Genomic DNA, 288,358 nt, shown 5'->3' on the forward strand with positions numbered 1-288,358 from the left:
AACAAAGAGCACATGTCCTAAGAACATAACAAAGACAGCAGTTAGACGCAGGTAGAGAGCAGAATGCAAGCAGACAATGAAATTATATCGGTCAGCATCTCTGTGGCCAAAGCTATTACTGATGTATTGCCAAGAAATGATGGGATTTCGAGAACAAAATATGCCCTAGGGGAGTTTTACTGAAGTGTGTGAAGACATCGATGTGTTTAAAAATTAAGCAAGTGGACGACAGAGAAACTTTCTGATTCTGAAGGCAAAGTTGTCAAGACAAATTTCAGCTAGAAATACTGGGATAGAGAGAGAAAATGTAGGTAAAGTACTTGACACATTAGGGAAGCAATTAAAGACCCCCTAATTGGGATGTAGCATTTATGCAAAAGAACTAACACTTTTACAAGATTCCCAGCTTTGTCTGTCTCTCTAGGAATGCTGTGTGTCAGCAATTGGAAACCTGTGTAGGATTTACTTGTGTCTGTCCATTTATCCTGAATTCCTTCTGCATTCACATCCAGCTTCCACTATTTCCATTTTCCTCACCTTATGGTTCTCTTCTGTATTTGCCTCACCTTTCCCTTTCTTGCTCTATTGCAATTTCTTTCTTCCTTATCTCTTTATACTTCTCATGCAGTCTTCTGTAAATTATGAATAAAATGTATGGATTGCACATCTGAGGGTGAGGCATGCCACACACAGACAGCTGGCCTGGGTTCATTTGCATTCAGTTAGACGTCTACATGGACTAGGAGCCCAGACCCAGCTCTCCGCAGGAGAAACAAGCTCATGCTGAAGGTGATTGATCTGCTGCTAGAACAGGAATACAATTCTCACACCTATGCAGACTATTTCTTTTCATTGACTACAAAGTGTGCTTTGCACCAGTAGTCCAGAAGTGGACGTTTAAAATTATAGAATTATATGAGGTGTCCCAACTGTGCTTGAACCTGACATTATGTAGGAATCTCTTGATGGGAAGCAGTGGAGAAACCTGTCTCCTTGTGCCCTTTTCCACAGCACACTCTTTCTACTGTATAAATAAACATTATTTCCCCACTTTTGAAAGTAATTATTTTGAAACTACTACTTTCTCTTGACCTTTCCCCTGTCACAGCCTACTTTCTCCACACCAGTTGTGGGAAACAGAACTTCCAGTGATGGTTACAAAGTGCCGAGATATGTTGTAATCCCTCAGGAACCATTCTTGGAGAGGACCATTCTAATCAGGAGGAGGAAATGCAACTGCCAGCCATGTTATCCCTAACAGAAGAGTAATCTTTTTAGCTGTTGCCTTCCAGACCTTCTGCTTCAAGGTCATCACCCAAATGATGTCTAAAAATTATCATGTTTTCCCAGCAGCATTGGGCCTCTTTCCCCTGAGCTCTGACTAATCCTTATTTTGGGAGCTGAAATGTGATTTGGATGGTACATTCAATAGTTCAGGTGTATGGGTCATGGTGCAACTCACAGTGGCCACGGGTCTGTGCGAGTGGGGGTCTTATTCTTCAATAACCCTGAAAAGGAAAGAAAGACTATTTTCCTTGTATCCTTGTTCTGTCCTCAAATAAGAACACCAGAGGAGACCACTGAAAGCATCAAGCCATCCCATGTCATCTCTGCAACTGAAACAGTGATGGAAGGCATTATTTAGCAGCAATGCTGGAAAGCATTGAGATGATGGGGTAATGAGGTAAGAGGTGTGTGTAATAGATACCAAAGAGATTCAGGGGAATTTTGATAAACTGAAAAAGTTGAGAATTCCACACTCAGATATTTTGTGAACCCAGAAAACTCATCTGTCTTTGCTAAATATTTGTATAGCACATGATCTAGAAAGTTTGAATGACAAAATTGATGGCATCAGTATTAGCAGTCTTTTAAAAAATGTTTGTGGGAAAGAAAAGGGATGAATTAACCATCATTTTGAATACACTTAAATTTTGACTTTGTCTAGTACAGTTGTTCCAGAGCAATTATTTGTCCCCTGTTTTAATTGAGCTCAGCTAAAGTAAACACATATTTGACACAGAAGGGATGGGCAATATAATTGTATCTTTTTACATCAGATATCACTCTCTAGTGTTTGGTCTATTATTATTTTAAAACTGGCATTTTTTGTAGCATTGTACAAAGGAAATGCTTATAGTGTGATTATGATATTGAAAATTATATATGCTGATAGCTTTGTGGAAGTTATACATTTCAATGTATAAATGTTCTGGCATTCATGACTTCTCAGGTAGAAGTTTATTCATAATAAAGAGGATATGAAAGAGGACGGTAGCAATTTTTAAGCACCTATTGTGTGAAAATTCTTACTGCAGAGAAAATTAAAGTTGTCCCCCAAAAGAGGTGTTCACATACAAGGTTATTAAGAGCAAGCGGTGCTGTGTAAATCCATACAAAGACTTGCCATTTAGTCAATACTTGAACCATCACTGTGCACATCGAACCTATGCCACTTGCTGCATTATCAGCATCTTGAGCAATTAAGTAATCACTTTGTCACCGCTTGAGCTTAAAAAACTCCCCATAAAGATGATTATCATTATGTTGTAGATAAACCACATTTTAATCCCTATCCAAGAAAAGGAATACTACATAAGTATAAAACTGTACTAGAACAAATGCATGTTATTCCAGCACAGTGTATCTGTTTTGTTTGGGTTGCACTGGTATAATAAAATTAATACAATTAAACCAATTAATGACAATTTGACTGGTGAGGGGTTTTTTGACATGTTAGGTATAATAAGGCCTGAATCATGGCTGGGTTTCTATGTGATACTGGAGTGGGGAAAAATTAAAAATCAGAGATAATGAGAAGTGAACACTGCTTGCAGATTCCATAATAAAGACAGTAAGATTGGTGACAGCGAGCACTGCCCTTCCAGCCTATGTTTGCTCAGCCTCAGGAGCAGCCCACTGAGTACTCATGCTCCTCTAACTAGTGTGTGGAGGCAGGAGAGTGAAATTCTGCTTTAGAAAGGGCCAGAACAGAGAGGGACTAGAATACTTCATGACATCAGGGAGCCTAAAATCTGTTTTAAAAGAGTTTTCACTTCCTTGCATATACAAGTCTGACATAAATGTATATTTTTTAGGGAACTGTAGCACTTCTGAGAGTTGATTCATCAGCATATCCTTCACGTTCCACACAGAGTGGACCTGACATCAGCAGGGATATGTTGTCATGAACCTTGAGTAACATGGTGGTAATTAACTCCAGGAGTCTTTCTAGGGTCATAATTTGACTGTATGCTCACGGAAATTTGGCTCCAAATTCATAAGCCAGAGGATTGTACACAGAACTCTTGCAGGTTACAGCACAGCAGCAGTAGCTGAGTGTGTAAGATCAATAAAAATCTGATCACAATGGTTTGTTTTTTATATTTGTCCTCTGTGACCTGGAATGAAATTATCTAACCATTACTTTCAGGTACTTGGTAATTTTCAAGTAATTATTTCAGTAACTGCTTACTTGTCATTCACTGTCCTAGTTTGGACCCAACCTTTACCGTTTCAGATTTTGTAGTAAATTTTTAAGTTTTTCAGCTCTATAGTTTCTTTAAATCCTCTGCTTCATCACAGAAAACACTTATAGTAGAAGTTTCCCTACTTTTTCCATTTAGCCCCTCCCTCCCTCAGGTAATCCAAGATGTGAAGGATCACTGGTAGGAATGAAAGAACATTCTCAACATTCACTAAATATTTCTGGTCCTTTTGCTGGGATTTGGTGGTACACATGACAGTCTTTAAGACTGAAGAAAATTTATTTTGGATAGGTCAGATTGTTAATAAATAACACTGATACTTAATTCTATCATACCTCATACAGAAGGGTTTGCTAAAAACTGCCTGTGAATGCTAAATTGAAGGTGTGCCAGGTGATTGCTTCAGACACTGGAAAGGTGTTCACACCTTTTGTCTGGACCTGAGGAACCACTGGAAGTTTACAACCCAACAAATGGTGAAAGAATGGCTCCTCCAGGGCAAATCATTCAAAGTGGCAAAGCCAGATTTTGCTTTGAACCATCAATAAAGGAAGCAGAGGGAGACAAGGCTCACTAGCATCTGTGAATTTGGATCTCCAGGGTTAAAGAAACTCAACTGAAGCTGCCTTATCAACTATTTAAATTTGGAGCTGAATCTTTCCCTATCTGCTTCCATCAAGGTGAACTGAGATAGTGTCGGGTACCCCTTTGCCAAGGGGAGATTTATTTGGGCAAAGCCAGTTTCCTGAGGAGGAATAGATATGTATTGCTGAGGCTCCTTTAAACAGAAAAAATCTCTGCTGCCACTTCTTGCTGACATCAGCATAAAATCTAGCTGGTTAGGGGGGTGAACACATAGATACCTCAATTAGCAAGCCAAGCTCCCTTGGGGCTATAGGAGAGAAGAAAATCCCACTCTCAATGCTATCTGTTCATGTCTGCTCCTTGATTTCATCATGCACCTTGATCCATCTTAATCTGCTCCCTCATTCCTTTTCTGCTATTTGTCATCTTCCTAGTTGTGTTTTTTTCTCCTCCACTTTATGTATTCCTTTATTCTCCTTCCTGTTTTCTTTTTCTCCTTGTCTTTATGGCTGAGATTTGTCTTTCTACCTGGTCTTCTGTATTACTAATTCTGCCTGCTCCGTCTTCATGTTCCTTTTCTGTCGTGTCTCACTCTTCTCTTGCTTGATTTTCACTTTCACTGATGCTCACCCTTTTAGAAGTTGTTTTAAAGTGTTAAAATTTGACAGGAGGTTGACTTTCCTATTTTTGTGTCACGCAGGAGGCAGGCTTCCCATGGAATTAGTGCCAAAGGAAGAACAGCAGCCCAAAGGAGATTTCACAGTTTACAGTAATATTTAAAGCATTCTGAATCTTATTAGGGGATATGGCTGAAAGTCACATAGCTTCTTGGTCCTACATAGCATTTTTCAAAGGCTGTCAGAGAAAAAAATGAAATACTTGAACTAAAGCCTCTAAGCCAGTTCCATGCTTAGTTCAGTGCTCCAACATTGTTTCAAGATAGCACACAAACCATATAACCATATGCTGCTGCAGTGGCTGGATTCACAAGTGCCATAAGCCGCCTTTGGATCAAATGTGCTGTTCAATCTTTCTCACTGTAAATCTCTTTTATGAATTCCTACAGATTTACTCTGAGATCAGAATTTGACTTACAGGCATTATCTTTGACTAATGATGGGAAAAGTATGAATGTGTCTGCATTGTGGGATCAGTAGAAAGAAAAGATATTGCAGATGTACTGATTTTTTCAGATGTAATAGAAGTAATGAATGAATAAACCAACCTTCTGTCAGAAAAAAACTACACAGAGATAGTTAGTCCTTGAGAAGAATGCCTTTTCTGTGTGTAGTAAAAAGCATATTTCACCGCTTATATTTATATATACACACAATACAAACACAGAAATATGGGTACTTAAACATTCAAAAGAATTGCAAAATTTTGAAAGGTGTTCCATATCAGCTCACTACATTTTTGTTATGAAGTATTCTCAGGTAAGAGATCTCCATGAAAAACCTCATGAGTCCTTTTTTTCCATATTTCCATGTTATTCTAGGTAAGGAAGATAATGATGAATGTCATAGAAGCACAGCATGCAGGAGAGAGATCTCACTTTTCTTTTTTGGCTTGGAATTATTTGCTTGGTCTCAGTGTGCCAAAGCTTATCCCCTTCATGACATAATCTACATCAGTATCTTCTGTCTCTGGCTCCAGTGTTACATTTCCATTTTTTGTTGTTTTTTTCCTCCAACTTTGAATTAAATTGAATACAAAATATAGATTCCAAAAAACAAAAAGGAAGAAAACAAAACAAGAACAGGGATCAGATCCAGCCAATAGAGCATGTCTGTGTGGCCTTCAAAATCAAGGCCAGGTGGGGAAGCCTCTTCCCTGAAGAGAAGACAATTTCCTTGCCGCTGTGCTAAGGTTATTGCAATGCCAATAGCCCTAAATAACCATGCACTGCATCTTACCACTCTTTTGTCCCTCTTCCTATCCTTTTGCCTCTCTTCCCATCCTTTTGCTTGGACTTGTACTGTTGCCATGTGCAGGGTTGGACTGTGTAGACTCAATACTGCATAAAAGTGTTTTACAGAGCTTCCTTTTCAAAATAAATTTGAAATTTTAATTCCAAAATGAGTCTATTAATGAGAGAAAGAAAGAAAAATGAAGTTCTTGAATTAATGTGGATTGTACCCTCAGGCTTTTCCTGTAGGTTTAGAGCACTGTTTACAGTGAGCCTACTGCACTGACAGGTGAATCTAGGGCTGGAAGAAGCAGAAATCTCCCAGAGCAATCTGTGAGTTGACACAAATCAGTGTTGATTCCTCCTGTTAGGTAACTGCTCAAGTAGAAGATTCTCCAAATTGTTCAGAATTCAAGAAAAACAATTTTATCAAAATAAAAGACTATTGAACCTTGCAGTGCTGCTATTTTTAAGATGACTCAAACATTTAAAAATGCCATGGAAAAAAATACTGCAATTATCAAGATGATCATCACAGATCACCATTACTGGAAGTTGAACACTGAGATGAGATGACTTCTTTACAAAGCAGATACTCCATGGGGTTTGATGAGGGCTGTCAAGCCAGCAAATGACTGTGAGGCTGCATGGCTAATGATGTAAAGGCACATCATTTCTGCAAAAGCTCTGCTCCAAAACTAAACTGCTGCCCTCTGGCTATTATAAAAAAAAAAGGACACATAATTACACAAAATGGAGTTTGAAAAATGACAAATTTTATTACAAGTTGAATATGAGTCAACAGTGTGCCCTGGCAGCCAGGAGGGCCAACAGTATTCTGAGATACAGCATCACCAGCCAGGACAAAGGAGGGGATTATCCCACTCTGCTCTGCACTGGGAAGGCCTCACCTTGAGTTCTGGGGGCAGTTTTGGGGGCCACAATGTGAGAAAAATATCTAAGAGTGTCCAAAGGAGGGCAAAGATGGCGAAGGGCCTTGAGAGGAAGCCTTTTGTGGAGTGGCTGAGGTCACTTGGTCTGTTCAACTGGGAAAAGAGGAGACTGAGGGGAGACCTCATTGCACTCTGCAGCTTCCTCATGAGGGAAAGACAAGGGGGAGGCACTGATCTCTTCACTCTCATGACCAGTGACAGCACCCAAGGCAAGGGCCTGAAGCTGAGTCAGGGGAGGTTTATGTCAGATATCAGAAAAAGGTTTCTCACCCAGAGGGTGGTTGTGCACTGGAACAGGCTCCCCAGAGAAGTGGTCACAGCACCAGCCTGACAGAGTGCAAGAAGAGTTTTGGGCAACATTCCCAGACACCTGGTATGATTCTTGAGGTGTCCTGTGCTGGGCCAGGAGTTGGACTCAGTCATCCTGATGAGTCCCTTACAAACCCTCATATTTGATGATTAATTCGGCATCAGAGTTATCCTCTTCTGTAGCTGTTACACACACTTGAGTAACCTCAGAATGCTCTCTTACAGCCCTACAAAGAAATCTTCAAAGAAACCCTGAGATCAAGGCAGCGTTAGCACAAGATTTAAGTCAGCTTTGAGTGACAGTTTCTGATTTATATTTTCAAACATACCAAAAAGATCTCTGTCTCAGTTTGTTCATTACCACTTGCAAAATAAATAAGGGCATTCATTGCCTTAATGTATCTCTTCCAGAATAAAGTCTTCATACATAATCTATTAAATTATAGATTTCAGAGAACTGGTCTTTCCTGAAGACTGGATTTATGAAAAGATTATCTAGAATCTTCTATTTTTAATTAATTGCAAATTCTGTAGTATTCCGGACGACTCTAATGTCCAAATTTGTTCTCACCAAATCTATATAGCTACTACCATTTTCATATAAACCTTGATAAATATTGCTAAGAATGAAGAGTTGAATGTCTTTTTTATTGTATCAGTAGAATATATAGCAAAGGCATTTCCCTTATCCTTGAGGAAGTACTTAAGTAGATAAAGTAATTAATAATGTGAAATACTAGCTCATCTATTAATAACAGAATATTTGTTAGCTGCACATGTAAAAAGATTTTAAACAAGTTCAGGCATTTTAGATGCACTGAAATTGTTTGAAAGAAAAAAATCCTATAATTGGATTTATTTGTTGTAAAAAAGCTATTGCACAGTTAAGAAGAGAAACATGTATCTGAAACTCTTCAGCTGTGTCTCTCATTAATGTGCAGTAGAATGCAGTAGATGCTGTGCTTGGGTTAACCATCACACCTTTATGCGAGCCATTCAAACTGCAGGTAACTCCAGGTAAGACTGTCCCTGTGTAACTAGAAGAAAACTAACTGTAGAGCAGACATGGGAAAGGAGGAGTTCCATGAAAAAGCGTCAGGAAAAAATGGATTGACTTTGTCTTCATTTGGTAACTTCAGGAGGCCCAATGCAAGAGAAGTTGTGAAGCTTCAAAGTCTAAAAATTGTGCGTATTCTAAGAGCTGTTTGTTCTGTCTTCTTAGGAGTCCGCCTGGGACACAAGCCAGAATAGCATTGCAACAGCACCTGACAGATAAAATTAAAGCATGAATCATAATCTCTCTGGTCTGCCAAACTGAGCTTTATTCAAGTTGTAGCTTTAAGATAGATTACAGTTTGATGGCATGTCCTGAAGCTAACTATCCCTTAATTTCAAACAGTGTTGTGAGAAGGTTGTGTATTGGCACTGGGGTACAAACGTGGGTTTGTGTGATGAGAATTGAGTGAAGGGAGTTCAAATCATAATGGTTTCTGTTGTGTAAATTTAAAGGAAATATCAGCTGCATATTTGCCAGGATGAGATATCATTCTGACAGAGCAGAGAACTTAAGTATATATTGAGTGAGCTCTTTAGACTAGTCTTAAAGAATAAAGAACACTAACACTCAAGGCAGAGAAAATGTGGAATGCTTCAAAAACAAGCATTCAAAATAGCATTGATAATAAATTATTTTAATAGAATTTGGAATGTGGAATTCTTTGGAATTTGGAATTCTTGATGTTTGGAGCCTTTTTCTTAGGTGTGAGGAAGAACAGCAGACTCGGCATGGAAGAAAGCCCATTATAAGGCAGAAGGGTATTATTTTCATTAATGCTAACATTACTGATAAGCCAATCTTCCAAAACAAATCTACGTAATCTATAATCTTTGAAGCTATAGAATTGGTTGGGTTCCACAGTAAGTATCATCCTTATAATTTTTACTTTAGGACACAGATGTAATCAAAGGGTGATATAGCTTCAAAGAGTAGTATGACATTGGCTGTTCAATTTAGTTCAATTTAGCATGCTGGTAATGGACAAAGCACTGGGATTTTTCAGTTGGCTTGACTGGGACAAGGGATGGACATACAGAAGTCTTCAATCATCAGATTGCCTTGATATGGATTACTGAATATAGGCTTAGTTAAAATAAACAGTTTCTAATTGCCAACAAACTGCTTGCTTTATTAAGAGCAATAAAAAAGACAAATACAATTTAAGACATTTGTAGATTTGTATATCTTAACAATTTTGTAATCCATCGATCAAAGGATAGTATAGAAACAAAACAGACTATTCAGTTTACAAAAATTCAAATATTCTTACATTTGAGATATCAACCCACAAAAAATAAAATATCTAGCAGACTGCAGTGCAAGAATATGCATTTATTTGTAAATTGGTAGTGTTCATTGAGGACCTGATATTCAGTTCATTGGTTGCAGATACGACCAAATCTGGAGCCTGATTTTGATAAGAGTAGCCATCAGTAGCTGCAACTAGTATCTTTTCCAGGATTATTTCAGTTAAATTAGTGATACACATTCTTAATATTGACTCAATTTAACATTGATTTTTGTCTGAGAATTTTACATGAAAATTTAACCAGAAAGCCTGTGAGGAAACCCAGTGAAACACAATAAAGGTACCAAAACACCTCACCAAACCTGAAGATATAAATGCAGAATCTTGTCTAAGCTGTAAAACATTTGAAGTTTTGAGCCAGATTCATCAGTGGGCACTGGCTGCTTTGTGCTGCTACATATCAAGACAAAGGGCCTTGAGAAGTTAGGCCAGGTCTACTGATCAGCTGCTTTGCATTACTGGGTGAACTAACACCAGTCAAAGAGACTGATCATCAGTTGACCAGCAGGCAGGCACAGACATGCTTACAAGTGGCCTTGGGGACCAAGTGGTAATCATGTGTGTTGTCAGGGGGAGCTATAAACAGATGAGGCCAGTGTCCCCAGTTGCTTTTGCCCAGCTGAGCTGATCATGCAAATCAGTGAATGAGGAAGCATGACATTTGACTGTTCTCTCCAGATATAGGTGTATAGATACATCTATATAGAGATGCATATATACACTAAGGAATAGATATGCACCTGCTTATTGCTTATAGCAGCTTCCATAGCAGTTGTTAATACCATACCATCAATGTATGTCCTCCATATTTCAGGAGATTTAACAGTAAGGAAAGTTGGAACGCTCCTAAGTTTTCACATTATTGAACAAAATAATGAACAAAAAAGTTGCATCCTCTGCATGCACCAGAAAGGATGTGGCAACCCAGACAGAGCTCCACAAAAACATGTAGCCAGGTCTTTGGCTGCAGATGTTGTCTACCTAAACTTTTAGTAGAGCATTTGACACCATTTCCTATTGCATTCTCCTGGAGAAACTTGCTTCTCATGGTGTGGTTAGGGGCTGGGTAAAAAAACTGGCTGGATGGCCGGGCCCAGAGAGTGGTGGTGAGTGGAGTTACATCCAGCTGGTGGCCAGTCACCAGTGGGGTTCCCCAGGGCTCAGTGCTGGGGCCAGTCCTGTTTAATATCTTCATTGATGATCTGGACAGGGGAATCAAGTGCACCCTCAGTCGGTTTGCAGATGACACCAAGCTTGGTGGGAGTGTTGATCTACTGGAGGGTAAGAAGGCCCTGTCAGGGGATCAGGACAGGCTGGATCAACAGACCAAGGCCAGCTGGATAAGACTCAGCAAGGCAAAGTGCTTGGTCCTGCACTTGGGTCACAACGACCTCACGCAGTGCTGCAAATTGAGGGAAGAGTGGGTGGGAAGCTGCTCATAAGAGAAGGACCTGGGCGTACTGGTCAACAGCAGCTGAACATGAGCCAGTGTGTGCCCAGGTGCCCAAGAAGGCCAGTGGCACTTGGCCTGTATCAGCAGTAATGTAGCCAGCAGGACCAGGGCAGTGATTGTCCCACTGCACTCGGCACTGGTGAAGTCTCACCTTGAGCGCTGTGTCCAGTTCTGGGCCCCTCAGTAGAACAAAGACATTGAGGGCTGGAGTGTGTCCATGGAGCTGGTGAAGAATCTGGAACACAACTGAAATGAGGAGCAGCTGAGGGAGCTGGGGGAAGGGAGGCTCAGGGGAAACTTTATGGCTCTCTACAATTACCTGAAAGGAGGCTGTAGTGCTGTGGGGAGCTCAGCCTCTCCTCCCCTGTAATGGGGAAGGTTTAGAATAGATATTTGGAGAAATTTCTTCATAAAAATGATTATCAAGCATTGGAACCGCCTGCTCAGGAAGGCTGTAGGACCGTCATCCTAAAAATTCTCAAAAAACCCATGTGGATACAGCTCTTGAGGCCATGGATTGGTGGTCAGTTTGTTTTGGTGCTAGGTTATGGTTGGACTTGATGATCTTGGAGGTCTTTTCCAACCTTAATGGGTGTATGATTCTAGCAGAGATGTGTGATAAAAGACTGGCAAATGACAAATTTCTGAAGTGACTGATTTAGGTTTTTTTGCTTTCTATTTTAAGTTAAAAATTAGTTAAAACATTTTATCAGTAAATTGTCAGAAACAGTGCTGTACTTGAAGGATAGGTGATGCAGCCTATGACACATCCTTGGTGATGCATCCTACAATCCATACAAAAGGATCTTGAACTTTGATATGCACAAAGCAAAGAAGTTTTGAATCATTCTCTCAGATCTCTATATGAAGACACATACTGGAATCACACCAGTACTCTATGTTCCTTACAGTACATTGAAAGTCTGGAACTGGGAGAAAAAAAAATTCACCTGTGGTGATGATTTTACAGATTATATAAGCTTTCTCTGATGTTCAAAAGTTGTAAGAAAGGGTTGTCATAGTAGGCATAGTTAGGATGATCTCTAACAGCATGCTGCCATTTCAGTATGAAGTCCTCAGTAAAGAGCTTGGAAGAATTATTTCTGGCCAGTTGAATCACTGTGTCTTAGATGTGCTGATGAATGGTGCTGCTATACAAAACCTCTGAGTTCAGAAGCAACCTTAAAATGTCTGTTTCCAGTGTTATCAAAGATGGGAAGTATTGTAAAGCTAATGTTACCCACATAAAGATGAACAGCAGGAACATCAGTGATCATATGAGCATGTCACAGCTGTACCTGGACAGTGGGAAAGCTAGGGAATTAAAAGCAAGAGACACAATATGTTCTATAAGATGGTCTGGGTGAAACTTTACTTTTACTGTGTGGTATGTTTCATTTTTAATTAGCAATGAAGAAGGTTCAGAAAGACCCAGAGCCTACAGCTCCAGGGACATTGGGACTGAAAAAGGCATGCCAATGAGAACACAGCATTACAGCAATATTCCTTCTTCCTGAAGGAATCATTCTTACCTGGGCCACCCATGGAACTTGGAACCTTCATCCTAAACTCCAAGGTTTAACCTAAACAATTAGGTTTAGGGTTGGGGTTCAGACAACCAGCAGGCATACAGCTCCACAGACACTGGAGCTTGAAAAGAGATGCCATGGTAAACAGGACACTGGACCTACACTGCACCTTCCACATTTTCTAATCTGGGCCACTCATAGTACCTGGGACATTGGCCTCAACCCCAAGCTACATTTAGGGTAAAACGATAGGGCTAGGGTTCAGAAAACCACAAAGAACAGTCCCAGGGATTCCGGGTCTGAAAAAGGCGAGGCAAGGATAACGTGAACTGAGCCAACATTGCTCTCTCTGTATCTTTCTGGTCTGGGCCAGCAATGGCACCTGAGATCTCAGTCCAACCAAAAGCCACAGTTAGAGTTAGGATAAGAGTTCAGATAACCAGAAAGCCTACCATAACAGGGACACCGAGGCTTGAAAAGGCATGCCAAGGAGAGCACAGGCAGCACAGGCATTGACACCTCCTCCATGTTTCTTAACTCAGTCATCCATGGAACGTGGGGTCTCAGCCTATACCAAACCCATCGTTAGGGTCAAGGGGCAGGGTCTGGGTTCAGAGACCCACAATGTTTACGGCTCTATGGACACTGGGGCTGTAAAAGGCATAGCAAGGGGAGCACAGCAATGCACTAACATTGGTCTCTCCACATCTTTCTTATGTTGGCCATCCATGGTGCTGGGACCTCAGTTTCAACTCCAAGTCTCCCTTAGGTTTAGAGTTACAGGTTCATGTCCCCTCCAGAGACAGTGGGAGTGGAAAAGGCATATCAAGGAGAGCCCATCACTGTGCCAACATTTCTTACTTCACATGTTTGTAATCCCAGCCTCCTATAGTACTGGAGACCTCAGTTTCAGACCTCCTACACATTTAGGGATTACATGAGTCTTCCATAATCCAAGATATTTTATGTACAAAGTATATCAGTTTAGTTTTTTATTTTCTTGGAAAAAAAGTATCAGCTTCTAAACTCCTTTAGTAGATACTTACTTTAAAAAAAAACCTCAAAGAATATTATACAGAGGGTAGAAACTGTATCTTTTTTCCTGTTGCACATGAAATATTTAATACAGATGTGATTTCAGAGTCATTCTTTGTGTTTAAAATTAAATAGAGGTGTAAGAATCAGAGTAGCTGTAAAACTAGTAATACACTAGGTTGTTTGAAATTTTTGTAGCTGTCCTCCCAACACATAAATTCTCAGGATCATCCAGCCTAGTTTGACACTCTGCTAGGAGCTGATCACTTAGTTTGCTATATTCCCTCAGTGAGCCAGCTAAGAGCCCTTCTTTTGGTAGCTGATGGGGTCAAATTTACTGCCTGAATTGATTCACAGACTGTATTTCAAGATAGCATTATGTGTTTACACTGAAATAAAGAGTGGGCACAAGTTCACTCTTCTTTAAACTTGCTTTGAGGTTGTTTACACGTGTTCCGAACTCAACCCTGGAGTTCTCTGAGTTCTTGTCTGCCTGCCACTGTAAATCTTCAGTGACTGCTTAAATCCAAGCACTCACTCTGGATTTTGAAGAGATTTAAATGGATGCAGCCTTGTCAGTTTTATTTTCTTTGGGTTTCCTTTTCCACCTGAAATAAAGTAAGCAGATGGAATCTCAAGTCTTCTGAGAATAACCGCAGGGAAGTTGTTTTCTGTGGGTGTGCAAAAACAAGCTAGAGGATAATTTGTAATTTATTGCTGCTGAGTCTGGAATAACTGGGCCACTTCTGAGAAGCGTGAGGAGTCATGGGGAAAGCACATATTAACATGAAAACTTTGCTAGAAAAAAGAGCCACATCAAATGGGTCAGTTTCCACAAAAATTGCTGATGTGGAAATAATAGATAAATTGGGGTATTTTTGATTATGTTAAATGATGTATAGACTAAGTTGTATCAAAACCCTCCAAATTTACAGCTTTTCTGTTTAGAAACCTGTGTTAATGGATATGATAAGCCTCTGACAGCTTCTCAAAAATACTGTAATTCATTCACACTGACTTCACGTGTAGCTAATCATTGCACTTGTCGCCGAAAGCTAAAAAGAAAATCACCACTTCACTCTACTATTGTAAATATTTAACTGATGAAGTATAAAATATTCTCTGGCTTGGTTTTATTCTCTGCCAAATGAAATAATATTTTCAAATAATCATTCTTTTCTGTTACATTTGTTGGATGAAGAAGTTATGATAGAGTGTCTTACCAGCTCTGCAGCTTCACAGGAAATTTCTCATAGAATATTTTTATGTGCAAAATCACCCGAAGAAAAATTTTAATGCAAGTACTTCTGAAGAGCAGACGGTAACTAATCGTGCCATTTCACAAGCCCTTTTTACAAGCTAATTGTAGGCTGCCTTGGTCTGTTCCTGTCTCCCTCATGCATTGGCTGCCTTAGGGACAGGGCAGGGCATGGGCAGCTGGATCACCTTGCCAAGCCGACTGTAAACCCTCTGGGTTTGCTGCAGAGTTCATTTTCTCTGTCTGATCTGTGAGCTAGTCCAGCTCAGTCCACAGCTGCTTGATTGGAAATAGCAGGAGCTTGCAACTAGAGCCAGGGAGGAAAGAGCTGCCCTGTTCTTTCTAGGCTTCATTGCATACAAGTCAGCAACATAAATATAGGTAACCTCAGCAAAAGGATAGCATTGGAGGTTGCACTGAAAATCAGTCAAAAAAACCAAATTGTTCCAGCAACAAAAAGGATGAACCTGACCTATGATCAAAAGACAGGAATGTCTCCAAACAGGCAACTTACTGGGAAGTGAAAAGCCCTTTGTAGTTTATCACTTATTTAATAGCAGAGACATAAGTGGTACTTCACAGAGACATGGCACTCACAACCTAAGCTCTCAGCCTGTTCATTGCAAGACAGAGGCACCGAGACCAGCTGACATCACAGGGTTGCAGTCCTAAAGGATCAGATGCTATATTAAATAATTAAACATGATAATGGGAGAACCAACCCAGACAGTGAGTAGACACATCCACATTAACTTACAAGAATAAAACTGTGCTATCTCACAGCTTGCCAAAGCCAGCAGCTAAGGCCCTGCTTTTGCAGGTTTTTTTTCTGGCTGGGTTGCCCCACCTTTTCCCATTTTTTTCACTGTCTGATCCATGGATGAGCCAGGACAGTTCATGAGGTAGTTTTCTACCAGCTCAGCCAGCAGATCCCAAAAATTTTGGGAGCATGTGAGCAGTTAGAAGAACCAAAGAGACTGACAGAGTGAACGGTGAACTCTGTGAACAACTAGGCATCCTATTGTCTCAGCTGTAATGGGAACACTCCACAAAGCACCCCAAAGCACTAATTATTTGCATTCAGTTGATAGCATTAGTGGCAGCTATAACCAGCTACAGCTGGTTATGTTTTACTTTAAAAAAAAATTAAAATCACAGGATAATTCAAGTTAGAAGGATCTCAAGAGGTCTCTGGTCCAATCTCCTCATCAAAGCAGAGAATTCAGACTGGTTTGTTTAGATTTTTGTTCTTTCTTGCCCTCAAAAATCATTCTCTTTATTTGAGAAGATGCCCAATTTATATAAAGTTTGTTGTAGTTTCCAAAGAAAGGCCTTTCCTCTGTCACAAGAACTTCTAATACAGCTTTAGGGAGAGAACAAAACGTCCATTGTCCTTCAGTGTTTGGGCTGCTAAGGTGTTGGCAGAAGAGCACTCTAGAAATGCTTCTTTGTAAACAGCACACTGGCACAATTTTATCCTCCTCTGTCAGAAGGAATCAGTTCATGGGAAGCATTTCTTGGGGTCTGATGAGAGAGTTATAAACCTCCTGGGAAGCCTTGCTTTCCTCTAACCATTTAAACCTGAATGAAGCAGGTGAATGAAGCCTCCTGCTCACCCTGTCTAACCTGGAACAATTTCACTCCAGCCTTGGAGGTGGACAGCAGGCTCAGGCAGTGGGTACCAGGTTGCAGGAACATTTCCTGGGTGACTGTGAACTGTAGGGATTATAACTCTTCACCCCAGCACAGCTGGATTTGGAAAAGTACACCTGTCCATAATGTGGGACACACATATATGGTTGAATCTTCTTTAAAATGTTTGTGGTTTTTTTGTTTTTTTTTTTTTTTTAAAGAAGCAAGAAACCTACTCAGAAAGTCTATTACGTGGGTGGCAAAGTCAGCCACCCAAAAATCATGAGATGCCAGGTGACTACACGACCTTGACTCAGTCCCCTGTGCAAAGTGCATTATGCAGGATCAGCATGTATTGTTCCTCCATGGGATCTCCATCTGCTTCAGTGCAGAATACAGATGAAAAAAGATTAACAAGGGGATCTTAAACTTGCTACTTTCTAACATTCAAAAGCTTCACTTAGGCCCTTATATCTTTATTTATATTCCTGTAATGCAGAGGGTAACATGCAGTACATGCATGATGTGTGGACACACATGTATACTTTGGAGAAAGTGCTTACCTGAAAGTAAAAATGTCTTGAAAAAGAATAAAATTATTAATGATGGAATTTTACTTGATCTCTTTCTATAATTCATGTTAACTCTAGACTTTCAAGGTCATGTTAAACAATTTATATAGAAAACAGTAAATCAGCTTATCATAGCAAATATAAAACAAACATAACCAAGCTTGGATGGGACTGTGTGAAGTCACATGGAGAGAAAATCTAAGCAGCTGCCTTCAAATAACTATTATTGTCCCAAAGGTGAACAGGTAAGAGAATGGCCTAAGGCCACTAAGAGCCAGAACCTCTGCACTCCAGAAGGTGCAACACTGAGAAAGCTGAGATGACACAAAAAGCTGAGAGGAAAGCTCACATACAGCGGCATCTTTTGGTACTAATTCTGCCCTTTTTCCAACCCTCTTAACTCCTTCAGGGTTTTTGGTTGTTGTTTTCTTTGTCTGCTTTTTAAACTTTCCTTTGATTTTTTTTCTCTTCTTCCAGAGTCTGAAGTAAATTTCAGAAGGCACCATGTGCATAATATCAGCTGCATTAAAATTTTTAATGGTTTAAGACTCAGTGCTATTTTCAGAAAAAATGTCTTATCCTACTGTGATTCTTGTGAAAGGCCAAGAAATTTCTAGAACGGACTTAAAGGTGGGAAATCTCTGCTACATATGAAGTTCAGCGACACTCTCATCTAGCCTGTCTCTCTACTGTTTTGTTTTGCCTTTGTGAATGAGATACAGGGACTTGATATATTGGATTTTTTTCCTGTGATTCCTGTTAAAATGAGAGAATTATACTACTTGGTAGCAACAGACACTGGACAAAGAATTACAGTAGGAAGGTGAACAGGAGATTTTCCACTGATTTTGTGTGATCAAGATTTACACTACTGTTTAAAAAAAAAATACATCGTTAATTTCTAAATGTCCCTACAATTCAAGGGCGAAAAGGTGCCTGCCTTTAATCAGAAAGACACACGCAAAAGAGAAACACTGTAAAATATGAAAGACCTTCTGACATAAATAAGGTGTCTAAAAAAATACTAATTTAATACAGATCAGGTGTTTGTCAATTAAAAGCATTAACTAGGAACACAGTCATCCTAACCAGCATATGCATTCATCCATAGACATAGCCTGCAGGGGTGGTGATCAATTATTCAGCATGGCATTTTATGCTGCCTCCACCTTCCATAGCACATCATGCACCAGATTGTGATCAGTAGCAAATATCCGAACAGAAACAACTGAGAAAATCGCATTTTTTAGTTGAACCTGGATGAGATTTTAATTTCTTCACTAAAAACTCTCACCAGTCACTAGATAATGGAAGATGCACGAGCCTGGTTCTTTCTGTTCTTCTAAAAGAACTGAGCTGGAGATTTCCCATTCTCCAAATATCCCACATGCTTTAGCACTCAAACCTTTCAGAATTCTGCCTCTTCCATCACATTTATTTTCACCTCCTCCTCCCCCAAATCTTTACTGCTGGTCCAGCAGCATAACAATAGAGAGCAGCATATTGATAGAGAACAACTCTCCCTGTGTGCTTTTCCAGTTTTGAAGCTGCCTAAGAGTGCAATCAAAAATGCTGCTCCAGCTAAAGCTGATGGAAGCAATGAGGTCACCCCCACATACCCACCAGTTTCATCCCCATCCTCCCCACCTATCTCCAGCTCAGATTTCTTGGGCAACCCCAAAGCTAACCACCCCACTAAAAACCTGTTTATTTGCTGTTGGATGAGGGAAGATGATTCACCCTGAACTTGCACAATCCCTTGATGTGAGAGGAAGGAAAAGAACAGGGACACACATGGGAGTGGGCACATGAAGACAGAAAGGCTGCCATCTTTGGTGGCAGCCCACATTTGTACAAGAGTAAGAGCAGCATGAACCATCCTGCAGAAGAATGTGTTGACCACAATTTTTCTACTGAAAGAAAAAATATTTTTTATAAGGTAACATAAGCTATTTCCTACTCTTTTTGAGTTCTCCAGTTTACGTTTCATTTCTCAGCTGGAGACATAGTCTATGCACTTGTGAAATGAAATACATGTGAGAATTCCTTCAAATTAAATGAAATTTGTTTTGGTGGGATTTTTTTTTTTTTTAACTATCACAAATACATTCCTGAGTGAAACTATGGAGGACTCTTTCTGTACTTATTCTCTCACTGAGTTATTTATACTTCATGCCCTTGCCTTTTAACACGAGGTAGGCTGTACAGTATTTTTTTTTTTTTGTAGCAAATAGCTTTTTTTTTCCTCTTATGACAGGAAAAACATACCAGAGATCATTATGAAACAATCAAGATCATTAATCCTACTCCTCTCCTAGGGGACCTGCCTTGTGTTTCTGTTGCTCCAGGGCATTTATCACTCAGAAGTGCATATTCAGCATTTCCCCCTTTTATTTCTTGTTGTCTTGGGTAGTAACAGTAGGGAGTAGGACACCTGGGTGAAATTGCAGTATATTTTAATCTTTCTCACTCTCTCTAAGGAGGTTAGGGATAGAAGCAACATTGCTTGGGAGGCAGCATATTAGCTGGTCTTTTTGTGGGTAATTGTTGTTATCTGCATTGTTAGGTGCATTCGTCTACCATCTGGAAAAGGCCTGGCAGATTCCAAACTGAGTTCAACATTTGGGAAAGAAAATGTGTTCTACTATGAAATTAAAATGAACTGGCACCTCTCTAAGGAGCTCAGTAGCTCTGTAAGAAGTAAACTGTGCACCTCTGGCTTTTGAGTTAATAATCATGCCTGGACCTAAGTAAATCTCTTGGATAACTAAACTATGTTCTGGGTCAAATTAATCACATAACTAAAATATTTAGTTCTCAGGAAAACATCTTGGCCACGAAGCTGCCTCAGTATGCGTAGCTTCTACTCCAAAACAGTTACTTAATTTCAGGCATCACTGAAGTCAAGTATAAGCGAACATTGAAAACTGGAAAAAATGGGCAGCTAGGCTGGTCTCACAAGTCCCACGAACAAGCACTTCACCCTTTTGGGAGCACCTCCCTGGAAGGGAGGGACTGTACGGCCATCAGTGTGGTGTGTAGGTGTGTAGCTGCAGCGTTCTGTGGGGAGCCCGGCCATCGGTGTGGTGTGTAGGTGTGTAGCTGCAGCGTTCTGTGGGGAGCCCGGCCATCAGTGCGGTGTGTAGGTGTGTAGCTGCAGCATTCTGTGGGGAGCTCGGCCATCAGTGCGGTGTGTAGGTGTGTAGCTGCAGTGTTCTGTGGGGAGCCCGGCCATCAGTGCGGTGTGTAGGTGTGTAGCTGCAGCGTTCTGTGGGGAGCCCGGCCATCAGTGCGGTGTGTAGGTGTGTAGCTGCAGCGTTCTGTGGGGAGCCCGGCCATCAGTGCGGTGTGTAGGTGTGTAGCTGCAGCGTTCTGTGGGGAGCCCGGCCATCAGTGTGGTGTGTAGGTGTGTAGCTGCAGTGTTCTGTGGGGAGCCCGGCCATCAGTGTGGTGTGTAGGTGTGTAGCTGCAGCATTCTGTGGGGAGCCCGGCACTGCGGGGCCCTGCAGGCCCCAGCGCCATGGCGAGCGCCCGCGGCCCACCCACAGGTCTGCCCCTCCGCGCTTTGGGCTTCCTCCTGCACCTTCAACCACTGTTGTCAAAGAGGGCTGTTCAATAAATAAAAGCTGGCGGTGAACAGCCTGCTTCTAAGCAGGAAACCGTGTGTCATCGAGCTTCTCACCGTCACAGAGGGAGAGGCGACAATGACGGGCATTGCCTCCAGGCCGGGAGAGCGCTGAAGGCCGCGGAGCTCGCCTTGAGGCCGAGGGAGGAACGGGACACAGCGCAGTGAAAGGATCCCTGAGGAAATAAATAAAGGACAAGCAAAGGAAGAATCTACTAGAAGAGAAACAAAGCAGAACCACCGGTACTTTCAGAGCTATAAAAATGAGGAAATGAGAAAACGCATGAGCACATTCTTATCCAAATTTCTAAAATAGTCACAAGTTAGCACACTTAGGGAGAAACGATAACGGGGATGCTTCGCTCTTGTCTGCCTGTTTCTCTAATCTAGCCAGCAGTGTGCCCACGTTCCCATGCAACATGACTATAATTATAAGCTGCGGTCTATCAAAGCAGGAGCTGGAAATTTTCATCTTATTTTTCTGCAGACACATGTGGAGGGCTGCAAAACAGTTAAAGCATTGACTCTTCTCATCTTAGCACATTGCTATTTAGCACCATGGTTCTGTACATAATGAGAGTGTCTGGGCTGCCAGTGAGTAGCGCTCGATAGCATCACACAATTAGATAAGAAATGTAATGAACATGTCCAACACTTCACCCAGGTTTACTGTCTCTTGGTATCTAATGGAAATTGCTTGTAGTTGCCCCCTCTTTAAATGATGATCCCACACAAGACTCTCTTTCCAACTAAAGAGAAGTTTTTAAACGTCAGAACATACTTAAAGAGCCTTTTCCCCCTCAATTTTGTCACTTACTTGTGCTCAAGAGTTTTTTTCTTGTTTTTTCTTTTCCCCCACATGCTGATAATGTTGACAGACTGAAGGGGCTGAACACAAACAAGCCCAGAAAGTATGGATTTCAGCTTTGGCATTTACTACATTGGCAAAGGACGTCTTCCCCAAACACTTCACCAGAGCACCAGTGGCCTGCTGTGAAGGAGTACAAACCCAGGCAAAGAGAGGGCTGTCCTCAGTTGAATGCTGAAGTGTTTTATAAACATGGTGTTTACAGCTATGGCAAGTTATTGATACTTAAAGGAGCATCGCAGCCAGAGGCATAATGGAATTTTTGGGGGTTGTTGGAAATAGAGTCTATGGCCCCAGGCTTTAACATAGCCTTGAAAGACAGAGGACAATTATGACCTTTGATGTTGTCATCTTATTGCAAAGCTCCCATACCATCTCAATGATTTCTCGTAGGCAGCTCCTCACAGCACTGACAACTTCTTCACAGCACAACCAACAAAGCCCACTGCCTCCTCACCCAGCTAACCCCCTCCTTTGTAGCACTCAGCTTCTTATTCGACGCAGCTGTGGCCCATTAAGGGCAGGCCTGCTCCTAATCTTTGGTGATTAGTACAGCTGCAACTCCTCAGGGGTGACACTTCCTTCTGCACTATCTTTATTTTCTTACATTCTGTCCCTCCACACTCTGAAGATCTTATAACTTGCCTGCAAGGAAAAGAGAGTCTTGTTTTGCTAGACAAGAGCTTTGAAGACAAAAAAAACCCACAAACAAAACACTCCCCCCAAACAACCAGCTCCCCTTCACAAACCAAAGCAACTTACCCCACCCAGCTGTAAAGGTTCACTTTCTGAAATGTTAAAGTGTTCATGAACTAAACATCAGTTCTACCATTCTCTGGGACAGAGATACAGAATCTCCTGAACACTTCGATCACACGGGCAAAAATGGTCAGGTGTAAAACCAGATTTAGGGGTTTCAGTCTCATTTTTACCTGGAAAACCTTTATTAAATTATTAAAATATTCTGTCTAGATACCAATCATCTTGCTATTGTCCCCATAGGACAAGGACACATAAGCCTTGAGCACAGACAAGTTCAGCTGGTGCAGCCTATGCCAGTGTGGAAGAAGCACAGGCTGAGCAGAAGGTACTTGCAGAGGTCATTGGAGGTAACGGATTAGCTCAGGAGCAATCAGGAAAGGAAGAGCTATTCTTATGCCCATTCAATATTCAGCAGTATCAGATGAAAAGCCAAGACAGCTGGTGTCCTATGATGCTCATTATTCACAAGTTTTCACAAGCATACTTTCCATTCCACCATCCAAGGTTTTAAAGAGGCTATAAAGCAGTATCTCATTCATGACAAATCTCTGCAGAACCCCACTCAGTGCATCACATCACTTTGTCTGCCAAGCGCTAAAAGCAGTTTTCCCCCCAAATTTTCACTAGGGTTGCAGTAGTAGCATTTATATTGTTACTATGTCACAATAGCACAAATCTTAATGAAGTCAAGATAAATGACATCTACCACCTCTCTTTTGCGTGTAAGAGTGACAACCTTGGACAGAAAGACATTAGATTGATTTGAGTCTTTATTAATTTTGTTTTACATCTCACATCCTTGCTTGATAATTTTGTTCCCAGATCTTTTTTAAATCACAGGCCTGAAATTCCTCAGCTCTCACTTTTTAAAACCAGAATCTGAGTGTATGCTTGTAAATGCAAATTCTCACAGACAGCTCCTAAAATTGCCTAGATTCTGTGTACTCTGCAAGGCTCAACCCCTTTAACAACACCTAACCAACTGAAGCATTCCCTATCCCTTTCTTTCCCAGCTGTAGCTTTCACTCTGATGGGCTGTTACTAGCATTGCAGTTGGCTTTGATAGTGAGGGCCCCTCTGCCAAGGATGAAACACCTCAGCTTTTCCAGCTGCTGCACTAAAGACTCCTCCCTGTTGAAGGATGGATCAATTTGCTCCCTGGTTTTACCTTATTAACATAAGTCCTTGTTCTTCAGTCTTTATACAACACACATCATTGTTTCTTGATTGATTGGCTGATCTTTTGATTTTGCCTCTGTATTCTTGTGCTAATTACACTTAGCAAGCTGGTCAAGGTTCCGCCCCTCTTTTTTTAACCATCTTTGAAGATTTCATAAGTTGGGCTCTTAGCTCACTCCTAATTTTGAAGTAGTTGGCAATAATGCCTTTATCACTGTGAAGACCTGCATGTTTTGCTCTTGACCACTTCCCATGAGCTCCAGCTTCTCATTTCTCACTGCTTCAGTTCTGTTGTGACTCTGTTTGAAAATTAATGGTATCAATGACAATTTTACTAAGTGACACGTGAGCTACTGTCTCTGGATGAGACAAGTAGGCTGGGAAACCAATACTAGTGAATGACCAGTTGTCTGGCATTTCTCCTCAGCAGGAGGCTTCTTTGCTTTCCTGTTTCTTAGCGAACTTTGTAAATGCCATGTAAATGGTAAGAGTCTACTAAGTCTAGGAGTCTCCTAGTCTCTCAGTTCCCTCCTGTAACTGAAATTTAAGTTGAAATGCAGTTTCCCTAAACCACTATTCAGCAGTAGTAGTGCTAGTAAGAAATATGAACATTTTGGGAAGCAACCTTACTATGCATCTATAGAAATATAAATCAAAATACGAAATAACCATCTGCTGGTTAGCTTGTTTTTACTAAAAGGGACATTGAACTTGTTTTTGTTTCTATGTGAATTGCAGTACAATAGATGAAATGCATAAGCTTAAGACAGTAGCTTTGAAGTCATGTACAAATATTACAGAGATTCCTCACCACACTACTTTCTATTTTAGAACTGAAGAGATTATTCTAAAGTATCTTCTGCCAAACATCAGCAGATTCCCACAATGAACTCCAAAACCCTTAAAAAGGAGAAGGGAAAATAGAAAGGAAAAAGCAGTGAAACATCTAATAAGCCTTTTAAGATAGAAACATAAAAAATACTGCCTATCTTAATACTGTGGCAAAAAATACATATTTTAAAACCACTTATGAATGAATAATACACTTATCACTTAGACTGGAGGCATGCATGAAACTCCTACTTGAGTATTCTCCAAAGGACTATGTCTAGACATTTGAAACATAGTTTCTGGGTCTCTCCCATCAGCTGAAGCCCAAGTATGATATATCTGTCAACAAACATGGCAGCAAACATTAACCTGTGTGATTCGTTGCTGGTTTTGCTACAATTCATTTAATAATGACCACGTATATTTTAATAATCTCAGTGAATTAAATTTAACTCATTCATATTATGTGAAGGAACTGTACAAAACACATTGCAGGAAGAGAAAGAAACAGATGTCAGTAACGTTCCCAGTCAGCAGACTTTGGAATCAAATTTCTTATTCCTTACATACAAGTAATTTTAGAACAAAACATAAGATGAAGTTTTTTATTAGTTGCTCACTTGAGCTTGCTAGGGTTGTTTCCATTTTTAAACATTTTATATTTTTTTGATTAATTAAAAATAGATGAGCTAAGTAAGACAGAAGATAACAGAACAACCCATATTACTAGCAGGTTACTGAAGGAAAAACATGAACAAGTAAAGTCCCTTCAGTTGGAAACGTAGGCCTTTGTTTAAACACTAAATTTAGTCAATGACAATACAAGTGGAAAAGTAATTGGACAGAATTACTAAATGAAGGGCATAGCTGGAAAGCAATGTTTTTTAAAAGAAGCATCTTGCAGGTAAGGTATGGTTACAATGAGACATTCTGAAGCTGGTCTGCAGACTGGATGTCACACATAAAAAAACATACAGAACAGAAATCAATGCATATGAGAGGCAGAAATCTAAGGAGGAAGTGTTTGTTATTGGCAGAAGAGCCAACAGCAAGTTATGAAAAAGGAAAAAACTCTCAACATAAATCATATCACTGGTGAAATGAAGACAGACAGGAGGACTTTGTCATCCAAACAGCTGGAAAAACTGGAGAAAGCTCTGAATAGTACAATCCCATGGGGGAAGGAGGGCCAGTACATCACTGAAGTGAGTTTAAGAGACACTGGCTTTCAGTTACATCATTAGATCTTTTAACTTAGTTATTGGCTAAAGCTCTCTTGAACAATAATTGGTAACAAAGGATAGACTGAGAAGTCATTTGTGACCTAATTTTTTTTAAAAAAAAAGCTGAATTGCACCTGTGTTTACCATCTTGCTGTGAAGTCTAGCACCTGAGAAAAATCAGATAACCGAGTTCAGAGTTGAATGTGAAAAACAAACCTTCACTGCAATATGCAGAATTACTCACTTCCTTCTTTAAATGGAGGGGAATTGCTACAGGCATGTGTGTTCCTGTGTGTGGGTTTTTTTTGCCAACCTGTTTTGGTCCCTTTTGTCCCTTATTCTGATGCTGAACTCTATTATACCAAAATTCTCAGTCTCACCTGCCATTTTTCTTATTTGTTTTCTTCTCACATCTGAAGCTCTCCTTCCTTTCCTACCCAGAATAGATTTGCCTAATTTCCACAAATCCACGGTGCTGTTTACATTCAAGTCTCCCATGTCAGAATCTACCTATGTAGAAAGTTTACAAAAAATAGTTCTTCTAACAGACAGGTATCATTGTGCCCCAGGAAAAGCCAGTTAAAGCACGAAGACAACATGAGTATGTAGTGAACCTTGTTTGCATTAATATAATCCATGTCATACTTCTATGTGACTGAAATGAAGTCTGTGCAGTTAGCCATATTACATCTACATACTCCAGACAACCACGTAAATTAAGTCCACATAAACTCTGATCTAAAGTACAGTGAAGAGGAGAATATGTAGAAGGAAACCTGAAAATGTTTAGCATAACTGATATACACTTGTCCTGGATGGATATTTGGCTTACTCATCCTTTGCCCTGCCTGCCTTCTTCCCTTCTCCACTGGCTCCCAGCCCCTGGAAGCAGTGAAATTGCATCCAGACAATGCTGTTGTAATAATTAATCCTTGCTCCTTTATTAAAGGTGCAAAGTAATCTGTGTGCAGTGTTCCTACCACATTCAGATCAAGAGAGCTGAGTACCTTCCTGTCAACCGGTTTGTGATTTCAAAGGTGTGCAATACAGTACAAAATCTATCATCCTAGCACAAATAACACAAGAGTAAAAGAAGGTGAAAGTTTTTCAAGGGCTACTGTGTCCTGAACTCAAGTACTTAATCATGGACTTGACCTAAATTTTGCAGCAAATGAAGAGAATTCTGGATATTCTCCAGCAGCTTCAGCTAAATTAGATATGAACATGAATAAGGCCTTGGGGCCCTGCATTCTCCAGGATGCCACAGGCTTGGGACTCGCAGAGAATCTACCCTTGCACAGAACTGTGATCCAGATTTTAATTAACCAAGTTTCCTCAGTTAAGCTTTTCCTATGGAAGCCTCCCACAATAAAAAAACTCTTTAAAATGTTATGCTGCAGCAGATGAAAATAAACCTAGCTGACAAATTTTCAAAAACTTTCTTGGAAAGAACATAATTTCAAGGACTACAATCATTCATTCCAGATACATGGTTCATGAACTCAAAAGCAGCTCATCCAAGTACTGCATGTTCTCATCTCTCCTAACTGCCATATGCTGCTCAGTCATTTCATTTTATATGCACCCTCATGGCTCCAGGCTTCGTGGGCAGATGGCTCTTTGCCACCTAATCAAATTCACACATCAAATACATCTCAAGTGAGGTCTTTTGTGGAACTGTACCCTCCTTTAGTTTCTCTTCCTTTCTTGAGCATTTGAACATCAGTACAAACTTATACTACCAAAAGGTGGATAATTTTCAAATATAAACCACTAATTCTTCAATTAAGCAAACATGGTACAAGCAGCTATATCCCACTCTAAAAATACAATTTAGTGCCTTGGAACTTCACAATATACCCACAGAGTCTTTAATATGCCTTTTGGTTCTATTTTGGGACACTCCTTCTTCCATAGCCACATCTGTTTGTTGAACAGAACACATCTACATCCTCTGCCTCCACATAAGCAGTTAAAATAATGCATTTTTACTCCTGCAACCAAGTGACCGTTTTTGCTGCACTGCACTGAGCTTGATGCAGTATCTAAATTCGGATGCCTTCTAAATCTCTTTAACTGGATATTGATAGAACTGAATTTTCATGGATCAGCTCACCTTGATGTAGGTTCATAGCCATTGCCTTTCATGAACTTAAAACCTCAGAGTTGCTTTTGATTCTCTGCAGCATCCTATTCATCAGACAGGAAACTTCTCATATTAGTAAATGGTATTTCTCCAAGCCACTGTGACCCACATTCCCTAACTGGGTTGGTTAAATGTTTCACATGCTTTTATCACATTTTACTGCTACAATTTCTGCAACTCTTTACTTGCTGCACTACCTGTCACATCCATTAAATGCATGCATAAGCACACATTTCGTCTGTCTGAATGCACAGCAGGGTCAGGGTTAGCCTGACAGTGATGGAATGTTGTTTCTCAAACCTGTACAATTCCTCAGCCTAAAAAACATTGCTTCCTTTACATGGGCTATTTCCTCAGCTTATTCCTTCTAGGTTATGTTTTACAGAGACCAGCATAGATACAAGAAATAAGGTCATCTACATTAAAAGTGATTAAATCCTCCACTTTCCACCTTTTTTTTGTAAAGAAGGAGCATGTAGTAATTTTTTTAAATTGCTTTCAACAGCTACAGGAAACAACCCTCACCCTGTTAAGATCTGTAAGATAAACAAAGCTGCTGAGGATGAGCATTTTAAGGACACCTAAAAATGGTTTTGTAATCTATACTAAAAAGAAGCAATCATATATCAAATACCAGTTATTTTAAGATACTACATTTGGAAGAATAATATTTGAAATATTTTTATAGAAGAGCAATAACAGAAGAGTGATGGAATGTATCATCATATTGACACTGCAGGTGCAAAATAAAATAGAAACACTCATAGTAGTACTTATTAAATTGCTTAGAAAAGCTAGATGTAAAACATATTTTAAAATTTTAAACAGCCTGCACAGCTCACCATCCTATGCTACAGTCAGTCATCCCTGCAGATGGCTATCCCAGAAAACACAGTGACCCAGAAGCCAAAGATAAAGTGTTTACAATTTCTTCCAGAGATCACCTATTTAGGTAGATATAGTTCTTTATATTTACAGTCCTTTTTGTTGCTCTGCTGAGAGTAGTAACCTGGATGTGCCAAGAACATAGTGGGAGCCTACTAAAAATGGACTAAAATTACTCCTGTGTCTCATAGCTGCAGTGGTTTTAACAAGTGCTGCACAGGCACAGTATGAGTAATACCATTTATAACCAATTAAGCTAATTATCCTTATCCCACTTCCATATTCCTTCTTCCCCAAGGACAGATAAAAGGCATCTCCTAGTGATTTTGTAGACACTACTGTGTTAGACATTTCAATAGATAAGAGGTCCTATGACCCAGAACATATTTGGACAATTTTCAAGCTGTTTTGAAAATACAAAAGACAAAATCTAGTAAGTAGGCATTTGCAGAGAGACATGAGTCTTGGACATTATTTAATAAAAAAAAAAGTCTCGCACTTAGTGTAAATTTCCCTACAATCAGAGCCATATTATTTATACTCAAAAACCAGCTTGCAAACCTAAGGTAGGGTCTCAGAGTATTAAAAATAACCCCAAACCAACATACAGCTTGAACATGAATTTCTCAGAAGAAAACTCAGGTTTTTTTCTAACAATAACAGAAAGGTGTTCTACAAGACATTTTCTATTCTTCTCTCTTTTGATAAAAAGGCTACACAATCTCACCTGCCTGGCCCAGACCCACCACCAATTCCTGCTTTATGATTCCAAACTGGCAAAAGCACCACTGAAGTGTCTGAGCTTTGTGCACTAATTGCACCTTCTTGGCCTGGTCTAAATTAGGAGGCTCGTTAACACTTTCCCTGCTCCTCAGCCCTGATGGGATTCGGGTGGAAATCTGAAGCCATGGTGATTAGAATAGGGGAGGGTAGGCATGAACAGGAGCAAATCCCTCCATGCTGAAAGTCATAAAGAGGCTTCATTGACAAATTTTTGCCTTTTTTTTTTTTTTCCCACAATGAAGCAGCTGCATGGGGGTGCTCTGGAAAACAACTTTGTATTCAAGGAATAAGAACAGGTACTTATGCTATATAATGTAATGGTTATCCAATGCTAGTCTTCTGAATTTTTCACCTAGTAATGCTTCATTATCTTGCCAACAAAGAACTGAAACTTAAAATTATTCAGGAGGCCAAGTGCAAAAATTCTGTATCTGAAAGTCCCTTAAGACTGTGTTTTAGGCATTAGATGCCTTCTTCTAATACAAAAACTACACACACTGCTGATCAACAGAAGTTAAGAATTAAGAAAACTGTTAAAGGAAGATGATTTAAAGTAAAAAATTCTAAATGCCTATTCTGCACAGAAGCAGGTTCATTTTTATATTTCTTTTCCAATGTCACCTATCTCAAGTGACTTTATGCTTGGAACAAAAGAGCATGGAGGAACAACACTGGGTCGGTTGTAATAGTCTGGACTGAGCTACTGCTTCATGCTGACAAAACCAAACCTTATGGGGAAAGCAGCAAGGCAGAACCAGCAGACTAGAAAGATACATCAATGTGCTTCAGCTACTGTAACTCTAGAAAAAGTACTGTATTAGGGCAGAACAACATCAGTTTTGTTTTTTATTTGAGGATATTTCTGAGCAGAGACTTTAACATTTTGAAATATCGTGTTCCACATGTAAGTCAAATCCCTTTGACCCCATGACCCTGAAAAAAAGTCTCACGGCAGTGAGTTCCACTATTACATTACAGGCTTGTGTCTAATCACTTCACTGAAATCTTAATTCTTACAAGCTATCAAATATTTCCAAACCAAAGTCATGGTCCAAGTGAAACTGGTCCTCTGTCAAATTCTAGTTTTCTATCTTTTTTTAAAACCAGCTTTGAATATGGTATTTGAGAAGAAGACTAACTCTGATGTTACATAGTGGCATAATCTTTTTTTGGGGGTCTTTTTTTTTTGGACTGCCATTGAGCCCTAACCTGACATTTGAAGAAAAGCATGCTGGCAGCATTCCTTGCTTCTTTAGTATTGTTTAGAACTCCTCAAGCTTCATTATTGCACACATAAATGATGTTGAGTGATTTTAACTTATTAACAACATGCCTGGCAGTTTAGCTCTCAGCTCTTCAGTATTAAGAGATCTTCCTGAAATTCAGTGAAGGAAGCTTCAGATTTAATATTCAGTACTTTCAGCAAAAAGTCAAAGACAGTCTTAAAAACATTCCTTGGATTACTGAGTCCAAGATCTTCCTGTATCTAGAGCCCAGTACTGCTTCCTATTCTGACTTGAGCTTGCACAGAAAAAACTTGAATTACTTCATTCTTGTTTCTGAATTCTTGTGTTTAAGGAGCAGTGGAAGGCACCAGAATGATGTTCTGAATGTCACTACTTTATATTAGCTTAGAGGGTGTGTGTGCATGTTTCTTTGCTTTGCACCCAGTTACATATTTGAATGTAAATTGGTATTAATTAAGAATACATAATGGTATATTTGGATTTACATATTCTATTTTTGGAAGAAAATCAAGTCCTGATGAGCAAACAGGAAGAACTGAAAATAGAAAGAGGCTAGCTCGTTTCTTATTCAAAATGTGAAATTCTGAATGTATTTTATCTTGTGCTTCCTAAAAGTGAAGAGTTTAGACTACACACCAATATAAAAAGGGTACCACTATCACCATGGGTCTGTGGTTTTGGGAACCATCACAGCTACAGGACAACATGCCTAGAAGCCTACAGAGATCAGAGGACACAGAAAGTCTGAAAAGCTTTATGTGCAAAATACGTGGCAACACACTTTGCTAAGAGACCAAGATGGTTCCAAGTACACCTGAAAGCTGTTTTTTAGGCATGGAGGAAACGATGCCTTTTGGATTTTGCCAACAGGTTCAAATGTGATGCAGGTTAGATCCAAGTGTATTTAAAACACTGTGGATAACCCTAATTACTGTTAGGCACTCAAACTGCAGTCAGGAGAAACAGCATTGATGTAACAATAATTTATTATAGTACTGCATAAAGAGTAAAAAGACAATGCCTAAAGCTGAAATTCAACCCTATGCAGAGGAACTAATGCAAATTTCATAATCTACTGAAGTACTACTAAAGCACTGCTTCCAAACAGACCAATACATAAAGCATCAGTGGTGTTAGCAGTCATCCTAAGAGGAACTCCTCTTAGGAAAAGAGCCTTGGAAATTCTCTCATGAAACATTTCACTGCTAGGACTTGGGTCTAGACACTAACTGCAAGACGCATTCTCACAGATACTTGTCTGGATTTAAGTGTATAATTACAGCATTTTCTTAAAAAGTTGTCTTGAAAGGTAAGGTTTTGAAACACAAATATAAAAAGATGGGAGAATCAGGGGACAGAATAAAAAAACCCATGATTTTTACTGTCTTCAACACTAAAACAAACCTGTATTACAGATCACTTAGTAGCACTTTACAAAATGTACACTATATATATCTTATATATGCATTTAGTACAGTATTATTTCAGTCACTAAGTTCTTCCTCATCACTGAAATAAGCACTTTTCTTGATCCGTGGACGTTTTGAATCATCTGAAATTGAAGATTCCCCTGCAGTCTGTGTCCATCTTTGTTGTTCTTCCTCAATTTTGGCTTGCTATAATGGAGAAAATAGAAGTATTAGCTGGGATTAAGAAAAATTAAGGTGCACTACAACTAACTATGCTAATTCTTAATATACACTGAATTCTTAAGTAAGTTAAAAAAATTCAAGGGTTTATTTCCAGATAAACTGTGTGATCAAAGCACTAGGAAACATTTCTGAAAGTAGTTCTCATATGTAAGCTGTCTTCTACACCACAGCAGCCGTCTGGACCATCCTGTATTCTCAAAAAGAGAAATTTTGCCCATGGCAAACTTCCAAAAATATAAAGAGATCTAAAGCGAAAAATCTAAGCAGATCTCTTTAGCTGAGATCTAAGGCAAAAAATGCCTCATGTTTTAAACTGATGTTATTGAATCAGCTTTGTTCTGCTAATAAGTCTTTTATCCATTGTCCTTTGCAGTCATTCATTCACATAATGAGTGCCTTTGGGGATTATTACTGAAGGTTATTCAACTAATAGTTTAAATAGAAGCTTCCTATTTTTACCAGTTAAAAATCTTTGGATGGTGATAGTGAGGCATCAATAGAAATGAGAATGTTTCCTGCCTTTATAGGTTTTATTTCCAATTGTGGAGGTTTTGGGGAAAGATTTTTTGGGAAATTCGCATTGTGAATATGTGAATCACTTTTTTTGACTACAAAAAGTAAAAGTCTTGCACTCATTCAGAACAGTTATACAGTCATACAGTCACATTCAGAACAAAGTTGTTAACTCTTGAGGGCTTTTCTGGGGGGGACAGGCACACAGGCAACAATGTTGACCAGGGAGCCAAGAACTTCAAATATCAGGTCAGGCTTGTTCTGTTTCATGAGTAGGGTGTAGAGGTGAAGAAGTCATAAAGACAGTAATACAGATGTTAGATAAGCTAGCTACATAAAGAAATATGCATTCAGTATGTTTTGGGGATGAGGTCTATTAGAGAATGTGATGGTCTGTATTAGGCAAAGGAAGTGTCCCAGTACTAAATGTTCAAGAACATTCCAGTGAGGACAGACTTATACATGACTGGTTTTTTGTCTCCTCAGACAACAAAGTAAAGAGGGATTTGTGGGCAAAAACCTAGCCGAGCATCACAGCAGAGATGACACAAGAAAATACCTAAGGAGCTTGAAGGAAAAAAAGGCTGCAACACACAAATGCAGCAACAGTGACAGAGGAAAAAACCCAAACAAAATTCCACTGAATGTGCCTGCAATGTAAGCAAGCCAACTATAGTTTGCTACCAAACCAGAGCCCAAGCGCTATAGAGCAGACAGACCCGTCCATGTATATCAGAGCTTCTGAAATGTAGCTAAAGAAGGGAGTTGAATTTAAAAAATTATAATAAATATGCCATGCTTCAGTTTTGTACCTGAAAAGCTATGGCTTGGCTGAGGCTATCTAGAGCAGGGTCTTCACCTTCCTCTTCACTTTCTTCTTCCTCCTCACTTCATTGTGCAGGGAGAGAGAAAAAAAATATAGATCTTTAATTTAAGTGTTTAGTATGAAAAAGCTTCCTAAAAAAAGTAGTAACATGTAACTCAATATACATACACTTCTTCTGGCTCCACTATTTTCTTTCTCTTCTTCTTTTCTTTTTTTTTTGGTGGTTCCCGCTCCCCTAGCATATTTTTAGGACAAGCGTAACTTAAGTGTCCTGCTTCCTTGAAGAAAAAGAAATATTGCTTAACAGAAGCCATTACAAACAACAGTATGTTAAAATGTATCATGAGGGAAGTTCATGGGGGGAAAAATGGGAGCAATTAGTAAGATAAATGGAATGCTGAATTAGCACACAGAAGAAAAACTCTTCTCTAGGTTTGCCATGGAAATGAAGAGATTAGTGGTTGATATGCATGCTTAACTCCAAGAGAGAACAAGCTACAAGAACAGTAGATTATTTTGTCAGTTACAATAACTGAATACACTACATGGTTTATATTCAAAACAAGATAGAAACCTCAGAATTAACAATTTAAGACACAGGAGTGAGGTGACATTTTTGCTGTAAAAAGTGTTCTGAATATAAATCAAATTTGTATTGGACATTAAATACTATCCAAATATCATTGTCCTACATTAATATGTTCAGGAAAAGTTAAGAATTAATTAAAACTTAAAACTCACTTCTATATAGAACAGTTGTTTCCTGTATTTATTTTACTGCCAGCTGAATTTCCAAAGATATAGCAAAGGCGGATACTTTGAAGCAAAGAGTAGGAGGCTGTCCTACTCTTTGCTGTTGCAATAGTTTTCATGTGCATCACTTATTTTTCTTGGGTTTTATTTCTCTTTTTTACTTTCATTACCATCTACTATTACTACTAGTTTTAGTATTATTTCAATTATTTCTTATGTCAACCCACAACCTTTGTCCATTTCTCTACATTTTTGGTTTTACTCACCCCACATTCGTAACACTTAGACTTATCAAAGTAGTTACGCCTGCGAATGAATTCTGCTGCTCTTCCATTATCAATGGCAATACTTGCTTTTATTACTCTTCCAAACAACTACAGAAAATTAGAAAGAAAAGGTAAATGTTTTGGGACTGAAAGCCCAACCTTCCTGCCATAAAAACTTTCCAAAGCTTACCTGTTTGTTATTAAGTGCCCGAGAACAGTTTTGTGCAGATTCTTTATCCAAAAACAAAATAAAGGCAACTCCTTTGCTCTTTCTGGTGTCTTTGTCTTTCATAATGGTAACTCTGGAAACATATAACCACATTATTGATTTTAGTGAAACACACTAAAATTACTTCAGAGATTTTTTTTTTTCCCTTAAAGATCTCAGGGGGATCTTACCTTTGTTACAGAGCAAAAGAGTTAAACTATATTTAACAATAAAAATACTCATTAAACAGAAATTCAGAGGAGCAGCTAACCTGGCCATGTATTTAGAAGTAGAATGGAGATGATTTTTAAAAAGCACACTTACCCACTGTGCCCCACAGTGGTGAAGGAAAGGGGAATAATACTAGAAGAACACTGTTTCAGCTATTTCAGAGAAGAGACTGATGGTATCTAACAACATTCTACTTGCTCTTAAGAAATGGTTAGCAAAACCTGTTCCAAACACAAATATTCTTGTATTATGTATATAACTGCAAGAACTTTCAGTTGTTAAATTAAAATTTATACTTTTTAAAAAATGAACAGAACTTCAATACAGTTCCACATTCATATTTTAATTACAAAAAGCTCAAGACTTTCAAGTGAAGGAAAGACATAAAATATTTAAAATGAGAGGTACAAAAATAGAAAGCCATATCAGGTCACTTACTTGACAACTTTCCCATACTTTGAAAATATCTGAAATATAAAACAAAATAAAAAGATTTACCAACAGACAATTGCGTTTCACTAATAATAAATTTATCAGGACAAACTTATATATCAGTATTGATTTTACAGTCAAAATTGTTGTCAAAAAGTTGAATCTAAACAATACATCTCTTAAAACTTACCCTGTACAGATCATTGTTAGTCAAAGCAAAGGGTAAATTGGACACATACACTGTGCTTTTGCTTGGTGCCAACCCACCACTCATTTTTCTGATAAAAGGAAAAAGAGAGAAGAGTTAAACTGCATTGAACAAAGAAATCAATCAAAAAAATAGTTTCAAGACTTTCAATTTTATTTCAAACCTATCCTAGACAGCCATGATAAAGTTGCAGGAGAGCTTAACTTTCACTTCCCTTGCCTTCATGGACTACAGTAGACATACATTCCTCCCTCCTCTCCTGGATCCAAACATATTTTTGTTCTATGTGAGTCGATTCGTAGCCAAGAAAAAACTGGCAAGTCTGTGTACTTACAATAATCCTCTGCTGATCTGTGCAATTAGAAAGGTTGGGGGCCAAAAGAAACAAGCAATGTAAATTTATTAAACATTATGGACAACGTGTCAAATTACTGACCTTTGTACCAGTACCAGCATGATCTGATTCTTTACGCAAGTATCAGTTCAGCTGCATTCAACATACAATAAAATACAATTGGTTAAGGGGGGGGGGGGGGGAAGCTTCCCTAAAGCAGAGTCCTAATTATTGTGGGGAGGGAGATAAATAAATACATTTTAAAGTCAATGGAGCATGATGCTAATATGGCATGCTTTCATTTTCCCTCTTAACTATTGATCAAGTTTCTGTACTCCTCTAGAACTGCATGTTAGAAGCCTAAAGAAGCATCTCTGTAGAAACACTCCCCTTCCTCCTTCTGACTAGGGAGATTTCTCCTGGTAGCAAGCAAGAAAATTTCCAATCTTTTCATTTTAATTTCCAATCTTTTCTATGCTCTTGAAACTGAATATGTCTGGAAACAATCAATTAAAAATATTGTTATAACCACATACACATCATCTAATACCAGGCAAAGAGTAACCGAACTAACTTGAAAATGACACGTTAATGCTTTTCTTCTCATTTGGATATTTTCCAAGATTTTTAGTGGTGTAAAGTCAGTGAAAAACATTCTCTTTGATTCAGTCTGTAGCCATGGGTCAGACCAAGAGCTAAATGAGTAAAATTTAAGATCAAAACATACCCCTTATGAAAGGCCACACCAAATAGTACAGCAAGCCCACTCCCTACACAGTCCAATTTCTACCTCCTTGTCCATTTTCCTACAGCCTTATTACTGCTTCCTGGCACCTCTAGCCAATTCCCAACTGAGGATCAAGCCACTTCTTCAGCAAGACCACCTCATTTTAAAAATGCAGACAAAAGCTGATGAAGGGATAAAACCCGTAAAGTATTAAAATCAGCATCTGCTATATTACAGTTTCTTGGGGGACTTCTTGGGTAGCCAGTCTGAACAGATTGCTTGGCCAAGTGCCAACAAAAGTAACTAATATCACACTCTAATCCGGCTGATACTTTCTGGCATTTCATGATTTAGTTATCTGAAGGCCTGATATTCCCAGTAGACATTGACTGTCCAAGTGCTTTGCTTCTCTTTCCCAACATGCTTACTGTATCACAATTCATTTGAGTGGCAGTTTCCAAGTGATCCAATTTTGAGGTTTTTCCTGTTCAGAGACTGTTTTTTGGCATGAGCAAAAATGGCAACACAAAGGTTAAGCAAATGAAAAGAGAATAAATTTGCAATAAAGGCCACACATTGCATCTGGTGTTAGGCAGACTGGGTTCATTATCCTAAATTCCTTTCTGCTTGGCATTAGTATCCTTGACAAGCCTAACCAGACTGACTTGGCAACGTGCCATGTGAATGGATGGCCTGAAGTGCAATTATCCAGATGTACAGTGGATAGAAGGATTCAGGAAGAGCAATCTCAACCCTGCACTATGCTATACTGCCAGTGCTAATATATTGCAACAGTGGATGAGAAAACACTGGAGGTGAACCTCAAGTATGTGAAAACAACAATTTCACTCTGCCTAAAAGGCAAGAGAAGCTGGAGCACCTTGCAACAGCAGGCCAAAGCAGCCCCCATTTTAATGGGCAGGCACCAGGGAGAACAGCATGACTGGAGAGCAGTCAGCCTGCACATTGCACAATGCCACAGTGCAAACCTTCACAGAGAAGGTGAGACATCATGTGGAGATTACTACTGGCCTGAAGCTCAGTTGTTAGGAAGTTATTAATGAAAGCAGCCTACAGAATCACCATTTTCAGCTGCACACTGCTTTTTCCAGAAGCTGAGAGTTGCACCCTGACAGCACTGGCTGCCAGACAGCTGAGGTTGAACTTTGTTTCTACTCCCCTGGACAAATTTGGGCTTAACAGTTTTGCTGCTCCAACTGCCCAAATATTCTTAGCAAATTGTATTGTTTAGGACTGTTGTGCAAGTACTGCTTATTTTTAATGTCTGACTCAGTATACAGACAAACCTTTAATACAAAAGGGAGTACAGCTACTGTATGGTTATCACCATTTACTATAACGATGTTTTCTAGGCAGAGGAGTGAAAAAATGCCAGTTCCAGCTTTAAGCTAAGTCCCCAGATAAGACATGTCATCTGGAGGCTCATCATTACAAGGTTGAGAGTCCTGCTACTTCAGGAATTTTCTAACTTCATAGAAATGTTCAATATAAGTTTAAGATTTTCATCACATTCTTTCTCCATGATTACCAGTCTCTCTGCTCAGCTGACAAGAAAAAAAAAAATCCTTTTCCCTCACAAAAATCTCCAAATGAACCAAAAAACAACATCTCACCTTTGCTCTTGCTGCAGGAGACTCAATTGAAAGTCAGGTACAGCCTGGCTTCAAGGCTATATCCTGTTACAGCTTTTCAACAAATCAAAACATTTCTATTTTATCCTGGATGCTTTTCTGGGGCTTTCTTGACCTTCAAGGTATTACCTTCATTACTTAACTTTAAGGCATTGGCTAAAAGTCTTTACAATACCTCCACAGAATTGCACACAATTCCCATTAATGTAATGGTCTCTCTGTAATATTAATGCCTTCTTCATTTATCACTTTCACATACTAACTTTGACAATAGAGTTATGTCTCATTACAATGACTTCTTGAATTCAATCTTTTTTGTCTTTTCTAACAACTCGAACTAAAAGAAGCCATTTTTTGACAAGAGCCATCTGTCAGCAACGATTAAGTCTCCTGAAACATAGGTCAGGAACACGAATATGTTTTGCTTCAATCCAATATGCTTAATGCAGCATCTGTCATTAGTATTGGGGATATCACAGAAAGACAATGATTAATTTCAGTAATTGGCTTTTCTACTCTATCCCAGAACACATGAGGACACCACTAAAACAGTTCAGATGCCTCTGAATCATCAAGTGGAGCCTAAATTTACTTATACTTTCATGACTTAGCTTTGGTATTTCAATTTAAAAGCACAAACTTGTATCTTTTTTTAAAGTGCAGTGCAGCAATGTCAGTTCTATGATTTAATCAACTAAAGTATGTACAAATGATTTGCGAGCAAGTTTCTCAAGACACTCCCACGCAGGCCAATTAGTGTTTCTATCTTGATCTTTAAACCACAGTATTTTCTTCCTGATTTAATAGTGTCAACGGAGTTTAGACCCAAATCAACAAACCATTAGCTGTGGCAGGAGCTTGGCTCAGGCTAATAATTGTCTGGTAAAGGATGAAATCAAACTCATATTCTCCTTGCTTCCTGAAAAGGGTATCAACCACTTGCTACAATTCTGCCATGCACAAGGGGCATGGAACAAGCTGTAAGAGAATAATCTGTTTTATCTCATACTCCAAGCAAATATTAAACAGGATCAAGAGTTGGTAAATAAGGTTAGCACTATCAGCAAAGAAAGAATAGAATCTGCTCAAGCCCAAGAGGAACATAAAAAGGATCTGTGGTTTGAATCAAAACACTATGTATTGATCTAACTGCAAAAGCAGGCAAGCAGACCATCAGCCCGGACTATCTTTCAAACACATATAATTTATATATGTTCCTTTTCCAGATTACATGTAGGTGTCACATCGACCTCGGCCAAAATCAGTAGAACTTTGTCCCAGACAGATAAAATTATATGAATCCATTTTCATCCCCAGTACTAATCAGCATTTGCTGAGGCTTTATTGGGAATGAAGATGATATAGCAGTAAGTGCTTTACTCAACAAATGTGCAATACCTACAGAAGTAAAGAGAGCTCTGGGGGCCTGGGCTGTCTTCTTTCACCTCCACTTGGAGACCCAGGCCCCTCAGAAGTTCATCATTTTTATGCTACCATTTCCCCCACGCTCCAAAGGGAAAGCCCACAAAAGCTTTTCCAACAGTGTCTTTTTAAAGGGATTCTCAGCACAGCCAAGATGGGAGAAGAGCTGCTTGGTTCAATCGCATCTGGCCTCACCCAGAGTTTCACCCAGGACGGGCAGATCTGGGTAGCTCTCTTCGTGAGGGCCCTTCCTCCTCAAATCACGACACACATACTCTATTTCAGCGTTCAGTGCGAGCAAAGCGACATTAAAGCAACAGAACCACACGCTGCTCAGGAACTTCCACACGCTGTATTAACACCTTTGGCCACACCATCACGGCGCGGCCCAGACCAGCTGCTTGTGTCGTCCCTTCCTGTTCCGCAAAGGCCCGAAGCGAGCGAGCTGTGAACGAGCGTTCGCGACACCCGCGGTGCCCCGGCCCCGGCGTACCCGTCACGGCGGGGCTCAGCCCGCGCGGGAGCCCATCGTGCGACGCGGCCCGGCGAGGCGCAGCTGCGGTCCCGGCGGGACGGGACGGGACGGGACGGGACACACGGCTCCCTCCTCGGCCACCGCCGCCCCGGCCCGTCGCGCTTCCGCCGACGCGCAGCTCCCGGCGCGGCTGCGGCCAATGGGCGGCGGCTCCGCGACGGCGGGCGGGGGTTTCCGCCGACGGCTCGGGCGCGCCGGAAGCGGCGGCGACGTGCGGGGCTACCGCGGGGCTGCCGCGCAGCTGGAGCGGGAAACGGGTGAGCGGCAGACGGGGGAGCGGCGGGGCCGGGAGCGGGGCCGAGCCGGGGGCTGGCCGCCTTCCTCCGCGGAACCAGCGCTGCCGGAGCCGATCCTCTGGCCCGCGGCTGCGGTGGGACCCGTTCGGCTTCTTGCGGGGTGCCCCGGGGCCGCCTTCCCGCCCCGTCTGCAAGCACGTGCTCGGGGGTCACGGCGCGTCCGGCCCGGGAAGCGGCAGCCTCGAGGAACGGCCTGGGGAGCGCGTCCCTGCCTGCGCCGGGGCAGCCCCAGGGCGGCGGGAGCCCCCCAGTGCCCGCCGGGTGGGCTGAAACTCAGTGGCGGGACGGGAGCGCTGGGAAGGGCGGACTCCTCTGGGCAGGCGGCTGCTGGGTTAGCAGCCGAGATGGCTCGTAAGCCTCATCTTTGATTCTCAGTTTAATTTGTGTGTTTGTTTTGAAGGGAAGGCTCGTCCTCCTTGTACGTACATGTGAGAGTAATTTTCAACAATAATTCGTAATGATGTTTGGAGGCTACATAAATCCCATTGTAAACACTTTCTGTGATGTGTGGTGGGTATGTTGGTGCAGATCAATATCCTTATTGTTTCTAGAGGGATAAATAAGACATGAGTGTGTCAGTCATTTCCTAGTATTAGAATAAGTCTTTCAGAATAAATCTGTGTGATTAGTTTAACAACAGGGTGTGCTGTAATATTTTAAGTCCTTACTAGTATTTAAGCATCTCAAGTCTACTCATCATGGTTCTTTATTCTCATTCATACTCCTTAAGTAGACTCTTTCCCCTCCATTAGGGTTTTCAAGGATAGTCTGTAAATTCTTTAACTGTGACCTCAAGGTATCAAGGGCAGTCAGAAATAACAAAAAGTTGTGGAAACCCGAACAACCAGTACAGTGAGTACAGTTTGATACAGTAAAGTGCTATGGGTTCATCTGTACTTTCAAGAGTAATTTCAAGAGTGATTTTGACTGGTTATGGCAGCTGTATGGAAAGCTATCATATTTTGTTGTCAGAGTATTTGTGCTGCAGGGTGGAAAGCCACGGGAGCAGTGGTGATCCATGCAGTTGTTTGCAGTGACATTGCTGGTGGAGCAGCCACATCAGAGCCTGGTAGAGTATGCTTTACATGGCACTGGCACTGATGATGGACAGGTCAGTAACTGCAGGTGGTCAGGTAAAGATAAGTGCTATTATTAGTATATTCTATTAATATAACCCCTAATGCATTGCTTCTGTTGCTCTTGTCCTAGTGACATATTAGAATAATGTAGTAAGGAAGTGGAACTGCTGGCATTGTAAATCCTCATTGGAATGCTGCTGCTGTTATTAATTATATTCAGTTTATGCATGCTGTTTTGAGTCAAAATCATTGTGAATGGCTTGAGGAAGGTTGGAAGAAAACCTCTTGGTATCTAGGTGAATATCCCTTGACTTGTTGCAGTGATACTTCTAAATGCTTTTGAAACTCTTACAGCCTAATATTTGCTATTAGGCAGAGACAGATTGTCTTTAAATCTCTGTATTTTCTTAGTGCCTTGCTCACATTATTTTATTTCCTTGTGTGTTGGATTTTTCCCTCTGCTCTCATACTTCTGCTTTTTAGTTTTTCTGTGTCTGTTCTGTGTGTTTTACCTGTCCCAAGTACGAGGGGAAGATGAGAAAGTTACTTTCTCCCCCAAACCCATTTTTATCTGCCTTGCCTTCTGTCTACGTAAGAGATACTGGATATCTTTGAAGATTATCAAATACAGAGTCTAATTGTTGGAAGATAAAACAGTATTTTCGGTCTGTCTTTATATCCTAACAGCAGGAATCATTGCAAGTTTTCTAGTGCTATTACTAATGAGTTACATCTCTCCTACATCTTGTGCAAAAGCGTTTGAGCTTTTTTGAGAACTTTCCAAAGTAGAGGCAATAGACGAAATTGGCTCACATTTTTCAGTCTGTGCTGTTTATCAAGGTAACATTATAAAACCAGATATATCCCAGTGGCATGGGAGGCACTCCAGCTGTCTATCTCTGCATTTGCTTTGTTCACATATGGCAAGATGTAGCCATCTGGATTAGGAAGCTGTATGTGTTGAAAACAAAAATGTAGATTCTGCAGAAGGATGATAGCACACACTAGAAAATTAAAAATCCTGGAGAAGCAGATACTTGTAGCCTTGATGAAAATTGATGTCTCAAGTAAGTGTAAGCAGACAAGAATTGTGTACAAATCTTTCAAAGTACTGGAGTGCTTTTGCAAATGCATCAGGAGGTTGCAAAAAATCTGAAGAGACCTGTGTAGTCTGCCTGAGGAAAAAACCTATATTAGCATAGAACAAAACATAATGCTAATTGGAGTAAAGCCATTCTTAGTGGCTGGCTACAATAGACCAGCTTCTTTTGTGTTCATAGAATGACCTGTGCACTTACAGAATGTGATTATTTGTGAGAAGACTTTGCTTTAGGCAAAATAGTCACCTCTGATCCAAAATAGGAAGAGATTGTTTAAATTAATATAGCAAGTGATTATATATCATAATATTAAACATCAACTGTTTGGTTTTGGTTTGTTTTTTTTTTTTGTATATGCTTATAGAAGATAGTTAATCAGGATGAGTTATAGTATTTGTTCTTTGTTTCACAGCAACTTTGTAGCTACTGAGAGAACAGATGAATCTCAATATCGCATAATAAATTTGAGATTTGAGCTCTTGAGTCTTTGTTAATGGAACTTTCTGATATTGATCCTAAGAGTTTAAACTGTCCATGGTTGTTATTAAAGCTGTGTTAGGTCACATCAGTTAAGATATGAATTGTTTTCTTTTTCTATAGAAACAGATAAAAGACACTGGAATTGCATTTTCTTCCCTTCATGCATTTTTTTTCTTTTGCTGTTCTCAAATAAAGCCTTATTTTATCTCATTGTTCTGAGCTAAAATTTGTCTGTTTTGTCTTCTTCTGTATAAAATTTGTCTTCTGCTTGTTTACCTTAGTAGCATTTTAATCAATGTACTTGATGGTTAATTCTGCCTGATTAACTTTCTTCATTCCATTCCTCTAAATGCAGATGAGATTTTTCTTCCACCTGCATAGTTGCTTGTTGTCTAGTGTATATTTTTTGTCAGTCGGTTGACTTTTGTGATAGTGTATCTCTACCTTTTTCCAGCTTGTGTTTTTGTTGAAATACTGGTCTTAATTCTTGCTCATTTCAGTGTGGTCTGGCAGTGATAAAAAAAGGGAGTTTTTTTATCAGCTTGATTCCTGATGAAATAATGCGGTGTGTATGTGAGTGTTGGCGCCTAGTGCCAGTGATGTGTGTTGGGATGTTGGACTTGGTTTGACTGGCAAAGCAGCACGAGGTGTAAGTTTGCCCTCAGCTTCAGTAGCACTTATCTGAGATGTGTTGCTTTTTGAACATTGTGTTCAGCTAACAGTTTCAATAACTTCTGCAGGCAGAAGGACAGGGTCACTACTGTATTTGTCCAAATGGAGAAAAAAGCAGCCCGTTTGAAAACCTCGTCTGAATTCAGCTTCTGGTATTTTGCTATTTGTCTAAAAAACTGAGGGTTGCTATCAAGTACCTAAATCTCTCTTCATGTCAGAGGTGGGTAGGCTGTGGATGAGCAGGGGAGGGAGTGGGTGCTGTGGGCACTTCAGGTGCTTCCCAGCTGTGGACAAGTACAGACAGAAGGAGTGGTCCATCCTGGGCAAGGCCTGGGCACGAGGGACCAGCAGTGAAGTGTTTTAGTGCAGAGCACGTGATGCCTTTTCAGCATCATGATTTTGTCTTGCCATAGCTAATTCTGTCCCCTCCTGTACATAAAAACACAGAAATGTTCAAGTACTGTTCTGGGCACAAAGAAAAGAGGGTGGTGGGGACAGCTAAGAGTAGATAGAGCATCCTCCTGGTAATGTGGGAAGGAGGGCATGGGATTGGCCTAAAAGCTGTTCATGCACAGATAGCCCTGGTGTGCATTTCTAAGGCTCTAGAAAAGGTCGGTGAAGTACAAAATAAAGAAAAGTTGAGGCAGTTACTGTGGAAATGCCAGCAAGGTGCTTCTGATGATGCACCTGACCATCCAATGCAGCAATATGAGCAGTGGTTTCAGAATTAGTAACTCTTATGTGGGGCTTACTGGAGAGGGAAGGGACAGTGGATCCTCTTGCTTTTGTCCTTACCAAAACTAGGATCAGCTGGTTGGCTTAGTCAGCTTTTGATTTATAACCTGTAGCTACATCAGACTGCTTCTCTGTCTTGGTTGCAGAACAAACTTAAGGTCAAGTCTGTTATAAAATGGGACTATAATTTTAGGAAGATAATCTGGTTTGTTTGAACCAATGCCAGGATCAATATCTCTGAACATAGATACATCTTGTGATTGAGGAAATAGCTTCTTTATTCACTCTCTTTTACCAAAAGAAAAAATAGCAAACTTTTAATTAACTTCTCATCACTTGCAACTGAATCTTATTTTTCTTTACAAAGTCAGATCACAGGGTACAGGCAGTTAAAACATTTAGATTGTACCTGTCTGGCTTACTTAATAGAAAAAAATATACTTATGATGAATATATTTGTATTTTTTCCTAACCTCAGTTTCTTTTTTTTGTAGGTAAGTGAATGGATCTTCAGAAGCAGAGTTGCTAAAACTGACAGAAAAGTAAGTATGTGAGTGTTGGTTGTATTTTGCAAAAGTGTATATCAGAATTAGTACTGCCTCTGTTTACAGTTAATAAACTCTTTTATGTTGATTCTTAGCATCTGTACAAATCAGTATTTTTATATAGCCTCAGAAGTCTATTTCCAGTAAAGTGTTTTTATTTTTGCAAGTAGGTAACATTTGTTATTTCTCCTTCTGAACGTGACCTGTTGTTACTTTTCCATATTGACTGTTTTTAACAGCTAGATCTACTACTGTGAAGGGAGGGTTTGAAAAATATGATTCTAGCAGTTGCGTATGCACTTTCAGTGTTGTATAGTAGATAATGGTTTGAACTCCTCAAGTCTGTGTTGTCTAGCACAGCATGATTAGAATCTCTTAGGATGATGGTTTATTTCCACCTGTCTTTAATGACTAACTCTGCTTCCAAAGTCACTTTTCTCTGAAAAGAGGTATTTTTTTGTTCTGCTGGCTCCCAATTTAAAACAGGAAGTACCTGCATGTGAAGAATGTATTATATGCATATAATCAAAATGTGAGGCTTTGTACTAAGAAATTATGTGCTGCATTTTGATCTCTTTCCAGAGAGTTGAGTTGATGAAATAATTCAAAGTTATTTTATTAAAATATATTTTATTAAAAAGTAGAAATTATTTAATCCAATATATAGATGTTGAATTACTTTTTTAAAAGTTCCGGTTACTTTTAGCAGAACACTATTCCTGTAAGGTGTATGTGTATGCATTTGTCTGTACATCTAGTATTTGCAATATGCATATATTTCAATAGACTGGTTTATAGTATCTCTAAATCCTGTAATTTTACTGATTGTACTCGACTAATTTCCAGTACCATGTTCTTGCCCATACTGCGAGTTATTTTTGCTCCGAGTACATGACATACTTTCCATATTTTAAAGGGCTAATAATAAAAAGTCTATGTACAGGGCTTGTGCATAATACATTGCATTGGGAGAAATCCTGGAACCTTTATTTTTCAGCTCACTGTCCTTTTGTCTGTTCATAATGAGTCTGGTTTTCACTAATTGTGTTTTCACTGGCTTAAGTGGCCTATCGAAGAGATGAAATGTGGTCTGAAGGGCGATACGACTATGAAAGAGTTCCAAGAGAACGTCTCCCTCCAAGGATTCATGGTGATGTAAGTGTGTAGTAAGCATTGTATCTATAGCACTATAACATTATACTATACCTTTATACAATGGCCTGTACCATAGGGTATGGATTTATGTACCTCTGTAAGTTCCTAGTATATCCCAAGTCCATTTTTTCCCCTGTTCCTTGAAGTCAGTAATCTGGCACATGCATCTGCATAGAAATAATAGGCTGCCTACTGAATTAAGTATTGGTTTCTTTTTTTTAATTTTCAAATCTCTTGGAAATGTTTTAGAATATTTTTATTTTGGTAAACTGATTTTTTGGTGTAATTCTTCATGTTATTAAGCATGGGATTTTTAATGACTTCTGGGGAACAAGAGGCCATACTAATGTTATATTTTCCCATAGTCTTTTTATGTTAATATTTCTTTTAAGTGACTTGACATGGTAAAGGAACTTCTTTCATGATTGTTCTTGTCACCAACAAATTTTTTTTATAATGTTTAAAGTATAGGAGAAGATGTTTCAACAAATGTTGAAAGTACATCTTTGCTAAAGTTGTGCTTTGAAGTCCTGTAAAGGAAACACTTTACAAGAAGAATGGCAACAGAAATCTGCTTTGTAGATACAGAGTCTTTTGTGGTGTGTTATGTGTGTATGTATGTATGGCATGTTTGTGAAAGCAAATGCAGATGCTGTGTTTGCTATGCTATAGAATAACTTCAGAATGCTTTTAGGAATTCTCTGTTCCACAGAGATGGGCAATTTTTTTTCCTCCCTTGTCTGAAGTCTCCAACAAATAAATAAAACAGGTTGTAGCTTTGTCTTTGGAGGTATTACACCGTAAATAGAATTTTAAGAATACTTTTTGATATTTCTATTTACATCCTGTGGTAATGCTTTTGGCAAAATAAAATTTCAGGCGCCAGTTCCTCTTATCTGACTTCCCTTTTCCTTATGGTAAATGTTGAAATAGTACCTTAGCTGATTTAGTGCATCTTCTGGGTTCCCTCTGTTTTGTTTTCAGCTTGTCTCTTTGGAGACTTTCGGTTACTCTATGTAACTCATTACACAGGCTTCTCTATTGAGTAATTTATTAGTGGTAGGCTGTTCTGTAACATTTTTGTTACTGTGACAGGCAACAGTAACATTTCTTCATTTTCAGCAAGCTGGAAATCAGATTGATTTCCACAGGATGTTCAGCTACCTCTTTTTCCAAAATGCTTATCAAGATAGGACAAGAGGAAAGACAGAATGTATTTTCATAGATTTTTTTTCCAGTCTAACACGTGGCCAATTTAATTTAACCATTGCATCATTGACATTTTTAAATTCCTGTAATCTTTAAGGCTGTCTAGGGAACAATGTGTGATTAGGCATTATGAAAATTTATAGTCTAAAAGATCTGATGCACTCATTTTGATGCAAGTCTTAACTAGATGGTTCAATGCTACCTTTATATTACATGTCATTTTGCATGAAAATATTTAGCAGTTTGTGAATACAATGTATTTTTCTGCAAAAACTATCAGTGCATTAGATTGTGACTTCTGTTAAAAAAATAGCTTGAGTGTCTTTCCCCCCTCCCCACCAAATTGCACATGCTAATTCAAGTCTCTGCATTAGTAGCTTTTGTTTAAGGCCCATTAAAAAAATGTTTTGCTAAAGGAAGAGGATTTAAAAAGAAAATCTTGCATTCATGTTTTCATTTGCTTTTTATTTGCAGTTGACTTATATAAAACTTAGTTCTAGTAAAATTGAATTTGTATCTTTTGCAGCTGTGCAATTTGTACTTAATAAACAAAGAATTTCTTTAGTTGACAAATGGTATATGACATGCTATTTGAAGGAAATAAATTAAATTTGTGTTCTAGCAAAAAACTGCTTGGAATTTGCACTAAAAGAAAAACCAAGAGTGTTAAAATTCTGTCACTTGAATCTTCAGATCACCTGCTGCATTGTATTCAGTGTGTGTTTATCTGTTCAGATTATGAAGAAAGGTCTATCTAAATACAGTCTCTGCAGTATGGAGGATGTTATGGACATAAGGAAAATTGTTAGTATTTTCAGATGGACTCTTATAGGCATTACAAGTGTAACTTTCTTCATTGCATTCTAAAGATAATGTAAAAATCTGAGAATTACATGTAGCTAACAGAAAGTAGCTAATGCTACTGCTTATAAACTTTCAAAAGACAATTAAGCCATGTTTAAATTTTTCCCTCTATAATTAAACTTGTAATGCCCAAGGATTGAATATGAGTAGTGTCCAATTAGATTTAATAAGCTATTCCACTGTCAGACTGGCATGATTTTTAGTGTTTGCTGTTTCCCTGTGCAATTTGCTCTTTTAAGTCCCGTATTTGGAAATAACTGGGTTCTACTTTTGTTTATGTGTTGCGGGTTTTCAGCTGTTAAAAGCAATATGATTTTGTTTGTTTTTGTGGTTTAGGGTGATTACCACAGAATAGTAAACATTGTGCCCAAGAAAGCCCCGCTGCTTGAGAGACCCGGGGACGGGAATTACAGTCGCTATGACGATTACGGTCACACTGAGTACAGAGACTATAACGCCGGTCGGAGTTTTGCCCACGACCGAAGAAGTGGCCCTCCACACCGAGGTGTACGTAAGGTGATTCTTCTCTCCTGTTTGTTTTCCCATTAAGGCTTGAATAATAGGTAATTAAAATACTGGAAAGGTCATTATTGTTGCCCCCTGCAACCCAGCTGTTTGAAATTCTGTAATTTCAGGGTGTTGATGGTAATTTATATTTTGAAGACGAAAGTCTTCTTTAAGTCAGGGCATGTATATATGCTTTGGAAACTTCTGTAGTTTGTGTTTTGTATAGCATTGCAAAGTTGCTCTCTTCAATATTGACAGAGGAAGAAAATAAAAAGTAAATGGATACAGTGAATAAATTGAGAAGATATTTGTTGCAAGGGGTAATATTTATTTAGCTTATTAAATGCTTTGGTTTTGCAATAATTAAGTACCATTTGGCAACTAACTACTTGACATCTGACATTGAGATACGTGTCATGTAGTTGTTTTGCATGTATGTTTTGCAGGATGAATCAGGATACAGATGGGCAAGGGATGATCACCCTACAAGACCTGAATACAGGTATTTTTTGATTCTAGTAGTGCCTTGCATAGGCTGCAAATATTTAGGGCGTTTTACTTGGTCACCAAAACAGCTGGTAGATCAGGCCAGTGAAATAACAGGGAAAGGACATCTGTTGAAGTAAAAGACAATAGTGGAAAAATGGGTTTTAGTTGTATTGTTTGAAATAGAAATAGAAGAATTTACATGACATGAAAGCCTCTAGTTTAATAAGGATAGGAGGCCTCATGATAACATCATTATGATGGTAACCTGTAATTGCAAGTAATTTAATGCATCTCTGATCAGTCACACTTCTTACATGATTTCAGAGAATTCTTTGTTCTGTTATTTGATTCTGCAGCTGCAGTACATTGGAAATACAATATAATGATGCCTGTGCTATTTTAAAGGTTGGTGGGATAGCTAATAGGATTATGAAGTTCACCACAGCCTTCTTCTGAGCTCCCTGTTTTCTCAGCTGAACTGATGAATATATATTTCCATCATATGTAATATTAATTTCTAAGAACCCTTCTTAGTCTGTACCTCAGGTTCCCATTTATGAAATCTAAGGACTAGTAGTGAATCATAGGGCTGTAATATACATATGCCTGCAATGATATTTGATATGGAATTTTGAGTTAGCAAATAAAGTGCACAGGATAGTGTTACGCTCAAAATTTATGGACAAGGATGAAAGTCACCTTAAATATTTAGACAAGAATTGATTGTTAGTATAGGTGAAATATTAGCAGTCTGATCCAAGAATGTTATCTGATGGCTGTGCTTTTATATGCCACATCCTGCATTTCCACTTCTCGAGATGTCTATTATATCAGCCTGTATTTGTGGATATTGCATCATGGTGTTAGTCATAATATATGTAACACTCCTTGTTACTGCTTTGTATTTAAAACTATAGTTGTACCTTACAAAGATCAACAGAAGTAAACCAAGTTAGCTATAGACACCTGGCCAGTTGGAAAAATTCCTGTTAAACCAGCAGCAAGTTAAAAAAAAAGACCGCAAGCAGGTCAGAAACAGTTCACAGAGGGCAAGCCTTAGACTTGTGGTGTTGTAAACTCAGTGTGATGCTGTTAATAGCAATATCCATACAGGGCCACACAGTTGCAGTAGATCTCTATTCCATTGAGTGGGATGAATTAGACACAGCATGATGGATTATTCTATAACCTCACCACAAAGGAAATCCTTCATATATGATAAGGGACTTCTTTCAGAATTGCATGTTTGGGGCTAGAAGCAATAAGAAAAGGTTTTGAACAGGAGTGCTTAATAAAAATTTGTGTAAAAGTTTTTCCATATTTTCCCCTCAATTTAGAAGAATCAGGGTTGTTTAAAGCTGAGGAAAACACCAGAAAGGGTGAGAAGACTGAGTTAGTGTCAGGCGGTTTATTGTACACAGAACAAGAGTGGCACCCAGTGGTCAAAAAGATTGTCTTAAATGCATCCTGATTTCTTCCTTTCAAAATAAGGCTCAAAAAAGTGAGGTTAAAAAGTCAGCTCATTTTGTTGAAGGCTTTATAAGTCTGTTGTGTAGTATATGATAGTCCCTAGTCCCATCTGAATATGTATTATATACTTCAGATTATGCAGTGGTTACACAACTGCAATAATGCTATGGAAGAAAGATCCATGGTTCAAATATATTTGGAATTGAATGAAATCCTCCTGATTCTTTATATAAATATAGCAACAAATCTTGAAAGTGAAGTCTTGTGATCAGACTGCTAGATATTTGTAGTGTTCCATGTTTGTAATAAACTTAATTATGATTCTTTGCATATTGCCCACTATTGAGCAATGTAGTGGATCTCAAGGAGGAAATCAAAGTACATTTCATGGTATATGTTGTCTCCTGTGGTGAAAATGCTAATTACTTTCTATTTCAAAGACATTTGCTCCACAAGCTATGGTATTAAAAAAGTTATTTTGTGCAAAAATGCCTTCTCTTTGGATATGCTTAAAGTTATTTTAGTTAAGTTCTTTGGAGTATGCATAATTTTTTTTTTTTGAGGAAATAGGAGGAGGTTTAAGATGATTTTAACCAGAAGGATTTTTTTAAAAAAATGCGTTGAATGTGGCTAAAGCATAGTTAGAAGCTAGACAATCAGGAGACTTGTACTTAATGAGTTTTCATAGTTAGTACAGTGACTTTAAAGTCTTAAAAATAATAGTTCATTTTTTGACAGAAATAATAGCTTTCTTTATTTTTTTTTAAATCACAATCAGCAGCTGTAAGAAGTTGTGCTGTAAAAGTTGTCAATATGATAGCATTTCCCTTTGAGTATTCATCATTCACATTTTCCTGTTTTGGTTTTTGAAACCAGTACCTGTCAAAAGGTACTTTCTCATCTCTTACCCTTTGTAGTTTTCTTCCCCCTATCTTGATTTAGAGAGCTGAAAAACATTCCTTGAGATTCTCCTGAAGTAAAATGCTGCTTATCTGCAATATCAAATATCCTTAAGTGAGTCCTATGTGCAGTTTTGGGCACCACAATATGAGAAGAATATTAATCTATTAGAAAGTGTCCAAAGGAGGGTAACAAAGATGGTGAAGGTCCTTGAGGAGAAGCATTATGTGGGGCAGCTGAGGTCACTTGGCCTCTTCAGCCTGGGGAAGAGAAGACTGAGGGGAGACCTCATTGCCCTCTGCAGCTTTGTCGTGAGAGGAAGAGGAAGGGCAAACACTGATCTCTGCTCTGTGGTGATGAGTGACAGGACCTGAGGGAATGGCCTGAAGCTGAGTCAGGGGAGGTTTATGTCAGATATCAGAAAAAGGTTTCTCACCCAGAGGGTGGTTGTGCACTGGAACAGGCTCCCCAGAGAAGTGGTCACAGCACCAGCCTGACAGAGTGCAAGAAGAGTTGGACCATGCTCTCAGGCACCATGGTGTGACTCTTGGGCATGTCCTGTGCAGGGCCAGGGGTTGGACTTCAATGATCCTTCTGGGTCCCTTCCAATTCCTTATGTTCTATCATTCTGTAATTGTCTTAAACTTTGCTGTTGAAGAAACCAGCAGTTAGGGATTTTTTCTATTTTTTTCCTATTGCTTCTTCAGTGGGATTTTGTTGGGTTTTTTGTAAGTTTCTTTCCTTTTTCTTAAAAATGCTTGCTTACTTAGCATGCTTGCTTACTTAGCATTAGCATTTGTAGAGCTGTGGCTTCTGCTGTGATGTGTCTAATGACCAGCAGCAATTCTCCATGAGTGACAATAGGATTGCAGAGGTCCTAGCACTACTGTCTTTTTTCCCTTGCTTTCCTCCTTATAGGGTTATGCTCCAGTTTCCAAGCAGCTGTCACTGACATGGTAGACATTATCATGTCTAGCGCTGAGTGGAGCATTGCTAGTCCTTCCACATGCTTTTTGAGGGTTGTTACCCTGTTTTATGCTATGTTTAGTGAACAGCTGTCATCCTGACCGTGACTTTTTATGGCAAAGATTTTATACACATTTTATATGTAAAAAACAAAGGAATTCAGAGGGTGTGCGGGGCATAGATTTCAAACTGAGTTCTCAGCTCTTTCTCTCCTGTTGTCACCTAAGAAATTCTAAATTCCAGAAACTGATGTGAATTTTGTTTTAGCTTGATTTCAAGTGCTTTTTGGTTCAAGTGTGGTTGGTACATACAAAGAATTGTACATCATAGTTTGGAGGAAACTTTCTGCAAACATTAATGTCTTGGTTGCTGATGCTATGAGAATTGCAAGTCTTAGCAATTCAAAGGAGTAGAGATCAATTAAGATGTGACTTCTTTGTACATTTATCTTGTACTGATGTTGATAATTTCCGGAGCTGTGTTAGTGCTTGTCTTCAATGATCTATTAGGCTCATTTATGCAAAGCACTCATGCATGTCAGATGTTTTAAAAAGTTGCAGGGAGCTGTGCTGTTATATGTTGAAGGATTCCAGTTTTGTAGTACTTCCCTATGGGCCTCATAGCAGTGGGTTTTGCATGCAAGTTCATTTTTATAAGGTCAGATGAACTTTTCAGTGTGAAATGCTTTGGAAGATTGTTAGCTGCTGTTCACTTCAGTCATGCCAAATTTTAATCCTTTTGAGTGCACAGAGCATTACTTCATTTTTTTTTTTTTTTGCCAACCAAACTGAGTTTACAGGATGTGAAATATATGAAACTTGGCAAGTTAAGATGGGTAAGACTCATCTTCAAAGAGAAATTACAAAATGACGCACTTGTAAATCCCAGCTACACATGCATTAAATTTGATCCTTAGAATTATCTGAGGCCCAGATTTTTGTAAAATAAGGGTTGCCATATTTGTGGAATAAGTAAAAAGTAGACTCCTGAGAAGCAGCTTACATAGGCCATTTTTAATATCCCCTCTTCAGCTGTATATATGAATAATTTTTCCTTTGCTAATGGAGGAAACTTGTTGCTACTATGTGTGTTAGTTTTGTTTATTGTGTGTTGGATTTTTCTCCCATGTTCTAAGTGAAATTAGAAAGTAGTTTTAGTAGTCCAGTCTTTAATTCTAAGGCATTTGTCCATCAAAACCAGATCTGCTTATTTCCTGGAGTGCTTTGTAAGTACTTTATAATAAATGGAAATACTGAAGTAATTTTGGTACTACAAATGAGAGAAAACTCTCTAGCAAAATATAGAAACTTAATTGTAAACAGTTTGTGGTCTGTGAACAACTGAGTTTCATCAGTCAGTTCTGTGTTTTAAATCAATGGATTATTGTCTTTTATTTGAAAAAAAAAAGTTAATTTCTGAACATTAAACTTGCAATTACCACTTTAGGGTGGTAAAGCTGTAATGTATCTTGATTTTTCTAGATGCATGCACCTTCACAGTGAGAATGGGTTTACTGTAGGCCATGGAGTAAATTGGTTGCAAAGTGGGGGTAGAAGCCCAGCAATCTTGGCTTTTTGATCTCTGCTTGAACTGCCCTTCCATTTAGTGATTAACCCCTTGTAAGTGCACAGTGATGACAGGATGTTGTAGAGTCGTGCTCTGAGGATCGTACATTGAGAAGAAAAATGTACTTTGATAAGAATGGTTATTTTAAATGAAAACCTTTGATGAGAGAGTCTCCAGATGGAAGTTAAGGGTCACTGGCTCTTCTCTGAATAAAGCAGTATTTAATATTGAGAGTCCAGATGTGTCATAGGCCAGTTATCTTTACATTGTCACTATGCAATCACCTTTGAGTTACAGGGAGCAGTTATTTCTTGGGGCTTTTTTCTCCTCCCTCTGCGTTTTCTTTCATTAATGAAATAGTGAACATGTTTAAATAGTATAATATTTTAAAGCAGTATATTATATTGTGGGAGGCCTTTAGGCTTTGGATTTAAACTTTCTTGTAATGTAAACTGATCTGTGTCTTGCTTATAGAAGATAAACTTAGCCAAAGGGATTTATGAGATGGTGCTATAAATGTACATAAGTCTGCTGTTTCGTTGCAATATTTGACAGTTCTTAAGGGACACCATACAAGAACCTCATTCTTTATTAAAGAACATGTGTGGAGGGAAATAAATATGGCAGTCACCCAAAGAAAATGGTCTTGCTTTTGACAGAGATTGATAAGCAGAGTTGTAATCGTACTCATTAGCACATGCCTTTTTCTTTTAATAAATAAATAGAATCTCTGCCAGAACATTGAACCTCTCAGGTATTCACATGGCTGAGTAGAGGAGCTTGTTTATTCATATACAAAATTACAGTTTCCTTATAATAGATCATTGTGGTAGATTCGTTGTACCTGTCTGCAACTCCAGGCAAGAACTTGTCTGTTGAAATCTTTTGCTCAGAAAGCCCATTGTGTTAAGCTGCTAGCTAAATTAGTTTATCTTGGCTTAAGATATTTTGGAGGGTGGAGAGGGAAAATTACAACCTTTTGGAACAAGATAATAGGTAATATACAACATAAAAGTTGATTCTGGTTTACACTAAATATTTAATGGCTTCATATTCAGTTCATATTTTATGCAGTCTTACTGATTCAGTAGTTGCTACATTTTCTTTAAGAACTGTTTTCTCCTCTGTTGGCTGTAGCTCTTTTGTGCTTGGGACAACCAATTTGTTTGCAAACTGAGATTTATATTCCATAATTTGACTGTCATTTCTCAGTCAGAGTTAAATATATCTGATTTTATGCTTGCACTTTGGGTTCTGTAGGTCTATAAGTTTTTATTTTGAGTGGATTTTAAGGATTCAAATCTTCTCATGCAGATACCACATAGCATTTTAAAAATGCCTCGTGTTGAGAACTGAGTATAATCAAGAGCAGTTCAGAAATGTCCACTGGTGCATGTCAACTGAAATTTAAAAAAATTTCTGTTTGGACAAGTTTAGTTTTATTGTTGTGATGAATCTTTCTTCGATTTAACTTGGAACTCAGAGACTATGTGAACACTGCCTGTTTTCTTACTAGGAATTTTATGTCAAACTGAGTTTCTGCTCTGCTCATATGGGCCCTGTGTGCATATATCTAGAATTAATCTGGAAACCTCATTCTAAGCATGACTGCTGTCATTTCACATCTGAAATGTTTGTCACTTGAGAATGGGGGGAGAAGGAGATATTAGTAGACAGGGTTTCAACTCTAGAATTTTTTTGCCTCCATCTTATAATGTAAAAATATGGGAAGGAGATAGAAATTGCTCTTATTTTCTACTGGGATTTTTTTACAAGTTTTAGCTAATTGTGTGGCTAAATTGGAAGGTGAATGTTGCTTTCACTGGCAGCTAGTTTTAGTTGCTGATATATTTTAAATTAAATTTTTATATATATATATATATAATTATAATATATTTTAAATAAAAAAATTTTTTTGCGTAACAATTGACTGTGATGTTTATTGAAGGCTGTTTCATTTTCTTTGCAAAATTTATCTATCTGATGTCAAAAAACAAGTTTGCTTTCAGAAATTGCTTACTGAGAGTTTTGTTCCTTTTAGAGGATCTTGCAGAATTCTAATTGGTTATGCAGTTTCCATCTCAGGATGAGAGAAAGGAGTTTAAACTATCAAATTAGCAGAACTTCCCACTACCTGATTTTTTTTTTCTGCTGAGCTTGTAAATAAGCAGCCTCATACAATAGAGCTGGCCTGTTATATGAAATGTGGAATGGTTGTGAATCTTGGATTTAATTTCTCTAAAAGCCCTAAGAGAAAATTGGGTGTGCTTGTTTTTGAAAAGCATAATTACAATAGGTATTTTTAGTCTGATTCTGTGTGTATGGTATTTCTTATACTTTGGTCCTTTTAAATGTTCCAGTTACATTTCAGTACAGCTTCTCTACTGTGATTCTGAGGCGTTAAGAAAGGATAAGGACAGATATTTATAAACTTTGCAAAGAACATTTTTATATTCTTAGAAATTGTTTTTGAATAAGGAATGGCCAGGCAGTAAATTGACTTGTAAGTATTTATTTGAAAAAATTACAGCAAACACACCAAATTTGGTTAAAAAAAACCCCAGAAGTTCTCATCATTTCAATTCTCAACTGCTATCGTGTTTATTTGACTTGCTATTGATCCAAAGCTGTGGTACCATTTAAGGGCTTGTGGCTTTTTGTGTGTACAACTGTTTCCCACTATAGTTTTTGTAAGGTTTTTAATTGTCATATGAAATTGATGTCATCATTATTTTTTTACAGGGGCTATTGTGTGAGACACCTGTTTACTACAGGTGTTGATATGTTATGACACACCTCTAAGGAAAAATTTAGTAGTCTGTGGAAACTCATTTAAATTTTGTATTAACATTGATTAATTGTTTAAAACTTAGTCACATCTTGGGAAAATTAGGATTTCCTTCTAATAAATGTTGTTTACATAATGCTAATAAACTGTAAGGAGCTCATCTGTTTACAATGTATGATAGGATAATGTGCCTAAAGATAAGATTATGTACCTTTCCACTGTAAGGTCTTGATTAACATATTTCTTAAAGGAAGGCTTTGAAAAGCGAGCTCACCTGGTCCAGTCTTATAGCTAGCACTATAGATGGTATCAAAACTAGCAGGTTAATGCTGGATTGGGAAATAATGAGGCAAACTCCCATGGGTAGCACTTGATTATTCTGGAAAAGTTTCCTAACTACTTCATTGAAAAACAGTCAGCTTCTGAGACAGTGGGGGAGGGAAAGAGAAGGGAGTCTCCCTTCGAGTGCAAACAACTTCTGTTAAGATGGCATCAAACTAAATCACTCAAAGCCAGTGAATTGGTCTGATGAATGTAGTCATGGCTTTCTCATGTTGAGGTGTATTGTCACAGAGGACTTTGACATAATTTCCCTTAGGAAGGTAAATTCTTCATCATCTGTTAGGTTCCAAGGACTTGTCTATTCAAAATATAACAAAACATTTTAGATTCGATTCCTGTTGAGAGAGGGTGAGAATATTAGGATACAGGAGAGGAGAGGAAAAAGTTTAGTGTTACTGATAATTTAGACATCCTTTTATTAAGTATTTTGCTTCAAAGAGAAAATTTTTGATGTGCCGTTTCCTTGTGTTTAGGGTGTTATGATCTACATCTCAGGGAAAGTTCATCAATAAAGCAATCCATGATCTCATGCTGTTGGTGTTATTTTTAAAAGATGATACTATTTTTGCATGGTAACTAATTCTTCTCAGTGTTAGTCTTGACATTAGTTCATGATATATGTTTGCATAACCTTAAAGGTTCTTTCCTTTGTATATGAAGCTCTGTAGAACTTGTTTATGAGCTGACAGTAAATGCCTTTGTCTAAGTGAAACTGAATATTGATGTCATTACACGCAGCAGGGTTGGGTCAGCCAGTTGAGGGAATGTCTTTCTCTTCTGAAGTCTGACTTTTAACAGTTGCATGTGTTAAATTAGGTCATAACTTATCTGGCCAATTATGCCTAATTATATTTGAAAATGATGCTTGAGAGCATGATTATGAAATTTGGAAGTAAAACGGAAAAAATGTTTCAATGTATTGACTTACAGAATAATAGAATGGTTTGAATTGGAAGGTGCCTTCAAAGGTCATCTAGCCTACCCCCTGCAATAAGCAGGACATCTTCAAGTAGATCAGGTTGCTCAGAGCCCCATCCAGCCTGACCCTGAATGTTTTTCCAGGGATAGATTGTTTGCTCTCTGGGCAACCTGTTCATGTTTCAGCGTGCTCATCACAAACATTTTGTGGTGGAGCCTTTCTTCTCCAGGCTGAATGCCACCAACTCTCACACCTTTCCTCACAGATGTGCTCCATCCCACTTGATAATTTTTGTTGCTGTCCTGTGTACCTGGTCCAGCTGTCCATCCATGTCTTTCCAGGACTTTGAGGCTGGGTGCAGTGTACCAAGTGGGATCTCATCAGTGTAGAGTAGATGGCCAAGGTTATTCAGGTTTGATGAGTTACTAGACTCAGTATGCATTCTACAATTTTTATCTTGTTAGAGGCAGTTCTTGAAGCATTTTGTACAAGGATTATCTAAGTAAGGTGAAAGATTATGTTAACAGAGGAGACTGAAGTATAAAGCAATGAATTACCGTCTTTAAAACCTCTTTTCAGCTACTGTTAATTTATTAAGACTTACTAAAACTTGTGTCTGTTAAACAGCATTCTGTTTTTAAACTTATCTTTGATTTTACATTTATTACTCACAGCCAGTCAGTGTGGCTAGATATATATGTCTGTTATTTTTAGGGGAAAAAAAGTACTATTACTTCTTTGAGGCTTATTGATTCTAACTTCAACTGCTCTAGAATTCTGTCAAGGAACCTGTTTTATTTATTGTAATTAATTAAAAGTCATGAATGCAATAAAGAGACTGATTTTCCTGCTGTAAAAGTATATTTCCACAGCAGTTTTTACTATCTAAGCAGGAGCCGTTGTCGTCCTTCCCCTGTCCCTGGTTCTGTTTCAGGTGTTTGTACATTCCACGTAGTTGGTTCTGTGTGCTAGCCCACCATAATGAATTAAATATTTGTCTGCCAGTTTTGTTGTCTGAGAGAAAATATCAATGCCACCTTAGGCACAGAATCAAAATATAGATCCAAGAAAGGTTGCAGAGTTGAGGATTGCAGCAGCACCAGTTTCAATCAGTATGAGCTGTCATGGTGCTCCAAAGTTAACTGTTATACAATCACTTAAATAACTGAAGGCATGCAAGAGTTGCAAAAGGATTTTTAATGAGGAATTTACCCAAGCAGCATAGCTTGCCTATGTGTTAAATATGTTCAAATGAGTGATATTTAGAATGTGTAGGAAATGGCCTACAAAAAGAGGCAAGAGATATTAATGTTTATTATATTGACTGTAAGTGGTAATGAAAGTGAAGGGGAAAAGCAAGCTGGAAAATAAAAAAGATAAAGCCACATGGCTGAATAATTTATAAGAGGAAATGTCTTTCTTAACTTTCTGATTTTGAACCAACTATGTACCTGACAGGAAGGAATGAGTTCACATTAAAAAAAAAAAAAATCCATTATGTGCAATGGATTTTTTTCTTCATATGTATAATGTCTTTTATATTGAGAAATCCTGAAGCAGAGGCAGTAGTGTGCTAATTTTACTGAAGTTTGCGATGCAGAAATCTGTACCACTATTACAAACAACACTTTGAGGCATATAAGCAAGTGAAACCTATTTGACCTAATTGCTTCCAATCTCACTTTATTTAAGAATACAAACATAGATATCTGTGAAGCATTTTTCCCATTTTGAATGTTTTTCTGATTTATAGATCTCATGAAGGGATTTGGAAGTAGGAGAAGAAGTAAATGTAGTAAGGATATTGTCCATCAGTATTAGTCACATAAAGTATTACTGCTTAGAAACCTGTTCCACAACTTGTTCTTCCTTATGCAGCTTTTTATTGATAGTGTTGGAAACTCAACCCCAAGAGTTGATCAAATCAGCATATCCTACTACTTGTGCTCTTTTGCCAGTGAACTAATGGCATTCTGCAGCACACTGATGAAAAGCTTAAGTGCTCTTCCAGCAGCTATTTCATGGTTTCTGGGTTCTTCTATGGAAGGATTTTAAAGATAGCTTTTGGGGAAAAAATAGTGGCTTACTGAACGTAAAATTCACTTACGTCCCTAAAATAAAGTGCAAAAATATTTCTCTCTGGGGCTTAGTGTGTGTATAAGACAAATGCTTGTCTACATTAAATTGCTTGGCACATACTAAGTGTGAAGTAAATTCAAAGCCCTTAAAGAAAATGCACTTTTGAGGCATACCAATGTGCATTGGTACCTCAGGGAAATGTTTTAAAACTTTTCTGTGTGCTGGTCTCTGCCTGAGGCAGGACAACAGTAAAAGTGCAAGTACCTACTTAGGAATCTCTGTCCATTAGAACTTTGTCTAGAAGCTAAGACATTGACCAGTTTCTCTGATCTGTTAGGGCACTAGGAAAAAAAAAAGTATGCAATGTACCATATTATGCTTCCCAGCTATTTTCCAGTTTTTAAGTTTATACTGAGATAGAAGATTTCAGTTGTTTCCATTTTGAATTAAGTTTGTTTAGGAATTGATTTAGTTGCTACTGCATTGAGTTATAAAATGGGAGAGGTTTATGAGCTAGGTCCCTGAGCTAGTTGTCTGAACTACTTTACTCTTCTGGGCTGATAGGCTGCTCAAAGGGCAGTTGTGAATGTTGTAGCTGTTTATAGAAATTGTAATTTGGTCCATCACTTTAAGCAAATACTCCCTCTGGAACGTAAGACCTGTGTTTTATTTTCTGTTTTAGAGAAATTGGGGGTCTTACTAAGCCCTTGTTTTAAAAAGAAGAAAAACCAAGGTCACATACATTTGAATGCAGTTATTTTGTTGAATTTGATCTTTATTTGTCTAAATAGCACATTTTGTCTTTATTCTTGAGTTGCCTAAAGCTGTTTGCTCTTAATTCTTTGGTACTTAAACCTGTGTTTGTCTGGACTCTTTGTTACTTTGTTTCACTGTCCTTATCTGTGGTTGACCATCGTTTCTCCCTGTCAGATAATAGAGTTTTGGTTTATATATACTTTTATTATGTAGGCTGATCTTGCAGCAAGTCTAATGGTACATTATCAATGGCAGTAAAAAGGAGGAGGGCACTAAGAAGAAAGAGCAATGCAGTGGCATTTCCAGTGCCACTGAAGTGCATAGCTTTACTATTCAATTAAAGGACATAGAAGCATTTCTCTCTAATGTTGCTGTAATATTCAGATTTTCTTATTTTTTATTCTCTGACCTGCCATGACATCCTGAGATGGTGGCAGGGAGAGAGGAGTTGAGTAGCTTTCATACTGACTGAGGTGGACGAAGATTTGCTCTTTGCTTATGATAACTTCAGAAGTATTGCATGCAGCATAAAAACCATGAAACATTTATATATATATATATATATATATATATATATATATATATATATATTTTTTTTTTTTTACATTTGGTATTTCTGGGTATCCTTTTCTGCTTGAAACAGTGTTTCACAATGCCTGTTTCCTCCTGCCTTCATGCAGAAAACTGTTCATAATTTCATTTGGAGCAAAATGCAGATATCACAAGTGCTCTGTTTACTTTCTTAGTCATAAAATGTTGAAAACCAGTTGTCAATAAGAAATCTTATTGCCATTTCAAATGTTCAAATGAAAGCCATTGAAACCAGGTGCAATTCCTTCTATCTATGATGGTGTAATTCGCTGTATTATTTTAGCTTAGGATAAATCTGCATAAGGATCTTTGGGCAATAACAAGAGATTATAGCAAATCTCCAAAGCAGAGCCTAAGTAAGTTGTTGGTTTGTTGCACAACCATGTACTGTGTACTTAAGAAAGAAGTGGAATGAGCTCTGGGAGAGGGGTGGCTGGAATCTTGCACCACCTACATTTACTTTGAAGATGTTAAAAGTGGAGGTGTTCTTGTCTCTTCTTTTAGAGGCTGGGGGCGTTGTATATTTTATTAAATATTTTCTACATCATCTGATTCATGTTGGTAGCTCTTGCAATGTCCTGAAAAGGCAGGCAAAAGGAATTTTAGTTTAACTTTTCCTCTCCCTCCCCCTTGCATCTGTGTTATGAGGCAGAAAAAGTATTTTCAGTTAAGGATTCAGTTCAGATCTTGACTGTTTTATCTCTTTGCACTGAAGTCTGGTGTTGCAGAAGCTATTTATAGCTTCTCCAATTTATTTTATAAGTTGAAGATATTAAAGTGTGAGAGTTATTTCTAGGCAAGGTTAGTAATTAGGCACAAGCCTGTAAATGGAGTGTTTAATCCCTTTGACAATAGCAGTAATCTTTCTTGGATGGAAGGGATCACAAAAACATCTCTGACTTTTTAATCTAGGTTATAGGCAGCCCTCACCTGTGAATTACTGGAAGACCCTCCTGTTTCTGTTCCACACCATATGCTGTTTTGTTGCCCGTGTTCAACTCAGTGTCAAAAATGAGAGTTATGTTCACTAGAGCTGGACCATAATGTAGATTAATATTCTAGGTGAAAAGTTGAATGTAATGGGATCTAGAAGTTCCAGAAAGTAGTGAGCATGAAGTAAGTATTGTAGGCTGTTGCCCAGTAGCACAAATTCAATGAGAGCGATCTAAGAGTCCTCTTACAGTAAAGCTTTTTCCTTTATTGCATGTGATGTGCTTCATGTACCCAAGCACCTCTCTATTCCTGGGCATTTCACATCCAGGAAGTGATTTAATTTTACTTCTGAGCACTCTTCAGAGATAAGCCTGACACACTGGTTTGTGTTAATCTTTGTTTCACAGAGCTTACGCTATACCACTGTTCAGTTTCTGTTCAGTGGGCAACTGAAAATCTCCTCAGTGTTGCATTCCCCTGGTTTTCTGCTGTGCAGAAAGTCATACCTTTGTCTGTTCTGTAGTTGTGTTTTGTCCTGGAGGAAACTGGAACTGGTGGTGAACTGAAATAGCTGTCAGGCTGGAGCTCTTCCCCCAGCTGTCCCTGGTGAATGGTATGTCACAATATGGCCGTTTTTGGAACATTTCAGAAGCTCCTCCAAGACTGCCAGCTTTAGTGAGAACTTCATGGTCAAGTTTGATCCATGGTAACAAAGATACTGCTTCCTGTTGCAACACTGCTGAGAGAACAGAATTGTGCTTTTAGGATTAAGTGTGAATTATGAACACAAAATACAAAGACTTGAGGGATGCTATATAAAAGGGATTAATTCTGTATTTGTTGTTAAGGGCAGTAGCTCTATTTTAAAGTCTCCTTTGCATCTCCATTAAATACTGTCCCTGCTCAGTAAACCTTTTGAATATGTGTTGGAATCTGAAGCATGTGCTTAACTGCTTTGCTGAATTGGGGCCTTCATTACCAAATTGCAGGTGTATGTTAGCTTTAATATTTAAGGAAAAAAATAACTGTAAAACAATGCTTACTTTGTTCTGTTCAGTGTTTTACATTAATGGAAAACATGAGAAATGCTATGCTGTTGCTATGCTGTCCCAAACAGACTTAATATAGTTAATGGCATGAATGTTCTGTATGAGATATGGTCTAGTTAAGAATTGACATGCAGTGATGAAATAAAAATTCAAAAATTAAAAGTGAAATTCTATTTTAGGGTGCATAATATTATGGCAGAATGTGACTTGCAAATATTTTCCTGTTTAAAAGTGTGTTTCAATTACAGTTTTGAAAATTCTTATGTGGATAGTAGAGCATTTATTATACAAGTGCAATAGCTGGGGCTCTGTAAACATTACCATGATAAACTGCTCTGTATACAAGGGTTTAATAACGTGGTCATAAAAGTGTGTTTTACACATAAAAGTGGTGTACTGGTCTGCCAGAAAGCTTGTGCTTTAAAAATAAATATCGTTATTTAAAGAGAGCGATTAAGAAGGAAATGCAAGAAAAAGTGGGCTGTGTCTAGGTTATTCCTGATAAATATTTGATCAATATGTTCTTTAATAAATAAATAACGCCCCACTTAGCTAGAAAAAGTAGCTCAGTGCAGGGTTAATCTAGGATTCCTCAAGCCTGTACTTACACTTCATGTCTGTTGCTACATAAAATGTTCAAACATTGAATGAAGGTGTGCTTTCCATGAAAAAAGTAAACCTGCAAAAAGTAAACCTGCACTGTGTAAAACACATCAGTGTCACAGGGGTTTTGTTTTGTGGTGCTGCCTTTGAGGCTTCCGTAGCCCAAGACACCTTTGGCACATGGAAATCCTTTGTCATCTGTCACAAATATGGGCCTGTGCCTTGCTGTAGGAATTGTACATCTTTTCTTCTTCTCCACCGATATAAAATTAGCTATAGCTACATTGTGCTTAATGAGACCGCCAGACCTTTGAGGGACATTCCTCTGTTTAAAATAGTGGACTCTGATGTGAAATGGGAGAGAAGATACTTTCTGATTTGCTAGAACTGCTATGAAATCTTGAAGATTTCTGTGGAGAAGCTGAGAAGTACTTGCTGCTCTTACCAATGCATCTTTTGACCAAGGCAAAAGTGACAAGTCTAGATTCAGTTGGCTCGTATGTCTTTCAGCTCTGAGATTCTTTAGGACAAGTTTGAAATGATACTAGGTTTTTTTTTCCTTTACACATACATGTACATTAATATGATTTACAAATAACCAACACATTTGTGCTGTGGTCTGGAGTAACAATATTTAAATTTAGTAGAAAGTTTTGGTGTTTATTAAATTATGGTTTTAAATCAGTTGGGTTTGTGACTTTTTACATTAAAATTCAAAATTAATATTGTGTGTTCTGACAAACATATTTAGGAGATATATGTCCTCATATTTTCATTCAAGAATTGACCTTGGGTGGATTCATAGGTGAGAGAATAGATATTCTGCAGATTTCTTCTTGTCTTTGCTGGATATAAGCTGAAATCTGTCAGTGATATTTTGTGTAGCAAGGTGTGTGGAATCAAATGGGAAATATAGGGCCTTGAAAATAAAAGTAAAACATAGCTGAAAAATGCCAAATACTGTAAGCAATATTTGCATAAGCATTTTTATCTATTGTAAATTAAGGCTCAATTTCCAGGCTAAGTGTACTGAATCTGAACAAAACTGTCAGAGTTCTCATTTCATCAGTGTTTTTTTCTTACATTTTAGCTGTATTATCAAGAAATAGAAAGGAATTAGCTTCGAGCAGTGAAGCACCTCAATGAAACATAAAAGAATTACCTGTTTCTTTTTTTACTTGTTTTTCATCCCTTGCCTAGTAGTCTTAAAAGCACTGAAGATTTTGGTTGTGTTTGGCAGTTAACCTGTTTGTATTTACCAGGCATGAACCGTTGCCATTGTGCTGTTCCATAAACATTGGAAGGATAAACAAGTTACTTGTAATTTTCTGTTGTCTTCCAAGGGACTCCAGAGATGGCTTCAGAAGAAAAAGCTTCTATTCTTCTCATTATGCGAGAGATCGATCCCCTCACAAGAGGGACTCTCCTTTCTTCAGGGAATCGCCAGGGAGCCGAAGGGATTCTCCGCACAGCAGATCTGGCTCTAGTGTCAGCAGCAGGAGCTACTCTCCTGAAAGAAGCAAAGCCTACCCTTTCCACCAGCACAGCAGAAATATGTCATCTCTACATAAAAGAAATGTTTCTTCTCAGCAAGGTAATGCTGGATTAATGATGGGAACTGGTCAGTGAGGTGACACTGCAACTCACTGTATAAGCCTTTTTCCTTACATGCTCTTTTTAAAATGGGAAAAGCTGACATTTTGTACTATGTGCTGTCTGCTCTGGTTGTTTCATTGTACTCTCTGTTCCCTTATGTATTTCATGTGGGAGATTGTAGGTGTTATTTTGGTATCAGGTCTAGACTGGCTGTGGGAGTTTCAGCTGCACAGCTTTTTCTAGTATTTTATATTCTTTTTAGCATCAGCTCCTGTTATTTCTTGATGTGCTTCACTGGATTTCCTGACAAGAAACTTTGCTTCATCTACAGCAGATGAAGACATTTATTCCTGCAACCAGAATAAAACAGGGATTAAAAAAAAAGAAGAAATGAAAGTACATACTTCTGCTTGTTTAATTTTCTCCAAATTTTCCTAGGCTTTTGAAACTGATTGTTTTTTAGCAATTGCATTTCAATGTCAAAATTTCAATGTCTCAGATCTTGTTCTTTTCAAAGAAATGTGAAGCATATCTCAGTTGAGTCTTTTCTGACTTTTTGAAAGCTTATGTTTCCCAGAAGTCTGATGAATCATCTGTTTTGAAAATATTTGAGGTTTCATATTTAAATTATTTTGGGGGGAAAAAAATTGCATTTATAGCATACTACAATCTTAGTTAGCCACTCTGTTTGTTCAGCTTATGCAAATTAATCCAATTTGATTTCCTATTCTGCAAAGGCTTTCTTGTGAACTATGCAAACCTACTGTTCATTTTGGCAGCTTTTAAAAAATTAATTAGATTTTTTTTCACTCACTGAGAAGGCACATTGTGTTTCCAGAGTGACACTGAACCATTATGTTGCACTTCTTGTCAAAAAAGATCTTTGTAGTTTTGTTAACATTGTTTAAATATTGAGGAATAATTTCACTCCTTACAGGGTAGAGATGGTCTTTCTATTTGGGCATTACAGTGCTTTCAACATTTTGTAGCAATACTTAGTGAGCAATTCCTCTAAGTGTAGAGGAGGAAGGAAAAAATAACTACTTTTCTAGAAGTCTTGTAGGTGTGCAGCTTGTAATTACTAGAGACAGAAAAACAATGTTGTGAGGAAGCCATACAAAATTTTGGAATGTTTCATGTTTGTTTTTTTTTTTTTTTACTTTGATTATATATGTATATGCTTTATGGTTAGAATTACTCAGACCATAGTGGAGGTAGTGATGTAGAAGCAGATACATTCAGAAACCAGAAAAGATGCTGATCAAGAGAGGAGCTTACATCTAGGTCTTTGGTTTTTAATATTTTCTCCCATTTGCCTGGTTAAATACCTTTCCCAATCACCTTTAGAGAAGTTTTAAGAGACGAGCTGAGTTTTACACTGGACTATTTCTTTATTCCTTTCCCTGGAAAGGAGAACTACTATAATGTCCCTCTAGATGACAGAATTAAAATACCTATTTGTAGGGTATAAATGGTTTAAATAATACTTTTAGAATAATTTTTGAATGTAATTTGCCTTAGGTAAGCTCATGTATTGCATATTTAAAAGGAACATCAAGTGTTACATCTCATATATGTCAGCAGTACATTTAAATGGATTTACAACATGCAAAGTATATACTGTTTCATGTGGAATTTGCAATATGGCATCTTTTTAAAATATTATAATGCTATTTAAAATCACATCATCTGAATAGGTTTGGCCACATGACTTCCACTGAAGAAGGAATATCCCATGCTCTACAGCCTTCATACATTAGGATAAATACAGAGTTTAAGCCAAGGAAACTGTGGGGACATGAAGAAGCTTGGTAAAGGGAAGGAAAGGGCTAATGGAAAGGGCAAGCATTCATCTGTGATGGGAGGGTATGGAGAGGAGCAGGATGGGATGTTTCATTTTACAGGTAGGGCTTTGGGGCTCAAAATAGCCACACACATTCTGAAAATAGCCACACACATTCTGAAAAAAATGGCCTAATAATGTTTTCTAATTAAATGGTGTTTTTTCATTTAGCTTAACTTGGAATAATTTTTTGCCATTTGTATCAGTTCATTTCATCTGTTCAGGTGCAAACGTATAATCCATTGATCTGATAGAATGTTTAAAGAGTCAAATGTTTAAAGAGTCTGACAAAGGAGGAATGTGCAAGGCAGAGTTAGAGTAGTTCATGAGGTGGCTTGCCTGTGGGGCTGAGAAGCAGGTATCACAGGAGCAAAACTTGTGTTACTTAGTGATGATAAAGGAGATGTTCTGTGCTTTGTTGCTTTGACTCATTAAATTAAAGCCATATTTAAAGCCATAATGAAAATCACATTTATAGTTCTGCAAAAATAATTTCTATCCCAATTATCATAGCTCCTCAATAGCTTTTTAAATTAATCTCTTTATTAATTGTACATATAAAAATTTAATGGAATCCAAAGTAAGCTTGTATTACCTTGGCTTATTTGTGATCAGTCAACTGTTTCCAAGTCAGGTGAATAGTCTGGTTAATTTGGCCTACTGACAGCATGTTTGCTTTTTGTACTTACCTTTTGCAGATCTCTTAGATGTAATCTGGGGACCACAACTTGAAAACTAGTAGCTTACACTGCAGCCAGTTCTGTTGCTGTGGGCTGCCTGTAACTGGTCTGTGTCAAAACTATGCACAGGTTGTGATTAGCACTGTGAATTTGACTTGACATTTTGCCAATTTTAACTTTTATAAAAAAGGCACTGATCTTACAAGAAGCATCTACTCTGTGGTTGATAGAATACAGGACTGTTTCCCATGGCAGGTCTTTTCAGCATACTGTGGCCTGCTAAACTAGTTCATGCACTACCCAGTTACCTTGAGTGATTGAGTGGTGTCTAATATTTCAACTGTTTCTATTATTGCAGGCATATTAAAAAGTGAAATCACATCATCTTGTGGAGTCATACTGCTACACCCTTTCAGTTAATGATGGAAAAAAGGACAGTGGGTTAATACGTGAAATGACACAGCTGTATCTTTTCTCTCCTTGGGAAGAGAAAAAAGTGTTACTAGTATTTACCAGATGATGGAGTATGTAGATTTTATAGAATCATTAAGGTTGGAAAAAGACCTCCAAGATGGAGTCCAACCTTTGACCTAACAGACTACCCTATCAACTAGACCATGGCACTAAATGCCATGTCCTGTTTTTTCTTGAGCACCTCCAGGGATAGTGGCTCCACCATCTCCCTGAACAGCTGTTCCAAGCTTAGCCACTCTTCCAGTGAAAGTGTCTTCCTGGTGTCCTGCCTCAGCCTTCTCTGGCACAGCTTGAGCCCATTGCCTCTTGTCAGTAGTTGCCTGGGACAAGAGTTCAATTCCCATCTTGCTACAGCCCCCTCTCAGGTAGTTGTTGAGGGTGATAAGGTTCATGTCTGATGTGAGAAAATTTCACTGCAATTTTTCTAAGCCGGTAAGCATATTTGCAATAAATATCTTTAATTTCTCAGTCATTAATTTTTTCTTAATTGTAGGTAAAGAGAGGACAGTTCAGTCACTGAAAACATCACGAGATGCATCACCTTCAGGGTCCACAGCAGTACCTTCATCAAAGGTGAATTTTCTTTTTGAGTACTTCAAACTGGTTTCAGATTGTTCATTGCTGGATTTTTTCCTCAGTTGGAAGGAGATACTGCCTACACCTGTTAAAGTTCATATTCCTTGTGATGTTACTTCCTATTCCTTACAATAGGAATAGGACTTGTTCTTACAATTCTGTGTTGTTGTATGTTAGTATTACCACTCATTTAACACAGACACACCTGCCATGTATTCAATGGGGAAAGAAACAGGCTTTGGTTGTGCTATGTCATTCTAAGTGCTTATCTCTTACACATCACTTTTAGAACTGCTGTGCCAGCTGATTGCCATTGTCCTTAAGGGGGAGGCAAGGGATGTATTTTCAGTGATGTAAATAGGGAAAATAAGATAAAAGCGATTATGCACAAGTTGCAGGGATTTGGATCACAAAATATACTTTATAATTAGTTCACTTATTTTGTTTTTAGACTCAGCACACTGCAGCTTAGTATCAAATCCTTATTTAATACACACCTTTGAGAACAAGGAGACATTGCAAAATCTCTTGCTCTTGTGTTAATATGTAGTGTGAGCTTGAGCTCTGTAAGTATTCTCCTTTCTTCTTCAGTCAGATCTGATCTGTGCTGTATTGGTTTTTTGCCATCAGTTTGCAAGTATGTGCTGGCAGTAGATATGCACTTGATATAGGCTATGCAAAATGAAACTTTGTTTGATGGAAGTCATTTCCCCAGATAGCATAAATATTTATTGGATATGCATCAGCTGCAGAAATAGAAATACTTCCATGGCTGTTTATTGACTTTTCTCTTCAGCCCCCAAATCTGCTTATAATGTAACTGCCCTATGTCAGTGGAGCTTTTTGGAATCAGCCTCTTGGCTGGAATTGCACTGAGCAGTTAAGTTACCTAAGTTCTTCACTGACTCAGAAGTAGTGACAGAAGCAGTCTTGGCAAAACATGAACATCTCCAGAGCCTGAGTCTTACAATTTATCAAGGCTTGAGAAATTATTTATATGCTATATATTAGTGATTAAATGAGATAATTTTCAGTGCTCTAAATTATAATTTAGTTTTGAAATTCTTACAAAGGTATATGTTTCCATAGCAAAACCTCTTTTCACTCTAGTATCTATTTGCAAATCTAAAAAGGTGTTTTTATTTGTAATTATTTTTTGCATATTCATGCATATGAATCAATACCTGTTGATGTTACCTGATCTTAGCCACCTGTTTGACTATGGCATGAAATCTTTTGTGTTTTTCTTTATTAGCTCTATGGACTGTAAGCCTTGGAGGCTGTATACAACATAGAGCAGAAGGTGGATATGTGAGACAGGGACAGCTGCTGAGCAAAGTGACAGGCTTTTGCTTTTCTATGTTATTGATGAGATAAAAAAATACAAAAAAAGAAAGACTTCTGGTTTTTTGGGGGTGGGAGGGGCAGCAGTTTAGGGTTTTTTTATGAGATCTGTTAGGTTGGTTGTTTCTTGAAAGTTTGCAGCCTAAATAGCTGCTGCTATTTTCAACTGAGAAATATGTTCCTGTTCTGTCTCCTCAGCTGAAGTGTAACTGTGCAAATACCATTGCTTTATTCCATAAAATTCACTCAGGATTTAATACATATTTATAACCATTCAACCTATAAAATTAAATTTAGTGAGACTAATTTAAACAGATTTTTTCTTCTGTATTCTTTATTATCTGCTCTCTTGCCACCCACTTCTCTTTTTAAAGAAATTTGACAGCAAATTAAATAATTTCAACTTTTCTTTTTTCCTATTTTAAAATATTTTAGTGATTTGAATAACTGTTTATTTTCATTTTGAAGATTTTTGCCATAAGTGTATTTCATGTTAAACCTTGACTGTAATGTTTTTGTACAGGCCTTGGAGAAGAGCACCAGACTATCAGAAAAGGAACTTGCAGAAGCTGCAAGCAAGTGGGCAGCTGAAAAGTCAGAGAAGGCTGAGGAAAGCAATTTACCTGAAATAACAGAGTATGATGTAAGATAGGATTATTAATCCACTTATTTCCAACTGTTACAACAATAGGCTCTTGTTTTTCTGTACTTTTCATAAAGGCACATTTTTTTAATTATTCCTCCATTTTTCTGCCTATGCTATTAAGTATTTGTTGAAAGGGAGTGAGAGGGAGACTAAAACCTTGTGATTTATTTTTTTTTTGAAAAAATACACAAAACCACAGTACATTTTGTTAGTATAATTTGCATTGTTGAGCTACAACTGGCAAAATAAAGTTTCACCTCTCCCAAGCATTCTCCAAGGAGCTCTTGTAGTAGTGTAGGTCTATGCCTACTGAACTCCTTAAAATTAGGAGAGGAGTCAAAACATGAGTTTACATGTAAAACATAAGACTTAGGGAGAGAAGCTCTTGTTTGTTGAGTTCCGTTTCAAGCTGTGCCAGGCTACCATATAATGAATTCTTTTTCAGAAAGCTGTCCTCCATTATATTAAAAATAAACCTTACCTTGTTACTGCAGTGGATGTATTTTTTATTTTCCCCAGAATCCTTTTGTTTTCACTCCTCCTTGTCTTCCACTCCTGGCTATATTGAAGTGAGATTATAGCCCTTCTCAGTCATTTGTTATACTGCTCTTGGATAGGATGTCTTTTTTGGGTTCTGATATGTTAGTGAAAAATGTATTTTTCATTTAAAACAACCCAAATATTATATAATCTAAAATAATCTGTTTCAATTCCATGATAATTTTTTTCTTTAACTTTCACTTTGTTTCAACTTTAGAGGCATTCTTAAAAAAAGAAAAATAGTATCTACTTCACAAGGTCATGTCTTAACCTTTCCAATTAATGGGTTTGATTTTTTTTATTTGTTTGTAAATAATTTTAGGGAAAATGATGTGTCTTGGGAAGTATCGCATTTCCACTTGTAGAATATAAGGGCTAGGTTAGGGAAATAAACTCACTGAATCTGTATTTATCTGAGCTTTGAAGTCCTGCCCATTGATGTAATGGGTGAATGCATGAGCAGCTCCTCAATAGTAGTCAGGGAGATCTAGTTAGAGACATAGACTGGAAAAAGCAATTAGAAAAAGAAAAAAGGGGAGGAAGTGTTAAAGTGAAGAAAAAGCAACAGCTGATCCAAAGAAGAATAGCATATGAAGGAGAACAGATGCATGGACATTTCTGAGAGGTTCAGCAGAGAAATATCACTGTGGTTCTTGATGAGGGGAAGGTAATGGAAGGGAGGAAAGAGCAGAGTGGGCCACATGGAGAAGAGTTGTTTAAATCATCCTCCACGCCTCAGAGAAAACTGCAGTGGCAAAATGTTTAGACATATGGAATCAAAGGGAAGCAATTGTAGTTGGTTGTGGTACAGTCTGAGATGATTTATTGACTAAGAAAGTGGGCTGTAGAAATGCTAATGTAAGGCATCTCATTCTGAGTCTTAGAAGAAAGGATTTCTTACCTTGACTAGTAGGCCGTTCCATATGAATTGCAAGAATTCTTAACTTTTTCCTGTTTATCTTACAAGTGCTTAATACTTGAACTTTGTGTTGCACTGAGCTTTTTAGTAGCCTTCACTCACTCTCAGGCATTTCATTCTGTACTGGGATAGCAAGATTTGGGATTCAGTCTTAATGGTCTGTGTTGCTGCTAAGGTTTGAGCATATGGACCACTTAAGCTTTTTACTTCCTTTTTCTGTCTAATGCTTTTCTCTTTCATGTTAGTTAAGTCTTAAGATTCTTTACGTCTGTTTTTGGATAAAATAAACTAGTTTTCATCTTCTTCAATTTTCAATTCTATTTAAAAAAAAAATTATAAATTTGTTCCATAATACCAGATTTAAATAATGCTTTAAAACAGAATTGCTATATTTTCTAAATTAACTCCTTGGAGGTGGCATGTGTTTTCTTTGGAGTAGGAATACTGTCTTAATTTCTGTTCTAGAGGGAGAAATCTTCAAATCACACGTTTGCTGTTGCTATACGATAGTTATTGCAATAGTAATAATAGACCTGTGGCCCTGAATGCTTCAAGAGTTCTCCAAAATTTTTATTTTGTGGATGCCTATGTACCTTTGCTTTTGTTACTTTTATCCTTTCCCAGAAGACTAGTCACATTTTCATTGTGGATTTTTCTTGCTTTCTGGTGTTATAAATACCACATGCACAAATTTCTTCTCAGTGGATGGGCAGGTCCAGGTTATCAGACATGATTGCCTTTTATTGTGTCATGTTTTCTATGTGTTTAAAATCTGTATTTCTGTATCTGTTAAGATTGTATCAATAACACTTCACTAATAGTCTTGATGAGCAAACTCATATATCTTATGACTGTGGGTTTTTGGGATTTTTTCCTAATACTTTAATTGTTATTTTTCTCCAAAAACTGAATTTATTGTTTTTTTTTAAGGCTGGATCTTCAGCTCCATTATACATTGAGCAGACAGAGGAAACAGAGGCAAATCTAACGGATAGTACGGAATTGTACGAGGACAGCCAGCTTCTAGGTCGTTCAAAAGCAATTGCAACTAAAACAAAGGAGATTGAACAGGTGAGTCTTCTTGGCATTTTGTCACTAATACACTAATGGTTTGCTCTGCTAAAATTACCTTGATTTATTTTTTCCTCTTCTTTGGAGTGTAATATGAATGTAATTTGATTTTTCAAGATAATGTGGAATCATCACCAACAGTTTAATTCCAAAGAACCATGGCATTTATCTGCACATGGAAATGAATGGTAGTTTTCTGCAACTTACATGCAACAACTGCTGTTTTGCAAGCTAAGCTAAGACACTGACTGCCTCTTAATGCTAGGAGCCTTTGTTCATTTGCCTGTGAGGCCATTTTCTGGGCTGCAACACTGTTCCTATTTATTGACACTTGAAAACCAGCTTTCTACTCAATTGTTTTTGGTTTGGTTTTGTTGGGTTTTTTTTTTTTTTTTCTTAATATTGACTTTGGCTAATCATGTTCATGATGGGCACAGTTTCCATGTGTGTGGGGTCTGGCTGGGATGGAGTTTTACCAGAGTGTGCTGTAGCTATGAGAGGTATGATGCAGGTGGTTTATCCCTGTGTGTCTGATCACTTGGTCACTAATGGCCTAAAAGAGCTAGGACCAGATACATTAACTTAGGACATTTTTTAAATGACAAACTGAAAAAAAAAATACACAGTCTAGGAAAAGATTTTTGAAAAATAGTTGTTGTGAGTAATTAGCCTCATGCTGGTGAATGTATGGTTAAATTTCCCTAGGCCCTAAGGACAGGGTTATAGTGAAAGTGGATGGAAATTTGGTCATAAAACCTAAATACTGTTTTCCCTATGATCTAATGCTACTGTGTTTGGTAGAGTTTGCACTTAATTCTAGGGAAATCTAGATTATGTTCTATAAATTAAAACTTTTAGAAACTTAGTTCAGAAAAGCCCAAGGAATAACTTAGATTTGGATTTTGCACAACCAGTTTCTCCTGTTGTTGATTTGAATATTGAAGCTGTCAGCTTCTGCAGAATTTAAATAAGATTCTAGAATGATGCTAGAAGTATTTTACTGAACTAAACAAGATTATTTTTTTCTTATAAACCAGGTACTGTGAATTTGTTAAGAATTAGACAAGATGTTTACTTAATCATTAAAAATTATGACTGGAAAATTATCTACATATTTTTCACATAAATACTTAAAATTAACTTATGGATCTGCAGTTAAATTTCCTGGATTTTTATAAAATTGTTGGGTTAGAGCTGATGATTTTCATAATCATCATGAATATCATAAGTCATCATAATACGATACTGTGAATCTTCCTACTATGTATGGAATCAGTCTGTAGAAATTTATATACTATTCTGTTTACTTTGAGTTCTCAGCATCTGAATGTAAATGTAGCTTAACATTTAAATCCATAAAGTGAACTGTAAGCTTGTACATTTATAAGAAAGCTTTTTCATAATTTATTTCTGATTGTCTTGAAGACTCAAGTAATAGCTGAAAAATTATTTGGTTCGATGGACTTTGCAGTTAAATTTCATTCAAGTGTTTAATGTAGTATTTCTGGAATGTAATTTTGTGGGAGGATTACTAAAATACAATGCTTACTGCAAAGACTTATGCTGCAAGAATGATGAAGCTGTAATCCTTCTGCAAAGCAAGATTTTCAAGAGGTTGTTTTTCAGTATTCACTGGACAGCTATTAAGGTATTTTAAATAGGTAAAAAATGAAGTCAGTGGCATGTGCCACTGGGTATGTGTTAAAGAATTGGTGAGGGCCTAGCTAATGTTTGAGGAAGTGAGGTTTGACCCATTGAACTACTTCTGTCTCCTAAATTTTTCTTTCTCTTGGAGCACCAGATCTAATGATGTTTGCTTTTTGGTTCATATTTATTCTCAACCTGATTGCCAGGTATTTCTTGGCTGTTCCAGACTGCTGATAAAGCCTTCTTTGCTTTGCCCTCTCCATATCCATTTGTCTCCAAAGCTCTAACCTGGAAAAGGAGCAAAATTTTCCAAATATGTACTTCACAGAATGATACTATTTCCTCTGGGAAAACCCAGAGGCAAAAAACTGTGCTGACAGAACATGCATGGTGTCGCAATGAGCAAATCCATTGCTGTGCAGCAGAGAAACAGGCAGTCTGATGCCCTGGGCAGGAGGGAGGTGGCAGCTTGTGATATAGTCTGTTTTTTCTCTTAAGAAAAGCAATCAAAAATATCCCTTGAGCAATTGAATGAAATATTCATACAGGTGTTCTGTGTTAAATGAGTCCATCGCAGTATCTTGCCTATCGCTCATATCACTCTTTTGTAAAGTTGCCGGCTGCCTTTTCTCTCAGCTACAATAACACAATTGCCAGTTTCAGAATTTTAAATGAAGCATGATTGTAAGTGATCACCCTGGCTCATCAAGACAATAGTTGTATATTAATTATATGATGGGGGACTTACTGCAAACATTCATGTAAAATCATGTCATTTGAAGAAAAATGAAGTTCTTTGTGTGCTGATGATGACAGGGCAAAATGTGTCAAACCGAGGGCTAGTTGCTGTTTGCTATATAGTGACTATCTTTTAGGAGTCTGCAGTTGCTTTGCAAATATTAACTGAAGCTGACACAAAGAGAGGAAACTAGAAGTTCTGCTCACAGATAAAGGCTTGGAAAAATCCAGACACTGTTTAAACAGAGCCAAGAATTATCTATGTCACTCCCAAAGAACTTTGAAGACTATGTTTAATTTGAAGTGTGCCAGTATTACTTGGGAAGGAGGGGTATGGTTGCAGATGCACAGATGCTTGAAAACATTTCTGAACAGGGACTGCAGATCCTGGGCATTTTTTGTCTCATCTTTGAAACAACAGGCATGGTGCCATTCTTGTGGAAAACACATAGGTTGCATAGGACTTACCCCAGTCCATCTCCTCAAAACAGGCCTTAGATCAGGGCATTCAGGGCTCTGTCGAATTGAGCCCTTCATATTTGCAGTGAAGGAGGCTCTGCTCTTTCCCTGAGCAGCCTCTTCCAATGTCTTGAGCTCTTTGTCTTGAGCTCAGCTGCCATCACATTCCAGGACATGGTTTCTTTCCACCAAGGACACGGTTTCTGCTCACTTCTTCTCTTGACAGCTTTCTGTCTGCATTCTTGAAATGCAGAATCCCAGCTACTTGGTGTGGTCCCCTGCTTTTGGGACCTGCTCCACTGGGAGTGGACTCTGCTGCTCTCAGAGAAAGATTGTTGTCCTAGAGGCCCCTGGCTCTGACACTTCATTATTGGAAGAATAGGGTTTTTTCTGGCACTTCTGCATGGCAGGTACTGTGGAAATGGTTCCCTTCAATCCAGGTGCAGAGTCTTCAATCTTTGTTCTTCTGCATGGGCTGGAAACTGTGCAGCGTTTAGGTGTGTCTCTTATTTTTATATATCCCATGATGTGTTTTTTAATGTTCTGTCCATAATAAAAAGTTTTGGAGTGTTTTGTTGTTTTTTCTCTTTTTTTAATAGAATCCTGAGAGAATTAGCTTTCTGGGTTGGGAAGTTTTTCGATTGTTTTGTTGGTTTTTTTTTTTTTTTAAGTTAGGTTTTTCCTTAGATCTTTTAACATGCATTTCCCTCTTTTCTTTGCTTTTGCAATTTTGAAATAAGGTGTTAAATGTTGTCTGAGCATTTGTCTGCGCATGGTGAGGTAGAACCCCATTAAACAAATGCTTAAAAGATTGGTCTGGTTACTTCTAAACAGCATTGTAGTGAATTTTGGATCTGCATTGCAGGATCAATGAATGTCTATAGTTTGCTAATGTAACGATTTCATACACTTTTAAAATACCTTTGCATTTAATGGCGTGCATTACGCATTAAGGTGATATTTTGAAGTTGTTTAGTTTCTGGTTTTATGTAGTAAAGGATCAGCTTATGCTTTTAGCGTGTAATGTGCTGAAGTGTCGTGGTTTTTTTTGGAAGTGATGACAAATGTGTCCCTGGTGTTAAATTCATAATTGGAGCCATTCAGCATCAGTGTTGCACAAAAGGCTATCTCTTTGTTCTTCCTTCATGAGCTCGGGTAGTACGGATTCTTGAAATGTCTTATCTTGTCTAGACATCAAGTCTGTAACACTGTGTTAATTAGTCCATTATTATGTGTCCACTTTTCTTACATGTTGCATATTCAAGTTGGAGTGACATGTATTACCTCTGAAAATCTATTCTTTTCTGAAGACAAATTTTACCAAATGACAATTTTATCAAGTACCCTCCTTGATTCTGTCAAAAAAAATCAAACCTCTGAGTTTGTCTCAATTTGGCTAGTACCACAGATTTCTGACATCTAAGGAATTAATTAAGTACAGGAATTAACACATTCATCAATGCTTTCTTATTCTTAATGGAATCACTGCCTGACTGTATGCTTTCAGTTCACCAATGTTTTTAAATATTTAGCAGAACAATATTTTTTAATGTTTAAACAGTTTAATTGCTTCTTTAATTGACATTCTAAATTAATATTGCTTGTTAAGAGTCCTCAATAGTATTAATGAGCTGTTGCCCTAATGGGACTGCCTTGTTGCTGGAAGATGCTGAAAATCAGAGATATTTCTAAAGCTTGTGTTTGAAACTTCATAGCTATGGTGCATAGAAAAAAGGACAAATGGGGGTCTGGCTAGGTCCAAGCTGTCCAAATTCAGATTCCAAATCTGCTGTCTAACTCCTTTTCTTTTTTAGGTAAATTACTGACATCTCTGACCTAGAAGTTACAATTAAGTAAGAAAAACAGGTTTTAGCAGTTACAGTGTGTGTGTGTGTGTGTAGTTCGAGAAGAGCTGTTTTCTTGTTCCCCTTCTTTGTCATAGCTCTTGTTCTGGTAAGATCTATATAGCAATAGCTGAGTTGTCTTTGTGTGTACTTAACACTTGTTAATGGGACTCTGTTCTCTGGAGATGCTGCTCTGAGAGAAGACTGACCTCTCACAAAGTGATATTTTACATTGAAGGGACTTTGTTAAACTTTTTGGTTTTAATATCAACAAAACATGGCTAAAATTATACAGGCATTTCTGTCATAATAAAATAGCTACAGTTTGTGTAGTCTTGTGGGAGTTTACTGTATGCCTTCCTCACTGCCCCCAACCCCTCCTGTGTCCTTTGCTAGTTTTGTTTTGCTTCAGGCAAAACTATTTTACAGTTCTTTACCAGCATAAAGATGAAAGAGGTTGTAAACATGAAGTAGCTTCTGCGTCTTGGCTAGGGATAGGCTCATGGTAAATACATTGGAAAGGTTTTGTAAGGCTTGGCTGTGACAGATTAAGTGTCTTAAGTTCTAGCAGTTTTAGTAAAATAAGTAAATTAATAAATTGGAGTAATGGGAATCCAAGAAGGGATGAAGGAAAGGAGGATGTCAGAGCTGGCCTTGGAGGTATCTTTCCTTTTGAAAAGCTCGCTTCAGCCGAGCAGGGAAACTGGTTACTGTTTCCTTTGATTAGCTTGTTGATCTGCTTGCGCTGTTGCTCATTTCAGGCAAAATTATCTAGGTTTGAAAAAATCCCCTAATTAAAATATAAGTTAAGAAGTAGGTGAGTTAAGTGAAGCTGAAGGAACTGGAACAGTAGCTAAAAACACATTAAAGGATTATTTCTGGTTGTGGATGAGGCCAGACATGCTTTGTTTCAGACTCTGGAGTAGACCAGACAAGAGTAACAGGCCAGATGAGAGTAAAGATGGGGAAGCTGTAGATGATCACTCCTTCCTAGCTTTGCTGTTGTCCTTCAAACCTTCTGTACTTAATACACAGTGACAAGGCCTTAACGAGGGACTCATCATCATCAGTCTAATTGGGTTGGTAGTGTAGTACTACATAGCATGCCTCCTCTGAGCTCACGTTTATTTTACTTAAATCTAAGTTGTAATTAAGTGTGTTAATTTATTTTTTCCTAATCAGAAAAACATGTGTGTCAGGTTTTGTTATTTTGCCTTAAGCTTCTCAGAAAAATTGATGATAACTCTTTTACTTAATTATATCATCTGCCTATGTGGTTTATTAGTTTCCTTGTATCAGTATCCCTCTCCTTATGTGTAAAAGTCAAGTGATTTATTTCTTACTACATATTCTTAGACGTCTTTTCTTTCATATTAATTCTGACCTGCTAATTTTTCCATCTTTTAGTATTTATTCTAGATTTTCTTTTTACCATTACAAAATCAAATCAGTCACATTGTAATGCTTATTTGATCTCTATATTTCACGCTTGCCTTAAGGTGTTTTTTTTTTTTTTTTTGCTTTGTGGGGTTTTTTTGGGTTTTTTTTTGTGCTGAGGTCTTTCAATTTTGCAAATATGACCTATTTGTTAGAAATTAGGGTTTTCATTTTGTGAAACTACAAGAAGGAAAATATAAAAGGTTTTGGTCAGTTTCTTCATTGTATCTTTTATTCTCCTTATGAATACATTTATTTAAATGAGGATACTTGTAAAAGGACATGAAACCTTCAGCTACTTTCCTTTTCTTGTGTTTAGGCCACCATGCTTTAGAAGTTGTAATCCTGCACTTTCCATTTGTTCAGCTGTGTTCTATTCCCTTTCTGTGGACATTAATGGGTTATTTGGTGTGCACTGCCGTGTTCTGTTCGTAATTACAAAGTGCTGCATATGCAAAAGCAGTGCAGCTCATTTTGCTCAGCACCTGAAGGTATGGTTTAATAAGGAATTATATTACCACACTGCAGATTTTTGCCAGCAGCTTTTTCATTGGAAAGCTGATAAAAGTGAGTGTTATTTAATATGCAGCGCTCATGGGGAAATACTTTTAAGAGAATTTAATACCAGAAATGGATGCATTTATCCAGTAACAGTGGGGTATTTCTTAGAGGGGATTGAATTAAATGTAACTCACCTTTAGCTTTCGCCACCATTTATTGAAGATAGTGTTTGCCTTATGTTTTTTCATGTAAACAGTTTTAGGCCTGTGCTGATCACATTATTTGGAAGTTGCCAAATGCTGGCTATTCAACCCATTGACAAATGTAGAGTTTTTGATGTAGAGGCACTTCATTACCTGATCAAGCAGCCTGCAGACTGCAAAATCTCAGAGGATTGTTTGCTTACAGACATTCTTAAAGGGCATTGTTTACAGGTGTTACAGTTGGTGGCAGAGCTCTGGAAGACTTAAATGGGAGAGGGCTAGTAATTAGGTACCTGATTAAATTGCGGGACTTAGTTGAAACCAAAAGAAATGTGAAAAAAAGGTTGTTCAGATCTGAAAGACAAGATCGACTTCTTGGTTGGATAAAGTGAAAATCTAAGGAGTTATTCATTAAATAGCATTTTTTGAATCAAAAGCTGGTAGTGATTGTTTGACTTGAAATTTCTGGTTCTGTTGTGAGAAACCCGAAGAGCAAAAACAGGATGAACGACTTGGAAACTATAATAGTGAGTGGGCTGGAAAGAAGACAGATTAGTTTCAAGAGATGATGACTGTCAACAGGATTGGAAAAGGTGTTAGAAAGAGAAGAAACTCACTAAAAATGTGTGGGCCTTGATATACAATTAGGAATTAATTTTGAGAAATTGCCTACTGAAAGAACTGTCAGAAGTTGAGATGCTTGGAAGGATAAGCAGTATTGACACTGGCAAACCTCCTGGGAATGATGAAGGATAAAACCAGAAATGAATTGTCTGAGCCTTGATAAAGGCAATATTTCCTGTGGGAGTGAGGGTTATTGTTTTTGTGGGTTGGATCTTTTTGTTTGTTTGGATTTGTTTCTTGGGGTTTTTGGGGGTTTTTTTTTGATGGTGGGCTTTTGTTCTTAGTTTTAGTAACTTGGATTTAATTCAGAGGATAGATCCTGCTCTCCAACTTATTCTTGCTTTAACAGAAGGGCATTGATGCATTTAAGAAGTAGGTTAGTAGTGATGTTTTTTTGGTTTTGAGCTGTTTTAAGGATTACAGATAATTTTATCTCTTAGTATGCTCAATGCACTGAGGATTAATTTTTTATTCTTACAACCTACTGTCTCTTCAGCATTGTAACTAGGGAAACTTGCTGCTTCCTGGATTGAAGCAGAATAAGAACAGAATCAGTCCTGTAGACCTAGTAATTAGATCCAGAAATTTAAACTCCCCCAGAAATAGCCCAAGCTCAAGAACTACTGTCTAGCATCTCCAGCCCCAAACACTGATTATGTATTAGCTCTATCAGTATTCCTCATACAGTCTGAGCATTGGTCTTCTGAAAGACTTAGGATACAGGAGTCCAAGTGGTGCTTAAAACCAGATAGGTATAGGGCACACAGAGCACAGTGTCATGAGGAAGAGTTTCATAAAACCATATGTGATGATGGGATGGTGGTAACTGAGCAAACATGTAAAAACTCATGGAAAGTGGCAAATGAATGGTAATGGCAGGAGGGTGGGTGACAGGAAGGACTTGATGTTTGACATGGAAGCTGGTTTCCATTTCTTCTGCACTGACAAGTACTTTCAGGCCTCAGGAGGTTGAAATAGACAGCAACAGAAGAGTGTCACACAAAACCTGTAGGTAGGGAAAATCTGCTGAAGTGTGAATCTACAGTTTTGTGTGTCTTTTACAGACTGTTCTTTATACAACAGAAGCTTGTTTTATAGATGACAGCTTTCCTGGTGCTTGTAGTTTAATCCTCTAACCCATTTGTAGTTTGATTTATATACAACACTAACTAATGTATAAATATAGGATCATCTGAGACCAAAGACACATTGCTGACAAGTTGTGTTTGTCATCTGGTTCTTAAATTTATGTGCTGTATCTCAGTGTCTCACCTAGCCTGATGTACTCTTTCTTTTGGTGGTTGTTCCATTGAGTAGGTTAAACTCAGTGTGTTTTAAAGATGGGTAAATTATGCCTAATAATTTTCTCTGACCTTTAAAATACAGGGTAATTTTATAGTTTTAAAAGGCATCAGAATTGGGAACTTTTCTACAGTTTAATTGCCTGAATTATGTGGGGAAAAAATCTATAGTTGCATAAGTTGCTTATGCATTTGCTGTTTCTTTAAGTTAAGATTATGAAAACATTAGATTTTTATCTTGGGGTATAAATGACTAATGTACATCACCATTTATTGCTGACCCACAAAAGATCACTTTCCTGTTTTGTTTGACTAACTTGCATTGGTGTGGTGACTTGAGTCTTCAGTGGTTGTCTGGACATATACTTGTATGGATATCACAATATCACTTGATATCACAATGGCATGCTTCATAAAATATTGCATAAAAACAAGGGCCAGGATTCCCCACAGGACAAAGTTTGTGGTGTGCCTGTTTTACCTTTCTACTTTCACTTAGAATCAGCCTCACTTGAAAAAAACGCAGAAAGTGAATACTGACAAAATGGAGTGGGTCATGTGTTGTTCCTGGTTCTTTACTGTCTCATGCTTCTTGAGAAGTAGTGTTCATACATTAATTTTCTGCACTATTGAACTTCAAGTACTGCTCTGAATGACACTAATAACCTGTAATACATGGGTTTGCTACTGTTTCTTCAAGGTTTAATTTGTTTGTTAGCAATCTTTCCCCTTCTCCTTACTCCAGATAGCTTCAATACTTGGTTTCACTACAGCATAAAATGTTCTACTTACCTGTGTACTGTGTGCTTACTTGATCACAACTACACACCTCACAAGCAGTTCACCACCTTTGTATAGTAAATAATTTATGTATTAACTTTTTTGGTCACATGCTACCTAAATTAAAAAAAAATACACTTAAGCATTTTTAAACACAAAATCATAAATAGATTAGTATATGCTGACACAAGCTTTTCAGTGATCATCTCCAGCTGGAAATTTGCCCATTTTATTATGTTTCTCCTTCACGTGGCTTCCTGGAGAAACTATCTTATGCAATCTCAGTATCTGTGCTATCTTTTGACTCTATTCTCTGATTTCAACTAAATTCAATTTAGGCATAAACCAAGATGATTAGTTGTTACAAGCATTATGGAAATAGGCAGTAACAGAAACTGTATGAGTTCCAGTGGAGGCTATATTATGATTGCACCCCATCAGCAAGAAGCCCCTTAAGCAAGTGCTGCAGTCAAAACCAACCTGTAGTAGCACTGCACACTTCAGCTGTACGTTACAGAGAGTTTGGTGGCAACCATAGTTTGAGGAATTTAATCCCTGTTTTGTATTGTTCCCTGTGCTGGCACAGTAGTCCTTGTGGGGCTTGACCATGAATCAGATCAAGAAAAAGAATTTGTGGACACTTATTTACTAGTTCTCTTAAGCACAGCGTGCTTCCTTAAATGAGCCTGCTGCCACAAGAGAGTAGCCAGCCTGTGCTGTGTGCTGAGCCACTACTGTCTCTGAACATTCAGTATCCTGAAAGTACTGCTTTAGACACAGTGATTTAATCATCAGGCAGAAATCTATAGAAAGCTGTAGTCTTTGATGGTATTTGCACAGTAACTGTTTATTCTTATCACAGGGAAGATAAAACTTGAATAAGTTTTTGTTCCATTTCTAAAGCTGACCAGAACTGTTACCTTCCTTTGAGACACCTCACGATCTTCTAAGATTGACAAGATTGGTTGTACATGTTTTTGAGAATTAACTCACTTGGAAGCACTAGTGCATCATTAAACACCCTCTGAACAGCCCCTTTCACCTGGCCTGTTGGAGCCAGACTTGGATTTATTGGGAAGCAAGCTAGCCTCTAAGTTCTTGGAACTATTTCTAGCTGAGGAGTGAGGTGACCTCGGAATTGGAGGGTGGAGGATATTTGGAAGAGATGAAAGGATTTATGGTGACAGGAGAGGTAGGGTTAGTAACTGAGTGTGGGAAGCAACGAACAAGGGTGGGACTGGACTTGCAGTTGAAAAAAAAAGAGATTTTTGCCAAGATCAGGAACTGCAGCCAAGAGGGTGGGGGAAGGAATGAGATGGGGAACATGGGTGGAGATGGGAATTAATTCCACAGAAGCTCTGAAGCCCATGGGCAAATGCAGTGGCTGGAGGGTGGAGACACAACATCATGCAAGAAAACCTGCTGCTATTTCTGGTGCCAGAAACAAGTGGGGAGCAGTCAGGTGCTTCCAGCTTGGTGTCTTCCTCTCTGCATGCCCTCCAGGCGTCTGCAGGAAGCTACAATTGTAAGGCAGGAAATGCATCGTTCCTGCATCAAGTACCTGGAATTGCTTACTAAAAAATTTGGTAAACATGCCATTCACGGCTGTTGTTCTGTTTGGTTCAGTTTACTGTATTTGTCATCAACTAGGATGTAAATGTAATGTAACTTAATGTAAAAATGAATTTTTATTAAATTATTAATCTGCTTACCCAAGTGTAGGTCTAGCCGTAGCTCAAAAATGGTCTGATAAATTTTTTTTAATGCTTTTCATAGTTTTTGTCAAGTTTGCTCTTAGACATCACTAGAGCTCACTGTACAGTTTTCCTTTTTCTTATGTTGATATGGAAGGAGATTTCTTGCAACTATGTTTTTGCTAAAATCAGAAGCAGAGATAAGCAAGTAATTATCTGGTGTCTCATGACCCAGATAAGTTACTAAAAACCCTGTATTTCAGGAGTGCTCCTTTCTACTTTGAGCAGGATAGACTTTTTGCTTCCCAGAAAAGCATGTATCATTATATTGAGCTGGCTCTGAAGCTTTTAAATGTGTGTAGGTGTTACTCGTGTCACAGTAAGCAGCCAGAGCAGTGATCCCAAAGAGAAGTATCTCATCTACTGTAAAGGTTATTCTAAGTATTCTTAACAAAACATATGTGCATATTGCTGAGGAGTTATATTGAGTTATGCAGAGGTCTGTTGGGGATAAAGTGCTGAGCTTGTTTTGTCTCTTGTGGATCAACTAAGATTTTAAAAGAGGCAAGGACATTTAGCATGTTACCTGAGTATGAATACTCAGTGTCTGGTGTCAGGTGAGGTTTTATGGATGTAATGACAGAAACTTCCATTGGTATGTTTGCAATTATTTCACTGTGTATCACTCAGCAGGTAGGTGTAGCTAGTAAGCAAGTAGTTTTTTACTGTATTCCTTAAAGCTGCTGTATTACATATTACATTAAAGCTCTGAAAGAACATGTGTGCTTATGTACATAATATATACAGTGGGCAGTGTTTCCTTTCTTTAGATGATATTTCCATGCAGTTATGGAAACTGCATATAATTTTGCTTATAATTTCCTGTTTGGTAGAAATGCAGGAAATGTAAATGCATTTCTTTCATGAGGTAATGCAGAAATGTTCACGTAATTCAATTGACTTAAAATATTTTTCAATGAATTTTGATTTTTCAGGGTACAAGGGTTATATGAGAGCTTGAGTAAATACTTGCTAAGGGGATGAGGAGGACTCAGATAAAATTGTGGGAGTGAAGGTAGTCAGAGATAGTAGTGCTTCCTTTCTTAGGTATGTATTGGCCAACTGCAGGGCTTTGGAGCAGCAAGAGTGATTTGGCTTTGTCCACAGTGCAGTTTGCTGAGAATTGATGAACTAAGGTGAACAAAGAAAAGAGGTAAACAAGTGAAAAAGATTAATACTAAGTTAAAATAAAATAAAGAGAGTAAATTGATTATGTTAAAACTAAGCAATAGTTCTAAAATCAGATTTAGGTGCATTGCAGCCAACAAATGGAAAGTGTTAGTTGTGCTTTCTTCATGAAAAGTGTAAGCTGTTGACTTACCCTGGAGAAGGCAACTTTTTTCCCCCTTGAACAGTTGCTGTTATTATTTTACAAAGTCCATGCTACTCTTTAATACATAAATAACATAAGATTAAATAATTTTTGTTTAGTATGTAAATAAATTCTTTGTGTACACTTATCCTTGAAATAGCAAAATTCTGTACTAGCTGATTTAAAAATAGAAAGTTTGCAATGTTTATCCCTTTAACTGATTTGAAGGAGCAGCAAGCCCACTGGACTTTCTAATTTAAATGAGAGTATGATTCATTTTCATTGTTGTTTTTTATTTAATTTGGCTTGCTTTGTTCTAAATAATTAAATATTTTTTCCTTATTTAATTCTGATTCCAGACAGCATAGTTCAGTCTTTATTAGCGTGAGCTGTTCAGGTTTTTTGGTCTTGGTTCTTTTGGTTTTTTGTGTTTAGTTGGGTATTTTTAGTTGTTTGTGGGGTTTTTTTGGTGTTATTGGGAGTGGTGTTTGTGTTTTGTAAGTCTGGAAGGCTATGTGAAGGAAGGAATGCCTAATTTTTCAGGATATGTTTATGTTAATCACCTCTGTGTATTCTGTATTTTTGAGAACATGTGGTAATTTTGTATGATGTAAGGTTAAAAGGTAAATGATATGGTACTGGTTTTTTTGGCTATTGCATTAAAGTGTTTGACCTTTAGTAACCTGTCTTTATCTTAGGCAGTAAACTGTTTAGTTCTGCTTATCAAAGATACTTCACTGCTCTCTTTCCATGCTGTTCTCATCCAAACCACACTGTATCATTTTGGCATCAGTAGACTTTATCAGCAGCAGCTATATTCTGTTTAGAGATTAGGCATAAAAAGTTTATGTTGTAACAGTACATTTTATTCAGGGAAAATTTTCATTTGTAGTTCAGTGGTTTCCAATTTCATTATCTACATTAGATCTTCCTTTGTATTACCTCCTTATTACCTTACTCTTTCCCACAATTTTAGCTGTTTGACTTGAAATTCATTTGGTGTCACTGTAAAGTGAGTTACTTTAGACTATTCACACTATACCCTATGTCTGTCTAAAGGTAAGATTAAAATGGCAAAGTAAGTATCTTTGCAGATTTTTGACAGGTTTTCTTATTATTTGGGAATCCCTTCAAATCATAACATGGTGGCCATAACTTGAAACTTGATTAAGTGTTTAGTTAAACAAGTCCCCTATACCTTCAGTAGTCTGTGGGATTCACCAAAGTGAAGTTCTACACATCAGAGTATTGGCCAGAGGCAGAATTTGCTGTATCTCTGAAGTGGCCATAGTTGATAATGCTGCTGGTGATACCCAACAAATCTGTAACCTGCAGGAAGCTGACAGAGTTTAAAGGCAGCTGCTAGTTTGTTCTAGCTATTTTTTAATTGACTTGTTAATTTGTGTGATGTTTTACTGTTGTTATTAGTAAACAAATACTGTTACCATAATCAGCCTCCCTGTTTGTAGTTGGAGTAAATAGGATATTTCATGAAGTAAATCCAAGAAGACTGAGTCTAGACTGCTTGTATCCTTGTGTCAGCACTAGTGTGTCTGGCAGGACCAGAGCAGTGATTGTCCTCCTGTACTGGGCACCGATGAGGTGAATCCTGTGTCCAGTTCTGGGCCCCTCGCTACAAGAAGGACATTGAGGAGCTGGAGCTTGTCTGGAGAAGGGCAGCAGACCTCATAGTGGGGCTGAAAGTCAATTCTTATGAGGAGCAGCTGAGAGAGCTGGGGGTGTTTATCCTGGAGAAAAGGAGGCTCAGGGAGACCTTATCACTCTTCACTGCCTGAAAGGAGATTGTAGCCAAGTGGAGATCAGTCTCTTCTCACAGGTAGCAAGTGACTGGACAAGAGGAAATGGCCCCAAGTTGTACCAGGGGAGATGTGGGTTTGATATTAGGAAGAATTCAGCAAAACAGTTGTCAGACATTGGAACAGGGTGCCCAGCAGAGTGGTGGAATCACTATCCATTGTGGTGTTTGAAAGATGTGTAGGTGTGGCACTTAGGAACAAGGTTTAGTGGCACACTTGCCAGTGTTATGTTTACAGCTGGACTCAATCTTAAAGGTTATCCTTAATGATTCTGTGATTCTGAGTTTTATCTCCTGAGTATTGGAAATATCTCTTACTTCTTGACTTGGTGGATTTGTTGCATCGTGCTGCTACCAAAATTTGTGGGTGTCAGGCATCACAGAAAGCTGCTCTAAGCTGTCTGAAGACTACAGAGCTAAAGCTCTCAAAAAGAAATCCCAGCACAGAACAGTATTTGATGATCCCAGTTTCTTCTGTTTTTTTATAAGAACAAATTGAAGCCAGACTCAAAAAGAATCAAAGCTTTTCAGTGTATGCCAGAATTCAAAGACAAGCAAGCATTTCAAAAAGTCACGAGTGTGTTCACATATCTTGCCAAGTTTGCTCCCAGTCTGTCCTCTGTCAATTCACCCACCCCATCAGACAACTTCTGGAAAATGTTCAGTGACACTGGATTCAATAGGGCACAAGACATTCCTTGAATGAGTTTGATAGGTAACAGTTCTTGTGCTGAAATGCTGCAGCATTGCATAACTATCTCATTAAGAGAAGCTTGAAAAGATTCTGTAGAGAGCCAGTGTTCTTAGAAGATGTTTTTGAGTACAAAATGGAATTGTTTTTCACAATGAAAAAGACAAGTGATTTCCAAGCTCTTTTGAACCAGCTAATCACTGTGATTCTTCAGTATTAGTTATGACTATAACCCAAACTTATTGAATAATTAATTCCAAGTACCATGGGATACAGTCCACTCAGTAGATGCAGAACTTGTACTACATTCCCTTGGGACCACAGTTGGTAATAGCTGCCCTAAGATATATGATTTACTAACCATAAAAAGCAATCTCTACTCCTTGTGGCTTTCTTTTTAGGGAGAGACATGCTTTCTGTTTTTACCAATTTTTGGATCAGATTTCTGCTTCCAAATCAATGAGAAAATAACTAGAATTGTGGGAACAGATTTAGAAAGAGAGTTTGTGTGTTGAATACTAAAAACACAGAAGGAATTAACATATATACCATAAGAAATGAGACTTCATCATACAGGTTCTCTGACCTACTCCAGCCCCAGCCATTGTGTCAGCTTCACGTTCTGTTTCCGTATATATTTTGTATTTGACTGAAGTTACATACTAAGATATGCAAACATTTAAACACATCTCGTGTGCTTTGTCAGTCTGGGTTAGGTGGAAGTTCTTTGAGTGATTCCAGATGAGCTCAAGGTGGACACATGAGTGTAAAGGTATAGAGAAATGTCCTCTTTATATGTCATGCATAGCTGCTCATCACTTTCTCAGCCAGGAGAGGTGATTCCTCCCTGCAGCCCAACTGATGTCCTAGCATGTGACCTAATCAAAATGCTTTTGCCTAAGAATTCATTTTAGAAGTAGTCCTGTATATTACTGGCTCACACAAACAAGTGGGGTGATGGTTTCTGGGATGCTGACAGCTGGGAAGGGGGAGTAGCTTTTTCAGCTGACACAACTGCATTTGGATAAATATATCTATCCACAAGCTAAGAAAAGATAAGAGATGTATTCCAAAATAATTTACTTTTTTGTTTATTTTGTTTTAGATTTGAAATGAGTACTTAAATTAAATGATGAGTGACTATTTCAAGGGTAAAGGCAGGACAGTGACTTGGACTAGAAAAAAATTTGATTCATTATTGAGGCCCTAATAAAACTGATTTGTGAGGCTAATATAATGTGTGAAGTAATTCAAAACCTTCAGAAGCAGTAAGGTTTAACATAAACTAAGCCATAAAATGTTGGTAATCGAAGTAATTGTTTTTCTTCTTGCAGCTGTTGCTTTTCTTTTCTGAGAAGCTGTCCATTACACAGTAGTTTACTTGTTTTGCGTAGTATTTTCTTTATGCTGCATATGTGATGAAAAAACCTACCCTTTGGCATGCAATTTCATACTTGCTTTAGCATTTTTTTAACCATTAAAGAAAAAATTCAAGTTGCTCTTTATATAGTGATGGGGAGGAAATCTTCTCTTGTAAGGACTAGTTCTTAAACTCATAGATCCACCAGCTTTGAGTTTGTGTTAGCAATGCTGCTGCCGGTTAATTGTGCAACTAATCTGCTCAGAGTTGCTCTTAATTGGAAGTAAAGGGTTGTTGTTGTTTTTTTGGTTTGTTTGTTTGGTTTTTATTACTGCTTATTTTCATTGTGCAATTGGAGAAAGTACAGGCAATCCACACCTCAGGATAAAATGCTATCTTGCCCATTAACAAAAATGAGCCCACTTAATGCAGAATGTTGTGGAGTCTGAGAATATTTGTAGCTGAGGATATTTGTTGAAATTGCAAGGGGGATGACTTTTGCTGAGGGAAAACTAAGTCATCACAAGTCAGTTTTGGGTAAAATCAAATGCATAATTTTTGATCTTGACTTCAACACAGTCAATCTGTGTGGATTTTGAACTACTGTACATTTCAAACAAAATATTTGGTTTTATGACAAGAAAGATTGGTTTGCCGTTTTATTGTTGCTGTTAATATACAGCCCATTCTGCTGGAGCTTAAATGAATATCACTTTCTTTTATGGTCAGTGGACTTAACTGATAATTATTTAAAGCATTTTTAACAAGACAATTAACATAGTCTTTTGCAGATAAACTTCACCCTTCCTGTTTTGGATGGAGCAATAACTTTACTGTGGTTCAGATTTAGGAAGTGGCTTTCCATCAATTCAGTATTTTATAAATAAAAAGTTGTAGGGTGAGGCCCTTCCTTTGGCATAAAGCTGATTATTTCCTGTTTAATCCTAAACTGGTAAATTTCAACTAATGGAAGTTTCCTAGCACCTCTTGGAGAGGAAAGTTTTTAGGATTTTGTTTTCATTTATGCTCCTACAAAAATACAGTTTCTATGTTTGCATATTATTATAGAACAGAGAGAAATTATTAGATATATAAATAGTTACCCTTTTACACCTTTTGGACGTGGCTGCACAGTTGTTTGTACCATGGCATTCTTAAACATACAGCTGGGTATTCTTATACATGAGCTGCAAAGATGTCATTGACACATCTTCAAGACATCATCAGTCCTTTCCAGTCAGATTTAGAAACTGATCAATTGTAATTTCAATGGGTTTTTTGAGTTCATATTTATCATCTCCTTGCACAAGGCAAACACTTTCTCTAAGAAGAGGCAGAATTTAAACTGTACTGCTATTTTACCTAAGGAACACACAAGTTAATATATGAAGTAACTCTACCCTCATCCAACACATCTGTTGTAAAAAAGCCTATGAAATCGAGGCCACACACAAACTGGTCTCCAAGGGCCTGTAGTTGGTGTTAAAATGCTGTTATTATGTGGTCTGATTGGTTTAGTAAAGAGTAATCTCCAGTAAAACCATGTAACATAATAGTCCTTGCTCTCCCACATGGGAGCTCCTTCTGCTTGACTAAGCAAGACATTTCTTGAAGAAGTAATAATACACTTGTTCTTGCCAAAATGTGCCATTAAATGAAGTGTATAATCATGTGCATTTCTGTTGTGTACCAGTTCTTGTTCATTTAAACATTTGTGTCAAGTCCTCCACCATAGTATTAAAAAAATAGTAAACACTTGGATTTCCTAGCAATTTATTTAAAATAAATTCTTTCTCCTTGTTGAAAACTTGTGTGTAGTAGTTTTAAAGCAATGAATAGCTACTTAAAATTTGTAAGCTTTCATAAATGAAGACTCTCTTTTCTAAGTAGTACCAACTTTTGCTGTGATTATTCTGAACTTTAACAGCTTTGCTCTACAGATCTGTCCTTGGGTAGCCACAGCTATAAACAGGTACTGCAGTTGCTGAGGGTCTTCACATTTTATTGCTTTTTAATTACATTATTCTTTAGGTATCCTCAACAGTGTCATACAAAAGCTGTATGTTCATTTTTAGGCTGCTCTATAAGCATTGAGCAAAGGCACAAAAAGGTGTAACTTTTTGCTTGGATGGTGAAGGGAAGAACAAGGGAGTTGAGGCAGTGTGCAGGCTCTCTGCAGAGATGACTGCAGGTATGACTGCAGCGAGGGGCTGAGCCCTGCTCAGCAGCAGCTGTGGAGAGAGTCGCGTGGTGTGGGCAGCCGTGGGATGCTGGAGGCAGCTGCTGGCTCTCCCGAGCAGCAGTGGGCTCCAATCCATGCAGACCCCGTGGCTTTGGTGGGCTCCAATCCATGCAGACCCCGTGGCTTTGGTGGGCTCCAATCCATGCAGACCCTGTGGCTTCGGTGGGCTCCAGTCCATGCAGACCCCGTGGCTTTGGTGGGCTCCAATCCATGCAGACCCCGTGGCTTCAGTGGGCTCCAATCCATGCAGACCCCGTGGCTTTGGTGGGCTCCAGTCCATGCAGACCCTGTGGCTTTGGTGGGCTCCAGTCCATGCAGACCCCGTGGCTTTGGTGGGCTCCAGTCCATGCAGACCCCGTGGCTTTGGTGGGCTCCAGTCCATGCAGACCCCGTGGCTTTGGTGGGCTGTGCTCCATGCAGACCCCGTGGCTTTGGTGGGCTCCAGTCCATGCAGACCCCGTGGCTTTGGTGGGCTCCAGTCCATGCAGACCCTGTGGCTTTGGTGGGCTCCAGTCCATGCAGACCCTCTGGCTTTGGTGGGCTGTGCTCCATGCAGACCCCGTGGCTTTGGTGGGCTCCAGTCCATGCAGACCCCGTGGCTTTGGTGGGCTCCAGTCCATGCAGACCCCGTGGCTTTGGTGGGCTGTGCTCCATGCAGACCCTGTGGCTTTGGTGGGCTCCAGTCCATGCAGACCCCGTGGCTTTGGTGGGCTCCAGTCCATGCAGACCCCGTGGCTTTGGTGGGCTCCAGTCCATGCAGACCCCGTGGCTTTGGTGGGCTCCAGTCCATGCAGACCCCGTGGCTTCGCTGTAACTGCGCGGCTGTCAGGAGGGGCAATGGTGCTATGGAGCAAAGCGATGTCTAGATGGTGTCTTGAGCTTAAGCTGGAGGTAATGGATTCACACAAGTCAATAATTCTGCCCACATGTTTTCTGCCCAGTGCGTGTAAAAGACCAGGCTTGTGTCTCAGGACCTAAGCCAACTCTTGAAGACTTTCAGCCTCGAAAATGTATTTGTAAAACTCAGCAGAGTTGGTCACTGTTGACACAGACACCCATCCTTCAGTTTTACAGAGCACTTTTCATAGTAGAATTCTGCTTTTAAGCTTTTAAATGAAGGGGAAGCCTTGTGGTGGCATTGTTTCAGACTGCATGTCCTCTATCAGATTAATTTAGGGAAAGGGATGAGTGATGCTGTGACCTAGAAGCGAAGTGCTGTAAACCAGCTGAACAGAAACACTCTGGCTCCCAGCACCCTCCCCTGCCGCGCTTTGCTTACCTGCTGCCCCCATGTGTTGCCAATACTTGTCCTTGAGGACAAAGTGGAGTTCAACTCTGAATTCCTATCTATTTTTTAAAGCAAGGGCTCTGTCAACATCTCTTCCATACAAGAGGCTTCCAGGAGACTTTTCAGTCAGAAATTTAGATGCCAAAAATGGTGAGTGTTATTTCTGAAAGTTGATTAAATCTATTGAAGTTCCTAAAAAGGAACTTGAAAGTTTCATTGGAAAAGGAGGCAGAATTGCATTTAAGTGCAAATAACTTTGATAATTTGCATAACTTCAGTAAAAAGCAAATTGACATGAAATTGTTCATTATTACATAATAGAGTAAATAACTTGTTTCCCCCAGTTTGCATTTCAATGAGTATCTAATTGGTCTATAAACACATTGATTAATGAGTGCAGAAAATATTACATAGATACAGGGCAAAATTGTTGGTGTGTTTTTAAGAAAGGAATGGAGTACATTTCTTGATATTTTATAGTTAAAAATTGTATGCCATTGTAAACTGTATACTATTGTAACCAAGCATTAAATTTGCTCTATGTTAATTTAGTTTTTTGTAACCATAAAAAATAGTTCATTTTGGTTGAAAATCAGTTTTAAATGTCTTGATCATGAAAATTGTCTGCAAGTGGTTTAATGACAGTTCTGAGCATTCTTTGCACTATGGAGCTATAAACTTGTATTTTGTACTCATAAACATAACAGTACAATTACATTGCCACTGCAGTGATGAGAATGTCTGTGTACGCTTTTAGTAGAGGATCTTATTGTAGTTTGGAAGAGTAAACTTTGGGTAAGTTAATGAAATCTAATTTACATGGTTGAAATAAAATTCCAAGATAACACATAAATAAATGAAAAAGAAGGGATCTGGGGAGAGATAATAATTCCTTTTAAAAGATGCCATTGACAAAGAAAAAGCTGTGATAGTGGCAATTCAGTGTTTAGTAGTTTCCCAATTTACTTAAGCTTACATGCACAATTAAAATGCAAATTTGACTGCATATTCAATCAGGTTAGAGTTAGGTCTACATTACAAAAAAAAAATCAGTATTGTTTTTAGTTAGGAGTAGAAGAAAAATTATACCTCGTGGTCTGTTCTCACCCATGCTAGGAAAACCTGGCACAGACGTGGCTTGGTTAATAGAAGACTGGTTTGTCAGACTTATTTTAGGTCTGCTGAGGAGGGGAAATAAGAAGCTGGTTTATACCACCAGAGGGCTATCCCAAACCAGCTATCATAGTTAAGGTGAGAGAACAAAAGCTGTTATCTCTGTCTGGTGTAGGGGGACCCTGGGGCATCATTGAAGTGAGGGAAATTTCCAGCAGTTTGCTCATGGAGTGTTTGGAATGGGCACAGTATGGCTTTTAAACTGGGGCGGTACTTGTGCTCTGCATGTTGATGCTCTGCCTTTCAGTGAGAAATCAAACAACTACCAGTGAGCATCTTGCTTCTTCCCTCCTTGCATGGAGTACTTGATACTTGTGGGAATTATGCCCTTAGTAGCTGAAAAGCTTGTGTCTTCTCAAAGATAATATATTAAATGAGTGCTTGCGTGAATCACAGATGCAAAATTGTGATTGCTGGGCATGTTGGGTCTTCTCAAAGTGAGTTAGTATCTAAAGGTTGCAGGCTATTTAACGTGGTTTCTGAGCCACAGCCCTAGCTCCTTCCCCTGAGGTAACTGAGCCTTGGGGGTCTTTGGCCTTTGGATGAGGAGCTGAGAACAGGCAGAAGATGAGTAGTGACTCACAGGCACTGATGGTGGGCTGTGTACATATGGTGCAGAGCTGCTCAGAGAGTCTAGACTTGCGTCGTGTTGCTCTGAAGGAGTTCTGGTGGAGGCGAGAGAGTGTTAGATGAATCTTGAAATGTATGGAATGCTAAAAATACTCAAAAAAAACCCCAGGAAAGGTTGTGAGGAAAAAGATCAAGATGTTGGAAATTACGGATTAAATCATGGGCATCAATTTCATTTGCTAAATAATCATATCCACCTGATGGATGTGGTCTTTATCATGTTTGCTGGTCCTGCATGTCTTTGTGAGCAGAAATACCACCTTCTGCCCTGGAGTTTGCCCATCTCCTGCATATAGCTTCACAAGCCTGGCATATACAAGTCTCTGGATTAATTCTTTTGAAGAGGCTTTCATGTGTGCATGAATCCAAGAGCTCAAGAGAAGTGCCACAGTGTCATATTCATTCAAAACCATATTTGGAGAGGAAAGTGTTTTAATACCTGCATATAAAATAAAGCAGATCCACTAGAACAGTTCTCCCAGAAATGAGAAGGGGAGATTAATTTGAGTCTTTTCTGAATCAGGAGAAATTTGCATCTTCCATTTGCTACTCAGTTCTACTTTATACAAGCTGTGGACATGTAGGATGCTGAGGCCAACTTTTGTATCCTGATGGGACCAGTCTTCCAGAGAGTCATTCCAATTATCAGAGAATTTCTCTCTTGTTTCCCTTTTCCTAAAAGCCTGTTTAGAATAAATACTGTGGTTTTAGCTGTTCTGAGTCACCTTGAGAAGTTAAAAAACTTCTTTGCACAGACTGTAGAGCTAAGCTAGGGAAACTCAGGGCATGGGTTGAAATAAGGCTTGTCCTCATCCCCTTTGAATACCATTATTTGGTCTTGCTGTTGAAATAAAGCTGGCCAAGATCAAGATTGCTCTTGTGCTTCTTGCAGCCTGTAGTTATTTGCAGGGGAGGACATCCTAAGTTCTAATTTGCATTGTCATTACTGTTTATATTGTCCAACAGCTCTTTTGCACAAAGCGTATGTGCGGCTCTGGAACAGTTTTGAAGAAAAACATGGTGCTGTGCTAGTCAGAAATGGACTCTGTCAGTGAGTAGTAGGCATGTAGTCAAGGTACTCCCTAGCCATGTGTAATTTCACCCATCAGCAAAGCCATTCACCTTTGGTTTAAGATTTTAGATTATCATTGAAAGAGGGATATAGCAGTCAAAGACATGAGCAGTTCCCATATGTTTGCTTCTGCCCCTCTTTCTTCCTGTTCAGAGGTTAACATTCCACAGCTGAGCTGGAAGAAGAGAGTGTTTGGTATCCATAATTTTTTGCATGTCAGTGTCATACCTTGTAATTCAAGACACTGTTGACGGCACTTTGAAGTTCATTGTGAAAGTTTGGCATAGATGTAGATGAGGGAGTTCTCAAAAGTTTCATTCTGCCTGGGGAGTTCTAGGGCTTGATTGCCTCCAACCTGGGCAACTGACATCTCCATTGCTCTAACTAGGTCTGGAAGTAAATGTCTTCTAGCTATATTTAAACAGCTCTAAGTGCAAATTTTGGTTTAGCTTTCTCAAATAAATGTGGTGTGTTCACTAACATATTGCAGGTGCACCACAACATTATATTTGCCTCAAGTACTTACACGGAGAATGGCACAGCAAAGGGCCGATCTCAGCCAGAGCCTCTATGCCCTTATCATATAACATTGTAAAATTCCATGAGAATAATATAAAAGTATGCATATTTGTGATCCTGTGACCTCACAGATGCCAGATGTGCTGATTTTGGAAAACATTTCAAAGATCTTGAATTCGGCTTAAATACTTGCCATGCATAGGAGAAGCAAGAGTGTATATATCTATTTATATACAGATATAGATATATACAGTGTGTGTATATAAAATTCTGTTTACATATTTGGGAGTAGAACAGCTGTTTCTACTTCTTCTTCATCTACTTAGTAAAGTTTTACATGCTCTTTCCATTATGCTGGTGCTGTAGCTTAGGTCAGAGAATGAATGTACACTAGGACCACGGTAAATGATCACCCTGTGGCTCTAGCTGTTTTCAGGGTTATCTGATTTATATGTCAGACAGAATAATCATGTCATTGGTATCATTCTCTTTCTGGTTTTTCATTTAAAAAATGTTATTTCTTCTTTCTCCACACATGGAATCATTTTCAGGTTTAGTTCCAGATGTTTACAGATGAGCTTTCCATGGTCTGAGCTCAAAATCAATATCAGCTGGAATTTTAAAGATAGGGTTATTTTCATATGTTATTGAGTCACGAGTTCTTCCAGTATTTTCCTCCAACAGAGAGCTCTTTTTGCATGGTTGGAATCTTTTCTGCAGTTTTCTTTCTTCCTCAAGCGTCGCACTCTCATCTTATTGTCAGGAATAGCCTCCTTTTATTCTCTCTAAAGATAGATATTAATGTCATGTCACCATTTCTCTTCTTTCAAGAGCTTTCAGTGCTTTCACAACATTTTCAAGTAGTTGATTGTACCATTAAGCTGTAATTAATTAACACATTCTGTATTGATGTTCTTGTAATTGATAATCGCCATTTCCTTTTGTAAAGCAAAGTAACATATCTCTGAAAGTTGGTAGTTGTGCCTTGACTTCAGATATAAACTATTTTGTGAAGTTCTCACTTTAAGACCATGGCTCACAGTTCTTTCAGTTGTGTTGATGCACACAGTTTTAGAATTGAATCACTGAATCACATTAATGGGGGGAGGGGGGGAAAGTAATTTTAAAAGGGAACATCTCAGTGATGCAATTTACGTTGCAGCTATACAAATAGATTTATCAGCACAATTGGGATGTTGCAGCTATACAAATAGATTTATCAGCACAATTGGGATGGAGGCAGCTTGTACCAGGAGGATCAGAATTAGCAGCTGGGGCAGAAAGCTTGTTGAGAGAAAATTGTTCAATTATTGTTAGAGGAGCCGAGCTGTTTCCTTTGTTTTCTGTTGTTAAAAGTGCCTTCCTGCTCCACCTTTGCCCTCTTCCCCTAATTTAGGTAAATTCTATTTTTAAAAAGTAATTTGTCACAAAATATTTAAAATGTTCATCTCTTAGGTGAAGGTGTTTAGTTTCCAGATTGTTGTGACAGCAAAGTGACTTCTGACTTCGGATTCAGCGATGACAAGGGCTCTCTTGATTCTCTTCCAAGTCTTCTTTTGTGAAAGTTTGGAAGAAAAATGTGCTTGGCTCAAGCTAGTATTTATATGCTAAGAGTCAGAGAATTTCATCTGGGCCAGTTCTTTGTGGTGTGTGGGAGAAGGAGCAGGTAGCACTATTTGCCTTTAGTTTGCAGACCCATGAAAAGGAGAGCATTTCCTTCAGTTGTGGCTTTGGGTGCCTCCCTGTGCAGCTCTTTCTGAGCTTTTTCTTTGAGAAGAGAGAAAAAAGTAATGCAGATTTTCTCCATTTGAAGTTTTTACAGAGTACCATGTTCTACTTGCTGTGGAGCATGAGCTCTGAGAGTCTGGATTTTGTGCTGTTATTTTACTACCAAAGAGCTACAAACCAGGAAACAAACCACTCTCTGAAAAAAATGCCATGTGCATTTCCACACTTAAAAACCTTTGGCTCAAGTTTGGTTTGGGCTACACTCTTCTTTTTGACTTGTTACTCTCCACTGAAGTTTAGTTCCTTCCAAAATGCTCTCTTTCATTTGCCAACCGGTGTTTGAAAAGGGGGTCTGTTTTCCTAGACTATGCTATTAAACATTTAAGAATTATCTTCATTAAAGGTATCATGATAGTCATTGTGTTTCTAAGAATAGTTCAGTTTGGTACAGAATGTTGGGGTTTTTCTGTCATGAAGATGCTTGAGCTGACCTCAGACTGGTTCTTATGAATGGGTTCTTAGGGTGGGTTTTCACTGGGGGAGGGATGGGTGTGCTTTGTTTGGTTTTTTCTTTCATTTTTAGTGAAGGGGAATTGCTTACATACAGTTGTATAATTTCTGTCCACTGCTCAGATAAATGTGAAGGGAAAGGGTTGCACATCTCTGTGAAAAACAAGTTCTAAGACAAGCTGACAATATCAAAAGATAATCATACTTGGAAGAATATCAGCATTTTAGCTTTTTTTCCTCAAAAAAAGATGTATGGAGATAGAAAACTTATTTATCTTCAGTCAAAAAGCTAATGTATTTTCTAAATGGAAATTGGCCTAGGAGGTTTGAAAATTAGTTGCATCTGGCAGTTGGAAGACTTTGAGAAGTTTCTTTTTTGCTGGGTGTGCAGATGAATAAACTTAGCTGGAATCTGGAAAAAAAATTTGAAATGTCACTGACTTGCTTTGGAAATTGCATAAGAGTATGGTATGTTTGTTGCTGAAAAATAGTTGCAGAGATAATGAAAAGTTAGTTCACCTCAAGTGTGGTGCCTGACTGACTTGCACACTCTCCATTCTTTTTGGGAGAAGGTCAGATGGGTTCAGGGAAACCACTGCCAGGACTTCTTTACTCCTTAGTGATTGAAAGCATCCAAACTAATTAAACTCTTCTTTGTCAAGGAGTTCTATAAGAAACAGATATCCAACAAACAAACAAAATTTGGTGAAGTTATTTAAACACAACTTATATTTAAAGTATTAGGAAGGATTGGAAATGAAATTATTGGTGCTTTGTATGAAGATTGAGATAGCTAGACATTTCACAGTTTAATTTAAAATACATTGAAATGAAAAGAAAATCTGGTTTAGAATTTGTACTTTGCTGTTATTTATTAAATATTGCTGCAAGGAGAACTTAATTTCTCTGTTATGGTATTTCACCCTATAAAAGTTATTTTTGGTATCCAGATAGTGCTGAGCTAGTTACATTTTTATTAGCACAGGTCAGAAGAGAGGAAATGGTCAGTAAGTTTTACAGCTGAAATTCATGTTAAATCCAATATCCTCTGTTACGTTTGGATCAAACTCAATAAGGGCTGTTGGTGTGCTAATGTAAAGACTTTTGCATTCAGTAATTTTCTAAAATGTGTTATTTCTAGGTCTACAGACAAGACTGTGAAACCTTTGGCATGGTAGTGAAGATGCTGATTGATAAAGATCCATCATTAGAGAAGTCCATTCAGTTTGCCCTGAGGCAGAATTTGCATGAAATAGGTGAGCGCTGCATTGAAGAACTCAAACATTTCATTGCTCAGTACGATGCTGCCAACCAAGATGTATCAGAGTCCTTCAAAGAGGCCTCATACTAAGGACAAAAACATGCTTTTAGATCCTCTGCATTGTGTCTGCCATAGTACATAAATCTGCTTTTAGTGGGGAAAGAGGAACTTCTGTTCGAGGTTTGAACCAAGGCCTGTGCTCCTTTCCAGTAGCTCAGGTGACTGTTCCTTTGTCCACTGCGGTCTCCACGATTGTATTCATCCTACCTGTTCTTGTTGACATATATTCCTTTGAAAGGATGTTCTTTTCCAAAATGCTGTAAAGCAACGAACTGTTTTTGCAACCTTACACAGTTACCTTGGAAAAAATGATCAGTCTGATGTCTGTACACTTACATTTTGATGCTTACAAGTGTAACTTGAAACATTGTATTTTTTATTAAAATTACATGAAGCCGCTTTCATTCCTCAAGTTATGCACAAATATGTCTTGTTATACATGCTATAGGAAGGGAAAACTTGCAAAATTGGTCACAATTATGATTTAAATTATTTATTCTGGTTTAATTTAAAGAATCAGATGAATTCTGTAAAATTACACTAGGGTTTATCTCTAGTCTCTGACTGCCAGAGTAATTAACTATTTGATGTAAAAAGTGCTGTATTTTTGTTCTAATTGCAGGTTCTACAAAAAGCCTTTTAAATTTTGGTGTTTTCCATATCATGACTCATTACTAGTAAGCAGTATTATGTAGGATGGATTCCATTTTTTGTTACTGTTTGCTCTGTTTTTAACTACACTGTACAGAATGTAGCTGTAGGCAGCCACTGAGCAGGGAAAGGTCACTTTTCCTACTCTGTTTCTCTCCCCACTTAAAACTTCTCAAGCCTTTTCATCCATCAGTTTTAACGATAAGGAGGCTGTGTGTAATCTTTATTTCCAGCTTCAAGGAGCAGGAATTGGGGTGTCGAGGAGCAGGACCATCTCTCCAGTAAACCCAGGTCTCTTGGTTTGAAAAGACAGGTGACTGCTAAGGAAGGCAGGAGCCTCTCTTGAAATGGAAAATGTAAACTCCCTCCCTCTGAATTATTATAATTTTGAAATTAAGGGACTTTCAGGCAAAGATATAGGAATAGGAATAACAGTTCTTTACTAGGAAAATTAAAATAAAAATGCAGTAATACAGAACACTGACAGAGTCAGAATACAACCTAACACCCCGTTAGTCAGTGTGTTGGTAGCAGTCTGATTAAATGGTGGCTGCAATCTTCCTGGAGTGACAGATGTGGTTCTGTTGAAGCAGTGGTCATGTGGAAGGGTGTAGTTTTCCTTTGAAGGTCCAGCTGTGGTGTAGATGGGCCTGGTCTTCCTCTGGGAATCCAGTGGAAAAAGGCTCCTCTGGTATTCCAAATCTCAGATTTTTATCTAGGTAGAAATGCTCGGCTCCTCCCCCTGGGTGGAGCATCTCACAACGGGATGGTGTAATTTTCAGTCATGCAGTGAAAGTCAATGGCCCATTAACAGAAGATATCTCCCTGGACTGAGGATGGGTCCTGGAAGAGATAAAGAAAACTGCCCCACCTGGTTTTAACAGCTGGCTCATTAGCAGGATATGCCCCCCAGAGTTATGAGGGATGGGTCATGGAAGAGATAAAGAGCACTGCTCCACCTGGTTTCAACAGATGGTGATAGAATACATACTTCTGGTTACATCTTACATTGCAACCTAAGAGACCAGGTTGCTTTCAATTAGGTGGAACACAAAGTTTATCCCTAAGTCCTCAATTTCACTGTCACTTCAAACCTAGGTGATTCTGGTTAGTGTCCCGCACCACTTTTGACCTGATAGAACAACTTGCAGTTTGGGAACAGTGGTTGAGGAAAGCCAAGAGGTTCCCAGTGAAAAATATTTAGGATGCAGTGGAATCCTGACAAATATATTTATTAAGGTACTGGTTTTTTATGAACCTTTTAGGAAAGTGATAATGGGAGTCCTAATCACAAGGAGGTAAGTATAAGCATGATTGTTTTGTATACCTTTGCATTTAGAACACGTGAAACTCTGTAAAAGGACCAATAACCAAACTCGCTATTTCCAGATTTCATCAGAATGGTGTGCAGAAACACAAAGTAGCAATGTTTTGGCATGTACAAGGTACTGTATGTATCACAGCATCTTACACATGCAAATCTTGATGTGGTATATTACAAATGTATTGCACCAGGTTCCTGAGATGCCTGGTTAGTTCTCATGTCAGTAAGGGGAAGTTTTGCAGTTGGCTTTTCTTGTTTCTAAGAGTTCACATTGCTCCAAGGAGATGATCTGCAACTCCCCTTATTAGCACCTGGGATTGTGTGGGCTGCACAGTGAGTGGGAATCAGCTCATGGATCCTACAGGATGCTAATCTGGGGAGGGAGAGAGGAGAAGAGAGGCAAGCTGTTGCGACATAATAGTGAGACCTGATCTGCTCCTTCTGGCAACAACCTGGTTTACTGAGATCAGTCAAAGCCTTCTCTGATGCAGAAGCATAACTACAGCACTTCACTACTTGCACAGAGGACTGAGAGCCTTCAAGATGTTACATCTGAGTTTCTACTTCGGGTTAGAAATGCTAATGGAAAAAATAATAAAATTGTGTGTAATATATTTTTTATTAAAAATTGCCATTGTTACTGTACAGTTTGTTAGGAGTTTCCTTTGTTAGAAGCCTGATTAAGTTTACTGTTATAAAAGTATCCAAGTTTTCAAGTGTTTTTCTTTAAAGTAAGGCCTAAGTTTACACTCACAGAATCACAGAATATCTCAAGTTGGAAGGGACCTGTAGGGTTGGTTGAGTCCAACTCCCTGCTCCTCACTGAACCACTAGGAGCATTGTCAGATGCTCCTTGAACTCTGGGAGGCTTGGGGCTGTAACACTTCCCTGGGGAGCCTGTTCCAGTGACTAACCATCTTCTCATGTCCAATCTGAACTTCCCCTGATGCAGATTCATTCCATTTCCTTGAGTCCTGTCACTGGGCACCAGAGAGAATTCATTGCCTGCCCCTCTGCTGCCCACCTTGAGGAACCTGTAGAATGCAGTGAGGTCACCCCTCAGTCTCATCCAGGGTCCTCCTTTCACCACCTTGATCACCCTGCTCTGAGCACACAAATGGATTTATATCCTTATATTGTGGCACCCAAACCAGCCCCCAGCACTCAAGGTGAGGCTGCCCCAGTGCAGAGCAGAGCAGGACAATCCCCTCCCTTGCCTGGCTGGCCATGCTGTGCCTGATGCACCCCAGGACAGGGTTGGCCCTCCTGGCTGCCCAGGCACTGCTGATTTGAGTATAATTTGCCATCAACTGAGACCTCCAGGTGTCTTTCTGCAGGGCTGCTATCCAACTCCTCTTTCCCTAAGATAATCAGGACTGTCCTGTCCCAGGTGGGGAATGTAGCTCTTGCCCTTGTTAAACTTCATGCAGCTGGTCATTGCTTCCCAGCTCCTTAGTCTGTTCAGATCTCTCTGCAGGACCTCTCTACTCTTGAGGGAATCACAGCTCCTCTCAATTTAGTATCATCAGCAAACTCACTCAATGGACATTTGACTTGTCTATCTCCATCCAAGAGCACTGGCCCTAAAACTGAGCCCTGTGGAGTCCTGCTAGTGACCTGCTGCCAGCCTGAGGTAACTCCATTCACTATGCCTAATTATTTGCTTAATCTGAATTTTTTAAAATTCATTAAATTTTACCTGTGAACTAGGGAGTCTTTTGAGTTTTTTTATAAGTGCCATTTCTGTGAAAGGTTAAATTCACATTTCTAAGTGATGAGTAACTGATTTTCCATATAATACTTGGCAATGTGTTGAATGTTTACATTTAACTTTTTGTAATGTATGCTTTCAGTTGATATAAGTAAAATATAATATGGAAGTCCCTTAACTTAAGGAAGAAGCATGGCTTTTATTCTTGCTTGCTTTACAAGTATGTATTTTGGCTTAGTTTCATGTCATGTAAAAAAAATGTCCCTGCTCCAGTAGTCAGCCTCAATGGGGCTCTGGAAAGCTGTAGGAAGAGCACTGGGGGAAGGAAACATGCTGTGCTGGAGGAATTTAATTTGTCACCTTCAGTGCTCCTGAAAACAGAAATTACTCCTAGCACTTCTTAATGCTTAGACACCCTTAAAAATTAAAAAGAAGGTGGAAGTTGAAGGAATCTGAAAATTTAGTGCTGTCTGCTGAGACTGAAGTGGTTATTTCTGTAACCTCACTTGGGTGAGTTGGCAGCTTTGAGTGACAATGTGACCAGTAAAGGTGAAAATCAGCAACAAAACCACTATTGATTCGAAAGGAGGTAATGCCAGGTATTGGAGAAGGATCAAATCCTTGTCACCCTCTTATCTGCAAGATTTTCAATTTTGATGAGGATAAAGTTTTACCTTAGTGTTTTTTACTAAGCCATGAAGGTTGTACTGGTTGTGGCTGGGATGGAGTTAAATGTTCTTCATAAAGGCTGGTGCAGCGGTGCTGTGCTTCAGGTTTTCCCTGGAAACACGGTGATAACACTGGGATGGTTTAGCTATTGCTGAGCAGAGCTTACCCAGAGTCAAGGCCTTTTCTGGCTCTCAGCCCACCCCACCAGCGAGGAGGGTGGGAGTGCACAAGATGTTGGGAGGGAGCACAGCCAGGACAGCTGATCCCGACTGACCACAGGTGACAGGGCATCATGCTTGGCGTAATAAACTCGGGATGGGGGCAAGGAGTTTGCCAGGGCTGCTGCTGTTCAAGGACAGGCTGGGTATTGCTTGGCTAGTGCTGAGTTAGTGGGTTTTTTGGTATCACTTCAGGGGTTTCTGTTTGGGGTTTTTTTGCTTGTTTGTTGTTTTTAATTCAGCCCATGAGTCTTCTTATTCTTACTTTTCTCTCTCCAATCCCAGTGAGGGGTATGAGTAAGGAGCTGTGTCATGCTTAGGCACCTACTGGGTGTATGCTCCACTAGGAATATGGGTACTACTTCCAGTAACACTAACCACATTTCAGAGCTTTTGTGACCATATCTAAGTCTTGTGCTGGTCACAGACACTATATCCCATACCATTCTCTTCAAGGTGGAGGAATTAGAAATATTTCTCGTAAGAAGTTGTCAAAAATAGTAAGATATTGTGTATGTGAGGCAGAAAAAATAAAGTAATCTTTAAACTTTTTTTTAGAAAGAAAGTATTAAGAAGCAGGTAACAATCTAGGAGAACTGTAATATTCCATTAGGTACTACAGTTTGGGAGAGTACATCTGCTGCATCTCAGGAGATGGTGTGGAATCAGAAGAATTACTTGTGGAGGCATTTCTCCATGTCTCCAACATGTGACACAGCAGTAGTGGCACAGCATTTTGTTTCTGAGGATCCTGGTTTCCATTTTTGGAAATGCAGGTGAGAATGGAAGGTCCTAATCATCCTTGGAGCATCCTGGGGGAGGTTATGAACAAGTCAGCATTTCCAGCCCCTAAGTCCCACCAGTGTGGTGGCTGTAGCATACTTGAGCCCAGCAAGCACATGGCTGCTAGGAAAGCTGCCTGAGCCCTGCAGCAGCCAGATGGAAGCACCCCATGAGGCACCCAGGCATGGCTCTGATCATGACAAGACCTGTGTGTACTAGGAAAGTGACTTATGTGGTGAGTATCACCTCTGGTCATTTTATCCTGAAAAATACAAGCAAGTAACTGCTAGTCTGATTACCCTTGGCAATAGCCTAATTTTCTTTGGTGCAAACCAGTGCTCGTGTTCATTCCCTCCCTTACTTCTAGTTGCTTTTGTTTCCATACTTCTCTATCATCAAGAAGGGCAAGCTTAGTAAATGCTAAAACCATTGGCTTTCTGACCACCTGAACAAAGGAAACTAATGAAATAATAGATGCTCCTTGCAAAAAAAAAGCCTGTGAAATAGAACTATCTTCATTAGTGGATATCACTGTTAAGAAATTACCGCCCTTTATTTAAAACAGTGGAAGAAATTTACTATAACTTCAAATAGCTCCTGCTCCATATCTGGAGTTCAAGGCAACTACTGTGATTATCTCCTACTTCATAGTTTTTGCCAGCTTGCCTTCTAGAACCACTCAGTATCTCTCTTCCTTTAGGTAAGCAAACTTCAGAAATTATTTTTGGGGAAGGAGGGGGAACAATAATAAAAAAATCCACGTCCACAGGAGTTGCATACTGGTTGTAATGATATATTCCAAGCTTGTGTGGTTTTTACATTTATATAGTTTACATTTTGCTTGACCCATAAATAATACTTGCAAGATTAAGAGGGCCATAGAGAGTATTTACATAGCCCCACCATGCATATAGAGCTTTTAATACCTAGTAGACAAAATTAAGCTGTTTTGCACTGAACATTTTTCAACTTAAACCCCCTGACTAAAATACAAGCAATATTTCATCCATAACACTGCTGTTAAACCCCTAACAAATCTAGTTTGATATTGTAACAAACTTCTTCAAATTCAGGGATATAAAAATACTCAGATTTTAAAATTTTAACTGTACAATATGTACATTAGTATTTGCACTGTTAAATTATGAATACATTTAAGCCTATGAAATACTACATTATAAATATCAACTTTTTTTGACTTAGAATTGCAGCTAATACATTTTAAAACCTGGATAATGCATGTGAAAAGACACAATTCTGGAGCCTAATCCTTTAAGCCCATATGAAAATACTTGTTACGTAAGTAGATCCATTGACTTAAATGGGGTTACATGCCTGAGCAAAGGACTCTAGCAGTGGTGCCTCTCTCACTGCTCAGGGGTGGGGGGCATGGCAGAAAAAACATCCCCACTCACTGGCAGCTAAGTCCAATTCCAGAAGCTGAATTAATATCTTCCTTTAAACAGGCATGAAAAAAAACCCCAAACCAAAATTAGCCACCTCACACTTTCTCAAAAAATTGTAGAGGAAAAACCATGAAAGTTAAATGTACAAAACATTCACTGCTGCTTTAGGATACATCAAGGCTTCAAGCATTTCAGCTCCCACATTATGATTTTTGCTTTCTTAAGGAGCATTTTCCCACGTAAAAAGAATCCAGTTTTTGTATGGAAACTTGAATAAGGAAGAGTGAGCTTTATCAATGAAGAAAGGGCACAGTATAGAGCCTTCTTTTTCTTGGCAGCAAGAGGAAGAAGTCAAAGATCACCCCGTGTGTCTATAGCTACAGCACAGGATTGACATTTTTATTTATTCATCTCTGTCGAATCCTCTCTCACATAATTCAATGTAGGTGAATAGTGAGCATAAAATAAAATGTCTACAAAAACTCTGTATTAAGAACTGCAGTAACAGTATTTTTGACAGCTGAAACACAGTATGTAAACCTAGCAGTATCTGAGCAGATCATTTGGTGTGGTGACATTTCTGAACTTTTACAATGTAAACTCTGGCACGGTTATCATTTACAGTGGCAAAGCATTATGAACTTCAGCAACTTGCCTAAGTACAATTATTAATATAAAAAAGATGTGGTTCATACTGTAGCTACAGAATTGACTGGTCTTCCCAATTGAGAAATACTAGTAATTAATTAAGATATAATACAATTTTTTCCTTTGTGTCCCCTCTTCTTCTTTGATTTGGTTGTCCTTTGTCCAAACTGGGAACTGGATAACGCAGTAGTTGGACCAGAAAGATCATCTGTATAGTATGGATATCTCAATGACCGTGGCTGTGGAATTGGCTGTCCTAGAAAATATCCTTCCTCTTCAGAATCAGATGATGAGGATGAAGTTGAACACCAGGAGTCATCTTCCTCACCATACAATCCAAAGAACTTATCAACCACCTGATTCCGCAGTGCATAGTCAGACCTGGTATGGGCATATGGTCCGTACAGCTCTGCGTTTTGAATATAGGCCCGAAGCTCCCGTGAGCTTCTATTCTGAATAAACTTTTCATGATCCTGAGGGGAGTAATAACGAAATCTCTCTCTTGGAGAGCATCTTCTTTCTGTGGCCAAGTTAAGTGCATTATCTGAACGAGACTTCCTGCTTCTTCTGCGATGGTGAGAAGGCCGACTTCCACGCTCCTCAAAATGGTAAACACGCCTACGAGTCCTTTCACTCATGGGAGGCTGACGTATTTCAAGATTCTCATAACTTCCATTATCAATAACATCATCTGAGAACTTCACTTGTTGTGGTCTAGACTGGGATTTAGATCGTCTCAGTACAGGCACATGCACTGGCTTTTCCTCTGGCAACACTTTTTCCTGACACAACTCTGAGCTCAGGCTCTTCAAGGACTCAGTGCTCCGATGGAGCATTGAAGAATTCAGAGTTCCCATGTTGCTCATCTTCTCACAGTCCTCCACCTCCAGTTCTTGGAAAGTTTGCAAAGAGTACAGAGATGGCCGTGGCTTGCCTTCTCCATCCATTGAAGCCCCTGTGGTGGGAATGGAGAAAGGAGGAAAAACAAAATGAGAGGAGTATCAAAGAGACAAGTATTATAACAAAATACGAAACATTTCTTGCTACCAAGTGGTTTTTTTTAACTATTACCAAAAACACTCCCTTCATAGTAGAATAAGCTTTGTTTTCACTTAAAACATTTAACTATTAACTCTGATGACCAAAGAATTAGCTGTCATGAGGACATCAAGAACAGAAGTTCAATGGATAGAAAATTTTCAAACATACATACAAGCATGCCTTTTAAGAAAAAAGGATTACTTAAAATTATTCTGCAGTCTATGCTTGTCATTTTTAAGGCTAAAATATTTCACATTTCTAGTGCTGCCAAATTCATGGTCCAGCTGTTGTGACAGGGAAGCCAAGCTTACTGCCTTGCAGAGAAGGATCCTTACTCTCAAAAAACCATCAAAAGCGTCACATGCCCTTGATGTTCCCGGCGCAATACCTCCAGTGCCTCCTCCTCCTGTGCCCCCTGAACCAAACTCCCCTCCTCAGTTCCTTCACTGCTGCTTGGCAAATGCAGCCAGCCTGTGGTTGGGCCTCAGCTAGACAGGTAGCTGCCCTCATTTGGGTTACAGGAGGAAAGGAAAGGAGATGATGATAGGACAACTTTTCAAATGGGTCTTAACTGCCAGGTTTGGGCTTTTTGTACAGAAAGAGGAGAGGAAGGTTAGCACACATTCCTTCCCTTTGGGGGATAAAGTCATGTTTGACAGGGATGTTCACAAAAGTGCATTATCAGTTTCCCTGTAGTCAGTGGGGAAAAATAAATCTCACAAACCTAATTGCCTAAGACTAAGAAGTTTACCATCCTTTCAGATTTTCTACATATTTTTACAAGCAAATCAGGAAGTTATCTAAAGTGTTTTGTAGATTAATATCATCCTAATATATAATGCAACTTCTTATACATAAGGTATGGAAAAATAGTAATTTGCTTAAAGTGGTGGTTTGTATATAATAAATATGTAGTTGAAGACTGTTCTTATTCTCATTGCTTAAAGCAAAAAAAAAGAGAATTCAAAAGGAAAGGAGAAGAATCTAATAGGATTTTAAGTAGCAGAAACATATCCTGTAAAAGATTATGGGCTTGATAAAACCTGCTGCCTACTTTACATGCATCTCTTGATCCTAAAGCTTTCTAAAAATCACTAAAATGAAAAAATTTCCTTCAAAATACTCCAACACACATACTTTGGTTGACCTCTCCATCAAAACCATGAATTGATTTCCCCATTACCTGTTATGTTAGACAAAGCCAAGGAATCCATTGAGTCTCGGACACTTTGTTCTTGCTGTTTCAGGTCAGACAAACATTCGAGTGAACCTCCATACCACGGTGCCTGGTCATGTTTGTATCCTGAGGCCCCATGTTCCATGTCTAGCTCCTGGATTTTCCTGCTGCTGGCAGGGCCTGGGTGGCTGCCATATGCAGAGTCTCCCAAACCATCTTGTGACTGCGCCCAGTACATGTCTGACTGATACTTCTTACTTGCTAGGCTTGGATTATTTTTTTTCAAGTCCAACTTGCTCTTGACCATGCTATCAGAAATCCAGTGTTCACTTGATCTAATGTCTACTTCAGTGGGTTGCTGGAAGAGGCTTTTATCACCAAACTTCAGAAGAAGTTGGGTCATGTAGTCTTCATGTTCAGCCCATTCTTCAGGGTCTTCAGGCATTTCTTGCTCTACTCTTCCTTTCCAGAAGTCTTCATTAACAAAGCCTGCCTCTTCCCTTGAAAGGCTTAAATCATCCAGCTTACGAGAAAGAGTATCATCAGCATTGTCTGAAAGGCCAGGAAATTTGTAATTGAGGGCCGGCGACAGGAGGAGGGACTGGCGGCACTGGTCGGCCGACCGGCTGCTCTTTCCCATGCGGACGCTCCGCCGGGAATCTCTGGATCGAGCCGACTGAAACGCAGAATCAGAGGAGTCGGAGGCGTGAACATCCTCTCCCAGGCTGCAGGTTTTTGAACAGTAAATCTGCCCTTGCTTTGGAAGGAAAGGGCAGCCAAGCAAAGAGGTCTTGCACTGAGCACAAGAAAAGCAAGTTTCTGTGGCATGCCAGTGCTGTCCATCATAGGTCATCTGAGCATGGTCAACACCTGGAAAGAGAGAAAAAGCAATGCTCTGGGTGTCTCTAAAAAATTACTTGCAGAATTCATACTTCTGGAATGTGAAATCATTTCATAAATTGGCTTTCCCTTAATTTGGAAGTTTAATACTTAAAAAGGACGCACTTACCAATGTGCTCCCCACAGGTCTCACAGTATTCTGCATAGAGCGATTCAAAACAGTTACAGCAGAACGGGCGCCCATCCTTCATGATGTACCTCTGTCCACCCAGGATTGTTTCACACTCCAGGCAACAGAAGTGTTTCATGTGCCAGTGGCGACCTTCAGCTTCTGTGCACTCATCAGCAAAAATTATCTTTTCAGAGATAAAAAGGATACTTTTAGTTAAGTGGCCTAAACCTCACCTTGGGAGTTAGAGCATGTAAAATATCCTAACTCTGCAGTTCACACACAAAATTTATTTTTATTTTGCTCCCTTTTGAACACAAAGATAGAAACAACAATCTCCCACAACAAAAATAAAAAGAAAGAAAAACAGTACATTCTGCAGCCAAAAAAACAGGAACCTCGGAACTCTACCATTAAAGAAGCTTCTATAAGGATAATATTTTGTAATATTTGAGAATGTTCAATTCTAAACACAAACAGGTGTTTTCTTTCTAAATATCATCTTATTGCTTATAATATTTCCAGTTTGACCAGAAATTAAATATCCCTCAGCTTTCAAACACGTCTATGCAGCAGAGTTCTGACTTCTTAAGTGACTGCATCTGGAGTCAGGAATTTCCAAAGTGATGCGGTTTGTGAACTGAACAACAGGAGTGTAGCTTGGCTGCCAAATGTGAATTATTTATTTACCTCATCGCAGGCTGAACATCGAGGTTTGAGAAGCTCAGCGTGGTGTCTGCCACAGTGAATTTTTCCATCTTGGTAGAAGTAGATAAGGTCAACAAGAAGCTCGTTGCATGTGAAGCACACAAAACAGGAGGGATGCCAGCACACACCAGGCCCAGCTCTTGAGGCAAAAACCGCAACTTCACCGCCGTTGACTTTTGTACCACACTAGAACAAACCCAGAAAGTGAACACACTTCCCATCCAAAACTACTAGCTTCTTGCATTGAAACTAAGTTCAAAACCCAATATGAGATTTTATTCCGAAATTCTGACGAGAGGAAAAAAATATTATCAGTTTTGGTCTAGATGAACTGCATTTCAACGAACCTTCTGCAAGTATAAGTTTATGTTATACAAAATAACATTTTAAAGCATATGTCTGCTTTTTCTTTGCCATTACTTTAGTATGAGTCAGCATTAGGGGTTTTTTTTTGAGTAGGAAATATATCAAAGACTCAGTTCCTGGTAGTATCAAAGGTTGCATTTTGCTTAAGCAAGCAACCCTCTTTCTTCTTCCATGCAGTTTCAAAAATAATCTTTTGTTGTTGTTGTTTTCAGACACAGACAGAGGTGAGTTTAAATTTTAATACTGAGATACTGTAGTTTGCCATTACTCAGCCTATGGCACCAGTATGTTACCTGCTCACAAACAGCATGCATCACTGCTCTGGAGAGGAGTTTAATAGTGCCTCGTCCCAGTGCCTCCTTTTTGCGCTGAGAACTGAACATCTGCAGCTCCTTCTTTTCCTCTTCACTTAGTGACTGGCAGTATCTCACCTTCCAGTGAAAACACAGGAGAACTTATATTAGAGACTGAGCTTCTAATGGAACAGATGAGTAAGTGAGTGCATATATGCAATGAATTCATCAGGCATGCTGCTAATTGTAATTAAACTTCTGCTTGCCTTCTCTACCATCTTAATATTTAGGTAATATGGCATAACACAAAATTAATATGGAGAGAGATTTTGTTTTTTTCATTACAGGAAAAAACCCACCATGCTAAACTGAGGAGTTGTTTAGGCAAGAGAAAGATTTTTAGATGCTAGCCCAAAGTCTGCTGCTAACCTAAAATAACGGAATGAGCCTAAATCAGCCATAATATTGTCCTTCAGATTTATGGTTAAGTGCCCACGACTAAGTGTTGCAGTATACACAAGACCTTAAGTACTGACACCCCCGCCCCTTTCCTTACAAAGAGCTTGTTTGTTATTTCCACTTCTACTCCAAATTACACTGCATAACTGAGATGCAAACCTTTTACTATCACAAAGCATCCTTTTTGTGCGCCACAATGCAATTCCAGGAATTTGTAGGTTCCTGGTAATTGGTGGGTGGCTGCAAACACTACAAAACCAACTTGTGTTAAGTTTATTGCAGTGACACCAGCCTCCCTAACAAGCAAAGGCAGTGTCCTTCCAGACAGCTCTTATCTGCACACAAGCCAAGGGACAGCTGAACAATGGACTCAGTGTACACACCGTGCTGCTTTATAGCTCAGATGCCACTGCAGGCCACGGTTTAGGCTTGTAATAAATACACAGGCAGGTAATTCTCCACGGAAAAGCTGCCAGGGAGAGCCAAGCCCTGACAGTTCATCCTAAATTCTGTATTTACCTCGTTATCGTGGGGTGGCAGCTGATAGAGAAGTTGTTTAATCCGGTGTTTCTCTCCAGGGCTGTTAACGTAAGGGACCTTCTCCTCTGGCAAGCAGGCAAAATACAGCTGGACCTGAGCAGGGGAAATGCAGAGTTCAGACCCAGGGACACACAGGCCCCAAGCACTGCCAGTGTCCCTTGGCTACTGTTTTATCTCAGGTCTCATTTGCTAAGGAAGAAGAGGTCACGCTGCATTAGACTGTGACAGGGTTTGTGCTGAAAATACAAGACCCGGATGAACCAGCTCAGCAAACCTGAATTCTCTGATAAAACTAGCACCCAGCTGCTGAATTGCTTTTCTGGAATGCAATTTGCAGTGACAATTAGGGGGGTATCATAAATTATGCACATTTAATGTTCTCATTATTCCCACCCCCTTCAGGGCTGGTCAACGACTCCATGGAAATTCTAAGTTTCCCTCTGCAATTTACCACACAAGGCACGAAGCTTTCCAGAAAACAGCCACTATATAAACAAATTTAATTTGCTCTCTGCATTTTACACATTGCTGAGACAAAAGCTGTTTTGTAGTCTCCTGCTGATCAGGTTCACCCAAAGCATCAGCTTTCATTGCTTCCATGTGGGCTTTGGTAAGAAGGTGGAAACATCCTTCCCTTGGGAGGGGGCTGGATCCAGCCACATTTCAATCAGATGCAAATTAACCAGGAAATTTTCACGGGATGAATGTTTTTGTATCAGTCTTCACTCTATTTTTTTTTTTTTCAGAAGAATATTATGACAGGAAAGCTGTAATGAACATTATGACAAAGCCCAATGGCAAAAAATATTTTTGTGGAACAGCTACAGATTTATTGTTTTTCCTATGCAGTTTCCAGCTTGTCACGAGGCCTGGGGCTGTAAGAGCTGACTATTGGCAAAAATATTACTTGCCATAGAGATTTAAATAATGCTCAGGTCAACAGCTTATTACTGTGCAAGACAGATGAAAAAAAGGCATTAATCAGTCATTTAAGTCAGGAAGTAATCAGAATTATGAGAGATAGGTAGTACAAAACAAGAGTTGCTCTTCATTTAACCAAAATTTAAACAAGTGAAGTCTACTCTAAGCCCGCTTGCTACTGATTATATTTCAGGATGCTCCAGGAGAAGATAACATGCAGCAAGAAGTGAAGCTTTAAAAATAGCTTATGCCCTTTTCTCAAGTTTATTGCACTGTTCTCAAAATAAGTAATCCTTCTGGGGAAAAAGTCCTCCCATCTTTGGTGAGTTTGGGCTAGCTGGGATTATGGGGATATTTTAGGGCATTTAATTGTTCTGGCAGAATGTTAGCTCACTGTTTGCCTTAAGGTCTGATTCATCAGGATCCTTATAGATGCTTAAGTAAGTGATAAAAAGAGTTTCCCTAAAAATAGCCTGTTATTTGCAATTCCTGCTGACTTGTTACTTTACCCATTATTAAGAAAATCTCTGCATTGCAAAAAAGGGACATCTTCTGCACTTTGTTAAACTATGGACTGTATAAGCTTGCCAGGATTGCTCTGCCTCCTTTAGCAGATGTTGCAAAGCCGCCCTGGCCATTTAACACTGAAGTCTTGAGTTCTGAATATTCCTGAGTTCACAGCTTCAGCACAATTGCAATATCATCAATACCATGAATGAATACCGTGAGCAGTTCATTCTGGTCTCCCACAGCAACTTGGTCATCAATACTTTCACTTATATTCCCATTGCCACGTGATGTTAGACAAAAAAAGGGGACTGAAAAGAGGGGAAAGGACAGCCCAACCCAAGCCACAAGTGTCAGCTCCAGACACCATGCAAGAGGAATCCTGGCATGAACAAATGGCAGCCATACAACTATTTAAACAAGCGTAAAATACGTTATTGCCTGTCACAGTGACTGAACACTTTCATTTATATGCGCTGTTGTACCATCCATATTCTAGATGTCAAATGCCTAATTATTTAAAGAGTCATACAAGTGCAGTGAAATAGCCAGGGAGCACAATGTCATGAGGTATGCCACGAGCTTTAATTTAACCTAATAACTTATTTCAAAAAGAAAGCAAACTTCTATGCTGATTTTACTTGGCAATACATACTCTGCAGCATATACTTTTCAAAAAACCTTAAGTGGGAACTTTTTGGGAACATTAAACTCCTCAGGGCTGAGAACTTTAAGCTCCCTACACACAGCCCCATTAGACAGGAAACAAAAAGAAGTGAAAAGTTCTACATGAATTAAGGTTTTATACATTACAAGAATTTAATTAGACTTACAGAGGCAGCATATCACTCCCTCAGACAGTGCTTATGAGGCTTATTTTTAAAATGCAGAAACATGGTGGGTACCTGCTCTGGTCTGAGGCCTGGGGGGACCCAGGCATATTCCTCCAAGGCACAGCCAGAGTCATCGTCAGAGGTTGAGCTTCGCTGACACCCAAAAATGAGGTTGTTGGCTTTGGGCTCCATCTCCAATGGCATAAGTGTGAAGTGTTAAATATTTCAGCTGCAGCTCATCAAGCAGTGATCTGAAGAAAAAGATTAATAGAGCTTTAATAGATTTGAACATGAACAACTAATTATCAGCGTCAATGACCTTACAATGGTTCCTTGTGTTGCCCAGAACAATTAATTAGTGATGCTACAGTACAACTTGCTACAAGCAATTCAAAAGGGCTCAAAAAAGTTATGAAAATAAAACTATTGAAGAAAAAACATCGCAGAAACCTAGGCACAGATTGCCATTTTTGGCAACCAGAATGTATTTCAGTATTAACACTTGTCACCGTTACAGTTCTGCTTGTTTCACATCACAGGATGATATATATAAATATTTAGTTAATCTAGGGAAGACTCATGGAGCAGGTAGTAACAACAGGAATGACACAAGCTCTTCCTGAAGTCATTACAACCACTAACCTAGTAAAACAAAAGACATGACAACCACTTGTCAGAAACTAAAGAAACTATTGGGGAAAGCTGGTTGTGCAAGTAGCATCCTGTTGTTCACAAGGCAGGCAGAGAGCATCTGCTGGATTCCTCTGAGAACTTTGGTAGAGCTGTATGGGAGCGGAAGGGCGTTGGTCCTGTTAAATTTCTGAAATCCAATTATGCCAGATTAGTCTCTGTAAAATACATCATGATTATTCTGTCAATTTAAAACCCTACAGGGAGATGATTTTGTTGATTCATGAAGCCTGCAAATCTTCATATCAGTGGGATTGCTTTGAGTCACAACTGGCAAAGAAGGCTCTCACCAAGATCCATAGCAGTCTGCAGTAGAAAGCTTAACAAGATATATGCCTTGTATTAATGCTAGCAGAAGTTCTTAAGAAATTCAGAAGAGGCATTTCAATGACATACAGATAACCAAAAGCACAGAGGATTTTTCCTAACACAACAGATATCCTGGTGTCTTGGGGCAGGGACAAGCTTGCTCTTACAGTACGACATTATGTGTGAGCTGTGCCTTCCCTGTTTTAGGACATTCTTTCACCAGTTCATCTAAACACAGATCCAATTTTGTCAGTGCTACATCCATCCGAGCTGTAGAAAATTTTGATCTCCTTGACATAAACCTTGCTGGTGGGTCTAATGAGAAGAGCAATCTAAAAACTTCTGGTGGGTCCTACATTACATTTCCAGTCTCATTACCACTGTTTTAGAGCAAATAAGTTGCTCCTGGATCACAGGTGGAAGATTTAAGACTGCTTACCCAAATATTGTGCTGGTTACTCAAAAGAGTTTCTCCTTCAAGCACGAGGCACTGGTTAGTGCCAGTTTCTGATAACTCAGCACATAAACCCAAACCTGCTCCATAAAAAGTGGGCATATGGATCCAAAAGCTACAAACTCAAGAGAAATTATAATATCCAGTATATAGTCTTATCTAGCTCTATTTTCAATATGTCCATACATTCCCACAGCCTATAAAAAGAGATGGGATTACTTAACTCTCCCACTGGGCTAGTGGTCCAAAAATTTAAGTTGTTTAACTTTATTTCAAAAACTTCTGGTTCAAAAACATACCCACTATTTTTGGTGCACTGCTAAGATGCCAACACACTTCATAGCTGCACTGTAATAGAAGATTAATTTAATATTTGATGGGGCAAGCAAACCTGCCAACTCCCCCTCTGAGACCAGGCTATTTCTGGAAAGCTGGTGAGCTGTCAAGGCACGTGTCTGAAATCTTACTCAAGTTGAACATCTAAAGGTTAGCACAACACCTTCCAAGCTTAACATCACCATATTACAGTCTTTCTCAAGGAAGGGAAGTATGATCAAACTCAATCCTTAAAGCTCAGTCCTAAATATGTAAAACAGAAAGACAGGCTTCCTGGTACATACTGTATCCCTTGAATTAGTTGTTCTCAGAAACAAATTATAAGACCAGGAATACAGAACTTTCCCCTCCCCACTTACTGGTGGAAGTAAAGTCATGCATCAAGTATGTTTTTGTTATTGCTTGCATAAAACTGGGGTGTGAGGAAGGAGGGACGGGGGAATAATGTGATGCAGTTAGGAAATCACTCTAGGAAAAAAAGGCAACAGTGTTCACTGTTGCTGATGGATAGGGATGCTCAGTTTGGCAGCTTCTCTCACACATCATCTATATCCAAGTAATTCCTAAATATAAAGTCACTAGCAATATCATTGAGAAGCTGGATTCCTTCTAAGATGACCTGAGCAGCAGATGAACTATTTTCCCATTTCCTTTTAGAAAGGGGCAGATGCCTGGTTTGCAATAATGTGCCACTCACTGACACCTCAGCTGGTATTTCCAATTCTTAGGGCACTGCAAGAACTTGTATTGGTCAAATGGTCCCTTTTCAAGAACTGACTCCTGCCCAATATCCCAGGGATAAAAGGAGTCAGTAGGTCAAACATCTTTACAATATTTCGTTAGGCAGCATGAGCTCAACCACATCCCACAGGAAGCAGATTTGAAACATAATTTAGGCAAAGAGACAGGCTCAGCTCTGGCAGTGCCTGGGCACTTGAGCAGTGTACTCCTGCCTTGTTCTCACAACACCCAACACTCACAAGCACACCAAGTAACTGAGTAATTGCTTCATACTGATTGTTCAAAACCCTCTCTCCACAAGATCAAAGACTAACTTCTCCAACTTCTCTTAAAAGACAAGGACACAACACAAAATCTGAATGCATGATGACTTGCTGACTTTTCTGAGTTAGTAAGACTACCTATTTCTCCCACAATGAACAAAGCAGCACTGGACAAGGTCAGGATCTTAAGCACAGCAAAGGTACAGAAGTGTAGGAGTGTTGCCTAATTCCTAAGGAAGACAAGGCACTGGTAAGAGAGAGACAAGGCTGCTTTTCTGCAGAGACAGGTCCTGCCTGGGCCTCCTCTGACACATCTGTTTCAGAAAGCACACACACCAGCTCCAACAAGAGGAAACCACAGACCCACAGGTCCATTTCCAGTCACACAGGGCAGTTTGAAAGTTTGGCCAAGAGACAATAAAAGAAAAATACATCTTACCTCCAAATGTAAAACACAACTTTGCAGTCAGGGTTCTCCTCCCCAGATAAGGTAATTAGAAATGTTCAAAGCAAGGTCCACAAACCTCAATGAACCGAGATTAGGACAGCTCAAAGGACATAGTTCACTTTAAAAGAAAAATGTTCTCAAAGAATGAATGTAAAGTTGGCTATAAAATGACTGACAACACACCATATAAAAATAGACCCACATCCTTAATACTGTGGGGTTGCTCAGAAGAAGGTTTCTAATCCAGCCTGTCTTAACAGCAGGCTATCTGAAGAAGTATTTTAGCAATTGCTTGTTTAGGAGTTCTTCTTCCTCTCCTGTTCAAGTGTAATTTGGTTTGCATTTTAAAACTACAGGGTTCTTCCTCCCCGCACCCCAGCCTCACTCATCCTTCAAAGTGATCTGTTTAAAATGATTACATCCTAAGGAGGATTCAAATGAATATAAACAACAGCTGAAAAAATAAGTGCTTTCCAAAGGATGACTAGAAAGGTGGTCTTTCTACTCCTGCCATGACACCTACAAAACACAGCAAGGATGTGTTGTTTTGCTTTGCTTTGCCCTAAAGACCACGGAACATTTTGAGGTTTCAGCTCTGTTCAAATACTGCCTCTCAAAAAAGGCTTTATAGCCTACAAGGAGGTTTTTCACTGGCAGGTTGACAACTATGAATAACATAATTGAGTTACACAGCTAAATTTGATTTGAAAAGAAAAGCAATTACTGTGTTTTTTCCACTGATGAATTAAAACAGTCATATGACAAATTCCTTAGAGGCAAAGAAACTACACTCCTAATTACAAAGCTATGGGTACACAAAATCCTGGGATATCAAACTTAAAACAAAGCTGCTGCTGAAGCCTATATGAAGGTTATCCCCACGCTAGGATTTCCAGCTCACTGATTATGTTCCCCCTGACCAGATAGAAGAGGTCACGATTTGTAAGCAAAGTCAGACAAACATCTCCTTGCCCACCCCCTGCTGTTTTACTCTGTCCTGCAGGGCAAATTGTTTTAACAACTTTTTTGTTAGAAGGCTTGTTAACAAGGCTATAGGGGATACAAGATGCATATCACATGCATCCATTCACAATGAAGGCTCAACGACTCAAGATTAGCATGGTCAGCCCATTCACCTGCTTATTTAATCTCTGGTGCAAGATAACTACATTAGAAGAGGAAGGGCACAATACAACAACAATAAACCACCATAAAGCAACTATTAATAATTCAAAGCCTATTTCCAATGTGTATTAGGCACATGATCAGGAAGTCCCATTCCCTAGCTACAGTACAAATAACATATCTACGGTGAGCTCTGTAGCTCTCTGTGTGGGAAATCCGGATCCAGAACTGATAAGGAGAACCTGCATCAGCACCAGCACACAGCTGCTGGGTCCTTTTGAGTAATGAACTACCCAGAGCAGTCGGGAAGGAATAGAGCCGAACTACTTGCTCATTCAAAAGACATTCATTCTAGATGGACCCCAGAAGAACTGTTTCCCTTTTTTTTTTAGCCAGTATACAAGGACCAACAGAAGAGTTAACTGCTTTCCTCCTCTAGCATCCTAGCGCCAAGACCACTTTTCCAGCTGGAAGTGACACGATCCTTCTTCTCACGGTATTTTCTTTTGACGAGCCGTACTGCAAAGGCAGGCTACCTGCATTTAGCAAAAGGAGGAAGCCCCGTGACAAAGCATCGCTCCATGCCAACACATCTGATTTGGCCGTGTTATCCTTGGCTCTGCACATCGCCCATGGAAACCCAAGCACACACTGCAGTGAGGCAAGACCCAAACCTCCAGCCGAGAAAGAGGTATTCTCACGGATGCTCCCCCCTCTCTCTCCTTCAGAGGGTGTACAGATTTAGAAAGACGGAAATCTTGCCTTTTACAGTCTCCCATTGATTTTTAAAATTTTTCTATTTTAAACAGCAGCCAGACTTTACTCCAATGTACACATATACTCAGGTTTCACCCCATCACCTGTTGGCTGTCGAACAACACCCTTCTTTGTTAGGGCTCACAGCCCTCATTTGAGACAAGTTTCCAGAGAAAACACTTGAAGAAAGCATTCAATAAGTCACAAGACAGGAACTGTAAAAAAATTAGAAAAGTAAAAAAATTCTGCGCCCAAGCCCCGTACACCCTGACAGCCCCGCGCCCCCATCTCGGAGGAGTTGGGACGGTGCCTTCCTAAGCAGGCAGAGATCCCTGAAGGACAGGTGGGAGGTTTTCCATCCCGACCGAGTTTCAGAGACGTTAAGGCGGGTCAGAGGCACCCCCAGTGTCCCGGGTCCCCACGCTCCGGAGCCGGATACGCAAGGCACCGGCAGCTACCGGCACCCCCCGGTCTGCGCTGTCCCTGCGGAGCAGTGCCGCGAGCGAGAGCGGCTCCAAGTCACCGCAAATTACCTCTGTGCGGCACCGAAGAAGCGGCCGGGCTGCCGGCGGAGGCGGCGCAGGAGAGGCGATGCCGGCTGCAGACCCGGCCCCGCGCCCCGCCGCGGCAGCTTCACCCCGAGCCCGGCGCTCACCGAGCCGCGCACCCGGACCGGCGCCGGCAGCTCCCGCGGCTCCTCCCGCCCCCGGCAGGCCCGGAGGAGCGGCCAGCGCCGGGCACGGTCCCGAGGCAAGGGGCGGCGGGGGCTGCTCCAGCCCCGTCCCTGCCGGGCGGCGCCACCGCTTCCTTTCCCGTCCCGCCTGCCGGCAGCGCAGCGGGACAGATGCCTGCGCCGCCCCGTCCCCTCCCGCGGGCGGCGGGCCGGGGGCCGGCAGGGAGCAGCCGCCCCGCGCTCCTCCCCGAACTCGCCCCGGACCGGCACCGGCAGCTCCCGCCGACCCCCCGCGAACCCCTGCGCCCCTCACCGCTCCTCCGTCAGGCGGCGGGAGGAATCGCTCCCACCAGCGATCTTCCTTCAGAATGCTGCCCAAGGCGGGGGAAGGAGTGTGGGAAGGGGGAGCGTCTCCTGCCACCGCCCCCGAGGCAGGAAGGGTCGCCGTCCCGGCCGCCTCCCCACCCAGGGGACCGAGCGCCTGCAGAAACAATAAATTCTGCGCTCAGGACACGACGGACACACGGTTTGGTTACAGTGCTTTTGTTCGTGTTTACGCCCGAAATAGATTTCCCACCCCACCCTGGACGCGCTCCGGCTGACCCGGCCCGGCCCGGCCCGGCCACCGCCGCCCCGCGCACCCGGACGGGAAGGACTCGGTTCAGGACGGGAAAACATTTGTTCTTGGTCTCCGTACATGAATAATAAAAATAATAAACCCTATCTGAAGCCGAGAATCGCAGAGAGCAGCCGTCCATCACTGCCTCCCCTGGCACATTCCAAGTGGGAAAGAGGCGTCCGAGCCCCAGCTTACGCACAGAGAGGTAGCACCGGGACACTTTCGAAGAGGCTGCCAGCCCCCGCTTTTACACTTCCCCCAACGCCGTAGGCATAAAAAGCCCCGAGAGGCGGGTGCTCAGGCTTCAAAGGCAAGCGGACGGCTTCCCCCGGCACCGCCAATGTAACCGTGAACACCGCGGTCAAATTTCCTCTTCCCTCCCTCTCTTTGTCTCCCTGGGGAAGTCATTATCAAAGGGAATTTATTCGCGCTGCATCTCAGGGTCAGAGCGGCAACACACACAGCCCCGACGCGCCCAGCGCTGCAAGGGGCAGCGACGACCCAGCCCCCGCATCCCGCCGAGGGCCCGCAGCCGGGGGCGGCTTATCTGCCCGGGCCGCCGTGCGGGACGGCGACGGGGCACTTCTCAGACACTTATCGCTTCCCCCAGGAACCGGATTTGCATGGGTTTAAATTCACTTCTGTAAATTTGAATGGCTTTGCCCGCAGTGCGCTGACGGGTGCGGGCGCGGGCGGAGGCGCTCAGAGCAGCGCCCCTGTCCTCAGCACTGTCACCCCCCGCCCCCGACCCTCGGCTGGGCACACGACAGTCTCACGGCGAGCCGGGAGAAGCCTCCACAACTCCTCCCGTGGGCTGATTCCCCATCGCTCGGGGCAGGCAGCCAGACCGGCCGGCCGAGGGACCAGGACCAAGGCTGGGCTATCTGATCCCGAGAGGCACGGCCCATGCCCGGCTAACGCCGCTGCACGCAGGCGATTCCCAGCAGCAGCCGAGGAGATGTGCCCAGAGACACGGCCATTACACCTGTAACCGTGGGTGAATGCACAAGGCCCCGCGCAGCTCCAGCCACAGGCAATCAAAGCCGCAGGCTCCTACGGCAGGAGAAAACCTGTTAAACTCCAGCAAACTAACCAGCTCCCATCCTTCCACACCCCATTTCACTTCCATAAGCAGTTTCGCTGGTTGTACTACCTCCATTCTTAAACAGCTTAGTCGTTCTGAGGTCAAAATTGGCATATCACTTGGATGAACTAGAGATTTTGTCAGAGCTTTTGTCTGTGCTGGCTTTACGAGATCCAGACTGTTCCTATTCTGTTCCTATTCTGTTCGTTGGAGTGAGCAGACCCCATCTGGCGGCCAGCTGAACATCTGCCAGCTCCATTCATCATTAATCAAAAATGGAAATGTCAGGAATAATGTTTATTCTCCCCCACTACATGACTGAATAAATATCAACAATTTGCATATATTGTCTACTCCTTTTCCAGAAGTGCCTGACATTTTCCCAGCAGCTCCCCACACTGAGGGGAGCTCAACACCTCTGCACAGCAAATTGCAAAAATGAGAGTCTCCTTTGGGAACTTCTGCAGCACAGCCAGCTCAATGGCTGCAGGTAAGTTTGCGAAGTTTCATGACCAAGAGTCTACAGAAGCCAAAAAAGACATTTTCACTTACTTTGCTGGAAAATCAAGCTGTCCCCCACTTTGCTAATGCTTTCCTTGGCACTGAAGTGTCGGAGGGTGTACAGAGATGGTTGGCTACATAGCTCTTCCTGAATTTTTGTGACTTGAACACAGAAACTACTGTATTGTTCTGGACAATGCACTTATACATTAGCAGGCCTAAAACCAACCATTATGCTCTTCTGATCTGAACTAATGTGGTCATAAGATTTTCCTCCATTTCCCATCTGCATGAACAAAATATTTTATCTTGATTTAAAAGTACAAGCAATGAAAAACCCACTACAACTTCTGTAAAATCCATCTAAAGCCCTTTTAAATTATTTCAGGTAGTCAATTATTTTACAGTATGTTATTTTTCCTTTTTTTTTTTTCTCCTTTTTTTAACCTCAGATTGCTGTGTTTCTGTGCTCAAACACTTGATTCTATGGTATCCTTGAACGTTAGGCTAAAGAAACAGCTATCATAACTCCCCTTAGGCATTTGCAAATTGTGAAAGTCATTCCTGAACTGCCTCCTTTGATTTCGGCTTCTTCCACAAGAACAAATGTGTTGCTATGATTTCTGCTCTATTTTCACACAACAAATATGACAGCATACATACTCGTTATGTGAAGTGCAAACTGTGTCACAGAAGTTGCCTTAAAAAAATAATAAAAGCTAAAAAGACAGGCACAAACTGACTCGCCCTTTACAACGTGTCCCACATTCTTGACTGCATCTGGGTAGAGCTCACCCTTCAAACAACCAAATACTTCAAGGGACCTGTGATGGATATGGAACCTTTTGCCCTAAGGTATTAGCACAAATTTAGTCTAGCTAACAACTTTCTTGTTTTACTGACTAGGTCAGGGATATTGTCTGGCCTGTAAGAAATTTGCTGAGTTGTCAGCATGGTTTCCCAGTTCCAAATCAGCCAGATCAGGGAGCATCCCCTCAGATGACACTGGTAATTGCTACCTTTGTTGGCAGTCACAGAAAAGAGACCAAGCAGCGGAAAATGAATTAAGCTCTTGTGCTTCAGAGGCAGCTTCTCCAGGTAGGACAGTGGCACAACACCCACCTCTCAAGCCTGATTAGTTCTGTGGATAAACAGAGGAGTTCACCATCTACATCATCACCCTTTAATGATCACCACCTCCATCATCTCACATGTTCATGAAAACATCTCACGTGTTCATTTAAAATAAAAAGTTACAATTCAGCTATGAAAGGTGAAAGCATGCAGCAAGGTGATTGGAAACTAGAACAAAACAACAACAAAAAAATCTCAGTAATAATTGTTTCAGAGAAATCAATGAGAAAACTCCCTAAAATAAGCCAGGTTTTGTATTTTCAAATAAAGCAGGAACAATTTTCCATTTATCTGACAGCACAGGAGTCCACAGAGCAGGAATTACAACTGCTCCCCAAGCAGTTATGCACAAATCAAAGCAATGTCTGACGCAGGCAGGTATGCCCTTCAGGAATTTTAGGGATGATGACTTGACCGTGTATGGTCCTGCCTGAAGGCTACAGCACAGGGAGCTCTAGGATGCATTTACAGCACCAAGGTCCTTCCCACGCCCAGTGGCCCTGGGTCTATGCCCCAAGGGAGCAAAGAGACCAGAATAAGGGAAGCAGTTTCATCATGATCTGAGATGATCTACTGGAACCCACTGAAGAATACTGGTCTAATTCCCTAATTCCCTAGGTTAGCCCAAGGAAAAACCATGACTTATTCCTGTGATGCTGGACTGTTGTGGAGATGGAATTTCCAGCCTTTCTCCCTCTCTCTTCTGGAAAAAATGGCTGCTTACACACACTTGCTTAGCTGGTGTATAAAAATGGCCTGACCTCCAAGAGCACTTTACTTTGTTTGCCTTGGTGCACTGAGAAACCCCCATGGACATCCACCTGCACCTCTAGATACTTAAACATCTTGCCAAACCCAGCCCTAGGTTTCCTCTCCCAGGTTATGAGTGTGGAAGTATGTCTTCAAAGATGGGAACAGTTTGCACATTTTAACACTGTCTACAGTCACTAGGAGACACCTCACACATGGCATGTCCTTGAAGTAATGCATGAACTTTGAAGGACATCAATGGGCCACCTTGCAAAGGCCACCCCTATCTGTGCAACCCTGTTCAACCCTGCTTCCTCCTGCCCCCCCAGACTAGGGAGTTTGGCACCAGCAGTGGATCACTGTGTGCTGCTAGGAGCAGAGGCAAAGCAGGGGTGTTACCAACGCACTGAGGCCTCGGAACTGTGCCCCTGACTGGCGTCTTCCTTATTTTCTTTCTTTTTGAGGTTGCAGAGAAAGGGCGTGGAGGCAACATCTCATGACTTCTCAAGGCTCCAAAGTCTGACTCTTTGCCAATCTTTAAATAATGTTTAAAAATAACATTTAGATAACATTTACAATCCGGAGAAAAGCACCTCCGTAGGAGATGTACATGTAAAACACAAGAGATGATATGCAGTAAAGAGATACAGGGATTAAAAGGGAGCATGCTTGCGAAATGCAACAAGTTAAAAAATAAGAATAAGAAGACTTCTGCCCAGTAAGGCTTTGTGATTGTATGATGGTGCTTGGTTTCCACTCTTCTCTGCTGTACTCCCTGTCATCCTAACAGCCTGCCCTCTCTCTGCCTGCCTCAGTAAGTCCATACACCAAATGGAAATACTAACATCAGGTAACAGATCAGGAGACAATCAAGTAGCACTAAACTAATAATAAAAATAGCTCATTTTTATTTTTGCCTGCCAGTGGTACATAGATCTGCTGAGGCATCAAGCAGTCAGGTACCAAGATGGGAAGCAGTGCCTACTGCTTGCTTTGGAGAGCTACACCAGCTATAAATGGCCTGAGGACTGGCTGGCATAAGCTGCTGTGTGTTGGGAATGCTTGACTAAGAGAGGTTTATTTTACTTCCTTTCCTTAATGCTCTCAGAGCTGAAGACCAACACACCTTCTAAAACCACGATCCTACTTTGCTTCAGCAGCAAAGAATTAAAATTTCATTAAAATGCCCTTCCTTGTCAGATCGGGCTAGGACTTGCTCTGAACCAACAGGCCTGTTGCTGTATCTGGAAACTCTTAACCCCAGAGGCTCCTCTCAAGACAGCAATCTTGATTTTATCGTAATTGGCTCCACGCAGCACACAGTCACACAAGGCACAGGTAAACACCCAGGTGCCCACAACACCACTGCAACCACCAGCTGTGGGGTGCCAGTGAGGCTCCCTGGCCTCAGCACCCCTGGACAGCCAGTGCCCCGTTCCCAGGGCACAGCAAAGGGCATTGCAACAACAAAGTGTGCCTGCAGTGCTCTGCCAGGAGCAGGGGCTGACGCAGGTGGAATCGCCACCTGGGCTTTTAATAACACCCAGCACAAACACCATTATGCAATGGGAAAGGTGTTGCAGTGCTAATGCACTGTTTGCTTATTGAGGGAATTTCAGTCAAGTATTGTGCCAAGGCCTGTGTGGATGGTGAATGATGTCATCTTCTCTGTGTCAAGCTCTGCTCCCAGGCCTAGCCTCCAAAGAAATCCTCACAATTGATCTAAATTGGTTTGAAAATTTATTTAGATTAAAAAAGGAAATGGTTTGAACTCTGTGGATCTTCTGCTGTGGTCAACATTCATACATGTGGACAAAGGGACATTTAACCCAGGAGCTGGCCCCTATGTAAAGAAGCTAATAATATAATAATAATAACAAAAATAATACAGTAGTAATATAAACTAATAATTCAAACAAATATTTGAGCTAGTATTTGAAAACAAATTTAAAACCCTTTATGAGTGCAGTTTTGTTGTGTGAGGAATGATCCGATTACACTCAGTCTTCCCTGTCGCTGGCAATGCTTTTCAATAGCCTGAACTTAGGAAAAAACACAGGTGACAGACTTTAGTGAAGGCAAAATTTGACATGGAAGATTACCACTGTTCCTGCAGGATTATATCCAGAGAAAACAAAACTGAGTTTAAAGGCAAAGATGAGATATGCAGAGGTTTGTGATAACCTCCTCTTGCTTAAAATCTGCAGGAGGGAAATCCAGCAACCTGTGAAGTAGGTATCCTGTACAGTTCTACACTGCCAGTTTCCACAAGCTATATGCACAGCACACCACAAATACAAGGGAGAGGACAACACTTAGATTAACTATTAGTTTATTTCACCAAATTAACATCACAGGTCAACCTCGAGGCAGACAGTGATGCAAGAAGGATGCAAAAATGTCAGATGGGTAATGAGATACATTACACCTTTATCAACTTTCCTTAGGACAGCAGCTGCAAAAGACACTGCCTGATTTATGAGCTGCCAAGACTGAAGACCATGAAATTCTACCAAAAGGCATCACCAAAACATGATAAGTATTTCAGTATTTTGCATAGAAAGACCAATGGCTAAATAATTGTCTGAGCCAAGTGAGCTTGGGAACACTCAGACTCACTTCTTGCTCAGCAAAAAAAGTTGGGCAGGCTCCTACCTCACCAGAGGTTCACTGCTCTTCTATCCAGTCTGCCACTACTGTTACTGTAGTTTCATTTGTGTAAGGTTTCTTTTTCCTCACACCTAAGAAGGTTTGGAGCAGGCTAGGCAGCATCCAAATGACACTGTGACTCCAGAAATGACACACAGTTTTGTAGTGTGTTGCCTTAAAATAGAAATGATACTTGTATGTCCCCCTTCATCTTATCCTCTCCAATCCTGAAATTAAAAAAAAAAGGGGGAAGTGGAAAAAAAAAAAAGCATATAAGAAAAAGTCATCCACCTAACTGAAGTTCCTTCAATGACAGCCACGAAGGTTTCACCCCTATGTCTTTCTTAAATGCACCAGCAAACTCCATATGCTGGCATTTTGGTAAAAAAAACCCAACCTCTTTTTTTCCCAAGGGAAGCACTGTAATGTAACCCACTACCCCATAATGGGCAACAAACCATCCCCCATTTACACGCCTGGACAAATAAAAATGAGCGCTAAGGGGCTTTTGCCCTTAGTACAAACTTCACCCCACTAATATGAATCTAACTCTGTATGACAAAATAAGTTGTGGGGCAAACACAGATGGTTGAAGCTTGCTGTTTCTTTTCCTGGGGTGTTGGGGGCAACAGGATGACTGAGCACATTTTTTGGGGAACCCAAAGAGGCTTTCTGCCTAACAGAGTAAAGAATGCTTCTCTGGAGGCTACATACTTTTTTTTTTCCCTTCTCTTTTTGCTTCTTTCTTTTTAATTTTTTTTTTCCCTCTAAGCATGATTAGTTTTTCCTCAGCTTGTTTAGCTCCCAGAACTGGTTTATTGCAGGATGAGTTGAGCCCAGTTGTCAGTGATAGGAATGTAAAGGGAGGAACACCAAGAGGGATGGTCCCATTCCTGGTCAGCAGGTAGCTATCATAACTACACTGACACATCCAAACCACATCAAAAGGCAGCCAGGAAGACAGCTTCAAGAGCACTTTTCCCAGGTGCATGCCAAATACCCTTGTGATTATGGACACTCTGGTATAAACTGAGCAGAAAGCTTAGGCAAGAAGTGCTAGTTCAATAAGAACCTCAGTCCTAGCAGAGCCACCATCCACAGGCATTTGAAAGGATAAGGAATTGGCTGGACAGTGGCACACAAAGAGCTGCAATGGCTTGATATACCCCATGCCTGGGAGTGTTCAAGGCCAGGCTGGATGGGGCTTCCAGCTACCTGGTCTGGTGGAAGGTGTTCCTTTCCACAGCAGGGGGGGTGGAACTAGATGATCTTTAAGGTTCCTTCCAAACCAAATCATTCTGTGATTCTGTGATGATACTATGAAATATTCTCCACAGAGCTAGATGCTTAGGACTGGGTAGTTGGAAATATAAAAGTGCTCCTTTCCTTCTCTTCACCTCCTCTGCCCTGGAATTTAAAGGCCAAATGTGCAGGCAGTGTCTGTTCAAGATGCAAGTTATGTCTGTTTGTTCAGTAGGATAATATTGAAGATCGTCGTTAAACAAATATTCAAATAGAAATCCAGTTAATTATGTTTTTTAGCTAGCAGTCATTATCCTTTCCACACCAACTGGCAAGATAATTAATTGTAACTACAACAGGGAAAATCAGCTTAAATCCCCTAAATATCAAGCTTCATCTCATCAACATGACACTATTATAGAAAATTCTGGAGCCTGCCACACATATGTATTTCCTTATCTGTGTTTACAGAAGTCTGTAGACATTTAAGAGTAGGTAAAGATATTTCAGGAGCAAAATATTTTTGATTATTTATGGTACTGAAAATCCTTATGTATGAAGCAAACAGTACAAAAGAAATTGTTTCAAGACACTCAACTGGTACCCTTGCCAGGAGTGACCTTTGTGCAACATCCATTGATCCCTAAGCCCTCATGGCACTGTCAGCTGCTGAAACTGCAACTGCTTGACTATACCTGACACCTGATACTCAGTTGGCAGAGCTTTAAGCTACGCCCACCTGGGCTTGCCAGCACGTCCTGGCCTTTCTCAGCAGCTTGCCCAGGAGGATGACTTCCTTTGGGTGCACAGCCTTGAAAGAATAATGCCTAGCTTTGAAAGAGTACCAGAATTCAATGGAAGTGAATAAGGGCTAATGCAATCTATGCCCATAGGCAATGCCTGCTTCTAGAATTGACAACTTTTGCTCCCATTTTTTTGAATATTAGAATATATTTATATGCAGCCACTATAAAGTGAACCATTTTACCATTGCTACCCCTTTCAATAGCAGAGGCTGAGCTAATATAGTCAAGTGTCAGGCCACTTTTACAAAGATAGTTCAAAATTAGTTTCTGAAATATGTTCAACCACTTTCGGCAGGAGACAGGAGAAAAGCATCCAACTCTTCCACGACATAATATTTTATTATTTTTAAATAGGTTTTGAAGGTATATATTTGAGATAGCAAAATGAACTCAATTTTCAACAAACCAGGTTTTTGTTAAGTAAAACCTGTGAATATGAGAGCTGCTCGATATGACTTCAGACATGTATGACAGGGGGTTTGTCAAGACATGGCATTTTCACAGGTCTGAAAAATGGTATAAAGAGTCTATTTAAAAAGTCCTGAGAATGTTAATGTATGTTTAATATTATTTTAAGTTTTCAACAATTTAGTCCCTTTATACTTGCATATTTTCCCAAGTTGCTTTCTTGTCTACAAAAATTATTGCTAGGACAAGATCAACTCTCAGACAATCAGTAAGCAGAGGAAAGATGAGAATCAATGTTCCACAATGGCCATATACACATGACTCTCCAGCTTAACGTCATCTTTGGATTTTTGTGTTACACACACATCCCTCCCTCCTCAGTCAGCAGCTACTTTCTCTTCAGTGGTACTCCTTCATAATGCTTCTCTGATATGCAGAACCAATGAGTCAGTGATAATTCAGTGATAATAATATTGTTTTGGTAAATGCAATTGACAGCTGGCCTGGACTTCACTTCTACCTGATAACAAGAACCCGAGTCTTCTGAAGGTACTCTGAATCTCCCACTAAGTTTTAAAGGAAGAACCACTTTTTCCAACAAAGAGCAGGGTGGGGATTGGGGCAAGAATCACTTTTTAGGTTTGGATGATTTGCTTTCATCAGCAGATATCCCACACTCACCTTCAGACTGCTGCATAAGCTCCATGCACAGAAAGAAGAACTTAACAGATGTGCCTAATGGGCACATCAAAGAAAAGAAAAAAGAAAAACGATAAAATGTTTGAAAAGACCATCTAGTTATCTACAGTTTCATTAAGAAATGGATGAATCAAGAATGGAGAATACTGACAACCAACATGGTGCCATTATACAGCTGGATTAAGAATGTCCTTCCTCAATCAGTTCTTGGTGTACTGGTCAGATAAAAAAACTTAAATTTTTTCAAGACTAAGTTACCATGCAAAGCCCCAGAGAGGGGCTTGCATAACAGGAATGAATCCCACTCTCGTGGAATTTTATGTAGCTGGCTTGCACAACATGAGGCTGCAGAAAATAAGGAATGCCCACATAAACCCAGACTGGCTCTGCGCTGGGACCATAGAGCTTCCTCCTACATTTTAGATTAAGGCTGGATTTACTTCTTCCCTGCACATCCCACAGGTAAGATTATACTTTGAGAAATCTGCACAGTCAAAACCAGCATGTAGAGCAGGGTGAGAAGCATGCACTCAGCACTTCTTAGCAAACCCAACAAGATGATGACTTATTAAAGCTTTAGGTAGATCAACTTCTGCTTGGTACCACTGGACTATGTCACAATGTGACTGATTGATCCTTCAAGACATGTATGATCAAGTGGCATCAGCAGTGCCACTGGGATAACACACCTGTGAGGGGAATATCAGACTTCCTGAATGAGGAAAATGAACAGTGCTGGGGAAATGGAAGAGGGCAGTTAGTACTCTGCAGTTAAGGTGCTAAAATAAGACTTTTGTACCTAATTACAACCTTATTACTCAGATGCCATCACTGCAATGGACAAGTTGCTGCCTCTTGATTGCTCTAATCTGCAGAAGACAGTGGAACCAATGGAAAAAGGTCAAAAGCCTGAAGCAGTATGCTGGTCCTGCCAGCAGTGGATTTACAATAGAGATCCGTTACCACTGCGAAAATGACTGAGGTAAGTTTATGAGATGCAATTATCTGTAGCTTTTTCCCATTAAGTCTTGTAACTCTCTCAATGAGAGTTTAAGAGCATACATATTTCAAGTCCTGTGTGAAGTTAATAACTTCATGAGAGAGAAACAGTGGAACAAGTAATTCGCATTTTGTATTATCAACAAATGAAGGCTGGAGAGCAAGTTTTTGGATCCAGCTATTACCTCTAATTACACGTATCTCTGTGAATAAATGAAAACTAGTTTGCATTTTTTCCCTGATCATTAGCCTCATTTACACAAGTGTGATGAGGCCAGTTTTTTATCCATTAGCACGAATTAAGTGATACCCTGCTGAGTGCAGGACTGTTCAGACATGCTGACTGTGGAGCAGCTGCTCTCCTCCTTTGGTATTGAATGTTGATTAGCATCACAGCACATGACACACTGCAGGGCATATTGTGTGTCACACTACAGCATACAACATTTAATGAGAGCCCAAAGCAAACCCCATGGTTTAGAAAGCCAGTCTCTGCTCTGAACACCAAGGCAATAATTAAGCACAAGGGCTGTCCTGGGAAAGACTGAATCCCTTGAACAGCGGGCATTTGTTTTGGGACAATGCTGACTACCTGAGGCAGAGCTGTCAATTTTCTCAGTTATCCTATGCAGCAGCAACTGTACCCACTGCCAAATAGTAGTATCTTGACCCATACAGAATATTTAAAGAAAGACATGACAGCCAAGAAAACAGAGTGCCCTATATAAACCCAACTCCTCAAATACAGATCACAGTAAGTATCCACTTCCTGTGACTATTAATACACCACTGGCATTCTTTGTCAGCTTTCCTCATCTGAAAGATGGGCTGATACTACCCTTTTCTTGCACAGATTCATGACTTATTTGAATGCTTTGACAACACTGTAAAATAGTCCATCACTTATCACCAACATTTTGGTACTTTGATGCAGTTAAGAGAAGGCAAAGAAAAACTTTTCGCATCGCTGGAGAAATTAATGTCACACTGTTCAAACTCTGGTTATGTTACAAGAAAACATGTTTCACCATAAAGGGTGACAATACAAGAATGTTGAAAGCACTGCTGCCTCAACTCACCTGCAAAGGAGAGTACATGAAATACTGGCAACAATTAGTTTGGTTTGTTCTGAATGATCTGATTGGAACTTTGCCCTTTGGTAGCAAAGGTTTCATCCTGCACATCTTTTATCTAGAAGACCAATGCAGCAACAGAATGCACTTTTCCAGCTAAATAACATGTTTTGATCTGCATGGAGATCTCTCAGTATGGACCCTGAGGAGAAAACCTCTGGGGGCAGCACGCCAAGTTCAGTCCCTGGAGTTTATCTAATTGCCACCATAGGTGCATGTCTGCTTCAAAGAGCAGAGCTAAAAACCATTGTGTGATAGGTGTTAGAAGAAATTAGACATCATTAATCAGAATTATGAAGAAACATAAAATAATCCACTGTGCTGTTCACAATTAGTGAGAACATTACAGCATAAATAAGAAGGGGTTAAAAAAAATTGCATCTACAGCTCAGTCCATGGAAACAGCCTAGAAGGGATAGGTCACTTCTCTATTTCAAAAGAAAAAGGAGAGGAAAAAAAAAAATCACAGGATGACCCCAAATTGAATGCTCTCTTCTTTTTTCTTCCCACAACTCAAGGGCACAAAGACATTTTTCAGATTTGGCAGAGAGAAGGCACTTCAGAGGCTGGGCTTTATATTAATAGGGGTGTTATCTTATAAACTGAGAACAGACTGAGGTTATGCCAGAGATTTTTATAAACTAGTTCCTATTTTTGATGGTACCTGCCTCCCTCCCAGTAAGCTCAGTGACACTCACTGCTAGAATGCTTCAGTAAATGGTGATGATGTTACCTCTGCAAGGCAGCAGTACCAAACTTTTTTTCTGGACAAACCACTGACCACAGTTCAGTCTCAGGAAGGGTACCCACCATAGCATTTCTTCAACCAGCTCCCCATTTTACACCTTCAATTAAGTTCTCATGCCCTGCACATGCAGAATAAACTAACTGCACCTGTACCTCGTAGGTGCAGGGGGATGTTCTGGGAGTCCTGGCCCGCTGTCTCCCTGGAGACAGGCAATCACCAAAAGGAAGCCCCAGGGGCAGACTGGATGGGTAGGTCCCGCTGTGACCCCACTGAGAGCAGTGCTGAGAGCCTTCAGTGCCCAGCCCAGGAGGCACTGGAGAATACTCACATCCCAGCAGGGAGGACCAGTGAGACACAAACAATGAGCTTCTGGTGCAGCTGCAGCCTGCACAGTGCCAAATACCCTCTGGACCCCAAATACCAGCACTTGGGTACCTTGGGCCTCCTTTAAAGGAAAGGACACTCCAACCACCTCTGCACTGGCAAACTAAACGGGAACAGGGCCCAAGGGCGAGCTCCAGCCTGCAGTCACTCACACCCCTTCACTGGTGGGACACCTCTCAGGGTAGTTTGAGTAACTAGCACTGCTGGGCACACTGAGTGGGATACAGGAAAGGCCATGGACTGCTCCTACCATGTGGGCCAGGAAAGGGCTGGGCTTGTGTTTCTCCATCCTCCCTCCACAGTCCCCCCTCAAAGAGCCTTTGAGCCCATACTGTCATGTAGTACCCCAACACACGCAACAGCCACCCTCAGCTCCCTGCTGAGCACTTCAGACATGCTGAATGTGAAAAAAGACAATCACTAAAGAGCAATGTCTGTGAAAAGGGCACCTGTGTGCTGCAGTGCACAGTGCTGGGAAACTATGGGCAAGGGCAATGGATTTGGACAGTCTAGCACCTAGTCTCAGGGTCAGAGGACCAGATACTGCTAAATGAAACACTGCCCAGATAGGTAAAAGTGTTGGCTTTTGAGAAGCCTTCCACTGACTTTAATAAACGTGGTTAAAATATGGACTAGCAGTGTAACTGCTGCCTTTCTGCAATTTTTAGGCTTACACACATTTCCTTAGAATAACAGAATAATTTAGATTGGAAAATACCTTTAAAATCATCAAGTCCAGCCGTTAGCTTAAGACTGCCAAGTCCACCACTAAACCATGTCCCCCAGTGCTGCATCTACACGTCCTTAAAAAAATAAATGTTGGAACTATGATTTACTCCAGCCTGAGTGCTGGAAGTAGTTATAAACTTCAATGCAAAACATCTATGTTATAAAATACTTTCAGAAACTCTTCCATCATTTGGAAACTTTTTGATAGAATCAATTTTTAATAAAAATACCTTTTAGTTATATACATTTGAGAAGCAAATGCAGAGAGACCATTGTTAGTAGACTGAAAACAAAATTAGAGAAATTTGAAACTCCTTTTTTGAGTTTGGATGATTTTTTAATGCATATTACACTTACAAAAGAACCCAAGAGTAAATGCAAAAAAGCAGAGGGACTTTCAATGTCATTCACGCAGACATTAATTTCAGAAGATACTGCTGTTTTCAATCAAGTTTAACACTGTTAATTTTTTCTCATTATCAGCAAAACAAAAAAAGTACATGCTGAGGATAAGGAAACAGCTTTGTTTATCTTCAAAATCATGTGCTTACCAGAACTTAAGTATGTATTTGCCATATGTCAGCTCCTGCCCCCCTTCTTTAAACTACAAATTCATTAATATAGCACAGCAGTGCTACATCATTAGCAAGGAATAAAGCACATTTTAAAGAGCAATTAAGTGGTATAAAACTACTGGGAGAGAAAGGTTTTTCCACTGCAGCAGTGTCTCAGGGAGACCAAAGGGGAAACCTGACACGAAGGAATGCCAGCCTGAACTTGATTAATTTGTACTCAGAGCAACACGTCCCGTCCCCCACTGCAGCGGCAGCAGCTTCCCACACTGCTCTGCTATATTCTCCCTTAGAGCTTTCTTCTGATCTGTAGGTCATCCCCGAGATGGACTTGTTCAAATTGACATCTTTAATAGAGTCATAACTTCTCTGCTATTGTCTCAAACCTCACAACTCAAACCATGTGTATGGGATGTGCAGGCTCCCAGAAATGGCTGCTTGGCTAAACAGATTGTGCAGGCTGAATGGGCAACATCCCAGCTCAGAGCATGCAAAGCCGACTCAAACACCCCCACAGACCACAGCAGCCCTGCCACAAGACTCACACTGTGCTTTCCTGGAATGGTCAAACTGGAAATATCAACAGTTCAGGACAGGGACACAACATGACTCAAAATTCAGGTAAAGTCTGAATTCTAGTTTCCTTCTCATTGCTTTTTTGTTACCGGGATTTGAGAAAAGAAGTCAAATGGTTCAGTTTTATGGCTTAGAAAGAAAAGACTTGAAAAGCTCAATCCCTGTTTTAAATGAAAGCAGATTCTCTCCCACACAAAAAAGCCCAGTGTTAAACAGTGCTTTGCTTTCAAGCATTATTATGTTGTTGAAACAAATGTTTCTATGAGGTTTAGTGTAGAGGAATTTATTTAATTTAGTTTATTTCTATTGTGAAATTAAAACTGGAGTCTGTTAAATAAACTTCCTGGCTTTAAAAAAAAAAACAACAAAAAAACCCCAGAGAAAACAGTGAAAAAACTTTACATCTGTCATATGAAGATCCTAAGAGTATCCTCAAAACTCCTCTCCTTTCCCTTGGGAGTTAGGATGCTCAGCAAGTTTGGCTCTTAAATCAACATATGTTTGTTATTTAAGTAATACTGTCATTGTTTCTTTTTTGTTCTGCGGCTCGGCCATCCCTTCCAAGCCTGGAAGCAGCATCTTTAGCTTGTGAATATTACATTACCCCTCACCTACTAGACTAGAGAGAAAACACTTTTGCTGCATAGAAAGCCTGACAACACTAAACAAGCTACAATAAAAAGCAAACCTGATAAAAATTCCATTACTTGCTTATCTGCAGAGATTCTTCCCAGTTCAAAGGGTCAATTTCCCAGCAGGGCACCAGTGCTTATCAGCTAGTTCTGCTGAGCCTTTCAATTGCAAAGAGAAGTGTTGCCTCCAACTGGCATGACAATGGCACTATTAAAGAGGCACTTCAAAGATACAGATGTTGTAAATGCTTTGATTTTGCCAAGTTCTCTATGCCATCGCTATCCAACAGACTTTTTCATGGAGAGGTCAGAGTCCTTACTAAGCAAATGAAAAACAGGTAATAAAATAATCACGTGAAATGCAGCAAATCCATCACAGGCCTCCACACCCAAAGCAGGTCCCCTTCTTTTCCTAGGTACAGAGAAGCCCATACCTGGCCAAGACAGAAAAAGGGCTACCACAAGATAAGGTCCAACGAATCTGCTGTAGCAGGTCCAGTTGGACTTGTGTATATCCCACAAACCTGCAACTTTCCTTCCCACAGAGTAAACATGCAGACAGTAGTATTACTGAGGAGGACTTAGAGGAGTGGACACTTGCAAGAGCAGATCTGTTGATTATCTGATGTCTGACATACCAACCTGGATTCATTTTAAGCAGGCTGTATAGGCAGGGCAGCTGGTACTCCCTTGGATGATTAAAGAGACGTGGGGTTTGTTTGTTTTTCAGCTTGCTATAAGGTGAGGACACAGCACAGTCAGCATGGTCACTCTCTAATTATCACAGGATCATGTGATATAGGTCATGCTTGTTAAGGTGCAGATGTGGTCATCCTACATCTGCCAGTTTGCATCAGCATTGGATGCACATGCCTTTATCTAGATCTTGGATGACTTGCTTCAGCCCTTCCCCAGTATTTGATCTTCCTTCAGTGTGACCTTCTTAAAACCATATGTTTTAAGTAAAGGTCTGCTGCCCTGAGCACAAGAAGTATGCACATCATTCATCTTTTAAAAATTCCTTTTCACTTAACTCTCTCCCTACTTTCCTTGGAGCAACAGCCCAGAGTCCCAGCCCTGTTTGTTCAGGCCAACCGTCTGCCTGGAGAGAGCAGCATCCTTAGCAAAGAGCACTGCAGTCTCTTCCAAATGTCTGCAGTGCAGTTCCTTCAACCTGTTAGCTTGCAACTCTTCTGGTAAGATGTGCCAGAAAGGATTGTAACAGCAAGAAACTTCATTTTCACATGAATGAGGACATGACAGGAAGCTTTCAACCCAAAGCGCTTCCTGTCTGATCAACAGGCCACAATTTACACATAGGAGTAAACACAGCTGACCCACAGCAAACCAAGGTCATCTCCTCTAAAATATGCCTGTTGATAGCAAGAACACACCCTGACTAAATTAAGTTTTAATTCTCAAAAGCAGTTTAAACTCAGATATGGATTATATTCAACCTTCACTGAAGGAATTATTGTTTTTCCACTTACTGTACTTTGCTTCTAAGGGGAAAAAGCCCTTTCACTTGGATGTCTCATATCAGCTTCTGCAAGCATGATTACAAAGAACACATGCAAACAAAAGCTATTACATTATAATGTCCCACTAAGATACACTACACCAGAGACCCACATCCTTCCCACCTGTCCCGGCAGCAAAGCTGCAAGAGCAGTTTATGCCAACATATGACACCTCACAGGGCACAACCACAACACAGGGCAACACTGTAGTTTTAGTAAAACTGACCAAGGCAAAATAAAACCCTAACCTCCATGGCTGACAGGCTGAAGTGTGACAACGCACAAATCACAGTTTTGTCTCACGGCTTTATTCCTTCTCAGCCAAAGTACATTGATGTGCCCTCTCCTTCCAGGCCACCGCAGCAAAGCAGTACAGCTTGTGGTTGTCACTTGCACACTTTAGTCTCTCTTCCTTTCTTTTGTCCTCTGCCTCCCACCTCCCTTCTAATGCATTACCTCTCAATTAGTCACAGACGTACAGCAAAACACACAGTTCTCAGATCTCTTAGGTGGTCTTTTATCTGTAAACATTTAGTACTTGCCTTCTCTCTAGGAGGAGCATTCTTTTCAAGAACCTGCTTTTCAACCAAGAAGACAAAACTGGAGGAATTTAGTAGGAGATGTTTTAAATATTTATGCTAGCAACTTCTATGCTTGTTTCTATCAGAAATACATTCAAAAAAGATTCTCTCAATAGTTAAAACCAAGCAGTTGTGCCTGAGTTTTCCAGGTGTGTACTGGCATGCTTACACAAACAGCCTGTACACCAGTAGTCCCTTCCCTGGAGCTGCCCCTTTCTTTAGACCTCAAAACTTGAGCATCTGTGCAGATAAGTCTTTCAGCCTCTGTAAACACAGTGCTTTAGATGTACCTGCTGAAATAGAAAGCTTTTCAACATCCAGTCATGTACAACACTCTGACAGACAATACTCTAAACCTGTGACCAGGGAAGAATTTTATTATTCCAGTGGTTGCCAGGGACCATCCAGCCATTTGACTCTGTTAGTTATTACATGCAGCATATTAATTTCTTCCTTTAGAAGAACTCTGAAGCTAGTATTACTGAAAAATGATCAGTGATCTTCAGGTATCTTACAACATTTAGTAGGCTTTACAGGAATAGAAAAGCTAGAGTTAAGATTCAAGTTTAGCAATGAGGCATGAATTTCTACTATCTATATGGCACACATTTATTTAAAACCAGTAATTTACAGTGGGTGTAATCATCATGCCATTCTGCATTGATTTTTGCAAATTTTATATTAGAAAACCATGGGACAGAAGGCTAAAATGCCTGTGTAAGTTTTAACTCAAGGAGAACAGTCAATTTAATGCCACTCTTTAAATGCATACATAAGCAGGGACCTGACTGACAAAACAGCTCTATCATGAAAAGCTTAGTTAAAATTTCATCAGTTAATATCTAGATGTCTTCCCTTGACAACCCTGCTTTAGCTGCTGTGCAACCTGTCATTTTGTAACATGATTTGAGGAAAAATAAACACTGAAATAAGGTTTTGCAATGTTCAGCTTATCCTGAAACATCTCTTCATTGGACCAAGATACAGGAGTAAGCATTTATTAAAAATACCGCATGTGTAACTTTAGAATGTAACACACAAGCAACCCAGGACAACCCTGGGGGCCAATGAAAGCAAGATTCAGTAGGTGAAGTTTTATCAGAAACTGAGGGACTAGGTTTTCTGAAATAGTTACTATTGATCTAGAAGATCTGATCTCTTCATTAATGCTATTATGTCTTAAGTCAGTCCTTCATCACCCTTTTGGGTTTGCTCATGTTGCTTATCACATTCTAAAGCACACCTCCCTAAGAAAAGTCCTGCTGGAGAGTTAATTGCGAGGAGTCGGTAAGAAAAAGGTTTAAAACCCTCCTCTGTATTTTAGTTATCACAGCTGCCCACTTGTTTCCGGTGAGAGTGCTTCAAAGTGGAAGAACAGGCTAGTTCATCCAGAAGTTTGGAGGGTTCAAAACTTAGATATGGCTCCAAATGGAGTCAGTGAAGAGAATTCAGCATTGGGCAATATGCCCTTTGCCATATGGCTGCTGGGCTCCCTGCCAATCACAGCTCAAGAGCCAGTGCTTGAAATGGTAAGATAAAGAATTACAGCCGTCTGGGGCTGGACCCCTGAGCTCCCACATCTGCAAAGACGTGCGTGCCGACACCAAGAAACAGATCAGAAACAGAGACTCGTGAGCTGGTGGAGACACAGGCTCATAAAGCCACATGATGCAGTGCAGCTGGATATCCAGCTTGGCCCAGCAATGATATAGCTGCATTTACATAGCTCTTGTGCCGCTAAAATTGGAAGTCTCTTGCATTCCCCCACAGCTTCTGCTTCCAAGGAAGCAGAGCCAATCTGGGAATACTGAGAACACACATCTGGGGCCTAGAAATGCTCCAAGTGAAAGCTGTCAGGATGAATCACCATCTTCCTGCAGCTGAAGAACGGGAAGAGATTTAACAACCAATCTCCTTCGCCATCCTCACAAGGAGCTGTGATACCCAGGAGCAGAAGGGGTGATTCAGGTGAACAGCAGAGCTAACACCAACAGTCTGGATCTGGAAACAGATGCTCATCAAAGGAAAAAACATTCCAAAGAGAAATGTTCTAAGTGCAAAGCTGTTTAAGGGTGAGCTTCAGATAGGACTTCAGTACCTGACAGAATGTAGAAAGGATTGTTACTTTCAGTTAAATCTCTGCATATCAGTGAAACTATGACAGCTTAGGTACAAACAGCACTCATCTACAAAATAGCCTAAAAATGACACTGAAGCTTTATTTTAACAACGTCCAATGGGATAAATAAGCAGTATAGTCAGCACTGACAATGCTGGGAAATGGCCAACACCAACGCAGCAGATTGAGCTGGGACTCAGAAACTGGGAGGAAAGCTGCTTAGGAGGCCCATAGCCTTAGGCCAAAACACGAGGCACTGCTGTGCAGAGCAGGAAAGGGAAGGGAAGACAGAAGACAATTTCCATTATGCCATATAAACCGCTGGAACTGCTTATAGGGAAAGAAAAGTACTGGGATGAGAGGACTGACCATACACTGGAGGCTGTTTGAGACTGGATCTTGGTCCACCAGGCTCCAGCAGTGCCAGGAGACCTCAAGGAAGGGGAAAGGTCTCCTTTACTCTCAGCCCAGCACCTCCTGCTCACTCCTCTGCCCAGGAATAACAGATGCCCAGCACTACGACTGGATTTTGCATCAGATTTTTTTCTGCTTAAGATCTTAAGGGACCTTCAGGTTTCAACTATTTTTCTGATGGCAAAAATATCCATGGTAGTCTGCTTGGCAAAAAGGAGGATCTGCCCCACTATCTCTGTTACGATCTGAAGTGATGCAATACAGGCCTTGGGATTTCTCTCCCCAGGGTCATCTCAGTTTGACAACTTCACTGCAGAACTGATCCAGACACTCCCTCTCTCTCTCAGCAGTTTGGCTGCTATTCTCAGAACAGGACTCTGAAGGGCAGGGAGTGAAAGATCTTGAAGCAAGACAACAGGGAGACAGAGCACAGAGACTGTGAGCTACAGCGAAGACAGGCTGGGCTGCAGGCTCTAGTTCTACTTACAAACAAGATGTGTACACTACGTGTGTGTATATGTATGTATACACACACAGAGGCAAGGCCATAAGCAAGAAAGATGATTCCAGAGCACTTAAGGACACAACAGCAGACAGGTTGATACAAGTAAGTAATAGCACAATTTAAAGAGCACACAGCTAAAAGATGCAAAGTAGTTTATTCTAAGAAGTACCTCCATCTATCTTATGGTGGAATAATTCATTTTGTATTCAGTAAAATTTGTTTCCAGAGTAATTAAGGCAAACTGACTTCAGAACTTTCTTAATTATTTGTGTGGGTACAAGAGGCATTTGCCCCGAAATAACTTGAAATCCCCAACAAGCTTAACAAGCCTGAAATTGCTGGGGATTTTTTCCTTCATTTCATTCTATGGCTAGAGCCTGAATAGCTATGCTAGATTTTGTGTAAAGCCATGGCTGCTTTTCCTAAAGTGCTAGCCTAGCAGCCAGGTGACACATCTCTTCCATCCACCTGATCTGCTGCACTCCTGAGCCAGACATGCACTGCTGAAGGAGAAAGAAATCCACTGGGAACAAGAACCATCCACAGAACATGTATTTCATAAAGCTTCACCAACAGAGAAGAAATAGGTTAACCCCTCTCATTGCCAGTCCCAAAAGAGGCTCACACTTGTTCAAGTGGCATGAAAATCTGGTTTGTTTCCACCACAACTCTTCCAGTCACTGGAAAGCCTGAATGCAAGCACGTATCTGTGACCACATTTCACTTCACTAGGGCAAACAAATAATGGATATTATTCTCCCCAGAAAGAGAGGGATTTCTGGAGCTCATCTTTGGAGCCTTGTCTGTGCTGCATTTCCAGTGCACAGCATTAAGCACATATGAATTAAATTGTCAAGAAAGACTACCTCCCCTACCTCTAAACAAAACCCCTCCAGAAATTCGGCATCTCAAACCACATCCTTATTAAAAAAAATTAATAAGTACTTAGTCAGAAGGGTGTGTGCAAGCCACTAAACCAAAATTCCTAAACTCTAATCCTTTCCAACAATAAAACTCTCTGCTTCTGCCAAACCACTTGGTCCATCTGTTTCACTTTCTTTCCTGTAGAAAGTAGAACGTGTGGCTTCTTCCACAAAAGCTGTCTGTGGACTTGGATCTTTATAGCATCCTTTTCCAAGTAAGTTTTTCTTACTTGCAAATAATTTTCACACTAAAGCTTCAGGTCTTGGCTAAGAGAAAACTCAGGTGGATTGTACAAGCATTAGTTTTTGAGCCATTGCCATACACATAGGATTATCTAGTTTTTGTTGCTTTTGTTGAAAAAACAGATGAAAAAATACAGGTTTTGGCTTGCATTTTCTTGACAGTTGAGGGATAGAGAAGAGAGTATCTTCTCACATAAAATGCCTTCTTGAAAAAAATAAAATCTTAAGAACCAAATAAGAATTCAGCCAATCTGCTTCAGGTTTCAACATTTAATTCAAAAGATCAATATTTTTGAGAATCCAGGACTCAGAGAAAGTCTAAGTAGGTGTTTTCTCTAATGTTTTCTCATCACAAAGAAAAATCTGATGTGTTAAATAGAGCATTTATTTTTAGTCATTAAATAACTAATTTAACACCTTCTAATACTTCAGGGGTGTAAATTCTGAAGAAATTCCATTTGTTATCCTGTACCTTGCAAACCTTCAAAAACACATGCTGTGGAGAAGATGACCACCAGTCCATCAAGATGTAGGTAACTAATCCAACACACGTACAAGAAACAATTATTTAAAGAATATACACCCTTAACTGCAACAATTTCTAGGCCTCCTACTTCAAGGTACAAAGCAAAGGTGGCTTGAGAGCACCTTCAAAAATGTCTTCTGCAGGCTACCTTTAGAGGAATTGCTCCTGTGGGTGGATATATGTAAATAAGTGTTCCCACTCCTTAGGGTTTCATATGGAAACATTTACTAAGTTACACCAGCATAAATGGCTGTAAAATCTCAGAACAAACCTTCTCCTTCAACATTAGATACTTCACCTCAGATTTTATTAGTAATTAAAATGTTCCACAGGAAATAATAACTATAGCCTTAATTAGGTAATTAAACCTGTTCTTGAAGACTTATGTAATGCAAAAGAACAATCATGCAGATGGAAAAGTTTAAACCTACTAATTACATGCATGCACAAGTTACAAGCAAAAGCTTTTTTCTTAAATCACTTACTTTAACTTTTGCAAAATTACATGTTCAACAACCAGCTGTTGTGCATCAGAAGCAAAGAGCTTACTAATGCAAACCTTCTATTTCACAGTGCTGCACTAAAAGCCCCAAATTAATTCTTATAGATTTAGAAGACTTAGAAGAAGTAAATCAAAGAATCACAAAAAGCTCAAGTCTGCTTTCTAGATCCCCTTGATTTTAGATGTGCCAAGAGTTTGGCATAACTTCTCCTTACACAATTGGAGCAAATATTCGTTCCCCACCTGTCTATTCCACCCTTCTCCAAGACAAGGGGTTATAAAGATATCTCAGCTGCTCATGAGGCAGCTGTCACACCATCCTCCTTTAGAGCTATAAAAAGTACAAGGATTAAAGGGGGTGGGGGAAAAATCAAGGACAATTACTTTTCTTAGTGGGAAAGTATTTATACAATTGTAAATCAGGACTGAAAAATTAAGACAAAGATATTCCCTGTACAGAGGAGCCTCACAGATACTCAAGGGTTTAAAAAATCAGTGCTTTTCATTCTCTTTTGCAACTTGTTGCTCAAAATATGTACAGCATATGTACTTCATCTCAAAATTAACTTTCCTATGATCAGCCTATGGCTTCATAAACATCTGAAAAAGGATAATTGTAGTTATACTTATTTGTATGGAAAAGCATTTAGATCCATTTACACCAGTGCCTCAAGTAAAGAGCCAGTGGTATTTTACAGCAAATCTGGCCAGCTCTCCAGGGCTTTTAAAATAGTCTAGTCTTGCCTTGCAAAACTTGGACCCCAGATCAGTAAAAAACCACTGATCTTCCACACAACTCTCTCTACTGATGAGCTCTTCATATGTTGTCACACTGCAAAACATTTATACAAGACCATTCAGCCATACAGATTTTATAACTGGTCAGAAATACTTGAGTATTATTATACAAATATTTAAATATCAGGCAAAGAAACCCCAACAACAACACATCTGAAGAAGTAAGCCTTGTGTGCCCAAAAGCTACTCAGTTCCACAAAACCACTGGGGAAAAAGAACAGCAAATAGGTGAACAAAAACAACCACAGTGAAAACTCATGGAGAAGTCACGCTGTCTAGAAATTGGGACAATAATAATGTTGAACTTTCAAATATTTCCTAGCAGGAAAATGCAGTTTCCTCCATTTTCAGTAATGTTTGCTTATGTAAAGTCATAGCAACATTTGTTACCAGTAGACATTACAATTAGACTGAAATCTTCTACCTTAAGAGACCTATGCTTGGTGAATACTCTACAGATTCATCAATGTGTGTCTAAATTCAGCAAGTCATCTGCAATGCAACTGAGAAGACACCACAAGAACAATAAACAGCTTTATACTACCCGAGTACCTGGTTTTAATTTGACTTCAGGAAAAAAACAACTGTTAATAACCTACTGCCCATGAGAAAAACACTCTGTTTTCTTTGACCTAAGAAGCTACATCGGGAGTCAAGATACTCATTAGTTACTTCACATGACCTAATCATCAAGGATTCACTTGTGCACATTTAGATAATACAAAAGTATTAATTATGATCCTCACCACCTGCATTAATAGATCAAAAATACAACTCATGTTCAGACTGCATCTGTTCTTTTAGCAGAGCTCTTTAGCTATAAAATCTACATACACACAACACTTCCTTCACATGATATTTCCCCCAGTGCAGCACCCCTTCAATGTGCTTTCCTCACTTTTTGCAGCAGACAGAGGACAACCGCTCTTGATGGGTGTTCCCAAGTATTTGCCTTGGTGTTGCAGTTTAGTAAAATAGATTATTCACATGTCTTATGTCCCCCAGTATTGTACTAGACCACTAAGTACCAAAGACTGTGTCGGTAACCCTCCCATTTCTTCCTGTGACTGACATGGACTGAAATATCAGTGGCTTAACAGCATGAGGCCACTCAGCATATACCATTATTATTTTACTTTATGTTAAGATCAGTGGAAGCAGTTACTAGGTATAACAACACATGTAAAGAAATAGGAAAACGATGCTTCACAGCTGCTTATGCTTCAGCCCAAAGGCTGTGTTTGCAGCAGCCAGACAATGCCGTGACTGCTTGCCAGGCTTTTTTAGCCAGGTTCTGGTTATTGTAAAGCTTTTATCTTGACCTTCTACAAACAGATCTCCAATTACAGGCAAGAAAGTCAGTATACATGCATTTTTCTTACTGTAATTCTGTTCAGAATTCCTTCCCATTCAAGTTTTTCCCTGCAGTAATCCTGCAACTCATTAAACAGATGCATAAAATGCCAATTTTTAAACACACTTCTCCCAAGGAATACCAATTATCTCTAGCTTCAGAAATCTTGATGCACTTTAGGAATGGCTAGACAGAGCCATCTCCTGGCTAGACAGGAAACAGAATTTCTGTAAATACACACCTTAACATGTGTGAACAACTTATTCATCTGCTGCAAGAGAAGACCTGTGCGCAGATTCAAGGGTTGGTTTCAAAGGATTGTCTTCATATCAGCATACCATAGTTCTTCAAATCAGCCAGTTAATAACTACACAGATGATGGAGAACAACCCATCCTGTTTGCTAATAGATTTTTGGAGAATATGGATGTAAAGTTAACAGCAAGCCCAAAACCTGGCTTGAGAAATATTGACACAGCACAAAGCTGTATTCATTTGTCCATAACAGAAGTGCCAAAAAACATTCAGGGTTCAGGAGACAAATCACACACAAACTTGGTCAGAACTGTGAGACGTCCTAACCTGCAACCCTCTGATTTCCTTAGGCATAACTAAACTCTGATACCTCGACTTTTCACTATCAACTGATACAGAGAAGTAATAGTTATGCTTTGGGGATCTTGTTCAGGATTAACATGACCCAAACTATAAGGTATTTTAATTACACCCACCTCAACAAGAACTGAGATAAAAAGATCAAAAAAACCCTTTACTTGGGTTTGATGAGTTTAACCCCAACTGAGTTTCTAAGTATCTTGTGATGTGGATTTGCTTTAAAAAAAAGCATAGAACATCCTGCCGCAGTAGTGACCCACAACAATCATCAAGTCCAACTCAAAATAAGAGCATTTTGAGACAGCATTCAGTCATTTGCTTCAGTAGATTTCAAAGCTGTGATTATTACTACTAAGAGAGCATTCACTATTAGAACCCTTTCTAAAACCACTTCTCTGCACAACATACTACAGTTTATATGTGAGAGTCATTTTCCTCTTTCCACCAACCAAGAATAAAGATGTGAGCATGGCAAACAAGCCTTCTTCTGTACTTAAATGTATCTCTCCATTCCTTATTAAATCAACACAGGATAGCTAACAGATGTGAGAGGTTACTGATAAATAAGTGGATTTTGTTCAATTAACTGTCCTTGTTAGTTTTCTTCCCTCCTAAAAAGTATATTTCCATCCCTTCTGAATGGTTGCAAACACTGACTTGCCTGTAAACATAAACAGTACAAATGCTGCACACACTGCAGGGCCAGTAAAGGTAGGGAAAGATGCCATGATCACTAGGCTGAAGCCTAACAGCATCATGAAATACAGTGGGATAAAGAGCTTGCCATGGCAGTGAGAGCAATCTGTCATCGGTATTTTCTCTAGGCTGTAAGTGCAAGCAGCTTGCAAATGCAGCCCTTTGAATCAGACTTTATTTTATACTGCACTTGGTACACCTACACCTCAGAGGAACTAGAGCCTTTTAGATCCTAGTTTTAATTACAGTTGAGCAAATATCCTTCTGTTCCCTTCCTAGACACAGATGAAGCTCAGCAGTCTCTTAAAATATACTTTTCAGCCACCAACAGGCTGATCTACTGTTTATATTATCACTTTCAAAAGATTTTTGTTTTGACCCTTGAAGTGAAAATTCAGCTTTCTCTGCAAAATCCTCATGACTCAAACTCAACACATAAGCTCCTTCAGAAAAGGAAATGTTCTGAAGAAGTGTCAGAACACAGGGTTTCTGAAGTCCTGGTTTTCCTGTGTACTACCACTTGTACCGTAGCAGAAGAGGGCACAGGCATCAGCAACAGGAGTGGCAGCTGATGGTGCCATTTTAAAGTGGATCACATACACCAGGATTTGGGATCTCAGGCTAGAGCAGAGCATGACCTAGGTCAACAGAGTGAAGCAGAGCACTCTGGTCCTGCACTAAGGCTGCTGTCCCCTCCTAGACGGGTGCATGAGCAACAGCGAGATCATTGGAGGCATTTCACGTAGGCAGTCTGGCAAGTCACAGATGTCACCTCTAAGTAACACAGACATTATTCATAGCCAGTCACTGCTTGCTATCTACAGATAACTGATTGCATTCAGACCAGATTGGAAACAAGGTTGGCTAAAAAAAAAAAAAAGAAAAAAAAGAGCCAGACAATCTGTTCTCTCAGAGCTCCAGCCATTCCTGGACACAGAAAGTGGGAAAGACTTTGACAGCCGGGACCCACAATTTAGCACAATAGCTGCTCAAAGTCAAGAATACAGCAGGATAATGCATTATTAGCCAAGTGCTGTAGAAACCTCAGCAACTAGCATTTGAGTTTGCTTTTTACTGCAGCTGGAGGATCTGACAACTTTATTTTTCACTCCTTGCCTGCTGTCTTTTGTCCAATCATTTTTTTAAACATCCAGCCTTTAGTAGCATAACAGTAGAAGAGATCACATAGCAGTTCAATGGCTGTGTGAAGATGCATGGCCTGTTCTGTGCTTTTTTAATTGCATTAATTGATCTGATGCCCTTTTTTGTTTTCCTTCTAAGATCTACATTTACAAGAATCCACAGGAAAATTTAACCACAATAAGAATAGCACAGATTGCTGCCAATGTAGAGTTTTAACATCAATTTATGACTTAACTATAGGTATGACTTCAATTGAACTTATTTCTGTACACTGTATTCTTGGCTTCTTTGCTAAAGCATGATGTGGCCAACTTAGCACACAGTTGCATCCAGAACCCCCCTTCCCTAGGACTAGAACATAATAAACCAACAATTTTTGGCAAATATTTCATAGCCACAACTTGCATGGATCAAGCTTAATCACTCTTTAGTTCAAAAATTTGTGAAGTTTATCATCACCAATTTTTGAGACTCACAATAATGGACTATAATCAGAAGTTTGCTCTCTGCAACAATATACTAATATTTAAAAGATTTAGTTGTGATCACAATTTTAAAACATGTTGAACTTACTGTATGATTGCTTTTGATAACTTAACCATTAAATCACAAAGATGACCTACCAAGAAAATATTTTATGCAGATATCTATAAAAATATACATTCATGTCAGAGCACCATCTTTAAATAACAGTCGATTAATACTCTGTAAGATGCCCCCTCTTCAAGGAACTTTTCTCTGGCAACACCAAGATCCATTTACTGATGTAAAACCTAATGAGGAAGCATCACACAATCTGGCACAGCACTACTCTACAAGCCCTTAAATGTGGGACTTCTGAAGTCCTCATTAAAAGCAGAGAAATGAACACACAGTAGGAATGCATTAAAAATGTTTGGTGGCTTTGCTTGGGTTTTTTGTTTGATTTTGTTTGGCTTGTTTGGTTTTTTTTTTTGTTAAGCCTTTTTCTGCTTTGTACACCTGATATTTACAAGCAGCTGTTTATAAGCACCAGACCTGAGTTTGCACTCATAGGTGCAATGGAGACCAAACAATCAAACTAAGAACAGAAAATCAGGAGATTTTACAAATGCATATGGCATAATTATGTTGCAGAGTAAAATTAGCGCTCAAGATCTGGTAAGTTCCAGAAATTTTTAGAGGTTGACAATTACTGACAAGTGTTCTTTAATCTCTTACCACTGTTCTCCTTATCAGCATGAAGATCACTATGACATAAGTGTGACACACACAAACCCCTTCATTTGAAAAATGTGAACTCAAGTTTTGGAGTCTTTTCCTGGTACTTAAAAACCAAACCAAACATCCCACACCAAAACACCAACCAAATAATCACAAACCAAAACAATTTACAGTAACCCAGAGAAATACTCAGAAGATTGGATGATAAACTACACAATTAGTTACATACTTTTTTTTTTTTGTTTGTTTTTAATTGGAATTAATTCCATCTCACAGTCTATCACAAAATTAAAAAAAAGGTACTAGGGACAAATCTTCTCAGATTTTATCTACAGGAAAAATGTTTTTTAAAAGTCTGTCACATAGGAGATCTCAGCTTTTTTAATTAATGCCCTCATCCTGGTCCAACATTTTTCCCCCCCATAGCATGTACTCTTTACCTACCATTTGGATTTAGACCTGTGATTCTATTCCTGGTTTAGACCGAAACCTCCTCAACCCACCCTACACTCCACCACTGCTATTGGAGAGGGGCAATAGATTTTGGCAAAGAGGTCAGGGGTGACCAGCCATGTTGATGCAGAAATGGCAGGCAAAGGGTTCCAATCCCTAAAAATCTTTGCACCACCAAGAGCAGTAACCATAGGTAGTAACATTCCCAAATATTTTAGCACATGCCAGCATTTCTCAGGAACTTTTCACTATTAATGAAGCCATAAAAGTAAGCCATGTAAACGGGGCTGAAGGAGAGAAGTAGGTTCAGCTGAAGAACGAAGCAAAGCAAGATGCACAAGAACTACATAACTGGGGACTCAAAACAGAACTGAAACCCATTCATGTTTGGGGCGCTGCATGGACTCTGCCTTCTTCTTCCTTACTGACTACAGGCACTGTGTTAGCACTGGCACTCAGCTGATTGCACGGTGGAACTGTGCAGAAATTTAAGCAAGCAGAAAAACAATGTTGCCAAAAAAAAAAAAAAAAAAAAAAAAAAGAAGAGAAAAGTGAAATTTCCTGTTGATTTGATTTTTTTAAACCAGTTCATCATGAGGTTAGACAACCAGGAATGCCACTATAAGGGGAGAGGCAGACCACAGCAGCACTCATCTAAATAGCGCTCTAAGCCAGTGGAACTAGGCCCCCTGTGATTACACTTTTCCTTTTGCCATTCTCAAATCATTCTTGCTGTATCCAGGTTGAGTGATTTCACTTTCACATTCAGTGGAACACCCTGAACTTTTCTCTTCCCTTGCAGTTGCACAGTGGGGTCAGCAAGGAAGAACACAAGACAGATTTTCATTGGGTAGGAATTAACTGTATGTGTTAGCAAAGACAACTGGAGGTTTAGAGTGTAATATATGAACATCTATGGCTGAAGCATCTGAATACTTTATACAAACAGAATTAAGAATAATTAACAGCTTACAGAAAGAATAATGAAATTTTACTTACATAGAACACTGCAGACTGACGGAACAGTAACAGACTGACATGCCAGAGAGTAACACAAAAAACCCTGAAAATACAGTGGTCCCTTTAGAGTGCGAATCTGAGCATCAGTGCAGAGCAGAGGAATTCCTTAGAAGGACATGCTTTTCCTGCATGGCCAACTCACCTACCAGGGCCACCAGCACCCACTGGCAATAGGCTTGTTACGCTCAGATACCTGGAACTGTTCCCTAAACATTCTCAGATGCCCAGAAAACCAATAGGAATGAAAGGACAGCCACCACAATAACCTTCAACCCAAATCAAATTTCCACTAAATCACTAAACATATCTTTGGGCATCCAAAAATTCAGAGTTGTTCTTTTAAGCACAACTATGACTTATCAAACTTTCCCTTTACTACCAAACTACTGGAAGGAATCCACACTCATAAAAATTTTGTCTGAAAGGGTACAAACATGCAACTTCAGGTACTTGCAAGGGAGTATGATGCATACATACTGAATATAAAAACAAAACAAACTCAAGAGCTTCAAGTTCAGCTGCAAGATTGCTACTCATCCAGAATGACCAGTTTCTCAACCTTATTTCATATCATGCAGATTTTAAAAGATGAACATTTTAATTGCCTCTTATTTATGTATTCCTCCGGAAGTACCCTAGACTGGTACTCACAAGCAGCTGTTTCTCAAGAATTCCCTGAAGGTTTTATAAACATTTCAAGAACAAATCCCTGACCATTCATGGGCCATAAATGAGTAGGGTCTGCAGTCCCACATAACAAGAAGATGCTTTAACATGACAAAGCCCAATGCCTATTACTTATATCACATCTCTAAACAGAAACACAAAGACTATATTTAATGAATACAGCTTCAAAATTAATATTTTACAAGGTATTTTCAAAAAAAAAGCAACTTGGTGGTTACTTGAATCTTAATACCATCTAACAGCACTGGGGGAAAAAGTAACTCAAGTGCCACTAAGTCACCCTGAAGGTATTTCAGCAACCAGGCATCCAAGAATGAAGGAAGCCAGTCAAATAGGTGAACATACTCTGCAACTGATCATGATGCAGTGCTGCAGCTTCAAAGAGTACCTGTACACACAAGGAAAAACCTGCATTTTTCTATTATCCCCATTCTTCCAGTTGGAACACGCAATTTACTAAAGGCATTCTAATTTATAAAGATACAATTCATAGAAATACTGGTTTATTTATTAAGAGACCCACTGCATGCTGCAGAACTCCAAATGCTGCATTGGCAGAGTGTGGTCTGAATTCAACTGACCCTGCTTTGAAAGAAGATTAGGTCAACTGACCTTCAGAGGTCCTTTCCAACCAGAATGACTTTAGAAAATTGTACACTTGTATTTTTTCCTACATGGGTAACACAGTAACTATGTCAGCTCTCTCACAGGATTTGCATTCATTTGACCTACACAAATAAGTGTGAACGATAAAGTAAATCTGGGTGTCCAATCCTGAGTTTACCAGTGGTCTATGGGTGTGAAGACTGATGATTTACAACTGTGATTACACTCTCCCACCTGATCTGGTGGCGACTTCAGTTTGGTGAGAACCTACTTCAAGCACTACAGCACTGTCATTCTCCATTAAAATGAATTTTTAATGTTTTTGAGCACGATGTCCTTGTAATTGCTCTTCTAAGCAAACCAGTAGGTGGTAGAGATGCGCATGCACTGTTCATAAAATAGCTTTGTCTTCTGATCAGTACAACACCCTACTTAAGTTATCCTTTGAAGTGAAGAACTGCCACTCAGGTCAGAGCTATACTGCCATTTCATCAACAGCAGTAGTGGGTCACTATAAGCTTCTTACTATTCAAATGAAAGGAGGAACTGTTTGAAAAAGAGATGGTAATTACTTTCCTTTTTCTGTCTCTCCAGATTCTTTACCTCTTGCATTCTTCCTGTGCTCCCCTGAGTATAATTTTTCTTCTGTATTCACCACTCTAATCATCCAGGACTCAAGACACTGAGTGGGAGAAGAGCAGACCCACGCATGGACCCAGTTAACCAGTAACAGGAAAGAACATATGCAATACTTGAAATGGAAATGAGACTTGTTATATAAGAAGTTTAATTATCTAAATGTCCTCCTGACAGACTCTACTGATAAGAACAAATAACTTTACATTCTTCAATTCTTTAAAATTTAAAGTATAGATAAACAACTGTGCTTTTGATGGAATAAACACAATCTTTTGTAAATCTGCCAAAGTAATCGATACTTGTCAGATGTCATTCTATTCCAACAATTTAAAGCATTCCATAGCAATAGTGCAGTAACATTTTATTGAACAAGTCAAAAACAAGTCAGATGAACAGACACAGCTTAAGTATTAACTCTAAATTGAGTATGAACACTTTAGAAAAAACAGTGGATTTTTTTTAAAGTGACATTTTTGCCTCATTTGTGTGCAGACTGTTGAATAAACATTGTTTTGGTCTGAAGGGAGCAGCTTCCAAAGACCTGGCAGTAGCAGTACAGAATTGTTAAGTGATTATTTTTATACAGGATGAATTTGCCCAAGAGTTGCTTTCATGAAACATCAGCTTAGAAAAGTTAAGAAACTGTAAGCTGGACATGCTACAGAAATTGGTCTTTTTCAGTGTTTTAGATGTTCATTTTGCTTTATTAGCTAGGTTCTCCAGTGATACTACATACTTCTGTGAAGCATTTTGTTCAGGTGCTGCCTTGATGAACCACATGGTGACTTGACAAGAGAAACTCATGAACTAGGTCCATCAAATTAATTCAGTCCTATTACAATAAAACCAAAATTACAAAAAAAACCCCAAAAAAACCCCAGGTAGTGGCACAGAGCTGTACTTTCTACAGTAAGGGATAGGAGATACTTTAGGTTTTCATTAAAGGAGTGGTTTTATGATGCAAAGAGGTGCTGTGTGGAGACAGCTACCAGCAGTACTCACTGATGAAATATCAGCCCTTCAGTAAACTTACTTGAGCTTTCAGAAAAATACCAAAACCACCCTGCACTTGTTTTTCAATGCATTTTTGTCTTATTTCAAGAAATTTCTTTGATATTTAGTTCAGGCTTCATTGGTATGAGCTGTCTACCTTTTAGACGGATTTTTTTAAGAATGAAGGAACACTGAAAATTTTATTTACTTCACTAGGCTTTCCTTGAGCTAACAATCCTGCCCTGCTCACAGCACAAACATTGAACTATGGAATATCAACTTGAGACTGTTGCGCGTGATGTCAATGTTTTGTATTCCTGTACCAGTCTTTACGTGCCAGGGTACAGACAGCGAGCTATCCACAAGCTGAAAGTGTTACCTAGTCAATAGAAGCTTCCTAAAATTTACACCAGAAGACCTAAACAAAAATCCCACAGGAGCACAGCCTGTCATCCCCTGAAGGCACGTGTCATGATGCCAGACATGATTAGATGTGACAAGAAAAGAATTTAGAAAACACTAAGGATCATGTACAGGAAGCAGCTTCAGGGTTATGCCTTATCAACCCAATCTACTTCTAGCTTTGTAATTAATAAGAAATGGTCAGTCAGACAAAACATACAGGTAGTTCTTGCAGTAAGACTTACATATTCCAACTTCCAAATTAAAGTGTCTCTACTTCTAAATGCATCGTTATTAAGAAACCTTAGTGATTATAAAAACAAAAGAGCTGTTTAAAGAGAGCTAGTTCAATTTCTCCCTTGTTCTGAAGGTCTTTATTGACAAATAAATATTGTTGATGGGTAAATTGCTAGCTAGTTGTTATTCACAATCTTGTGGTATAAAATATAGGTAACTTTGATCCTTGAAGTCAGTTTCTTGCACAGGTTGCTGAAGGCCAAGAGAATTACAAGCATCACACATCAAATCCTGAAGTGCTTCAACTCCAGCTAATGTTCAAAGGACTGGCATCTCAGATGCCACTACACTGTTTCTATTCTACTTCAGTACATTTTAAAAGGTTGTTCTTTGCAAACACATCATTCAGGCTGTGCATTACCTCATGAAAACTGGAAGCTAATGCAACAACATCCACAAATCTGGGGCTTGGTTATTTTTCAAAGCAGTACTGCAGCACAGAGAACTCTTCCAATGCAATTTTCATGCCTCATCATCACACATGAAAACTAGCACCAGGGCTGGGCAATGCTTCACTCAAAGAAAGCTGTTGTTTAGGACCCCTTCCATTTTGTAGAAGCACAGAGGAGTCAACCACTTTTCTGTTCAGCTGGGGGTTGTTTTGACTTACCCTTTACCACTGGCTAAGAAGTAGTTCCCAGACTTCTCTCATTTGTATGTATTCCATATCAGTATGCCCTGTGATTCAGAAATGTACTTTTAAGGGTCTTTTATTATAAGTTGACTTTCAATCCATTTTAACACCTTATAAGAGGTTCAGCACCACAGGTCTAACTCCATGTCACCCAATGGCCAAGCTGCACCCTGGGTAATGTATATGTCATAGCAATTCTTGCATCCATGTATTGTGCTTTTGGCCAGTCCAGAGGCAAGTAGCATTGTAATCTGCTCAAACCCAAGAGGAGGACAACAATAAAAGGAACCTCACAGAAGGCCCAGGAGCCACTTCATTTTTTCCAATATGAGAGAGGGGAGCATCACATTCCCATCAGCAGCTTACCCCTGTAACAAACTGAAAAGCAGGTGTGAACATTAGAAGATGACTAGAGATATACAGTTAAAACCTGACTTTTTTTTAATGCCATTTCAGCTCTTAGGACAGAGAAGACAGAAGCATCACATATAAACAGCTGTATTTAGAAACTGCATATAAATTGAATGCACCAGTAACTGGGACAAAAGACCGTGGAAGAGAAAGGCAGAAGGAGGACAGGAAGACTCCTTAAGGAGGTTAAACTGCTGCCACACACAAATATCCTGTTAAACACTGATCAAGTGTTTGTGTGCCGTGTGGGAGAATGCTAATTGTTTACAGGTATCAGAGCTGAAGGACTTGGATGATTACCAGGAAACAGTGCTGAGAAAGTCCACTGTACAATTAAGTAATGAATTGCTGAACAAGGCTCTTTCCTTTAAGTTGATCCTGCTAGTTCCTAATGCAGCAACTAGTGCTCCTAATTATTTACCACCAAGGGCTTCCTTTCCCAAGACTGGAATCAAGGGATAAAAAAAAAGAAAAAAAACCTACCAAAAACCCAAACCCACCACTCCTGAAGGAATGTTTTCTTTCTCCTATGGGAAGATGGGTACAAAAGGAGACAGGTCTTGTTTGTTGTAGCACTAATCAGTATTTGTAGAAGATTAGGGGAAAAAAAAAAAAGAAAAGCCTTCTGGTCTGTTTGAGAATGGCTTCAACACCTGCCATTCAGGTGATTCACTATTAGCACCTCTGTCTCACAGCCCCATCAGAAAGTCTATAAAACTATGAACACTTCATGTTAACAGGATAACATTTACAAGGATTTAGCTGAAAACTCTCAAAACACATGCCTAAAATTTTGAGAAACCACCATCTTATTTTTAAAGAATATTTTGGTCAAGTTGGCCAGATGCCCAAGTTCTGCAGTGCCAGCAATTCCTCCCCCTTTCTCTTCTGCAGAAAATTTTCTCAATACTGACTATTTCATCCATTCTTCTGCTGTTAGACTAGCTTAATCGAGGTGGAGGGGCTCACCACACACACAGCTCAGGGTGTTTGACAGCTTTGATCCACAAAGCTGGCTGCAGGCTGCACAGGCTGTCAGCCTTTCTTGTTTGCCAGGTGAGTCACATCCCTTCCTTATTTGAGGGTCACCCTGCATCCATGGAAAGATGTGGACACTGTTGTTTGACAGCTCAGTCCATCTGATGTCTGAGTGACCTCCTAAGGTCATTAGTGGGATGTGGTGACAGTCACAGCCTGCATCCCGAGCAGGATTACTCTGCAGACTTAAATTTAGCACCTGCCCATCCTTCCTTCAAAAGGAGAACGAACATTTACTGACCCTGGATGGCCTCCTCACGAACAATAAGAAAATAAATTTCTCCTTCGGTCTCAGGCAGGCCTATCTCACTCCTGTACCTTTGGGACAGGCTCACTTCAGCGCAAAAGCTCCCCAGGAATGAGGCTGATAAGGAAGAGCTCCTTTGGCTATTCAGCAGAACCCATTTCTTCCTACCTCTTCTGCCTCTGGGCCTGGTTAAACTAGTTTGGGCAGCTTACCAGGGGCCTAGAGAACCACATCAAAGTGCTTGGATTTCTTCATTTGTCTGGTGTTTGCAGAGTGGCTGTGAGAAGGCTCCTGCCTCCACCTACGTGCTCGGACCGCTTGCACTCTCACGGAGCTGCACCACAAATCCTCGCCCTGCCAGAGGGTCTTCTGGGGACAGCAAACCTGGTGAGGAAGAGCTCACCCTCCAAGCACGGAGTGCCACAGCCCCACGGGCTCCTGCCGTACCCTCCAGCCAGCTGGGGTAACCAGAGGGGCTACACCGCTGGTCTCCAGCTCTACCTAGAAAGTCATGTCCATCTCCTCCCAACAGAAAACATGAAGCAAGATGTCACGTCAAAAGAGAAACATCTACGCAGATCTTTTAGCGTATGGGCTGGGACCTTCTGGCTTGCTTCCTTCTCCTTTGGGTTTTGGTATAATTTTGGACACTGGCATATTAACAGAGAGAAAGCAAGCAGAGGGACAGAAAAAATAGCCAGTTCTCTGGGTTTTCTGCATAGACAGATTGCTCTCTGTCCTCCAAAACCATTTAAACCACTCATATAAAGCAATTTGAGAGAAATTAAAAAGCTTTGTCACTGCGAACCAGCCCCTGAAATAGTTTCAGCCTTGAAAACACAGCTAGGCAGATGCGCTCCCGGTGCCACAAGCACAGACAGAAAAACACGAGCGATCTCCATTACTCGCACCCGGCAATGCTGCTCAGCATCACCTCCCGGGATGGGCCGGGCACGGCGCCGGGATCAGCCGGGCCGGCGCACGGGATTCACCCGGGATCAGCACCGGGCCGGGCCGGCGCACGGGATTCACCCGGGACCAGCACCGGGCCGGCGCACGGGATTCACCCGGGACCAGCACCGGGCCGGCGCGCGGGATTCACCCGGGATCAGCACCGGGCCGGCGCACGGGATTCACCCGGGACCAGCACCGGGCCGGGTCGGGCCGGCGCACGGGATTCACCCGGGATCAGCACCGGGCCGGGCCGGCGCACGGGATTCACCCGGGACCAGCACCGGGCCGGCGCACGGGATTCACCCGGGACCAGCACCGGGCCGGGCCGGGCCGGCGCACGGGATTCACCCGGGATCAGCACCGGGCCGGCGCACGGCATTCACCCGGGACCAGCACCGGGCCGGGCCAGGCCGGCGCACGGGCGCCATCTGGCGGGCGCGGACGGGGCCCAGCCGTGCGGCGATGCCACCCCCGCGCTGAGGGAACGGGCTGTGGGGAAGGGCTGGGGGAAAAGGGCCGGCTGACACCCAGAGGGACAGGATTGAAAGGTGGGTCTGTGCAAACCTCATCCTGCACCGGATTGAGGGCTGGGTCTGTGCAAACCTCATGAAGTCCCACAAGGCCAAGTGCAAGGTCCTGGTCAGGGCAAGCCCCAGCACAAGCAAAGGCTGGGCAGAGAACAGACTGAGCAGGCCTGAAGAGAAGGTCTTGGGTGTGTTGAGAAGCTGGCAGTGACCTGGCAATGGACACTAGCAGCCCAGAAAGCCAAACGTGTCCTGGGCTACATGAAAGCAGTGTGGGCAGCAGGCTGAGGGAGGGGATTCTGCCCCTCTACACCTCTCTGGTGAGACCCACCTGGAATGCTGCATCTAGCTCCAGGGTCCCCAGCCCTGGAAGGATATGGACATACTGCAGAGAGGCCAGAGGAAGGCCAGGAAGATGAGAGGACTGGAGCACATCTTCTGTAAAGACAGGCTGAGAGTGCTGGGGTTGTTCAGCCTGGAATAGAGAAGCCTTGAGGGAAACCTTATAGCAGCTTTCCAGCGCCTACAAGAAAGCTGGAAGGGACTTTCTACAAGGGCATGCAGTGATAAGACAAGTGGTACTGGATTTGTAATGAATGAGGGGAGCTTTGGATTGTGTATTCAGAAGAAATCCATTACTGTGAAATTAGTGAGACACCAGAACAAGTTGTCCAGAAAAGCTGTGGATGCCTCATCCCCAGAAGTGTTCCAGGCCTGGTTGGAGGGGCCTTTGAGCAAGTGGTCTAGTGGGAGATGTCTCTGCCCTATGGCAGGGGGTTGGAACTAGATGATTTTTAAGGTCCCTCCCAACACAAACCATTCTATGACAATTCAGCAACTTTTTGTTCAGCTCTGCATTAGGCCACCACCACAAGTCACACCAACTCCATGGCTGCAACTCCACTGCACCTCCCCCAGGCAAGGAGATAACAGCACATGGCCTTTTTTCCACCAGAACTGAGGCCCACACTGGACATTAATAGCAGCCAGAGGCCTAAAACCAACAGCTGAGCCTTCCATACCCCACCAGTTAACCAGTACATCTTCTGGCATCTTTGAGTCTGTATTTGTTATTCACCTGACCAGCCTTGGCTGCTACGCTCCCAGCTGCAACACCCTGCTTTTCCCTGGAGTCACCGGCTGCAAGAGAGGCAAGGCAGGCACTGTCACAGCAGTCTGGTTTTCTTTGCAGAGCCAGAAGTGTAGTTAGAACCTAAGCCCCATATTTTAGTGTTTAAGTGAAAATGCCCAGGACTGTACATTAATTCCGTATAAGTTTCATCTATACATTTTCATGGTGACTTTTCTCAAGCATTTTTCCTGCAGAAAACTGACTTGATAACCACATACACCTCAGGCTGGTATGCTCTGCCCTCCATGCTGATAGAGCACCTTTCAGTGTTCAGCTAACAACAGACATTTCAGCTTTGGAGATGTGGATCTTACACAGGTGTGCCTGGTGCCCATCCTTGGTGGTACAGGTGCAGCATCGACACACATGATCAGGTGTTTTCCAAAATGTTTCTTAAGGACAAAATTCATAGCCATACCAAGCTGTGTGCATACTGGGGTCAAATTTAGACATAAGTGTTGCAGCGTGTCCTCTTGATATCTACTTTGTTTCATAAGGTATCACACAACAGGCTAATTTGAAAGTGAGAGCTGGAACTGTTCCACGGGAAAGAAAACTGAGGCTACCAGAATGCTGCTAAGACACCAATGTTACAAAACTGTCTTTAAATAGTAATTTTGGAAGGATGTCAAGAAATATATATTTTCTATGCAGCCTTCCACAGCATACCAATTTTCAATCATTTTTACTTTCCTTAAACAGGACACAGATAAAAAGTTAGAGCCTGCTGGCATTATTTAAAATATTGCTTTACTTCCCCACCACACACACCTTTGTCCTTAATATATGAATATTCTTAAAAAGCTTTAAACACTTTCTTATCGTGTATACAATGACATGGACCTGTAACTGAACAGAAGGATTAAACTACTCAGATTTCTGATCCCATACATTTTTGCTTTCTGCCACAAAAGACAGGGGTGCCAAGCATCCATCTGAGGTCTCTTGTCAGAGAGCTTCTCTGTGAAAAAAGATAGCTTTTAAAGACGGCTGGAATAGGTAGTGAAATATACAGTAGTCATAGCTTTTAGCATACTTACATACAAATCAAGACTGCAAGCAAATGGCTCTGGAATTATTTACAAGAACGACTGATCCCTAAGATTTACTCTGGGCTCATTGCTGCTTCCAGAATCGATTTCTGTCTTGCAGATGCATCGCACCATCAGCTCTGTATTTTTGTGGTGACAACTCTTCAAAAGTACCTATAAACAGATTCAAGCTCTGGATCCCCCAAACCATCTCCATTTCCTGAGGTCACATCTCACATCACCAGTTTCGCAACAGGCAGAAAGTCTTAAGTTTCTTGAGAGCCTTTAAGCCATCAACTTGATTACACGCTATTATCTTTGATTTGTTGTTAACCACCACAACTAATGACAGGGCCAGAAGCATGCTCTTCTATTCCCATATCTTTTCAATAGAAAGCACTTCATCCATAAACCTGATAGGGTGCTTAGTAAGATTTCAGTCTTTCTGCAAGCTCGCTGTATATTCCAGGCTGTGTTAAAGACTAATTTTCCTACAGAGTATCATATTCTAACCACATCACCTTTTGTTTCCTTTGTACCCAGGAATTACTTTTGTACACCAACCTTATGCTATGAAAATACTACCAAAGGTAGTTTCTGTTCCAGACACGCATTGCAGCCTCCACAATTGTAACTTTCAGATGAGCTTTAAAATGCCCCCAAAACGGTATGACAGAATGAGTCTTGAAAGCATAAGAATAAGCATGAGTAACGCCTGCCATCAGGAAGTTCACCTGCATATCTCTGCACTTGGGAGGCTGTCAGTTCCCTACTTCACAACAAGGATGGCTCTATCTAACAAAGCTGAGAAGTATCCAGCTTTCAGACAGGAAAAGCATATTGAATTGACAAGGAGATGCATCCCTGCCAAACACCCTTCTCTGCCCCCACCATCCTCACATCAGATGTAGACAAGCACCACTGCTCATGACCACAGCAGCAGTTAACATCACTTCTAGGTCTCCACCATGCCACCTCCCTGTCTGACAGCTACCCTTCAAAAAAGCCATAGTTACAATGAACTCATTATGATAAACCATTTTCCCTGTGGTAAGTAATGCAAAATCGATCAGGGACAAGGAATAATTCACTACTGGAATTAATAACTGTAGTCAAGGGGTCATAAGCCAGTTCCACAACACTTCTGTGCCTGCAAAGCCACATTGAATGTTGAGATCTGCATCACTCCAACCAGCACAGCACAGCAAACTTCTGTGACATCTGCTGTCCCTGATACATAAGGCCAGCACATAACCAGCCAGGCAACCTCTTGACTTTTTGGGGGGCTGGTGGACTAAAATGGAAGGGGAAAGCTCAATGACTTAACTGGTAAACACCACAGGGTTTTTACCCTTATCATAACAAAACTGGAGATAAAATTTAAGGGATATACTAAGTCTATTACAGATTTAAAGAGACTGTCTTGTGGACACCCATGATTTGCTATTCAAGCAGAAAACAAAAATTCAAATACACCAATAAATTTACTCCAAGTCTGAATACATTACAAGAGCCAACTATTTCATGGGCATTTTTTTAAACTATAGAAAGAGGCAGTCAAAGCAATGTTTCAGTTAGGTAGAGAAGGGTTGCATTAATTTCAAAAACTAAAAGTTGGAGTCTGTTGCACTGGTTAATGAATGAGGTGACTGTTCTCAAAGATATCCACACATGTACAGATCACAGCTACCATGAACAGTTTTTCCAGCACTTCTGTATAATCTCATTCAGTTATTTGACTACTGATGGTAATTAAGGACCATAATCCATTGCCAAAAAGTAAACAAATGTGAACAACCACCAAAACTTGGGCAATAGAAAAAACTGTGTGGATATTACAGGCTTCTTGCAAAGTACTTCACTGTTCAGAGAAAATTTAAAGTTATAATAAGTTCTTGAGCATGTACAAAATATAAGAATGGAGCTGAACACTTCACAAGCACAGAAAAACACAACAGTAACTAAGAAAGTATTGTTTATATAGAATTAGTATTTGAACCTGCATGAGGAACAAGAGTCACAGATTAAAACTACTGAAGCAAGAGAAAACCACAAAGTTTTAGTTGTAGAGATAGAGCCAATCCAGCCTTCTTTCCTTTGGGGCCTGCACAGGAATACAGCTATACCCCAGACTTTTTGCAGGATCTGACTCTAGTAAGTTAAGTACTTTACCATACTTATTACTTATTATGTACAAAAATTGACGTAGTAGTACCAAGGTATTAAATTAAAGACATGTGCATCCTGATTAGGGGTACTAGTTGTGATGTATTATATATGAAAATGAAACATTATGTACAAAAAGTAACAAGCATAGTAACTGATATCTACAAATTAAAGTCACAGTGGCACATTGAACAATTTTAGGTTAACCAGACTCACTTAAAAATAGAAACCAGAGGCTGGGCTCTTCTCTCACCCCATTTTACATGTCTTTACATCCATTGATTTCAAGTGGAGTTCTTCACAATTTATGCCATTGTGAGAGGAGAATCAAGCCTTGTGTGCTTGAAAGGAAACAGCAGACATGTTTCCCACCAGAGTGCAGGGGGAGATTTAAAAAAAACATAAGTATATGAACTGTGAAACCGATAGAGTACACAAGCAAAGGCAGGCAAACAGGCTCTAGCTGGGGGATGGGAAGAAGAGAACTTGCAGCTTACCCAGGGGTTTTGTTGTTTGTGTGTCTTTTTTTTTTTTTAAGACTTGGGACTGATATTAGTAAGCCAGAAGCCCAGTCAATAAACAGGCTTAGAAAAAAAAATGTTTAGAGAGAACTGCTGCATTTTTTTTCAGACAGACATCATTGATTTGTATTTTCCTACAGTTATTCTATAAAATGAGGAGCACACCATTTTGTCTGTGGAAGACATAGACTTTCCATTCCTAGAAAGTGGAGATCTGACTAATTTCCCTCATCAGAAACAGTGCCCAATGATCATTTATACCCAAGCCCAAGCAGATGATCTTCCAAAACTCATCAGGACCATCTGCACAACTAGTATTACAGTGGTTAGAAAGAATAACACTTCAGACTGGAATTCAATTCAGACAAAGTCCTATATATGATGTAGGTGACAAAATCCCTTCATGGTTTGGTGGTATAGCAGAACAGAAGCTACAGCTTTATAGTAGATGTTTTTCTAGGCTTTTCTTTTTTTTTCTCTTGGTAGCAGCATGCGGTTAGGAAGCTCCTCTTTCACCACCCCACTGTGCACAAACATAATCCTTGTACTGTTCTGTACTGATTGGGCTGATTTGGGGAAGCTCACTTAAAACAAAGAAGCAAGAAAACCCCCAAATATTTTCAATCAATCTCTATATCTCCACTTGAGGTATGCCTGCACAACAATGTGATAGTGCAAGGGAAACAGCTTGAGTATTTTACAGAGGGAATACAGACTTAATTCATTGTTTTATATACCACAGAAATGCAGGGTTGAAGTAATTAATATTTATTCAGAGTCCAACACTGACAGAATATTACTGTAACTGTTTGGAAATGCTTTTTCCCCACTTTCACTCATGTGCAAAACCCCTGTTACAGCTCACAGCAAATTTTAACTCACCCCCCAGCACTCCAGCAGGAAATGTGCCAACAGTTTCCTTTTAAAAACAAGTCTAGATTATCGACTCAAAATTGCATTAGATATCAGCTGATTTAGTACACAACAAAGCAGGATGAAGGTAAATGCAGAGAATTGCACAAAGGAGGACAACTTCTACCTGCAGAAAAAATTGTTGCATAATTGAAGGTGTACCTGCTGATCTTCATGAGACATGTTCTTTCAAAGCATAAACCTCTTTCCAGAGACCCTCAGAAGGTTAAAAGAGACCCAAGAACAAATACATGTCCTTGAATATCCAACTTTGTTTTGTGCTTAGCATTTAGATGTTGAACACTGACTTATGCATCAAAGGTAAAAAAAAAAAACAAAACAAAAGAAAAACAAGCCTTAAATGACCATGAGCCTGGTATCAGCTCAGAATAAATCCATCATGTATACCTTTGTGAAAGAGCCATCGTATTGTCAGTACCTCTTGACAGCATCAGCTCCAGGCTAATAATCCACTAATAAGTAAGAAATGTTTATGAACAGCCACAGCACAATACCAGACAGAGAGACATTAAAAAAACAATCTTCCAAAATGACAGCCTGAAAGGTGCCAGATTGAGAACTAGACAATAGAGATCTGAGTATTGGGGGACATTTTGCAAAGAAATCTGAAAAGCAATAAATCTGCAGCAATGAAACAGGTGCCCGTTTGTCACTGTGGTCACTTCAGTTCAATCCAATAAATGCATTGTTCAATGTCAGTACATTAACAGCTACTCTAAAAACATGCAAGCTGCTCTTGAAGGAAATCAACAGTTTTACACAACTGGGAAATCATATATTGAGAACAAAACTGGGTATTAGCCTAGACCATTGAACTTCAGCTTCGCACCATCTGAAACCCCCACCAAGTACTGTCCAAGCAGATGGGCTGTATGAAAGGTTGGGTGCAAACCAAACAGTTACTGGATTCACAAATAGCTAAAGAAACCATCGAGTTCAGTAATCTACTCTGCAGCATCCTTTGCTGAGAGCACTTCTACAGCTTTATGGCAGCTCATGGCTGAGCACAACAGCAATACGCAGGCCTCCCTCTTACCCTGCAGACATTCTCTCCAGCCTTACTCTGGTACACTGCTTCCTTCCCCAGGGCCTCCCAAGGAGAGGCCAATACCCTGTAAAAAGGGACTCTGGGATCTCTCTGTGGAGAGCTGCTGTAACACAGCTGCTTGTTTTTTTTTTTTTTTTTTAGGGAATCACATTTCTCCTGAATAGTACTGGTACCTCCTAGCAGATACTTGCTGAAATCCAAACCCACACTGAGCTGCTAAGAGAACAGAACAAAGCTGCATCCTGGGAAAACAACATCCTCATGAGGCTGGAAGTTTTTTGGTACCTCGTAACAGATGAGAGCTTGGTCTGCTTTCTACATGTTTGGCAGTACTCTAAGACATTTGCTGGCTATTGGCTTGGCAAGCTGTTTAGGCTTGTAAGTTTCTCTGCACTTGCTTTATACTATTAATTTTATTAAATATAAACATATCCTTTGTATATATTTTTCTCATATTCCATATGCACAGAATGAGCTCATTTCAGCCCAAGGATGAATGAAAATTCAATATTTACCACACAGATCCACTATGCTTTGCAAACAAGACTGGAAAAATGCCCTCTCACAATGAAGTTATCCATACCATCTTTCTGATGAGGAAACAGTTCAAAGCTCTTGGAGAGCCATATGTACAATTTTACAAAAGACATCTGCAATTCACCAGTGAGGTTCTAGACCTAGCATAATTTATTTAGCAGTTTGTATATAGAGATGCAAATATACAAGGTTCAGACATTTCTTTAGCGCCTCCATAAAATTTATTTTAAAGTATATAAATATTCATACTTTGAATAGTCATCTCAGCATGTGAAGCTTTAATTTTTATATGAAAATACCAATTCCTGCAAAGAGTCTGAAATAAAGTAAAAATGTATTAATCCTAAAGTATGCACACAAACACATGCAATTTCTTTACATAAACACTTCTGAACTTCTGGGTGATTAACGCATGATTACAAAAAGAGAGCCTTAAAAACGATCTTCACTAATCATGCACTAATTTTTAACATACTTGAAAACAAGTCAGGTTTTACTGCTGTTAGACAAGTTGATCCACACCTGAAAGCACAAGGTGGCTTTCAATTTCTGCCGCGGTTATTGTGTGTCTCTGTTGCTACCAAAATGGGCCATGGGTGAGGGCAGTGTCCGCCAAGCCCAAGTGCTCAACGGGTTGAGCAAGAGTGCCTGGGTGTCCCGGCAGAGCATCCTGCTGAGCCAGCACCACCACTGTCACAGGAGTGTTCTCTGCTAATGGCGACATCAGGGACAGCAAAACGGGTACAGCTGAACAATTACAGCGCCTGTGGCAGAGGTGGCTTACATGGCTCCAGCAGGGATCACAGGAATACAGCAGCAATGCGTGTTTTGAGGAATTTTGAGGCACTTGTCTGGATACTTTTAAAGATTCAGAGACAAGTCTTTCATATCAGTCTTTTTAAGACTGGTGAGAGAAGATGCAACTTTCCTACAGAACAAGAGGGTGCAGTCCTACCATGCAGCATGATCCAAGGCCTACATTACTATATTTGTAACTGCACACATGTTCTTATTTTCTTTTTTAAACATTCAAACACATTCAGAAATAAAGATGTTTGGACAACGAAGACTCTCAAAGAAAATTTAAGGGACTAATACCACCCTGCTTTAAAAAAAAATTTTAAAAAATCTGTAAGTTTTATTACAAGCATCATGATACTAACATGCAGATTTTTAATCATGCCAGTTGCAATTATACAAATCAGTGTTCCAATCCACAGAGAAGTCAGTTTTCATATACACCACATTAACACAGACATTAGACAGGATTTGGCATGCTGCCGACAGAGAAGCTAGTTCTGGAATAATGTAATATTAAGTCTGGAGTTACTTGATGCAAGATTAGAAGGCAACAAGCTCAAAACAAGTTACAAGAACATCACAGGAAACAAAGTTATTTTGCTTATTATTATTATTAAAGGCAAGCAATTATATTTCAGTATTTGGATTGCAGCTGAAAATGCTTTCTTGGCATGCAACCACTCCACAAAGCTAATATTGAGTGTAAGTGGAAACATTTTAAAAAAAATTCTTACTAAAGTCAAAGATGGTAATTGCGAGCTGCAGAATCTGTCCTTAGATAAAAGGGGGGCAACTGAATGAAACTTATATCTGTTACAGATATAAACCTACAAGCACACTCCATAATACTCTTGCATCTTAAGGAGGGGACAGAGGGTAAGAGAGAGAAAATGAAGGAAAGAAGTACACAAGACAGAACAGCAAGAGCTATCAGGTGCTATAAATCAATGTTTCAAACACAGACCTTAGACAGGAGTACACAATTTTGGTACAGAACAACTGAAATAACACAGTTCTGGCATTTGTTGATGCATAACCCACTGGAAATGAAAGGTCTACCTGAGAGACTGTCTACCACAGGTTTACTAGCTAGCAAAACATTGGGCTTGATAGGTTCATAATGATCTTGAAAAGCAACTCACCAACCTTATGGCTATATATAAGAACTTTTAAGAAGCCTTCCAGGCAGGGTTCCAAGAAAAGGTAAACTAGCAAAAAGCTGTCATTTACAGACCTTTAAAAAATACTAAAAATGTTTGTGTTGGCTCTTACCTCTTGTATATGAGAACTTCACTCATTTTGTACATTAAAAAAAAAACTCCTTGCACAAAAACATGCTTGAGGAATATTATCAGTTTGTGCTGAGAAATAAAATGCTTGCTATTTTAGTTCTAAAAATATATAATGTATTTTGAGAATATTATAAATAAGTAAAATACAAAGAGGAAGAGTTGTAGCAGACCACCTGTGAAATTTCCTTCAGTAGCTGGAAATAGCCTTTGTCAATGAACCAGCAGCCAAAGAGCTGTTTCTGAAAAAAAGCATGTAATTTTGGCAAACTGATCTGATAGTCTATCTGGGAATTTCTGCCAAAAATGCCACGACTTCAGTGTGCTATTACTTGAAAAACATGTTTCTTCCCATCATTCTTCAGCCATAAGGTGGGAGGAGGAAAAGATGAGCAATAGCTGTGCTGTGTCCTTCCAAGCTGGTTCTTCCCATTATACAACTCCTAATCCAAACAATTTAAGCACACAAGTAAAAGCTACTAATTTCTGTAAACATTTCCAGGAGCAGGACCTAAGCATGCACGGCTTACACCAAGCATATACTAATGGCTAGAGCTAACCTCAAGTTTACTTCTGTTTAAACAGCATAAGCAAAAACCAGTGCTGGCCAAACTGAAGCTTAAGTTTTAATACAAGGGGGTAAACTGAATACTGATATAAGCCACTTGGTGACTAGGGAACCATCTCAATCCAGCATTCTTAGTGCAGTATTGTATCATGCAACAGTTTTCCCAGAAATACAAGTGACCTTTCCCAACATTTAAAAAATAAAAATTAATGTTTCAGAGCATGCTTTTATACCCCAGTAGCGGGGATCTCTTTACTTTAGGGTAACTAGTCATAGAAAATAGAAACACAACGCAGCTTGTTTGTTTGTTTTAAATGAAATTCATCACTGCACATCCAATTAATTCTGGAATGCATAAGACATAACACCCAAGCAAATAGAAGCTTTCAATTTAAGAGCAACTTTCCATCTGCCTTGTTAGAAGCTGTGTATAGCAGTAATTGACATAATATTTATTACGCAAGATTCATATGACAAAGGGGAAGGACTTTTAGGCTATGATACAAAGGTTTCAGCATTAGAAAGGGTCAAACCAATCTGCAAAAGCATAATGTGAAGCAAAGCAAATTACTCTGTAAAATGTAGACATTCATTAGCATAGAAAAGTTTCACAGGAAAACCATGACAAAGTAAAAGACATCCTATTTTCATATGCTAATTAATTAAATATGCCAAATGCATTTAATCTCTTATTATAACCATAGGGGGAGACAGACCAAACTCTTGAAGTTCCGAAAAGCCAGGTCATTAGTGTGCCAAGTCATTCTTCAGATCTTCACCTTATATACAAATTTACATTCCCAACTCATAACATATGTAAGTAAAACTTGACTCCCCCTCCCACCCCCTCCATTTCTCATTCTTTGGAAGTCACTTGCTTTCTCTTGCTCCTGTATTTTCAAGTCTTATTAAATGCTAGAAATAACTCATTTGCTAGGGGGAAAAAAAAAACCCTAAAAGCACAGAAGCCATTTTGCCAAAGGCCTGAGTTAAACATCCCATACCCTCTAAGACATAGAATAAGCTAGCTGAAAATGAGATTAATGACATTCTTGCACATATGCACTAAAGACTACAAATTATGTGTGGATTTTAAGTTCAGATGACTTTTCTAGCCATTTCTTGCCTTTCCAAACAAGAAAGGGATTCTTATGTTTACATAAGTTTCTCCTTGCTTAATAAATCTTAAATTGAAACAGATTTTTTAAAAACAATTACCTTTTTCAGAGTTATCATACTACAGGATATTAGGAAAAACCAGACTCTCCTGTTGCTTTCACCCACATCTGACTCCAATCTTAATAGTTTAGCTATTAACCCTGTAAGGTCCTTACACACACACCTTGCCCAGTTGATGTTAAAATTTTTATATGACTGATCTGGGCTTACTCATTACAAACCTTTTGTTGTACAGAAAGAGAGCAGCTCCATGGACCTTGATTTACAGGACACAATTAACTGTGCTGTTGGCAGAACTGCACCAGCCCGGCTCATCCGGGGCTCTGCAGGCAGAAATGAAAGGATCTGTCACTGCATCAGAGTAACGGATCTCTCCATCTCCCTTTCCCTGTCCAAGCTGATTCTGATCTACTCACGTCTTGGGAAGAAAACCTAGCCACTGTGATATACCTGTCTTGCAAAGAAATAGTACAAATTACCTTAATTTCCCCTAGAAATAGCAAGAACTACAGCTAAAGATGAAAAAACCCTATCCTACTTGAAAAATCTCAGTACTTTAGAGTTTACCGTGCAAAACATGTACTTTAAAGATCTCAGTTACCAGCTAAACAACGATCGCAGGGAATTTTGCAACAATAACGCTAGTAATTTCTTTATGCCTTTTTTTAGGTTTTCTTTAGCGTGTTGGGAATATGCATTGTTAACCATTAAATTCCGCTGTACAAACATTTCTCAGCGAGCCTGTAAAATACCCCCTGCTGCGTTTCCTCGCTCTCCAGCTGACAGCATTTAGAAACACCGGTACTGGTGGGGGCTTTATTTGGCCTTCCTGGGCCACCCCCGCTGGGGTACAGTGAGAGATTCCTGCCAAAGGCCAGACCCAGCCGCCGCGGGCTCGGACCACAGCGAAGGCGTCTGGACTGAGCCCAGCCCAGACGATTGATAAATGCTGGCTGCTGGAGTTTGAAATCCCGCGGTGGGCACAAATATTCTCGGAGAAGGGACCCGCGGACGATCCATCGCCCTTCCAGAGCTCTCTTCGTCAAGAAAGGAAAGCACGAACAGACACTTCAGCGAGGTCCGTGGCTGCAGGGGTGGGTGTGGGGAGCACCCCCCAGTTAAAGTGGACAGCGCGGAAGACGCCGCCGGGATGGCAGACCGAGATTTCCACCTCGCCAGGGTCCCCGCTCGGGGCAGGAGAGCTCCCAGAGGCGGACGCTTCTCTCAGGATAAGGGAGAGGGCGGAGGCTGCCTGGAAGGGGCCAGTTGCCACGCACTGACAGGCAACAGCTGAGCTCCCACATCTGGACCCTCACCCAGACCGGGGACCGCGGCGCGCCGCTCGTTCCGCCGGGCGCACCGAGCCGGCACGGCGGCGGCGCCGCGACACCTTTCCCCGACAGCGGCCGCGGGGCGCGGCGAGACACCCTGAGCTCCCCACCGCTCTCCCGAGCCCGCAGCCCCGTCCGACAACTCCGAGCAGGACGGCGCGGCGCCAGCGGCGCTGACGAGCGCCGGCTCCGGGCGGCTTCTCACCGGCGCGCCCTGGCGATGCAAGCCCCGGGCAGGGCGGCGGACCCCGGCCGCACCGCGGGAAGCGCTCCGCCGCCAGCGGCAGGGTGCCAGCTGCGGACGGCGCTCCGCCAAACCCGCCGGGCGCTCCGCCGCAAGCTGTCCGTCAGTCGTCACCCCAGGGAGCCTCCACTTACCCTCCCCGCAGCGCTGCCGGACCACGGCGACGTATTCCTGGGAGGCGGTGTGGTCCGTCACACAGACGACGGGGGAGTCGGATACCCGGCTCTGTCCCACGGAGTCAGCGCCGGCGGAAGACGCGCATCTCCGGCAGCGTCGCGGACGGACCGCCCGGAGCCTTCTCGGCCGCCCCGCCGCGACTGCCCGAGCCCCGGCGCGCTCCCCGCCCTAATGGGGCTCGGCCGCTCCGCGCCCGGGACGGCGCCGGCCGCGCTCCGCCGCGCCCATTGGCTGCCGCCCGCCGCGCCCGCCAATCGCCGGGCGGCCGGGGCGGCCGGCGGCGTGCGGGGCACGGCGGGGCGGGGCGCGGGGCGGGGCCGGCGGCCGCTCGCGGGGGGCGCGGCCGGGAGCGGCGCGGGGGAGCCCGCGGGGTGCGCGGGGTGACCCCTTCGGGAAGGACGGGGAGCGGGAGGGCACGGGCGGGTTCTACGCTCCCTTTCCCTCGGTCCGACGGAGCCCTGAAGCCGCCGGCTTTCATCCAGGGAGCGGGACGGGGAAAGTTAATTAAAAACTCCTCCCGGTGATCCGTGCAGAGGAGCCCGTTCCGGCTGGGCTTGCGGCCCGCGGTGTTGGCGGTGGGCTGCGCACAGCCGTGCCGGGCACCCGGGCACTACCGCAGAGGAGGCGGCGCGGGCTCTCGCCGGCCCGGCTGTGCGGAGCCCGCAGCCGCCCGAGGGGGCTGGCAGGGTGGGCGCGCCCAAAGCAAAGCAGCCCCGGTCTCAGCGCTAAGGAGACGGCAAAGGGACGGCGGCCGGCATTAAAAGGACACTGAAGTAGCCCGGCACACCTATAAATCCCTTTCCTTTTGACGTTACGGGTGCTTTTGGTATCTGTTAAACTGCTGGAGTCTGCAGCCCTTGATCGTGTTGGTCGCACCAACAACAATCTTTAAGCAACGTGGATTGAGCTCCTGTTTCTCTAGTGGTCTCAGTGTTTAAACCCTCCATGGAAACATCAAAGGATGAGTCACATGGCATTTAACTCGATGTTATATTTCTTCCATAGGTGCAAATTGGAAGGTGAGAATAATTTTGCCAGAGTGACTTCTAGGCAGTCACAAACTCTCCCCCCTTGGTGAAAAAGGTGTGTTTGGAGCTTCAAAAGTTGTTTTGTATAAAGCTGTGTCTCTGGCAGTGTCTCTCTTGATGCTCAAAACAAGGAATTACATGAGGAAATGAAAATGAGAATTTTCCCTTTGAAGCACATTCGTTTTTCCTCTGTTAGCAGAATAAGTTTGTCTATATTCCAGTCTGGTCAAAATCATCTTTCTCCACCTGAAAAAATAAAAACTTACAGGAAACAACTTCAGACTACAACCATACGCTACAACTTTACTACAGTCAAAAGTGTTAAAACTACTTATCACCTTGCAAGTTTCAACTGCAATTCAAACCTTGGTGCTCTTTTAATTTTTCACTTTTCTAAATGTTAGTTTTTCAATTCCTTTTAAATATTAACCAAGGCTGAAAATAAATATTTCCAAGTTGCATCATTAAAGTTTTCAGAAAAAAAGAATAGACGCTTGTACAGACAGGGGAAACCTCAGAAGAGTCAGCCTCTCTCACTTTTTCCATCAGAATGAATTTTTATTTTTCCTCCAATTTAAGAAAAAACACAGAGGATAAAGCAGGAGTGTGAAAAAATATATATTGTAGAATATAGAATATAATAATAACACTATATGATAATATTGTAAAATTAATGGTAAAGGGAATGGGGTGACAAAGATGGCAAAGGAGCCATCTGCTGCCTTAGAGCTGTTTGTCCCTTGTCTTGTGTTCTTTCTTCCCTGCCACCTATTCAAGCATTTCTCTATCACTTATCACAAAGATCTAAATGCATTTAGGCTCTGCTGGCAGCACTGCATGATTTCTGTCATTTACTTCTTCCCACTTCATGTTCCAAAGACATAGGAAATAAGATTGCTTGGCTTTTAAATAACCTTGTCAAAGGTGTTTGAAGTCATATATTAGCAGATCTGAATCTGGAATGAAAGAATTTATGGCCAATGCACTCTTTTAAGTTGTGTATCTGTTTATCTGATCCTCACTTACAAGTGCCTCTAATTAAGCTATAAACTCCTAGTTTCTACTTAACCATATGGGAAGCCTGGGAAGTTTGCTACAGTAATGTAATTTACCCATTCTACAGCCATGTCTGCAATGCAAATCCAGCATGGCTGTTTAAAAAGTGCTGTAAGCTGCTCTGTTTTCACAGCATGGACAGAAATAGAGCATGTCCAAGTTACCAACTGTAATCCCAAAACAGTACAGACACTTTTCTCTTTGGACCTACAGGACTTTGTTTGGTCTAAGAGAACACACCTACTGCAAACAGCAGGAAAGATAAAAAATTACAACCTGCAAATGCAATTAGTGAGGAAGGAACAATAATATTTCCATCAATTTTTTTTCCTCTTTTTTTGGGAGCTACTTGGCTGTTTTGTGTTTTTGTTGCATTCTCTCCTCAGGTAATGTTCATGGGTTTTAATTGCATGCACTTTTCATTCACTTGAAGTGTGGATAATTTGAGGCTGGGGTCTTGTCTGCCACTGACGTAGGTTGCAAGAGGGTATAAGGAAAGCTTACACATAAGAAAGGCCCAGAATTACAATATATATTTGTATATCTCAAACTTCTGTTAAGTATTTAAAAAAATCTATGCAGGAAAAAAAAATAAACTGCTGATGAGAAAATTTAAAAGGTGCTTGAGTCCCACCTTTGCTACTGTAACACAGTAAAAACCCCAAATTCCATGAGACTGTTGCCCATTTTATGAAAAATGTTCTCTAAAATATGTTCTATATTTAGATTTTTTTCTGTAGAAAGTATTGCTGACAGTTATCATTAATTTCATGTGAGGAATGCAGTTTTTGGCCCACTTTGTGAGAGGTAGAAATTTAAAAATGTGAAGTATGAGACATTTTTCTGTGATTTTGAAGTAGGAGGAAAGTCTCTGTACAGATTCATACAGGTACCCTGGAAGGAAATGCCTAGAGCAATCCATCAGACTTTCTTTTCCAATCCTACCTCTTCCAGTGAATACTTTAAATATTTCTTATTATCTTTAAAGTATCCCATGTTTACATATGGAAACCGTACATACAAAGCTGCAGCTGCAGCTGCAGGTAAGCAAACAAGAGTAGCTCCTTGTGTACCAAACATGTAATCTGGCACTGATGTAGCTTTGAGGCTGGCCTGGAAGTGGTGGCTGGACCAGACAGCCCTCAGAGGTGCCTTCCAACGCTGATCCTGTGATCCAGAGCTGCTGGATTCAGCCAACACAGGTCTGACTGATGTCTGATTGCTTAAGCCAATTAAGTATGGGGAGTAGACAAAGGCCATGCCTGGAGATGGAGAGTTTTGAGTGAAACATGGCAGTCTTTACACTGACTTTCAGCCACCCCACAGATGTCTGTGATGGGTTTACTGTGTATTAAAACAATTTTTTTGTTAAACTGGGGACAAGATTTGAATTTTGTGCAAGGTCCAATTGTACTGTTTTGTTTTGGTTTAGCTTTTTTCCTAAGGTGTGAAGCATAGCCCAGCTTAATTTGGGGACGCTGGGAGAGAAGCAGTGCTTTAATTTCTGCTGCTTGCTTTCTATAATGCTGTACATTGGATCTTTACTTTCTCTTTGTATTACTTAGTCTTTCTTAAAGAAAGGATGTCACAATGAATACAATGGCCATTCCTTTCCTATATGTGCCTCTAAGCAGCAGTAGGAATGCCTCAGTTTTCCTGTTTGCATGCAGAGAATAAAACTGTCTTACAGCACACGGGTCATATGAGGCTTAGTTAATCTTTTTGCAGAGTTTTTCAGACATAAAGCTGTATGGAAACACTTCAATTATTAATGTTAACAAGAGCAGCTTGTTAAAACCCTGTGTTAGGTGTTTTGGTGGTTTTGGGACACTTTCACTGGAATCAAGTAATGTGGACTGGCCAAAGCAATTAGGCATAAGCTTTCAAATGCTGATTCTTATAAACCCGACTCTTTTCTTTGGTTGTACCCAGCAGTTTGTTCTTTATCAGTTGTATAAAACTGGGTTTAAAAAAACCCTTGTCTTAATAATGAGTTTTCAAATGACATTAAGAGGGTTGTTCCCCTTAACTTTGGCAGGTGTGCCACTTTTGTCTTCTGTATGAACCTAAAAATCTAGACCAAACCTTCCCTGAGTGCTGTATGGTTTTGCAGGGTAGTTGGAAACCTGGTCACTGGTGACTCACAGCAGGGATAGACTGAGGAGTACTATGAGTCCCATCACAGTGTCCAGTTTTGATTTCTTTTCCCATGGAAACCTGGGTTGAAGCATGCAAAGAGGGAGGGATTTGCATCCTGCCACATGGTCAGGATAAAGCTGGAGTGCATGCTTGCACTTTGGAGAGGGAATGACTTCTCAGGCTTTCCAGTCCAAGTATTGTTCCAGTTTACTGTGTCTCTTTTTTTGATTTATTTTTGCAATAGTCCTTCATTTTTGTATAAGATCCCTCCTGCTGATTTTTGTCTGTTTTGTTTGTCTTGGCCTTATCCTATGGCTCCATAACTTTTTCAGCTGCACAGTCTTGCCTAATCTCTGTTTAAAAGTCAGCTGAATCCTTGCATGGCCAGATAAAAAAAAACTTTTCTTATGGATTTCTTTCACAGGCACCTTCCCTAGATATTTAACTCTTTAAGTCCTTCCTGGGCTAAACTGTTATCCTTTTATGAAGGCTTCATGCCCTGCCTTTGATCACAGACTATTCCATTAGTTCTTCTAGCCTAGTTATTTCCTGTGGACTAAGAAAAAATGGGCAATTTGACTGAGATGAAAAAAGCAACATTTAGTTTACAATACGTATAAGTAATGCCAGTCCTGTTTCCAAGATCTGCTGCAATGCCTTGCTCCCTTCTGCCAGAGCTGGAGTCAGTCCTGTGAGCTGCAGTGACACTTGGAGCAGCTCTTGGAAAACATCCCAGCATTTCTGTAACTATTCCAGCCATGGATCATTGTACTCTGCCTTCTGAGTGGTCTCAGATGAATCTGGTTGCATTCAAGAAACAATGGCAAAATTCCCTGCATTTCTCTAGTTCTAAAAGAACACTCAGAAGCCCAGTGGTTCTTTGCATATCTATTTCCCAGTCCCACCAATCTCCTACCTGCATGAGACTACTGTGGATTTTTCACAGCATTTTCCCCAGGGGCTGTTTCATTGCATGGAGGTGTTTCTGTCTGAACAGGAGATACCAACAACCTGCTTTTGTCCTTGCTTTGAGAGATAAAATATCTTTGAGAGCACATGTCTGATCCCCCTTGCAGTAAGACACTTGATGATTAACCCTTTCTTAAGATTGATATAGTTTTGTAGGTGCTACACAGAAAAAACCCAAAACTGTTTCACAGAAGGCAATAATTATTTTAGATCAATAATGATAATTATTTTAAGTATCTTTTGTTCTTAGTAAATTCAATTTGCTTAAAAATGGCATTTTGGGAAGCCACGTTGTTAGAAGTTAGGGATAATATGCCACACTATTTGTCCTTTTCTTTCTCTTCAATGGCTAAAGTGTAAATCACAACCCTAACTTGATTAACTCTTGTTTCACTGTGTTCCAGTTTTGACATTATTTAAACATATTTTGTTATTTAACTATGCTGAGATCTTAATCTTTTACTTAAATGTAAATTGCAAAGTGCAATTGCTAAACAAATTGATTGAATACCATTGATTTTTCATCAAATAATTGTGGCAAATCTTGTAATCAATTATTCATCATTCTTAGAGAAGAATAGATGACATGAAGAATAGGCTGTAATTAAGATAAAACACTACTGGATTCTGTACTGATAATTTCTTTTGAAATTACAATTCTTGCAATTAAATCAAATTGAAATTAAAATGTGAGTAGCCTGATTGAGGCTCTGAGTAATGATTGTACAAAAGTGTAATCTGAAAGAGCCTATTCATGTATGGGGACAGGGATGACATTTGATGCCTGAAATATTTTCTGTTTTTCCCATTCATTACTTCTGTCTAATGCAAGCATCATGTTGTTATTATAGATTTTAATTTCCTCCATTATTATGTGACCAATGCAACAGTTACAAAACATAAAGCACATTCTTTAAAACAAATTAAATATTTATTTCCTATGCTAAATTTATCTTTAGCCTAATTTGTGTTTTTCATTCTAAGTGCCAAAAATGAACGTGGATTTGCATTTGGTTTTACAAGTCGCATGGATTTTTAAATTTAATAATTGATTTTTTATTTCCATGAAAAAAGGACCTGACTTGCTGGGCATTTAAATCAATTGAAAGCACCCTTTTGTCTGCAGTCATGTAACATGCCTAGGAAAAGATCCTCCAAGAAACAATAAAAACCTCAGCATTAGTCTTAACCATAACCACTGTTAATGAAATAACTTGTCAGTCAGCTGGACTCAGGTGAAGCCTGAACTTGACAGCAGTCCCCAGCAGATGTCAAAACTTTCTTCAAGTATTCAGGGGTTTTTGACCATCGTGCTGAAAGTGAAAGGAATGAATTGTCTTCCACCCAAAGAAGTAAACTAGAAGGTCGCTAATGTACCAGATTATGTTTCTTTCGCAAATTAAATGAGAAATACTTCAGAAGGATTGATAAAGTTTGGGGATATTTTAACATTTGAGATGAACTGTTCCCTGGAAGTAATCATTATTCAGGCTATGTAAGTGAATGCAGCTATTAGCTGCAAATAATAACCTCACCTGACATTGTTTTGATGGTGATAGGATGAGTGCAGTAATACACAGAGCACAAATATTTAGGTAGATGATTTGAAATTCATGTACTGGGAATACACTTTCTGTTATGATTAGGACTATGATTTAGATATGAGCTGTCTCACAGTTTTTAAAGTCTTTTTGCCTCAATGACATGCATTATAACAATCAGTTTGGAGCCATAAATGCAGAGTTTGCAGGTAAGATACGTGCACATGGGCAAATGTATTCCATTGCCTAAATGGCCATTGGTTTGGAAAATGAAAAGGATGAACAGATTTCAATCAAATTTAAATAGCATTTTAGCTAGACCTGTGCAGTGAGGCAGAAATGGTAATGTCATCAGAACTATTTATTTTCTCTCTCCTCTCTCCTCTCTTTTAGGAAAAAATGCTTTTTTTTTTTTGTCTTTAAGTATCAACAAAAAAATTATTTTCATAATTTGTTGAAATTTACTTTGAAAAATATCTGTGTGTGAAAAAAACAGACTTCAAACAAACAAAAAAATCCTCAGATTTATATTATTGAAACAATGTTACAAATCTGCTTTCTGTGTTTTAAATCATATCTTGCTTTCAGAATTTGATGTTCTTTATTCAAGTGATTTGTATACCCATGTATCAGGCAAAATTACATTATTTTTATTTACTCACTGGCTGAATACACTGTGCTGCTAGTGTGTATATTGACAAATTTAGGATTCTGCTTCCTTTAGCAATTTGAAATTATTTTGAAAAGCATTTCTGGAAAACATTTGGGTACTAAAACTTGGTAACATGGGAGTTCACGGAAGCATAAAAGCCATGAGTAAATTACTTAAAGGATGCACTTTGGAGATGGGTAAGAGCCAGAAATCCAACAGAAGGGAAAGAAAATAATGAGTGGGCAGCATTTCTGAAAATCAGAAATGTTTACAGAATTTGAATGCTTGCTTTTTTGCCACAGTTTTTGATAATTAAGCACTGATCTGTGTTTCAGTTTTCTTCTCTTCCATGGAGTGTCACAACACAATTTGCTATCGCCGTGACAGCTCCCTTTAACACTAAGTCTCTCTCTAGATCCAGTCAGAGGGGAGTGTTGCCAATTTTTTGTACTTTTTCATTCTCCATCCTGTAAGGTTCATTGTATATTAGTTGCCTTTCTGAGATGTCAACAATTAAGTAAGCTGAGATACTGGATATAAAAAGGCATCCTTGTTCATTTGGTGGTATAATTTTCTCAGGCTCTGCCTATCTATCTGTCAAGGCTGATGTGAAAATATGTCAAGCCACCTGATCTATCAGTTAAATATGCCTTATATTTCTTTGCTTGCCCCTTACATAGTTAAATGTGCTATAATGGGAACTCCAGAAAGTCAAAGCAAAGGAGTCAGCAAAGCAGGATTTGGCAAACTCACACTGAATTACTTGGCCAGTTTTATGCTAATTGGGAAGAAAAATTCTCAGGGCTGACTTTACTCTTCAGATTATAGAATCATGGTATGGTTTGGGTTGGAAGGAACCTCAAAGGTATCCAGTTCCATTCCCCCTACCATGGGCAGTGGCATGTCCCACTAGACCAGGTTGCTCAGTGCCCCATCTAACCTGGTCTTGAACACTTATAGGGATGGGCAACATGTGCCTCATCACACCCTCACTGTAAAAAAGTTCTTGCATATACTAACCTAAATTTCCCCTTTTTCAGTTTGAACTCAAAAGATTGTTTTGAGTTTCTCCATGATACAGCATGATTTTATTCTGTACATTGTTTATTTGCATCAAAGGAAAGCATTTGAGCCAATGTGCTTAAAATTGCTTACAAGAAATACAGAATAAAAACTTCTGAAAAACTTTCAGTACATTTCCTTCATACTTGGTGGGGAGTGTGATTCCCGTCTTTCATACATCAGTCTGGTCACTAGAACAGCAACCTGAGGCTTGACTGCCTTGTTTGTCTTCCAATGAATGTCTCCTACCTTGCAGAAGAATTACTTGAAAACTATACTGGAGAAACAGGACACAGGGTTCTTGGGTGGTGATACAGCTTTAGCAACAACAGTGAAGGGCTTTTCCCTCCCATTTTCCCTTGTTGGGGGCCAGGGTGTTTGTTTAACAGGTTCCTCTTCAGGAAGACAGCTTTCGAAAATGAGGGGTGCAACATTGTGTCCACAAAAAGTTTTACCAAACCACAGAGATTTTCTATCAATGTGACTCCTATAAGCAAAATTTATGACCTCTTTAGAGTCTAATTTGTTATTCACAGAAATGTGTAGCGAGAGAAACAAACTCCTTTTTTGTTTTATTTTGTTTCCCAAACAAAAGTGAAATACAAGGCACAGGATACTGTGAGGGTGAATGTGTAAAAAATGTGTATGAAGTGATGGGTATGTTTGGTGCACCAGCTGGACCTGGAAATCCTGGAACATCTAGTGTCTCTCTCCTTAATTCACAAAAATGTCAAGGGGATAAACTCTACCCTCAGGTACTCACCCACAACTTCTGCTGAGGTCAGTGAAAACTGTTCTGAAAGCAGAATTTTGCCTGGAAAACAGAATCTACTAGAGACTGTACTACTCTCTTCACTGCTAGAAATTTGCTGACATTGCTTTCTTTACCTGCCTCCCCTCCCAATTCAAATGGAAAAGGTTGACTTTGTGCCTTTGGGAGGCTGAGTTACTCTCAGTGTGCAAAATGATACTTCTTCAATGCAACAGGCTTGCAGAAGCTTAGTGGAGGGTGAGAGAATGTGCTAGTAAATGCATTCAAGAAGGGAAATATCAAACAGTGAAGCTAAATCTTGACACAGTCAACAAAATCAGTCCATTGTGGCTATTGCTGGAGGTTTTGCACTTCCCTCAATTCCTTTGACTCCCTGTTATATATCAGTATGGCAGAGAGCTCTGGTCTCCATGACTCTCCCCTGAAACTGAGGTGTATGCAAGTCTTCTTGTCCTGCCTGCAAGATCCAAGTCACAGAGGGGTCCTTTAAGAGGAATTCCAAAGATGAAAATATGTAAATAACTTAAGTACAATTCCTTTGACAAGTATAGTAGTAATGAAAGATGTGAGGCTGTGAATCCAGTTCCTAGGACCATGATTGAAGAAAATATATAAAGAATAGCCTCCAATGTAGAAAGAGTAACCAGAGCCTACTGAGTTTCTCAACAGCATCCTATCTTTTCCTGTTGCTACTCAATTCAGCAGCAAACTTTTAACCATTGCTCATATTTCATAGAAAACCTTCTTCCCTATTTTCTCTCCCTGCCATTTTCCAGGCAGCTGTGTCTAGATTGCTAGGCTTCTTAATTCTGTTGTGTTTCAATCTGATTTCATATTTTCCATATTCTTTGCTCTAAATCTTATGGAAACCTCCCCTGCCTACATGTTTTTCATAACTTCCCAGATACTAAAGTATAAGGATTTGGGATGCTACAACACTCTTCCTCAGATATTTCCTCTTCAGTCTTACTTGGTAGGCTGAACCTATTTTTAAAGATACTGTTGTGTGGAAATATTCATTGTGCTTCATCACATTGAGTAGGTAGGATTTATACCCATAAACAGCTAACTATTCTTCTTTCTTACCTATGCAGCACTGGAATTTCAGAAAGCAAATAGATCACCATAAGATAGATGTAGAGGAGGAGGGTACATTGGAAAATGTGAAAAGTCTAACCCCATGTTTACTTCAAACCCAAAGCCAACATTCATTTCAAACCTGAATTCCCATGATATACATGATCTTTCATATGAACCCTGGGGTTTGACTTGACTCTAACACCCATGTCATTCTGTACAGTTTCCATTCAACAAATTTAATGCATGCTCCATGCCTATATGGAGGGTGAAAAACCATTGTTTTGCGTTAGGATTTCCTCATTTTCTCACTAGTATACTGTGGTAACTCCAATAGCTAGTCATAACTGAATAGTGTAATGACAATTTATACTAAGAACTGCAAAAATTTGCCTCAGAAATTGAGGCCAGACCTGAAGCTTGCCTCTAATCTGAGTGATTGATTAGCCAATTTTCCTGCTGGAGTGTTGAACTGTGAGTGTAACTGATAGCTCCATGTTTAAGTACAGCTTGGTCACTAAAAGTAATAAGAAATGTGATAAACTGGATATTTTATGAAATGGAGTCCCAGGAAATTTCTAGTTGAAGAAATAAAAGAAGTCACTGGCAAGCAGCTTTAGGAAAAATATCTCATCTCTCCTGCAAGTGTGGTTGAGTGTAACCAGCCTGACTGGGACTCTCAAGGGGCAGGGGGAAAGAAATAGCTCTGTCCCATTTTAGGACTCGGTATTAAGAGCATGTGCAGCCAACACTGAGGTCCCAGGCGGGCGAGTGACAGGTTGCAGTCCTTGCATGCTTTGCAGTCCTCACTCTGCTGCCTCTCCCATGGCCCCAGCAGCTACAGGGAGGACAGCAGGGCTGCTGGGGACAGCCAGAAGAACTCCTTCCTACTTGTGCATGAGCAGGCAACATTTTCTGTAGGAATGTGGAAGAAGGAGAACCCCAAATTAGCCCCACAGGAGAGAAGAAAAAGAGGGTGTCAGGGAAAGACCCAGCAGTTCAGAAGGACTGTGGGCTTTGCTCTCTGCTCCCTCCTCATCTTACTGTCTCAGAAGAAGGCATCTCCCTCTTCAGGCCAAAAAGGATGAGAAGGAACAAAACTCTCCCTAGACTGACCCCATGAGATGTGGAGCCTCCAGTGCTGCAAAAGGAGCAGGGGTGATGCTAGGTCAAGAAACAGATGTGAGTCTGGGGGCTGAACTGATCTATAACTGGAGAGTGTGTGCCTGCTTTTGCTCTCTGGGTAGAGCTGCTTGGAAAGTTAAGTTGTAGATGTGGGGATGAATATCCCTGAATTTGTGTGGAAGTGAGGGAGACACAATGCCATGGTGAGCTGACTACAGCTGCGACTCCCAAGTGGGAGCCTTGTAAAGAACTTCAAAAAGTACTTCTCAATGTTCTCAATATTTTGGATCTGGCAGTGCTGTAAACAGTACGTGGATATCTGGAAAGGAAAGATATGATCTAAAAATAAGATCTGAACTTTCTAATGAAAAATGAAAGAGTCAGGAAAAAGCATCCACATATTTGGGAGATCATCATACATTGGCCTAGGGTAGGACTCACAACTTTTAAGTGCTTGAGGTTGACAGGAGTTGGCAAATACTGATTCAAAGCTCCAGGGTGTAATATGACAAGCAAACGCTCCTTTGAGATCACTAATATATGTCCTGGGGAAAGAAGCACATGCTCGAGTGTTTGGAGAGCAAGTGAGAACATCCACTAATTGTGCTTTCCTTCAGGTTCCTGTAGTAATAGGTTTCTTTCCCCCCAGCTGGTTTCTATAGACAGGCCAGACATTTAAAAATCTCTATACAATCACAATGCAGATGTAGTTCTGGGAATTATCACTGAGCACACTTTTTTCCCTCTGGTGTTTGACTTAGACTGGAAACATTATTTTCTTGAACTGCAAAACCCCCCACCTTTAAATCCTTGCATATAAGATTTATCATACACCTCTTCAAAATCACAAAATTTGGGAGAGGAAACTCAGTTGGAAGACATTCAGCTGAGAAATGTCTGCAATAAATTTCATTCTCATTTTTTCTCAGTCTCTCCCTCTCTTTCAACGCAGCTTCGATAAGAAAGGATAGAAGATATAATTACCCATTTTCTCTCCTCCCCTACATTTATACTTATAAGAGCAGTACATTTTGGAAAGCCTGAAGTGTGGGAAAATAATAAAACATTACATCTGTTTAGCCAGAAAAAGACAATATTAAAAATCTTTGAATGCTCAGATGTATTCTCAGCCTGATCTAAAACAGAACAGAGAGGGAAAAAAAATCACCGGAGTTGCATAAATTCTAGGTACAGCTTTGACAGTAAATGTAGTACAGGAGCCAGATCATGTGCTTTGCATCACAGAGTCAGCAATTTCTGGCCATGCTATGGACATATCTGTTCCTAAAGAGAAAGAGGTGTGCCTGGGATACTCTTCAGAGAATCACAGAATGGTTTGATTTGGAAAGGACCTAAAGATCATCTGAATGGCAGAAACACCATCCACTAGGCCAGGTTGCTAAAACCCCCATCCATCCTTGCATACTATTCTGGGGAGCTGGTCCCCTGCCAGCCATTCTGATCTCTTGTGGCTTAAATAAACCTGGAAGAACATTTTCACAATTAAAAGCTATGCTGTTAAAAATCCAGGAGCGCTCACCCCCTGGTTCCTGAGCAGCCCGAGCTGTTGCTAGCTGATGTAAGGCTAAGCCTGCTGGTGTGTGGTCTGTGAGCACAGCCAAGGCTCTGCCTGGCGTGCCTGGCTGCCTGGAGTTACACCGGAGCGCGGAGCACACCAAACCCGCTAGCAGAGCTGCAGGAAAGCTGGCTCCCACTGCTCTGTGCCGGAGATTCCAGCAGCAGGAGGTTGGAGCAACAAGGAGAAACGGCTTCCTCTGAGCGCGTGTCCCCACCCGAAATACCACCGCGAGTCGGTGGAGGTCCTGGAGCAGAGCTGCCCCGAGCTCTGGCTCCTGGAACGCAGACACTGCCGCCTTTGTCGGTGCGCCGTGCTGCTGCAGCTACAAGAGCATCCTCTGTTAAAAGGAGTAATTTCCTCTCTGTTTTGGCTCCTGGGGCTCTTAAGAGTTAATGTCCTGGAATAAGATCAGTTCAAAAAAGAACTTGATTGATGAAGGGCTTGCACCTTTATGACCCAAAACCAAACCAGGATTTGGTCTTTGGTCAAATGCTACATTTGTTACGGGAGGTATTTCGTTCTCAGGTTTGACCTAACTCTACTCTCCTCAGCTAACACAGCAGTTCTAAAGCACAGCAGTGTATCAGCAAGTTCTCAATTCTAAGCAACCTGAAAATAAGAGCCGGTATTGCAGTAAAATACCAGCATGAAATGTTGATTTTTTAAATACATGGTCCAAGTCTTTTGTGTTCAATGTCAGAGGAAGATATACCATACTACTAGATGCAAACTATAAACCCTATCAGACTGATATTAGCAGCAAGTAGGCAAATCCCACACCTCCAAACCAAAACCAAAACCCCACAAAAAGGAAGAAAAAAGGCAACACAGAATGTCCATTGAGTTCAATGGAAAATCCTCACAATAAATCAATTTCCAGATTTCTTCCTTACTGCTGTTAAGAATAAGTGGTCTAAAAGACCAAACTCCCCAAAATCCAGTTGAGAAAAAGCCTATTAAACTAGGATGGGGAGAACTGAAATCAATCTCCTCAATTAATCCTCTGTTTGGACTCCTTTTAAAGCTTTAGCACATGTTATTTTTCTTTATAGGGGGATTTAGTACTTGGACAAATGTTCTCACTTATCAACAAAATGTAAAGTTACTTCTTTACTTTTTCCATAGCCTTTCCTGATTAATGTGAAAAGATATTTTTATTTTGAATAAAGCTCTATAACTTCCTGATGATTTTCATGCTTGAACTTGATCTCTGGTAAACTTAATATAAATCAGGAGCTACTTGGTTGAGATGGGTGAAGTAAGATTAGCATAGGAGCAGAGCTGTACTCATAATAGTCATGCAAGAGATCTCTCTCTTAAATTCCTGTAAAAGTATGCAAGCCAACAGCATGAATCAAATATAATTGAGAGCAGAATTTAGCCTGAAAGGTTGCATGTAAGATGACACGCATCACTGTGGCAGCAGATTGTTGTCACACATGGAGAAGTTTTTACTTTCTTCCTGCACCACTGAGAAGATCCTTGAGTTGTGAAAAAACCCCTTTTATTCAGGAGTAAACATTGAAACTAGTGATGGAGCAGTTTGATGAATTCACAGTGTTACTTACTGAGGAAGTAAATTTTGGTTTATAGTACTGTTGCTTTTTGAACATTTTCTTCAGTACTAAACTCTTTCTTCAAGAAAAATAACACGAAGGACAAAGCTGCAGCAAAGAAAATACATTAACTTTTGCAATGGTTTCGTGTGTTTTCTTGCTACTTAAATGTAATGTTTATCTAATAAACAGTATTTCAGTGTTAAACAGTAACTCTCTGTCCCATATTGAATGTCAGAGCGTCCTTCAGGAGTTGCTATGATGCCTTTGAAAGCAGTTTTTCTCTAATGAAAAGACACACTATGTCACTGGAACAGGGTCCCAAGGAAGGCTGCCCACCACTTTCTGCCTCTGGGTAATCTGGCCTCAAACACAACCCCGTGTCAATCTTCCTTGCTTGCTCACTTTCTCCCTGGCCTGGAGTAAACTGAGCAGTATCTTGGAAGGAACGTTTATCAAGACAATGCCGCAGTCCAAAGTCAAGCCATTAGTTACTGCATGAATGGGTTTTAAAAAAAGAAATGTTTTCCTACTGCTTTTCCTGTGAGGATGAAAATAGAAATTATTTTTTCAGGCTTTCAGATCTTGACTACTGAAGGATGGTGCAATATTAATTTATTTACTTCATGAGGGCTACTTGATTGCTTAAAACTCTATGTGCTTAAGCTTATTTTTGAATTAATGCTATATATGGTACCAACCACCACACCTCATAGAGAACAACTCTGAAATAAATGAAATTACTATTTTGGAATTGAGAAATTTAAAAACAAGCTTCTTTCCTAATTCTTACACAGAGGAAATTAAATTCATACTCTCCAGTACACTTAATCCTGAGCCATTTGACATATTTGAACATTAGCCATTTGCACTTGTGTATAAAATGAGTGTGGCTTTCAGAAATGCACTGTTCCTGTAGACTGTTGATCCAAATTGACTGTCAAAAGCTATCTGAAGAATTTCAGCAGCTGACCTGCTTTATCATGGCCACCAACTCTAAAAGCTGTAGATGGTGATGAGAGCTTAGGTGAGAGAGAAGAATAGAGAGAGAAGTTAAAAGACAGGAGGGCAGAGGAGCTCTGTGAGCTCAAGTCTCTGGCACTTGTTTCTTACTCATGAAAGAGAAGTTGTGGTTCAGTGGTACCTAAAAAGTTGGGCCCTTACGGTTGAGTCATTCAGAGAGAACGGGGAAATGATAAGTTACAATGTTTATTCCAAGCAGATGAAATAAATGGTTATACAGTTCATGCCTTGTGTTAAACTTCACCATCCAGAAACAATATGGATGAAGCTGATTAAACTGTGGTTACTCAATCTGGGATTTGTCTCATAGGACTTTAACCATGTTTAAGGTGGCCGACAAACTTCCCATAAAACTACTGAAGAAAAAGAACTAGAGTAAGATTTACCTGGCCTTCCTTAGCTGAGTTGCCTGTTTCTTTCTGTTAACAGTAAGGGAACATGGATAACTTACTCAGATACAGTCAGATATGTTTCATTAGGTGAGCCCTGTTCTGTTCTCTTTGATTTAACTTGCTTTAGACAAGAAGAGAATAAAGGAGTTAACTTCTCTAGATTCCTCAGCAGATTTAGATTTGAAGTACCCTAGTCCCTCTGGTTTGCAAAACTTCTATAAAATGTCACCTTCCCTGCTCATAATGTGATTTTTATTACTAGGAAAAAAAAAGTTAAGGCAACAAAATAATTTTTAAAAAGCAGCTGTTCCTTTCTTGCACTGCCTAACTGTTTTCCCAAGTTGCATTTTTGTTGGTCTTGAACAGGGCAGAAAAGAACGTGAAAGTGAATTAAGACAATGAACAAGCACTTTGCTGAGCACACTGGAGATATGGCTGAATGTTAACATCTATTTTCTATCACCACTGTTTCTCTTACTCCTTCATGTTCACTCCAAGCAAGGGGAATGCCATTGGCTTATTATCACAGTACTGAAATAAGTCTCCTAATTTATGTGATTGCAGCACTGCTCTTTTGCATCATAAAATTCCCATGGAAGTGTAGCCAAAATGGATAAACATTTTCTGGAGCAGTGATGGTGTTCTTGTATCTATTGTTTGAAATCAAACAGTCCTGGAGATAAAGGTGCCCTGAGTTTTATTTTTATTTTTATGTGGCAGAGAGGAGGCAACAGAGCATGGGAATGGGACAGAGGAATTCCTGAGATCTGAATTCCAGTTGGACGTGGAGTCTGTGGCCTTGGGCTAGTCTGGCATTTCAGTACTTCAGCCACTGACACCCTATAAATATGCAAATAATAGATAGGAACAACTTAGGTCTGGATTCCATCCTGGCCTCAGAAGGCATGAACCCAGGAGCTGCAGACAGTAGTCTCCTGACAATCTGTCTTAGGGTCCATGACCCACAGTACTGGGTGCTGCAGTCACTTTCCATCTCATTCCTGAAATACCTATAAAGCAAAGCTTAGATGTGGTGCATCATCCTTCTGTGCACCTTTTCTAACCTATAAAACGGGGCTAACAGGAATATTTTTCTTTCACCTGTGCTTATTTACAAGGCTGTCAAGATTTAAATCAATGGCAGAATACTGATAAGTCCCTATCTTTTTGAAAGTTGGCTGAACTCAGGAGGGTCAGTGTGCCGGTGACCAACAAAGCAGCACATGCCAGATTGTGAAGCTCTTCCATTGGTGAACAGATACTCACACAAGAGGTTGCACTGAACTCAGCAGAGGTTCACACAACTTTTGGCTATTGTTAAGTAAGGAGAACAGAGTCTGGTCCTGCACTGCTGCTGATGTTAGATCAACGTTAACAATGAAATATGGCTAATCAGAACCAAAGAACCGTCATTAAAAAAAAACAAAAACAAAACCAAAAAACTATTAATGACAGCTAAAATTTTGAAAGAAATTAAACAAGTGATACAGGAAAAAAAGGGATAACTTTACACACCTAACAAACAACTGCAAGAGGTATAATTATATAGGAGGTTTTATAATATAAAAACTCTCACGTTCTGTTGGAATTAATTGATGTAAAGCATCAGTGTGGATTTTCTCCTCCCTCTCTTGCTGATGTTTGTAATTCAGATGAATGAAAGGAGCCTGATTGCTAATTAGGAAAAGTTCAATAGGTTCCATTTTCTGAGAGAGTTGTGCTTCCAGAAATTCTTTGCAGCCAGTTACTCTTATCCCAGCTCTGACAAAATTCCCAGCAAAACTCAGCATTAACATGCTCCTCAAGGTTAGGTCTTGTCTTTGTTACCTGTCTCTGTTTTTGGGGTCACTTAGGGTTGCCTGAATGAGGCAATGAATGAATTATTTTAAAATAAGTTTTTTCTTTGAAGCTGCAGTGAGAAAGGGAATATATAGTGAATATACTACACCTAGCATGAAATCACCCAGCACATACTAAAAGAACTGTCTGTAAACTGCAAAGCTCAGCCTGAGACAGAGCTTACCCAGTCTGGATAGTGTCAGAGCTGAGAGGACTGATTTGGTGTTGTGCTGCTTTTGAGCATTGTGCAGGAGGCTCAGCCTGGGGAAAAGTCAGGAACAGCTCATCTCAGCTCCTCCTTCCATGAGCAAATTGCCTGGAACACAAGGGAGGCTCATGTGATGACACCCCTGGATTTTCTTGTGCAGGTTTCCAAGACAGCAGGGGAGAGGGGCATGCAGCTGCCCCAGCACAGGGCTGCACACTCTGGCTGGGTTTCTCCCTGTTCCATGGGAGCCAAGGTCTTCTCATCATCCACCCTGCAGACACATTGATTAATCCCCACACTCCCTGCTCCACTGAAAAAAAAGCTAGACATGGTACCATTTTTTCTTTCTGGACTCCTCTCAAGCATGTGTCTGTGTCTATTTTGTGTATGCATTCAAGAGCAAGCCTGGCTGCTCTTTGCAGGTCCATGCCCACAGTGATTATTGCTACCACAAATTTGCCCCTAATGCTGGAGTTGCATTAGAAGGTTACTGTGACTTTATCTCACGTAGCAACATAAAGCAATCATATTGTGGACTCCAGGCTGCTCTTAGGGACCACTTCTAGTCAAGCAGATCTCTGGAGTTTACAGATGTAAGTAGTTTTCTTCTGTAAGAAGCAGACACTGGAGGATGAGAAACTCTGATCCCTGGGAAGCAAATTCAGGACATTTGTTTGATGAAAGGAGAACTGCTGGTTTACCATGTTTGGTTTTCAGTGTCCTGCTGAGGCAATAAATGTTCAGGACTCCTGGCATCCTTATGTGCTGCTGTGGCTTGAAGTGACTGTATCAGTAGCCATGTGAGGTGTCTGAAAAGGATAACACAAAAGAGCTTTGCTTCCAGCAGGGAGAAGGATATAGAGTAGAGAAAATTAAAATCTGCTATCCTGCTCTCAAATTTTCCAGAAACTGGTGAGGCAAAATACAGTGGCAAAATATGCAGGGGCTGCTAGCTCTGGGTGTGAGCAGGAGCTGGATCTGAGCACGGACCTTTCTGCTGCTCAGCCCTGCGCATGGTGGTCCTGCTTCATCTGCTCCAAGCAGGGGGGCTTGCTGGTGTTCCTGCATCCCTGACACTGCAGCTGCTTCTTCAGGCATCAGGGGAAGCGTGTGACTCTTTTCACAGGTCAGAGATTGTTATTAAATGAATTTTTCCCTCCACGGTTCAGGAAATGCATGGATGTTAATCACCTAAATATTGCGCAGTATGTGCTAATTTAAGCCTTCCACATCCCATCAGCAATGTGTTTTATTTGCAGGTCTCACTTACTGTAGTTCAGGGGCAAGAAGTACTGTTTGTACAAATGGACTTTCCAGGAAAAAAAAGGAAAAAAGGAAGTTCTGTCACTGTCCAAGCATGCACACACGAATAATCCACATTGTCCATGATGCATCTTTAGCTGTGAATGCTGCTAGCTAAAGACCATTATTTGGATTCATACATTGCATGGATGCAGATGCAGTGTATGTGGGAATGATAGGTGCTGCAGTAAGCAGAACTCGTGTTGTAATTGGTGCACTGCCTTGCAGTTCCCCTGGGGTCTGCTGAGACCTTTGTGTAATATCCTGGGTCATTGAAATAGAAACAGTGTTGGGTATAGATTCCCACTGTGTGGATGAGACCCTCTTCTGACTCCCAAGGCTTCTAGAAGGAATAACCCATCAGGCAACCTGTACATCACTTGTCAAGAATTGGAGTAATGCTTCCCTCTGTGTTAAGTATACAGGGACCACTAAGCTTAGAATAAAGAGAGAAATGCAGTTATAGCTGACATGACTAATGTTAGAAAATTATTCTCGAGACTTTCCCTCACTAAAAATTATAAAAAACCCTCAGGCCCTTGAGACAAACACTTTGATGTAGCTTGGAAAATAACAGAAAAGCTGCTCTGAGTGCTGGGCAACCCACCAAAAGTTCATAAGTTAATAAGACTCAAGAAAGCATTTCTGTAAGCAGCATTTCAGTCTGGGGCCTTAAATTAAGCATATATTTTCCATAATGAAAGAAATACATGCCTGGGATTTAAAGAAAATGTGAAGAAGGTTGTGGGAATAGGACACAGTAGGAAAAATTTCCCTATTATGCCTTGTGTTTCCCTGCATACTAATAACACCACAAACATCAACAATAACATACAAGATGCTGAATTTGTCTTTCAGCAGCTGTGGAAGGTGTTTAGTCTGGGGTTGTGATTTATGGTAATTCTGATGAATAATATGGACCATGGCCTGAGGGGGTTGAGCAGTGAATGGTCCTTGGCACACTGAAGGCAAACAGTAAAGCTCAAGCCATGTATTTTTCCCCTCAAAAGCAGGGTGTTTTCCCCTCTGATCCCAATTAATAGCAATTTTTCCTTGAGAATGTTCTCCTTCTCATGGAAGAATGAAGTTCATAGACTTAATCTTCTTTTTTGTTGTTTATTTTAGGCTTTTGGATTACTCCATTATTGTGCAGTGTGATATCAATCACACTGTTTAGGGTGGACAGCCTCATAACATTCTCTGCAGTGAGGGAAAATATTTTATGAATAAGGAATCAGATGCAGGGCAGTAATTTGTAGTTAGATTGTTAGAAAAGAGTATCTAGAGCATCCTATTTTGAAATTGGATCATTTTTCCTTGCATTGGTTCATCCTACTTAGTTATGGGGAAGATAACAATCTATTAACTCTGTGGAAATCTTGCCAAAATTTCTAAAGCTCTATAGAGCATACCTCAATATGTTCCTGATGATTTAATCTCTGCCTCAGCCAGACGAGTTTGTCAACTAATTTACAGGAGAACTGCATTTGAGATGAAATATTTTTTATTGAATTGCCACTAAATCAATGTTTTTCAGAATAAAAACTTGTGAGCTTTCTTCTCAACGAGTCAGTAGGTAATCATATCAAAGTGTGGAGGTTAAATCATTGCTACTGGCACAACAAGAGACCTCTCTCTGATCAGTGTAGGCACAAGATAACATTTATGCTGAAAGTGAGTTTAGGTTCACCATCAAAGTATCATAATATACTCTAGAAATCCATTTGCTTTTTCAAAATCAAGACTTGAGAAAATTTGTCTGTCTGAGAAAATGCTTGTGAATACAGATGTTACTGTGTGTTGTTTAAAAGTTTGTGAACTTTTTAGCCCTGAAAAATGGGAATGAATGATCCACATGGGTGTAAATAAATCCTAGATCTACATAGCTTTGGGATAGAACACTGCTATGATCTTGCAAGCTGCTTTACTGCTTCTAAATTAATTTATTTTCTCAACTACTTAATCAAATGCTATTTCTAGCCTTGAAACAGAATAGGGGCTGGTGGAGGTTCACATTTATTTGACAGATCTAGCTTTTGTGGCTTTCTAGATGACAAATTAGTCTGACTTCTGCAGTGCTCTGGCGACTGTTGTGATCCAAATATAGTTTCCTGAATTTACAGGACCTTGTTTTTCTTAATGCTCTTCTTTTTTTGAGTCTTTGAAGACATCTGTCTGTAATCTTTCCTACAGGTGTTCAGCTGCAGTCCCACCTGTAGAAAGACCACAGAAGGATTTGCCTTGAGCTGGTCTACATCTTACCCAGTCACAGTGTGCTAGAGAGCATCTTTAAGAAGTACACTGACTGATATCTACACCTGATATTTGAATTGGGGTGAACAAGCTTTCAAAGGCATCAGCAATGCCTTAAGATTCCAGCACTCAGGATGTTATTCTGGCTTTTTATACCATCAGGGACATCTCTAACATGACAATGAAAAAGTATTCATGTTATGCAGCCGCTCAAAAGGAGTGGTGCAGAAAACAAGGGTGTGATACACATTTGCTTTTGTTTGATATTGGCCAATGTTTTGTCTTGCATCCCAGCCTTGTGACACGTGCAGCCATTCACGTGTGCAAGCACTATGGCTATGGCAGAGCTGCCTCCTTCATTAAATTAATCCTGATGTTTATATCTGACAAAGCTGGAAACCTCTTCCAAATGATATTGCATCATGTGTATTTGAGACTTTTTTTCTTCACATTGTTCCCACATTGTTTTCATAGTTCAATATCTGAGCTGCAGAAGCAAGTAGAAGCTTGGTCTCCACGTGTGTCTCAGTGTCTGCTGTCTGCAGCTCCAACAGGTGAGTAAAGCAAAGACAGTTCTGTAGGAAATCTGTAATGGAAGTTTATGATTATTTTCATATTTTTTAAAATATGTGACAAAATCTTGGTTATTAAACAGATACATTTTTAAAATATTTCTAAGCCTAAGAATCCTGCCAAGTTTAAATGCTTCAGAGATGAAACATACCTGTTGCTTTAACTACTATGAACTATTTTAGGTAAAGTTTTTGTTATCAAGCATTTTTCAGTGTTTGATTCCAGTAAAGGAATTTTTTGTAACAAAACCAACATTTTAAAGCTCATCTGAAAAGATATGTGAGTGCGCTCACTAAAAAAATAAATCTGCTTGGAAGTATTGATATGTGAAGTCTGTTGCTTAGATCTATTTATTTATGTTGATTCAAGATTTGCTAGGAATGGAAATGAAATATTTTAAAAATGGTAACTAAATCAAAACCAACATTTTCTCAGAAGTATAAATTTCTTCTGATCACAAAACAACAATAATGCATTTAAAGTTTGCTCTTCTTCTTGGCTTTACCCCTTGGGGCCAACAAAACATTTGGCCTGTGGTCTATTGTTGTGTCAAGGACAAACAGTTGAAAATGGTTGTCTCGGTCTGCTTGAGCCTGTTTCAGAATAAGAGTGTGAAATCTACAGCTCAGCTACTGCTTCTTTGAACAAAAGAGTAGAGAAAATATGCTTAAACTGAAGTGCTCAGCAGTTGTTATGGTGACACATTACACTAGTTAATTCTGGCTTGGATCCAAAAAGAGTTAAAGATGTAGGGATGGTGAGCTCCCATTTTGGAGCACTTCAAATCAAGCTTTCTGTGATCTGTAGTGGAGAAACAACCTTACAATGAGGATGGGAATTTTCACAGTAAAACACAATACAAAATCTACATTGAAGTCACTCATAGGGTAGGAAATGCCAAATTTAAGATGCTTGTGCAAACTTAGTTCCCTTTCTTTGCTGTGATCTTGTGTGTTTTCCTTTACAGGATCACAATCACCTCATGTAGCAGTTATGCAAAAACTGAAGTGCTCCAGGGAAGGACTTCCAGTACAGCAAAAATAGTGCATTATGGGACCAAACAGTGCCTGAACAGCACAGATAGAGCAATCTCCCCTGCACCCTTTGGAGGAAGTTTCTCTACAGCAGAGCTGCTGAGTACAGGAGCATCTCTGTGACCATAAGACATCTATGTATTTTTGCTAGTAATTTTTCAGTGTAAGGTTCATGAAACATGAGGTAATGTTGCAGACTGGTGTTTTTATGAGAATACTGATACTGAGAGTATCAGTTGCAAGCCTGTGTGTGAGCATGTACCACATGGCTTGCTGGGAACCAAGCTTGTCACAGGGAGAAGTAGTTGCTGGAGTAAACTATCTCTGAAACTGCACCTATTTTTGGCCTTGGGGAGCATAATTTTTTCACTTGAAAAGTAAACCAACATATGAGCACCATGGATAATCATGACTGTGTTTTAAGGAATCCTCTGCAATCCTGTGAGACCAATTCTTATTTCTCATTTCTGGTGGCCAGTCTGAATGACTGCCCTGGTGAGCTGGACGTGTCTCCTTTGACTGGAAAAACCTGTTATCTTACAAAATGGACTTCTACACAACTGCAGCCACATCTAAAAATGTGGTTGTTAAGAACAGTGGTAAATAACAGAGGAATAGTCACACCAAAAACTGTCAGATGCTCGAGAGCAGCAGGAATCCCGTGCTCCATGTGCTATGCCATAAACCTTTGGGACCACATTAGTGTCTGATCCCAGAGTATTGCTTCACTAAGCATCATCCCTATGAAATTGCCATAGAAATAAGATGGCAGGGGCTCAGGAGGTGGTGGTGGAGTGTCTTCTGCCATTACTTGTGCTGTAACCCCTGTGTGGATGAGCAGGGGATTGAAATACTTTTTTAGGGCATCCTCATGGTAAAAGCATTTCCATGCAGCAAGTACACGAGTTAAAAAGTGTTGAAACATGAAGTGCAATGCAAAGGGAATCCTTGCAGCTCCCGAGTTCAGCACAGTCTGCATGGGGAGGAAATGTATTAGGACTTCAGATCCTAAGGGAGTCAGTTCTGGTAACACAAACCATGCATGGCTTTGGTTTTGTAATTCGGGCAGCCATAATTTGGATCCTAGAATATATTTGGCATAATTTCTGTCTAAAATAGAATATTTTGGGGCAAAAAGAGTGTGGTTACATGGTATGTCTGAAAGTTGAACTGCTGTCAAAGAAAGAGGGAGGTTGAAAAAGCAGACAGCCCTGCAGCCACATCCTTGACTGTGATGAATCACAGAATGAGCTGAGTTGGAAGGGACCCACAAGGATCATCGAGCCCAGCTCCTGGCCCTTCACAGCACCACTCCCAAAAATCACACCATGTGCCTCAGAGTGTTGTCCCAGTGCTTCTTGGACTCTGTGAGGTTTGGTGCTGTGACTGCTTCCCTGGGGACCCAGGCCCTGCTGACTCAAATTCAAATTTTCCTCGACCAGGACCCAGGTCCCTTTCCATGGCATTGTTTCTCAGCCTCTCTACCCCAGTCTGTCTGTTCATCCAGAGCTGCCCTACCCCCATCTGGCACTTTCCCTTGCTGAACTTCATCTATTTGGTATTGCCCATCCCTCTCATTTGTTGGAGTCTCTCTTAACCCTTTGTGCCCAACCTGTGAGCCAGTTGCTCACCCATTACTTGATGTGTTTATTCAGCTATGCATTGTGCCAGAAGGACCTTGTGAGAGACACTATCAAAAACTTTGCTGGAATCCAAAAAGATTACATCAGCTGGTTTCCCTTGATCAGTTAGGTGAGTTACCTTGTCATAAAAGGAAATCAGGCTTGACAAGCAGACTTTCCCCTCATGAGGCCATGGTGGTTCAAAACAGATAACACTCCAGCCCAAACACATGTGATTTCCTCAGTCAGCTTCATCAAACCCTCTCTTTTGAGGTCATATTAAAACACCTGAGAATGTGTGCCCCTGGAAGAGCAGGAATCAGTGCTGTGTTCATACAGGGCAGGAGAAAGAGAAGGAACAAAGAACCTGACTGTTGGTGTCTGCTGCAGCTCTCTGAGACCAAAGGGAAGGGACAGGACATGGCAAGGGTCACAGTAAAGCAAAGGACTCACCCTAAGATCCAGCATCTGGCAGAAAGCCCAAGCTTCAGATTTGTGAGAAACTGTCTGGGGGAGAGAAGTATCTTTACACTAGATGTGAAACAGGAGGGCTGGAGGGAGGTTTGGAGAGGAGCCCAAGAATGAGCACAGCCCGCTGCAGTCAACGGCTCTGGTCAGGGCCTCCCTTTTTCCACATGAAACTATTTCTATTGTCATTAAGTCTTAAAAAGTCATTGTGTATCTGGATGTGCACGTGTGTGTATGCATGTGTTTGCAAAAGTGACATGTTTAGCTTCATATGTGACAGCATGCCTTTGGCAGATTGAATGTAAAAATTAACTTGTTCTCTGCTTTTCTTTTTTTTTTTTTTTTTTTTTAAGGAAGGATAAAACAAAACCAGATTGAGCTTTTACACTTAAAGCCCTAAGAAAATCATAAAAGTGAATTATGGGGTGAGAATTACTCTTTAAAGGAAAGCTTTACACTGGAGTAAACTTGGAACATTTTTACATAAAATATTACATATAATATTTATTTGTATAAAATCTGCTGAACTGGCCATTTTCTATTATATAAACTCCATGCATTTGAGAAAGCAGACTTCCTTTCACAAAATACAATTTGTTCTAGCTTCTAGCTTCTATTATAAAGTAATAATCGATGAGTATCAACACTTGATGCTATTGTCATAAGCTGTCTGCTCTGTGTGCTGTTTGGTTATTTGCAGATTGAGCATAAAGTGCATTGGCCTAGCAAGCATGATGTAAACGAGGAGAAGGAAAAGATGAGGCTGGGAAAAGAGCACGTACTCCAAACAAAGAACACAAATTTGGGATGCAGAACTCTTCAAAACCACTCTGTGTCCAAGTTTAGCTTGGTGAGAGAGTCTGGATGTGGGCAGATGCATAGACAGCAAGTTCCAAAACTTAGTCTTCTTGAAATAAGGCAGAGCCCAGTGTTTAGAGTCAGCCTTCGAGATACCTCCAAAAAGGAAGTGGTTGAGGGTCCCCAGGGAAGACAGCAAGCAGCAGCACAGAGCTGGTGACCAGAGAAGCACAGGGAGACTTCCCACAGGAGAGGCCCCGGGACTGCCACCTGCGCCCCACCCTCCCCTGCACTCTCCATCAGCCGTGGGGTGACACCCCAGGCATGTCCCAGAGGAGAGGTGAGTGGCAGCCACACGCCTCAGCATGACCTCGTGGAGCAGAGGGACCTCCCTGGGGACAGTGGAGGACAGTGGACAGACTCCTTGGACACTTTCCAAGGTTACTGCGCTGGTGCAAGCGCCGGACACAAAATAAGGGAATGGACCTAAACAGATGAATGTCCTCTACTGTCCCTGCAAGGAAGAAATGACAAAGAATGAAAGAAAAGGCCACAGTTATTAATGCTTTCCCCCAACATTGTTTAGATGTGCTCAGATAACAAAATGACAAGGTCTTACAAAAGTCAGTGCAATGCAGAATAGCCTGCAAATGCATTTATCTGGGAGCAGTAGGCATTTCTTATCCTATCTAGAGAAATGTGTGCTGTTTTTGCAGGTTGTCTAGTGTTGATCTGCACCACATGTGAGTTCTCTTCCTGCAAATCCCCCACTTGAAAGTTATGACGTGTTCTTGCAGAAATTATTACAAAAATATCTAAAAAGCAGGTGAAGAACAGAGACTGTTCACAGAATTTTAATCTGTAGAACCGTTAAGTCTTTTCTTGGTCGAAGCTGGAATGGAAACTAAGCATTTCTGTGCCCTCAGAGAAATCCAGCATATATGCTCTTCTCTAATTGCCTGCCAGGGAAAAGCTGTGGTTATGAAGAAATCACTGATCTGATCCCATAGTAGCTTTTCCTAAGTCAAAACATTCAGTTTCCTTCTCATTTGTTAAGTGTTGCATTGTTTCAAAATGTCCTTTCCACAACAAGCATCAACCCTGGATTAACAGAATCAAGGTCTATACCCTGGAATGACAGGAATAAAATAGATGAAACATTTAATTGAATTGCAGATGTTATGTCTAGAAGAGCAAAACACTCTGAAAGTAATTGAGTAGTTTGCCATCTACCCTAAGCAGAGATTTTAAAAACAGAATACTATGGACAATGCAATTATGCAGAATGCAAACATCCATGTTGAATGTTTCCAGTGGTATCGAGGAATACACATTTTACTGAGATTTTAGAACTTAGTGGCATCAGTGAAAATAAAATATCTAATTATATCACTGAAATCATCAGAAGAATGCAGAAGAAGCTCATTCTGAGAGACATCTATAATAAATCATTAGTGGTATATTAAAAAATAGATTATAGTCATGGGAATAAGTGCTTTTCCTATTCAACAAAGGAATAAAAAAGGAAGATATTGAATTACAATGTATATAATTTCAATTTTGTGCTCATTCAATCAAAATAGGAAAACATCAAAATAGTCTGTATGATGTTCAGTTCCTTGAACTTCACAGAATTTTAAAATTTGTTGGATAGAAAAAAGAGAAGATTTTTTTTTTGAGTATTTGTAATATAGAAACTATAAAATATATTTTCTAGTTTTTTTACACAAGCAGTTACTCTGAGCACTGAGAAGTAATGATTGTGTGGAGTTAGAAATATATTATCAAATTTTAACTTCTCAGGTAGGAAGAAATATAGAGTTGTAGATGCTATATTAAACCATTCATCTTATCATTCATTTACATTTCAGCTTGCAGCGCAGAAGTCTGAATAACTAAGAAGATTTTAATTAAATCAAAGGACAAAGCATGACAATTTAATGACCTGATATAAAACCTCATATGTTTCCATTGGCCCCAGGAATTTTCTTGAAAGGAAAACAGCGCGAGTTGGATTTTCCGGTGTATGTGGGCTAGGGCAGCCTGTTCCCAAGAGACAAGACTAAGAATCAGGCTTTGTTCCCTATTGCCTTAATTCTGGATCAAATAGATACTGCAATTATATTAATTACACAAACATCCCAAATTGATTTTTAAAGTTATCTTCTTTGATCAACAGTGGTAGAGCCTTGCTTAGGCAGTCACATTTTCCTTGAAAATCAATGAGGCAAGTCTTGGTCTTCCCTGGTTTTGAAAACAAAGCAAATGATTATTTATCCCCTCTTTCCTGTTCACAGTGAAACCATCTCTGTGATTTAATTCTAGCTTGGGCTGATAGCACACCAATCTTCTTGACACACTAAGAGGGAAAGGTATTTGGATCCCTGCTATGGCTTGGCAGGAGCTATTGATGTGATGCCTGCACTTTGTCAGATGGCTTGGGAAATTCCACAGCCGATACTCAAAGCTCTAGTTCAGGCAGGGATTTCCAATCCCTGATAAGTGGGAAGTTCGTGAGAAGTCAGCCACCCTACATGTTCTGCATCTGCTGGCTGGGTCAAGGCTTTCATGGCATGTTCTGGGGGTCAGAGCTCCACTTAAATCCAGACACCATCACGACAGAGTGAGTGGTGAGCTGGTGGACAATTCGACTACCTTTCTGATATTGAAAAGGAGGTTGAGGCCCCTTACTAAGTGTGATGTAGCTGCAGCTAATATAGAAAACATTACTCAAATACTTGAATATATGGTTATGTATTGAAATGAATAATATGAAGATGATTCAGAAATCATTGCATAAAAAGTATTGCTTTTCTCTTCTCTTCAAAAAGTTAAAAAATGCAGAAAACACAGGTAGTTGGGAAACTCTTCAAGAAATATTTTATTTACTTAAGAAAAATGAATTACAAGTGAGGACCTTGTCAAGTTTTGCTATATTTGAAATAGACCTGGAAGTGCTACAATTATTGATTGTCCTCTAAGTGGTTTGGTGATCCTCTAAACGTTTGCTTAAACTAATTATCTGAGATTTCATCAGGAGAATGTAGGTTATGTTGTAGGAAAAAATAAAGGAGTAACTATCTGGGTAAGTTTTAGACTCTCCTCTAATAAAAAACTTTAGAAACATGTTTCACAAATTTTTCTCAGATGTCTTCTCTGTGTATTGGTTCTTCAGCACAGGAGAAAGTTGCATTCAGACCTTGTTTTCCTATGGCTTCAGTATTATCCAGTAGTCTATATTGGATGGACATAAACATTGTTTCTACTATTTAAATCTGTTGATACTTTATGAGTTTATCTCAGACATAAAGACAAGGGTTCAGGTCCAATGATGTTGATTTGAAGAATACTGCTTTATTCTGTTATTTTATTGGTTTATTTAGACTCCACCCTGCATTACTCTATTATTCTATTGGGTTATTCAGACTCTCACAATGAATCATTTTCTTAGCTTAAATAAGTCAATCCCATCTGGAGCTGGTCAGAATATTTTCAGTGAAGTGAAATATGTCACTTCATCAAAGCCAAAATGTTGTATCAACATATCAGTTATGACAAACATTTCTTGAGAACGTTTTTGCCTGGGGTTCCCTTGTCACTTACAGCCAGAGGAGAAAGAACTTGAGCTGGAAAGATCAGGTTTCATATCCAGAAACATACATTTCATAACAATTTCCATTGGAAAAAGTGTTTGAGGGGTTTATTTTCATTCATCTGAATAGTGAAAACAAATTCTGAAACCTTGAAATTTAGACCAAAAAGGGAATCTGTGTCCTCTGAACAGCTTTAATTACATCTGAGCATACAAAATGCTGATTCAGTAGCTCATATTTAGAGGATTTAGGTGTACCAAAAGGCAGAAAATCAGGAAACCATAAGAAATGTGGCTGTATATTGATAGCTGGCTTCTTTTTCCTTGCAATAGCATTTGTTTGCCAAGCAGCATGTAAACATCACTGAATCTGACTCGTGCCACAAAGATCTCTACAAAGCATGCATGATAACACACTCCATCTTTCCCTCCAAAGTTTGGTAAGGAGCATAGCAAATCCTTCCTAAATTATGTAGGATACAAGCTGGATCCTAAGTGTTTAGAGGAACACCTGAAATATGTTTGCTTTAGCTCATTAAAATTTGTGGAAACTTCAGTTATTCTGTCATGGTTGAAATGTTTTGATTGCTCCAAGGGAAAAAGCTCCTACCAGCTGGAACAGGACACTCCAGTGCACTGATGAAGCTCCATAGCTGCTCAATTGCATGCTGGAAGAAATGGACACTGTACATGACTGCAGGAACAGGGCAGGTACAACTGTGGCATAAACTGCCCTTGTCTTCCTTGACTAATATTTTATAGACACATTTCTGTAATCCTTTCTTAGCCACTAGAAAATGATCTTGCAGTATATACATATATGTTTTAATTAGTTATTATGAAACAGGGCAACACCTGTAGCTGGAACACATATGATAGTATTTTCAAAATGAAGACAAAATATTGTAACAAAAAGACATGCTGATGTTCTGCCATAAGCTTCTAAAAAAGAGGGAGCTAAAAAAGACTTTCTGAACTGAACCTTGAGGAAGATCATTTTCTTCAAACGTGAAGGAGCCACACGTAGGTAGTGGAGAAGGCTGAAGTCTGTCTTCCATTTCTCACAAAAACAGTCACAGCAGTATTCACAGTGCATGTGTACAGCACTGTGTTTTGTCCATTTACATGTGCATCTCTCTGCATGTACAGACTGGTGTTACCAAGGGTAGGAGCTGCTCCAGGGAGGGCAGTGCTGAGGCTGAGACCCTCCTTAGCGAGGAGGAGCCTTACCAGAATAACACAACCACTGCACCTGCCCTGTCTTCTTCTCCACGGGTGGGTTATACAAAAAACTGCTGAGAGGCAGCAGAATCAGCATGTGAGAAGAGGCTGTTAAGGAAAAAATATTCAACAGAGATTGATTTCAGGAAAGGGAGTACTAATGCTGCACAAAGGCAGATGTGTGACCACACATACACATGTGAGATTGTTCCTCTTATTCTCTAAGAGTGGAGTAATCCTGTGTATCAGTAGAGCTCATACTGAAATGCAGGCAGTAATTTTTCTGTAGGGAATTGGTTTAATCAGTTTACAGAAATATTAAAATGTAAACTGTGGTTTTTCAATAACCATTTTTCCCTGAAACATATTACTGAATGAATTCTCTGCAAAGAAGGAAAAAAATCCACAACTCTGATTTCTGTCCCCTTGCAGTGCACCTTTAACTCAGAAGGTCCATTTTTCTTAAGCTGTTTTTACAGCAGAATTTCAGATTTTAAGGAGTCTGGAAGACCCCTTTTTATCTGTAGAGCTAATGGCACTATACTGTGATAAGACTTGAAAGTGAGAGCTGGAAAACAGAAAGGAGATGAGATTAAGGATTTTATTTTGGTTGGTACGTGGATTAGTTTCAATGGATTTATGGCTCTTGTTTGCAATTACGGAGCCAACTGCGCTGTGACGGTGATTTAGTGGTGCCTATTGCCAAACCACATCGCTGAGAGAGAGCTCTGGTAAGGCTTCAGAAGCCTTAACAGAGACCGTGCACGCTGTTGGCAGCCTCAGCCTAAAATCCAGAGATAAACAGAATAGAAACCAATGCACAGCTTTACCTTCTGGCTCTGTAGAAAGCAATGGCCTTATACTGCGTTTTTGGCCTATCTACTTAATATGTAGAAATAAGACCACAGCTGTTATTTTGTCTGAGACTTATAGATCTACTGCTGAGTGGGAGGATAATTCTTGTTTCTTACATATGCCACTGCATTTCTTCTGATTGCTTCTTTTTAAACTAAGTTGCTAAAAATACATTTATTTTCTGATTCAAAGCAACAGTGAACAATGTTCATGAAACACTCCCAAAGAGGAAAAGAGATAAAATCTTGATGTAGCTGGCAGAATATACAAGATAAAGCGTTTTTTAAAAGGAATAATTAAGGAAAAAATCCTATTTGATAGAATAATTAAATAAAACCCTTTAATACTGATAGTCAATGACTCAGTGCAAAAGGAAACCTGAATTTTAAATATTAAGGATAACATCTATCTTTGCCTAGATCTGGACATTATTGGTGCTCTCCATAAATCATCCTCTTTTTAATTTAATATGAGCATCTGTAAGGTCCAGAGATAAATTAATTGCTGCCAGATTTAAATAATACGCTTGGTTTCAGGCATTTCCTGGGGATTAATGACAGGTTAGGGGAAGCCAAGGGCCTAAAGTTCAGCCAGAAACCATTAACCTCAGGTTATCATTAACCTCAGGAAACACCCTGTGTCTCAGCCGTGTCTGTTCCTACAGAATGGAAATGAAAAGAGCAGTGCCATGTATTTCTTGTAGGGGTTAACACCATTGCACTTGGTACACACAGAATTTCAACAGCCCATGTTCTGCCTGGTGAAATGACATGAAACAAACCTGTGCAACCCCTTGGCTTATCATGGCTCCTCCAAAAGGAAGTGTTTCATGCTCTAAATGATACATTGCATGGGTGACACTTTTGGGGGAGCCAAAACATAAAAACCTGTAAATCATAGGTGTGTGCTAGCATGGGGTTGGTTGGCACTTTAAGGTCAACATTTGGCTTGCAAATGCACCTCGGCTGGGTGTGAGGAGCACATCTTCTGGTCTTTTTGTTGCTGTCCTCAGCTGTTGTACAGCAGAATTTAGGTACAGGGAAGCGAGCCTCACATTTCTTAAATTAAGTAGTACAAAACTGTGTCTGGAGGAAAATTTCAGAGTTCCCAGTTCAGCTTATTAAGAGCCAAGTTTTGACCTACTTTCAGATTGCAGAGACCTCAAGAGACATAGTATCTGGATACAGAAAATAAGAAATATTTCTAAGAAAGTTATTTTACATTTTTCAGCCGGAAGGTTTCCAAGCATTTTATGAGCATTTATTAATTAACACCCACAACATTCCTGTGAGATCCATGTTAGCCTAACTCTGTGCTAGTAATGACATCAAAGATGACACCAGAGGAAATCTGGAGAGGGAGGAAAAAGATGGCACCATGCAGGGATTCTGAAAGGGCTCTGAGAATTCCCACTCCTCCCTCATCTCTGCTGTGAGCATGGGGCACACTATGAGCTCTGTATAGACAGGCAAGGGAGATGGGAGGTGGTGCTAATGCTCTATGTAAGGGCTTGTAAAAGTATCATAGTAACACTGTGAGTTACTGTTCTTATTAAAAAGAAGGGAGCAAGTTAATCTGTGCTGCTTTCAAAGCACCGCCGGTGTGTGGCAGAGAGAGAGAAGAAACTTCTGGGGAGCCTATGGTGGTTTTCAGGTGTTGGTCCAATGAGTATTTAGGCTATGGACAGGTTCATCTGGACTGTAGCAGCTACTTGCATGTGCAGTGGGCTTTGGAGGCATCTTTCTAAGCAGCAAACTCACTTACTTAATGTTAACCATGCAAAAGTGGGTGTCTAGCTTGAGCTGGACACTTAGGCTTCCTCTATAGCTAATATGATGCCTTTCATGGTTTTAAAATAAGCGTCTAAATACTTCCTGACTCTAGAAGTGGCCAGCTTTTCACACCAATTTTAGTGTGGGACTCTGAAATACCTTTTTTTTTTTAGTAGTGCAGCATAGTTGGGGTGAATATGAGAACAGGAGAAAGCCTGGATAGTCTCAGTAAGGGGACAGAAAAATGTCCTGCTGGCTAACAACTGTGCAAGTACTGTTGGTTTGGGGACTGGACAAATAATCTATATTTACTCCCAAGCACATATACACCAGGTTGCCTTAGGCAGCAGAAAGGCCACAAGCTCATGTTGGCTTCATGGAAGGAGATGATGGATGAGTGCGGAGAGATACATTGGGAACAACATTTGCAGCACATATTAATCTTACTGCAACTTGGTATGCTGACAGGGCTGCTCTTTGTTTTCTGGTCTGTTCATCTGGGTTTATTTCAATGTTCATTTTTTATGAAAGTTTTACATGCACAAGTCTGTAGTATTGAACATAGCTAGACAGTTTTGTATCTGCTTTTCATTATGATGTAACTTCTCTAAATGTTGCTAAAGTATTTTTTTAATATAGAAATCTTCATCTAGTTTGTGTTTTTGTAGCCTACATGTAACTTTTTATTTTTTGATCTTTGTCTCCTTATCTTCTTATTACCATATTTTACATGCTTCTGTTGCCAGGCTTCTTTAATTCTGCAAGTGGCAAAACCCACTCCTCTAAACCTGTGATAGTGTTGCAGATAACTGCATCACACTTTTTCGTGGATTTCCAGTGTTTAAGAGAAATGATACAGCTGTCTCTGAAAGCACATCAGGGCAAATAGCAGCAGCATGACAGGAAAAAGAGTGTTCCCTGGAAGCTGGTTACAGAGGAATTTTCTAAACTCCAAGTAGAGTGCACACAACATGTTTCCAAAAGCTGGCAGAAAACAAATGATTAGACTATTAGAACTAAATATCTCTCCTGCTTTTAGTCCACAGTTGGCTGCAAAGAAACAGCATTAGGCCAGCTGTACAATGCAACCTAATTCCTCACAAAATACAATGGAGGGCCATGGAGGGTCCGAGTCTGACTTTCTTGTGGGCTGTCAGGATAAGATATCTGAGATTTACTAAAGCTCGTAAATCATATGCCCGATAGTTTTGATTTTAGTAAATCTTGCTCTACCTGAGCTTTACTGAATGGAAGGAGAAGAAATTCACACTGCTTTCTGCTTGTATACAAGGAAGGAATGTGAGAACTCCTTATTATATCAAATACCATCTCCTCCACCTGGCCCTTAGTGCTATTGGAACTGCTCACTTGTGCAGTCCATCCTGTTTTGCCCACTGATCATGCAAGTGTTACAGATACAGGCGTTACTAATCCAAGACAAATGTCCCCCTGTATTTCCCAGAGTGGATAATGTGTAAGCAAGGTGGGGAGACTGGGCAAGAAGGCACCAGAGCAGGGACAGTTAACATTTTAATGGTCTTTGGCCACTTTTCCCCCCCAGCCTCACACTTGGAGGTGGAGTAATAACCACCATCCCTCAGTGGCACCATCCCTCAGATGAATTCACCAGCCCAATCTGGTCCTATACTTCTCCCTCTTAATTCTTTCTCATACAGAAGAATGCTCTGATGTGTTTGACCTCTCAAAATCCATGCTCTTGTGGATTGGGTCAAATAACTGCCTTTGGGCTGGAGGAGGGTCATGCCTGTGTGGATGGTGTGTCATGGAAAGGGTTGGAGGTCCTTCATTCCCAGAGCCATGGGAAAATAAATCCCTTCTTGAGCAAATGGAGAGCAGAGCTACATCTGAAGTAATATTTATATAGGAAATACAAATCTTTCATTGAAGAGAGGCACTTCCAAATCCAGCATCTGATTTTTAAATCAAAAAGTGGTTAAAACTTTGTGGTTGTTTTTTTTGAGAGGATGATTTGGGAATAATTCTATAATTTCTTTCTTGTTTTAATTCCTTATGCCTAAAATGTACAATTTATGTCTACTCTGTATGCATGCATATATATTATATACATGCAATATTCATTCCCTCTAAAATAACACTCCCAATCATTCTCAATTCCTACGACAGCAATGGCGTACAGACATACAGCTAAATTAACATATTAGTGAATTTCGAAGATACTGATTCTCAGAAAGGGAAGATACATTGTCACTCATTTCTACCCAGGTCAAACAAGTTATATAAAACACCAAATATAGATTACAAAATGAACCAGATACAAGCAGTCTATTATTCCAGGCTCATGCATTCTTATTTCAATTGTCTAGAACTAAAAGCAAAAGGATACACTATATCATTAAAAATAAATGGAGGTTATAATTGCTTAAAAGATTATAGCATAAAATTTGCATGACTGATGTGCTGCAAAATACAAGAGGGATTTGCTATACAGAATTTAATGTTGCTTGCTTGAAGGTGCAGCTTGCATTTAGGCATATCAAGAAACAAGATCATTTAATGGTTTATTCATTCTATTTAACAGAACATATCCATGGCCCATCATCCACACATTCACCTGCTGTCAGCTGCTGTTGAGCTCTGTAATGAACAGCTGTGGAAAGGGCAAAAAAGGTACAACAACCTCTGGCTATTTGCATTTAAGATATTTAGTTCTGTGTGAGAAGAATGACATGTAATCAACCAGACACATGAGTAAAAATAGAAGACTCCAATTTTGCCTACTATTTTTCTCTTCCCTCAGACATGGTTACAAAATTAATGAATAATTTGCATTTTGACTTTCAGAGCAACGTGCAATTTTTATAGGGCAAAGGGTTAGGTTCTGTCTGTCCTGTTTCTGAGGGGTAATTGGAGAAGGAAAGCTCTTCCCAGTGTGCTCCATGGGAACGGGGCCTGATCTGCACTGTCACTACATAAAGTCTCATTAACAGCTGGTAACGGTGAGCGATGCCCACGCGGCAGGGGCAGCACCTTGACAAAGAAGCAGATTGAAATAGCAGTGTAGCAACCACTGGAGCTGTACTGTGCTGGTAATGGTTTCTCTTGAACGAGGTGGGACACCTATTAAAATCTGCAGGAGGCATTGTGCAGAGCATCCCTGCTTGAAATGGGATTGCAGCTCTCTTACCTCTCTGGTGCATTCAGATTGTCTAAGCCATCCTTGAAAATGATGGACTCATCACCCCCCTCACCCCCCTGAAAGCCTCGAGTGACTTCTCAGAGGCTGAAAGTGCTCCAGGCTCCCCTGGATGCTACTAGGACCCCGAGAAAGCAGGAAAACAGGAGACAGCGAGGGGCAGGATCCCGTCTGCAGTCCTGCTGTAGCAAGCTGAACAATAAGTAGGTCTGTTCTCAGATAATATTCTCATAGAAGTTGCCAGGCATCCATCAATTGGAAAAATATGAGGGCTCATTTGATACCAATGGCTTTGTTTTCTGCTTTATCCACAAGTCAGAAAATTGTATTTTAAAGCTTATTTACTGGAAACCACAGGAACATTTAGTTCTCCAGCCATAGTCAGTAAAATCTGTCCAAAGGAAATACATCCAAACTTTTCCAAATAATAGACAAAGGTTCTTTAGTTGTGCGCTTTTAAAGTTTCTTCTCAGCTTGAGAGTAGTGTATAATAGATGGAAATAATGAAAAAGACACTAAGAAAGTGGTGCTCCATGAGCTAATTTGCAGGAAACCATATGACTTTGATAGTCGGAAAAATAAGAAGATTACACTGGAAGCTTGTACACATTAGGTGTAGCTCCTCAAATACATTTGAACCAGTCAAAATGGTGACTAAATAATTCTGAGAATCTTCAATAAAGATATCAGCTATTACAGAGCATTTATGGCTTTGCTAAGTAGGAAAAGAACCATCTGATCTGAGAGGTAAAAGCACCATAAAGTGGAATAGTCATCTTTCTGCAGTCACACCAAAATGGCTTCATTTATAAAAATTAAATTTTTATACAGATCTGGAGTATAGAGAGAAAATCAGCTATTTTTAAAAGCAATTGAAATAATTCTCTCATTACTTGTTAAACCAGGTTGCTCTGAGCATTCTGGTAAAGAGACTGCAAGCATGAGCAGAACTGCATGGATTGGAAAGGTGATCTTCAGAATGAGTTGTCACACTTTTCCCGCCTGTGATCTGTAAAAGAAAATTCAGAAAGCTTTTTGACATAAAATCACAAGAGCCGTGTCTCTTTTCCTCTGTGGTGTGATGCTGAGTGGAACTGAGTCACAGTGAGTATCAGTCAGCACCAGTGAGGCTGAGGAAACAGTGCCAAGAGGGAAGGGCGCTGAAAGACATCCCACACAAAACATGAGTTCCTTCCTTTGGAGGCTTCATGCACAGCACGAGAGTCCTGCAGTTGGTCCCTGCATTCCCTGCACTGACCATTGCACCCTGCTCCTCTCTGAAGCATGGTGACAACCTGAAGTATTCTTCTGTCAGTGACCTCCTGAGCCAGGTTAACTTCCCAGCCAGCAGCCACCAGGTCACTGGCACTTGTGTCCTCTGCCTCATTGCCACATGCCCAAAGCACATGGTCCCAAAATGGAGTCTCAGCATCTGGACATCCTCCTCCTGTCACATGAGCTGACAGACCAGATGTATCCTTCACCATGTGAGAGAATAAGGTGCTGCCTGGTATATTAGAAAAAAGATTTATAGAAGGTTGTGTAACACAGGAGGATAATCAGGAGGAAGAACGCAGGAATAGTTGCTTGATACTTTGGCAAATTGTAGAGCCTGAGAATATCTCAGTGTGTCAGGATAAGAGAAAAAAAGCTAGGCTAGACAGGCCAGACATTAACTATTTATATACAGGAAATGACCACAATTAAACCAAACAGTCTTTTTTAGTGTAAGTAAGGTAACATGAGAGGGTATGGATACAGAGGTGACTCACTCAGTAGCCCCATCAGATCAAACAATTTAAACTTCAGATATTCCATAAGATTAGCCTCAGATTATTTCTGGCTACAAAGATGGAAAAGCTAGAGAAATGGCTTAAACTGTGAAAAGGTTAGCTTCTATAAACAGTTTGATATCCAAGTTGACAAAAAGTGCCTCCTAGCTTTGCTTCCAAGCACAACAGTAACCCAGAATAGAGCTGGGATTTAGGGGTTTTGCACCACTCTGCTGCCCCCAGCACAGCCCCCAGAATCCAGACCCACGTTCACAGCCCTGGGCTCAGAGATGGAAGGAGGTAGAAGCTGAATAGTGTTCAACAACATGAAGGTTTGCAACTAAACCAGAAACAAACCTGGCCTGTTTTAGGCTGAGAAACCCACAAAATCACAGAAGGAAACTCACATGGAAACTGGAACCATACTCCAGCCCCAATGGTACCTTTGGATGATTTTCCTTTTAGGAGCATAAAGGTCAGGAAACCAGCCTGGATTCCAGCTGCTGCTCAAAATGCTCATACTCCTGTTTCTTCAGCTCAGACAGTTAATGCTGCTTAAATATCCCTCTTTGAGTGTGCAACTGGTTTCTTGTCTGGCTTAGAAACTGGCCAGGAGCCGTGTGCCTCGTTTCCACAGAGCCATTCCCGTCTCCATGCCCCTGTGCTCAGGGCTATCAACGCCCAGCGCAGAAACCCCCGTGCGCGCGGGCCCGCTGCGCGCCCTGGCACACCCGCCTTTGCTTAAACATTTGTAGACTCAAACCTCCTGTCGAGCCCTGTTCTGTGGGGGAACATATTTGTGAGACAAAGCAATGCTGTGGTCTGCCAGGAGGTCTGTGACTCTCTCGGTGAATTATTCACTACTTTGCTGCGGTCTACATGCCAGGTCACCCGTGTTCACGGCGGAGAATGAGGCATTATTCATTATCAACCTTTGGTTTTTCTCTTCTAGGAGGTTGCTCCCCCACCCCTGTTGCCCTTTCAGGTTTTAACAAGACATTGCATTCTTTCAGACTTCCCCTGGGCAGCAGTTTTTTGCACTTGCAGAGGTACGGCAATAATAGAGGGAAAGCCAGAGCAGTTGTAAATTGTAGCAGTTAATGTCAAATTGATGGGGCAGTGATCAAATGAAGTTCATAACCACAGAATGCAACCTGGGGGTGGAATGCTGTTTCAAAGATTGCTAATGACAGGGTTATAAAATCATAAAATAGAAAGTTTTTTCCACTGTGAAAGTTTGAAAGAATTTATTTGGCTGACCGTAGGTGTTAGCAGTGTTAGGGTCAGGCTTTTATATGACATTTAGCACAATTGCTGATCAATGAGGGGACTGACCAGTCCATTTTGAACTGAGGGAACAACACCTGCACTGTGTTGCTATTCTTGGACACACGAGTGCACCTTTAATGATCTTTGGGTCTTCTAGTATGGTACTGTTTAATTAGAAACTGCTGATACAAAGGGAGAGCTGGCTAAAAAGAGCAGTTTTGGGGTTTTCAAATCTGCCTTTTAAGCATCAGCATTCAAGAAACCAAAGCAGTAGGGAATGCCACAACGTTAACACAAGGGAAAAACATTTATAGCTCATCAAAGCTGGACAGTACACAGCTGTATCCCAGCTGCACTCTCCAACCACAGTGCTAGGAAAAAGTCTCAGAGAGAAAAAAAGAGGCAAGAACAGGAAAATATCATAAGATAAATGGGCCTGGAAAATATTGAAGACGTCCCAATGCAATTTACGTATAGAAGTGAAAAATGAACAATGCAAAAGAGACATACACTTTTATAGATGGATCCTTCTGTATTTTCAGATTTATTTATTTACTTATTTATTTTTCTGATTTCTGCTTCAGTTATTGAGACTAATCTGTCATGTGATTTATTATACTTTCCTTACCCATCTGTGCATAGCTCAGTCAAGAAAGAGCAAAGCCAGAAATAAAGCTTAGCTTGAAACCCGCCTGTTTTCTCCTCATGGCAGAATATGGAAAAGGGAAAAACTTGTAAAAACTACTTTTGGTTAGAGAGGCATTAACATTCTCAGATTCACACAGAACTTCCAGCCTTGGCTTCCCTGCAAGGGTTGCCAGCCTTGGTCATTAAGACGTGTTGCCCGAGTCCCTGTAAGTCCACACCTTACAGAAATGGGGCTGGTCTCTTTGCACAGTCACTGTGTTTGGCAAAGATTCAGGCTCAAAGCAACTTCTGGCATTGTTCATTACATTCAGCTGTCCAATTTCTGATGTGATGGAGAACCTTGCCAAACAGTAATTTTTTTTCCACTTCCACTTTTCCTGCTACTTCCCTATTTCCCATTCAGAGGCCCTTCACAGCTGAGTTTCTGAAGTTGGAAGACACCAGTCACTAGAACTTTTAGTAACTAGAAGACGGTAAGGTGCTTCTTCACCCTGAAGCTCCCTGATCGCTTTCTTTCCTGATCCCAAAGGCATCAAAACCTTCATCTTTTGTAGTTTGTGGCCCTATGAATTGGACAACAATCATCTCACAAATTGCACCCTTCAGAAATGTAGCTTCCAGTGTTAAGATTCAGGTCTTTAAAGGTATTCAAGCCTTGAAATATTTTCAAGTCCTTAAAGCGTTTTAGGCAAGTTCAGAGGCTGCAGACGTACCCTTGTGGGCTTTGTGTGGACATTGCCTAAGCAGTACTCCTGATGGCTTGTCAGCACCAGAAGGTTCCTGTGCAAATTCCGTCAGATATTTGTTTTTTTTAAGCTAGGTCTTAACATAAGGGAAGAAAAAACCACAACCCCACTTTTCTCTGTTAGTATGTGGTATTGGACATCTGGCTTCTGTGTCGAGAACATAATACAGATGTTCTGCTGGAGAGGTCTACTTTGGTTGCTAGCAATCATTTACAGTGCTTATTAAGAAACAGACCATTGTGAGTCAGCAAATAATCCAGGGCCAGGTGAAAGCAGCTGGATGGGAGTGAGCTATGTACCATCACTTGAAGCAATACAATCAATGCAAAATTAGTTATTGGTCATTTGGCCAATTTTGTACTGTGGATGCACTGTGGAAATGGACTTGGGAGAACCACTGTGTTGAGAGACACAGAGATATGTAACCTGGCTGTCATTTTTTGGGAATAGAGGGCAGCAGATTCCTTTAGTGCAGAATCTGGAGAATATTCTCTTACCAGTGAGTAATTTATGCCTTGGCAAAAATGCTTGAGATCTGCAGCGTCAATGACAATAGCAAGCAGCCTGTTGCACCTTTCCATAACAACTGCTACTGCTGGTGATGTTCTCACAATAGTCACCCCTAAAATAGATTAAAATGTTGAATTAAGAAGTAGCCTTCTGCTTGTAATTAATATTCCATTATTAATATTGCATTGAGATGTGTGAGTGCAGGTCACATAACAAAGCTGTTGCTTTCACAGCATTTGCAACATCAGAGAACTTATATTGGCTACCTGGCATTTTCTTTTAATGTTAATTACGCTAATGATTTTAATATGCTCAAAATGAAAGCTTAGATTTCTGCAGCTAGAATAAAGTGCTGATTTAGAAAGGAGAACAATTATGCTGAAGCATATGAAATAATAGTGTGGCAGTATGAGCAACCCTGATAGAAATCCTAAGAAGCAAAGCAATTTCAAATGGAGCATGCAGTCCCTGGCTTACTGCAGAGTGAGATACTGGATAAAGAATGTCCAAATTTTTGCATGCTTATTTTTCCAGAAACGTCTTCAATTTAGTGTCGGCAGCAGACCCGTTGTTTCTTAAATGCTGAGTTTTGGGAGCAATCTGGTAAGAATTTTATCAAATCATCCATCTCATGCTTTGTGATCACAGAGACCTGGATCCTTGCAATCTATGAGTGAAAACCATTTCCTAGAGAACATCCTACGTATTGCTGGTTGCCTGGTGACAGGACCAGAGGCAATGGGCACAAACTGAGACATGGGTGGTTTCCTCTGAACATCAGAAAACACTTTTTCAATCTGAAGGTGACTGAGCACTGGCACAGATTGTCCAGGGATGTTATAGAGTCTCCATCCTTGGACATATTCAAAAGCCATCTGGATATGATCCTGAGCAACCTGCTTTAGGTGTCCCTGCCTGTGCATGGGGGATTGGACCAGATCCTGAGATCCCTTTCAGCCCCAACCATTCCATGATAATGGGATTCTGTCTTGTCCTTTAGGTGGGTTTTCAAGACTCCTTATTACCACAAGGTCCATGCCAAGGGGCTGGCTGAGGGGAGGTACTTACTGATGTTTCTCATCTTAAAAGAGTGTGTTGTGTGTGTGCCCAAGTTGCAGTAAGCCAAACTGTCCTGTCATGTGACCTTCCTTTTCCCCTAACCTCTGTCCCTTCCAAGACCTCTTTGCTTGCACCAGCTTGTCACTTTTTATTTTGAGATCCTAAAATATTCTGGAAAGGACCCATTTCTCAGATCATGTTTGTATAGCAGGTAGAACTGGATGCCTCTACTCTGAGCAGCTACTCTTAGAAGAGACAGTGCCATTACTAAATGCCACCCTGCTGGGCACAGTCCTGAAACCAAACAACTTTGCTACTTAAATCTAAATCTTCAACTTTTTCACTGTTCCTCTTTTGCCAAAAAAAAAAAAAAAAAAAAAAACCCAAACAAAAAACCAGCCAACCAAACAAACAAACAAAACCACCACCCAAACCCATGTAACCTAGTCTTTTTGTAAAGGCATGTGACTCAGCCATGCTAAATTAGGGGTCAGGTTTGTGCCTCCTAGTCATGTTACGTCAGGAATCACAGGGACAAACACTGTTTTTTCAGGGCTTAGGGGCTGTAGGAGCACTCATGGAGTATAGCATGAGTAATGAAAGTAAAGCCATGTTAAAAAGCTCCCTCATGTTATTACTTGGCAGTTCATTAAGATATACCTTGTTTACCTGCTACAGCCTGCACACCAGATTTAGCTCTCTGCAGGAATCTGAAGGCAGTTAGTATGCAGAAGCTGTGAATTGCAATGAAAAACAAAACACTTCTGTTTCATGATTTTGTGAAAAGCAAAGTAATTAAACAGTGACTGAGAGCCTGCTCATCCCTTCCAGATTTTTCCCCAGGCAGATAAAAGTGTGGAACAGAAAAGCAGGAAAACAGATCTGATGATCTTTTACTTATTGACAGGCTGGGAAAAACGGAACATTTCCTCTTCTGCTCTTTGGGCTTTCTGTGAAAGCTAATAATCTCCTTTGGTTTGTTAACCACTGCTGAGGCAGGCCAGAACTCATTTGCATTCTTGAGTTGCTCAGTGACCCTCCAGTGATGTCAGGTAAGAACACTGATTTTTAATTAAAATCTCAATTTTCAAGTACATTTCACAGTTAATACATGATGAGAAGTTCTGACCAACTACATTGTTTTGCTAAGCCGTGTGGGTTCAGCTGTCTTCTTAATCACCTCTAGAGCAAAAAGTCACAACTTCATTCCTGAAAAACGTGACTTAACAGGACAATGAATATGTGAATTGCTGATCTGCCATATGCACCAGAAGTTCCTCATTTGAAGGAAGCATTGAGTGTGAGAACAGGAAAACATCCTGTTTTTAAAGATGTAAAAGCCCATGATCGCCGTGTGAAATGGTACACAGCAAATTGCTGTGTAGCATACAATAAATTGCTGGTTCATGTGTGCCCATGTTATTTGTTTCAGTCATTCTGGTTTTTCAGGCCTCTGTGAGCCCATCACAATAGGCACACAAGACCCATTAGTGACTTTATCATTGGTCTCTGGTCTCAAGATCTAGGAAAGAATAATTCACCTTGTTATACCAAGGGCCATGACGTGTCAGTGCCAAGATCTCCAGCTGGTATAACCGGTCCACTGGAGCAGAGAAACCTCCAGAGCTACAAGAATTTATGTTTGCACATCCAGGGAGTAAACAACTCACCTGAGGATGCACAGAAATTCTGTGGCCCAGCTGGGAACTGAATTCACATCTGAATCTCCGGCTCAGGATCGCCTTCCTCACCTGCCAGTGCAGTGCCTGCAAATACTATTCAATATTTATTTTGCCCATTCACAAGCCATCACACTCTCAGTAGGGATGGTTGGCTGCACACACCAGCTCCAGCTGGCCCTTCAGGAGCAGGCACAATGAATGAGGATGTTTCCTGCTCAACAACCATTCTTCCATCCTTTTTGATGGTTGTAGTTGACTGCTCCCCCAGACAAGGCTTTTCAACATTTTCACTGAGTCAAAAAAAAAAAAAAAAAGCAATTCTGGACTTCTTGCAACACTTAATTCACCTTGAATCATTTGGTTCCACTTTGAGACTTTGTAAAAATAACCCAGGGGCCAGATTCACAAGAGGAATGAGGTAATCCAGAGAAGCTGGTATTAATGCTGTTCCTTCCTCCTGTGCCCTAGATCCCAGTCCAGGCTGGACATTCACATCATATGTGGGAAACCTTGGGTCCAATTCCCTTTTTGTCTGGTCAACAGCAGGAATTTCGACCTCAGGCTGACCCACTCAGAAAATAGCACAAGTGCTAAGCTGTAGTGTGTGCGGAGGCAGGGGTCTCATGGCTTTTCTCTTATACCTGGGCCACTTAACAAAGAAAACTTAAATACTTACTGGATAAAAAAATAGTATAGATCTCTCTAAGTTGATGATTAGGTCATTTGACAAGGGGACCTTCAGATTTTTGGTTGCTGCTTCAGTGGATGTTTGTTTATGAATATGAGTGGAAGCATTTCAACAAGAGAGAATAAATGACCCACATTACCCACCACCCAGCCCCCAGTGCTGAGGAGCTCTCCTGGGAAGCAGTGCACTTAGTTTCTGACCTGGTGTTTATCCTACCTACTGGGAAATGCAGTTTGGAGTGAGAGTGGGGAAAGGGACCACTGGCTCATCTCTGAAATTTATGCTCTACGAATTCAAATCAGAACGCACAGACAAATTTTTGGGACAGACTAACTATTCAGCAACAAAAGCCATCATCCACCTCCACCTATACCACTGCTTGTAAAGTAAAAGGCTGACAGAAATGTCCACCAGAATGTAACTCTCTGAGCTATCTCTTGCCAGTGTCCAGCCAGGGAAAAAACCTAAGAAAACATCCCCCAGACTTGCAAGGTATGGATGACCAGGAAGGTAATTGTCAAATGTTGAAGGCTATATTTTCCATTTCACCCCCCTCACCTGCCCTTCTCTGCCAGGGGACTTAGAAAAATGAGGTTTCTAGATCATAATCTGCAGAGAATTCCTTATAAACCCCTTGGATAGGTTTCAGTTTTTAACGTTTTACTGAACCAACTGTTATTCTTCTGAACAAAGAAGGAAAAAAAAAAAATCAAAAGCTTTCAACTAGGTCATGCTAGTATTATCATGAGTGAGTGTGAGCGGTATCATTTCACACATACTGCATCTCTCAATTAAGGAAAATGCCAGACTTCTGTTAGCAAGACAGCTGGTGGTACTCAGTGACTAAATATAGTACTGTCATCACCTAGGAGCACAGCCAGGACATTTTAATGGTTGGGACAACTGATATTTCAGTTTAGCCAAAACAATTTTTAATCATGCACTATTATTTTAAATAGCCAGCGGACAAAATAAGTGAATAAATGCATTTGTAATATATTTTAACCATTTTATTTATTAGGTCAATTTTTAACCAATAGTCAGCTGATCTTAAAAGAAATTCCACATATTGTGTACATTTGAGATAGAAAAAAATCAGCTAAGTAAATACAGCTGGCATTCAGCTGATTCTCTGATTCTCTGTATGTTAGACTAAACTCCCTTAGACAGTCTTTCTATTTTGTGTACAGTCCCTTGATCAGTGGGGCATGGATCCTCTAGAGAGTGATTATTAGGGATGATTCCATTGCAAAGGGGAGGCAAAGTCCAAGTAAATCTCTGTAGCTCATCTTAAATGAAGCCTGATCCAGTTCACCCCATATTTGATGAAAACAATTTAAGCTGCAATTACATCTGGAATAAGTCCTAAATTATGTCAGTTCTCAGAGAATTTACTTTCCTGAAAAAGATCTTCCAGGCTGAGGGGGAAAGTCTTCTGGGTTCTCACCTCTCCATCAATATCCCAGGCACTTTGCATTTTTGTGTTAGCATTCTGTGTGTGTACTGTGGAACAAGCCAAAAGCAGACACCCAGTTAGGTATTGCTAAGGGTGAATGGAAACAGCTTTCTGCACATCGTGCTATTGTACCTTTAAGGTCCACGAGCCTGAGCCTGCCAGGTTTACAAACATGGGCTGTGCTCATGTGTAGCTGAGGCACAGAAATGAAGTGTCTGTTTCTTTCCTGTTTCCAAAAAATACTGAGTTTAGGTCTGGTTTAGCTGTGACTGAGTAGGGATTTCAAAATGTTTATTAACAGTTTTATTGCTTTATTTCTGCTGCCAGCTCTAAACAATAGGGGCCAGGAACACCAGCTTTGTTTGTACTTATATTCATACGTGGTTGCCTGTGGACATAAACTCAGAGGTATCCTCTGCAGCCAGTGGATTAGAGACTTGTTAGTCCTGCTACATGTTGAATGTGAGCTGGAAAATGACAGTGCTAGAGATCTATCTCAAAATGAAGATAGTCAGGACCAGGTTTTTCCGTGTGAAAACCTCACTGATTGCATCTGTGCTACCAGTGGTGTTGCCTGGAACAGATTTTTCAGCACCTATCCTCTTTTAGTACCCTCCTTAGCCAGAGCAATGAAGAGCGTTTTAATATTCAGTTGGCTTTTTGGTGATAATGTCCTGGTTTTGGCTGAGATAGGATTAATTTTCTTCCTAGTAGCTGGTACAATGCTTTGTTTTGGATTCAGTATAAGAAAAATGCTGATACCACAGTGATGTTTAGGTTGTTGTTAAGTAGTGCTCACCCTGAGTCAAGGACTTTCCAGTTTCCCATGCTCTGCTAGGGAGGAACTGCACAAGAAGCTGGGAAGGAGCATGGCCAGGACAGCAGATCTGATCTGGCCAAAGGGGTATGGCCATGCCACAGGATGGCATTTCCAGTTTATGGGCTGGGGAAAGCGGGCTGGAAGGGGCCAGTTGCTACTTGGTGATATGGCAGGCCTCAGTCAGTGGGTGGTGAGTAATTGGATTGTGCATCACTTGTTTTTTTCTAGTGATTTAGCTCTCTCCCTCTTTTATTACAATTATTATTACTATTTCCATTATTGGTACTTTATTATTTTACTTTGTTTCAATTGTTAAACTGCTCCTATTTAAACACTTTTGGTTTTACTCTTATGATTTTCCTCCCTATTCCACCAGGGGTGTGGGAGGGCTGAGCAAGTGGCTGGGTTGAACTAAGTTGCCATCTGGGGTCAAACCATGACAGATAAAAGACAGTGGGATTGAAGCTAGAGAGAAAAAAAAAAGCTTTAATGCACTTATTTTTATGTGCAAGCTCTTTATCCATGCAGGCAAGCTAATATGTGCAGCAGCAGTACAAATCTTGGTCTCCTGGCCAAGATTTCCTCCAGTTTCCCTGGAGCCTTGACCCTCACAGGGCTGTTTTGGACCCACACCTGGGTGAAGACTCCCTCTGGCAGCACCACCAACAGGCAATGCCAGAGCTGATGTCTTGTTTCAGTCCCTTCAGATGTTCATAAGAGCTGGTGCATACCTAGCCACAGACCCCAGCAAACAGAGGTGTGTGCGTGCTGTGTTCTGTCTCTGCCTCTCACCATGCTGTTTGCATCCAGCCAAGAGGGCTCGGCTGGAGGGGGAATGAACTCCTGTTTTCCTGAAGGTGACAAGAACTTCTGCTGCTAGCAATCAGCACAGCTCCCCTGCCCTGGGCCCTGCAGCTCTAGCAGGTGTAGCAAGGGAAGCAGTTCTCATTGCTCTCTACCAAGAGTTTTCCTCTGACAAGGCTGTGCAGTGATAGGGCAAGAGGGAAGATCTTCAAGGTAAAGGTGGAAGGTTTAGGTTAGATACTAGGGAAAAATTATTTATTCAGAGGGTAGTGAGGCACAGGAGTGGGCTGCCCAGAGAAGTTGTGGATGCCCTAACCCTAGAAATGTTCAAGCCTGGATTGGATGTGGCTTTGAGCAAGCCAATCTAGTGAAAGGTGTCCCTTCAGGGGGTTAGGGTGATCTTTAAGGTCCGTTCAAACCCAAACCATTCTATTACTCTGGGTTTCTAGGATCACTGGAAAATTAATAATAATCTGGAGGAAACTGTGTTTTCTGCCATCCCAGAGCTGTTGTGCTGGTATGAGGGGAGTGCTGGAGTGCTGAACATGCAGCTTCTGGCACCTGTGAAGCTCACCGAAGAGAGAGCCAAAGACCTTGCCTTCCTCTTTCCTCTCTTGCCATTACAGCTGAAGAAGGTCCAGAAGATTTAATATCAGTGACAAGCAAATTTTGATTTTGGGTTACTCTCTTGCTCGAATAGAAGACATCTGTAGCTAGGCAGATATCTATAACAAGGACAATTAACATATCCTTCTATAGAAAAGCATTTTTCCCCCACTCATTCATTCTTTGTTCCTGGACAGTGTTTTTTTATTTATGATTGCTTTAATAGCTCCATGTTTGTAGCCAAACCAGTACTGTCTGTGAATGATGTAATAACTATGATCATAAGCAATAAATCTATCCTTTGAGAGGTGCTGCTAGCCTCGTTACTTTGTTTTTAACCTTACTTTACTTTTAACCTGATAACTTTACAGCTTTAGTCAGCAAATTATGATAGCCTTTCTCTTTTAATAGAAATGTTTTCATTTCTGCTATGCTAAATTTGTTGTTTTAAAAAACTGTTCTGAACACCACAGGAAGGCATAATTGGGAAGCATTAATTTGCGCTTGAAAAGTATATTTAAATTATTTTTCTTTGAAATGAACACATACTTTGACCTAGTTTTTATAAACAAAGAAAGAAATAAATGCCAGATCTGAAAAAGTAGATTTAGCTAGATAGTATTCTACTTTTTAATTATTTTTCAAATGCAAGAGGTGATTTCACCTATTTACATATTGCTAGAGGCTAAGGGGAGGAAAAAACATTCATGCTGAATTGAGTTCAGAGAGTCTGCATTGCCAAAAATGAAGCCAAACATATTAATATACAGGCTCTCTCAAAGTCTCAGAAGCATCAGGAATCCATTTGAAAGAAGAGGAGCTGGTCTGGTTTGTCAGTCTGGCAAGGGCCAGTGGAAAAATCCATCATCTACCAACAAATACATGCTTGCACAGTCAGTCCTACAGCCGTGAAGGGTCTGCAGAGCAGCTCCACTCCCAGGAGCTGAACCCCTGTTAGTGCCTGAGGCCGTGTTGGCTCTGCTGGGGAGAAAGGCAGACGCAGGAATGCAGAGGTGAAATATCCTGCAAATATTAAATTTGCTTAGTATAAAATTTTACAAGCATATCCTGGACCACCCAAAAGTTGTAGTGATCAATCCAGAAGTCTACCCTGTCCTTTATGTGATTACTTTTAAATGTTAATTCATTGCAATACACTTCAGATTGTTAAACACAGCCACATGGAGCGTGTTTGTAAAGTACATGTGTTGTCTAAAATGTACATGAAATTTAAAAGTTCTCTTGTTACCATACAGCTCCAGACATAAACTCCTTTTTTTCATGAATTCGACAGTTAGATGAAGAAACCTCTCCAAAACTGAAAAGAAAGAATGATTAATTAAAGAACCTAAGACTTAAATGCAGACTTGTTCTTAGTTTACCAGACTGTAAAACTCTTACCTTAGTGGGTACACAGACAGGCATACGTTCACAACTGATTTTTTGGCAGATAATTGAATAACTCTTGTAGCAATGGCCTCTTTGGAATACCAGAGAAAGCACTCCATCAAATGGACATAATTTATTTCACAGGGAGGGGGAAAAGCTTTGGGGAATTTTCCAAGAAAAATTCCAAGGCTTACGTGAATGCGTTCACCTAGCAGCTACAGTGACGTGAATCGATCTATAAACCCACATGTGTAAGACAGCTATGAGCAGTAAAAGTAACAACTCTGAGCTATTAAGATGTCTAAGTATGTCTTTACATAAAAGCCTTAAAGGGCTGCACAGGGAGTCATTATAGTGTATTATGTCAGGACCTTACTTACTCAACACGTAGAAGTCGACACTGACACTGTCAGCTGTGATGTAAAATGCTTGGAGGCTTGTTTCACAGGACAAGCCTTTCCAAAGAGTTCAGCACCCACCAGTTCCCATGTAGGCAGCTAAATGAGGTGATGAAACTTTAAATGCTCTCAGCTTTCGTGGGAGCTGAAGTCTTTTGAAAAATCCAGCTTTCCCTGGGGTAGCTGTGCCATGTGCTTTGAGCTGCTGCAGGGGTGATGAGAGGGACCAAGTCAAGTACTGGTGTCCTGTGAAGGTGGCTGCCCAGAGAGGGTCTTCTGTGCCCCCATGGAACATCTGAAGCACGCTAAAGGAACATCTCTGCTTCATCTGTAACATCTATGCCATAGCTCAGAGTTAGGGAGATTAATAAATGAAAAACAACCAAACAAACTAAGGATTGTCTGCTCTGGAAATGTCCTCACTCAGATCATAAGACAGCACTATATTAACTGTGTGAACATGGTATCTGATACAGCAGACTATTATTCTGAATTTTCTTATTCAAACATCATATTCCAGTGCACATGAAAGCCGGCATAGTTCACAGAATGCCTTTATACCCTAGTAATTTTATTTTAAAAAGATGCAAACAAAACAATGTGTTAGATTGCATTCTGAAACTGTTCAGATGTTTTATGCTATTGCTTCAGCAGTAAAAGAAACATTAAAGTTCTGAGGCCAGACTGAGTCTTTTCCATCTCTGTCAGGCTGGAGTGGAGCCGAGGCACCTGGCTGCTGGGAGCCCTTCAGAAAGCCTGTCCCCCACTGCTGCTGGCTGGCCCCTGGCTCTGCTGGGAGCCCTTCAGAAAGCCTGTCCCCCACTGCTGCTGGCTGGCCCCTGGCTCTGCTGGGAGCCCTTCAGAAAGCCTGTCCCCCACTGCTGCTGGCTGGCCCCTGGCTCTGCCCCCGCCCTCCCTTAGGGGCACTAAGACCCCTGCTGCTGAAGGAGATTGGCTCTGTTCACGGTGTTAGAGGGGAGCACAGAAGGAAAAGCCATCGAGGGCTGTCAGACACAAAGACAGCAGCAATTACACCACAAGGTGGGGCAGGAACAGGGGAAGCATGGCTACACGGGTTGCCCTCTTCTCCAAATCCTTCTCAGGCACCAGCTGATGGCCAGGACATCCCCTGGTACTGCTGGAGGCAGGACAGCAGGCTGGATGGGCTGACTGCCTCTCCACGAGTGAACTGTCTGGTTTCTCACACCATGACCCAGATAGGTGAGCAGAGAGGGTCCCTAAATGTCACCTAACTCCTGGAGAGGCCAGGCTGCCTGAAACTACTTCTCAGTCCTTGCCATTTTGGTGGCATAGTGCCCCCATGCTCAGCTGTGCAGTGGGCTTTCCAAAGACAAGGATGTGACTTTGCCCTTCCATCTCCAGCTGACTCTCCCAGAGTCCAGTAGAGTCTCCCAGTCAGCTGTTTCTGAGTTAATTAAGCTTGTATTTTCTCCTGGTCAGGTACTTCACCTATTCACTTTTTTTCTCATCATAAGCCATGGTAATGAGAGTTCCTCCCCCACAGTGCCCAGGTCTATTACCTATTGTCTAGAGTAAACTCTGAATTTAGGTCCCAAGTGCACACACACACAAAAAAAATTAAATGTAGTCTTGACCTGATTGCTTAAGCTACGGAGGAAACATCACTTCGTCTTGCTGCCTGCATCCAGGTAGTTCTGTGCACAGCATAGGAATGCTAAATTGCTCTTTGGGTCTGATGATCTGATCTTAGTAACAAAGTCCAGTGACATCCTCAATTCTGGGTCCTTTTAGCATCTCTATTTTGTACTTTGCTGTTGTAAAGTGGTCTTTGCAAAGGGGTCTTTTTCTGCAGTTACAAGAGGCATTTTTAGTAGAATGATACTTTGTCTGATTGATTTGAGTAATAGATGTGTGATCTGATGCATCTTTCTCCTGTCTAATAGCAGATAAAGATGAGATAACTTTTCAGTGTGGTACGTTAGGATAACAACCCATTCCAAAATTATTCTGTATTCCATGCAAAAAACTGTGGAAAGGTTTAACCCCCTGCAATTTAACTGTAAATTACACAGAGAGAAATGGATTTTCTGTAGGCAAAATAAAGAGAAACCCAGGAATGATGACTAGAAAAAAGAATAATTAAAAAGACCAAGTATTTTATTCCTTCTCAGGCTCTTTCATCTTAACTGACATTCTAAAAAATGGCCAATCTTAAGACTATGATTTATTACCTTAAAAGTTTTAAGACTTGCCTTTTTTTTTCAAGCTTTGTCAGTTTTCAAACTTCCATGAGATTCTGTTTTGAGTCCTTTGAGAATTAATAAGCAAAAGGTTGCAGTTGCAGACAGAGACACATTTTTCACGCTTCCCTCCCTCCCTCCCTCTCTCCCTCCCTCTCTCCCAGTGACTTGTTTTCCATGTTCAGCCTCTGCAGAATGAAAGGAGAAAAAAACTGCAGCCAGCAATGTCAGTTCATGTTATTGTTCTGTATAGAGAAATGCCTTAGCCAACATTTATATGAAGCTTTTAGAGCATAATAAAAACCCTGATTGAATCTCTTATGACTTCCTTACTTTACTTGGTTATTTTCCCAAGTTCAGACAAAAGGCTGAGATTCATCTGACTTGTGTTGCAGTACATGAAATTTAAATTTCTCACTAAGCTGCCCCCTAAGTTGCCCCCACTGCCTAAGTTGCCCCCACAGTCCCATCTCTCCACAGATGGAGATAAATAATCCAGATAGTGTTTTGTTCCTTTTTGGGACTCTGGGCTGACTTGCACTGTGGAAGAGCCATCTCTGTTTGCATGCAAAGACCACCCAGATGACCAGCTTAACTGGTGTCTATATCTTGGATGGCTAAAGTTTGGTCTGATTCATTCCCCTGCAAGTTCATCTTTACATTTAGGAAATCTCAGGGTTCAGAGTACCTAAAAAGACTGCAATGTTGGTCATGAAAGCATCCCTTCCCATAAAAATTTCCAAGGACATGACCATTCTGGTATTTCCTATCCCTGACATGACTTTTATATATATATATATACACACACGCACATATATATACATATATATATATATATATGTGTGTGTATATATATATACAGGTCTCATCAAATAGAAAAAAATGGAGGAAAAAATTGTGACTGAAAAACCATTAAAGAATGAAGCTGGTCACTGGTCTGTGATTCACTAAGTCTGTCTCTATAAAATGAGTTGAAATGAATTTCCTGGTATGAATAAATCCCCAAAGTCTCATGAATTTTAGAATGAATGTTTCTGAATGCTTTAAAATTCATATGGGAAATGAATTAATCATTCTTCCTTATTTTCTTGTTGACAAAGTCTTCCTTCTCATCCAATCAAAGCGAGGGTTACACACTGGGTTACTAGCTGTGCTCAGTGAATGCTGAGTAGCACCCATCAGCTGAGACTTTGTCACTGAAAATATTTGCTGGAACCTTCAGTATGCAGAATGCATTAGAATGAAATCAGAATTTATTTGCAAGCGATTCAGTGGCTGCAGAAATGTCTGCATTTATGAGTGGTTTAACAGTCTGCACACACATTCATGGTTTATACTGGGCACACCTGTCATTTAATTAAAAAAGGAAATATGAATTAACTATATAGATTTGAGCAAGCCACGTGGATTTTGGTGAGGTAGTAGGAGGCACGACAGCCCTCTGCACATGTAACTTATCAGAGGAATGTGGACAAACTCTGACATTATTGTTACCACTTCTAATATGACCAGATTCTGCAGTCCTTATAACTCTGTATTAAAGCTCTAGAAAACTTCATGTATGTTTTTGCTGGTATAGGACAGGGTAAAGTACAGAAGAAGAGACTCATACGTGTACTTTTGTGTTCATGCATATTATTGAATATATATGCAGTACAATACAATATGTGTATTATATATATTACAGTACAGTACAGTATGTGTATTATTTTATGATAATACATTTTCCCTGACTGCACAGCATTTTTCTTCTCTTCTTGAGAGTGCACTGGATGACACACATTTTCTCCAAGAGAAATCTGGTGTTCATGTAGTTTGAATGTATCTCGAGGAGATTGTCCTACCTACATTGTAGTCTGAAATCAAAAGTCTTTCACAAATAAGCTAGGTAGAAAGGAGTGAAAGAAATGTCTTCATTCTCTTCCTCTCTTTTATAATATTTTCTCACCATTTGGAAATTGTGAAGTATTGTGACTACACAGATTTTACATGATGCCTTCAATTCTTTTTCTACAGTTACAACAATGATATTATTGATATTGACATTATTGATAAATTTGTATAAACCAGATCTTGATCTGATAATGCAGGACTCTCCTATCTGGTGATCCAATTCCTGCGGATTGCCCCTTCTTTATGCATGAATGCCAGCGTGCACAAGTGCCTTCCGTATGTGCTGCAGCATTTATAGGTCAGGGCTGACCTTTGGGTAGTCTGGGAAGGCACCTGGTATCTGACAACACGATCAGGACTCCGAGCACAATTGAACTGCTTTGAGATTAGCATTAGTTCTGCAGTTAGACTGTAATTACATGGCTGGTTTGGGATGGAAATTACTGGTTACCCTGCAGGGCTCTGCAGCCACTTGGGACCACATTCACAGGGTTAGCATACAGTTTAGCTTCCTTGTACATCCTCTCTGTGTGTATCCAACCTCCCAAAGTCATTTTTCTGAGGTGGATTATTTGAAGGACATTACGTGTCCGCAGCACGTGCATGTTTCGTATGATCAAATAATGAACATCCTGTGAGCAGTTTTTCAGAGGGCCAAAGTCGCTGTTGGCACAGCTGCATGGAGTAATTAGTGTTACACCAGCAGGAGAGCTGACCCTAGCCCTTGTTTAGTGATTTGACTGGCCACCTCACCATGAGGACATTCTATTGTTTCCAGGAACATGAATTTGGAACAGAGAGTTATTTCAGTGGCATGAGGTTGACAATTGTTTGGTTTTTAAGGAGTTACCACATAATGTTAAACTAGTGTCTTGACTTAATGCAAAATCTTGATGCAGTGTATCTTATGATCTCTTAATCTGGGAAAAAATGTAAACCAAAAGATAATAAACATAAACAGTGATTAAACCACAAACATTCGTCAGAGTAAATAATAATACAATTAAACTTTAACTTCACAATGCAGATTCTTTTAGTGCGTAATTGAAATTGTGTAAGATGCTTTGGCAATACGTTTGACATTAACTGAAAGCAAGGAACCAGGATCTGATCTTCCTTTTATTGACACCATTTTCTCAGCTTCTGCAGCTGTGTCTATACCACAGCTTCTTTGGGGTGTGCTTCACAGACCCACTCCAGGACAGTCCCTCCCTGTGTCCTGGCAGCATGCTGGTAGGATGTGGGCTTGCATACCATGCCTCTGCAAAGCTGAGATCCTTTCAAATGAAACCCAAGCATACAGGGAACACAAGGTTCTGCAGGGTGATGGATTGCAGAGGACAGGGACATGGTGCACCAGGGGGCTGCCCAGCAGACCTTCCCACAGCTGGCCTCCTCTCCTGGGAGTGTAAGTGGCCATACCAAATTCAACCAGCCATATAGGCTACTTGTCTGCTGAAAGTGCATGCCTGGGAAGAGTATAAAAGAAGGGCAAGCATGCAGTGCTGCTCTCTCACATGTCCTCCTATGTGTCTGCAGCCTGCTCTCAAATTTAATGAGGCTGGATGATAGCTTGAAGCTTTCTTCACCTTGCTCTCTGCACAAGGCTTTCTAGACATCTTAGTCAAAGGAAGCTTTTTTCCAGTCCACACTTCCTGCGCTCCCACTGCCAGCTGTGCGGCACGACCATCGCAGCAGCTGCAGTCCCACACCATTCTCACAGCAGCAGAGATCAGGCAGGAGCCTCCTCCCAGGCATGCAGGCTCAGCTGCATGCCTGAGACCCAGCTAGGATGGCATCTCTGACTTGTCTTCCTTGCCCTAGTGCAGATGATGGCCTGAGCCCTTATGGAGTAGATGGGCAGTCTCAGAACCAGCAAAGGCACTCCTGGCAGACCTGCACCTGCTGTGACCATGCTGCAGGTAGGCTTGTGCTCGGCTCTGTAGAATACACGTTGATGGTAAGTGAAGAAAGAGAGAGAAAACAGGAGACAGGCCCTCTCTGGAGAACTCTAGGGACTGACTGCCCTGACCACATCAACTAAGAGCCATCAGCAGCCATAGCCAGCGCTAAGTAAACATCGGTTTCATAGTACTGCATGACTGCGTAAACAAAAATAATAACAAAATTTAGAAATACAAATAAATACATAAATGAAAAAGGAATGTCTCTTAGCTTTTTGCTGTGCTCTGAAATGAGGCTCTTTGGGAAAACTGGGAATTTGGGAGTTATTGAGGGTTACAAGGTTGGCAAGCAGTGTTTCCCAGAGTGTTTGACAATAGCCTCTGGAGAGCTGGCTGGTCACATGCTAATGGTTCCTCTTCATTCTTTCCAGCCACGAAATTACAGCCACAAGAATCAAGAGTTACATTCAGTACATTCTTAGCATAGTGGCTCTCACACTCTTTCCACACACAGTAAGGAGAGGCAGTTTCTACAAAGACTGTGACTGAGAGTAGCATCCAGAAGATCTCTGCCCATGAGACAACCTGGGTTTAAAGTTATGGACCAACCTGAGAAAAATTCTGGAAATTTGCTTAATGCTGGTAGAAGTTCGCATGACTGGCACTTGGGCAATAGGGGTTTCCCAGAAACAGGAGCTGGTGCATTTGTGAGGATGGCTCCTTATGAATCAAACAGAGAAGATTTGTTTCTGTGATAAGAATCGAATGTACAAATATTTTTATTGAGATTCTTCTACTTTCTATGCAAACCTGATTTTAAGTACTGATAAACCTGATTTTAAGTACTTATAGCATAGGCACAGGAACAAAGAACACTTAATCCGCAGTTCAAAGTCCAGGATTTGTCCACAAATGGCTTAAAACCTTTGATAGCAGATGCTCAATGTGGCCGGTCAGCATACACAGCAAACAGGTGGCAGTGAGTGCCAGCAAGCTGAACTTGCTTCACTCCCTTGCTGTTGTCACTCATTTGAGAAATACCTTATTTTTGGAAATTATCTTATGTTTAAAAAGAACAATTGACAATCAACCAGGGTACAAGAAAAATCCAACTTTTTTCTGTTAATGTTTTTCAAAGTCAAAGCCAGATAAAAGTATCTTTCAAATTTATATGATTCAGTTTAAAAACCCCTCAGATTATATATCTTTATGGGCCAGATTTAAATAAAATTACCAATGTCATTGATCACAGAGGTAGAGTTTTGGAGTTCTAATTAAACCCAAAATAAAAAAATTGCAAAAATTCCTGAAGTAATTCATGCACTCCTGATTTTCAGCCACAGATGATGGTGGTAATGGTCACTGATTCTAGTGACCCTCATACCACATTGCATGGTCCAGTATTCAAACAGGTTAAAATTCTGTTGGTACAATTTAGAGAGAGGAGTAGTGGACCCTCAGGAAAAAATTTTATTTTGGAAAATACCCATTTATCAAATGCTTTTCCCAGGAATATTCTGTGAGAACTCTGAGTTGCTGTCAGTGCTCTCAGAGCCTGGAAATGGCTATTCCAGAGGCTGGACCCAGCATCCCACACACTGCAGAGCATTGCCTGTTCTCTCTTCTGGGCAGAAGCTGAATTCCTTCTTTCTGCTGCACTGCTTACCTGTTTTCTAACACAGGCGTACAAAGGACAGTTCCTGTTGAGAAAATGGACCTTGAGGAAACTTTAGAGACATCTCTTCTTGAAGAGGACTTGCAGCAGCACCAGGGGCACCTCAGAACTGCAGTCAGCCGAGAAGCTGCTGCTCATGCTTCTGGGCAGCCCTTGGGGCTGTAAAATGGCTTGTCCTGGATTTAACTCAGGAAGGGGACAGCAGGGAGTGTGTCTGCTGCCTATGAAAGACTGACTGCACCAGGCAAGGTAATTAGGACACTGCATGAGAAGGTAGCAAGAAGTTTAAAGCTGAGAAGAAGCTGTGCTTTTTCACATGACAGGGAATGAATTTGTGGACACAGCTGCGCTGCGGTCTTAGCACTCAGGTGCTAAAAGGACAGAAATAGGACTAGGAGGATTTGTCAGTGGGGAAATTTGAAGAGAAACTTAAAACACCGATCTTTCAGAGAAAAAGAAAACATCTTGGTGCATTAGAAAATGTTCTTGCATTTTTCTCCCTCATTAGTTTGGTATTTTCCCCCTTCAGAGACTGGATCCCAGATTAGCAGGGTTGCTAGTCAGAGCAGGTGCAAGGATGGCATGTCTTATTTTCCCGTGGCAGCGTTTCCTAAAATTCAGAGTAAGTTTATGACATTTCACTAAACCAAATATGTGGTAAAAAAAGGTAAAAATGGTGCATCAGTCTGACAGAATACTCACTGATACTGTGAGACTGAAACAATGCATACACTGCTTCAGCCCCAGCTTGAGCTGTGAACAGTTTATCTTTCCATTTATAGGAAAGGTCAAGATGAGTTGGAGTCACCTTTTCAAGAGACAGCTTTTCTTCTGCTTCCCAGCCACAACACATGTCTGGATGCCCAAGTGTAGGGGCTGCTGAAAGGAAGCTCCCCTGTCAGTCCAACACCTCAGGGCTGTGCTGTGCCCTGAGCCCGTATTTGCAACCCAGACACGCTGCAAAGTATTTCCCTAGGCTTTGGTGGGGAGGAAGGAGGAGGATGTTGAGGGATGGGATGCTTGTAACCCAGATTTGGGGACAGACTGGTTTCCTTGGGCACTGATGATGGATGCAAGTGGGCTGCATGTGATGCTTTTTTTTTTGGGATGTCATCAAGCACTATCCAGAGGGTGGGATAAAATTATCTGCTAAACAGTCACAAAATCCTCCTAAGAAAATAAAGCAATATTTCTGTCTTGCACTGTCAGTGCCAGAATACTGCAAAGCAGCTGTCATTTCACTCTCCTGCTGGACATTTCTGGGCTTTGTAAGCACAAATGCCCCATTTGGAGCAGTGTATCTCTATGCTGCTGCTTAAGAAAAGAAGACTAAAAATGGAAGATATCCCAGCCCAATCGAATCCTTGCAATGAGGGAAACTCTGACAGTGAAAAGAACTAAACAGTTCAGCTGATATCTTCCATTTGTATGAGGTTTAGGTACCAGTTGCTATGGCAGTAAACTATGTCAAATTGTGTCCTTGTTAAATCTGCAGAATTCTTTTGTATTTCAGCAATTCAGAGTGTGTTTGTAGTTAATGCCAGGCATGTATTTGGTTTATTTTGTTTTGTAGCTGAGCAGTGTCCCATTTAAGCTTTGTTTCAGATTGGCTGAAGTTATTTCTGCCTTTTAAATGGCCAAATTTTAAAATATAAGTTTTTAACATGTTAAGCATTTTAGCCAGTTCCATTTTGACTTATTCAAAATATCCATGGAATAATATTTGACTTTATAGAAGCTTCCAAAATCTGAACTTTTTCAGTAGCCATTTTAACTACTAAAAGAGCTGAAGAAATTCATTCAGCCATCTACATTTTTAAGCGCAGATTATTTCCTCAGGCTTTGTTAAAAAGTTCATTCCAAGTGGTTGTAAAGATATTCTTATCTTTGGGAATTTGCAGGAATGAGTCCAACATATATGTTTTTAATGTTTTTAAAAAAATTATAAATATCTTATAGTCATTCACCCTTTGCTGCCTCCCACTTTACAGAATAGTTATTAGGCTCTCACTGAGAACTGGTCTCTTAGAAACAACACAAAGAAAATGAGGAAGGAGGGACAGCAACAGAATGCTTGGAGATAACAGTGCAGAGGATGCTGAAAAAGAAATCAGCAAGATAGGAAACAAGGGGATTTGGAGGTCAGCGGAGCGGGAGTGAGCAGGAAATGGAGGGAGGAACTGAGTGTCAGAAGCAGCTGATAGATTCATTGCCCTGCATTTTCTTAGGATAATACTTCCTCCATTGGAATCAACAGCTGAGGCTGCATTGCCTTGCATCTTAAATCTCCTGTCTGTGTACCTGACAAACCCTGCCCAGTGACTCTCACATAGATTCATTCTGCACATCTTAAACTGTGCAAAATCCTCATTATTCTGTAATGTGGGTGTAAAAAACACCCAGGGACTAAAGGAGGAGAAATACTTGCTTCACTAGTGGCATCTAGAAAATACAAGTGTTCGCTAAAATAAGGCCTCTTTTATTGCATAAGACTTTTATAAGACTGACCACCTGAAGTTTAATTTTCCTTCTTTCATATATAATTATGTCATAAAGATTATGAATCCTTCTGAAAGAAGGGAAATGGTGAAGGTATATCCATTGCTCACTTCACTGCAAATATGCAAGGCTTTTCACACTTTAGAGAAATAAGGTTCATTTTAAAACCTGACTTAAAAGACTTTATTTTATTAGAAAACTAACAATGAGCAAAGGGTTGAATAAATACAGCAAATTAATGTTTTAAAACATGTAAATAATTTGCTAAAATTTGTCATCTGCTAGTGGGCAGAAAATGAAAAGCAAGTTTTCAATTTTACAACATAAACAGAGTTTATCCTCATTTTATGCCCACATGCAGTGTAAAAAAACAGGTATATATATTTATTTGGTACTGTATTTGCTAAATTAATTTTTTAGATGCTGCTTAGACTGGATCTCATTAAATAGTCTTCCTTGCTGTTCGCTGTGGGATACACAAACTGTAACATTTTCTTGCAGCTGGTCAAAAGGAGAGTTTATAGGTTTAATCAGTATTTGCTAACCATGTGCAAATATCAGCTGTATGTGCTGAACTAAAACAAGCAAAAACCGTAGAGCATCTGATACCATATTTGCAAATATAATCTTAATATTGATTTCCCTCAATACCCTTCACCAAGGGTTGCGTTGAAGACCATGCCCCGCTTGGGATGGACACATGGGGACCTGGTGATTGAACTTTCTTCTGCCTCAAGCTCTAATGGTGGCCTTTTGCTTTATTAATGATCTTTAGGCAGCTTTTGTAGGCCATTCCCACATCCCTCTGACTGACAGGACAGGGTTTGAGAGCCCCTGGTCCCTCAGCACGTTGTCCCTGGTCCCTGCTCCCCCAGGGTCTTGCCCCAGTGTGCCCTGTTTTCCCCAGGAGCGCCGTGTCCTCGGGCTCAGGTGCTGATATTAAGCTACCTAGGAATGAGTAAAAGGTGACCCAAATGTGTAATCCTGTGAAAACGTTCCGAGGTTAACTTGGTAAAATACATTTTTCATAAATTCTCGTTGATTGGCATTTCTTTTATTACCTTTTAAAGTTTTGCTATTAATAGAAACCAAGAGTAACTATTCCACTGCCTTTGCTGGCAGGCTGCTGGGAGTGTAATTGCTCAGGATGTCTGCTTACACTTCTAATGTACTGTCACAAACTCAGCTTCCTTTAATCCTCTGCAGTTACTGTGTGCTTCAAAACTTACTGGAAATGATGATGAATACTAAAGAGGTCCTTGTCTGGCTCTTTTAAAATCCATACATGGGAATGGTCTGATTTTGTTATTATTAAATCTTCATTTGGAATCTGCTGCTTAGCATCCTCTTTAGAAATGGCTACAATGGTATGCAAAATATTTTATCATATATATAAATCTGTCTTTCTCCCAACCAGGAGGCCACAAATGTTTCAGTACTCCTGCCCTCTGTACTAAAACCATTGTTAGGAACGCTTGTTTTAGTTATCTTAAGTATTTTTTGTCATTAATCTTTTTTTTTCCTATAGATTTTATCATGTCCTGTTTCCTGCCTTATTCACTTCCCACTGTACAATGATATTTGATCCTGTTGACTTTCATGCTTTTCCATTTGTTTTAATAATTTTTATTTTACATTTTTTTGTCTAATCCTTTTTTAAAATGAAGAACCTTTTCTCTTCAACTGAAGATTGCTGGCACCCAAGAGCATTCTTAAATTCTCAGTTAGCATATGTATTTTTATCTCCAAAAGAAAATGTGGGCTTGGTGGCAGGAGTGCTGTTTTAAGATTCACAGCCATGTGATCAGACTAGATAATCAGAAAGGCACACTTTGGCCTTGCAAGCAGTAGGAAAATTCAGGAGTACAGCACTTGGGTCATGAATATAGAGTTGCATATTTGTTTCCTGAGCTTGCATGGATAACATTCCTCTACAGCTGTTCTAGTAAAGGAGGCTGAGCCTTGTCCAGAAACTTCATGCCTGCCCTGCTTTGAAGTGCAGCTTGTCAGGAAAGGATTTCTGTTAAGTGTTTCAGACATAAAACCTCTTCTGCAGGCCTGTGCAAAATGCTTGGGTGCCCTTTGTTTTATTTATTTTCCTTTTGTAAATAAGTGTTTACAACACCCTGAAAACAGCAGTTTTTACTTTTCAAGAAGGAATGCCATTGATCTTTGGAGGCTGGATGACCACAGCATTATTTTCCTCAGCTATGGCCCAGTAAAACACAGCTGAAGGGAAAGTCATGATGTCAAAGAAAAATGGCAATTGCCAAATTCAGACCAAATGAAGGACTCATCTTTTGATGAGTGTCCTGAAAGGTTATTTCATATGTCTTCATGCCACGGAATGCTGTGAATAATAAAATTATAGACCTGTTAAAAAAAAGATTTGATAGATTCATGGAATCCAAGTCTAGCGAGGGATATTAGAATGAAACTGTCTCTCATTCACAGAGAGGCTAAACATTGGGAATATCCCAGAGAAAGCACCACTTGCTGCTTATCCTGCCTGTGTGGGGTCTCCTGGGCATCCACTCCTGGGCCCTTCTGGAGACTCAGGTTGACTTTTGGTCTGATCCACATGGCTGCCCTCTGCAATTAATCCTGTTTGAGTCAACAGAAATAGTAGAACAATTTGGACTGGCAGCGAGGCTTGACCAGCATGGGGTTTGGTTGAAGTATTTATAATTCTGATAAACCAAGACTGAAATTAAAGAATAAAGGAAACAATAACTCTTCCCTTGCTTCTTCTTATTGTGGTTTCATTCCTTTGTTTCTTGATGTGGATTCCAGAAAATTAATTGAGCATTAAGACCCAAAGAGCAGCACTTTTGGGGCTGATTATTGCATGCCTCAGCTGCTGTAATAAAGTATGAGTTAATGACTTTAACCACCTGAAAAGTGCAACAATTTCCCTGTAAATTTAGTGCCTGGAGTTACTTATTGTCTGATCACCTAGTCTGTAGCTCAGAAAAAAAGGAAGAATTGAAAAAGCAGAAACTTACTTCTGTTACATTTAAGGAGTGTTAAATAAAAACAAGTTTAAAAATAAATCCACATTCTTGTACTTCCTGGACATTATTGTCCTGTGTGTGACATACCTGGCAGTGAGTCAGCACATTGCATTCATGTCTGAAGTTTGGAAGCTGTTTCATATCTAAAGAGAAACCTGTGACCAGTCTGTAAAATCAGCCAGAGCTGAACCTGGCCCCACCACACATTGTAATCCTTGACTGGTACAGGGAATGTTATTGAGTTGAATTTTGAGCATGCTGTGGGTGTGCTTTTTCTAGGTCAGTCAGTGCAATCAGTAACTTTTCCTCTCAGCTCTATTTGCAGGAAATGACCAAAAATCCTGTCTGCTTTAAATGCTTTTCAATATAAGACAGAAAAAGGGGTAAGCTTAAATTCAGTGCTCCTCACGTTCCTGGAGCCCTGCATCCCTTACATAAGAGGCCTATGTGGTTTTTCTTATACAGACAGATGCATTTTTAAAATGTTGAGTGACTGTCCAGTGAAAGTTTCAAGGTTGTACCTTGAGAGAATCCCAGCAACATGAGCAACTGAAGGGTTTGCTTTTGGGTTTCAACCCCTTCAGGACAGAGCCCATCCTTTCACTTTCACAATACTTGGGCAATGGTGTCTGCTCCTCATTGAGAACTGTGCCTGCTGTAACACTGTCTGTGTTATATAAGAACAGTAACAACAAAAGCTGGAAGCTCATGGAGACAAAGGATGGTGACATGCAGTAATTTATGTTGTTTTCCCAGCTTTGTCACACACGATATGTGACCTTGAAGAAGTTATTTAATCTCTTTCTGGTTTAATGTTCCTCCAGAGGCGCAGGATAACAGTGCTTAGCAAGGGTGTCAGGAGGCTTAATTCAGAAGCGATTGTGAAGCCTGCCAGTCTCCACAGAGGGTCCATGTTCTCAACATGGCAGAGATGATTGTTCTGGTGGCAAAGGATATGCAAAGAATGTGAACAGGTCATGAAAACAAGAAGTTTTGTGTTGAAAAATGTCAGACTGACCCTTTCTTCCACCTCCCTATAGCTTGGATACAGATAAGGCAAAATGAGGGAATTCCTGTCTGAAGCAACACCACAACAGGAAATAGTCTCTTTAAAGTAAGCAAAACCTTGAAGCTGAATGGAAGAAAGAGCCAGCCCTGAGGAGACTGCTATTGCAATTGCTAAGACCCAAAATATCCTCTGCTTTACATAAGTGGTCCCTCTGCCACTCTCTGTCATGGCTCTCAGCCTTCAGCAAGGGCTGAAATGAGAGCAGCCACCAGCCTTGACCCAGGCACTGCCAGCCATGCCAGGTCCTTCCCCTACTAATGGCTGCAAATGCGATTCTTTCGGCAGCAGGGAGGCCAGGGAGTTGCTGGTGAGCTCCTGAAGGACGTGCAGCTGCCAGGCCCAGGCATCTCCCAAGGCATGGCTGCAGAGGGAGCTGCCTGGGGATGTGATTTACAGCGCGAGGCTAAGCCCCACTCGTTCTCTGGGGGCCAGAAGCACCACCTTGTCCAGGAAGGGATGGCCAGAACCAGGGTCCTGGCAGTGGGGGATTAAAGCAATCGCAGACTTGGATGTGATACAATCCAAACCTCCTTCTTCCTGGACAAATCTGCAGCTCAGAGGATCTTATTTTAAAGTGCCTCTGGGAGATACCGCCCTTCCTTTCTCCGGCTTTATCCCTGCTGCGAAGCCCGGCTGCGCTGTGCCATGTGGACCTGCTTGCACTTTCTGGCAGGCAGAGTTACGCCTTTCCCAGTGAACTTCTAAGTCATGTCACTGCTGTAAATTTTCTTTTATTGCTTTTAAAAAATTTTATTTCAGAAGCCTTATCCTTCTAGTCAGAGGGTCTTGCTCAAAGATACTGCTCTGCAATCCCTCAGGGAATCACAGCTCCTCCTCTGAAGAGCACAGATTGTAAAGTCTATGTTTCCTTTTTGCCAGCCCCTTCCGAGCACATCTGCCAGAAATGCACATATGAACATGCACCCAGATGAGTAAAAAGCTGTCACTAGATTAAGGGAATGCTGTGCATCATTCAGATGGCTCACTGGCTTTCTCAGTTTAGTATTGACAAGGAGATGTTGAACCCCTGGTTTCAGCTAGCTCATAACTAAATGCAGACTTTAACACTTGGAGCATTTTGCAATTTTGAAACCTTCTTTGTCAAATTTTAGGTTTTCAGATCAATGTCTGGAGTATATCTGGGGCAGTGCCAGCATACTTGGTGTGTTGAACAAGTCAGAAAAGGTACAAAAGAAACTGAAGTGGCAACAGTTAGCCACTTGTGTTTGGTATAGAACTCTGCATTTTGTTTAGCTTTTTCATAGTGTGCCTTGTCAAAAACACTGCTGAACGGGGATGGCTTGCTAAATCTGACAAAAGAGCTTCAGCATTTTATAACATTTGGCATGGCTTTCAGAGAAGTGAAATGTGTGCCACAGAGGGCGTTTTCAGCTGTGGCACCACTGGATGCACTGGCCTTTCATTTCACTGACATGCTTGCTATGTGGTGTTGAAATGCTACAAATTTCACTGAGGTTTTTTTGGCACCTAATCTGCTGGGGCAGTAAATATGGCATATGAGGGAATCCAGATCAGAAGTTATTTGTGTATTGCTTTACATCAGTACAAGCTTGCAAACTGCAAGAATAGAAAAAGTCACTATTTTAAAACCTACTTCTTATTGGTTCACTTTTCAGTCATGACAAACAAGGATGAAATTTCAGTTTCATGATTTTAGGGAACAAGTGTATTTAATCACTGCAGTTGCAGGAATAAATACCAGACTAAGAAAGTGGTGAGACAAGAGAATCAAGAGAAATGTTCTGATTTACTATCTGCTGGAGTAACATTGCATCTATTTGAGGTAAAAATGGTCCAAATGAATGAAACAAATATAGCCTGAGACTTTCATATGAACAAGATGACTATTTCAAGAAGACTGCATTCTATCCCAGATCAACTCCCTTATATTTTTTTTGCCTTTACATTTTTTTACATTAGTGTTAAACTTTTCTTAATAAAGATGCCCTTAAAGGTTCTGTTTATCATTAGTAAAATGTAAACAAAATAAATTAGAAGTTCAAGAGAGAGTGAAAGCTGTGTGTGTATTGAAAGCACCTGACTGGATCACAGAGCTAGAAGTTTTCCTGCCAAAGACTACCTGACCTGAAACTGAGCTGAGGAAAACCTCCAGCTTTATTGAATATTCTTGCAGAAGACCACTTTAACACTAAAACGTTTCTGCTCCTGAGATGCAGAATCCTTACTATCTGGAAAATAGAGTTTAAAAGTGAGAGATGAGTAAAAGCTCTTGGAAGTGTCTTGGTTTTTTTAATGAAAGAAAAAAGAAGTTACTTTTACTCAAACTTATACAAACCAGAATTTCAAAATTATTGTGTGAACTCTGAAATGAGTGCCCATTCCTTTGTTCCAAAAGCCCTGTTTGGAGTCTTCCACTGATGTGGACAGTTCTTTGTTCAGCAGCTAGTCTTCCTATCTCTTTGGTAAAGAATGAAGCTTCTTTGTTTTGGGACAAGATATTTCCAGTCTATTTCAAGGTCTGAAATGTCTTCAAACCCCTGACTGGTTTGTTGAATCTAAATACATTCTCCAGGATCTTCTTTTGGCAGGTTTAATCATTACTTGGCTGAGTTCCAGGGCTAAGTATGTGGGGTTGTAGAATTCATTTGATATCTTGAACCTGGGGAGTTTCATTACCTGACTATCACTGTGGTAGAAAACACTGCACAAGTTCTAAAATTTAATTTCATGCTCCATTCGTTTTTGTGTCATTGCTTGTTCTGTGACACCCAGACCTGCAAGTCTGTCTGCCCTTCCTTCCACATAAACACGTAGAAAGACAGCAATGTTTGGATAGAAATTTTGATCCCAACTTTCCAGTATCTGCTGAAAAATTCAGCATTAATTGTAGCCTTGCCCATCTCAATTATCAAGAAAGCAGTAGGTAGCAGAAGGTGTTAGAGCACTCTGCCAGGGAGTGAAAGATGTCCAAAAGAATAAGAAGGCTTTCCCACCTTTAACCACGGCACAGCAGAGGTCAACAAATGTAGCCGAGGTTATACCAATCAATACACATTTAATTATTATTTAATTATTGAACATTCCTGTCTGAAGCTGAACAATCAGATTACAGACTCCTGTCAAAAGCTAGATGGATAAGTTTCCCTCTGGATGGATGGATTGTGCCTAAAACAAGCAGTAATTCAGACAAAGGGACATACATCATTTTTAATTGACGAAGGCTGGCCCCTCAACACGATTATTCAAAGCCTGGTGCCAACTAATGAATCTGCACTGCAACACCATTGTAGCACTTTGGCTTGAAGTTAGTGCTTCTAAACTACCATTTAATTGTTTCAGTTCATATAATTTGGATTTATGAATAAACATGCATTTTCCTTGGGGCTTTTCTAACTCTTTCTTCCTGTGGTGAGCAAAGTAAAACTTCAATTTTCATTTTTACTGAAGTGTTTTGACTGAAACACTGCTGATTTTCTAAATTCTAATAAGAATTTCTCAGGGTAACATCACTGTCACTACATGGACTCTGTTTGCTGAAATCTGTGATTAAAAGTGCAAATGGAAAATACAATTCAGTGTGCTGTTTTTCCTGAAGTCCCTGCTGCTTCCACAAGTTCCTAATTTAAATACCATTAGCTTTATTTGAAAACAGTTCTGTCCAGAAATATAGTGTGAAACAACATACAATAATCTTTGCCAGCTAAATGTCTCTATCACAATTTTTAATTAACTTTAATTAACTAACATGAATTCAACAGAATTTCTAATTACCCAGTGGTTGATTTTATATTAATTTTGCTACTTTTGTATTATTTTTATATTTTTCTTGCCCTCTTTGAAAATTTTGTACCTGAAAAATAACCTATAAATCCAAAATGGCAAGGCTAATTTTAAAGAAATAAGCTGTCATGGACTGTGTGTGCAAATACCCTTGCTTTGCCCTAAATTGCATGTTAACAAGAGAAAGTACACAGTAATCAGCTAAGCTTGCAAGTTTCAACTTGAGCATTTTAGGAATTTTTTTCCACATTTTACAGTTTTTGCCATTAAAAGTAAACAAAGAATGCCTCCTTTTGAAAATCTTGTTGTGTAGGCAAAAGCTGCCGATGATTTGGGTTGTGCTACTCACAAGAACATCCAAATCATACACTGGTGTTTCATAAACATCAACAGAGCCATCTGCAATCTTTAGTCCAGGTGAAGAACTCGAAAGCCAAGGGAGCCTCCTTATAAATAGCCAGTGAGAAACTGAACGTCAATGAAATGAGTTTTTAAGTCAACCACTTCATGTTATGAATAGAGTGTGGGAAAAAATAAAGTGTAAATTCTTGTATACATACCACTGATCACACTTAAATTATGTTTGGCATGCCTCTAGTTTGAGAGCTGAAACTTGGCTTGTGTATCTGAAAACCACAAAAAAATATGGGGGAGTTCATCAATTAATTTTTCATATGACAGATGTTGGAGATAACCTGTTGAATTACTCATATTCCTTTAATGAAATGGTATGGATTTGTAATACAAATATTTGGCAATAAGGAGAGGCAGATGAATCAAAAACCTACGTACTGTTTGAGATATTTTTGAGTAAGGCTGTGGATTGGAAACCAGTGGTTTCTGCTGGAAAGACATGGTAACAAGGAAAGTTACTGGCACAGGAAAAGGTGGTCTTTACATAGATTTGAAGGTAATTTTGAAGGTCATAAAAGCAGATGTTCAGTCCTGACAGGGTAGGATATCCTAAAAGTAAAATGACTGGTTTCAATTACAAATGCAGACTGTGATTCAGTTAAAATTAGACCACGAGAAATTGCAGCTGTTTGAAGTAGGATAGCCAACTGCATTCTAGCCCATCTGCCAAACCCCACTGGTTTTTTTTTCAGGGATAAAACAACATATACGTGAGATAAGAGAAGTTATTCAAGATAAGGAATTACACAGTTCCTTTCCTAATCAGTCATGGCCAACACCACTTCGCTGTGGCTGTCATGGTGTGTAATATATCCCTCTTTCCATCACCTCCCAGAGACATAGATGTGGGGCCTCTCTTGCCAGAAGAAATGTGGATTTCTACTGGGGAGTAGTACTATAAGGTATTTATTGTTGTCCTGAAAACTGTGTTATCTAATATGGGTAAACAAGAACATAATTTGGATCCTTGCCAATCCCAAACGTTTGGCGTGTTTTTTATTTATCTTTTCTTTGGGGTCTGTTTGGGGCTTTTTTTTATTGCTTGTTTTCATTTTTGTTTGATTTGTTGATTTTTGTTTGATTGTTTTTGGCTTTTTTAACATTTTTTTTAAATTTAATTTTTTTAAGAGCACGGTCACTCAAACATTTTTCCTACAAAGACTTCTTATTCTTAATTTGAGGCGTGGATGACTATACATTTCAGGAATTACACTGGAAATACATGTGCTGTGCGTCAAAGGAAAGCTGGTTTTGTGTTTAACTTAACAGGGAGAGTGTTTGCACAGGAGACATCAGTGTGATTTACCAAGGGTGCTCAATCCCTGTGCTCAGAGAGAATGCATTGCCCAGCTGTTCAGGAATTGCATTGGATCAGCCTTTGCCTTTTCTTCCTTAAGCAGATATTGCTTATGGGCATATGGCTGCAGAAAGGGTCACTATTTTTGCAATGTATGTGGGGTTTTCCATCTCAGAGTGATGGAAAAGGCAGTTCTTCCATTGTTTGGGAACCAAACCAGCTTCAGAGATTTTCATAAGCATTACCAAGGAAGCTCAGAGAGTACTCAGGATTCCTAATGACTATGTTGAGAAAAAACACTAAACCCCCAAACATACCCACAATACAAAGTGCTCTGAAAGTATTTGGGAAGAGGAAGATTTGTGTTACAGCTGGATAGCAGAGAACAGTGCTGAAAGAGAAATAGAAAACAGGAGTGACATCAGCATGGGAAGGGCTCAAATTAAAAAGTAGATCTGTGAGAAACATATGTATCTGTGAATAATTTGAGAGTGAGAAAGTGGAGGAGTCAGCAATATATGAAAAACTGTGTTTTCCACTAATTAATATGTCTTACTGATGCTAATTCCAAAGATTATGCATTAGAATACACTTTTATGTGTACATGGGTATGAATGTAGAGTGCACAAAAGAATGCAAGACAGTGTTGCTGTAAATGTCTGAACATTTGGAGAAGCCCCTGTTCTGCATCTGTGTTCCTCAGTTAGACTTGTGCAAGAGTGCTGGGTGACCCTTCAGGTTTCCTGGCATTCCTGGTAGGGGTGGCACAGCCAGCAGCTGTGTGTGGCCCAATGGACAAGTGCATCTGCAGGAGTGTGCATCCTCCCACCCTCCCCAACAGGGACAGGGTGCTAGCGCTCACAGCTCATCCTGGAAGAGCGCCTGACCCCCAAAATGCTGGAGGACAAACCTTGAGAATCTGCACAAACACAGAGCTGAGTATCAAGTTCTGTAATGGTGCTGAGCTTGGTTGACCTGGCTGCCAAATCAGGACTACTGAATTCAGCACTGACAGTAAGGGCAGGATGAGCTGTACCTGTCATCCCGAAAAATGGCTGAAAGTGACAACTACTTTGATTTCTAGATAAAATCCAAATGTGCTTTTTAGACTCCTTATTGATTATTCCCAAATACAAATACAAATAAACATTTCCAACTACCTTTTTAAGGATAGTTTAATATAGAGGATCAAGGACATGCCCAGTTGTTGAGAAAAGTGATGATGTTTTCAAACACAGCTTTGCCTGAGGTAGGTAGTGCCTCTCAGTGCATTTGAATACAATATTTAAACATGAGTAGGGAGAAGCCAGCCCCAAAGCTGGTGCAGTCAGAAGCTTCTGCACTCAGGATGCTGCTGCCTCCAGCCTTGACACAAGTGTATATGTGATTAACTGGTGATACCGTTTACTGTAAACAGCCATGTGGTTGTCTGGGGTGGCTGCTGTCTGCTAAGCTGTCTGCAGGAGCTAATGTGTTCTTCATAAGTTTTGTCTCCAGGTTCTGCAAGACATTTTGTGAAACTCATAAAAATCTCTGGGCCATACCTGGAGTATCATAAAGGTAGCCACTGCTGGATGGGGAGTGACAACTGGCTGCGGGAGCAGGTTTGAGCACTCTCTGTGCCTGCAAGACTTCAAAGGGAAAGCAGGCAGAATTTTCACACTTCTCGTAATTCCTGCTCTATCAGGTCCCTCTATTTTTCCTTTACTATATTTTCAGTAACTTTAATAAGACAAGTTATTATGATTAACATCTTGAAGGAATCAGGATATTAGAGGAAATACAAAAGGGAAAGACAACACTTATAGGCCTCTCCCTTGTTTCAGCGCTCTGTCTCAAATAAACCTATGCATTCTGTGATCTTTTAAATAATTACCTGGTGTTTCATTAGCTAGTCCTTCTTTGCAAGCTTTTTTTTTTTGCTCCTGCAAACCCAGATCCCACCCAAATTCTGCCAGACTCATGCCAGGTTGTAACAATACCTGAAATGCTGAAAAAGATTGATGTTAAACTTCCATTGATTACTGTAAGGTAACATGTTAAGAATTATTGACACTAATACATACAAAAAAGAGAATTAAGAACAGAAGAAAATAATGAGAACAGACAGGAGGAAGGGAGGGTGCATTTGTGACTGTACATCCATGTGCCCAGAGTGGTATGGTAGATAAATCTATAAATTTCCAAGCAACTAAATTGGTATCGGTGCTTGTTTTCTCTGCTACTTTGAACCAATATGCCATAAACCAACATTAGGACAGTTTTTTGGTGAAATATCTCTATAGATACTAATGACACCCAGTAGATATAGATTCTTCTGGTTAAAGAAAATGACATTTTCTTCTCAGTTTAATCATAAATCTGCAAATGCACGAGATCCAGTTTATCAAAGGTAGCTTTGTGCTTGTGGCCCACAGAGTTCCTTGTAGCTTCCCTGCCCAAGGCTCCTGCTGAACTATGAAAGCACAGTTCCCAAAACCAAATATTTCTGTGTTGCAAAGGTGTGTTCTTGGTATGTGCATGGGAATTTAGAAATAGCCACAGATATCTGCAGAAATTTGAGAGAGTGAAATCTCTGTGCAGAATCTCATAACTGTTTACCCTAGGTTTTCCATTGCTACATGGCAGCACTAGCAGGGAATAATTGGTATTAAAAGACCTCTCTCTTCTGATGTACATTTTAGCACTGTTTTCACACCAGAGTTGTGTTCTCAGGGTGAGCAAGGTGCACCTCCCCAGCTGATGACTCAGATGAACCAGTCTTCCCACTCCTGACCACACATGGTCCAGCTCCCAGCACCACATTGCTTTTTCACCATAGTGCTTTTGTCACCATATTGAAGACAAATGTCAGCTTCAACCATCTATTCAACCCCATTTTAAACTGCCTGGAAATGGGATGTATGGTTGCCCCAGGGCTCCCTAGGGCACTGTTCCTAGCCTACTAATGGAAGGACAGAGGTTCTGCATTGCCTGAAGCCTGCTGGGGGTGGTGATGGCAGGGATGGATGTCCCCTGTGGTCTGCCAGTGTTCAGCCCAGGTGACCCAAAGTTCAGAAAAGAGAACTGGGGACAGGCTTTAAGAGGAGCAAAGCTAGAGTTCTGTGGGAATGTTGGTTGGCACCAAGTGAATTTTCATAGAATTGTTCAATGGGTAGGGAGAGACCTTTAGATATCATCTAGTCCAACCCTTTTGCAGTGAAGAGGGACATCTAGAACAAGATCAGGACATCTAGAACAAGATCAGGTTGCTCAGAGCTCCACCAAACCTGACCTCCAATGTTTCCAGGGATGGGACAACCACCCCCTCTCTGAGCAATGTGAACCAATGTTTCATCACACTAACCATAAAAAATTTGTTCCTTATGTCTAGTCTGAATCTACTATTTTTTAGTTTAAAACCAGTACCCAGTGTCCTATGGCAACAGGCCCTACTAAAACATGTACCCCCATCTTTTCTACAGACCTTTTTTCAGTACTGAAAGGCTACTCTAAGGTTTCCTCAGGGTCTTCTCCAGGCTGAACAATCCCAACTCTCTCAACCTGTCTTCATAGGAGAGGTGTTCCATTGCTCTGATCACCTTTGTGTCCTTCCTCTGCTGTCCCCATGAGGAAGAGCCCTTAGGTCCTGCCTCATGTTCCTCTGACAGGTGGGTGCATGGGACCATGATCTCTCTGTCCCCTTGGCTGGAGGCCAGGAGGAGAGGTGGCTTCCCAGCAGGACAGGGTGCCACCGGTCAGCACCTGTGGGAGGGCAGCGGTGCATGCGGCACGAGGGGGACCAGCCCTGCCAGCCCTGGCCGAGGTGGGATGCTGTGAGAGGGGCAGTGTGCTCTACTGCTGGGTGCCTGGGCTCAGCTGCCAGCCAGCCTGCCTGCTTTCCTCCAGGAACCCAGCTCCAGCACCACCCAAGGTCACCCCGGCGCTCGCACACGGGCTGTCACTGGCGGGTGCAGGGGATGTATTTTTATCGCGTTGGAGGCAGTCTCCTAGCTACAGCTTGGAGAGCTCAGCTGGGCAGGGGCTGGCAGTCCTCAGCCTGCACAAAAGCAAACTCTTCTCATGAATCCTGCTGTTCAGGCCAAATCCTGCTCCGGGCTCGCTGCTGTGCTTCCCCTCGCCTCCCCCTTAGCTTGGCTTTCAGGGTTTGGTGGGAACATTGCCCAGGTATTCCTCGGGGTTCCTGGAGTGCAACTAGTGACCGGGGTTGTTTACATCCTCTGCTGAGCTAGAAATGGTCTTTTGTTCAAGTGCAGAGATGTACGCTCCTGGCTGCCGGGATAAAAGACCAAATATTGTTTATGTTGTGTGTAGTAATCTATCTCACATCTGCCAGAGTCTGGCTTTATGTAAAGATGTGAAAGAACATTCATTAATTCCTCTTTAAGGGCAAGGCTATTAAAAAGTTATTTTAATTTTAGGCATGAATTCAGAATTTCCACTCTTTTTGAAGTTGCTTGTCTTCCTTAAATTGCTATCTGTCTGAGAACTGTTTATGGATAATAAAATGTCTTTAAAGATTCTCTTTTGTTTTGGAAAAACCTTGGAGATAATTTGTCTGGCATCTCCTGGATGTTTCGCAGACACTGCAGGGCTGTTGTTGGGCTGTTACTAGGATGACTGGAAGTTAGGCAGGGTTACCTAAGTTTCCAACTTTCTTTGCATGATTAAAGCAGACAATGTAAATGCTGCAAAGTGCAGGACATCCACGTAACTCAATAAAAGCTGAGCAACAGAGAAGACTGAGCTTTGAGACTGATCATTTCTTTGTGAGCAAAATATCTAACTGTGTCTTGAATTAATTGAATGAATTTCTTTTTTTCCCCTTCATATTTTCTTCCTTTTGCCCTTTGAAAAGAACTGCATTTGTTCTCTGAGAGCTGAAGGACTTTTTCCTAGTATTTACTCTAATACATGCTGCATAGGAGCAATGAAACCTCTTGTTCAACTTTCATGAATGCTCTCCAGGAACCTGTACTTCTTTTCCTGCTAACATTATTTTTTTTTTTTTGCTGCTTACAATTTCATATTATGCATGCACAGATCTCATCAACATTCGTTAAATAGTGGAATAAATTCTGAATTTGCCCTACTGCAAAAACATGAAATAGGTTGACCACAATCTTGGAGAGGGTGTGAGGTACATGTGCCTGTACCATGCCAGGGTTTTGTATGGAATGGGTACCAGTGTTGTAGTCCAAGGAATTTTTTAAAAACTATTTTCCTCTGTGGTATTGCCATGAGAGCTTTCCTCTTCAGTTACAAGTACCTCTGTATCTCTAAAAACCGGAACGCTTTTTAGGGTACAGTTGCAATAGAAGAGAACCAAGTATTACTAAAAAAGAACGAACAGAATCCCTGTACAACAAAAACTCAACATTGTTATGCACCTTAGAAGGTTCCTCATAAGCTGAGGAAAAATGCATTTTGAGGGTTTTAGTTCATAAAGCCCAGAAAGAAATGGAAATCTTTTCATGTCTTTCATAAGTTCAGGGGTCACTATTAACAAAAAAAACCAACCCAAAAACCACACAAAAAACTCCCAAAAAACCACCAAAACCAAACCAAAACAAAAAAACAACAACAAAAGCCCCCCCACAAAACAAAACAAAACAAAACAAAACAAAACAATCCCAAAACTAATTCCAGAAAGCTTGCATATATTATATCAGCAAAGTTCTAGTATAGGATAATTATGGTTATGCCCTCTTCCCTGAGACTTTTTGTTTTGTTGGAATTTGACTAGCATAACTCTTACCCTCATAAAAAGGTAATTTTTCTTATGTGGAGAAGCAATTCCCAAATTTTCTGGGAATTGCTCTTAATAACACAGTAAGGTCACAGTGCTCCAGCCTTTCTAATACCATATCTAATGCTATAAGCTCATATTCTCCCTTTTCTTGAGTAAGCCTACCCTCAAAGTCTATGTCTTCCATGGAGTCAGCTGAAGTAGGCAGTAATTTCCCTCGTGACCGTGGAGAATTTGAAATCAGTTTGAGCCACAGAGAACTTTTCTGTGACATTCCAATGTCTCTACCTTGCTCTAGGCAACAATGAAGGTGCTGTAGCTGCCTCAACCTAATTTTCAGCCAGGCCTGGTCTTCCTGAACTGCAGCCTGTGCACCAGAGCAAAGCAGCACATCCCTGGAGTGTCCTGCCCAGCTGGTAGCAGCTGGCAGTGCCCAGCAGCCAAGACACATTTGGGAACACCTAAAGCAAACAGTGAAGCACAGCCTGTCACCTGTAATGATGTGTCTCTGCACAATACAGTCCTGCTGCTGCAGTGCATGGGGGCTGGTAAACCTCTGCTGGAATGGATGGGCTGCTGGAAGACCCCAAGGGCCAAGAGACTCTTCTTCCCTTGTTGAAGTTTTCAGATTAAGGCTTCCCAGGGGAGCAGGCTGCTTTTGCCAGCACACAAGTCACCTCTGAATGGAAGGAGGACCATGAGGTTTTAGGGCCTGTGTTGTTAAGCAAATATAACTGGAAGATCTAACAGCCCTTTTTGGACTTTAAAATCCATGAAAACATATGTGGTGTCATAGGATCCTCCCTGCTAACAGCACAGCCTTTTCCCTTTGGTTCCAAAGGCAGCAATCAGCTGCTACTTGCTGGCTGTAATGCATTGTTTACTCGTCTCTAGAGGTATGCAATTGGTGTCTTATTGTGCTTTGTTAATTTTCTTTCCTTTTCATACTGCCACATGCCTACTTTTCCTGAATTCTTACTTTTATAGCTATAAGTGCTACCTCTTGTGGGAAATAACCCGGTGCTGGAGCTTCAGCTGTTCAAGGTGTTGAGAGCTCTGGACCATCTCCAAGAAAGGTCTTAGAGAATGGTCAGCTTTAGGTGTATGAGTAGTCTGGGTTGAGAAGCACCACGGTTTTAAATGGAGCCCTTGGAGCATAGTACCCACTTTGGCAGAAATAATTGATCTAAACATATAAAATGTCACTATTTTGACCATTATGTATTGAAGGTTCCCTTAGAGCACCCCTGAAGCATTAGGGCAGCCACTGAACACTTGTTGTTAACACCCTAACACCCTATTGAATACCTGTGACTCTGAAGGGGTCCAGAGAAAACAGAAAATGGCAGAGGGAAAAACAGTCTTGTGAAATAATTCTATATTCAGATTTTTTCAGGGGAAAAAAAAAAAGAAGAAAACCTCAGACTTCGGGTGTTTATCTCTTTTTAGAGATCTACAGAAATCAATATTCAAGCTAAAAGATAAAGAGATATAACAAAAAGAAGAAGAGGAGAATAAAGAGTGTTTGAAAAGAAACAGCAGAGCCTGGCCTGATGTGTTTGAGCAAGGGCTGATGTTAGGAATTTCCATGTAGAATAAGCAAAATAAAATGTCATCTCATGGCTTAAATACTGCCAGATGATTCAATATACTTTTCACAGCATTCTTTCACCATGTGATATTCTCTTATGTTTGTTGAAGTCAGGAAATGAGAAACTGCTTGAAAGGGAAAGGTTAGGCCTCATGTCACTGTATAATATATGCCCACAAGCCTATTATATTAACAGAGCTGCTTAAGATAGTTGGGAATAGAAGATGGAGTTAATTTCTACCACAGTATATTCTCACTGTGATCTGCTGACAGAAATCAGTGTATTGTGCACTTGTTAAATTTAGGTCCACAAGAAACAGGACCGATGAGGAAATTATATCTTTCTTGGGGAAGTTGACACTTGAAAAAAAGTTTTTAGCTTGAAGGAGGATGAAAAATCAAACTCTTACACATGTTCATTCCGGCAGTCTATTAAAGAAGACATGTTGATTTGAGAAAATTAAAACATTTCACGTCAATATTTGTAGACTTTTCAATTAGATTCAGACTCCCATTTACAGTTTCTACTATAGGTACTTTGAAGTTCTGAAAGATTATTTGAAGCAAAGATGAATTTTTCCCCTAATAATGTTGAAACTGAAAATTTTGATAGTCTTTTAAATTGACTTTGGAGTAATTTGAGAAAAAAAAACTTTTTGCAACACGTGTTTTTCTTTTCAAAGCACAAATATTTCCTAAAGGAAAAATACTTTATCTGAAAAACTCTCAGCCACCCATAGGAATGAATTAAGTAATACATGTTTTAATTACCTTGCTGTTTACATTCTCTGTAGTTTCCCAGACTTGAAGGAAACTATTAAAGCAAGGGATTGTCTGTTCTACTCACACTCATCAAACTCAAATACTGTGGTCTGGTGAGATGTCAGCCTAGTTCAGATTTTCTCCTGCCTGCCATGTTAGAGATTTTGTTCATGACCAGAGACACATAAAGGCATTAATGTAGTAATGTCACACAAAGCCTGCACCGTATGTGGAAGGGGATCGAAGGGGAAGAAAGGACTTTTCACTTGTTGCATTTTTTCAATTCATATGGTTGTCTGTCCCTGTAGATAGAAAAATACAATGAAATTTTGCCCTTTCCTATCCTGGTTGGTATAAGAAAATGGTGTCTTTTTCATAAATCTTGTGATGTTTTCAGTTATGTCTGGGTTTAGCAACAATTCTGTTTCTCATGGCTAAATTAGAAAGAGTCGATACATCCTGCCTCTTTCTTACTCCTTTGGCTTTAAGAGGTAATTCAAGAATTAAATGTTTTACATGCACTTTACTGGAAGAGCTTTCAATGCACATGAATGGTCTCTACCTTTAGTGAACATAAGGTGGAAAATAGCAATGAATTATGACTTAAGGGCTTAATGGGATTTAAACATCAGCTGAGTCTGGCATAATACATGCAATCACTTGGAGGCAATTCATTTTTTAACAAATCCTGCCAATACATTCATTCACCCACCTCGCTGCTGCGTTGGTGTTGCTGTAGCTGCCAAGGCAGAGGCTGCTTGTGGCTGCTCTCCCTGTGCTTGGCAGCCCTTGCTGCCCAGCTTGAGCCTGTGCACCCCCTGCCCTCTGCCATTATCCTGCCTGGGGTCTCCCCCTTGGTGGGACGCCAAGACCCCTGTCCTTCTGAGAACCTCCCTGTGCCAACCCCAGACCCAACAGGGGAGCTACACTGGATTCAACCCCTGGCACTTCGTGGCTCTCAGTGTGCTACAGGATGGTCTGCTGAAACCTGCTGATTGCTGCTAAATAGCCCTCAGCGTGTGCCTTACCAAGCAAAGCATATCTCCTTTCCCTGAAGGTAGCCCATAAGCTTTGGTACATGGCAAGGAAGCAAATCAGGGCTAGAAATGGGAATTTACCAGTCTGGAGTAAGCCATATTTATTATTTTTTTACCTCTTCTCTATTACATTATTTACATCTATGCAAGTATTCTATTCTGGATATGTAACTGCATTTATCAGGTTTCTTCTGTGCTTTGGCAAGGATATGTGCTTACACTTTTTGTACAGATATGAAAAATTCGTTCTGTATGCTAAAAGGACAAGATAGCTCAGCTGCTTTCAGTGTGAAGGCCCATCCATAACTCAAGAAGACCAACAAGATGTGTCTCTAAAAACATTTTAGTTTAACATACTCCATTTCACTTCTCAGAGGGAGCTGGAAATGTGCAGTTGCAGTCCTGGATCTCTCTTTATTCAGAATAATTTCTGCTGGTTAAGACAGGACACATGGATTTCTTGTTCATCTCCTACTCTCCTACAGAACCAGAACTTCTCCAGGCATTATGTAGTCTTCACATATTTAAATCTTTCAAAGGGGTGAAAGGAAAGAAGGAACTGTTACAGACTGTGGTCACCTTTGTAACCTTCATTCCAAATAGTGGAGAAGATAGCAAAGTCCACATTTTTTCTTTGCCAAGGATTGTAAATAATTCACTAAAAATCTTGTAAATAATCATAACTCATTGCATTTTCCAGACATGACAGAAGAAGGAACGAACTTTCAAAGGCATGACATATGAGATTATTTCCATGATCTTTTGACCATGAAAGAAGAATGCATATATGAATTTGCTGAATCCAGTCTGTCCTCTGTTGACTACCCACTGATTTATGAGGACATATAAATTACTTAGCATCAAAAGTCTGTATGTTGTATGGACTCAAGTCAGCAAGACAAACAAGTACATGCCTAATTTTAAGCAGATGAGTTGTTTTAAGGGAAAGGGCTTTTGTGAAAATTTAGAATTGCATTTTTTCTGCAAAGAACTGAAACAGATACATTGCTTCCAGATGAGCCTCCTTACAGAATCCAAACATCCTGACATCTGAATATGCTGATGTACCATACTCCGTTCCAACCAGACGAAATACAGTTGATTTTTCAACAGAAATAGGGAATACTTAACCATGGCAGAGCCATTGTCTGCGGGCGGAAGAAGCTGGACTTTCTTACAGTCTTCTGGAGTTTCTATTCTGGGGAGCAGCAAAGCACCTCTGGGGACAGAATTCATTCAGTTTTCAAAAGAGTTGACTTCTTCAGCCTGTGCTTCAAAAAATAAAAAATGCCTTTTGAGTATTTCTGTCAAAGTCTTGTATAAAAATTTTGTTTCTTTTGTCAAAGCAAATAATTCATATAGTAGCAAGCCACAAACATGCCTTAAAAATGGCATTGTGAAAATATGTGGACAACATCCTACTTTTCTCAAATCAGGCATGACTAGGACAACAGCTGTTGCCTTTCTAGCTTGGGTAGAAGGTGTTTGACCACCTACAAGCAGGATGTTTTCTCCTTGTATAAAAATCATACAGGTTTTACTGATTGATGCCAAAGAACCAAGGCACTGCAGTAGTCCAAAAATTTAAATGCCGACAGTCTTCCTTTTGTTGCATAACTTGGTCCAATGCCATGGAAAATATATCAAATTAATAAAAAATGAGACAAAGGTTTTTGTCCTTGTATGTGCTATTGAAGCTTTATGAAACCACCTTTCTTGATCTGTTTGTTTGTTTTATGACACTGTGGAAAAGTCTATATGGTGAATAATTAACTTAGAAAATCTTGGGAGCCCAGCATCTCTGAAGAAATGCAAATACCTTTGAGCTTCCTTGTGGTTTAATGGATTCTAAGGAAATTGTTGTAATTGGTCCACTGACTGAACAGTATTGGCTCAAACTCAGAATTCTGAGTAGCATAAAGACATTATTTGTGGAAAAAAAGAGAGCTATTTTAATAAAAGTGGTTAAAAACTTATGACAAGAAAGCGCAAAATAAAATCTCCTGCCTCAGTAAATGGGAGAATAAACTGCAGGAGAGCAGCAGGAAAGGGCAGAGGCAGAGTTCCTCTTGAGCAAGGAAATACTAACCATCTTGTAGGTTAGCCTAAGGTGGGGGCTGAAACTTGTTCCTCCATGCTCAGGTTGACTTCAGCTTAGAAAAAGGAGTGACAGAGCTGCATTCACATGTTTTCTACCTGAGGAGGAAAGATATTCACAAAAGACCCTTAACTTTTTATTTTGGGAACTGAAAGAAGATCAAAATAGACCAAATGTTTAGTGCAGACAGTACCAGTGTTTGGTGAAATGAATGCAAACCTTTCAGAATTTGCTGGGGAAATTAGCAGGAAATTAGAAAAACCTCCTCCAATTCTATTTTTACCTTTCATGTCATTACATTGTACTATCTAGATTTAGTACAAAGAAATCGTGGCTTAAGTATTGAAAAAGGAGTTCTTGAGATATCAGGGAAAAAAAGCTTTTTCAAGAGCAGAAAATCTCAAAGAACATTTCATACAGGTGCAGGTGTTCAGAGGAACTTTTTGCTTCACATAATTAAATCTATAAAGATCTCAGACACTTTGTGTTTAAAATATCTTTTTATCATCCAGCACTGAAAGCCAAAGCTCTGGTTTAATGCAAGACTGATCCAATGTTCCTTAAAATCAAGGGGGTTCTATTTATCATTGTTAGAAATCTCTGTCTGGTACATTTTTGTCTGCATTTGCATTAGCGCTTCTGAAGCTGTCCCACGGTTCTATCAACAGTGCAGCTGAAAATAAGAGAAAGCTGAGAATTTGCATGTACTAACCAAAAAAGTTTAGTTGCCTAAGGTACTCTCCTCACCTCAGCCACAAAGGAGCCTGGTGAACTGGTCTGACATGCAGCATCTGTGACTCAAAACTGGCTGCAATTGAAATAAACACAGTTCGTCTAGAAGATGAGTCAGAGGAAAATGGCAGCTGTGAGGACTTTTCTCAAGGATGAGGCTCGCATCTGCTCCGTGTGACACTTTTCTCCTGACTGCTATTTTGAATGGCCATCTGGTGTGAGTTTGTTCCAGCCACGTACACGCTCTGAGCAGTTTCTCCATCTACATCCAGTGCTCGGAGGCCCAGGCTCCACAGGCCAATGCAGATACAATCTGGGAAGCAAGCCTAACCATATTGCAGCTGAACATCACTGCATCTCCAAAGAAGCCAAGAGAGCTGGCTGAAGAAGCAGTTTCCAAGACACCAGCTGCTGTTTCAAACCAGTCATGCAAAGCTTGTTTTCTTTTTAATAGCTTGTTTTCGTGCTGAGGAGATAGGTGGGCACAGAGAGAGAGAGATGGACAAAGTGGCAGCTCTGGTCTGTGTGAAATGCACATACTGTGTTTTGCTATTCAAAACCGACATGCTTCTTGCTCATGACAAACATGAAAGCCACTTTGTTAGGTTTGTGTCCCCTCATCTCCTGGTGTCATTGCAGGAAAGAGGTGGCAAAAGTTTTAATTTTTGTAATGTGACTTTCTGGCCATATGGCAATATATTTTTAGGTTGAGAGCAGGAGATTCCCAGTTTCAAAGCTACCCTTGTATCGTGACTAGTCTAGTCTCTACTCTCCTTTTTTACTTCATCACTTCTTTCATCACTCTCTCCTCTGCCTCCAGCCATAACCCCCGATTGCTATATTTTCTTTAAAGAGTAACTTGGAGAACTACAACCCAATATATTTTATATCCCAGTTCTTGAGGGTCTTCGTGAACATGTAATAGGCTTGTAAATATAGCCAGCTATTTTTTTTTTAAAATCCATCCTCATCAAACTAGGGAGTAGCTGCTACTGATGTATAATCTGTTCTTCATCTTCTTCCTTAGTACTGCACCCAAATTCTTTGGCAGCTTGAAGAAACTTAGTGCTTGTTTTGGAATGTCTTTGATCATTGAGTTGGGGCCAGGACATGACATTCACAGCTGAGCTGCACCTTCTGCATTTGCCTTTTCTGCATCCACAGTGATTATTTCCATCAGCCTTTAAGTTTGGCTTGGTTGTGTTGCCCTGAAGCTGTTGATCAGAGAGCCTCAGATCTCACATATCTGGCAGCACCAAGAGATGTCAATCACCACTGATGGGGACAAGAGGAGGAATAGTCCATTTTCCACTAAATGAAAGTACTTCTTAATATTGCACAATAGATTGCAATCCATGATTTCAGAGCCTATATGAGCAACTTCTTCTCAGAGCAATAGCTTCAGCTGTGCATTCCTGCTTGGTTGCTTTTTGTGGGATCAGAAATGCAGCAGATTAAGCTACTGGCTGAATGGAGAATAAGCAGTTAAATACCTGGTTTGCCATTACTGATTCCTCTGCCAGCTGCATTGAACAGGTTTAATTTTGTATTACTCAGAAGAATTACATATGCATAAAATGAATATCTGTGGTTCAGAAACCAATTCCCTGGTCTTTCAAAAATCTTCTTAATGCAATACACATTTCTCATATTATTCTAAATTTCCTTAACCACCTCATGGAAATGAGATTAAAGCTGACATTTCAAATTTTATTAATATCTAAGAAAAAAAGTCTTGCAGTTTTCATAATCAAGAAGTGTTTAATACCAATTTAGGTGAAATAGTTAATTACGCACAAGCTATTTTTAAAAAGTGTTATGCTTCAGCTTTCCTTAAATGGTTTTTTCACTGTAAAATTAATGCATAAATTCTGCATGTCTTTATGGTACTAATTTTATTTTCCCATTCAACTATGGGAAAATATATTTTTCTGCTGTGGCATCCACTTTTCCCCTCCTCTTTTGCAGAATTTTCAAATAAATATAGCAGAGCAATCAGTGGATCTTTAGAAAACACACAAAGGACTAAAACAAACACATCAATGAATTCTGGGCCTGTTGGTCTATTTCCCGCTCCACATGATATATTTAGCACTCATCAAGCTTTCAGAAGTTAATTGGAAGTCTTAAGTGTTTCCCTTATTTCACATTTCATTCTCCTGATGCAATGAGAAACTAACAGCACTGGGAAACAGAAACTATACTTGTCTTAGCACAGTGTCTTACACAAGTGCACAGATCTAAGGCGGTGAACCCTCAATCCCAATCTATTTAAAATAGATTTTCTTTTAATGTTATTGTAAACTAAAAGGTAAATGTGAACATACACATACAGTACCTGATGCAGCAGTCCTGTGAATAGAATTGAATTATTGAGTCCCTTTTAGCTATTGGTGGCTTTCAGACCAGGAGGTGATGGTATTGGATCCTTAAGTAATCAAAGGTAACAGATATGAGGCTCTGTAAGGGCTGGGCATCCAAGGAGCTGTATCAGATCCCATTAGCCAGGTGCACAGCACTGGAGCCTGCAGCAGCTCAGTGCTCCTGAGCATGACTTGAAGTCTGGAGGTGCCATGGTCCTGTGTTCCTATAGAACCCCATCCTCCAGTTCCTGACCTCTCCCTTGTTCCCTCCAGCACTTCCCCATTCCTTCCAACACTCCTTGCAAGGTCTTCTGACATGGGGCAGCTTCTTCCCTCTCTTTCAGAGAGCTGGAGGCTCTCAGGAAAGGAGTTTCCTTGTATGTGGTTTTAGTCAATGGGTGACACATCCTTGGTTGCCAGAGGGACAGATTCTTGTGCCTTTTCACCCCATGATGGAGCACACTAAACAGACAGAAATTGTTGGGGAAAGGCAGGCATCACCCTCTAACATGTGATCCATTGTCAGAGGTAAACTGACAATTTTCACAATTTTATACTTTAAGCCAAGTTTGGGTGAAGTACACAAGGAATGACTGAGGTAGAGTTTTAATGGCAAGATCCCATACACACAGCCCAGCATATTTCACAGCCCTGCCCCAAAACATTGGAACCTCTCTGATAAATAATGTTATTTTTAACTTGGGTAAATATTAAATTAAACCTTAATGCCATTCTGAAAAATGGGTGAACCCTTTCAATCTAAAATTCAGCCAGTGGCAGATGTTTCTAGGCTCTGTTCTAACAATACTCTTGGGCACATGGTGTGACTCTTGGGGATGGTGCTGTGAAGAACCAGGAGACAGACTCAATGTTTTTTATGGGTCCCTTCCAACTCAGCCTGTTTTGTGATTCTGTGAATTAAAGCTGAGAAAATTATTAAAGTATTTTAAAATTTTAAGAATTTGACATTTTTAATTACAGCAATTTTTACCTGAATTCCTTGTAGCCACATCTTCTGGTCTTGGTTTTAAAATAACAACCATCCTGTCAAAAATTCTTGATATTAAGAAGGAAAAAAGTGGCTCATACAATAAACACAATAGTATTTATTCAGTAAGATGCATAGCTACTCTTCTTACAGTTTTCACCTCTTCTCCCAGCTGGTCTTTCTCTGGCAGGTCAACTCAAAGTACCTACCTATCACCCAGGACACCACCTAAAGTACCATTCAGCTATTGGGTTACAACTAATTGTTGTGCTACTTCTTGATACTCTGGATTAACCCACATATAACACCCAGTATATGTGTAAACAGAAGTTGTTTGAGGAAGCTTAGAAAATTTTAAACAATAATTTTTTAGGTTGCTGAGAGTTTAAAACTGCATAATCCTGCAGAAGATTCCCCACTTTATTCTTGAAAGACAATACACAAAAGAGAGTATTAAAATTAGATGTCATCTGAACATTACAAATTACATTGGTCTTAAATGTTTTCCATGGAGCAATGGTGACCTTAGTTGTCAGCTTGCAAGACACCAGCATGGTTGAAAGCTAAAAGTAGGAACAATCTGTAAGTAGCACATGCATTTTTCAAGAATGGTACCCAGTATGAGTCCCTGCCAAGCAGATGGGTGAGAGGTTTACTTCTTCATCAGAGAGCACCAGCAGAAAGGGCAATGGCAAAGCCAGCTCAGCTTTACTATAAAATCTTTCCAGAAATGCTTGAATGAGACTGAGTTTGTACAAACTATTTGTGAGTTATCTATCTGTAGTTTCTAGTCACTAAATGTGTTTAGCCACATTTTGGTTTGTTTTTTTTAAAATTTTACTTGCCAGAATTCAAGAACAGCAGAGTGGCTTTTTCCCCTATGAATTCCTGCACAGATATTATTTTCACACTTTGTTGGTTTGAAAAAGTAGTGCACAGCAGCTACCACTTGCTTTAAATTTTATCAGCTGTCAGAGAGTCTTTGACAACACAGAGACACTATGTGACGCAAACTGGAAATTTATAGATTACTGTTCAAAGGGGTCTGGATTTTGAAGGATTTTTGGGAGGAAAATGTCCATTCCCCTATCCTTCTATTGCCTTGATTTCCTCCCCGCTGTGCTGATAACTCAGTTTCTGCTGCTGCTAGTTAGAACTGATCCTTGCACCTGAAGTGACTAGTAGGACAGTGGTGTTGCTAATGATAGTCATTGCCTGAGAACTGCAAAAGTGCTTTGGAGAGAATCACTGAGAACAAGCACGTGTCCCAGCCTGCCAGCCAAAAATCAGTACTCAGGTCTGCATGGTCTGGGTAATCCCAGACAACTCTACTGGTGAATTCCTTACAGACAAGTATTCTTCCCAAGTCCTGCCATTTTATCTCTAAGACAATGAATTGACCCTGGAATGGTAAACTATGTTGTTAAAATGTTAAACTGTGTTGTTCAAGTCCAATATTACAGGCATCTGTGTGAAATTTAGTATCCTTAATGGCAGTGTGTTAAAAAGTGCAATTTTACCTATAGAAGAGCAACGCATCTATCCAGTGGAAGACATGGTTTTGGCATGAATGTATGCTGCAGATAATAAGACCGAAATGGCTCAAAATATTGAAGTCCAAAAGATGTATCTCCCACTACACAGATTGCACAGAGTCAAAGGGGTTTGCCCTAGCCAACAGGTGTTTTGGTGACCCTGAAATCTACAGAAAGAGACTTCAGTTTAGGAACACCTATCATGTCCCAATTTTACTGGAGCAGCAGCTTTGCAGGTCAATAGCTTCAAAGAGCTCTTGGTAATGTGTAGTGTGGGTTGCATAAAAGTTATGGACTGAAATGACAAAACTTTCCTAAATTGTGCTAAGTTTTGTATTGCATTTTCTTCACTGCCCAAAATATATATTTCTTATCATGTCAGAGTCAGGATGACTAATTCTCAACAATATGCTGACCCTCATACTTAGGCAACATGATAATAAATCTTATAAAGACACACTCCTTTTGACATGGAGAAGGAACATGGCTCTTCATGAAACTATCCCCTGTGATAGTAGTGAAGGAAATCAAGAAAGCAGACATACCAGCTCTTCCTAATGAAAACTGAGCACCTAGAAATGGCACTGTGACATTACTCCATCAGGAGTTCAATAATCCTGACATCAAAAAAAATCTCTTTGTGAAAATAACCATTAAATAATTTTATAAATGAGGAGCAGTGTTTTCTAAATGCCTATGCATTTTTTTCTGACTTCCATCATTTGGAGGAGGAGGACAATATATTCTTGTTTCACCTGATCGCATGAAGGAACTTTAACTTCAAAAATGAGTTTGAGAGTTGATTAACTACAGTATGATAAACAGCACAAGCAATCAATTTATTTTGAGAACAGAATGTTCTTTGCATTTTCAAAATAGATATTTTCCATGTGGTTGTTTCTGTAATACAAAAACTACAATCACTGATTTTAGAATATCAAGAAACAGCAATAATGATGCATATTTGTTCCATTTTGCAAGTTTATCTGAATCTCCTCCAATATAATTGCTGATTATCTTCTTCCATGCCTCATGGCAAAAGGTTTAACATGCTACATCCTATTCTTCAGTTTTATATGTAAACAAATGTAGCACTTTGATTTGGCACAAAAATTCCTCATCAACCGTTTCTTTTTTTATACCTTATTGACTAGTGGGGTTACATTTTCTATAAACTTCTGTTGTGTTTGAAGATGAAAATTACAGTGTTTGCCTTATATACTGTATTTGTTACAGTACACTGTGAGGTCAATGCCTTGTGAGAAATAATGCTGCTAGGTAATTGTCAATGTATAATTTTATTACTGAATATTAGCTGCTTTGCTCACATATAATATATGTGGTTAGAAAAATGTAAACCTTGTGCCAAGAACAGATATGTGAACTGTGTTAAAAATGAAGCCAAGAGCTTAATAACTAGCATGAAAGTTCAAACTGACTTTTAAGTAGTTCTTACCCATATAATAAAAACTAAATTCTGCAGCTGTTTAGATGAGAATGTCAACAACTATCCACAAATCTCAGACTTTTGTATAAAAAATATAAAATTGCCGTAAAGTATTTAAACAAATGTATAGCATGCAACAACTGTTAAAGTAAGCAACTCAAAATGAAGGAGCAGCGAAAAGAAAGAAGCCCTGTGTAACACAGTACACAGATTATTGAACACGAGTGATATGAAAGGGCAAAACATTTTTCTTCTGACCACAAAGAAGGCAAAATAATACAATACATACTTAACAAGAACAAGTGAACCAGATCAAAGTGCCTTTTGTTAACATTTCTGGCAGATTCAGTATTTGGCAGCCATTGTGTCAGTGTTAAAACTAATCTGTAAGAACAAGGAGGGATCACATTCATTTGCAGAGACCTCCCAACCTGAGAGCTGCTCAGTCTCCACCTTGCACTAACAGGACGCTGCTCTGGTGGGCCTGGCACAGCTCCAGTTTGCTACATGAACCTCACTCAGTTCAAACCAGGGCTGCCTATAAAGTTAATGCAGTTATTTACACTGAATGAGCAAGCATTAGCAGTGCCAAAAAGTAAAGCACTGTCTTCTAAACATACCCTCAGAGAGTGGTGGAGGGACAGAGACATGGTGGGAAGGAGAGCAGTGGGACAGCTCAGGACACCTCCACCCAGCCAAAGCAGATTTCCCTGCACATGGCATCTCTCCCTCAGCTTCTGCAGGAAGCGTGGCTGAGATCAGAGTTCATCTTTCCCAAATATAATGGGCATGCCAGAAGAAGTGTGTCTGCTCCCAGGTCTGTAAAATCAGGACAAAGATGCCTGAGAGCTCTGCTGTGTCCTTGCCTGCTTTCTGCTTTCTGCTGCTGGGACTGTGCCCCTTCCCCACCAGCTGCATGATGGGAGGTTTGGTTTTATAGAGCTGAGTGATGGATTTAAAAATGTATAAATGCATTTCCTGTCCAGCTATCTGCACAATTCTTGCACTGTGCCTGTCTTGCCCTCTTTTCAGGTCTTTCCACCAGACTCCTCAGGCTCCCAGTGCCTCAGGGTCTGCAGGTGTTGCCTTCTTATTGTGTGAATCACATCTAGACACGCACTTTCACTTGATGGGTCACAGGGCTCAGACCTTTTCTTGATGGGCCAAATCCCTCTGTGTTGAAATCTTGCATTGGAGATACAATAACCTGTGGTGGGCCAAGAGCTCTGAGATGGCTCCACCAATAACACCTCGTGGTGGTTTCACACTTTGGCCCCAGCTTTCCCTTAGTCCTGTCCTGCAGTGGCTCTGTCTTTCCATCATCCAGGCCTATTTGCCTTCCTGCTGCTTAGGTAGAGAAAGACCTCTGCTGAGCTGGAATGAAATCAACTCATCCAGTATGAGAAAGCCAGAGCTTCCCTTAACAGGGCAACCAGCCACTGTTCTTGTACAGCATTTGTCCCAGGCTCAGCTTGGGCTTTCCACAGAACAGATATCCCTCGTTTATATTTGCTCCTATGTTATCCTCAGCTTTCATAAACACCCCAGGTGGTACAGACATAGCTCTCACCACCGTGATCACACAACCTTCTCCTCCCACATCACGTGTCCTTTTTTGGATGTCAATTAATATCAAAGATTTTTTTTTCCCTCCTGAATCAGAGAGATCCCTACTCTGTGAACAGGAAGGTGGAGCCATGCTAGAAGAGAGGGCTTAAAAGTCAGGAAGAGAAGCTCCTGTCCCTCCACAGATGAAGGGAACAGAGACTGCTTTCATTTCCCTGTGCTCAGAGTTACAACACCTGTGGGTGAATCCAGACTGTCCGTGACATGACTGCCTGCCAGAGCCAAGAGGATGGTGAACATGATCCAGTATAAACAGGGAAGTGGGAAAGGAGGCTGACAGCTTTCAAAGAGGTGCTGCAAACTGCTGGTGTGCAGGAGCAGGAGGAGGAGGGGTGAGGCAGCCGATGTGGCGTGCAGCCGAGCACCGCCGCGTCCCTGAAGCCAGCCTGCTCTGTGGCCATGCCAGAGGGACGAGAGCTGAGCTCTCTGAGAATTGGTCCAGGCTGCTGTGAGCAGCCAGTGGCTATTTGCAGCCTCTTTGGACTGTGCACTACATAGACTTATCCATTTTCCCTGTGCCAGCCAGCTGCCCCCCAGCCAGCCTCCCAGTGATCCACGGGCAGGAAACAAGGAGCACTTTAAAGCCAAGCACAGACCTGCTGAGCCTAGAGACCGCACACCAACCCTGTCTGCCTCATCCCTGTAATTGAAACCTCTGGAATAGCTGTGCACCCTTGTGCCCAAAATGAATTTTCAGCCTTTTTTTTTTCCCCTTTGCAGGTTTCCTTCACTCACCAGGTTACCCTTCCACCAATACTTCTGAGAAAAAAAACTACAACAGCTCCTTTAAGCTTAGGATGCCTGGAGCTGCTGAGGAAAGAGTTCCTCAAGCTACAGTGAGGGAATAAAGGAAATACTGGTCTTTGGGAAGGGCTGTTGAGGACTGCAGATCTTGGCTGACAGCAGAGACAGTTGCAGAAGTGAAACTGGAACCAAGAGATGATACGTTTGACATTTTGCATCAAATTGTTTGAAAGTATCAATTTCACTACACAGCAAGCCTCAGACAGAGATTTTGAGTCATAGAGTCATAGAATATCCTGACTTGGAAGGGATCCACAAGGATCAATGAAGTCCAGCTCCTGGTCCGCACAGGACAACCCCAAGAGCCCAAGAGAAATTTTGAAATGCCTCTTGAACTCTTGTCAGGCTTGGTGCTGTGGCCACTTCCCGGGGTCCTGTTCCAGTCGCCCAACCATCCTCTGACTGAGGAACCTTTTCCTAATACCCTAAACCTCTCTTGACACAACTTCAGCCCATTCTCTTGGTTTCTGTCACTGGTACTACAGGGAAGAGAACAGTGTCCGCCCCTCTACTTCCCCTTGAGAAGATGCTGTAGAGTGCAATGAGGTCTCTCTCCCCTTGGGCTCCTCTTCTCCTGGCTAAACAGACCAAGTTACCTCAACTGCTCCTTGTATGGCTTCCCTTCAAGGCCTTTCCCCATCTTTGTAGCAGGTTTTTGGGCTCTAATAGGTCAATACCTTTCTTATATTGTGGCACCCAAAACTGTCCCCAGCACTTGAGGTGAGGCTGCCCCAGCTCAGAGCAGAGCAGGACAATCCCCTCCCTTGCCTGGCTGGTGATGCTGTGCCTGATGCCCCCCAGGACAGAGGTGCATCCTGTTGGCCCTCCTGGCTGCCAAAACACTGCTGACTCAAATTCAACTTTCCCTCAATCAGAACCCCCAGGTCCCTCTTGGCAGCTCTGCTTTCCAGCATCTCATTCCCCAGTCTGTACATCCAGGGTTGTCTTGTCCCAGGTGCAGAATCCAGCACTTTCCCTTGTTGAACTTCATAAGCTTGGTAGGAAGGCTGCCCTCGAAGGAGTCCAGAATTCCTTGCAAATTAGTATAATTGGCAAATTTACTTGGTCCTGTGTCTAAGTTGTTTATGAAGAAAACTGGTCCTAAAATGCAGCCCTGCAGAACCCCACTATAACTACCTGCTGTGTGCCAGTTTCTCTAGAAGAGTACCATGAGAGACAGCATCAAAAACTTGACTGAAATCCAACAAGATTGCATCTCTTGGTCAGCTAGATGGGAAACCTTGCTGTAAGATGAAACTAAGTTTGTCACACAGGACTTTCCCCTCAAGAACCTGTGCTGGCCATGATCAGTGGAGAAAACTGTGCCAGTTGTTTGTCCACGTGTACTCCTTCCAAGTCTCACAGGGAGGTGAGAGCCACACAGAGAACGGTGGCTGCAGCAGCTTTAGCAAGGCTCCCTTTCCTGTTCTTCCTCCATCTGCTCCCCCTTGCTGCTGGAAATGCTGTGCAGGACATGTACCAAGTGAGCAGGTCCTGGTGGGGACGTTGGACTGTGCTGTGTCAGTCCAGGATCTCCCTGGGAATGGATGAGTGCCAGCTTGTCTGGTCACCAGCAAAAGCTCAGGTGATGATAGAGGAGGTCCTGTCCATGGCTGAGATATCTATTGAGGGTTCCTTACCTGCAGAAGGCCAGGGGTACAAATAGCCTTAAATAGCAAAAGAAGAACAGTGAATTTGTGATGTCTACACAATTTGCCTGCTGGACTATTGCCATGGCTTTTATCAGGCAAGAATTCTATAAAGTTGAGGCAGATCAGCCAGAAATGTCAGCAGTAAAGCATTCATGATGAACCACAGAGGCCTTCAGCACAACAGAAATAGGGAAAAATTCCCCTTGTTGACAAAGAGTAGGCTAAACTGAGACTCTGATCCATAGATAACTGCAAAAGAAATTGCAAGGAAAAGTACTCTGACCCTTCTCTGTGTGTCACAAATGAAAATAAAATAGGGCAAGGACCTTACAAGTGTCAAATCTCAACTCTTTCTCCATGTAATGACACTCTCATGTCAGCCTTGGCAACCAAAAAATATACAGTGGGAATACTGCCTTTCATTTCCTGCTGTTAGACTTCATGGCTGTCACTGCCAAATCTGGAGCATGGTCCTCTGCACCTGTTTAATTCCTTTTATAGTTGCAGCACTGAAAAGGATCCAGTCCCTTTGGGGGGGATAACTCACAGTTATCACCAGAAAAAAAAAGAATAAAAAAAATTGTGAAAACGAGTCCTTGTTGCTAAGCATCATCATATAAACCTTCTGAAATTAACCCTGTGTATATGTAGTCTCAAATGGTCAGCCAAGAAATTCCCCAGGGGCTTAGTTAAGTTACATATGGAGAGAATGAATAATTTACTTTTAAAATGTCAGAGTCCCTGGTGATGAACAGATGTGATCTGCTGCACTGCTTTGGTACCACAGGAGTTTGGGACAGTTGGCGCCTGAATTCAGTGGCTATTCAGAGGCATGAATATGTGAAATGTCACAGACATGATTCAGTGTTTTGAGCCATGTGCTGAACTTGGTGATGGCACTCCATTTTTCTACACCACAGAGAAGATAGCACATGATATGCACTGATGACTAAGGAGAAAATCATGAAATAGTTCCTCTTAACACATGGGAGAACTAAGGACTTGCCTCTCGGTTACTGTGGGACCACTACCGAGGTTTACAGAATGGAGCCCCTGCTTAGGCCACAGCCAGTTAGAGTCTTTACCATAGAGGACAAAGATCCTGGGTCTCCAAATGTAAGAATTGTGTCCTTTGGGATTACTTTCCTGGTGTGTGAACACCCAATTCAGAAGATACCGTGTCCTCATAGACCAGTCTCCCGTAGGGATTACAGAGAAACTGAATTAGGCTGCCAGTATGGTTTACTGCCCATCTGCTGAGATGTGGCTACAGAGACCTCCCTGGACCTTGCTGAGACCTGTGAGCCCAGCTTATAATCAGGGTTTGTCAAAGAGCTTGACACTGGAGTTTCATTCAGACAAATTCATTTAGCGCTCAAGGAGGGAGGTTGCCCATAATAAAACATCAGAATATAATTTCACTGCAAGGTAATGCTGGATAAAATCAGACATAAGCCAAGCTCTGATTATACCCCAAATCACATGCTATACATCTGAGCCAAATCATTCTTGAGCTGAAAAACAAAAGCCTTGAAAGACTTTAAGCAGCATCCAAGTTTTTTTTTGTGTGGGCTTCAACATTTTGAAGTACATGGAAGAGCTATAATATTACATGGAAATTTGATAACCCTGACAGTGCATTTCTGGCTTGACTGGAAGGGGTGAAGTGCTTGAATTTTGAAGGACCCATTTCTCTAGGATTTTCCAGCTGATTTCAACTAACCCCATAGACTCTCACAAATATGATTGAAGTTCATGCTTCCTCTTCTTTGTCAAATTGACTGCTGGAACCTCTGCTCACATTTGTGTGGTTTTCTACCAAAAACCTGATCTTTTGGCATATTTGGCATATCTGACTCTGTTCTAGAACCCCACTGTACACTCATCTTAGCTGAAGCATGCTGAGTTTCTCTCGTCTTTTTCAGCCAGAGAAATAGTTTCTGGTTGTTTCAGCAAAATGTCCTGTTGCTGAAAATTGCCTTTGGAAGTTGCTTCTCAATACCTCAACTGAACAAACAGCCTACATGGTAGATGCTCTGTCTTATTCAATCCATAGATGTGTTTCACTGCTCTTACAAAAAATGTCTTCTTGAATAAGACTGTAAATGGTTTTTGTCTGCTTAACATCAGTTTTCTCATTTTCATTGTTTATTGGAGACTGGAATGGTGAGTCATAGGCATCTGTTGCTGGGAGGTGACTTCCCAGAGTAAGCTGGGGCAATAGAAGCTGATGGCTTGCTGGGTGATGCAGATGGTCCTGCTGCCAAGTATGAGGTGAAAACTGCTGGCTGAATGATAAGCATCTTGAAAGAAGTATAGAGAAAATAGTTTTGGTTGAGGAAGTTTGAAATATTGTACGGGTAAGAGGCTTTAAAATCCTCTTTGTAACTCAAATTTACAAGCATCTCATGCAGTCAACAGTGGTGTGACAGGAGAGTTGAGCTAAGTAGACAGAAAAGTGTTCAGGAGAGACTTATGAATAACAAAATAGTCCGACTTGTGAATTCAAGCAAATACTATTTTATTTATCCACATCAGAACCTGGAATCTTCCTGGAGAGGAAAGAATAAATCTGACAAAACCCATTAGGAGCAGGAAGAATAATTTGAAATGAAAATAAATTTTGGAAGTGATTAACTGCTGATAATCAATACCAATTACAGTGCAATGGAAGAGAAAGAATTCACATAACTTACATTCACCTCATTTGCACTCCTGCCTTAAAAGAGAATTTACTTGCAGCACTTTTACTGTCCTAGCAGGTCTTCACACAAGGGTTATAGTGCCCAGTTTATTGACATAGAATAGCTTTAAAGGCATTGCTAACTGTTGTCAAGGGGAGCTTGAGATGCTCAGTATCTCTGCACATCAATAAAACTGAATTTGGTAGGTGCTTATGATTGTCAAGCCTGCAGTAAGGCTTTCAGCTCAGGCAAACCAAGGCAGCCAGCCTCTGTGATTTTAAATCTGACTTGCATGATTGTTTTTGCTGCTGTTCAAGAAACTGTTTGTGGTAATTTTTTTTCAAACAGCAGAGTGCCTCAGATTTGTTTTTATCTTTTGTTGGAGAAAATTCTTGGTGTGGTTGAAAAGAAAAATCTCAAAAATGTGACCCCTCATGTTTCAGAAACCAGACTAGACATAAGAAGACTTCAAATGATTGTTTTTCTAATCTTATTATTTCAAGGTCAGTATCATGATATGGTAATCAGGAAACAATTTAGGAAGTCTAGAGTTGACACTGAGGAAAAAATTTGCCACATTTACATAAAAAATTGTTATCCAAACCAGGATAGTAAATTATAGTACTAAAATATAAGTACTTTCATTTTTTAAGACTATGTAACTTAAATTTGACTCTATTTACAATAAAGAAATAAACACTGAAACCGCAGAAAATCCCATTGCTGCCTTGGGTTTTTTTTGTTTTATTTTGTTGGTTGGTTTTGGTTTTTGTTTGTAGGTTTTTCATTTTGGTTTTGTTAGCTTGTTTGTTGGTTTTTGGGTTAGGTGTTTTTTTTGTTTGTTTTTGTTTTAGGGTGTTTTTTTTTTTAAAAAAGAGGAAATAGAGTAATCAAGAAGATAACACATGAAGTGAACATCTGTTAATGATCTCTTTTATTTTCAGACTTCCTTACTTGCTAACAGTTTCCAATTCACTGTGGTAAAGTGTCCAGATCAATCAACAAGGTAGATGTGATTTTAAATGAAATTTAAAAATTAGATTAAAAAAGAATATAAATTGATTTTAGTAACTATGGCTGTAAAGGCAACATGTAGAGGAAGGGGAATTTTCTTACTTTGCATGTGAATTGAATCCCAGGGAAGGAAATGGAAGGACAGAAACCTGCGGCTGGAAGAGGTAAGAAAACAATTTTGGCTTTGAAATAGGTATGAATTCTAGAAATGTATCCTTACAAAAGAGGATAGCATAAGAGGTGGGAAGCAGAAAAATGAGGAGTCCCATAATTTTAAATACGTTACTCCAAGCTGGCCCCAAATATCTGGGAATTATCTTTCTAAAAAGAACAACATTTTTGATAAATAAAGTGAAAATTTATTTTAAAGTCTCTTTAAAAAGAAACATGTTCTTCCATTTGATGTTGAAGGAGTTGGAATTCTGGAAGGACTCTTGGGTTTTTGCTTAGACATGGAATTAGCACATGAGATGTCACAAATGACATCAGAAATGCTAGTAAATGGAACATTCCCAGCAGTGCTCTCGCACACATGAGCCAGCTGGCCAGGAGCAGCCGTGTCTGTTCTGTGTCTCCCCAGCCACCAAAATGGGAGCACCATGCACAAGCTTCCTCCCAGGAACCAGCTCTAGACAATTTTGTTGCCAGGACTGTTTCTTGGAAATGCATGACAGAATGAGGCAGCCAAAAGTGTGACGGGGAGGGGTATCAGCAGTGTGATAGCTGGGCTCCAGCTCACAGGCACAGTTTAATTTCCTTGTGCAGACACATGGAGGCTGCCCAGAGCCTCATCCAGAAGCCCAGCGTAGGCACTCAATGGCTTTAGGCAACTGAAAGAATGGAACTGCCGGGGCAGCACGCCTTCAGAGCCCACATCCAGGTAAATGAGGCAAACGTGCACTGCATGCACTGCCCCATTGCAGGGCTGCCCACACCTCAGGAGCCCCTGAGCCCCTGAGAACAGGCTGCCCAAATCTCTCATCACTCTCCTACAGGGGGCTGTCCCACCGGGTACCTGACTCCCAGCACAGCGGCAGAGCCCGCGGTCACCGCGCTGCCCCCAGCCCCCCGAGGCACTGCAGTCTCATCAGGCAGGAGCAACGTGCTCGGGGTGCAAGTCCCCCTTTGGTATTCCCGTAACTTTCTGTATTTCCCTCTGGAAAAGAGAGATTGCCCACTTTGTCTGTCAGACTTTTCACATGTTGAATGTTGAAGCAAAAAAAAAAAGGGCTGCATGAGGATAGTCTATGGTTAAGTAATTGCCTGGATATGTATCCAATTTATTTCCAACATACAAAAATGCAGACTGAAGGATGCTATGCTCAGCAGAAGGTTATTTTCCTCGAATGACTACTGGCTACTTTGGAGGCAAGGGGTCAGACACTTGATTAGATGACTTACAACCTAAGTCCCCTAGTATAAACTATGTCATGCCCCAGGCTTCTCAAAACAAGGCACTCTATTTTAACTCATAATGGGTAGCTGGATTCAGTAAATGGCCTAATCACAGCAACATAAATATTTATGGGAAAATTTTTCTAATTAAGGTATGAGCTTGTTTAGATGTTATCAGTTAGAAAGGGCTTTCCCAACAAGAACATGGCTGTTAGGAGACATTAGGAAATGGTTAAACTCAAAGGGATTAAAAGGTCATTGGAGTGGCAACATGCAGAGTCTATTATGGTTGAAATTTAGCTTGCATTCATGTCTTACATGTCTCCTACATATGGAACTAAAAGACCATCCTCAATGCAGGAAAAAAATCCTGTAATTTTGTTCATTCCTTGAAAAACAAACTTACATTACCAATGTATGATTTATGACCATTTTAGAAAATAAATGCTCTCAAAAAAAATCAGTTTTTTAATTCTTGCTTTATGCTTAGCTGTATTAAAACCTGTATTTAACTCAGTAGTGATGTTGGCAAAATAAAGATCCAATATTGTCATAATTTGTTCCCAGTACCTTGGTCACACAGTGACTTTAAATTTAGGAAAGGTATGTTTAACACAATTTTCATTTAATGCTCTTGTTTGCTGATGTTGTGAGGATATCATTTGTTATCAAAACATGGATAACAAATTCAGGATAAATCATATTTTTGATAACCATGTTTTTCAGGTCTCATATTACAAGCACCAAATAACAATATATTGATGACATTCAGAGCCTTGTTATGCCAGCGTAATTCTTAAATTATTTCAATGCCTTTAGGAAAAATTGCTCTAGGTTTACTCTAGTATAATTGTCAGAGGAATTCATCCCTTAAAGTAAAATTTGTAAGCTGTCTTAGAGGGAAATATCTGTATAAAACTGGTTATGTGAAGTACAGACAGAACATTCCCTGTGGGAAACAGTATGTAATTTCTGTGGGACTTCATTATTCTGCTACAAAGTGTCTGTGTTCTGCCATATGGTATTTTACTCTTAAGGTATAACTCAAAAGGAAAGCTCAGAAAAAGAAAAGAGAATTATCTACAAACCTTCTGCCTTTGAGAAAAATTTACATATTTAAAAACATTTCAATGAGAAAGCACGAGGTATAGAAATCTAAACAGCATCAATGGAGCTATTGATTGTATCTGGCTACATTTTTGAAGTCAACATCTGTAAAAAGTTTCAAGACCAGGCACAAGGAGATAAACATTGCTGCTTTCCTGACATAATGAAATCTATACTGTTTGTTAGGCGATATCAACTGCAACCAAACTGGACAAAGAGCTACAATTTCATGTGTAGACAGCTTGGTTCATTTAGAATGCCTTCCTAGCCCAAACCAGGATACAACAGCTGTGACATTGCTAAACACATCTGCACAGTAAAGACCACAGGAGCTACTGCTGAAAACCATGAAATGGCATGTTCAGACCGTGATGGTACAGAGAGAGATGTTGAATAAATCAGGTCTGGGGTTTTTCTTTCTCTTTTAACTAACATGTTATAGATGAACATTCCCCTGCTTTTATACAAAAGTGCCATGTTAGAGAACTGGGGCTGTCAGTTCAAATGGGACAGGCCACTGCAAACAAAGAGGAATATTTGGAGGAAAGCAGCATGGTGTGCAGTGGTGTTGCGTTCCTGTTTGATTTAGATGAGTATGTATGTGGCAGAAAACTGAAATATAAGGAAATGAAAAGTAGCTGGTTTGAGGGCCTGGGAGTTTGGGGATGCTGTTGGATGCTGTTCAAGCCCCAGTGGCCTCAGTCACAGGAACCTGTGTGCTGCTCATGCCCACGCTGTGGCTCCGTAGCCATTAGTTGGAGGGCTGTGTGCTGACTGATCTCCCAGAAGTACAAATTTGATCTGGCTCAAGAGCAGGCACATGATCACATTTCTGTCAAATTAGCCAGAACACACCATACAGAACTGTCATGGAGTTTATGTTGGCTTTACACCAGCTGGGGGAGGATGAATGACTTTCAGTACAGCCTAAGTCAGTGCTGCGGAGCAACAGTACCTGGTGTAAGCTGAGGTCTGCTTGATACAGATAATCCATTTGCATTTCTGGATGGATTTGAGTGGGTGGTATTATATCTGAATAATGAGTTTTGTCTTACAGTCACAGCGTTTCCTGTGCAGCAGTAGGAGTTTCAAAAGGTAGAAGTATTTCTCTGCTGAACTGCAGTTTCAGTTTTTACCTGCTCTTCTACAGAGAAGAAATTATTTAGTGATGATTTTCTTCACTATTTCTATGGGTGGAGTGGTACCCAATGATGTGCACTGAAAAACAGTATTGAGATGCCAAAAGTGAACTGAGCCTGGGGCTCCTGTTTTCCTGACACTTTCAGTGACCCTTGAGCATTAATGACTGTATTACTGGGCAGCTGTTGCTCACACTGCTAGAAGCCTATAGATGGTCTAATTGAATGTCTCTTGGGCTTATGCATATTTCTCCTTTCACAGAAAACAAAGATATTTGAATGTTCAAAATGTAGCCAGGAAGGAATCAATGAATAAATTACTGATGTCTTATTGTCCAAGTGCAGCATGAGAACAGACAAGAAGAGAAATCATACTTGAGGGAAACTTATCGCAGCACAGGAATAAAATGTGACAAAATTTGTGCACTTCATCACATGGCTGCAAGGCCCATTTGGACAGAGCCACGTAACTTCAGCTCTCACCCCCCGAGTGGATGTGTAGTCAAGGAGTGTTCACATCATCTTTCCTCATGTCCAATTTCCATCCTGGCCAAGAGTTTCTCAATAGAACTCATACAAGAATCACTGTGCTTCAGGCATTTCTAAATAAAACCAAACTCCAACTAGAGATCATCTCATTTTGCAAGCCCACTTCATTTTCTAGACATATGGTTCCCCTAAAAGTTTTAGCATTATGCAGCGTTCCTGTAAGGGTGACTGGACACATGGATGGTGGGAGGAGGAGGAGGAGGAGTCTGGGCAGGGAGCCAGTCCAAGAGGAGTGAGATGTCTTTTCCTGCACTGTGCCTACCATGCCTCAAAGAGAGATGGTCCAACAATAAGCAATTTTGCATGGGAAGATTATCATTGGTAGCTGGTACCTTCAAAGCCTCAGATAGCGCCCATCCTCTGGGTACAATGGAAGAAATCAGTAATTTTAAGATTGCTCTTAAAATTTTCTATAGTCATTTTAATGGTAATTAGCAACCATATTCCACTGCAATAATTTATTGCATGTCTAAAAGCACCCAGAGTAGTGGCCTTCTTTCATCACTGTGTTTTACTGTCACTTCAGGAAGAGAAGTTTCTTCTGTCTACAGCCTTGGCAATAGACAGCTTCCTGGAAGTCTTGCTTGTACAGGTGGGTGAAAGGTGGATGAAACCTGATGTCATGTTTACACTGACATCTTGAGACAAATTGATTCCTGCCTAAGTCTCTTCAGGAGAATATAAAATGCTAGACCTAGCTTTTCAGAAGAAATGCACAATTTTGAGAGTTTTGAGTTTTGTCCAACTTTTACTCATTTTGAGACTATTGCAAAGAGCCTGGCTTTCCAGTCTGTATTGCTTCCAAGTAACTAAAGGAACCCTACAGACAGAGTTGCCCAGACTTCTTAGCCACATTCAAATATCTTGAACCCAATAAACAGCTGTTTTACCTGAGATTTAACTTGAAAAGCACAAAAGATTATTACAAAGGGACAGCAGTCGAAACAGCTAGATAGGTGCTGATCTCAAATCCTTCCAGGAGTAAAGCGTCCTTACAGTGTTGATTTCCATATCTATATAAATTTTCAGAAATAGATAACTTGTTTTTCAGTGATGACGCAAGCAGCGGATTAGGTTGAGCCCTAAGTAAGAAAGCTTGAAAACAGATTTCTTGGCTAAAATTCATGCAGGATGAAACCTGGAGGAACAAAACAGTAATTGTGTGCAAGACACATTTTCCCATGTTACATAGCAAAACATGAGTGAAAACATGAAAAGCAGACTGATTAAAGAACAAAAGAGATGTCAAAATATTTGATTAAATGCAGCACTTCTACTAGGAGAGCAGTGACCTTTTCAAAAGTTGTCTTGTGTACACAAGTAGAGCCCCCTGAAAATAGAGCATCTGGGTGTGACAAAATGGTTCACCCTCACAGACACTACCAGGAACCAAGCCTTCTCTTGCACAAACAAGTGTACATACAGAAGGAAAGGGGGCAGCTCCACAGAATGGTCCCATCACAGTGTAACTGGAGGATGGACCCCTCCAGTACTGGGGTACCAGTACTGACTAGTGCAGAAGTCCCAGACACCTGCAATTTTGGTAGAAGAGATTTATGTGAATGATGCAGCTGACCTACAGTTATCAAATTAGCCAGTTAGGGCAGTAGCTGTTTAAAGGAAGAGCTGCAGCCCTATTGCAGAGCTCGCCTGTGCTCCTGCGTGTTCTAAGCATTACCAAAGAGGTGAAATTTCCATATTTAAAAGCAGTTAATTTTGTCAAATTACTTCTCAAAATGTGACATTTTTTCTCTCCTGTTTAAACTGCAGCCAGTTAATTTTAAATTTTAGCAATATGCTTTTTCCTAGGAGCCTTCTCAGAAACTTTATGGGTGCTTAATGCAAACCTAAATAGAGAGGGTGTCAGAACATGCTTCTCTTAATTGCAACAGCATGAACTGCTTGCTGTAATTCGTTACATTATATTTGGGGGTAAAAGAATTCACACTCTAACCTTTCCCCTCAGAATGCAATGTGTATTATACTGATAAAAGCAGCGGAGAGATTTGCACCACACTGCAATTTCCCAGTGCCTTGCTAAAGTCCTGAAGATAAGTAGGCACCTGAGGGGTCCCCCTCCTATGCTGTGAAGGTAAAAGCCCTTCACCAGTTTGTACCCACAGAGACAGCATCTTCACTCTCAGCAGTTTTTCCATTACTTTGTAAAAGTGGTGGGAGTTATCAGTGAGTTTGAAGAAACTGGCTGCTCTAGAAATTATTTACTTTTATACAGCAGCTGCACCAGGTTGTCATTTACACCTTTCTAACCTACAGAGAATAAAGTAAAGGCAGAGGTGGTCTAATTCAATGTTTTTAAAGTGTTTTGAGATACTAATTTTGAAGGAGTTGCTATGCAAGTGGAAAAAAACAATATCATTTGTGTGATATTACAGACACATGCAAAACAGGATTTTGTTTTGATGATAACAGCAACGATGACACAATCCTCTGCCTTGTGTGCTAATTGATCCATCAACAGACTGCACCACACCTCTGCTTTTCCTCCATATGGTGTATTAGTAATTAGGCCATTTGAGTTTATTTGCTGGGGGTGGCTGAGTACTTTTAAGTCAATTAAACTATTTTCAATATTCAAAGACTTCTTATGGATTCGCTTTTTATTTTCACTCTTTAAAGAAGAATATCAACTATATGGAAAATAATTTTCAGGATGATAATGCAATTGTTTATGCTTGGATTAACCTGTCAGTTGGTAAAAAGCAAAACAGCAGAAGAGGATCAAAGAAAGGGTCTAAGTCTATGCAGATGCTTTTGTTAGAGAAACTCTCAATCTTCTTAACATGTCAGTCAATTCCAAAACTGAAATGACAAACCTTAGCTTCTTTTTTCCTTTCTATTTCTTTTCCTGTATCTTGAAACTTACTATTCAAGGATTGAAATATTTCTGAGCTCTAGGAAGAGAAGAGAAAAAATAGAAAAGGAGGATGAGATAAAAGTACTAAACATGGTTCTACAATTAATATGTAAATCAGGCTGATAATGCCTGGCTAAGACAAGGCTGCTGCGCATGGACTGAGCGCTGCTGCCGTGCCACTGCCACGCTGGCCTTCAGCATCAAAGCTGCAAGACTAAAGCCTCAGCAGGGCCGAGGACACACGGCTGTGCTCGTGTCTCCTCTGTCTGTGATGGCTTTGCCTTGGATAAATGTCTCTTTGAGGTCCTGGCTGTGGTCCTGCAGAGAGCCCTGCTGCAGAAGCTGCTGCTTGACACTGATAAGCCTCCAGGAGCCCAGCTGCTGGCGACTTGCAGCCACATCCAGCCTCACTGCAGGTGCAGACTAATTAGACCTATTAAAGCAACTACATTTGCCCCTCCAGCAGTTAATATCTCAATTCAAACCTTCATTACTAGGGGTTAATAACTCAGGCAAAGAAACACTCTTGGGACTTCAATTTGATATAACATGGGGACTGTTTTTCCATCCCAGTTGAAATAAATATTGTGAATGTAAAATCCTAGGGAAAAAAAAAGCCTCAAGTCATTCGAATCCATTCATGGGCAGTCACATCCCTCATGAGCACTGTGGCAGGGAGATTCCTGAAAATCACTTGAGTAGTCAGACTCTTTTAAGCGGTACTTATTTTTCTGTCACTTGAAAGACCATGTTGTTAGCCCCAGAGAAAGCACATTTAAATGAGAAAGCTCATTTCCCTTATGGGTTACAGGCAATTAGCACCATAACATTTGGATCACATTTCTGACATTTAGAATAATGTACAGAAGTTGGAAAAACTTGATTTCTTTGTACAACTCACTTGGGTTAGGAAAGTGTTTAAAAATGGAAAACTGTTCACCCTATCGTGCTAACCATGGCAGGCAGGGCCCAGCAGGTCCCTGCTCCCTGCCATCCCTGCCAGTTGTTTGCAGCAAGGACTAGTTTTCTCAGGAAGATGCTCTAACATCTGGTACACATCTCTCAGGACTGGGGACCCATGGGGCTTTCACAACAACAAGTTCTGAGCCCTTCACAACAAGGAGTAAATCACCACTAAAACTGTGCACTCACTGGCTATTTTCCTTCCATTGGCTGTATTGGGAGAATAAACTCCAAAACGACAGAAATCAAAGGTGCATTTTTATTATTTTTGTTTTCTGGCACACTTATCACCACCAGTTTAGGCAGGGAACATGCTGTAGAAACTGTCTGCTCCCTGGATCCCACTTCCCTTTTGTTCACTCCCACTGAGCTGGCACGACTCCCTAGCCAGGGGCTCTGGGGGCTGCAGGGGAATGCCAGGCTGCCGACACTCCCCACACTCCCTCTCAGAGCCTCTGGAGACATTCCTGGCCTTTTCAACCCTGCCTTGTTTCTGTCAGTCCAGTTAAGCTGAGGGCAGTGCTCTGCCGAATTCGCTTTCTGCATTGGTCTTTAGGAATGTTTAGGGCTTGCAAGGTACATCACCTTTTGAAAAAAATGGGGCTATCCACATAATTACCCTCCAAAATTGGTTGGAAAATAGCAGCTAATAAATATCATGAACGCTGCAGAAGGATTTCATTAAGACTGCACTTTTGGAAATGAACTCCGAGCTTTGTTTGATGTCTCTTCTTGTAAGTGATATTTTGAAGAAATCCCTTAGCAGTTTTGTGGCTCTTTGGCCCCACGCACATGAAGAGTATTTGTGACATGGAGCAGCAAAGTATGTCTCCAGCTGAGGTGTCAAGAACACCCAGAACTGGAGAGACAGATCACAGGGTTCTGCTGATTTATTCATCCCGTTTTATCTTGACAGCCACAGACAACAATGGATCACAAAGGACACCAAAATCACTACAGATGCAGAACGATAAAGAACTTTTTAAATTCCTTTACCTTTCCATAGCTCTCTGTCAACACCTAGCAGGTGGTATTTCTGATCTGGGAAACAGTCCTTTCTTCCATTTCTTCCCTACTCCAGAGAGCAAACAAGCAACACCTCACCTTACAACCAGGTCCCAGGTTCAATGTGGCAAATGTTCTGCTCCCTTCCACAGGATGTTATCATAGCCTGCAGTTAGCCCTTACTTCCATTTTAAACTGCTGCCTGCTCTGAAAATCCATAACAAATAGATAATAGGAATACTTTCATGGCTCTGTGGTTAATGTCTAACACAGTATGTTTCTTTTCTGGCGCTCAGACCTTACTACTTCATGTTGCTTCCCTGCGGTGCAGAGTCCCTGTGAGAAGAAGCCCTGCAGTGCAGGTGTGAGCCTTGGCAGCAGCCAGCTCTGAGACACCTTCACGCTTCCAACAATGCCAATGATGGGGCAAAACCAGCCTGCTGCTACCAGGCATGTCTGGAGCAGGAGCTTGCTGGAATGGGATGGAGAATCCTGAGGTATCCAGCCTAGCTACACCAATAGACACCTTCTACCATGATAGGGTGGTTTTCCACCTGTTGCCAGTAGATTCTGCAGAGATCTGGTTGGTTTCCCAGGCATCCACAAAAAAGAGAGGATGTCAACAGTTTTGCAAAGTCTGTATAAAGCACTAATGCACATTTAGAAGGAATTTAGTGTCCGTTGGAGATCCACAGAGAGAGGTTGGAAATTGTGTGTGCTGACCAAATCTAATATTCTTTGGATGGAGGGTCCATTCCCCTTGAAACCAGTGTGAACTCAGTTAGTGATTTCAATGGAAGAAAACCCCTTACCCTACAGGTCTCCAGGTGGTATTTTTCATTCTTCAGGGTTAGTAAAGTGCTACAAATCCTTGAGCATCAAGGCATTCTGCCTAGCAGCTATGCATTGGAAAGTCTCCCACACACCATGACAAGACTGGACTCCTTCCCCCCTTGTGTTTTTGTTTTTCCCCAGTCTGCTTTCTCAGAGCAGGTTATAAACAGTTTCAGAGCAAGCTCTTACTATGACTGCTAACATGTCTGGTACAGAGAAGGGGTGGCTTTTAAATCCAACTGCATTCAGCTATAATGCAGCTAAATACACAATCTGGATGCCAAAAGAGCCACCAGCATAATTACTTTGTCAAGTATTAGAAAGAAATGGGACAGATAGTCAAATAGTACAAAGAGCCTTTAAAAAAAGATGAGGGAAATGAATGCTTTATTCATACTTGTGCTCATACCAACTAAAAAAAACCCCAACACAACAATATAAAACCACATAGATAAGTACTTTCCAAAGAAAATCTCCTGTGGTTAATGGAGGTGAGAACATATTGCACTGCCTGGTACACATATGATAAACCATTCCATTTTGCTGGAAGAAGTGGGTGATTTTTTTCCTCTTATGGATTTCATTTTAAATCAGACCCATTAAAGTACAAACTCTTTGCTAAAAATCTAACCCTCCAGGCACAGCAAAATGATATTATGGTTTGTTCTCACTTTACATTACTTTCTCTTCCATTTGTCTTTTAAGATGTAAAGGTATTTCTCAAACTCATAAGCTTTCACATTGTTCTCTCCAGTATCAATGACAAAATCTTCAGCATTCCCTTGAATTTCCAGCCATACATAGGAGTTTTCAGGCATGATAAGAAGAAGATTGAGGGGGCTGGTAATGCAAAGTTAAAACCAGATTTTGATTCAGATTCATAATTTTACTTGATTTCTGGGAAAATAACACAGTGGTGTCTTATCTCAATGTTTCTAGCTGAATCTTTAACTACCTAGTGCAATTTATAACCTTTCCATTGAAGAATTCAGCCACTGAAATGGTGTGGGCAGCAAAGAGAGTATGATGGATCCACCAAGCATATCATTGCTTCCAAGTGTTGGCTCATTTTTATTAGTTACTCATGACCTTACCTACCTTCTCAAAATTCTTTCTCCTCAAAATGGCAATTCCAGATAAAGGAGCAGCCATTCAAGTCCCAGCTAGATTGGCCAAGGTGATCAAGATGCATTGCTTGATTCTGCATTCTAGGAATAGAATAGTTCTGACTTACAGGAAATTATTAAGTAAAAGCAACAAGAAATTAGTTTTCTAATTTTGTATCTTTTTACAAAAGTAATAACCATATACCTTACCTTTCACAATTTTCTTTTATTGAGTAAATTAAAATATATTTTGGTGTTATTTTGTAATTTTTTTTCATGGTGTGCCACCTTTTTGAAACAAAACAACACTGAGGGCCATTGATTCACAAAATCCTTTTCCTGTCTGAAAAAAACTCTAGCAACTTCAGTTAAAATTAGAATCTAAAATTACCATAAGTGAAAATTGAAAGAATTTTTTCCCAAATTTCTCACCATCTATGGATTGACAACAGTTTGTGAGCAGCCAGTGTACTGAGTTAACCTTCCTCAGTGATGGATGAATATCAAGGAAATATAACCCCCTTAAGAGCAATTAAAATATTTTTCTTTAAAAATATGTATTTATAAAGAACTCCATGTAACAAACAGGAGCTCAAAACAAACTTATGCTGAATAATTCCAAATAATGAGAGGGAAACTAGGATCAGATTTTCTGCTTAAGTGTTTCAAACATTTTGGCATTGTTGAATCTATTCTGAAAACAACTCTAAAACATTCCTTAAGTTGAATGGGAGCTGATGGGATTCATGTGCTGTGTATTCTTGACCAAGTTCCTCCTTCCAGACACAACGAAAACAATTTCTAGGTGGTGGTTTTTAAGTCAAAAAATGAGTATTTGATTCTGTATAGGAAATCTATAGAAAAATGCCTTTAATTAAAAATATGCATATTAAAGGTTGTAGATAAGTGTTTCAGCACCAAAGAGGGTTTTATAAACTCCCCGATTTCATACACTTGTATTTTGGTTGGGGGATTGCATTTCAGTAATAACTCCATGCAGAAATATGCTTTGGGCCATGTCAGTTTACAATGTCAGGGAACAGTGGCACAGGAAGCTTTTGCTGTTATAGTCAATAGTTTCTTCTATTCTGGCAGGGTTTTATTAAGATTCTTGGGGTGGGTGAGAGCCCACAGCACCTTAGCTGAATACCTCTGTGTTTGCTCTTGGTCATCAATATTGCATGATTTTTCTTTACAGCTCTCCTGTCTGTTGAGGGTGTTGGATATGCAAGCAGTTCCTTATTTGTATCTCACTCTGACTCAGATTCAATGGCCAGCTGCCCAGCCAACAACTCCATTTCTCTGGGTATAGTGATCCTAGCACTGGGTTCTGGGACACTTGTGAGTGCTTAAAGACATGGGCATGTTTCTCAGGGCAGGTTTGATGACTGGGACAGCTGTGCAGTAGCTGGATGACAACGTGGATGACAACAGTCCTGGGAAGGTCCTATCTTCCAGGGACTGTCCAGCAAACCAGGAATCCTTGGCTTGCAGCAAACTGAGACAGAGGATGTCCCAATCCGAAGGGAGCTACACAGCTCCCATTGCTTTGTCTTTCAAGCCAGGTGTGACTACAGCTGAGGACAGAAATTTAATGCAGCTGGGAGGAGTTAGATGTCCTTTACTACCAGACAACTAAAGCAATTATTTCTTTTTCCTGATCTCCCAGAGCCACATCCTATACTTGTGTGTCATAACTTCCTATCAATCATCAGGGACCAGCATGTGGGCATCCTGCTCTCTGCTGTGTACCAGGGCATACGTGTCCTGCAGCAGCCCTCAGTCTGTAGCCCACCCTTTGTTCTTCCTTTCCTTATTGCACCAACACCCCCCCACACAAGGCAGCATGATGTGGTCAGAATTTACAGATACAAGAGGACAGAGAGTTGCTGGGGACTGGGTTATTTTCATCCCATCATCGGGGTAGGTGGGCCAGTGCTGCCCTGGATTTTTTCTGAGGGAGAGGAATAATTTTGAGATGCTAAAGATCATTGACAGTCCATTAAGCAAAGGTAACTCTTGCCAGGTCCAGTGATTTTCTTTAAAAGTTTACCAGAGCTCAAAGCAAATTCCCAGACATGTTCTGGCAGTAAGACACGAACTTCTCTTCAGTCTTGTTTTGAATCTCCCGAAGTTACGCCAGCTCTAAAAGCTGCTCCTGGAGCAGAAGCAAAGTCTTGGCTTTCACATTTTTCACATTTGCAACTTCTTGAGAATATTCTGCCTTTGGCAACCGGGAAGAACTTCAGCAGAGGGGAGACTGACCGGACAGGCGGCCTCAGCAGCCACTTCCCCGGAGCATGCACCACAGCAGGCTGGGAGGCAGAGAGCTGTGCTTCAGGAGAAATGCAAAGGGCTGGCTCAGCTCTTCCACTGTGGCAACAGCTGGGAGTCCCAAACAAGCCAAATTCATCACCCACAAGCTTGATTATTTATAAACCAGAATTGGTTAACATCAGCACTAACTGATGGTTAATGTCAAACAGTTCTTATTCCATTGATTGTGGGGAGAATGTGATCAAAGAAAGGATGTAAGGGTCTGACTCTCAATAAATATATTCACTTTTTAGAATGACCCAAATGTTGTACACTGCATTCGGAAATTTACGAGGATACAAGGCAAGACTAGATAAGTTAATTAAAAAATAAATCTTCAGTGTATTTCTTGCAGACATTCCCTGCAATATAAAGAAAAAACCATAAAATGCATTTTAATACAAATATTCACCAGCTAAGCATGCAAGCCCCAAAGAAGGCTTAACTGCTAGAATTCAAGAGCATTTCAATCCCTATGAACTCATCAAATGAATCATAGCCCTAGGATAGATTTTGTTGCATGCATATGTTTAGAATGTAAAAAAATTAACCCTTGGGCTGCTGTTGCTTTGGCAGGCAAAGACATGCTATATGTGAAGTGGGAGTGTGAACATTTTCTACTTGTTTCGTATGGCAGTCAGAGTGTTAAAATGAAAACCACAAATTAAGAGGAGAATTACTGTGCTATTTCATTTCGTAAAGAGTGTGTTACTTGACACAGAAAGTTCAGATTACAGTGCATGGGATGTAGAATGTGAGAGATGAGATCTGTACAATCAGGATTAGATGAAAGCTTGATGGGTTTCCCAACCCACAATTAACTAGCCTTATTAAAGACTCTCTTTTCCAAACCCTCAGGTGAACCACTGTTGTTTCTTTTCCACTTGTTCTGTATTTTTCTACCAAAGCAGCAGCCTGCTCTGCTGTGCCCTGCTGTTGGGGCTGGTGGCCATCAACTCAGGGCAGTACAGTTACCCCTTCTGCCTCCTCTACCTAAGCTGCCTGTCACTGCTGGGCCATAGTTCACAGGTCTACAGACCCTAATCTGATCCCAGATGACGCACAGGGCATTGTTCCTAATGGAAAATAATTTTAAAAAAACACATCAAATACTATGGAGCAATTATTTTCTCTTGGTCAAAACTGTCCTTGATAGAGCACACTGGGCAGCAGTCAGCACATCAGAGAGGAAGAACCAAGATACACACAGCACACATAACCCCAGACAGCCTTCTTACATTGTCTTAAGCATTTTACTCCATGGACTGGAATTCTGTCCTTATTTTCCATGAATTACTTCTTTATGTTTCCAGAGTCTCTAACCATATGTGAATACCTTCCAGCTCCTGGATGCTCTATCTACTCTATCTACACTGTCATGGGAGGACAGTCAGGGTTTTGTACTCCTCTCTTAATCCCTCTGGTTGAAGACTCACAGATGGTAGAGGCCAGATCATGAGCACTACAAGGTTGGCATACCAAAACAATGTCAGATATGGATGTGAGGAGACCCAGGAGCTCACAGCTCCTGTCCAAACACAGCTGTGCACTATGAGAGGTTTCTGGAATACATGGTGAGTCCTCTCACTCACATGGGCTGCCAAACAACCATCATGGGGAGAGAGAAGACAGTGCCAAGAGGTCTCCAGTATATGGGGCCTCTGCAAGGACCATGGCATTGCTGCTAATGGATTCTCCAGCAACAGTGTCCCAGAGGAGCCACAGACTTCACGTAAGGCCATCTTCATCAGAACTGACAAGTGCTACTGCTTTAGGCTTAAGAAGCTGAGACTAGTCTGTCTCCAGAGGAGAGGCAAGAGCTTGCTTTGACCTGCAGCTCCCATGGAAGGGATGTTGAAGGGAAGCCTGAGGACCTCCATGGTGCACACAGCTCAGCAAGAGCGCTCTTGCCCTGAGATTTGTTTTGGCATCTGAGTTGTCCAGTAAAAATCTGTTCTGTTACTAATCCTGAAAGAATATCTGCCTGCATAAACAGAAAGTATGTATTATGGCATGGATTTTTTAGGCATGAAATACAGGTTTATATATATCACATATACAATATGAGTAAAACCAAGTTTATCTGGTATCTCCTGAGTGCTGAGACTTCTACAGAGCTAGCCCCATCCACTGAGTGCATCATTTAGCCTACTTCAGAAAGAGAGCTGCAGCACATTAGCAAAGCTCTCTGATTTGTGAAGCTGTCAGGTTTCTTGAGTTTTGAAACTGTTGCCCACAGACAGCTGCAGCCGTGTCTCATAGAGCAGGAAGCACTGTTGTCTGACAATAGCTCTGTTTTCAATTTGGTACCTCCTTCTGAGTTTACAACTCTGAGAAAAAAATGTCCATTATACTGGGAACAACAAGATTTTCACAATGGCTTTTGCCTTGTTCCATCTTGAATTCATAGGTGCCAGATTATAGATGTAGAAAGAGTTTTCTGTTTGAGACTATTGCTTTGAAGAACTGAATTATGTTGAATTCTTCTCTTCAGAGTTTCAGCTTTTTTCCCCTGACTTAATGGTCTCTGAATGTTGCAATGATGTTAAGATCTTTTTTTCTTCTCAGACATTAGCTCTTTGAAACAGACTGTAAAGTAAGAAGTAGGCAAAATAAAACTGAAGTTCCTCTATTTTCCACCAACATCCAATTTTCTTACTTTCAGACTTTTCACTCAAATCCTTGTAGTTTTCACTATCTGGTCTTTCCTTTTCAGACATAGCCTCAGGGGGGAAGGAAGGAAAAGGAAAAGGAAAAGGAAAAGGAAAAGGAAAAGGAAAAGGAAAAGGAAAAGGAAAAGGAAAAGGAAAAGGAAAAGGAAAAGGAAAAGGAAAAGGAAAAGGAAAAGGAAAAGGAAAAGGAAAAGGAAAAGGAAAAGGAAAAGGAAAAGGAAAAGGAAAAGGAAAAGGAAAAGGAAGAAAAAAGAAAAAGAAAAAAAGAGAAGGAAGAAAGGAAGGAAGCTTGATAAAATTCTGCTTAAACATGTACTTGGCTTAGCTGGAGATCTAAATCTGAGATACATTGCATGCTGAAAGCATAAAAGTTCTGTTATCTATTGTGATGTATTTTGCTAAATGATATGAGGCAAAATTAAGCTCGCATCAATCTTTGTTTCACTTAGAAGAGTTAAATATTTTCTTTATCACCTTTCTTGGTGACCTCTGCCAGATGGTGTCTAACAGAGCCAAAGCACTTTTCAACCACTGCTGTCTGTGCCACAGTCCATAGGCAGGAGCTCATCTAACTCAGATTCGTATGTCTAAAAATTAGATTTCTAAATCAATATTAATGACTCTTCACTGCTCTTTTAATCAGTGGAGAGAAGAAAAAAAACCTTTTCAGAGAGATGCATGTGACTTAAATGCACATTTTGGAGGAAGATTAGTGACAGGTTTTATTCTTGTGGTCATTTCTGCCTAGCAAGGGCTGACAGATCACAGTGTTCCTCCAGTGATGTGCAGCAGGGGCTGGTATAGGTCCTCTTTGCCTTCCTTTCCTACCTCAAAACTAGATTTGTACTTAAATAAAGGTCCACAAAGCCTTCTGTATACAATGGAAGCTTGGTTTCAGGAATTTGATCCATCATTACTATAACACTGTCTAACCTTAAATGGCCTTCTAAGAAACTTTTCAAATAATTCGTTTATCCTTTGTTTTATACTGGTTTTGTTAAACACCACCACTATAAGGGAAAACATGGTATTATATGCAAATTATTGATATGCAACTATCCAGGGAACAGAAGACCTTTTCTTAAATGCCCATTGTTCTTTCCCACTGTGTTTAAGATATAGCTTTAGTGTAATAACATTTTCTTTTGTTTTGTTGGTATGTGTTGTTATCTTAATGGTATTTAAATGTGTTTGTGAAATATCCTGAGTGGATATGAGTGGGCAGAGGTCCATTGGCTTCAGTGTTGCTTTGGCAGGGCAGCATTTGTCCATTTGTATTTCCCTGACTTAGCAAGAAACTGTAAACTTTTAGAAAGAAAACAGAACTGTGGTGTAAGGATAGGTCAAAATTAAATGTTAGCAGTCTGCTGCAAAGGCAAATGGGACTATTTTGTTGTTTAACCACATTCCTCATTACAAAACATATCTCTGTAGACTTTGTGCTAGTAATTAAAAACGTCTGTTTTAGCATTTGCTGTGTATTAGGCAAAGTTTCGAGTCATCCAGTCTTCAGCAGAAATGAATGTCCCCCACAACAAAAAAAAAATAATCTTTGGATTCTGAGAGAGGAAAAGTGGAGAAGATTTAATTAGACAGGCTTTTGCGTGGTCTTGTGAATAAAATAAAAAACCTCCAACCCTTACAGAGGAAGATATTGCTTTATAATTTGATATGATTGATGTTGCTCATATACATTCATGTTAGACAGCTATGTAGAAACTAGTAAGCACGGAATGCCAGGAACAGATCATGACACGGATCTGTCATAACAGGGCATGGATATGCTTCTGAGACAAATGTGTTAGCAATTTACAGCTCCAAGCCGGTTGGAGTTTGACTCCTGAGGTCTTTCCTGAGGATGGAACCCATCTCTGGGAGATGTTTGCTTTATCTCAAGTTGCCTCTTGTCTTCTTATTTATATGTTCTAATTATTTTTTTCTTTGATTTTTAACCACCTCTGTTTCACACCAACAGCCACTGACATTTCCATTATTCAAAGTCTGTTTTAAAAGCATGGTTGGGCCTGTCACTTCTCAGGGTAAGGAGAGTGATGTGCTTTTAGCAACCAACAATTATACTCAAGTTGGAAACAAGGCAGCTTTTCCCAAATAATGGCCAATAGACCATAGAGGGGAAAGGATGCAATGCAGAAAATGATGAATGGTGATCCTCTAAGACTGTATGCTTCAAATCTTTTCTGCATAGCTTGAAACAAAGCATGATGAGGATAAAGGTGCCTAGTGACTGGGACAAATGTCAGGACTGACAAAGTTCAGAGGAAAGGAAAAGAGAATTTGTTATGAACTAGACTACTAATTTGCTGTTCATTATCAATATCTCTCTCAAGATGAACTCAGTTCACTCTGTGGTACTTCTTAGGTAGACCAATATCATTTTAAACAGTGTATGTGTAGCAAAACACTGTTTACAGGGAGCTTATGTCCAAGTTGAGTTGTATAAAATGAACACAGCTGCAAAATAATTTACCAGAAGCACAGTCTACACGCACATTCAACGATGCAATTAAGGCTTTGACACCTTACATATGCATCTTTGATCTTTTATCTTGATTTTTGGGCCTGTTACCACCAGACTCTTTCTTGAGAGCACTTCAAAGTCAGATGAAACTACGTTCCTCATGTTACCTTGCTTCTAATATAATGACTACTCGCTGTTGAACCAGGGACAATTATTCAACTCTTTGCTCAAACAGGAAGTGCATTTCTGCCTAACTGTGCACTTTAAACATATTAATATTCCTTACACGTTTGATCCTGTTTGGGGATAAATAAAAAGTTCAAACTACGCTGCACATGTCCTCTGGGAAAAGTCAAAGCAAGTTCAGCTTATACATAAAAAATGTAATTTTAAGATTGTGTATTAACATACTTTGACTTAGCTGATATGGAAATTATAACTGCTCCATTATTGTAGGTCTGGGTCATGAGAGGATTTTTTTCTAATATTTAATAATAATTAATACCTGAGTTTTATATATCTCTAGAGATAATATATTTCCTTCAGATTATCTATTACTGAATGTATTTCATCAGATTATCCAATACTGCACTGAATTACTGTTTCTTCAGAGTATATTCCTATTAGCCTTTTTACAGCCTAATTTACACTTCCTAGATCAGATTAGCAACAGTGAGAGGGCACACCTTAGTTTGACAATA

At 40.3% G+C, this 288,358-nt stretch overlaps 3 protein-coding genes across 6 annotated transcripts; 1 reads left to right on the forward strand and 2 right to left on the reverse strand.

The window, feature by feature from the left end:
* Positions 1–31,612: 31,612 nt before the first annotated feature.
* Positions 31,613–40,493, reverse strand: ZCRB1 (zinc finger CCHC-type and RNA binding motif containing 1). Its single transcript, XM_084206860.1, has 8 exons — positions 40,356–40,493; positions 35,710–35,797; positions 35,526–35,554; positions 34,839–34,950; positions 34,649–34,756; positions 33,798–33,907; positions 33,616–33,691; positions 31,613–32,254 (listed from the first exon to the last, which is right to left on the reverse strand). Exons 2-8 carry the CDS (start codon positions 35,791–35,793, stop codon positions 32,123–32,125), a joined length of 651 nt encoding a protein of 216 aa, XP_084062986.1. The 5' UTR covers positions 35,794–35,797; positions 40,356–40,493; the 3' UTR covers positions 31,613–32,122.
* A 111-nt stretch (positions 40,494–40,604) lies between these two features.
* Positions 40,605–103,749, forward strand: PPHLN1 (periphilin 1). Of its 2 annotated transcripts, none has more exons than XM_084206829.1 (10): positions 40,605–40,654; positions 45,254–45,301; positions 46,368–46,459; positions 48,869–49,048; positions 49,486–49,541; positions 65,834–66,084; positions 69,577–69,656; positions 71,527–71,646; positions 74,039–74,179; positions 100,950–103,749. In XM_084206829.1, coding segments are annotated over exons 2-10 (1,131 nt in total). In that variant the 5' UTR covers positions 40,605–40,654; positions 45,254–45,300; the 3' UTR covers positions 101,160–103,749. The 2 variants fall into 2 exon arrangements, with proteins under 2 accessions (XP_084062955.1, XP_084062956.1); XM_084206830.1 differs by having other exon boundaries at positions 48,869–49,039.
* A 3,550-nt stretch (positions 103,750–107,299) lies between these two features.
* On the reverse strand, positions 107,300–172,928 carry PRICKLE1 (prickle planar cell polarity protein 1). 3 transcript variants are annotated; one of them, XM_084205626.1, is made up of 8 exons: positions 172,814–172,928; positions 116,466–116,644; positions 114,112–114,225; positions 113,134–113,271; positions 112,457–112,660; positions 111,767–111,953; positions 110,764–111,627; positions 107,300–109,494 (listed from the first exon to the last, which is right to left on the reverse strand). In XM_084205626.1, the coding sequence occupies exons 2-8, from the start codon at positions 116,595–116,597 to the stop codon at positions 108,638–108,640; spliced, it is 2,496 nt and encodes an 831-aa protein (XP_084061752.1). In that variant the 5' UTR covers positions 116,598–116,644; positions 172,814–172,928; the 3' UTR covers positions 107,300–108,637. The 3 variants fall into 3 exon arrangements, with proteins under 3 accessions (XP_084061752.1, XP_084061753.1, XP_084061751.1); XM_084205627.1 differs by lacking the exon at positions 172,814–172,928 and adding an exon at positions 122,502–122,566; XM_084205625.1 differs by lacking the exon at positions 172,814–172,928 and adding an exon at positions 122,049–122,184.
* Positions 172,929–288,358: the final 115,430 nt, after the last annotated feature.

This window comes from Fringilla coelebs (assembly GCF_963513975.1).
Source record: "Fringilla coelebs genome assembly, chromosome: 5".
In the NCBI taxonomy this organism is placed as follows: Eukaryota; Metazoa; Chordata; class Aves; order Passeriformes; family Fringillidae; genus Fringilla; species Fringilla coelebs.

Coding starts and splice junctions, on each gene's coding strand:
- PRICKLE1 (XM_084205626.1), bottom strand. CDS start 116,597: ATGCCATTGGAGATGGAGCCCAAAGCCAACAACCTCATTTTTGGGTGT. Junction 113,272..114,111: donor TGCCACCCCACGATAACGAG/GTAAATACAGAA, acceptor TTTCACTGGAAG/GTGAGATACTGCCAGTCACT. Junction 112,661..113,133: donor TGCATGCTGTTTGTGAGCAG/GTAACATACTGG, acceptor GGTTTGTTCTAG/TGTGGTACAAAAGTCAACGG.
- ZCRB1 (XM_084206860.1), bottom strand. CDS start 35,793: ATGAGTGGTGGGTTGGCACCAAGCAAAAGCACAGTGTATGTGTCCAAT. Junction 35,555..35,709: donor CTAACAATGATCTGTACAGG/GTAAGTTTTAAG, acceptor TTTATATTTCAG/ATATTTTCAAAGTATGGGAA. Junction 33,908..34,648: donor CTAAGTGTTACGAATGTGGG/GTGAGTAAAACC, acceptor TTTTTCTTCAAG/GAAGCAGGACACTTAAGTTA.
- PPHLN1 (XM_084206829.1), top strand. Junction 46,460..48,868: donor CTCCAAGGATTCATGGTGAT/GTAAGTGTGTAG, acceptor TTTGTGGTTTAG/GGTGATTACCACAGAATAGT. Junction 49,542..65,833: donor CCTACAAGACCTGAATACAG/GTATTTTTTGAT, acceptor TTGTCTTCCAAG/GGACTCCAGAGATGGCTTCA.